The sequence below is a fragment of the Brachyhypopomus gauderio genome, chromosome 6, assembly GCF_052324685.1.
Source record: "Brachyhypopomus gauderio isolate BG-103 chromosome 6, BGAUD_0.2, whole genome shotgun sequence".
NCBI classification, from domain to species: domain Eukaryota; kingdom Metazoa; phylum Chordata; class Actinopteri; order Gymnotiformes; family Hypopomidae; genus Brachyhypopomus; species Brachyhypopomus gauderio.
In genome coordinates, this window is record NC_135216.1 from 21,739,508 (window position 1) to 22,008,553 (window position 269,046).

The 269,046-nt window shown below is 40.6% G+C and overlaps 8 protein-coding genes and 3 long non-coding RNA genes across 24 annotated transcripts; 6 read left to right on the forward strand and 5 right to left on the reverse strand.

The window, feature by feature from the left end:
• Positions 1–11,556: 11,556 nt before the first annotated feature.
• LOC143516356 (E3 SUMO-protein ligase ZBED1-like) lies at positions 11,557–13,149 on the reverse strand. Its single transcript, XM_077007907.1, has 2 exons — positions 12,380–13,149; positions 11,557–12,208 (listed from the first exon to the last, which is right to left on the reverse strand). The coding sequence occupies exons 1-2, from the start codon at positions 13,147–13,149 to the stop codon at positions 11,557–11,559; spliced, it is 1,422 nt and encodes a 473-aa protein (XP_076864022.1).
• Positions 13,150–16,082: 2,933 nt separating this feature from the next.
• Positions 16,083–26,359, forward strand: kcng2 (potassium voltage-gated channel, subfamily G, member 2). Its single transcript, XM_077009663.1, has 3 exons — positions 16,083–16,563; positions 21,451–22,359; positions 24,498–26,359. The coding sequence occupies exons 2-3, from the start codon at positions 21,559–21,561 to the stop codon at positions 25,305–25,307; spliced, it is 1,611 nt and encodes a 536-aa protein (XP_076865778.1). The 5' UTR covers positions 16,083–16,563; positions 21,451–21,558; the 3' UTR covers positions 25,308–26,359.
• Positions 26,360–27,043: 684 nt separating this feature from the next.
• Positions 27,044–52,098, reverse strand: slc66a2 (solute carrier family 66 member 2). 2 transcript variants are annotated; one of them, XM_077009664.1, is made up of 5 exons: positions 51,377–52,098; positions 51,008–51,141; positions 48,455–48,505; positions 37,756–37,972; positions 27,044–29,755 (listed from the first exon to the last, which is right to left on the reverse strand). In XM_077009664.1, the coding sequence occupies exons 1-5, from the start codon at positions 51,577–51,579 to the stop codon at positions 29,548–29,550; spliced, it is 813 nt and encodes a 270-aa protein (XP_076865779.1). In that variant the 5' UTR covers positions 51,580–52,098; the 3' UTR covers positions 27,044–29,547. The 2 variants fall into 2 exon arrangements, with proteins under 2 accessions (XP_076865779.1, XP_076865780.1); XM_077009665.1 differs by lacking the exon at positions 48,455–48,505.
• Positions 52,099–52,116: 18 nt separating this feature from the next.
• On the forward strand, positions 52,117–54,712 carry LOC143517299 (heat shock factor-binding protein 1-like). Of its 4 annotated transcripts, XM_077009669.1 has the most exons (6): positions 52,135–52,220; positions 52,527–52,598; positions 52,724–52,774; positions 52,864–52,930; positions 53,648–53,738; positions 53,827–54,707. In XM_077009669.1, exons 3-6 carry the CDS (start codon positions 52,730–52,732, stop codon positions 53,888–53,890), a joined length of 267 nt encoding a protein of 88 aa, XP_076865784.1. In that variant the 5' UTR covers positions 52,135–52,220; positions 52,527–52,598; positions 52,724–52,729; the 3' UTR covers positions 53,891–54,707. The 4 variants fall into 4 exon arrangements, with proteins under 4 accessions (XP_076865781.1, XP_076865782.1, XP_076865784.1 ...); XM_077009666.1 differs by lacking the exon at positions 52,527–52,598 and having other exon boundaries at positions 52,117–52,220; positions 53,827–54,712; XM_077009667.1 differs by lacking the exon at positions 52,527–52,598 and having other exon boundaries at positions 52,133–52,220; positions 53,836–54,655.
• Positions 54,713–71,483: 16,771 nt separating this feature from the next.
• On the forward strand, positions 71,484–77,522 carry LOC143517300 (uncharacterized). Of its 2 annotated transcripts, XR_013131917.1 has the most exons (5): positions 71,484–74,642; positions 74,752–74,830; positions 75,519–75,656; positions 76,191–76,297; positions 76,370–77,522. It is a non-coding gene; the product is annotated as an uncharacterized LOC143517300 (long non-coding RNA). The 2 variants fall into 2 exon arrangements; XR_013131916.1 differs by having other exon boundaries at positions 71,484–74,830.
• A 4,903-nt stretch (positions 77,523–82,425) lies between these two features.
• LOC143517302 (uncharacterized) lies at positions 82,426–116,705 on the forward strand. The gene is made up of 5 exons (XM_077009672.1): positions 82,426–82,560; positions 94,466–94,624; positions 97,483–97,539; positions 103,349–103,469; positions 116,313–116,705. Exons 2-5 carry the CDS (start codon positions 94,479–94,481, stop codon positions 116,385–116,387), a joined length of 399 nt encoding a protein of 132 aa, XP_076865787.1. The 5' UTR covers positions 82,426–82,560; positions 94,466–94,478; the 3' UTR covers positions 116,388–116,705.
• tmem200b (transmembrane protein 200B) lies at positions 82,455–84,304 on the forward strand. Its single transcript, XM_077009671.1, has one exon. The coding sequence runs from the start codon at positions 82,455–82,457 to the stop codon at positions 83,646–83,648; it is 1,194 nt and encodes a 397-aa protein (XP_076865786.1). The 3' UTR covers positions 83,649–84,304.
• A 412-nt stretch (positions 116,706–117,117) lies between the features above and the next one.
• Positions 117,118–120,661, forward strand: LOC143516268 (uncharacterized). The gene is made up of 5 exons (XR_013131632.1): positions 117,118–117,278; positions 117,797–117,915; positions 118,318–118,490; positions 119,861–120,316; positions 120,444–120,661. It is a non-coding gene; the product is annotated as an uncharacterized LOC143516268 (long non-coding RNA).
• On the reverse strand, positions 117,480–120,661 carry LOC143516269 (uncharacterized). The gene is made up of 3 exons (XR_013131633.1): positions 120,409–120,661; positions 119,743–120,254; positions 117,480–117,972 (listed from the first exon to the last, which is right to left on the reverse strand). It is a non-coding gene; the product is annotated as an uncharacterized LOC143516269 (long non-coding RNA).
• A 10,892-nt stretch (positions 120,662–131,553) lies between these two features.
• Positions 131,554–215,097, reverse strand: epb41a (erythrocyte membrane protein band 4.1a). Of its 9 annotated transcripts, none has more exons than XM_077009674.1 (21): positions 214,948–215,097; positions 199,982–200,367; positions 196,559–197,029; positions 196,018–196,122; positions 195,615–195,657; positions 194,852–194,927; positions 194,206–194,424; positions 193,917–194,004; positions 192,342–192,494; positions 191,494–191,591; positions 190,265–190,440; positions 183,705–183,955; positions 183,341–183,415; positions 183,081–183,119; positions 182,119–182,181; positions 179,516–179,689; positions 174,157–174,285; positions 136,588–136,683; positions 135,346–135,426; positions 134,887–135,008; positions 131,554–133,316 (listed from the first exon to the last, which is right to left on the reverse strand). In XM_077009674.1, exons 1-20 carry the CDS (start codon positions 214,958–214,960, stop codon positions 134,910–134,912), a joined length of 2,835 nt encoding a protein of 944 aa, XP_076865789.1. In that variant the 5' UTR covers positions 214,961–215,097; the 3' UTR covers positions 131,554–133,316; positions 134,887–134,909. The 9 variants fall into 9 exon arrangements, with proteins under 9 accessions (XP_076865789.1, XP_076865788.1, XP_076865791.1 ...); XM_077009673.1 differs by having other exon boundaries at positions 183,341–183,418; XM_077009676.1 differs by lacking the exon at positions 182,119–182,181.
• A 16,913-nt stretch (positions 215,098–232,010) lies between these two features.
• ccn2b (cellular communication network factor 2b) lies at positions 232,011–235,951 on the reverse strand. Its single transcript, XM_077009683.1, has 5 exons — positions 235,750–235,951; positions 234,572–234,788; positions 233,963–234,214; positions 233,459–233,664; positions 232,011–233,236 (listed from the first exon to the last, which is right to left on the reverse strand). Exons 1-5 carry the CDS (start codon positions 235,801–235,803, stop codon positions 232,931–232,933), a joined length of 1,035 nt encoding a protein of 344 aa, XP_076865798.1. The 5' UTR covers positions 235,804–235,951; the 3' UTR covers positions 232,011–232,930.
• Positions 235,952–269,046: the final 33,095 nt, after the last annotated feature.

A 269,046-nucleotide genomic window follows, 5' to 3' on the forward strand; every position in this document is an offset into this window, starting at 1 on the left:
AAAAACACTTCAAAATTCAGGATATTATGGCCTTGTTTTCATTGTAGCTTCCCAGAGATTGATGCTATAGCATTAAAATAGGTACCAAATGATGTGGTCAGTGATACAAGTGAACAGGATGAACCAACAGAGAAGAGAAGACAGGTGGAGAAAACCCCTGCCACAAGGTGGTCCAGTGATGTGTATCTCATTGGACAGCCCAGCGCCAGCATCAGTGGCTGTCAACTTTCTACTAATTGCCAGGTGTTCCAGTATTTCCTGCATTTGAGAAAGAAGAATCCCAATAGTGACAATAGGTCTCTAGCCCATGATACAGTGGATGTTGTTTTGCCATTCTGGAGTATGGCAAGTATTAAAACACTAGACAAAATGCAGTCAATCACTTCATGATCCTCCATGAAAAGTACAGGAAAATTGTCAAAAACAAGGGAAGAGACAAAGCAGAGGAAGAGAAATGTATGAACTGATGTTTTGATGGACTTATACAAGTTTTTTGATATTGGATCAAAAGATGCTGTGGAGGAGATAAGAACCAACAGGCTGCTCTCAATTGTATATACGTCTTAATTTATTCTAAAACTAAATATATATTTAATGTTATACTTTTAAGACAACCTCACAAATTACATGACTACAACCAAAATAAACAAAACAAATGCAGTGAACAAAACATTGAGATGATTATTACATTTATCACAAGTAAATTCACTAAATGTTTAGGAATTTGACCACCAGAGGGCATTTTCAGCAACAATGATTTAACAGTTGTGTATTGAGGTGTCTCTTATTAGATATTTAGTCTTAAAACAAAATGTAGACATTTGATATATATTTAAGAAATAATTATTAATTCTCTTTATTGATGTATTAATTATTAGTCATTAAGTGATGACATTCTTTTATAGTGCATTTCTGTGATATAATGATGTAAACATTTTCTGAAATGCCTAATGGAAGAGAACATTTTCATATTATATTTTCAAAAAGCATACACAAATTCATATTTTTTCCTTCAAATTCATTTGCATTTGTGAGGTTTTGTGCTACAAGCTCTCATACATTTTCACATGAGAATTTCCCAACCATTCTTTATTCTTTAGAATTAAATGACAGATAAGATGCTGGTTCACACACAAATAGACTTCTTGGTCTCAATAGGTAAAAAGAGGCCCAAAGGGTCCTTTAGACCTACAAATGAAAAAGCTACTTCAGCAAAAAAAATGGTTGGATAAATAAATGAATGAAAAAAATTCAATTGAGGCACTAAAGACCCAAAACATTAAAAATGGTATTGGCAAAATGATTCAGATCATAGAAATAAATCACATGCTAGGATTAGCTTTGCGTGTATGTGTGTTTTTGTGGAGTTTCATGAAAGTAATACTTTTCAGACAGTTCCAGTTTTTAGCCCCAATACAACCATATTGATATTACAGCGATGAAGCAAGACATTTTAGGGAATTAATAGGTTAATTTCTGTTTGGGCAGTGTACTTTTTGTTATGAGATGTTAGGGCTGGACAATAACTCAATATCAATATATATCACAATAGACAACATTTCAATAATGGTGATATGATTTGTAAACACATTTTCAATATTTTCATAAACACTATTTACAACATTACAATGTCTGTAACGGCACTGCCGTTAGTTCACTGCATTCGGTGATTAATGACATACACCATGTGCATGCGGCTTGTGCTCAGCAACAGCAGGCTATGCTAGTTTTGGTTTGGCTTCAACGTCACACATACTAGCTGCAAAATGAGTACTACTTCAGTTTTGATTGTGGGGATGTACAGTTTGTAAATGTACATTGGTTATGTAAAACACTTTCTATTATATCATCTGATTCAATAGGGTCTTGTCTGACAAAATAAAAAATATTGAGCACATACATGGAAGTATTGAAGAGTTACACAATACTACACATTAGATGTCCTAAGGAATGTCCATAGTGCCACGCCCTTATCAAAATGCCCCACACCCTGATCCAAGACATTGGCCCCTACATTCAACATTTTTTTTTTTTTTTGCTAAAACACCAATGTTTTTTTTGCTAAAAACACCAGAAAATTCCAAAGAAAGTTATAACATAAAAGTTACTAATAGACCAAGAGATGTCCAAGAGTCCAAGAGGCTAGCTAAGCTAACCATGCTAGCTAAGAACCTAAATGAGGAGGTACTACAGTACTTAAACGCTCTAATACTGTTTATAATCTAATATTTAGCTATAAATATATTTGGTTAGAACAGCTATCAATCACTTCGAAGGCGTCAGCTTGTCACTTTTGCAGTTACATGATTGGCCCACTACTCCTTCCCCATTCACACCTTGCTAGTCATTCAATCCCAGCAAACAGTGGATGTTCTTATTTGAGATTTGTTATAACGTTCGCAATAGGACGTTCCTAGGCCATAATGGACGTTCCCAGCAGGTCCCCTCGAAGTCCTGGCGGAACATTCCCAAAGATATATTCACAGGACGTTCGGTGATGTCCCCGTATAGTCGTTGAATTAATGTTATTTTTGTTACCTTTAGAGAATGTTTGAGAACGTCCAGACATGGTCCCACGATGGTTGTCATGGTGCGTTTGAAAGGCAGTCAGCTGAATTCAATTTTTACGTCACTAGAGGAATAAGGGATTTAGCAAGCGGGAATATAAACGCACAAGCCTTCTCGCGATTTAGGAACTAGCTAACATGAATATTCTGACAGAAGCCATTATTATAAATTCAAGGTGAGTCACCTACATTTGATTAAAATATGGTTAGCTAGTAAATACATTATCTTAGTAAATTTATCTTCTGAGTTGCAGCTAATGTTTAAATTAAATAAAATAATCAACATGAAGAGGGCAGCAATATTAAGCTAAGGCTAGGACTTCTAAACATTAGATCGCTTGCATCAAAAGCTGTGATAGTAAACAAAATAATCTCAGATAACAGACTAAATGCACTCTGTTTAACAGAGACATGGGCTAGAGTAAACGAATATGTAAGTTTTAATGAAGCAGCTCCTCCTGGATACAGTTATGTTCATCAGCCCCGTATCACAGGGCGTGGAGGTGGAGTAGCCACAATATATGACACAGATATAGGTTTTACTGTAAAACCAACCACCTGTATTAACTCATTTGAAGCTTTGATAGGTGAAATAGGCAATAATCTCATAGGCAATAAAACAAAGCTTAAACTAGTGACCATCTATCGACCACCGGGTCCTTACTCAGAATTTCTTAAGGAATTTGCTGAGTTTCTTTCGGAATTAGTCCTAACAATTGAAAGATTTGTAATTGTGGGTGATTTCAACATTCATTATGAAAATAAATCAGACCCACTGAAAACCGCGTTCGATTCCATCCTAGACTCAGTAGGTATAGCTCAAAATGTGACAGGACCTACTCACCGCTGTAAACACACCTTAGACTTAATACTTACTTACGGGTTAAACATAGAACATTTGGCAATTATCCCCCAAAATGACGCCATTTCAGATCATTCCCTACTATATGAAATAGCTTTATACGATTTACATCAGATGCGCCATATAAAAACCACATGCACCATCACATCCGACACCACAGCAACATTTATAAACATACTACCAGAGCTACCGAGCACTATGCCACTGCAACCCAATGAATTAGAACAGGCAACACAACAGTTTTATTCCACACTCAGCAATACCTTAGACAGTGTAGCTCCAGTTAAAACTAAATTAATTAGGGAGAAAAAGCTTGCACCATGGTATGATGACCACACTCGTCTTCTAAAACAGGCAGCTCGAGCAGCGGAGCACAAATGGAGATTCATCTCACTAGAAGTGTTTAGAATCGCATGGAAAGACGCCGTAGTCAAATATAAACATGCCCTAATAAAAGCTAGAGCCTCATATTATTACGTTCACAGGATGCAGGGTTATTAACTGTTCCTAGGATCAAAAAGATCACAGCAGGTGGAAGAGCCTTTTCTTTTAAAGCTCCAAAACTGTGGAATAATCTTCCTGCCTTTATTCGGGACTCAGACACAGTCTCAATGTTTAAAACTCGACTAAAGACTTATCTGTTTAGTTTGGCCTTTGAATAATCTGTTACATATTTACCACATCACATATCTTTCTTCTCCGAGGTTTCCCTGGGGAGTAACACTGCAGTTGGAACCTACAATACCAGTGTCATCGCTCCGACACGGAATGAAAACCTGGCATTCATCACAAGACATTTACATTGACAATATCAACACCCAGAATTTTCATTCTAGTTACCTTATACTTAGTCTGATTGTGTGATTTGTTTGTAACCTGTGCATTCGTCTGTATAATTTGTTTTTGTGTAATTTGTGTGTTAATGGGCTGCCCAATGGAGGATGGGTTCTCTTTTGAGTCTTGGTCCTCCCAAGGTTTCTTCCTATTCCCCACCATCTAGGGAGTTTTTCCTTGCCACTGTTGCCTTTGGCTTGCTCATTAAGGATTTGGACCCATAGTATTGTTAACCTTGTAAATCCTGTAAAGTGCTTTGTGACAACATGTGTTGTGAAAAGTGCTATACAAATATATTTGAATTAATTTTTAATAAACCCTCAGCTAACCCCTCTGGATAATCATAAAACCCGATCAGCATCTGTGATCTAGCTAACTAGCTGGCTAACGGTTAGCAAAATCAAACAGGTGGGCCAAAAATGGATGCCCATCTGTGGCTGGACATCAATTCTATGGTCATGGCTAGAGCTAAATTATCACCACGCTACGCTACCTAATGATAAAGTTATATGAATGTCCTGTGAATGTGTCTTTGGGAACGTTCCACCAGGACTTCAAGGGGACCTGCTGGGAACGTCTATCATGGCCTAGGAACGTCCTATCGCAAACATAAAAAACCTCAAATAAGAATGTTCACGAATGTCCCTGGAACGTTCGCTGTTTGCTGGGATCAAACACAATGCAAGGTTTTTGAGGAAGTTCAGGAAAGTTTGAGAGGAAAGTGGTTGGCTAAAAAGAATTGGGATTTTCAGCGAGATGAAGAAAGTAGACAGGTGCAAGGAGATGTGTCGTAAGGCAAAGAGCAGTGGCAGAAGCAAAAGAGAAGGCATATATATATATATATATATATATATATATATATATTAGTGGTGGGACTTTAACGCGTTAATTTCGATTAATTAATTACAGGAAAATTAACGCACTAAAAAAATTAACGCATTTAACGGACGAGACACTTTTGCACCGTGGAATGTTTCTCAGTGCGCGAGTTCCGGGCATACAGATTATGGACACACAATAAGATGATCATGATGGAGATGACTGAAGAGGCTATGCTGGTGGATGGGAAATTTAAATATAAGAAACTTTCAGATGGAAGTACAAACAAAAATAGTGTTATTTACACTTTATGTAGGAAGGAGTTCGCTTATCACAGAAGCACGTCCACCCTTCGTTACCACCTCAACGCAAAACATGTTGCGGCTAAAGCTGGGCGTACACTGTGCGATATTTTAAATCGTGTACTCAGCTCCAGCTCAAACTGTACGACTAAATCGCAGGGAGAGTCGGCTCGTGGAGCTGCTTCAACAGTGCGATACTCTCACGAGGAGCGATTTGAATTTCAAACATGTTTGATGTTCTTGCGACGCTGCGATTTCTGATCGGGAGTTGGTCGTGAGGTGTGAATCGTTCCTCGTTTACCTGTGTAAACTATACGATGCACGACACGCGATTGAGTGAAAATCGGCTGAAAATGGGCCAAAAATCGCACAGTGTACGCCCAGCTTAACGCGCAGGGGTGGGTTTCCCGAAACGTTCGTAACGCTAAGTACTTCTTAACCTCGTACGTTTCATACGAGGTTACGAAGTACTTGGCGCTACGAACGTTTCGGGAAATCCACCCCAGGTCAGTAATGATAACTTAGCTGCTAAATGTATGACCAAACGTCCGTAATTCACATCCTGTGAGGAAACGTCCTGGTTTTTAAATGACCTTCATTGGACCATTAAGACTGGATTAAACTTTCGCGAATGGCCGTAGCGCGCGACTCCGCACGCGTTTATACATGATGCGTCACATTATTTGTGTTGTCCGCTCTCTGTGGTCGAAGATAAATGCTTACAAGAAGCGCTGCGAATTGCGTCAACTGATGCAAGTTACGAACTACCGTCCAGGGGTGAGTTTCCCAAAACGTTCTTAGCGCCAAGTACTTCTTAACCTCGTACGTAAGAACGAGGTGACGAAGTACTTGGCACTAAGAACGTTTTGGGAAACTCACCCCAGAAAGACAATGTCGAAGAAAGTCCAGCAGCTGTATGATGAGGAAAGAATTAAAACAGGTTATTGTGAAGAGTGCCACAAATGTGGCTATGACTGGGGATCACTGGACCTCTGTTAGCAACAAGAATGATCTTGGTGTGACAGCTCATATTATAGATGATGAATCTATAGATGATGAAGATCCAGTCATTTGCTTTGAGCATGCAGAAGACCACTTCTAGGCACTATGAAGATGCCTATGGCAGAGGCCTGGGAAATTAAAGAAAGTCTACCATCTAAAATGGTATTAAAAAACATCTTCTGGTTTACTTCAATTCTTCCAATATCCTGAGCAAAACTCCCTAAATTAAACAACATTTTTGGTCAGAATTTCCAATGTTCTGAACTGTTTTCTGCACACTACACATATATTGGTCTTCGTAGTACACTGGTGGAAAAATAAACAAGATGTTGAAGTTTATGATTATGTTCATTGATTCATTCATTATTCAAACTTAAATTAATATTTCTTATGTTAAATACTGAAATGCGATTAAAATGCGATTAATTTCGATTAATTAATTACAAAGCTTCCGATTAATTCGATTAATTTTTTTTATCGCGTCCCACCCCTAATATATATATAGCAAGCTGTATGAGAAGTTGGACACTAAGGAAGGGGAAAAGGATCTGTACAGATTGGCCAGACAGAGAAACTGTTATGGGCAGGATGTGCAGCAGGTTAGGATGATAAAGGATAAAGGTGGAAATGTGTTGTCTGGTGAGGAGAGTGTCTTGGGAAGGTGGAAGGAGTATTTTGAGGAACTGATGAATCAAGAGAATGAAAGGGAAAGAAGGTTAGAAGAGGTAGAGGTTGTGAATCAGGAAGTGCCTCAGGTGAGCAAGGAGGAAGTAAGGGCTGCAATTCGGAGAATGAAGTGTGGTAAGGCAGTTGGACCGGATGATATTCCAGTGGAGGCATGGGCATGTTTGGGAGAGACAGCAGTGGAGTTTTTGACTGGGTTAATTAACAAAATCTTGGAAGGTCAGAAGATGCCTGAGGAGTGGAGACGAAGCATAATGGTGCCGATTTTCAAGAATAAGGGTGACATTCAGAGCTGTAGTAATTACAGGGGAATAAAGTTGATCAGTCACAGCCTGAAAATCTGGGAAAGAGTAGTGGAAGCTAGGCTTAGAGGAGAGGTAGATATCTGTGAGCAGCAGTATGGTTTCATGCCAGCTAAGTGCACCCCAGATGCTATGTTTGCTTTGAGAGTGTTAATGAAGAAGTATAGGCAAGGACAGAAGAAGTTACATTGTGTGTTTGTTGACTTAGAAAAAGCTTATGATAGAGTACCGAGACAGGAGCTGTGGTATTGTATGAGGAAGTCAGGAGTAGCAGAAAAGTATGAGAGGGTGGTGCAGGATATGTATGAGAACAGTGTGACAGCAGTGAGATGTGCGGTAGGAATGACAGATGGGTTTAAAGTGGGGGTAGGACTACATCAGGGATCCCTTCCCTGATCCCCCTTCCCTGATGAGTCCCTTCCTGTTCGCAATTGTCATAGACAGACTGACGGATGAGGTTAGGCAGGAGTCCCCTTGGACTATGATGTTTGCTGTTGACATTGTGATATGTAGTGAGAGTAGGGAGCAGGTGGAGGTGAGCTTGGAAAGATGGAGATATGCTTTGGTGAGCAGGGGAATGAAAGTGAGCAGGAGTAAAACAGAGTACATGTGTGTGAATGAGAGGGCAGACGGTGGACAGGTCCAGTTACAAGAAGTTGATTTGGTGAAGGTTGACGAGTTTACCTACTTAGGGTCGAGGGTACAGAGTAATGGAGGAAGTGAATGAGAGGTAAAGAAGAGAGTGCAGGCAGGGTGGTGTGGATGGCACAAAGTGTCTGGGGTGATTTGTAATAGAAGGGTGTCAGCTAGAATTAAAGGAAAGGTCTATAGGACAGTAGTGAGACCTGCTATGTTGTATGGACTGGAGACAGTGGGACTGACAAAGAGACAGGTGAGGGAGATGGAGGTGTCTGAGATGAAGATGTTGAGATTCTCATTTGGAGTGATGCGGAAGGATAGGATCAGAAATGAGTTTATTAGAGGAACAGCATATGTAGCATGTTTTGGAGATAAAGTTAGATAAGCGAGATTGAGATGGTTTGGACATGTACAGAGGAGAGAGGAGAGGTATATTGGTAGGAGGGTCTTGAGGATGGAACTTCCAGGCAAGAAGAGGATAGGTAAACCTAAGAGGAGGTTTATGGATGCAGTGGTAGAGGATATGAGAGTGGCTGGTGTGCCAGTGGAAGACACTCAGGACAGGGCCAAATGGAGGAGTTTGATCCGCTGTGGCAACCCCTAAATGGGAATTGCTGAAAGAAGAAGAAGATACAATACCACGATTTACTAAATCAATAAAATCTAAGTTGTTTTAGAAGTAACATAAGAAGTAGACCTAAACAGTTTAACACATAAGAGACATTTAAAGGACGTTCCGCTCATTGTCCTCTGGATGTTTCCAGGGCGTCCTACAAAGGTCTTATAAAAACGTCCCCTGTAACATTTTGGCAACCCTACAAAAAAAACGAGTGTTGGTTTGCGGGACGTCCTCGGGACAATTTTTTGTTTGCTGGGATAGAAACAGATGTAGTTTTGCACAACCCATATGGGCCCTATAAAGATTTGCGCATGGGACCCATATGGGCCCCTAATGGGGCTGAAGCAGGTGTCTGCAGTTAACCATAAGGGCCCTAATTGATGCCCACCTTGGCCCCATCATTATCCCACACAAACAAGGGGCCCATGTAGGGCCAGTGGATCATTGCTCATACAGGGCCCACCTGAAGCCCACATTGACCCCAGTATTGGCCCACATGGGCTAACCCACATGGGGCCCATGTGGAGATGATAGACAAATCTTTATAGGGCCCATATTGGTTGTGCAAAGGGGGCCCAAATATCAGCCCATCACTACCATGGGGCTCACAAATATTTCAGCTCGCATTGATCTGCTTCCGGGATCTAGCCCCCCTAGGGGTCGTCTCTTTTCTTCGGGTGTTTCAGAACACAGGGTCATGAAGGAGTATATACAAAAGGCTCTGGCAACAGGTTTTATTCGACCTTCCACCTTCCCTGCCGGAGCCGGGTTCTTTTTTGTAGGAAAGAAAGACGGGGGGTTACGGCCGTGTATTGACTATCGGAGGCTCAATAAAGTGATGGTAAAAGACCGCCATCACTTGCCCCTCATGGCCACTGCGTTTGAGGCACTCCAACAAGCAACAATCTTTACCAAACTTGATCTCTGGAGTGCCTACAATTTGGTCAGGGTCCGAGAGGGTGATGAGTGGAAGACCGCCTTTATCACCCCTTCTGGGCATTATGAGTATTTGGTCATGCCATTTAGTCTTATGAATGCCCCAGCGGTCTTCCAAAGTTTTATTAACGAAGTGCTAAGAGAAGCTCTCGACAGGTACGCATTCATATATCTGGACAAATAGTCATTAATTTACAGTGATTTTATAGTCTTTCAAAGTCTGAGCATGTTAAACACATAAGGCTTTTACAGGATTTTACAGATTTTACAGCTTCTTTTAGAAACCACCTTTACATAAAGCTTGAGAAGTCTCTCTACCACGTCCGTGAGGTAGGCTTCCTAGGGTACCACATAGCCCAGAGCACCCTGGCTATGGACCCATCTAAGATCTGGGCTGTTGCTCAGTGGCCAACACCCACCTCAGTCCGTTTGGCTCAGCGTTTCTTGGGTTTCAACAATTTTTTGCATCGTTTTATTAAGGGTTTCATCACTCTGGCAGCCCCTCTCATCGCTCTCACTAAAAGGACTCCCGGTCCCTTTGTCTGGTCTCCTGAGGCACAGCATTCATTCGACAGCCTAAAGAAACAGATCACCTCGGAACCTGTGTTATGTATCCCTGACCCTGAACTCCTGTTCATTATCGAGGTGGACGCTTCTGATTATGGGGTGGGTGCTGTTCTCTCCCAGAGAACTGGGACCCCTCAGAAATTCCATCCATGCGCGTATTTTTCTCACCATATGACGCCCGCCGAACGAAATTACGACATGGGTGACAAAGAGCTGCTGGCGGTTAAACTCGCCTTAGAAGAGTGGAGGCACTGGCTGGATGGGGCCAAGCACCCGTTCTTGGTGTGGACCGATCACAAGAAGATGGCCTACCTCCAGCAAGCTAAGCGCCTGAACTCTAGACAGGCCAGATGGTCCTTGTTTTTCGGGCGGTTCGATTTTACTCTCTCTTATCGGCCCAGTGCTAAGAATGTTAAGCCGGATGCTCTGTCCCGTCAGTGGGAGTCACCACCTGACATATCTGAGCCCTGTACTGTCTTGCTGGTCTCCAAAATTGTGGCACCCATACAATGGGAGGTGGAGAAAGAGGTCAAGCGGTTGCTCTCCAGTGATCCTGTTCCTGGTGGTGCTCCTCCCACTCGTCTGTATGTCCATCTGAACCTGCGAAAGAAAGTCATGGGTTGGGGGCATGACTGACCGTTTGCTGCTCATCCTGGTGCACATCGCACTCTTAAGCTCCTGCAGGGAAGGTTTTGGTGGCCTGGGTTGGACCAGAAGGTGGGGCATTACGTTTTGGCCTGTGAAACCTGTTCTAGGAATAAGGTTTCTCATTCCAAACATGCCAGATTATAGCGTCCTCTCCCAATCCCATCCAGACCATGGACTCACATGGTGTGGGACTTCGTAACGGGGTTACCTGCCTCTTGAGGTAACACCACTATTTTGGTTATAATTAGTGCTGTCAGGCGATTAAAAAAATTAATCTAATTAATTACACACTTTGTGATTAATTAATCTAAATTAATCGCATTCATCACTTCTTGCTATGAAAGTATTGTATTTAAAAATTTACATGTCAAATGAATTCTGCAGATGAGTAAATCAATTAATGAATTACTGGTATAGACATAGAAGTTTCACATCTCTTTATTTCAGATGCATAACATACCAGCCATCTTTAGGCCACAATTATAACCTGAACAGAATAATATATCAACACCTCCTTCAACTTTGAAACTACTTCTTAAGCACCGTCTGTGCCAAAAAAAATCACTTAACATACTGTATTTAGCAAATACACTATGTTGCCTAATTTTGTTCAATTTCCAAGGTATAACAATTTTATTCTTTTGATCATGGACTATCAGAAAAACATCACACTTTTTTTTTAACTTATTTCTGGAACATATTGAATGATGAAATAAAGTCAACCAAGTAACAAGTTTGTGTTATTTAACACAACTGGACCCATGTGCCTCACTTCTTACACCTCTCTCAACCAGTTACTGAGACACACTAGCTTGTCTACATTCTCAGAAGCCAATGCTGCCCTCCTTTTTTGGACTAAGTTGCCTGCAAGGGAGAAAAGTCTCTCACAGGGGACAGAAGTAGCAGGAGAGGCCGGATATTTGCAAGCCAGGACGGACAACTCTTGATGGGCCCCAGCATGAGTTGACCACCACTGCAATGGGCAAGCTTCCATGCAGATGCTGGGCTCTGCTTTGTAGCGGTTCAGAGCTCTGCTCAGTCCTATCACATCATCATCAGAGTCTGTGTCTGAAGTAAGGACCAAGAGGCTCCTTTTCTTTGCTGGCTCTTCTAAGGGCTTTGAGGTAGTTCTGCTGGGCTCATTTTGCAGCAGTAGCTCAAGGCTGGTCCACACCTCTTCTCTTTCTCCTTTGGGTAGGTGTTTTAAGTCCTTGAAGCGTGGGTCTAGTGCTGAAGCAATTTTGAGCCATCTGTGGTTGAGGGTTTTTTGCCGTTCTAACAGGTCTTTCTTAAAGGCAGTCTTGAACCTTTCTATATAGGCTGGATCCTCCTCTGAGACTTCCATAGTACGGTGTAGGTGGCAAAAAGCAGGCAACACCACAGAGCATGAGACATAAGTCTCACCTCCAAGAAGCTCAGTCACATATCTGCATAATGAATGAAAAGGGAAGTGTATTATATCAGAGTCAGTATGTGTATTATATCAGTCTGATTTACTTTTAAGAAACACTTTCCAAATTAGACTATGACAGGTAATTCTCAATATAACAAACAACTATTCCCTATGCGTGCGTGTGTGTGTGGGGGTTGGGGGTTACCTGCATGGTTCAAGGAGGGTCTCTAGCTTCTTCAGTTTGTCCCACTCAGATGCAGTCAACATGACTAGCTTGTGCTTCTGATGGCTCAGAGTAGCCTTGATAGCCTCCTGATTCTTCAGCAGACGAGAAATCATAGCAAGCGTCGAGTTCCACCTTGTAGAAACGTCCTGAATCAGATGCTCTGTCTGCTGCCCAGCTAGTTTTTGCTGCTGGTGGAGCTCCTCTGTGTTCGCAGGGCTGTGTTTAAAATGCCCCACTATTTTACGACACTTTGCCAATGCATCACAGAATCCCTTGTCAGCAAGACAAACAGTGATGCTTCTCTGTAACATGTGAGCAATACAAGGCATATGCTCATATGGAAGTCTTTTTGCAGCAGCAACCATGTATCGAGCGCCGTCTGTGCTGACAGTTGTGATCTTCTGTTGAACTTGCCATGCCTCCGCCACAGACAAAAACTGATCTGCACAGGCATCTGCAGAGTGTCTGGTGTCCGTTTTTCGCATGCTCAATGCAAATGACGTTAGTTTCCACTCACTGTCAATATAATGTGCGGTCACACCGAGGTAATTGTGATTGCTGATCGACGTCCAGTGATCTCCAGTCAGCGCAATATACTGGGCTCCCGCAACTACGTCTAATTTTGATTTCTTTTCTGTGTCGTAAAGTTGATGAATTTTAGACATAATTGTGCTCCTCGACGGCGGCTTATAAGCTGCGTCAGAAGATGCTGTTTGTAAAACCTCGACTAACCCTCGGTCCTCTACCATCGAAACTGGTCTACAGTCCATAGCAATCCATTTTGCAATAGAGTTTGTAAGTCGCTCACTGGTAGACTTACTTAGTCTGCGCGAAAATGCCTGATCCAATGTGGCTTGACAAGGTTGGCTGCTAGCTCTAGCAGCATGCGCTGTGTGCTGGCTTGTATGACCGGTTTCACGGATATGCTTTGCGTTGAGGTGATATTTCAGACTTGAAGCACTCCGGTGGTAGGAAAATTCCTTGTTACAGAACCGGCAGAGCACTGTGCTTCTATTCAAAGTTCCGTCTGGATATTTTTTTAAAGTAAATGCGCCATTAAGAGGGCCAAGTAGTGCGGTTTCGTTTGCCTCCATCATGTTGTAGTGACCGGAAAAGCTAAAGATGCACCGGGTCAAAGGTCACCAAGGACAGCGATTAATCAGCATGAATTTTTTTAACGCGTTATTTTTTCTTTAATTAATTAATCGAAATTAACGCGTTAATTTGACAGCCCTAGTTATAATGAATCGTTTCTCTAAACCGGCCAGATTCCTGGCCATACCTAAGCTCTGCTCTGCTTGTGAGACTGCCTCCCTGTTCTTACACAACATCGTCCGGTACCACGGGTTCCCCTCCGACGTGGTGTCTGACAGGAGCCCAGTTCACCAGTCACTTTTGGGGGGCCTTCCTGGGACTCTTGGGCACCAAGGCCAGAAATTCTTCAGGGTTTCACCCCAGACCAATGGCCAGGCTGAGTGAACTAACCTGGAACTAAGACCTGGAGCAAACACTCAAGTGTTTGGCCTCCGCTAGTCCCTCCTCCTGGTCTGACCAGCTTCTCTGGGCTGAGTATGCCCATAACACCATGTGGCACTCAGCCCTCAGGATGTCTCCCTTCGAGTGTCTATACGGTTATGCTCCTCCTATGTTCACTGACCAGGAGAAGGAGGTGGCCGTCCCAGGGGCTCGTGCTTTGGTCCGACAGTGTCGGTTGACCTGGCAAAAAGCCTGCAAGGCCCTACTATTGGCGTACACCAGCTATTGCCGTAATGCCGACAAGCACTGTCTGCTGGCCCCTTCATTTCACCCTGGGCAGCGTGTTTGGCTCTCCGCTAAGGACCTGCTGGTCCGAGGCAGTATTAGGAAGCTGGCTCCCTGGTATTTAGGTCCATTTAAGGTGGACAGGCGGATTAATCCGGTCACTTACCGGCTCTTGCTCCCGCCTTCTATGCGAGTCCACCCGGTTTTCCATGTTTCTTGTCTTCGCCCGGTCTGTGTAGTATACCCCGTGCTCTGACCCCACCGGCCCCCCACATGATTGATGGGGCCCTGACTTACACGGTGAATCGCTTACTGGATCACTGCCGTGTTAGGGGCCCGGACCAGTACCTGGTGGATTGGAAAGGTTATGGCCCAGAGGAGCGCTCCTGGGTACCTGCTTCACGTATCCTCAACCGTACCCTTATCTGTGACTTGTGCTGCATCGGGGCCATCGCTCTGGACCCGCGAGGTCTCGGGCCTGGGGGTGGGGTGGGCTCTGTCAGGGCTGACTCGGATGCTGCTCCTCCAACCACCACCAGAGGCACCTGAGTCAGTCCTAGACTTAAGATCAAGTTGTCATGGTCCACCGTCACTGGACAGTAGACGACATAATAAAGGCGGCAGAGAGCCTGGACAAACCAACAGATATGGGAGGACGACGCTTCGGAGAAGAACTCACGGCCTTCGCTTAGTCCTGCAGACCAACCCAATCTGAACTGAGCTGGTGGTCAAGGCCCCCAGTTCACCAAGATAGACCGAGGCTGGACACCAAGAGACATTCGGCTCTACCGACCTGAGTGAGAAGCTCCAGCAGCCGGACAGGAAGACCCAAACGGGCCCTACAAAGAGATGATAAGGGGCCTGGTCACAAGACTGGAAGTTGCATACCCAGCCACTATCAACACAGCCAAGATAGCTGCCTGTAAACAAGAAGATGGAGAATCCGTCAGCTACTTCCTAGTGAGACTGACCAGAGTCACGCTGACCACTATGGAATTGAGGCCCGTGGGAAGCACACCTGAGAAACAGCTTCCCGATGAGCATGAGAAAAGACATCAGCAACATCATCAGAGCCCAGTGCATCGGGTACAACAGCGCCACCCTGCAAATCATAGAGGGTCACGCCAAGCACCATGAAGAACTACTTGCAAAGAAAGAGAAGAATTAAGTTCAGAAGCAGAATGATATTCAACAAGAGGCTATGCTGACAATGGTGCAAACCACCCAACATGTGCTCACTAGCAGAGAACGGCGGAGGGGCAGAGGAAGAGGAAGAAGAAGGGGTGACGGCAATGGTTACAAATGCGGAAAACCAGGACACTTAGCAAGAGACTGTCTTGAAAATGAAGAATTCACTGAACAGGAGAATGAAAGCTCCGGAGATTGACGGGCAGCGGAGAGGCGGGACAGCACAGGACCACGAGGAGAATACAACAAAAGGAAAGTAACTTGTTTAAATGATGAATGTTTACAGAAAATAAGTGAAGGGCTTCAAGGCTTGCTAAAAATAACATTAACAGTAAACTGCACCAAAGTGAAGTTTTTAGTTGATAGCGATGCCACCCATGCCAGTACCTCATTAAAGTAAAATGGATTCGCTAATCCAGGATGTAGACTAAAGCACATGTGCCTAATAATGCATTTCGTCACCATGACAAGAATGTGTGACAAAAATGTGCTGTGTTAATATGACAAAAACATGCTGTGGTCTCAAGACAGCAGTAGGCCTACAGAATTTGAGTATTCGAACTGGGAGTAGGCTAAATACGTTTAATTAACTTTTAAAAATAAGCATATCTTCAAAATACGCATTCAATCATTTTTTTTCATAAATTATCTGAAATTGCGTCGACAATTCCGAAATGTGCCACTAGAGAGTACTCGTAAGGAGGATTGAAGTGTGGGTCTAAAGTTGCGGCGCTGCGGCTCTACAATTGAGTACTACTGGCAGATGTGGGGTCTTGCGCGTCTTTGCGCGTTAGCAGTTCAAACTCTGGCAGTGCTATGCTGTGTGTTAGGCGATGCAAACCAGGGCAACTTCTATATTAGGTCTGCCTCCGATATACTGCTTCAGAAAATAACTTTAAAATATGGGGAATTGAAATGCCTGTAAGCATATCTGTTGACAAAATTCGCTGTCTTTAAATTCAGCGAAGTGTGCTTCAGGTAATCGCGAGTCGTATACCTGTTTCCTTGGTGCTGCATGCTGAAGAACTTTAGGGCGCGGTAGAACTTGTTTTTAACATATGGGTCAGTTCAATAGGGTGAAACCTGGGATAAACCAGAACTGCGATCGATAAATATTGACAGTGCAGGATGCTTAAATGTTTTTATTACGTTTTTACTTACACATCGAAAATGGAAGAGCAGACTACGTGACTGGATTTATATGAAGCAAAAGGGTAAGTCTGTTGTATAACCATGCTTATTTCCACCTTGTAGTTATATCGGTAGCTTTGATTTCATTGTGCATAAAGAAACATTTGAACTTAACACATAACCATAACACATTTGCAGATGTTCTTAAAGATCTTTCGAACGTCACGGTTAATCAAAGGGTTTGAAAATAAGTGATTATAGTGAAATTGCGGAGGCGTTTGAACTGTTAGACGTATGGTTCTGAAACCATGTTTCTGGTTTGAAATGTACACTGCTTATCCTTGTAACATTTATTGTAAAATAGCGTTACGCCATTGCGTAGATCAGAATATTTGAGGAAAGTTCGTAAGACCGTTAATTATAAGCAATAACGTTGATTTAGCCTACCTCTTTAGTGGGGTGTGTTGGAGATTTGTAGTTCATTAGCTGTGCATGGCAGCTACCTTTCACCTTAAAGTACCTATGATTTGTGCCTTTTCAACTGCAAAAAATCGTATACAGTGCATGTGTGCAAGTGAGACTGCATAGCTTTGGAAAAAAGGATGACAAATACAGCAAATCACTGCACTGCAGAACACTGAAGTTTACAAAACCTAAACCATACTTTACTGGTTACACCATGCTACCACCATTATTAATGAACTGTTCTTGTTCTGTACAGAAATTATGAGAACACATCCAAGGAAATGTTATTAGAGTAAAAAGTTTATATGCATAATAATTTAAACAAGGCAAAAATTGACAACTACACCTCTTCAGTTTATTGTGTAAAGCTTAATGCTTTATGTATGCTTCACTTTAACTTATACAGCACAACTGAATAAGCAATAATGACTATGGCAATAATGACCATCTTAAAACTGAAAAAGCAGAGTTGTCATTATTTTAAAGACTGAACATCCACATTGTGAAAACCACATCAATCACCATGACAACATTATCAGTCAATGCAGAAGACATGTTTTCCTGGGGTCAAGATGTCTATTCCTGATTCCCCCATCTTTATATATCCATGGAAGAGGTGTAAAGACCTTTCCTTAACAGCATGTTTTGTGTAATACATAGGTTAACAATAGGTCGCATGAACATTAACCAATATACCAATTATGTAACATGACTAACCAGTGAAATTAAACATTGTAAATGTGGAGTTAGAATTTTCAAAACTGGGCTCTCTTAAATTTGTTACATCATACTGTTATCACTGAATCATACGAGTCCTTTGCTAATTATGCCAGATAAATATTACCATGGGTAAGTAAGGTAGCTGAGAATTCCTACATGTAGAAAACTACATTATGTGCTCAGGCAACTTCAGAAAACACATACAACTTCATTAATACTGCAAATCCAGTCACAGCAGAGTGGAAGTGTTGTTTTCAGTAGACAGATTGGGATGGACTCCTGAGACCCACAGTACCCGTGCAGCTAGTGAAAAGTAATTCATATTTGCAATTATCACATTTTGTCATTGATTTCTACAGCAGAATGAACAACCGACACATTCATGCATCACATTCTTGAATTTTTAATTACTGCTATGTTGTGAAGAGCTCAACATTGAAGAGTGCAGATAAAAAAACAGAAATATAAATCCAACCCTGCCAGTTGATAACTAGCTACATGCAGAGTTTGTTACTATTTTACAATCCTATACAACTTAACGTGAAACTATATAATACAACTCTTTCACAATACATACACGTTGAGTGTTATTTCCGGTAATATTTTGCATGCCTGTTAAAACATCACAGTTCATATGAGATAGGAAAAAGTAAAAATAATATCAACATGACCAACTTCATCAAACTGGTGCAGACTAGCTAAACCATCAAACATGAACCAAAATGTAGCCTATACTATAAATTAGTAACGCACTCTGAATGTAGCTGGCTAGATATTTAGACAGAAACTTAGTTGTGTTAAATTGGATTGGCAGTATTTTATTTTGCAGCTCAGTGGCTCTTCAGGGCAATTTTAAAGCTTCTACGCAGTTGTCTCTAATAATAAATGGCACTAAAGAGAGTGATTGTAGTGAATTGTGATCCATCTCAATTGTCTAAGTCATTGGATGCCCCTTCTCAAGCTACATAAGTTGCTGGTGTATTACGCATTACAAGCAGGGGTATCACAGTGGATATGGTGAAATTAGACTATGAGAAAGGAGGATAATGGAGAATGGCTATAATAATGGAGATACATATTGCTTATCTCGCAATGATATTGCAATAAAATTTTATTATATATAGTTTTTTTGTCTTTTATGAAACCTTCAAGCTGTACTATTTAATATTTGTTTACTAAAATTGAAGTCATATTACTGAGTTAAAAGGAAAAAAAAAATCTGCTAAAATATATTGACCTTCTGCTGTTGTGAGTCACCATCAACATCTTGTAATTTTCGCTCAAAAGTCACCTATTGGATTGGATTTGGCAGGAGCTTTTTGAAATGTCAGATGTCTTTATATATTAACACCACATGCACAGGCTCAAAAAGAAGGTCTGGCTCAATGTTACATGATCAACAGTTATACTCTCTAGGAACAGATCGTAAGTCAGCAAGCAAGTGCAGGAAATATTTTAATAAACACAAAATGTAAAACTACAGAAACAAGGAAAACACAGATAATACACACGAAACAGTAAACACCATGAACAAGACAAAAAACTCCTTAAATATCCAGCCACGAACTAGATTAAACATAGGGTATAAATACATAGGAGATAACAAGGAAGTTTAACCAAACACATGTGATAACAATAGTAAGGGGTGTGGTGACAAATAGAGAGGAGGGGCTTATCAAAAGGACAACAAAGGCATGTGGAGGGAGAAAACAATGACATAACAGACAGGCAGGGGCAGAGTCATGTTTGACAAACAGGAGATTTAATATTTTAAATTGTATTGCTAACATTGGGTGGACAGTTAATTGGCTGGACTAATATTAGCCAAACATGAAGATTGGGTTGTAGGCTATCAAATTATACTACTACCCTCGGCTAATAAACTGTAGTTTAGTCAAAGGCAGCTTATTGTTATTCCTTATCACAACAGTTGTGTTGAGTAAGGAATGGAAGAGACCTTTTATTAATTTTTATTGGTATTTGTAAGAGATGTTCAGCAGTCACTGGGACTGGGTCTGCTCTACATATACTGTATAACTATTAAAATGGCCTTCTATTAGCTGGGCCACCCAATGGAGAATGAGTTTTTTGAGTCCCAAGGTTTTCTCCAAATCCCTAATGAAAAGTACAATTACACAAGACTGAACAAGTATGGCTTGTTTGGAAGGAGTACCTGGAGAAAGCCTTTTCCTTCTAAAAAGTACATGGTAGCATTGCTTAGGTTTGCCAAGTTGCATCTGAACAAACCACAGGAACAATGTCTTTGGTACAGATGAGAACAAAGTGAAAATGTGTCAGTATTTAATTACAAGCTAATTCTATCATTTTATCCTCAATATTGACTAATTCAATAATTATTCCTGTATTTGATGTAAAAAAATATTTCAGTGGTTGCCAACCTAGTCAGTTTCTTATGGACGTTCTACACGAAAAAAACATGGGTTAAAACAACCTGTTCAGGTTTGGCTCCCTTATACACATCACTAAGGGGAGTCATTAAAATTATACTGCACCCCAACATAATATTTTCACCCTTAGCTTGAAAGCTACTTTTGTGAACGAAGCAAAATGGATGCCATTGTGCCAACAAGTCTTTAAACAACATATTTTTTAACATATATTTTAAGTCTGAATATGATATTTATGTTTGTGTTGTATGTGACATATCAATACAAGGAAAACTACTGGTTGTCACGGTACAGCTGCTGACTCCTTATCATTGTCATTAGTTATCAGTTGTTCGTTTGATTTGACTTCTGTTTTTTGTGTGAGAACATCCCATATACATTTTTAAATGAACTTTTTGTAAGGAATTTAACAACTTCCAGCCAATAGCAATCACATCAGATATAAAGTGTTGTGATATGATTTTAATCCAGCATATTATTAGCAAGAAAACGTAACAAATACCAGTCTGCATATAAGCCTACTGCCATGGTGTGCTACCCAGACCACACACCTCACAACTCTAATCACCTGTGCACCTAATCACCACCCCCTGTGCACCTAATCACCATCATCTGTGCACCTAATCACCATCTCCTGTACCTTGTTCTGTTCTCCCCTATATCCAGCCCACAGGTGCCTGTCTCAAATGCTGGACATTGGTCTTTTAATGCCAATCGTCAATTTGCCTATGCTGCTAAGTCTGTGTTTCGAGCCATTATAGCCACTTCACTGCCTTTTTGACTGCCAAGTTTCTTTTGCCAGCTTAACACCATGCTTTTTTTGTTTGAAGTTTTTGAATAGTAAAGAAACTCCTCAACTGTAGTCGTGTCTCACTCCCTACATCCTGCTTTCACGTCCTGGTTAAAACAGGACGTCACAACATAAGCAAAATAAGCCCAAATGAGACCAAAGACCCCACACACACATGCTAGAGTACACTTTTTCATCTGCAATGCCATTCAGGCCAACATTTTACTGTCAATAACACAGATGAATCCCCATTTTATTCTGTGCTAGTGTTTTTCTTACTAATATAATGCAGGAGGTAAAAGGAATCAATTCATTTTCTTCATCATTACAAATGTTGAAGCTCTACAAAGCTACAAGATTGGAAGGGCTAGCAAGGAATATTCTATTTGACACACAATGTTCTTCCTTCAAATAGATGACTAAGAGTGCCTAGGATAAAACTAAGATAGATTTAAGACCACTTTTATACTTCAGTCACATCTATTATTATCATATAGTTTGGCTACCATTGATGGACTCAGATATTGTAAATGGGGCCACAGGTTTAACATGAAATCTTAATTTTAATCTTCTTTCTATTCCCTTAGGGATCAGTACAGAGTGTGGAGGGGCCAGTACAACCTGGTGAATTCTGTCCTCTGATACAGTGAAGTGTGTGTGTGTGTGTGTGTGGCCAAACTGGCACAGGAACAGAGATGTATCAGGAAGTGGCCTTCCTTGCAGGCAACACTGAACATCAGTTTACCACCTTTAACTTCAACCCTTTAGAAAACCCTTTGGAAGTTAGCTCCAAGAAGGGCATCTTTTACAAACGTGCCCAACATCTCCTAAGGACTTCATGTCAAGATGAAGAAATCCAGTGTCAAACAACATTTACAGATGGAAGTCTCTCAACTGACAATGCCGCCATTATTAACGTTGGTGGCAATCGTTACCGTATCCCATGGTCAACACTCGAAGAGTTCCCACTGACACGTCTGGGGAAACTCCACAACTGCAGCAGTGCAGAGGAAATCCTAGATTTGTGTGATGACTATGATGCAAGATGTAATGAGTTCTTTTTTGACCGCAGCCCAAATGCCTTTCGTTCCATTGTGACGTTCATGGCTGCTGGGAAGCTACGACTTCTGCGGGAGATGTGTGCTTTGTCATTCCAGGAAGAGCTGCTGTACTGGGGTGTGGAGGAGGCCAGCTTGGAGTGGTGCTGCCTGAGGAAGCTGCGGTACAGACAGGAGGAGCAACGCGAGCGCTTTTTCCAGGAGGAGGAAGACACTGAGCTGGTGTCTCCACAGGCCTTTGATGAAGCACAAGGATCCAGGGCCCAGAAAGAGGGCCTTCTAGCTGCAGGCATGCGGCAGCTGAGGGACATGGTAGAGAACCCACACTCAGGCCTGCCAGGGAAGATCTTTGCCTTCTTGTCAGTGGCGTTTGTAGTCATCACTGCAGTTACTTTGTGTATTAGTACCATGCCAGACCTACGAGAAGAGGAAGAGAGGGTAAGTGTATGCTTACCCACTTTGCACCATGTTTCATTATTTCAGACACAAGTTAGGATATGGGGAATCATTACTGAGACAGGTGCATGTATACTATACTAACTTTAAAATAATTGTGTAATTCAAACCTGTATTGGCATTCACAGTATTCAGAACACAAATATTTGTTGTGAGGCAATCATAATTATATCTTTGTTGTCTTAGTATCTTTTTTTCATATTTTCTCTCACCACTGTGAAAGGTTAAACAGCTCTAAGATGATGCAAATAAAGGCTGATTGAGAAGAAATACTATAGGTCCCCAAGCAAAGTGTCAGATACATTAAGGGGTCTGATCAAAGAATCACTCTGGAAATTCAGTTTCTGTTAGACACATTGTAGAGACCAGTTTTTAAAACACTGAAGACTAATCCTACTAACCATTCAGAGAAGTAGTAACAAAAAGTGGATGGAAAAAATAGTACAAACATATTTAGTCTTTACTAAGTGATATGAAAATCAATCTACATATTCTTATTTACTGTAGGAGTGTAATCAAAACTGCTCACTAGTATCTGCAGGGACCCACTCGTGAATGTTCCCCTTCTGGTGACATTCTGAAGAGTTCTGTAGTGGAAATCTGACTTATGATTTTTACTATTGAACTGGCCTGTCCCTTGTCAGCAAGAGAAGAAGGAGGTGCTACAGCATTAACAGTAAAACATCAACTTCGAATGGTGACTACAATGGAATCAGACATCATGACATAACATAATTGAAAAGCCTTTTTTAAGTCTGTCCTTCTGTGCAAAGTTCGATAATTCAGTGAGGTTGGCCTCATATAGCCAGAAAAGAAAAAAAGTACAGATATTGACAACTGTCATATACCATCTGATTTTTATACAAGGTAGTGCAAAAAGAGTCTCACTGTTATCTGAAAGAATACAAAGAAGAACAAAAGAATGATATTATTTAGCACTGGTTAGCGTTGCAGATTTGAATATAATTAGCTAGGCATAGCATTAGCAGTCTACCACTTAATTTCTGAGATCACGTCATTGGCTTATATCAATGCCAGATAAATCACCATCAGAGGCTAATAGCAGTACCACATCACAGGTAAAAACTCTAGTAACATCTAATAACAACCAGTATTAAATATATATATATATATATATATATATATATATATATATATATATATATATATATATAATATTAAAATGTCTTCAAAAAAGCACCCGAATTCATTCTAATGCTGCCGTTCTAAGGGGAGTCTTTTTTTGTTTCATGGCAATAATTAAAACAATTTGGGGGCAGTGCATTCAAATCACCATGCAATCATCAGAGCTGTCCCTGTCAAAAAAGTTATATTTTTTCTTTTCACACACTGAACCTTACTGCTAAATTGTGTATCTAATCTCCTGAAGATCATGCATATTAATGGATATGTTCTTTCTCATGATTTTGCTTTTCATATGAAATTGATCAGCTGTAGAATAGCTACAGTATAGTAACTAAAGTAAAAGACATGCTTTTGCCATATTTTTGTGTTAAGCAGGTATGTGATCTGACATGGGGTCAGTGAGTTTGTGCTCAAGTGGGTAATTGTCTACCTTCAATGTGATCCAGTGTAAAAGCACTGTCGTTGACATAGTGGAAAGAAATGCACTTACAATAGCTGAAAAAGCTTTGAAAAAGCTTTCAATTGAAAGGCAGCAGTAAAGCCAGACCATGAGCTCATCTGCAGAGCTAAATGACAATTTCAGCAAAAGTGGAAATATATTTTCCCATTTCTTCACACATGTAGATTTGGATGACCAAACATGCAAGTACTTTACACCAGACACTGGTTTACAAGTACATGCATTTTACAGCGGCAAATAGACATCACTCTTTGTACTGGGTCTGCATTCAGTCCTTAAAATATCATCCTGAGGAAGTTTTTTTTATCCTTTCAGTACATTTATGCTTTACTGAGACTGAATGAACCATAAACAACAGACTGCGTATTTAGTTATGACCAACTTTTGTGTACAGTCAGCTAACTTGAGAGCAAAGAAAAGTTATAAAGTGGAGGAGAAAGCAATCACAATGCAGTAAGCTATGGTTGCATCCAAACAGCAATGACTTACTACTCTTCGCTTCTGTTCCCTCCAGGGTGAGTGCTCCCAGAGATGCTACAATATCTTTGTCCTGGAGACAGTGTGTGTCGGATGGTTTTCATTTGAATTCCTGCTACGCTTCATCCAAACACAGACCAAATGCATATTCCTTCGCACACCACTCAACATCATTGACATAGTGGCCATCTTACCCTATTATATCACTCTGATTGTGGATTCTGTGTCTGTGAGCAACCGGCCTACTGCATCAGGGAACAACTATTTGGAAAAGGTGGGCCTGGCACTGCGGGTCCTGCGTGCTCTGCGGATTTTCTATGTGATGCGGTTAGCACGCCATTCTCTAGGTCTGCAGACACTGGGGCTCACTGTACACCGCTGCATACGCGAGTTCGGACTGGTCCTGCTCTTTCTGTGTGTTGCCATGGCACTGTTCTCTCCTCTAGTCTTCCTGGCTGAGAGCGAGATGGGTGCCAAGCAGGAGTTTACCAGCATCCCTGGCAGCTACTGGTGGGCGGTCATCTCCATGACGACAGTTGGATATGGTGACATGGTGCCTCGAAGTATTCCAGGACAGGTGGTGGCACTGAGTGGCATCTTGAGTGGGATTCTGCTCATGGCCTTTCCAGTCACATCCATATTCCACACGTTCTCCCGCTCCTATCTGGAGCTGAAGGAGGAGCAAAGTCGTGCCAAGTCCCAGAACAGCGAGGACTCGCAGGACACAGACAGCTCTCTCCAGGAAATCACAGAACACACTATGGTTACCAGTGCACTCCATCGCAGATCTGTACTCACTACAACTCCAATGGCTCCAGAGGTTAGGCAATCGCTTAAGAACCACTAGGAATAAGAAGTTATTTGACAACAGAAAATAAAGGAAATTGAGAAATGATTCCACCTTACAGTGTCTACCAAAGGTACAGGGGCAGAAGAGCCAAAGATATGATTATAAATAAGAGCAAATACGAGGCAAAAGAATGTCACCTCCTTTGTGTGCATATAGATTTCATTGCATTGAAATGTCAAAAATTATATTCTATCTTCCATTAGGATGCCAGTATTCTTATTATTGTTTGTATTGAACATTTCTGTATTTTCTCACGAACAGCAACTGGAAAAATATGTATGCACATAGGCCCCAACAAGAAATTTTCTGTACTTTATTTGTTGTTTAAAATTATATTAGCAGCAATTTTATTGCAAAAAAGTGACTTCAGTGGAGTAAAACCATCAGGGTATACTATTGTGGAACTGTATTAAAACTGCCAAGTGCAGTGACCAGATGTGTTCTGGACAGAGCAGAATTAAGTCTGTTGGAGTGTCTGTTTACACATCCACCACACACCTTTAACTAAATATTAGGGGCAGACCAACTACTGATACTCAAACCTTTGTTCTGTGTATATGATGTTGCTGTTGAATGACATTAAACATGCTACTGCACAGATCATTTTCAATAAGAAACTAATTGTATTGTTAGATGCAATAGACTCAGGATCCTTTTAAACACTCTGGAGTAACACAACTGTACAAAAGGCCATATTGTTCATATATCAGTACAATAAGTATTTCCAAATGGCCAGTTTCAAAAGGTCAGCTGTGTTGCCATTTTCACTGCTGTTCAACATTCAGTTCATAATTCCAACTACACTGAGTATTGTTATAAAGCTAAAGAATTCAATATAATACAGCACTGAAAATGAAAAATAATATTAAGTACATTTAGATATCATTAACCACAAATTATAGGTAGCATTATGTGTGTGCCTGGTCAAATATAAAGTATTTGTAATTGAAGTATGTTAGAAATATTTTGTCTTGGGTTCCCTTGTTATAATTATGTTCATGAAAACTGCTGACCTTTAATGAAATAAAATGCAACTACAATAAATTCCTCTCTGCTAACTTCCTGCACATATATTTATACACATACACAGCATCTTCCAGAGGTGGACATTCCAGGTTTAGAAAGTAAAACTCCTTCCCAGGATTTTACTCAAGCTTGCTGGGTTTTTAAGTAGTGCAAGCCAGGTAAAATTGGTGTAATCAACACAATCCAAGAAGCCTGAGTAAAATCCTGGGAAGGAGTTTTACTTTCGAACCTGGAATGTTCACCTCTGGCATCTTCAAACAAGGAGATTAACTGAACCTTAATTTTATATTTATTTATGCATAAATATTATGACTTGTATAATTCATTTTACCATTGGTTTTACTGCATTGGTAACTTCCGTTGACCTGGATTTTAATAAATGGTTTTATATGAACAAATTAACTGAATAAATAGAATAGCATTTGGTAGCATGGACTTCCAATATAAGGCCAATGTATGGATCTTTGACATGTTCTGCCTTGATCACAAAGAGCTAGCTTTCCGAAACTCAGAACTGAATCATAACCTCAAAACTAAAGGAAAAAGGCATGGAATGTACTGAGCTTAGACACATTTTCACAATTATTACTGATGCCCTATTGCAGAAATCTAGATCCAAACATCCTCTGTGAGCAGTGTTCACAAAGTTCAAAACATGAGTTCTGCCAATACAAACACTGGAACAATTTGAACAGATACAAAGAAAATGAATTTGCATTCCATTTTAATGAGAACTATTAGTCTTTTAGTCACATACCATCGTTTCAGTGTGATAAAAGATGTATATCTTGCCATGCAGTAACCCAATTCATAATGAGATCAAAGCTATAGTGAAACAAAACCATAAAAACCAAAAATTTTTTTTACATTCTAGCCAAACAGAAATACAATGTATATGTAATGAAACACATGTTCAAAAATCTTTTGAAGAAGACTGACAGACTGTTAATGAATCATAAAGACTCATTCATGTTGTACTATAAAGTGCTGATTATTTTGCAGTAAATATGTTAAAAGGCCACCTGTTAAGCTACTGGTCATTTTAAAGCATGTAAACTGTTGCTCTCCGATTACAAATGCAATAAAGTAAATTATGTTAAATGAAGTACACTTAAAGCCAGACAAGAAAAGAGTTCCATATCATGATGGAATTGGCTAAAATAATTGTATTTTTGAAAAATGTGATACAGAATGTTTTCTATAGTGATAAATGTTTGGTAAAGCTAAAACAATGCTGAATACAAATAAAAATACTGCCCCATAAAACATCCATGCCATTCAACATAATTGTAAAAATACGTAAAACACAATTCTGATATGATTTATATAAAAAAAAAATTAAGAAGTTACTGTAATTAAGAAAAAATATTACTTGGATCAGCATTTTGTTGTAGATACAAACAAGCAAGCAGTTAAACAAACATTAAACAAGAACAATGACCACACAACAAACTGGTCCTATGCCTTCACAGAAAGCCACAGTTGATAATATAAAGTCATATTTTCATATGTAAGAATGATCATTCTTTGGTGGACCAGGAGTGTGCAGTCACTTTATGGCAGTATGATTATGATGGAATTCTTGTCCATCATTTTTGTCCATTATGTCAAAAATCTCAAAACACTACTTAAATGTACCTTTAAATGCTACAACACATTTACCTAATTGAGTGGTATTGACACAAAAAGTATTTTAATGATTCCTAGTGCACAACAAAACTGTGTTTTGGCACTAGCAAACTAACATCAAGAATTACAAGAATTGGATGATGCAGATGTTTTAAAATATCAGCAATCAGAAGAGTTACTGAAAGACATTGTGTTTAACATCTTCCTGAAAAATACAATGAAATTACAGAACAAACCGAAAAGTGTAGATAACGATGTGCCTCATCACATTGTGTTTACGTTTCAGTTCTGAACTGCTAAGTTCTTGAGACACCCACCCTTTCATGTAAGAACACTGCTTTGAAATGCCCTGTATAACAACAGAAAAGGCATTGTCTTCTGTGCAAATGAATCTCAAAAGGGAATATATTGCTATTCCACACCAATCAAAAGCACTTATACTGACATGTCACTTACCACTGATGGACCATTTTAAAATCGACTCAAAATAATCTGACATAGAAGATAGAACAAAAATATTACAATTAAGGAAAATATTACATAAAATTCATATGCATTGGAAATGATAATTTTTTTCAACATATCAACATATACATCACAGAAAGTGATTCAAAAATATCTACCTTAAGTGTTCTCCACTAAATACCCCTTTTTCTTAATCAACATTCACTGCATGTTCAATAATTCAAGCGATTGCATAAAAATGTGACTCACCATGAATGCTCCTTACTACAATACTACAAATAGCACCTTCATTTAGGATTCAAAGTACAATATATTTGAACCTTTGGATTAAAACTCAAATAATCATCAGCAATATTTTCCAGAAACTGTCCATAAAACATGATGTCTACAGTCTCTCAGATGGTCATGAAATTGAAATGACTCTAACACAACATGACTAACTCACATAAGAGGATGCAAAGGGATAATGCATTCCTGATATTCTGAAAGAATGCTGGATATTTTTTCTTTTGGAGTGTTGGTTGTAAAAGAATATTCCATCTCAGCAAAAGCATTATAAAGGGAGTTTTTTTTTTAAACACAGCATAAAATGGAACTTAACACATTCATAGCAAACAGTAGAAATACCAGCAAGACACAAACTCATTTGGTTTCTAAGCACTAAATGGCAAATCATAATCATACAATATAACAGGTATACATTAATTGTTTGTCAGTCCTGTGGAAAAAACTGATTTAAAAATACATTACTATTCTGTGAAAGTAAACCAGCCCTTTTATGTATCTAAGGCAAACATTTTTATTCTCAGTAATCATTGTCCTGTACTCACAGTCACAAAAAGTACAGCTTCTGACTGTATACAGCAGCTGAGCAGTGAGGTCTACATCATGTGTGTGTAGCATACATGCATGTACACAGCCTGTATGCATGCAGGCGTTCACACATGAACATGTATTCTTCCGTTATATATGAGATTACAATAAATAAGGATTCATCAGTTCAACTGTAAAAGGTGAAAAGTGACAAATGTCCCGGTCATTGTTAGGCAACAGTCCATTTCCAAATTAGGAGTTTGCATGCCGGTGCCTGCTGGGTATGTCTTGTCTGTTCAGCGTCTTACAGTGCTTTAGTGCTGGCGGTGTGGGTAGTATGTGAAGCAGGTTTCTGTGGAAATCGGCTGTAGTAGTACACCTGGGAGAGGATGGCGATGTCCACACACACCTGCAACAAGCCACAGATCCAGAACTGCATAGGAGCCTGAGTAACCAGGAAGTAACCAGTTTTAAAGGTGTCTCCACTTGTCCACATCAACACCATTTTGATGCTAGAAACAGAAAGAAAAAGAAACATTATAGCACATTTTACTTTTCAGTTAAATTGTGATTCCTATTTCTAACACACACAAAATGTTTTAAGATGAGGAAATTATTTGTTCTTCACAGAACCAGAAACGAAGAACAAACTCCTATTATGGTTGAAGTACATATCGAATAATGGCATTTGATGCAGTTACTCAGCTATATCCTTGGCTAGCCTTAGACTGAGCTGTGTCTGTAAACCATGACGTATAGCTAACAGCTTTAAATGGCTGCTAACCTATAATCAACTTTTGTGCAACAATTTCAGGTGATGAGATCAAAGTGTTTAAGTGCTTTATCTGCTGCATTATCTTGGAAAAATGTCTGCGGTCTTTGGGAGCTAAAACATTTGGATCCAACCTATTTGGATAGGTAGGGCAACATGTTTTCAGAACATTGAAACTGACAAACATTTTTGGCATAGTCAAATTCTAATAAAACCTCTGGAAAGGCTAAACCGTCTAGCAGGAATTTATAATCATGGCTTGTGTTTGCAGAAAGTGAAGATAAGTGGAGCCACAGGACAGTGTTGTTATGGCAACCTAATGGAGTTTGAACAGGTGCATTTCTTCTTGTAGACTGCTTCTCTAAATCGATCATCTCAAAGGAAGAAATAAACCATAAGACTAATGGAGGAAAAGCAAACCAATCCCAAAATGTCCCAAACTATAGCATACAAATTGAAAACAAAAAGATTCTTATCTAAAACAGAGGATTAAGATGCTTGCTTTCATTTACCTTTTCCCTGTCAACTGAGAATCCAATGTTTGTCTATGCTTTGAAGACGAGGAAATTGAGGATTTGAGAAAAGCCCTGTTTACTAGTATAGCACCTACTCGTTCAAACTCCTTAGGGAGTTTTTCCTTGCCACTGTCACCCTTGGCTTGCTCACTGGGGGCTTGGACTCAGACACTTGTAAAGCTGCTTTGTGACAACAACTGTTGTAAAAAGCGCTATATAAATAAATTTGATTTGATTTGATTCAGATAGAAGACTGGGATCTCTGACCCAAGATACTTTAAGATTCTTTAAATACAATTGCAGAAAACAAATGGAGAATCAACACAAAACCCAACATCCAATCAAGATGTACTAGAACTACCAAACCATTCAACAATACAAAAACACTCATCATCATTAGGTGATGTACAATCTTGCTGTTGCATAGTCCAGTAGTAACATTTTAGCCAGCAAATCACTGATATGCAAATCACAGTAATGGTTAGTTTAATTTACCTAAGCCTAATTTACTATACCATATAATACATATTTCTTCTTCACATTGATTATCCAGTAAATGTACAATTTCTTGATTGAATCCATCAACAGCCTATGTCTTTTCTAATGAAAAATATGCATTTTAGCATTTGCAAAAATCTAAGCAAAATCTACATACACATAAACAAGTCTTTGGAATCCTATTATTGTTGCTAAATATTCACATCAAAAAAATCTAGCCACCTGGCTGTAGGCGTCCTGGCAGCCTCCTGGTGTTCTTATCAATTTTAGAAGGATATCCTGTTCTTTGTGATGTCATTGTGGTGCCACATTTTCTCCACTTGTTGATTATAGTCTTTACAATGTTCTATGGTATATACAATACCTTGGAATTTGTGTGTAATCCTCCTGATTGATATTCTCCCCCAATGACGTACTGTAAGCTGCTTTTTAAGGTCTTTGCGGCCCATGGCTTCTCCAGTTAGATGTGACCAAAATCAGCTGAATTTTGCAAACTCTGGTACAAACCAGAGTAATCAGGCATCCAATTAAAACCATCTTGCATTAAACACCACTACACAGCATAGGAGCATTATATGAAAGGATATTACATCATTTGCACTGCAACCAATCAGATGGATTAGCAATAAACCAGCAGAGCATAGTGCTCAAGAATGGTCTATAGATCAGCAAGATGTTGAAGTAAGGTCAATAATGGCTTGAAACGTCATAAATACGAATTGGTGGACAACATGGAATTAAAAAATGAGCCAGCGTAAAATAAATAGCCTAATACTCCAGTAGTATGCTATGACTTTTTTGCTGTCAAGTATATGGCTTGTTGCACTCTTAGCTGAAGTTAGCCTACTTACTTGGCCACCAAAGCATGCACTTTCTAATCATTATTATTTTGGATACGAGTCTTAAATTATATACTGTGTAATTTTATGTCAGGTTTTAATTAAAATGTCTGTCTACTGTAGAATGTACTTAAAAACACTTCAACGATGGCTGTCAAACAGTAAAAAGTGATACATGCTGAGAAGGAACAAGCTGGCATCCAAGGAGAACAGCGTTATGCAACAGAGTCTGTGCTGCCGTACCATGTTAACTGCCACTACAAACCACCAATGGCTGCTTTTGTTCCCAAGCCAAATCTGGAGCTCTTTCTAGTGTGGAAGGCACAAACACCCACACAGCAAAGCAGAGCTGCTACAGGATACAAAGGGACAGCATGTGTAGTTCAACTAAAAGCCTTTTAGTTGATCCATTTAGTTGAACTCCACATCATGCTCAAGTAAAATAATCTTTTATAATGTCTTAAAAGTCCCTTTATGAAAAAACAAACAACAATTAGTTTTACTGTGTACAGCATTTATATTTAAATGCGATGAGAGCATGTGAAATACCAAGATAAGTTTAGTTGTCCTCATTATTCCGGTCATGCCGCACTTAACCCCCACCAAAAAAAAAATAATAATAATAGTTAAAAAAGAAATAAATAATGATAATAAATTAAAAATTCTAAATGTGGCTTTTAATAAACTGTTATGAATGAACAACCATGTCATGATGAACAGTGTGTTTTGTGTATGCACCAGTAGTTGAGGACAGGAGCTAAGTGGACATCATTTCATAATCTGTAGGAACATTCAGATTTAATGTATATGTGAAGGACTTTCACAATGTATATTGTCACAAAGCAGTTTTTCATAGATCTGGGTCTGAACCCATAATAAAAAAGTTAATGCAGACACAAGCCAGAGAAAAACTCCCCAAGAAGCCTGTAAAATTCAAAGCTCCTTTACCTCTGCCCTTTCAGTTCAGCAACATTTTTCAGAAATCCTTTTGATGTGCTGCCTAATTAAGGTCTGTCCTTTTCTGTTGCTTCCTTTCTTTCTATCCTACTCTTTGATCTGGCAGGTTTCTCTCTCTCATTGAATTTGCCTTCCTCTCCCTTTCATTCTTCCCTCCAGTCTGAAACGGAGTATTTCTGGATTTTCTATGATGCAGGCAGGGGATAATGGCTAAAGTGAAGAAAAGGCAATTTTCACTGTAGGCGTTTATTTCAGTTGCAGAGCAGGGGTTATGGTAAGGGTGAGCTCAAGCCTCTGAAGTTACACATTTGGTCTCACTCAGGCTAGCTAAGGTGTTAATGGACTTGGCTGTCTGGTGCAGGCAGGCATCAAAGAATCAACACTCCACAGACTATTGCAACATGGTGATGTGTGTCTATGTATTTGATTCTTCAAGAATATTTAATGCTAAATACTCAGCACCATCTTTTATGGTGCACTAATCCATGGGTACGCAAATCCTTAATGAATGGTTTGTTTGCATTCTTTAGGTACATACCTTCTTGCAAATATTGCACTGCTTGGTAAACACATAAAATAAACTGACATAGTTGTTTGGAGGTTGGGTGAGGACCAAATAAGCCACTTGAAAGGTCTCCATCTCCTCCTAACCCCTTCTGAACCATACATGGTGAACATTAATACATTAATACTGGAGACTATACTGCAGAATATTCAAGGCCAGCAATTCCAGCTTGCAATTCCGCCTAGTTGATATTCAGGTAGTTGCAGTTGCAGATAAGCACCTTGAAATTCCGATTTACATTTTAAGTACAGCATGTGTTTGTACATTCTTGAAGTACAAAAGTAAACATAGAAAAAACAAAAGTGGTCCTACCATATGCCAGATGAACACTTTATCCAAAGACCACTGATAAAACTAGAAATGTTACTAGAAACCATTTCACCAAAAAACACACAAGACATACATACATACATACAAGTCCACATACTAATCTCAAGCAACAAAGGATTTATGCACATCATGTGCAGCTGTACCATACATTCAGAGGAAGACGGTAACTGCCCTTATCAGCAAGCACAAGCACACAGACATCTACAATTGGCTAGTGTCACTGAGGGAGTGACGACCAGAGAAGAGGCCATTTTTGCTCTTTAGCTCGTTTGTCTCCAACCAGTGAGCCCATGATTATGGAGCAAATGCTTTGCTGTTGTGCCACTTTAGAGACATTTTTCTTTATTTTAAGAGGTACTATTTTGCAAACCTGTGGTGTAGAACCTGATGAATTAAGTCAATCACTGGTTTGAAGAAACATTTTAAATGTTTCAACGCAAAGTGATTTGAGTATAAATATCCTAAACTGATCATGCACCGCAATACACAATACTTATTGTTGTGCAAACTTAAGTAGATTGTACTAGATTAATTTATTGTTCTGAACTTAAAATTGAGTCTTACCTGTAGTAACTCATCAAGAAAAATTATCAAAAATGGCAGTTAATTTCTTAGATATTGTCTTTTCACAATCTGTTGCACAAACTTGCACTAATGCTACTCTTATGTCCTGTGCTTTTTTAACATTATCTTATTTATTCAGTTAATGTACTGCATATGAAGGTGTAGAGATATGGATGTTTAATTTGATGTTTACATATTTAACCTGCATTTTGTATCCTGGTTACATGTTTCTACAAAGATAATTCCATAAATGAAAAAAAAAATGCTCAGGTTTGCCAGTGGACATGCTGATGCCACTAGTGGACTCCTACCCAAGGCCAAACAACCACATTGGAAGGACTTCTCGGCCTAGATACAGAGCTATAAAAATGGACCGCTACTAGCAGGGCCACCTAATGGAGGATGGGTTCCTTTTGCTTCATGGTACCATAATGCTTCAACAGTCTGAGAAGAGTTAGCCTAACATTAATCTCAGTTAACACAACCCCTCAATCATTATACACAAGCCATCATTTAATTTAATGAAGTTTTCCATTTACAAGCACAATGAGGTCTCACTTTAATTCTGTTAAAAGCAAACCTCACTCTACCAACCAGACACTACAACAAGGTGATGGGTAGGGCCAGTGAAGCCAGTGATTGGCTAATATTCAGGAAGGTTTTAAATTTGTTAATGAAACAACTAATCTCTGTTAGTGTAAATAAGTTTTATATTTATAGTTAGATTTTTGTGTTCCTGCAGTATATTTCATGGATATGACAAATGTACTGACTACTTATGAAAAATGATGCAATTCCAACAGAAAAAAAACATCATACGATCGTATGATCATAACACTATCAGAATGATTATTATAGCTTTCTAAGCGTGGCTTATAAAGGAGCTGTTCTTTTATCTCTTCAGACTGGAAAGATGCCAATGACACCTCTCTGCATGCCCCCCCACGACACACAAAAACATACACGCGCACACACACACACACACACACACACACACACACACACACACACACACACACACACACACACACACACACACACATAATCAGGAACAGAGAGCAGAGTGTCTCTTCACACTAAGCAACACCCCTAAACACATTAATTCACTCTGACAGTGTGTCTCACTAAACCACACAGCGCTTTAACCGATACTCTCACATAATAGGAACTGCATACCACTCTCTGTCAATCAAGACACAGAGAAACACAAAAAAATTTAATTGTTCCAAGTAGGCCAGCATCAAAGTAAAAAGAAAGAGATAAAGAGGGATATAAAAACCATTCTGTCATTTTGATTTGCAGCAACTAGATTTTTTTTTTGTTCTGCTCCAAGACAGAAGATTCTACTGCATTTTTACAAATGATTACACAACACAGCAGTACAGTAGGACCACACGAACAGCACATCAAAAACTGACAAAGCAGACATCTTACAGGGAAGTAATTTGCTCTGAGCATTGGGATCCTTTAAGATCATTCTGTGCATAGACATAACAAACGCAGCAGGCAGACAGACACACACGGACAGGGAAAGCTTAGATATGCATGTCATCTCAAAACAAGGGAACATATATGGACTGTGAAAGAAATAAGATCATTTTACAAGATCACCCTATTCTGCAAACAGTATTCCCTTATGATCTCAAAACAACAATGAATACAAATGCAAATTCAAGATTCATCTAAAGAATAAAAAGATTAGGGTAAATGCCCCTATTAAGTTCACCCAAATCTAAAATTTGTCATATTCAAATTTCAAAAATGTTTAGCAGGAGATGTTAAGTTAAAATGAAATATTAATCTCTCATGTAACAACAATGTTAATTTTTATGTTAGTAGTTTTAGTAATTTATAATAAAGTTATTAAAGTTTAAAAGTCAAATGTCTGAGGTATGTTTAATGAGTACAGCTCACAAGAATATTTTACATTTAAAATGATAATGTAAAAAAAAAAGTATTTATTTTTATTTAAATTATTATTTAAAATTGAGACGTGGAAAGTACAGGTATGTAAAAAAAAAAGATATTGCCAATTATTGTACCTTAATTTACACAGAAAACTGACAATGATTAGTTCATTAATGATCTAAAAACATTCACATAGGCAGTCTATGTAAGTGAGCTTAAAGGGAGCACCCTGAGCTTAATAGGGACAGCAATACTGTTGCATTTAAAATATAATGAACTTTATTTTAACATCAGTATTTCTTCACAAAAATGTTCTTTACCATGTACTATATAATCGTATACTGTTTGTAGTGAAGCTAGAAATACTGATTTGTTTATACTTGAGCATTTCTCTAATGTGCTCACACTGATGCACTCCAGTTTTTATGCTGCTGTAACCTTTATGCTCATGTTAAAATGATACACAATCTTTTAAAATCCTGCAATCTACAAATATTATTTCTCATCCATTTGGAAATAAAGGATGTGCTAAATAGTAAAACACAAGAAATTATCATGTGTGATTTAATATATTGGTATCTTCAGCAATCTCATATGACTTGCATGCTTACTACAAATTGTGGTATTGGCTAAAACGCTGTCTTTTGAATTAACTGTAACTTTCTCTTGCATCCAAGTTCCAACTTGTGCTAGGTTGTGTTAAAATTATTAATCTCTTAAATTTGTAAAAAATGGTGAGACTTACCCAAATTAAAAGTTGCTATATATTTCAATTGTCTTAATCTGAGGGGTCTCTCCAGATCAAGGTTTTCATGTGGCTTTCAAAATGGCCACAGGGAAGAGGGAACATTGACAGGATGTTTTCAGAATATGGAGCAGTATGATTGACTTTAAAATGCATGGAATATTTAAAACTACATGTATTGATTTACTTATCAAGCAGGTTAATAACTTGTTTCTTCTGTATTAGCATAATTTGTGTTCAAAGTTGCAAGTGTGCTTAATGGGTAAGTGAGCTAAATAGGGGCGTTTAAGTCAAATTCCTTTTAAGGCTTCCACTTAGTCAATTTAAATATCTCATGGTTATTTACATCATGCTATGTAGGTTATGTAGGCCTACTCTACTTCAACATTTACAGATGTTACAGCTTTTTACCGAGGTATGGAACACACACGCAACATCCCAGCATGGTATGAAGTGGCTTTGAAGGAAAGAATTGGCTCTTGAAAAGTACTCAATATATTCCATTAGTCAATGCTAATATTTTCTGGCTCGTTTGTCCACTTCTCTGTGTGACAGAGATTTATAGATTCTAGTTAATGAGTGGTCTGAGAGAATGATGGGAGACCATGTAAGTGAATGTTTTTTGAGTTTTATTTTAAGAAACAGCATCACTGCAGTGGCTCTCAGATGTTAGTCATCATGGGAGGAACACACATGTAATTAATGACAGACTACATAAGCACAGCAGAGCAGGTTAAACCATAACTAAATGGACATAACTGGATGTATAGAGAAATAGAGGGAAAAAATGGAATGAAGAGGAATATATGGGATGCTTACCTCATGCCTTCAGTAGATTTGTTCTGGTAGTTGCAGTAGAGTTGTGGAGAGCCCAGCATGGCCTCTGTGAACACAGCCAAGAAGCCCAGCATCTCCACAAACACTGCAGAGTCCAGCAGCAGGTACGTCACATACGCTGCCACCAGTGTGAACACAAACACACACTGCAGGTAGTCCACAAAACGACTCCAAAGCCAGAAATAGTTCCAATCAAAATCTGTGATCCAAAAACAGACAGAAATACAATCAGACATCTAGTACATGGTAGAGAAATGTCATTTATAGTACTGTTACAGTAGTTCTACTGTACATCAATATGACATGATACAGATGACATTTTGGTTCATTGTGGAGCAGAATGCAAGAACAAAACTAACTGCAAAAGCTCAGGGACCAATCTCTGCAGACAAAGCACAGAAAAAAAGAAAAACAATGGAAATTAAATAAATGTGAAATAAATGCATTAATATCATGAGTCTTTATATGTCCTTTCCCATAAACAATAGGCCTAACTGTCTTGGAGTTATGCATTTCTAACAGAAGACAGAAATCTGTCTACTAACATAGTTCACTTTCAGGAAGCTCAAGCTTCTTTGGACAAAGGCTTGGCACACCTCCATTCATAAACCAGTCACTGTTTACTACCACCATTCCCCCCCAAAAATCCTGATTTAGAGATGGGTAGAGAGAATTGATCATAGATCAATGTTTTAGTACATATTGGTCTCACTAAAATTATGCCAATTAAACTCACATTGATGGTGTGCATAGAATAAGACAGACTACACTTAGTGTAAACGTACACACACACACACACACACACACACACGACCTTCATGACCCAAGTCCATTTGGTAGCTACAGTTTAACATTTGAACCGGTCTTGTGTCATGATTTATACCTTCTAGTGTGTCTCCCATGATGCTCTCTGTCAGTTTTCTGAGGCATTCAAGCACACCAGGAAAAGCCTAAGTAGAACACACTAACAAAAATCAGCGGAAAGCTGCTGGAGCCTTTAAAGCAAATCACTATTATGCCAACAAACCTGCTCTATTCTATTCTAATATTGCTACTTTTCAACACATTAGAAAACACTGTTAAAAATATATTACGGTATTACATGTGGCAATGTGGTCGCATTAGCCTATTCAAAAATTATATTACTGGGAAATGATTCCTGGACAATTCCAGGAAAGAAAATAAATATTTAAAATTTGATTTTTAATTGATTAAATATTAACATTTGCAGAAATTATAGCAAGTTTAAAATATTCCAAAAACAGATTTACTGAAATATTGATAATTCAGAGCACTAGCACTTTAGATCATCAATCTAAGAGCCTCTGTCCTCAAAGCTACACTGAACCTTAAAGGCATATGTGAGGGCCAGGGCAAGATAGAATAAGAAAAAAATAATACAGGCTTCTGATCAAATGATCACACACAGGACTTTCAGTATGTGAAGTTGTGTAGAGTGTAGTAGTTCGCCAAGAGTCTGCGATCAGCAGAGGCATACCACGAAAACATTGAAGCAGCAAGCTTTCTTGAAAAAGGCATCTTTAAAATCAGCCTGTAAATACTGTCAACATAAATTAGTTGTGTTCGTCCCATGGACTGGGTCCTTCACACAGAGACACATCCATTATCAATAACACATGCAGACACATCAATAAACAGAACAAGCAATCTAGCACCCCCTTTCAAAACAAGTGCATCACCTTTTATATTGCAGTCTCCACTCTCTCCCAACTGCGATCATACCAATATTCCATGCAGGTAAGTTCAAAGTAACTATAGCCTTTCCTTTCAAGGTGCCATGGGTATACAGATTTTAATTATGTGTGATCAAGGTAAGTCTTACACATATGTACGTTCTACAAAGTCATTTTCAATTTACTTAGATGATTCAAGTCCATACTCTTACCCGGATAACCTTCAGAATCTTCCCATAGTTGTGGGGTAATACAGTCCTGTTAATGCCATCACAATTCATTTATAAACGCTTTCTGACATGTTCTTTCTGACTAGGGAATACTGGGTACACCCCTGTTGTGTTATTGAGTATATTCTGTGTGGCAGTGACATGTCAGGTCAGCTGACATCACAGAGTGGCAGGTTATCTTACTGAAAGCTTATAGAGGACCTGATACGACGCAAAAACAACCACAGCTTGGAGAATGAATGTTTATGCCACTGTCCCACTGATTACAGCCACAGCTGCACCGTCACGATGCAGGAGGGCCCAGACACCAGCACAGTGACCAGATCAGGGGAAGGATCCACGCAAGTGCACTCAACAGTTTAAAATTCTGAACACTGCGAAATAGAAGAAAGTTGCGGAGGTGTGCAAAGAGCTGAACACAAAAACTTATGCATTTCCTGTGTCAGCCGCCTGAAAAAAAAACACAGCTCTGTGTGAATGTTTTAGAACAAAACGCCCAACTCAGCATGCCACAGAGGCTGAATCAGTGTATTACATAAATCGTCCAGTCAGTACAGCATGGTTTCCCTCACCCTCAGAGCTTCAAAGATGGCTACAGCTCATAGTACCTCAACTTTTCAGAGTTGTGACTACAGATTCAGTTTGTAGTGTTGGTTCAGATTTGCTGTGAATAGCAAATCTTTCAATTATACACACACACACACACACACACATAGATACACAGGGGTTGGACAATGAAACAAACACCTGTCATTTTAGTGTGGGAGGTTTCATGGCTAAATTGGACCAGCCTGGTGGCCAATCTTCATTAATTGCACACTGCACCAGTAAGAGCAGAGTGTGATGGTTTAATTAGCAGGGTAAGAGCACAGGTTTGCTCAAAATATTGCAATGCACACAACATTATGGGTGACATACCAGAGTTCAAAGAGGACAAATTGTTGGTGCACGTCTTGCTGGCGCATCTGTGACCAAGATAGCAAGTATTTGTGATGTATCAAGAACCACGGTATCCAGGGTAAAGTCAGCATAAAGTCAGTTGAAAGTTTTAAAAAAGGACTTAAAACGTTCCTTTTTTGTAGATTTTATCATTCTTAAGAAACTGCTGGTTTTTATGTATTGCTATTTTGGTGATTTTAATCTGTAGCACTTTGAGATTTGCTTCAAATGTAAAGTGCGTTACAAATAAAATGTATTATTATTATTATTATTAGCATACCACCAAGAAGGACAAACCACATCCAACAGGATTAACTGTGGACAAAAAGGAAGCTGTCTGAAAGGGATGTTCGGGTGCCAACCCGGATTGTATCCAAAAAACACAAAACCACGGCTGCCCAAATCATGGCAGAATTAAATGTGCACCTCAACTCTTCTGTTTCCACCAAAACTGTCCATCGGGAGCTCCACAGGGTCAATATACACGGCAGGGCTGCTATAGCCAAACTTTTGGTAATTCGTGCCAATGCCAAACGTCGGTTTCAATGGTGCAAGGAGTGCAAATCTTGGGCTGTGGACAATGTGAAACATGTATTGTTCTCTGATGAGTCCACCTTTACTGTTTTCCTCACATCCGGGAGAGTTATGGTGTGGAGAAGCCCCAAAGAAGCGTACCACCCAGACTGTTGCATGACCAGAGTGAAGCATGGGGTGGATCAGCGATGGTTTGGGCTGCCATATCATGGCATTCCTTTGGCCCAATACTTGTGCTAGATGGGCACGTCACTGCCAAGGACTACCGAACCATTCTGGAGGGCCATGTCCATCCAATGGTTCAAACATTGTATCCTGAAGGTGGTGCCGTGTATCAGGATGACAATGTAAATGTGCCATATTTTGTCAATTGTGATTTTTTTGTTCACCGCAATCAAAATTTGCCCTCCACTTTTAACCCATCTGTGCAGTTAGAACACACACACACACACACACACACACACACACACTAGTGATTACTAGGGGGCTGTGGATCACACGTGCCCAGAGCGGTGGGCAGCCCTAGCCCGGCGCCAGGGGATCAGTTGGGGTTAGGTGCACCCTAAGGGCACCCGAGTCATGGCCTCAGGTCTGGGAATCGAACCCATGACCCTCCGGTCACAAGACCAGTTCCCTACCACCAGGCCATGACTACCCCGATGCACTAATACACACAGCAAGATTGGTGAAAAATAGTTTGATGAACATGAAAGTGAAGTGGCCTGCACAGTCACCAGATTTAAATATTATTGAGCCACTTTGGGGCATTTTGGAGGAGCGAGTAAGGAAATGTTTTCCTCCTCCAGCATCACATAGTGACCTGGCCACTATCCTGCAAGAGGAATGGCTTAAAATCCCCCTGACCACTGTGCAGGACTTGCATATGTCATTGATGCTGTATTGGCCGCAAAAGGAGGCTCTATACCATGCTAATAAATAATTGTAGTCTAAAACCAGGTGTTTCAGTTTCATTGTCCAACCCCTGTATATACACACATACTCACACACAAATGGTTTTGACACCATTTGCGCCCACATAACGTTCACCAATTCTGATGCTCGGTTTAAACTGCAGCAGATTGTCTTGGCCATGTCTACATGCTTCATGCCATGTGATTGGCTGATTCGACACTTGCGTTAATGAGCAGTTGGACAGGTGTACCTAATAAAGTGGCCGGTGAGTGTATATAAACATTATTAGCTCATCTTCCTTGACTCACATATGAGCTTAAGTGACATCCCATTCCTAATCAATAGGATTCAATATGACGTTGGTCCACCCTTTGCAGCTAGAACAGCTTCAACTTTTCTGGGAAGGCTGACCACAAAATTTAGGGATGTGTTTATGGGGATTTTTGACCATTCTTTCATAAGTGAGGTCACATACAGATGTTGGACAAGAAGGCCTGGCTCTCAGTCCATCAGATTGCCAGATAAAGAAGCGCGATTCATCACTTCAGAGAATGCGCCTCCACTGCTCTAGAGTCCAGTGGTGGAGTGCTTTACACCACTGCATCTGACGCTTTGCATTGCACTTGATGTATGGCTTGGATGCAACTGCTTGACCATGGAAACCTATTCCATGAAGCTCTCTGCACATTGTTCTTGAGCTAATCTGAAGGCCACATGAAGTTTGGATGTCTGTAGTCATTGACTCTGCAGAAAGTTTGCGACCTCTTCGCACTATGTGCTTCAGCATCCGCTGACCCCGCTCCATCAGGTTACGTGTCTTTCCTGAGTTGCTGTCATTCCCAAACACTTTCATTTTTCCAATACAGCTGACAGTTGACTGTGAAATATTTAGGAGCGAGGAAATTTCACGACTGGAGTTGTTACACAGATGGCATCCTATCACAGGCCCACGCTGGAATTCACTGAGCTTCTGAGAGCAACCCATTCTTCCACAAATGTTTGTAAAAACAGTCTACATGCCTAGGTGCTTAATTTTATACACCTGTGGCCATGACAGTGATTGTAACACCTGATTCCGATCATTTGGATGGGTGAGCGAATACCTTTGGCAATATAGTGTATATATGTATGCAGGTCAGCACTATTGTGGTTACAATTTGTGAGAGGCTAATTACTCAGCAACACTATTTGGGGTATTCGTTGGAACATTGTACCTTACACTACCTTTTCACATCCAGTTAAAAAAAGCATTAATAACCAGATGAATCAAAATGTTAAATTTTTCTTTTGTTTTTGAAGATTTAGTCAACAACTAAATCTACAACACTTGAGAGCTTGAAGCAGTGTGTGTGGGTTTGCACAGGGAGCTGGATCAAAGTGGCAGTTGCGTGTGCCACATCCCACTGTGCCCCAGAGCCACTTTGCCACTCTTTTCCCCTGCAGTGCTCTGGTTTTACATGCATCCTTCCATCCATCACTCTCAGTGGGGCAGTGAAGGGAAAGGCTTAGCTTTTAAACGCATTTCTGGTTTTGATTAATATTAGTATTTTAGCCGACATTAGCATGTTCTAGAAAGTTAAAATGTTACAAATTTTAAACTGACAATGACCACATTATCAACAGATTATGAATAAACACGAATAAAAGTACTAACAAGATGTGAGAATATGGGTCATAAATAGTAATAATAGCAGTAATCAAACTCAATATGACTGACACGGCAGTGAACAGCTCAAGTTATTTATGCAATTTGATTTCGAGGTTGACTCGGTAGACTGTGAATTAATGTGAAAAATCCGCGTGATTGGTCAGCATACCTTTATAGCACAGCAAAAATTTCTGCTTACTTCAGATTTCATATATACAAAACCATTCCCTTTTATGTATAGCATTTAGCATGGCTTTTGTCATTATAGTATAGTTATCATGGAATGACCAAGGTCTGTCTTCTGCACTGTCCATACATTACAGTATATAGTGTTTATCCTCTAGGGTCACTGTAGTGTATAATGTTTATTTTACTTTGCACATTATACTGTATTGCAAATATTTATTTGTATATTATTACTTGCTGTTCAATGCAGTATCACAATGTGCAGTAATTTATAGTCATGTGATGGTATATTCTTATTATAATAATAACAACCAGGAAAGATGTGCTTGTACTCAGCTTTTTGACTGTATGTCTGGTTGCTGTGTGGCACTTACACACTACTGGTCTTCAATCACTTTGGACTCCATGGAAACCACTTAGCCAATTAGGAAGAAAACAGCAACCACTTGTGGTACCATAGCAACTACCTAACAAGATTGTAACACCTGGAATGCCATTGTAGCCATTTAGCAATTGCAAAGCAGTAACCTGGCAACCACCTTCCAAGCAACCAGTAAGTAACACCATCTTTCTAGAAACCTGTCTTATACAAAAAGTGTGTGCTTGGGTTTTGAAAAGATACTGCTCCCATTTTGTCAAACTCTTCTACCTTTCAGACCTCTATCACTCTTTCATCCCTTCTTTTTCATCTATTACAACCAAAGGTGTCAAAAGTATTCACATTCATTATTTAGGTAGATGTATAGGTACTGGGGTTAATGTAAAAGTATGATGAAGTATGTTGAAGTATCAATCTTTTTACTCAAGTAAAATACTGATTTCAAAACTACTTAAAGTATAAAAGTACAATGTAAGGGGGGGGGGGTGCCATTAAGGACAAAAGCATAGGCCGCTTAACAGGGCCTATAGGGCACTACCCCACCTCCCCCCAAAAACATTTTTCTACAAGCCTATAATGCTATAATGTTATTTAGAAATGTTCATGTTATAAAATAGGGATGCACTAGGCTAACTGTTTCAGCCGCATATATGCCTATTAAAACAAATGCAAAGTAAAATGCTAATTTATTAGAACCATATTGTCATGGTAGCGAGGGAGGGGCAGTGAGGGAGTACTACACCACACAAAACATTTACTACCATGACAACAAATACACAGATGACAAGACAATTCAAAAACCTACAACGGAGCACTTTTGATATACAGCTGGTTAGCTAGTCTTCCTGGATATCTGCCTCCTCACTGGTGCATAGTTGGGACATTTCTCTCAAGTTTCTGCCATGAACATCGTCATACTAAGCTACTCTAAGTTACTCATACAATCTCATTGCTGGAGGGTGACTTGACATGTGCGATGGATCGCGCACAAAGCAATAGGGTGTAGGAATGGTATATGCTTATACTTCTGAGCCCACCACAATCAAATCCACTCTATGTGGATGTCGTGATTTATCGGGATAGTTTTTTTTTTTAAACGATGACAAGCCAGACTGAGAACAAACCAAAATTAAATAGGAGTAATGAGGCAATTTCTAAAATGTAAGGAGTAGAAAGTACAGATAATTGTGCGAAAACACAAGGAATAGAAGTAAAAGGTTGGATGTAAAATAATTACTTCAGAAAAGTAAGTACTTAAGTAAGGTAACAAAGTATTTGTACTTCGTTACTTGACACCTTTGATTACAACACAGAGAAATGGTACTGCCATATCTGAACACTGCACCACACAAAGTCCTGTTAACCTTGGCCAAGCACCACGTACAGTCAGTAGACACATGGAACAAAGAGGCCTTCAGCGAAGGTTCACTCAGCACCAAAACTACACTCCCCAAGCTCACTCATCGCTTCTTCAAATCATGATTCACTGCCTTCTAGCTGCTGTTTTATATGGTTTAACCACCAAAATTACCATATATACCAAGTCTGCTCTGATATCATTAAACATCCATTTATTGTCCTCCACTCATTCTTTATTCATTCCCCCCCCCCCCTCCAGCCTCCCATATGATTACATTGATTTTACAATTTCTGCTGGTGAGACAAAAACTAAATCTGCTGTACTGACTGGACTGTAGTGATATTAGAGCAGTCTTTATATATATATATATATATATACACACACACACACACACACACACACACACACACACACACACACACACACACACACACACAACCTCACAACCTCTTCTATTTACCTCTGCTCATTCTTTTTCCATCCCTCTATCCCCATATCACTCCATTGTAATCTACTTCTTCAGCTGTAAAGATAAAACTAAATATGCTGTAGTGATTGAACTACCAGAACCAGTCACCAAACTATAGGTCTCATCTGTCCATCCCTGCTATTCTTTCATGCACCCCTCCACCCTCCCATAAGAATCCAATGATTTTACAACTACCTTAATATAAGTATAGCCATTAAACTTGAAAGCTGACCACAAGCACCAAACCGCATTTCATACTGACTGCACTCATCTATCGCTCCTATCCTTTCATTCATCATTCGATCTTTTGATTGAAATCCATTGATTTTATAACTACTCCAGCTGTGAATAGAACAACTAAATGTGCTATACTGACTGAACTACTGGGTTCCACTTGTGAACTGCTGTACTGAATTTCAGTCAACATGGCCATAGTTTTCATGCCATTACAGCAGGCATTCTCAACCTCAATTCAAAGTTTGTTCACAAACTTTTATCTATCTAGTTTCTAGTACATTTTATTCTGTGTGCTAACTACACAAGTACATCTTGTAGTCACGACACTAAAAGCCCACAATGTCCTCAATTTGATTTGAAAGTGATTTGATTAGAGAAAATTATTGCTTTATTCTTACTAACTAAAAATAGACAGACTATCACAGTAGTCCTGTAAATGGGGATTTGGAATACACATTTCTATATTCTTATCTTCAACGTCCTTGCCAAAAGGTCAGCAGTTATTTGGGCATCATAATACAGCAGATTAAAATGCCATCAATGCTTTGTGAAAGACAAAATGCACAGCATCTGACAAAAATGACTGTAATCTGATTTCAATCACAGCAGAAAAACATTATTTTTTCTCTATAATTTTCCTCTCACATCACATCATAGCCCACACTAATGAGGTACATTTTGCCATGGCTCATAGTGAAATGCAAGCCCACTGACTTAAAATAAACTGTTATTTCATGTACAGCATGCAGATATAATACAGCAATGCCTATGAGCACTGAGAGAAAACACAGTCCTTTATGTCCAATACTGAATATCACAGACAATGTTTTAAAAGCACCCACCATTCTGACCAGCAACTGCCCTAGCCTGGCTGGAGATAGGTTAATAAACGTCTGTGAAGACCACCACCACTTCTGGGCATAATAATGGGAAAGGATATAACAAATCTAAATTATAAAAATGATGCAAAACAAAACCATGTACTGGATATGGGGGATCATTTTGACTCCCAGTACCTCCTTCCTCAGCCAAGTCAAATGATGTCTGGGCCTAACAACCTAAGCTAACCGGACCAGTGGTGGGTTTCCCGAAAGGTTCTTAGTGCTAAGTACTTCTTAACCTCGTACGTTTCATACGAGGTTACGAAGTACTTAGCACTACGAACGTTTCGGGAAACCCACCCCAGAAAGAGAGAAAAATGTATAATCAAAATCAAATAGCAACGCCCAAGAATGCAGTAAGGCCAGGATGGCAAAATAATGCCATAGTGCCATCTGCTGCTCTTTCACAGAGCACACATTCAAGATAAAGTTCAAACATTTACCTAACATTTATCTAAAGATAATATGAATTATAGGCACTTAGACAGCTATTTAGCTGATGTACTAAAACTAAGCTCACACTATTTGGGAATATTAAACATTCCATGGATTTATAAAAAATGTAAGTTTCACTGTGTAATGCATATATGAGCATCATTAGTTCCAGGCACTTATGAAGTAAAGATTCTTTTTGCAAGCATTTTTTTTGTTTCTTTTTGCAAGCATGCCATGAAAAAGCTGGTCCAATAGATTCAAAAGCATATTAGGTTCAAGAGTGAATGTTTGTTTCTGCTGTGCAAGGTTGTGCATGGACATGCCAGTGTCAAATATAGGTCTTGAAAGGTCAACAGATTACACAAAAACAATGAGAGCTAGGTTGAAAGCATGCCAAACGAAAGGTGGAACTACAAGAGCAGGTCACAACAACGAATGTAAAATATTTACCTGAACATCTAGATGTTACTCAAAAACAAAACAAACAAAAGCTGATATGTTAGCAGGCATTTCTGAAAGCAAGAAAATGATCAAATGCAAACCACTATTAAATAAAAGGAAAAATAATCAGAATATGGACAAACCACCTATGGGAATATTAATTTCCAGAACATGCAAGTCAGTGGATGGTAAGTCAATATTAGCATGAATGGAAAAACTAGAATCTAAAAATTCACATAGGACCACTTTAGTCCTATCATGTTAGATATCTTAAAGAAAATGGAGGTGGGTAATGACAGATGACTACCATTTCATGCCAAACTGAGCAGTACATACCCAGAAAGAGCTTCTTAGGAACTTTGATTTCCTCGTCCTTACTGTCTGTTGCTTCATATACAAATGTTTGAAAAAAGAAGTAAAATTAAAGGAGAAGAAGAGAGCAAGGAAAAAGTTGTTTCCCTTTTTGTACCGTGGTATAAACAAAACAGCAATACTAACAAACTGGCAAACAGTTATATGAAGTCCACTGAAATCTCATTATTTTTCTTACTTGCACTCCTTTACATTCTACATAGTTGCATGTTCATTTACATTTTCAGCATCTGGCAGAATCAAACCCATGATTTTGGTGTTGCTAATACCTATGTGTATTTTATATTAGGTTTGATTCACATGTTTCACCAGTTCAGTAATGCTTTGCAACACAATATGTAATTAGAGGCACCAAAAAATAAGAGTGAGAATAATCTTTGGATTCAAAAGCGGTATAATAAATGAATAGTGAGAATATTCCTTGGATTCTAGAGTGGCATGGTAAATGCACCACTTATCAGGCTTTGATATGAATGAGCCACATATGTCAAAGACCATGTCTCCAGTGGGCACAGACATATGAAAACAGCAGTGCTAAGGGGAAAAATGTTTCCTGGGCAGACGAATCCAGGCTCCTTTGGCATCACGATGGAAGTATCAGAATTTGGCACAAGTAACATCAATTGATCTCACCATCATGTTTAGATTCAACAGTACACTTCAATTGTGGCCACCTGACAGTGTGAGAAATCCTCTCGTGGCATGCATTAGGGATGCTGATATTAAATGACAAACCAAGAATGCCTAAGTAGCATAGCATATCTGAATTCCACCAAATTCTTATCGACAGATCACCCACTCTTGAAAGGACACTTCAGTTCTTCAGTGAACACTTTTAGTGCCAAGTGGAAAAGGCCCTTCACAGTAAGACTGAGTAGCTGTCAAATCTGCAGCAAATGCTCAATACAAATCATGGTATGCCTGGTATGCTCCTGTCCAATGTATCCAGCATTTTGTAGAATCTATGCCAAAATGTACTTATGCTATTCTGGAGGCCTATACTAGCATGGCACGCTACAACATGAGTGAATTAAAAATGATACACACATCTCTCTCAACCTTTTAAAAGGTCCACAGATCGCATTCTTTGCCCCACCTAAGAAAATGCTAGAAACATGAGAAATGATCATGCATGATACCTAGTGGATGTCATGAATACAGTGTTATGGTATATGTATTGTATATAGTAAATATTTTTTATTGTTAATGTTGTCTGTGTTCTGAGCATACACTCATTTTAGATATCAGCATAATTACTACTCTAGCAGTTGACAGAGGTTGCAGCAGCTGTTCACTAAACATTTAAATTGCCAGAGTTTATGCCAGAGGCGTCCATATGGACACAGGCAGCCAAAACCTCCGATTTACTCATGACACACTGTGACACATTCAACTCAGTGGCCACTTCCATCTGAGAACATTCTGTTTGTAGTCTCACAATGGTGAGGCACTGTTGATTCATTCTTAGGTGTTGTCTTGGTCTCATGATGTCAAAACGTAAAAACAACATGATGAGGACTGTTTAAATACCAATTCTAATTGAACCAGGAAATGTATTGGTCGATTCATGGAGCAAACACCTGTTGTGAATTTCGCCATTAAGCTCCTTGTTGGAGAACAGTACTGAAACATTGAACAGTTGGACATGTGTTTAAAGAAGGACACATCATGTTCACCTGTAAAGGTCTGAATGCATTTCAGGTTCATCCTGAAATTTCCCCCAAGAATCAAATATCCATAATTTTTTAGTAGTGCACATGCGAATTTGTTAGTATGTGTGTCTGCTTGTGCCCATTTATCTTTCCTGAAACATTAGAGGTTGTTTGTAATCAATGGAATACAACTAATAAAATATAATTCTTTCCTAATTTTAAACATGTGGGGAAACAGCAATTAGTTGCCTACTATGCATGTTTGAAACATGTAATTAAAGTAGGATTCAATTTAGAATATTGGTTATCACAGGCATTTATACATTATCTGAGCAGGTGCATTTAAATTTAAACCTCAAAACCAGGTGAGACTAAAAATAATGTGACTGTGAAAACAATGAAAACCAATAATTAGCAGATAACTTACAGATAATTAACAGCAATTCCTTCATTATACCTTTTTGTTGTTTAATGTGGTATAACAGGTTCAATATTGGTAACCAAAAATATAGTCTAAAATTTCTGTTTAATACTTACATAGAACTCAAATAGTTTGAACTGCAATAATAAATTGAATCAGGAGTTGGGTTGGAAGGGCACTATAGTGTCGAAGCTCATAATGTGCTAAACTCAAATAGCAATTAATAACAAGACTCCACATCCATCAAGTTTCTCTGTTTCACAGAACAAGGGCACAGTGTAACTGATGTGAATCACCAAAGCTATTTTAGTACCAACACCACCTTGTGGAGACTTTTATTTTTACTCTAACTGTGAGTGAGTGAATGAGTTGTCAGCCCCTGCCCAGTTAAGTTGTAAGATAATGAGCCCATTAACAGCCATCAATAAGACTGTGTATATTCACCTGTGAATGAGCGACGCTTGGTGCTGAGTTCAGCAGCAACTCGGACACTGGTGCACAAGTTAAGCATGATTAGCATGGTTGCAATCATTACGATGCTCTGCCACAGCAATGCAGTCTCAAAGAAACGTCCAATCCTGTAAAATGTTACAGAACAAGGCATATAAATTAGTAAAGAGGCCCTCCTACCATCTGCTAGACTTTGTTTAAACACCAAACATACTTTCTAAACAGGATTAAGTTAGTAATTAGATGTAAACCAAGTTTGTACAATATAGAATAATGTATCATTGCATGCAAAAGTACAATGACTTGCAAAACTTTCACACTGGTTGTGGCCTCAGTAAACGGATATATAACATGATAACTTACCTGAAAAGTATTCTTAAAATGTTTGCAACAAGCAGTACAAGGCAAACATAAGTGGAGAACCCCTCAGCATTCTGTGTCCGTCGTATGTCTCTATACTGGGGGATGTATGGAACCACACCACCAAATATAATAGCAAGAGCAGCAATCCACGAGACCAGATGATTGAAAACATATACAACCTGATCAAAGACCTCATCTTCCATCTTTGAATGGTAACACTGGACTTAATAGATTTGATTAATGGACTGAAATAGCAAAGCCAGATCTGTTGCATTCATAGGTGAACTGAATAATTATAATAATAAAATAAAGGCGTAATTGCCTAATTACGCCAACTGTTTGAACGCAACAGAAGGTGTAACAACAGATGCTAGACTGCGGAGGAAACGTTATTACACTGCGACTTAAGGTCACTGTAAAACCATTATCTTATAACGAGGCAATACGGTTATATTACACTAATATGTAAAATATAATGTTGCCAGCGATAAAGCTAGTTGTCCCTCTTGATTGTCAGAAAAAAAGCAACAGTAAAGCTATTGTTTAGCGATGTCCAATTTACTAGCTACATAAATAATTATCATCTACATTGATAATTCCTCTTCTTTGATCAGTGAAAGAGTGCGTTCAAATGTTCTACACTCGCTAATGTGAGTTTTACAGATAAACCCCATAAAACCTGCCAGGACTTTATACAACAGCCAACTTCCTCCTTCCATTTGTAGAGGACTTCCGTATTACGACAATAAACGTCATTCGTTTAGTACCTAAGAATGGGTCCTAAAGGGACCCGCGTTGTCTCCGTTAGTAAACCCAGCATATGCACGATAGACATATTTGGCAGGTGAGATTTTGAATAGATCTCCATAATGATTCGTTTATTAGGATGTTTCAAAATTGGTTTTCGAAATGCTACATCAAAAAATAGCTTAGTCTACAAACTGTGATCATGCAATTTTGACGACTTGTATGCTTCCACGTCAGATTTTTCAAACTACAATTTACATAATTTATGTTAAACTACTAGCCATGGGCATGCGTAGATCACGTGTGTAAGGTGTAGATAAAGAAGCAATATATAGGACACTTCAGATCTGCCAGTTACTGTTCATAAAACAAAACCAAATATACAGAACGGTGTGTTCTAAAGGGTTAACGAGGAAATGGCAATCAACACAGTATCACTGAAGTTAACTTCGTTTCTTTCTTGTATGCCACGGTGGTAAGTAAACAGTGACCCACACATGACACTGCTTCCATGAGGGCTTGCGCGTTTAAGAAGACTGACAAAGTTGTTAGGACCAAGCAAGAAACGGTTAATTATCCAGTACGTTACTTTGTAAATAGGCCGTGATGTCAGAACCCGACTCAAAAGTAGCTAAAGATTTGACCATGGTGGTAAGTAAATGATATTGAATATACAGTTTTTTGTTTAAGTTGAAGAAGACCTGATCTAATTTTAACATAAAATTGGGCTCTCTTCACAGATGGAGACAACCATGAAGAATCTCCAAAGTCAGTTTCAGACATTATCTGGCCAGCTTGTCTCTAGAAATATCCGTCCAATCACCCATTACGGCATTAGCTAACTATATACATTAACACATTAAGAGGAAAAACACCCTTCGTTGGGGAAAACTTTTGAAATTTAAAAGGGGGGCTTTAGCATAAAATATCAGCAGTAGTTTATTTTAATACTTTTTCGACTGAGAAAAAGGACATACTATGTATAGATAAAAACAAATCTGTACTTTCTCAAAAGTGCCCCATCCGTCATTACTTTTGACTTGTGACATTGCACAGCATTGCGATCAAAGACGTTGGTAGCTAACTAACTAGCTGTCTATGTAGGTAGTTGTGTAACAGGGCAACTGTATATACCCGTGGTCATGGAAGTGATTGAAACAGCTGAATCCATTTTATTTGGATGGGTGAGCGAATACTTTTGGCAATATAATAGGTTCAGAGAATCAACAGAAGATTTTGAAAACATGTTATCACAACCATGCAAGCCTTAAATTACTTGATAAATATTTTTTTCATTGTTTAATAGGTAAGCATTTTCCTCTTATTAAAGTCAGCCAATTAACAAGCAACAACTCTTAATGGCAATTACATTTTACTTGTGATTATTATAATAGTGGTTATTTTTATGAGAATGATTATTTATTTGTAATAATTATGCAGCTAACACCAAACACATTTTTAAGAATTGCTTTTCCTAAATAATGGCGAATAAGCACCGCTAAAGGTTGGCCTTAACTTTCAAACTGGATGAGATGGGAACACGTATAGAAAACCTGGAAAAGAACGTTTCTGACCTCATGACACAGGCAGGATTGGAAGGACATCAAACAACCAAGTAAGCCATAGGGGTGGGATATATAAAGTACATATTTTAACTGCTTTTGATGTTTAAATAATGTCAGATTTTGATTTTCCAATCACTGACATTTAAGGTACTTGGCTGAAGAAGACAGGACACATTCCAGCGCAAGCCGGTCAAAGCATTGAATATGCACACCCTAAGAGCTTTCAGATATTGGAAACAGCCTTATCTATACATAAGTGCTTCTGCATCCTTATTGAAAATGGATAATATAGAAACAAACTTTATATATTTTTTCTAAATGAATGTGTATTACATATTTTAAACAGATTTTTCTCTGCTGGTCTGTTTCCGCTGTACAATGTGTCAAGTACATGAATCCAAAGAGAATTTTTACAAAGCTATATATTCACTGTAGTGCTTTCCTTTTTACTGAACATGCATTTATAAATATTTTACAATAATAAAAAGTGATAAATTATAACTGATAAAAAAACTGATAAAATTATAATAACTGGTCTTACTATTTATTATGTTTGACATCTGATTCAATAGAAGCATCTAGATACACAGAGGAGTAAAAGCCAGGGGTGACAGTGCATGGAAAATCTAGGCGGGATTAGGAAGACACCTTGGGAGGACTCAAAAGGGAACCCATCCTCCACTGGGTAGCCCAGCTAGGAACATATTTATAGACTGAGCAGTACCTCCAGTGTATATGTGGGGCCTCAGGTAGGTGGCAGCATCATTGGAGAATTCAGGAGGGAAAACATCAGTGAGCATTCTACACTGATACATGTGGCAAGGAGTCAAATTCTACACTGTGCCATTACAGCTCTGAACAAGGGCTATTTTGATTGGCACAAATATCCACAGATTGAATTTGTGGGTGAGATGGCTAATGATTATGGCAGGCCTACAAGAGAATTCTTCAGGTTTGAGTTACATTGTCTGTTGATAATGACATTTATACAATTTAATTAGGGTTCACATACAGTGTGGGAACCTTATTGTAATTGTTAGGATTTTTCCCTTTTCCCATTAAAAAAAAATAAAACATCATGCAGCCTACACTGTAATGCCTAGAAACACCAAACTTGGCAAAAACGTGCGGTGTGCTTCATATGGTGTGATTTTTGTTTCAATAGTTCCACAAAAGCAAAAGTAAATCCAAGAGCAGAAAGTATATGTTATGAATGCAAAACAGAAAAATATATATCAAAAGTATATATTTTTTATATAATTGGTTATTTGAAACTTATTTTCGTTTGCATTTTGACAAGTTTTTGGTTCCATTGTTTTTGTTTTTTTTTGGATTTTCCCAGTAAGGTCTTTTGCTTCTGGAATCTCTCTTTGCTTCTGGTTCGTTTTTTGCTTCTGACTTTTGGAACACATTTCACGTGTGGGAGGGTCTTAGATGAAGGCGTTCCTCTGCAATCTCCATTGGTCACTGATTCCGGACTGACACAGAGCTCTGAGACCGCCTCTGGGACCAAGCCACGCCCACCCCACCAGCCTCCCAGCGTTTTCAAACATGGCGGAACGCGGTGGTTCTGTTTCACAGTAGCATGTAAACTAAGTTTTACCATAAAAGTTTATACAAAGGTTATAATTAATTGGTAAATGGTCTGTAGATATTGCAAATGTCGCACTGAAAAATATTGACCTGTCTTGTCAATATATGGAGCCAGATCCGTAAACGCGAGCCGCTTTCGCCATTCCAGATGGCTCAGTCAAAACCATTATATCTTAATGAACCAATAAATAACATCAGCGGCAAAAATGAGTGTAAAAAATACCAGGGTTCATCATTTAGAACTACAAAAAAATCTTGTTTCTTATTTTACTATCTACCTATTTTTCATAAGAGTTTGTTTTACCACAAAATATGAAAACTTCAAAACGGCGAATTTCGCCGCAAGGTGACAGATTTTCATGCCTGCATCCAGTTCACTAAAATTTTAAAAAGCTCGCGCTGGTGAAGTGTGCTAAATATTAACTGCCATGCTTAATGTAGTTATTATACAGTGTACATTTGCAATATCTACAGACCATTTACCAATTAATTATAACCTTTGTATAAACTTTTATGGTAAAACTTAGTTTACATGCTACTGTGAAACAGAACCACCGCGTTCCGCCATGTTTGAAAACGCTGGGAGGCTGGTGGGGTGGGCGTGGCTTGGTCCCAGAGGCGGTCTCAGAGCTCTGTGTCAGTCCGGAATCAGTGACCAATGGAGATTGCAGAGGAACGCCTTCATCTAAGACCCTCCCACACGTGAAATGTGTTCCAAAAGTCAGAAGCAAAAAACGAACCAGAAGCAAAGAGAGATTCCAGAAGCAAAAGACCTTACTGGGAAAATCCAAAAAAACAAAAACAATGGAACCAAAAACTTGTCAAAATGCAAACGAAAATAAGTTTCAAATAACCAATTATATAAAAAATATATACTTTTGATATATATTTTTCTGTTTTGCATTCATAACATATACTTTCTGCTCTTGGATTTACTTTTGCTTTTGTGGAACTATTGAAACAAAAATCACACCATAGCTTCAAGGACCAGACTCAAGTACATGGACCCACATTGGCCTTTGGATGGTGCTATAGGACACCATTTTACCTTTTGGCTGTACAGAATCGGATTCCAGGCCATAACCCTTCACGCTCTCTAGCCCCCTCTAATGGCCTAAGACAGGGGTTCTTAACTGGTCTCAGCCACATTTTCTCATTGTCATTAAGTCGCGACCCAGTATAATACAATACAAATGCTATAACAAAAGGGTAAACAATTGGTAGTTACCATGGCAACAAGATTGGTTTCCATGCTGGTCTCCAATTCAATAGTTTTTAAACGATCATTCATAAGATAAAAACAAGTTGTATACATGTTAAGTGCACATTTTGTCAAATATTTCAATAGCTTTTAAAATGTCCATCACAAGAGCATAAAACAAGTTATAGTACATTAATTGCATCCTAATCAACAACCTTGTTTTGTGGACTTAAAAGCTATTGAAATATTTGACCACCACAAATTGGTGCAAGGTATAAATGCCCATCTTTTAGCTGTAGGTTGTTATTTAGGATGCACTTATTGTAATACAGTTTCTTTGGTAGTCTTAGATGGACCGTTTCAAAGCTATTGAAATTATTGCAAAAAACAGAGTGCACAGTGATCTGGGGCATTTACGACCACCACTTGTGTCCGTGTTAAGGTTATTTGTAGACATTGCCTTAGATGTTGCAGTGGTGACAGGGGTATATTTAAAATAACATGTTTTTAAAATACATCTATTCCTGACGTAAACAAAGTTGTAGATGTTTATCTTGGTTGCCAGAAATAAGAATTTGCATTTTTCAGCACTTAACTTAAAGGTATTGAAAAAAAAATTCTGAATATGCGAACATGAAACGAACTTTACCAAGTTTCCTAGTATGCATATGAGTGACTTGATTCCATTAAAATTAACTTAAAACTATGTACAGTTATAAAAGAGTGTGTCCTCTTATGGTCCGATAGAGATGTAACTGTGAAAAAATCCAATATTTATATATACAGTGGGGAAAATAAGTATTTAGTCAGTCACCAATTGTGCAAGTTCTCCCACTTAAAAAGATGAGAGGCCGGTAATTGACATCATAGGTAGACCTCAACTATGAGAGACAAAATGTGAAAAAAAAATTGAGAAAATCATTTTGTCTGACTTTAAGAATTTATTTGCAATTAATGGCGGAAAATAAGTATTTGGTCAATAAAAGTTCATCTCAATACTTTGTTATATATCCTCTGTTGGCAATGACAGAGGTCAAACGTTTTCTGTAAGTCTTCACAAGGTTGGCACACACTGTTGCTGGTATGTTGGCCCATTCCTCCATGCAGATCTCCTCTAGAGCAGTGATGTTTTGGGGCTGTCGGCAGGCAACACGGACTTTTAACTCCCTCCAAAGGTTTTCGATGGGGTTGAGATCAGAAGACTGGCTAGGCCACTCCAGGACTTTGAAATGTTTCTTACGAAGCCACTCCTTTGTTGCCCTGGCAGTGTGCTTGGGATCATTGTCATGCTGAAAGACCCAGCCACGTTTCATCTTCATTGCCCTTGCTGATGGAAGGAGGTTTGCACCCAAAATCTCACAATACATGGCCCCATTCATTCTTTCATGTACACGGACCAGTCGTCCTGGTTCCTTTGCAGAGAAACAGCCCCAAAGCATGATGTTGCCACCCCCATGCTTTACAGTTGGTATGGTGTTCTTTGGTATTCACTGTCCTCCAAACACAACAAGTTGTGTTTTTACCAAATAGTTCTACTTTGGTTTCATCTGACCATATGACATTCTCCCAATACTCTTCTGGAACATCCAAATGCTCTCTAGCAAATTCAGAGAGAGCAGTTGAACAGTTCAGACGTGCCTGGATATGGACTGGCTTAAGCAGGGGGACACGTCTGGCACTGCAAGATCTGAGTCCCTGGCGTCGTAGTGTGTTGCTGATGGTGGCCTTTGTAACGTTGGTCCCAGTTTTCTGCAGGTCGTTCACTAGATCCCCCCTTGTGGTTCTGGGATTTTTCTTCACCGTTCTTGTGATCATTTTGACCCCACGGGCTGAGATGTTGCATGGAGCCCCAGATCGAGGGAGATTAGTAGTGGTCTTGTAGGTCTTCCATTTTCTGATTATTGCTCCCACAGTAGATTTCTTCACACCAAGCTGCTTGCCTATTGCAGACTCAGTCTTCCCAGCCTGGTGCAGGTCTACAATTCGGTTTCTGGTGTCCTCCGACAGCTCTTTCGTCTTCACCATAGTGGAGTTTGGAGTGTGACTGTTTGAGGTTGTGGGCTGGTGTCTTTTATACTGTTAACGACTTCAAACAGGTGCCATTAATACAGGTAATGAGTGGGGGAAAGAGGAGCCTCTTAAAAAAGAAGTTACAGGTCTGTGACAGCCAGAAATCTTGCTTGTTTGTAGGTGACCAAATACTTATTTTCCACCATTATTTGCAAATAAATTCTTTAAAAGTCAGACAAAATTATTTTCTAAATTTTTTTTCACATTTTGTCTCTCATAGTCAATTACATGCCTCTCTCATCTTTTTAAGTGGGAGAACTTGCACGATTGATGACTGACTAAATATTATTTTCCCCACTGTATTAGGGGTGGGACGCGATTAAAAAAATTAATTGAATTAATCAGAAGCTTTGTAATTAATGAATCGAAATTAATCGCATTTTAATCGCATTTCAGTATTTAACATGAGAAATATTAATTTAAGTTTGAATGATGAATGAATCAATGAACATAATCATAAACTTCAACATCTTGAACATTCAACATTCAGTCTACTACACAGACCAATAGATGAGTGCAGAAAACAGTTCAGAACACTGGAAATTCTGACCAAAAATAATGTTTAATTTTGGGAGTTTTGCTCAGGATATTGGAAGAATTGAAGTAAATCAGAAGATGTTTTTTAATACCATTTTAGATGGTATATATTTTTTTAATTTCCCAGGTCTCTGCCACAGACATCTCCATAGTGCCTAGAAGTGGTCTTCTGCATGCTCAAAGCAAATGACTGGATTTTCATCATCTATAGCAGGTATCACCAAATGGCGGACCGCGGTCCGGATCCGGACCCGAACGCCGTCCTGTCCGGACCCAATCACATTCCTGATTAACTGGATACGGACCCAAATGCCAAAAAAAATTTAACGGGAGACTATACTTTAAACCGGAGAATTTATTCCCCATCCCCCCCCCCCCCCCCCCCCCCCCCCCCCCGCTCAACAACTTTCGTAGTGGACCGCGGAAAGATTTAATTGATTACCCCTGATCTATAGATTCATCATCTATAATATGAGCTGTCACACCAAGATAATTCTTGTTGCTAACAGAGGTCCAGTGATCCCCAGTCAGAGCCACATTTGTGGCGCTCTTCACAATAACCTGTTTTACTTCCCTTTCCTCATCATACAGCTGCTGGATTTTCTTTGACATTGTCTTTTTGGACGGTAGTTCATAACTTGCATCGGTTGATGCAAAGTGCAGCGTTTCTTGTAAGCCTTTATCTTCGACCACAGAGAGTGAACAACACAAATAATGTGACGCGTCATGTATAAACACGTGCGGAGTCGCGCGCCACTTGCGAAAGTTTAATCCAGTCTTAATGGTCCAATGAAGGTAATTTAAAAACCAGGACATTTCCTCACTTAAAAAAAAACCCAGGACGCCCGGACAGGATGTTTGGTCACCCTACCGTACTAGAAATACATTTAGCAGCTAAGTTATCATTCCTGACCTGCACGTTAGCCCCAACATGTTTTGCGTTGAGGTGGCAACAAAAGGTGGAAGTGCTCCAGTGATAAGCGAACTCCTTCCTACGTAAAGTCCAAATAACACTATTTGTGTTTGTACTTCCATCAGGAAGTTTCTTATATTTAAATTTCCCATCCACCAGCATAGCCTCTTCAGTCATCTCCATCATGCTCATCTTATTGTGCGTCCATATAATCTGTATGTCTGGAACTTGTGCACTGAGAATCATTCCACGGTGCAAAAGTGTCTCATGCGTTAAATGCGTAAATTTTTTTAGTGCGTTAATTTTCCTGTAATTAATTAATCGAAATTAATGCGTTAATGACCCACCACTAAAATATATATATAAACGCTTAGTGCTAAAGCTCGGCTCCACTGTTTTGCGAGTCACACTGGTGATTGGATTCCCACATTTGTTGATGGGCAGAGACGTCTATGTGAGTGGGAGCTACAGCCTATTGTTTAACTTTTAAAATACAAACTCAAAAGCAAATAGTGGATTTTTTTTATGACAAAAAATTCTCACCCATAAAAAATAATGCTGTTGTATCATCTGTCGCCAATGGTAAGTGAAATAAATATATTACTCGCAAATTAATAGGGTACTCTTAACCATTAATGCTGTAATTCTTTTCGTAATCAATGCAGTTAACACATCATGCATGGGGGGAAAAAACCGTCAAATACCGTGAAACCGATATAATTTCAAAAAATACCGTGATATAGAATTTTGGTCATACCGCCCAGCACTAACCTGAAGAATTTGAATTGAAATGTTAAATCTGAGAAATTCAGAAAATACATATTAGAGATGATTTCAATAAAATCATAAAAGTGATTGTGATATAATAATGCTAAGATTGAATCCAATTACTTTAATCAGTAATTTTTTTTCTACGTCGTACCCCACATACATTAATTACAAGTCGGTTGTGCTCCACTAATTATGAGGGGCCGGTCTATACCAAAATTGCCAGGGCAGATTTTTTGTCCCAGTTCAGCCCTGTCCCAGAGACAGGGCGACCCTCCTAAGTTATTTCCCTGCGCATATTATTTGAAAAAACTGCTAGGCTTAACATCTAGGCTTAACTCTTTTAGATCACTTGCCCGATTAGATGGTGGAAAAGCTTCCATAACGGTGCAGCATTATCTATTACCAGATACACTGATTCTTGGGTGTTAAATGTTTTTCATAAAATGTAATGTACCAAAGTTTCTTTGTTACCATAGCACTCTTGGGGATCAACTGCCCTTCATGCTTAGAATTACGAGAACACTTTACATATATTTTCATTCTCGGGCCTGGAGCAGGAACATTGCTATACTGAAGTTCACCTCTGACCAAGGGACTTTGCAGTATTACTTTGTTCCTCGCTATTACTGACAACCTTACATTTTTTACATTTTATCTTACCTACAACCTGACTTATTTCCTTTTAATACGATTTTGCCAAATATTTCCTAATTATGTCTAATTATCTAGACTAGAGCGCTCAATGAACCAAGTTAAAATTACATCTTTTTAAATTTATTATTTTGGTGACATCTGGATGTGTAGGCTATTCCATATAAAGCACGTCTCTATGTTCAACAAGGGATTATTTTAATACGGGGTGTGACGCTCGTAGGAAGGAGGCACGACGAGCGTCGCAAGGTGCAACACAAAACGTTTTAATCACACACACTTCACACAACACGGTTAAGCTCGGTGCGGAGCGCGGAACTTTAGACAAAGACGAGCACAAGACACTGCGAGAACGCACATTAAATAGGTGATTAACTCATACCTTTGTGATCTCGAGACAAGGCACAGGTGAGACTACGAACACGCTCACGGACAACCCACACCCACGGAAGTACATACATGGACATAACAACATGCAGACAACGTAGCGGCACGCCCACAGGGAACGGTCTGGAGCTGACACCGTAACACGGGGAGTATAATTTTAGTGATGCCACCACCATACTCCTGAATATTCAGGGAAATTATACTCCTGAATATCATCCTTAGGGTCTTTATTTGTGTGCACACGAGGGGAGTCGGAATTTGGCACAACTGAATTAGTAAAGCTCTTTAAATGTTGCTAGATAGTTATCTAGCTGTTCAGATGAAAACTGAGACATAAAAATGTTTACAGGCTTAATTACCTACCTAGCTACATTTAAAAAGCTTTACTAATTCAATCCCGTTCGACGTAATGAGGTACTGTCTAACAACTCTTGTTTCTAGTTCAAAAACTACAGTGTTATTACCTTTGTCTCTTACCAGGTTATGTTTAGTCTATTTTGATTAATCTTTTTGAGACATACTGCATCATTTAGCTCACTCGTAATAAAATTGCTTACTTATCACCAGTGTTGGGAACGTTACTTTAAAAATGTAATTAGTTATAGTTACTCACTACTTGTTCAAAAAGTAACTGAGTTAGTAACTGGAATTACTCTATAATAAAAGTACCTTGTTACTAGGAAAAGTAACTATTTGCATTACAGTTTAAAAAATTATATGTCAAAGAATAAGGATTGTTTTGAAAAAGCAGTTTTCAGTCAACTGAAATGAGTAGATCAGAAAGGTGTTTGTACATAACTTATTTATTTATGATATTTATGGCACATCAACAGACCAGTGCAGGATAAAATCCTTTAAAATCCCAAATATTTGTAAAAAATCTAATTAAATTAAATTCTCTCAACATGAGACAACTGGTTTGTTTACAACAGAAGTAAACTTAACAACAAAACCTCTATTCTTAATTAAATATATCAAATACCCTGTCTGGTAGACATTCAGGAACTTCAAGCATTTTCTTAAAACTGTTAAATAATACATACAATAATAAAAATAGTATGTTTACAGTAACTGTAGACAATTTAACAAAATGTAGCAGTTTTACAAAATGGACGTTTTTACATGATGGACATCAGCTCCTAGATATTCCCCTATCCTTCAAACCATTTATTATATCTAAGAAGCAGCAGCATTTAAAATCTCGTCAACCTGTTTCTCTTTGGGGTGAAGACGAGCTTCCCCAGGCTAAATAGTCTTTCTACTGGGGCACTGGATGGAGTGGCTGCATGGTATTTCAGTGAAACTTTCTTTACTAGAGGGAATCCGATAAGCATGTCCCTCCATTGTGCTCCTGATTATAGTCACCAATTTTCCAGAGAAGCAGAGTTGTCCTCCTCCTCTGTGGCTGAGTTGGTGCTAGGGTTGCCACCTGTCCCGGTTTTCCTGGGACTGTCCTTCTTTTTAATATTTGGGGGGAAAAAAATTGTCCCGGCTTTCACTAGGCTAGTTCAACTGACTATTTAGACTGTTTCTGCACACTTTAAATCTGTCTTTTTCTCTCGCTGTGTCCATTTTACACCCCCCCCTTCAACAACTTACGTTCGCCACCCCCCCCCCCCCCCCAACAATTTACGTTCGCCACCCCCCCCCCCCCCTAGGTTCAAATCTCACTCCGAGTGATCTTGAAAAGTTGGCAACCCTGTGTGTCAGTATGACAGTGTCCTTGTTTTTTGTCAGACATAGGTGGCAACCCTAGTTGGTGCTGAGGTAGTGTGTTGGTGCATTGGTACCTGTTGGTTGGTCTTTATCTTTGGTACATCTTCTGCACTCTGTCAGCAGACTTGCCTATGCATTGTCCTTCCTTTTCTGTGTCCACAGCCAGCATAGCTTAAATCTTGGTAGTGTCACCACAGCCAAGACAACAGTCTCACTTTGCAGCACCTCTGCAAATCTGGCTTTGCTTGCCTGAAATCAAACACACAGCAACACATTCAATGTATCTGAACAAACACTAGTTCTTACCTTGACCACAGCCTCTGAAAGGTCACCAAAGATTTGGAGGCCAGTCTTCAAGTCCAGGGTCTTCATGATCAATGTCTCCAGTGTGAGGAGTAGGGTGCCATAGAAACAGTTGTCTTCGCCCTGAAGAATGTTAAGGGCTACAGTTAGTGGCTTCATCACCGTGCAATATTCTCGGAGCAACAGGTACTCCCGATCTGTGATGGCCTTCGACCCAAAATTGTATGAAATGGAGTTCAGCTCGGTGGTTGGGAGTTCACAAACACGAGCAATGGCATCATAATACGAGTTCCATCTGGTTGTACATGGGACAAGGAGCTTCCTCTCAAGGTCTTCATCCACAATCTCTGCACCCATTGTGGAATGGTTGGCCTTGTTCCACAAAGCTGTGCACTTTGAGATGGAACTTCTGTACACAACGTTTATGCTCGGCATTGAAAGTAGGCACTTCTCCACATGAGAGCATGAAATAAGGTTTGCTGTGTGTGATAGACATCTATGGTGTGGTGGCAAAGTCAAAACATCCGCCTCCACACCCTCTTCCAAATTCATGTCTTGCTAGACGTCATCAAGGTCGACAAAAGTCACTTCATCGTTATCCTCCTCCTACCCAGAGTCATCATCCTTAATGGGCTGGTAAACTTTAAAGGCTTTCACAAAATTTGAACCATTTTCTGTGACAATAGCAGTGATTTTGTGAGAAATACTGAAGGATGAGTGGATATTGTCCACTCAGTAGCAATGCTGTCATATATATGACAGCCCTTAACCCATCTGTGCAGTTAACACACACACAATAGTGATTACTAGGGGGCTGTGATGCATACATGCTCAGAGCGGTGGGCAGCCCTAGCCCGGCGCCCGGGGAGCAGTTGGGGTTAGGTGCCTTGCTCAAGGGCACCTCAGTCATGGCCTCAGGTCTGGGAATCGAACCCATGACCCTCCGGTTAGAAGACCAGTTCCCTAACCACAGGACCATGACTGCATGAGCAATAAATCAAAACACCACTGCTTTTGTGACTGAGTAGAATGCCCAAAGGAAAAAGTATTGAACTCATCAAGAAACGGAGAATGGAAAATAAGAAACCAGATAAAATATGTTAATTCAAATGAATTTGAATCATCATAATTGATGGCCTATGAAAAGGTTTCTACTAATTACTAATGTGTCAAACTGCTGCTCCTTTTGGGCACCCCTAATTTAAAAACCTTTTTTGTCAAACAGTTAAAACTAAATGATCTTAAACTGCAGTTTTTACATATATATTTTTTTAGATTATTAACATGGACACACACAATCTATGTCACTGATCCATCAGAAAAAAGAAGGATTTTGCAAAACTGGTAATATAGAACAAACACAATTCATCCACCTCTGTGAAGCGGACACCTCATGTAGTCACAAAGGGGGTAAATAAAATTATTTTGCTTCCATTCAATGAGTGCATAAACAGATTGGATTTGTTACATACTGACCTGTGATCATTTTAATTATAAACTAGAAGTTGGACCATGTTGTATAAGCTATGCACTTATTGTTCTCTTATCCTTAAGTGTGTCACACAAGGTCTGCAACTACAATGGCAGAAGCTGCAGAAGTGAATGAGATTTTTGGTGCAATTTTGCATCTGATGTGGGCTCAGTGATAAACTACATTTTACACATTTTTATTTCACCAAGTGCTAGTGCGAAAAAAAACGATTCCAGTGGTACAAAAACACAATTGCAGCACAAAATGAATCTTAGTATGTTTTTTTATTACATTTCTAAAAACATGGGGGTCTAGCTTCACATGTGATGTGTCCTTGTTACAAATAAATCTACACTGCCAAATTGTAAACCTTATAAATGGCTTGGTAAAACAGGAATTGTTTTGAAGATGGTGGCTAACAAAGGCCATAGTTTCAAGTGGCAAATAAAAATAATGCAGCACAGCCCTGGTTCTGGACTGCTTTGCTTGGGGGGGGGGTGGGGGGGTCAGTAAAACCTAATGAGGGGGCATGTTGATAGTCATGTTTTTGAAGCCAGAAATATATTCAAAGCTTGATTTGTGCATGAATGATGACAGCCAAGCAATTGCTACTGGCTTAAAGTGATTTATGAGGTAAAGAAATAAAAATACATGTTTTCGAACTTAAACTTAAAACCCAATGATTAAAAAATACATGTTGATTATGTAAATGGAGAAAAAAGATTATATAATTGTATTTCATTTTAATATGCCCCCTTAATTAAATTGCCATTACTAATAGAACAACTCTATGTTGTTCTATTATGTTGTCTCAATTTATGTCAAAGTTGACAAATGTACCTACACACAGACTGAGAATATTCAAACAAGGAAATATGAATGGGTGAGAATATTTATATTATTGGGAAATTAAAATATAAAGAAAACAAAAGAATACAAATTCTGGAAACAAAAAGGGGGGAGTGGTATTCGTCACATTTCTATGTTGAAAAAGAAAAAATATGAAAGTACAAAAAAATAAGGAAAATGTTCCTATCTACTGCACTTTAATGGTAAAAAATCTGGTAAAGTATTGAAGTTTTTATTGACGTTATGAAACGTACTGGTATTTATGCACAGTATAACAAATTATGTAAAGACTATAAGTGCAAATGAACAACAGTAATCATATTTTAATTAAACAAAACTATACGCCTATATAATGTGGCAGTAACATTCCTGCCTTGCAACGAGAAGGTGATGTAAAATTAATGCCAGGCTTTGCTAGCGTGTCAATGACCTCATTTTCCTATATCTTTCGATGTATATTTTGCATTCTGAGGAATATGTTTTGCTATATCTGCCAATTTAGGGTCTTTGGTTAAAGTATATTCAAAAAGCTTGATGAAAAGGCCAGCTGATATGTCGTCATTTTGACTCGACTCCTGAGGTGACTCCTGGGTACCATGAAAAGGCAATTCATTTACAGCCAAAAACCAAACCACAAAAACCAAACTATGCTTCGACCATATGCTTTCTCTGTCTGGGTTGGACCCAATAGACCAGTGATAGTGTCACCACTTGACTCTCTCCGTTTCCTTTTCTGCCCACAAAGCCATAGCTTGTACATGACTCTGACTGGATGCATGCTTCTGAAAGCCTTTATCATTGTCAAGTGCCGCTTTCCAGTTTGTATAACCATGCTTTGTGAATGCTAAATCTCTATAATTTTTACTCTCAAATATACAACACGGAAAGCAATACTGGCTGTGATGGTGAGGAATCATTTAAACCATGAGCCGCGACAGCTTGCACGGGGGAAAGAGCACTGTCAGCTAATGCTGGTAGTGTTTGACATGGTGTGGAGGAGCCCTCGGGAGTGACAATCACATGTTCAGTTGATTTTTTGGAGATCAAAACACGATGCATTATAAGTGTTTCTACAATGTATATTTATTAAATGAAAGATGCACACAGAAAGACATCAATAAACTTAAGCCTATGTTAGGAGAACCAAGTTAGCCTAACCGCTAACGGCTAATAAAATAATTTAAGCAACACCTATGTAAGAGGTAAGTAACATTAAAGCAACGAAAAACCACAGTTAAGCAAATATTACCATGTGGAAGTCAGTTTAAACTCAGAAGAGTGTTTACCAGTGTCCCTGCCTCTCGCTCACACTAACAGAACATATACTGCCGAACTGAACTGTTTGGGGAAGTCTGCCAAGTTTTATATGACTCCAAGAGCCAATCAGGAATAAGCAAGGAAATATCTTCGCACTGTAAAGCAAAATGCATTTTTGTGATTGGTTCAGAGATAATTTTAAAAATAGCCGTTGCTTGCATCGTGCTTGGGGGGGGTAAAGATACAATTTGGGGGGTCAATGCCCCCCTCAGCCCCCCCTAGTGCCGGCCCTAATGCAGCACAACCCACAACAAGATTCTCCCCACTTTGGACATTTGGTAATGAAGGTAATTCTTATTCACAAATATCTTCATGCCAGTGAAATTACAATTTAAATGGTTTGTTAATACACTTTATTGTAATTTGTGGAACATTTACTTTTGATGGGAGAGACTGGCCATATGATGACGACGACGATGACTCAAGCTGTATCTTGTATATCCTGTTACTTGTAAACTAACTTAGCATCCCACCTTGTTTTGGAAATTAGTTTGAATATAAGCTACTAATGGATATTAATTAATTTTTTTGGGCAATGCAGAGGACTATTGCATAGTTTGCAGTATGTTAGTAGTGGATGCTGATAAGAGCAATGATTGAAATTTTAAATATGTTAGTCAAGGTGATATTTCATATTTCAAGGATTAAAATAAAAATAACATTTGAAATTTTATTTAAAATGAATGTGTTGAATAAATTATATGTTCAATCATAATCATCCTACCTAGATTATCATCACTGGAAGCACGTTCTGATAAGGTTGTACAGCTGTCAGGACTGATTCCAGTGCAGTTCCTCCGGCCACCACTAGGAGCCCACGGGTTGGTTCCAGGCGGAGTCCTAGCAATCAGCAGTGATCTGCTACAGCTGTTTTTCTCCCTACTTTAGGGAGAGAGTTGTAGCAGGTCACTGCTGAATTGTTTGGTTTCCATGCCGTACATTCTCAGCCTTTTCTCTTGTGTTTTTGATGTTATGTTGCTTTTGAGTGTATCGCCACCATTATTCCTTCTCTCTTTGTTTCTTTTTTATTCGAGTACTTACCTCCTGCGCCGCTTTCTGGCCTCCCTCAAGTTTTCCTCCCACTGTTATTTTCCTATCCGTTTCTGGTTTTGTTTGGGAAGGGTTTTCTGTTTGCCTGCCAGCCAGCATCTTCCCCTGGTATCCTTTGTTGGTTTGTTGGCATTTAGTTTAGTTTTCCCTTTTTTCTTACGTGTTGAGTATTTTGTGTATTTTACCCTGTTTTTTGTTTCTTTTGTCACCCTTGGTGTTTCACTAGGGGTCTCGCTTTTCAGCGGGTGTCTTTCTGTTTGATTGCTGTGTCGCACTAGGGTTCACTCTCTGTCTGTTTTACTGCGGTGGATTCCGCCATCAGATCCTGCCTTGTCACAACAGCATGTATAATTGCAGGATTTTGAAAGTTTAAAAACAGTTGTGCTTGGGCATATTGACATGGTAGCACAAACTGACAGATATATCTGTGAAGTCATGCTACCTGCAAAAATGGCCAAATAAACACACACAGAACGTTTTTCTATAATGCCTGTGGCGACAGTGGCAAGGAAAAACTCCCTATGATGGTGGAGATTAGGAAGAAACCTTGGGAGGAGCAAGAATCAAAGGGGAACCCATTCTCTATTGGGTGGCCCGTTAACACAAGTCACAATGTGACTCTCGTGACAGAGAAGCGTGCCGCATAGAGACACAATGTGCAGTTTACACTGTTCCGCAGACATTTAACATCCGGGGCTTATGCAAAACAAACAGGCATTAAAATGACCGGCTTAAAAAGGTTCATTTCTTCCAATTGCTTGCACCCGACCTGCAATACCCATGCACCCCACTCTTTGAGAAACGCCGATTTAAACGTACATAGCTCATGTGCCAGTGATTAGCATGTGGCTCTGGCAGGCTAATCTATAGCAGTATAACTAAAGGGAGGGGTTCAGAGGTGACCACATGCATGAGGGCTCACTGAGACGATGCTTTCCAGTCAAGTCATTGTCACAACCAGAGGTGGAAAGAGTACTGAAAATTTGTAATTGAGTAAAAGTATATTTACTTTGCCTAAATACTACTCAGAGTAAAAGTAAAATTACCCATATCAAAATTTTCTCAAGTAAAAGAAAATTACTTCATTTAAAATGTAATTTGAGTAAAAGTTACTTAGTTACTTTCAGTTATTTTATGCAAAAAAGGCCGAGTCAAATTCAGCACAAGTTGTTTTAATCGATTTCAAAGCGTATTTAAGTGCACATCCACACTCTAAAAAATATCAGCTGGGCTCAGAAACATACTTGCTCACAGCACAAGGACAATCACAACCTGGGGTGCGTTTCCCAAAACGTTCGTAACTCTAAGTACTTCGTAACCTCTTACTTACAAATATCTGGACCCATTCATAACTCACTAAGTACTTCTTAACTTGAAGCTCACATGCAGTTCTACCTCAAAAAGGATAGAGCTAATTTCACTCTAATTTCACTCGCTCTGGTTTTAAGCACAGCATTACGTTTGCGTTTATGTGCATTAGTATTTTCTTTTGAAGTAATTTCATTGCATATACAGATGTCAACAAAAATCACATGTACTACTTTGAATTATTTAGCATTAGCTGATATGTTCCTGATATGTTCCATCATCGTGTAGTTAATCAGACTTTCCCAATTTAATATAGGCTATGCTTTGCAAATAAATGGCTACAAGTTGGCCTATTAAGCTTGTTTTAATGTAACTAATCAAATTGGCTGATTAAAGCAGTAGAACATATAAGTAACCTGGAATAAGGCTAGCGATTGTGCTTGTGTGTTGAACATGGCGGCACTTCAAAGATTTGAATAGAACACATTTAAGAAGACGACATAATCCACAAAGCTATGCAGTTCGCCTGAATGCTGCACAGCATTTGATGCCCACAGACTAAGCAACGCTGCAGTATCTAAATGTGTGTATGCATTTACCAAAGCATTGCTTCGCCATGCAGCAACATACATTAAATTTCCAAGAACTAGGGATGCATTACAGAAGCTAAAATTGGTTTTTATGCAATAGCAAACATTCCTGGAGTTGCTGGTGCAGTGGACGGCACTCTGAACCCCATACACACTCCCAGCCTCTTGAGCCCATTCTACACCTGCCGTAAGGGCTTCTCTGCTTTGAAAATCCAAGTAATATGTAACCACCAAGGCCTCTTTATGGACATTGTGGCCAAGTGGCCTGGGAGTACTCATGACTCCTTCATCTGGACCAATTCTCGAGTGTGTCAGATGGCTAGGGATGGTGTATTTGATGGTGGACATTTACTAGCTGACAGTAGGTATCCTCTCCGAAGCTACATACTCACTCCTGTATCAAATCCCCGGACTGAGGAGAGATACAACATGGCACACAGCAGAACACAATGTGTGATCAAGAGAGCTTTGAGCATGTGGAAAATGTGTTTTCAGTGCCTCCACATGTTATCAGGTGGGCTTCAGTTTTCTCCAGAACGCAGCTGTGCTGTAATTGTTGTATGTGCTATGTTGCACAACATTGCAGTGCAAGCTGGCATACATGTTCAAGAAGGGGAAGATGAGGAGGATGAGACAGAGGAAAGAAATATTCTGGTAGAGTTAACAGGAGAAAGGAGAGAAGGACTTTACGAGACTGGTCTGGAAAACTGAAGGCAAATTATAAGGAATGTTTTGCCTAGATACACTAAAAAATAAGATACTTTGGATAAGTGATCTGTGTATGATTTTTGTTATAAACATACACTCTGAGGCATTTGTTGTAGTACAAGTTTTATTTTCAATAAACATTACGTGCAAAATTAAAAAATCATTAAACAAAGGGGCAGTCATGGCCTGGTGGTTAGGGAACTGGTCTTGTGACTGGAGGGTTGTGGGTTCAATCCTTAGACCTGAGGCCATGACTGAGGTGCCCCTGAGCAAGGCCCTTAACCCTCAATTGCTCACTTGTATAAAAAATGATAAAAATGTAAGTCGCTCTGGATAAGGGTGTGTGTAAATAATGCCCATGTAAATAATATTTCTGGGACAGTCTTCCTCCACCTTAGTAACATTGGAAAGATTAAGGCTAGATTATACTTTCGCGAGTGACCATAGCGCGCGACTCCGCACACCTCGCACGAACGGTGGAAGCATTTATACTTGGTGCATCACATTCTTTGCAGTGTTGTCCAAAACGATGTGGTAGTATAAACACTGAAATTGTAAATGTATTTCGATTCACAACAAATAGCTATCTGACTGAACAGTTCTCTTATATTACGTTAATAAACACAAGTCCTTGTGGCGTCACAAAGAAAGCCTTCAGGTAATTGGCTGCCCGTGATGCTCTTACAGAGCTCAGGCGTCCTGGATCTAGGGTATTGCTATCCCCTGTTACCCGACTTCGCCATTGACCGAGCACCACCTCCCCTGTCACTGTTGTCCCATCAGCAAAAGTTGGTGGTATATGTTTGGATGCAGGAGAGGCTGCCGCATCAGTATGGGCCAACATGTTGTGAAGGGCCACACATGCCTTTACCATATGCACTGCCTTTTCAGGATGACATTCAATGGGCCATATCAGAATTCTCCAACGTGCTGCCATGATGCCAAAGGAGTTTTCAATTACTCTTCTAGTCCTTGAGTGTTTGTAGTTGTACACTTTCTGCCCACTGTCAAAGTTTGCATTTGCAAAAGAAAAGCATATTCAATTGTGATATATTCAACCGTACAACATAATTCATAAGATTCCAAGAAAATCAACACATTACCTGGATATGGGCAGATCAAGTTGGCATGAAGTGGAAATGCTGCATCTCCCAGGAACATGTGAGGTAATCTTGTAGTTGTGCCAGGCAGATGTTCAGGCTGTGGAAGTTCAAGGGTCCCGCGCAGAAGTCTTGAACCAAATTCACTGGTCTGGAAAATTACCCCGTCACTCTCATGGCCAATGTATGAGCCAGTGTCCACCATGGTGAAGCGATACTTTGCATCACAGACAGCCATAAGGACAATGGAATGAGATCCTTTTGTAATTATAATAGTCACTCCCTGCATTTGACGGAGCTTTAATCTGCACGTTTGCCATCGATTCAGCCTGAGCAGTTTGGAAAATTCCAAACCCTCCAAGTATTCCCAAGCAATCTAAGTCCACTCACTGCCTTTGGGTACAGAGACAAAGTCCTTTCTTAGTGGCTTCCAGATTGCCTGGCATACCTCAGGATCCACAACGGTGTCCCTGGTTGTGACTAATTCATAGCTTGCTGCTACAATTTTCTGGCTACTGCCAGATGCTAGGATCCTTAGTTCCAGCCAATCATTCAGCTAAACAAATTGGGCTGATGTGGGTCCTTTCATAGTGCATGTACGGCGTGATGCGATGCAAAAGGTCATCAAACCAGCATGGAGACATACAGAAATAGGCAACGTGCATTTCTTCGTCCAAAGCACAAATCGGCTTTACAAGAATGCTGAACTCACCGTCTTTGCATCTCTCCGTATGTAAGGGACTAACATGAACGAGACACAGCTGGAGAACACTGAGAGCAGGGGCGTGACAGACGGAGGGAACTATGGAGACGGGGAAACAAGTCGGGACAAGGGAGGAGGGCAGGGCTTGGCGTGACATAAGATCACAGGGTGCTAGCCTCTTATTAGTTCCAACAATTAATAAGGTAACAGCAGGGGGAAGAGCCTTTTCTTATAAGGCCCCCAAACTATGGTATAACCTTCCATAATGTGTCTGGAACTCTGACAGTCTCAATCTTTAAGTTTATGTTGAAAACTTAATTATTTAGTTTAGCGTTTGGTGGTAATTACCTTAGATCAGCGTTTCTCAAAGTGTGGGGCACAAGCAATTGGAAGAAATGAACCTTTTTAAGCCTGTCAACCCGGTCAACAAATTACGTTCGCCACCCCCCATCAACAAATCACGATCGCCACACCCCCATTTGTATTTTATTAGTTTGGGTAATATGGGACAGGTGTGGCATGGAATTCATTCTTATTATATGTATATATATATATATATATATATATGTGTGCATATATAGATACAGGACTTTTACTTTCTGAACCTGGAATTGACACCTCTGTTAGGTGTACATAAAACATTAAAAAACTCCAATATAGGAGCCGTCAGGGTTTTGGAAAGTAAAAATGCCAATGATTATCACATGCCTTCATAGTCACATTATCACAAATGTGTAGCTCACTATTGATTACTTACATCGGTTATCCATTCCTTTTTTGAAAGTCTCTCTGCGCTCTCAATGCACAGTTCCCATCATGGTCATAAGCATTGGTAAACCACTTTGAGACAGCTCTCTCAACATCTTTTTTAGTTAGATTCTGAAGAAAAGCATTTTGCTTTAGGCCACCTACAAAACAAAATAAAAAATTCAGCTAGAATAAACTGAGGCAAAAACAACCACCACATGTTACTTTCCAGATCAAAGAGCATCAAAACGAGAAAACAGCTATCTAACTTGTACCCATTACAAGAATGATTAGTAGCTATTTATCCATAAGACAATACTCTTTTCTGCTATACACAAGATTTTCTATGGTAGGTTAGGACTACGATCATTTATTTTTTTCCCCCTCATACTGGGATTAATACTACACAGCTCTACTTTAGAAATGCAGTCATTTGTATTTTTAGTATATTTAAAGCCTGTTCTGTTCAGGACACAACTTACTATTAACTGTAAAGATTATCACTTAATTAATAACTAACGGTACAATTATCTTTTCTACCAAAACAAACATTCTCTAAACCTAACTAGCTAGTTAGCTAACCAAGGTGACCACTTAGTTCTAGTGTTTGCTAAGATAGGTTAACTCACTATCGGGGCAGTCATGGCCTGGTGGTAGGGAACTGGTCTTGTCAGGGTCGTGGGTTCGATTCCCAGACCTGAGGCCATGACTGAGGTGCCCATCTTAGGTTAGCTAGCCTAGCAACATTGAAAATTTATTAACTTAATCTAGGTGGGTTATGTAGAAAATGTAAACATAGTGTTTAAAATGTGTATTTTTCCCACAGATTATTCTTTTTAGCCATAACAAATGAACGGCTTGTTCTACCTTTCAACACTAACGGCTAACGGTTAATCTAGCTAGTATCAAGCTAGCTAGCTAACTTGGCTAGGTTTGAATTAAAGATAACGTCAGGCAATATATCGTCAGGTAATTTTCTTTCTTTGTATATTTGTTCTTTTACACATTGATAAAATTCAAGAAACCAGATAAAAAGTAAATGAATGATGTCAATGAATGTGAATGATGTCTCCAACAGATTAAAAAATTTGCTTTCAGTCAGGCCAGGCAGGAGAACGTTCTAGACTTTCGTTGGGGGCTGGGGCGCACGAGAGGAGGTGAGGCAATGGTTTATTCCATAAATCTGAAGCAGGTACATTAACTTTGTTTTAAATTTGTTAACATTTTGAATGAATTTAGTTATTGTAACTACTTCACAAGTTCACAACTATATCAGCATGCAATTTATTTGTTGTGCCAGAGAAATATCCAGTTCTACCATAAAAGGTATAAAATTGTGTACTATGTAAAAATGTCTGGTTTGTAAATGGTATTTAAAAGTCTGCTTTTAAAATATTAGGCTGTTTTAAAAAACAGGCCCATGTGGGTCCCAACTATAACCCAACTGGGGCCGGAATTTATAACCCCAATGGGACCTACAAATTTAACTCACCTGGGGCCCGAATAGATCCCTTCAAAAAGCCCACGCCCAGATAAAACCCATACTGCTCAGTTAAATCACATGTGGGGCCCATGTGGACATGTTGGCTGGGTAGCGACATAGCTAGTTACTCAAATTCGGTCTCATTTTGAATTGGTTTCAAGGTGAGTTGAAACTTGAAATAGTTGAGCATTTCTCTGAGGTAACGTTAAGTCTAATTTGCTAGGAACATCGCAGACTATTCTATTGCTAATGATTAATAGTCACATTAAATGATGTACAAATAATGTGCTTGACAGTTCAGCTTTCTCCATATGCCACTGATGTTGCATTTTGTAGTTGACGTCATTTAACTACATTTTTAGCACAGAACAGAGCAGGAGCAGAACAGAGCAGGAGCAGCACAGAACAGAGCAGGAGCAGCACAGAACAGAGCAGGAGCAGCACAGAACAGAACAGGAGCACTAGCTCACAGTACAGATCAATCTGGCCATTATTTTGAGGTGAGTGACTCCCCCTGCTGCACCACTACACTGGATCTTGGGGATCTCCCACCTCCTGAATCTCTCTTCACTGTTTGTGTGTTTTCCAAGATTAAGTGCTAATTCACAGATTGTCATGATTCAACATAACAGAAGTCTGATCCCTTCTTGAAATTGCTTTGCAGTTTTCATTCTTGGATGAACACTGATGTACAGATGTATAAGTTTAACAAAGCTCTGTAGGTTTTCAAAGGGACTCAGATAAGGTGAACGTATCACATCTTTGTCTCTTTGAAAGAGTTTTGTTAACCTGCACACTTGTGCCCCTAGACATCAATTGTTTTCCAAGGATGAACTTTGAGTAGTAATTTCAATATCAAAAAATTTTCTACCTGCAAAGATTCAGAATCTAACCAAGTAAATGATGATTAAAATAATTATCATTTATACCAAATCATGGTAAATATTTCAGCTCATAAGAACTATAATATTTGTAATGTTATTGGCACAAAATTAACAGCAGCTAACTGGATTTTGACTGCAACTTTTTAACAGGCAGACTTCTGCTTTTCACTTCTGAGAGGCCAATCACCAGATCCTGCAGATTTCTTCTCTGCAACATACGGAGAATACAACCCTTTCTTTCACAGGAAGTTACCCAGGTGCTTGTACAGTCTCTCATCATCTCAAAGCTGGACTATTGCAACTGCTTACTTACGGATCTTTCTCTATAGGTCATCAGACCTCTACAAACTGATCCAGAATGCAGCAGCACGACTGGTCTTCAATCTCCCCAAGTTCACATGTCACTCCAGTGCTGCATTCTGTTTACTGCCTTCCAGTAGCTGCATACATCAGATCTAAAACCTCGATGCTTGCCTGCAAAGCCAAAAATGGACCAACCCCTCCCTACATGATGGCCATAGTCAAAGCCCCATCCAAACCTCGAGTACTTTGAACCTCAAGTACGGCTTGGCTTAAAACGCCATGCTTAAAGTATCACGGAAAACAAACTTAAAGACCCGTCCTGGCTCCGAGATAGTGGAATGAGCTTCCATTGGCTGTCCAGACTGTAGAGTTCCTAGCAGTCTTCAAATGTAGACTGAAGACTATAGAACAGACTAAAACTCTAGAACTTGTCATAGTACTTTCCGTTGTATGATATAGTACCTATGTGAATTTGCATTTCTTGTAGGTATCCATTTTAATTCCTGTAGTTCTGCAATATTCGGCCTATGTTTTTGTGTACTTCTAGGTATTTTCATTGATTTCTGTAGTTTAGTAGTATCTTGAATTCTGACCTATGATCTATGTACTATTTAGAATGAATTCTGTGAACAGATGGCAAAGCACTTCGTAAGGCGCTCTGGATAAGAGTGTCTGCTAAATGCCCTACATATAAATGATAATGAGTGTATCTTTCATTTCACATCAGTGTTATGTGTTTGTAGTTGTGTTCAGGCTACTGATATTGGTGATAGAGAAAGACTTTGAGTACAGTCCTGGGGATTTAAATGATTAAAAGTGATGATGGAGGACATTGAGGTGCTCAACATTGGTATAATATACTTTTTACATTTGTATAAAATAACTTTGCAATTTGCATTGCACATTTGAATTTGTCCTGGAAGTCATGATGAATATGGACAGGAAAAATCTGTAAAATTACGGTATTTCTCTGCAGAATTTTTTGTGCTGTCACTTTATTGAAAGTGCTTAATTGTAATGATTCAGGGAAAAGTTGTAAAATAACGATATTTCTCTGCAAAAATATCTGTCTCACCTGAGGGTTGTTTGTTTGCCTTTATATGTCTTGTCTTTGTACCAGTTGACCGCTGGTCATTATATCCTTAATTTGGATCGATTGCACGGGTTTTGGTTTGCACACTTTCTATTAAACCATCCTTTTTCCCTGAGACTTGGCGTGATCTCTTCCTTTTTAGTTCGCACACCCTGCCCGTCACAATAACGGTATTTCTCTACAGTATGTTTAATGACTTTTTCTGTAAATTTATAGTTTTTCCACCTAATTTATATCAGGGTTTTTTACTTTAAAATTAAAGTTTTTGTTTGGCAGCTGCTGCTGCCAGTCATTGACCGTTTTTTTTTTTTAGGATTGTTTATTTACTGTGTGGATTAATCTCACTGAAATCTTGAAATTAATCTAGATAAATCTAGATTAAAATGGCTTATTCAGAATATGCGTGCTACCCAAGTAATAACTAAGTCCGTCTTTGAGATAGGGTTTCTTAATACAGAGGGTGCATTAGACCAGGGGCTCATCTCATGTTTTCAATATGCATGACTGCTTGAGAAAGCTGCTCTACTTTGATACTTGAAGAAAGAAAACATGCTCAATAAAATGTAGGCTACACATGTTAAACGGTTTATTTAGTTAAACATGAAAATAGTACTGTACGCCTACATACTTAAGAGGGCATATTCAGTCAAACCTGAATTTGTAAGCCTACATACTGTACATTAAAAGAGGTTGATAACATGTTTTTTCAGCTAAACATGAGATTTGTCCCCCCCACTTTTTCAAAAGTCCCCTCCAGTTTTTACGGTTAAAACCAAATATTTATATAGCGACGAATCCATGTCCCCCCCACTTTTGAAATCAAAATTACGTCCATGCTATGAACTAATAAGCTATAGTTGCATGCTGAAATTTATACAAATGGATACAGTTAATTTTACATTAAGAATAATAAAACATGTTATTTAACTAAGAATCTTAAGACTTAACACAAATATGTGAATTCAATGGATGTAACATTTTTAGATGTTTCTTTATATTTACTGTAATTATACTGTATACACATGTTAGTCACTCAATCCATTATTCTGTTATTTGAATGCAATAATAAGCAATTGTATTTTATAATTAGTCATTTCTTTCACAGCATCCAGCCAACATGTTTTATTTATGTTTTTTTTTATTTGAAAAGTGGGAGGTAGGGGTGGAGGAGAAGGGTATTGTCCCTCTATTTGCAGTATAAACAATGTCTGTGTTAAGAAGTATAACGAAACCTTCATAAATTAATGGAACAAGAGTAGGAACTAATACAATTTAACCTGAACCTAACTGAACTACTGCTACTTAGAACTACAAAAGATATACACACAATCAGATAGACTTGCTTCTTGTTTCCTGCCACTATGATACCAGCAAGTGCCGATTCCATTACAGACTATTAGCATTGCAGCAAATCAGAGGGCTTTAGCATGGTGAGAAGTGGAGCCTAGCTGAAGTTCATGCAAATGAATGTGTCAAATGCATTGCAATTATTCTATCAAAAAAATAAACAACGTTTGTATTAATCGGATTCCTATGAATGCATTAGTTCTGCTTAGCAAAAGTGTGTGAATATGCGAGGAAATATAAGCAGTGCTTAATTTACTCCAGTTTTTCAATTCCTGTTTACACTGTATAGATAGTAAACAAAAAAATTTGCTGTCTGTCATGAGGACAGCTAGAAACACACACACACGTACACACACACACACAGACAGCAGAATAGTGCCAGAAAAGCAAACTGATGACTGTGGCAGGCCATTGGACATAATGTGATGATGACAAAGGCTGGATTAAAATATGAAGAAGGTACTTTGAGAAACTGGAGGGTACTGAGGGTAAGATATTTTCCAGTTTTGGTATAAAAAATAATTCTAAAATTATATTTAGGAGAAAATCTTTGAATCTACAGTCCAACAAAAGAAAGACAATCTTTGAGGATGCTTCAAGATAGGCAAAGATTAAAGTTTTAGCTTAAGAGTGGTTTTACAAAGCTTGATGTACAATTTTTTTTTTTTATTTTAAAAAAGGATTAAATTATATGTAGGCTATGTCATAAAAATAGAGTAGGTTTTGTACTGTCAGCTTGGGGTATTTGCTGTTCTGCAAATCTTTCCTTTAGGGGGCAGTCATTGCACAGGCCATATTGGGCCATGAGGATATTTGACGAACTTGAGGATATTATGCAATAATGTGCATAGTATCCTTGTTTCACCTCATGACCATTTAATGTTTTCGCTGATGTCTTGACTCCCGTTGTCGGGCCTGCAACCACTGAGTCACAGACATCAGTTGAAACAAATTTTTGAAGTGTAAGTGATCACTTTTAAGCAAAGGTAAATCAGGCAACTTAACAATGTTGTCAAAGACATGCTAATATAAGCGGTTTTGCCCCTTCGCATGTAATTATCTATCTAAACATCACCGTTGCTGTAGGCGGCATTTTTCTGTTTTTGGTTTACTGACAAAATAGTGCTCCCGGCCTGGGTACATATCAAATCTTACATTTCTCATGTGGAGCAAATACCTCTATAGGCTTTATGCTTACTAAAACACAACTAGGGACTACTCCTGCGCGACCTGAATTCATTTTAAGAAAAGCGAGTTAACTGATATACCAGTCAACGATGCATCCAATTCATTCGCTAGTGCTATGTAATCTGCAATGCATTTCATGGAATTACAACGTTGCCTGTATTTACATAGTCCGAGAGTGAGAAAGATGTGGAAAGCGAAGGAGGCGCTATTCTCTGATGATCGGAAGAGACCAAAGGGAGACTTGCTCGACTACGACTACGGGCTTTATACATGGACTTCTGTCATTCTTGGTGGACATTTAATTGGTTTAATTACCTATATTAAGTTTTATTGTCTATGTTTCTTTTCTGGCTAAACGGATGCCATTCAGCATGCGAAGCGCGACACTCGGACATCAATGCACACACACTTCTCGTATATTTCTGGATGTATTGCCATCTGCTCAACTTCTAAATGCTTACTGGGGTAAGAGAGGTTCGTCTGGCCGTCTCAAGAGTGAGTGAGATACAAGTAAACGTATCTGTAGATAATGAACGCAGACGTTTTACAGCGTAACTAAGGCAAGTAACTTTGCTCACTTAAACAAAAATCGTTTAATAGTGTATTGATATTGTCCTGTATGTACAATTAATACATCTAGAGTACCATTACAATGATTATCTCGGGATACTTAATCGAGATTTGACCTTATATAAGGTCAATAGCATCATTATCACTGAATAGCATAACACAAATTTCAAGTTTATTCTCATCGGCTAACATTTAGCCTTTATAATAAGTTTCCTTTTCTATAAATAAGTGAAAATCGCTTTAAAATGTCACCGTGGACGAATGATAAATATATGAGAGCCATCGACCAAATTAAGTTTCTTTTGCTTAAATAAATAACCCAATCTAATGATCAATTTTCACATTAGGATATTTTTAATATCACATGTGGTAGTTAACCAACAGTCGATATTTGATTCAGAGTGTGAGCCAACCTTCACATTGCGAAGGTATAAGGGAACGGATAACCTAATCGTGCAAAACAATCAAAACTGAATATATCTGACCGCACTTTAATAATTGGCAATGTATTTGGGGGAAATACCATAGCGAGCTTATAGCTGCAGTTGAAATGATTTCGTTGTTTTTCGATCGTACTGTCAAACCGCTGTGGGACAGCAACAGCAAAATTACCAAGTGTATAGTATAATCCCACTACATAACAGAGAAGGAGAAACATGACCCACGTGACTCCAGTAAAAATGTAAGGGTCTGCTTTGTCGAACATGGCAGTGATTATGCAGGATTACTTTCCATCTGTCAGTGATTGGAAGCTGTATTTAGAATATCAAATATGATTTAAATGCCGTAATGGATCTATCCCAGTGACTTGGAAATTAGGTATCTTCAGTGAACGATCTGTCACTGTATAACCATCGTTTTGTCTGTGTTTACTTCTGGATCCTATAGTCAAACGTATTAAAGCAATGTTTGTCTCCGTGTGGTGATTTTGGAATGCAGATTTTGGAAGGGTATAAGCGTCCCGTACTTGTTATGTTTACCGTAACAAGTAGTAAACAAGGGGACACTAAATATGCGTAATTAACTTCATGTTGGCTATGGGGAAACTAAATGTAATTATTTAAGTAAAAGGACCTGGTTCAATCAATACTTTTACCACTGTATGAAAATAGGTCATTTAAAATGCATTTTTTTCCCAAAACAATCATGTACCCATCTGCCTCTTTATTTTGAAGAGGGATTTGAGCCAAGAACTAGAATGTAAACTTAATATTTTAAAATTTGCTATATACTTGTACACTTGAGCTACATACATATAAGATGTTTACATCTACATCAGCAGAATGCAAATATGTAAAACAAGATACCTAAAATATTTACTTGGGGTTTAAACCAGCCTAACTCATTTGCATGAACTTTTGTTTTCTCGGACTTGTTACTTTAGATTATTTCTGATCTTGATTGTTATGGCTCTGGCCAAATTCACCTTGTTGCTAAAAAAGTAATAACAATTCAGGTGTTTTGACCAGGTCTGCAATTCCATGGGTTATGTGAAAGCCAGACTGGTTTTGAAACCATTTCCTAGCAGTAAATTTCAATGCTAATCTCTACCATGACCCCAACAGGTACATTTCAGAATGGAATGCCTGTTCCAAAACAGATGTATTGGAAACATGTCAAAGCAGTTCTAAATAATTTCAACTGCAGACTTTTAATATTTAAAAAAAATCATAAGAAAATGATTTACTCAGCTAAGAAAATGTTAATTTTCAAGATAATTGAACTTCCAACTATGATCTCTTTCAATTAATTTTACACACCTAGTAGCATTAGCAACTGTTTTGAACAAATCAGCATGTAATACAAAGCAATTTTATAAAACTTTTATAGATTATAGTGACCATGCATAATATGTTTCTTTCTCCCATTCAGACTCCCATTAGGCTGTGGCCTTAAAAGGGAGAGTTGGAAGTATGGGAACCCAGAAGTCCCAAGCGCAGGCTGTAGCAACACCTTCCCGCCAGCGCTTGCCACGCTTTGGACTACGCTCCCGAAGGAAGAAGGAGGGCGTGATCCAGGGTAAGCTGCGCATCCGCTCCATACCGGGGGCATTCCTGGTGCTGGGCATGGTAGTAGTGATTGTTGGTACTGCGCTGGCAGTGGCAGGCTACTGGCCGTACCGGGTTCAGCGTTCAGCAGTGAGTGATGGCTTCTCAGCCCCCTCTCAGGCGTCTGGATGGGGTCTAGGAGCCAAAGGACTACTTTCCACAGCCAATCTGATCCACAGTGAGAGGATGAAACTCTTGGGCCCTGTTATAATGGGAGTGGGACTCTTCATACTCATTTGTGCTAATACAGTATTATACGAGAACCGGGACAGGGAGACTCAGATGCTTCTGGCTCAGATGCGAAGTGTGATTTGTTCCGTGTCAACTGCTGTGCCCTCAGCTGACCTTACACAGCTAAACTCACTAGCCAGGCACTACCAGTGGGTTCGCAGCCTGCCTGCAGCCCACCTGAATATCCTGTGTCTTCAAGAACTAGCTTCATCTGAGCCATTATTACAAGTCAAGACCACAGAGGAAGAGGGGAGTTTGCAGGAGACAGCAGTGTTGCAGACTGAAGTCCTTCATCATCAAGAGTCCTCTGTCTATTCTTCCAACTCCTGCAACTCCAGCAAAGTAGACTTCAACTCTGTTCACAGTGCAGAACATAGAACCAGCTGTGGCCTAGAGCCTCAATCAGAGTACCACTGTAAACTCAGCAACTGCCTGACTGCATCCTCTATGTCCACCCTGGAAGGGGAGGACTTGGATTTAACCATGGTTCCTCCTAGGCGTTCCCACAGTATGACCTATAGGACTAACCCAAACACATTGCCCAAGGTTCACTTGGAGAAAAGGCCTGTAAATTCTACAGGTCACCCCAGACATTTTCCTCGACAATCCAGTTCTGAAGTTTGTGTGAATATGCCAAGGGTGACCACAGTGACTCTTGACCTTGGACCTGTGGAAGAGCACAGACACCGTAGTTGGCCTTGGCTTGACCTTGGATATTCCAGGAGGTATCTCAAACTAGAAAACAAAGAGGACTCTGTAGACAAGTTACTGGATCGGCTTGAACAGCAGTGCTCACAGTTGGAGTTTGGTTCAGGACCTTTCCAATGAACACAGGTCTAACAGAATACACAAACCCAATTGCTTTGGTAAATTCCACAGTCAAGAGCTTCTTGGAAGTCAATATATTGAAGGGGAGTGAGTAATCTAATGTGAAAATCGTCTGGATCATTAGCCATTTCTGAAGTTTCTGTCTGACCAGAAAAATTGCTAGTTTCTTTGTCATAGCTTGATATGTGGCTTGATTCTTTTGATTGTTCTGAAATGCTAGGCAAACATTGGAGATGTTAGTCTAAAAGGTATTAACATTTTCAGCAGTTTCTATTGCTGGGTATATACATGGGTATATAAATACACAACAAATTAATAAATCACCAGTTGATTCTGTTTGATTAACATGATTTTAAAACTGAAAACATGATGCATAATATAAACATAGATGATTGGATGAATTTAATTATTTGTGGATAAGTAGTCAGTTTAGTTTGCAGTAATAAAGGAATACATTTGCTATTTGTTATATGTCAAAGCTTGTTTTTGGGACCTTATAACAGCATTTTGGAAAAGGGAAAGCAGCATGAAAGATTATTTATATTGCATTAATCTTAAGATTCCAGTGTTGGAACAAGGATTTGACCTCAATTTGTGATGAAACATTTATCTCATGAATATCCTTAACATTGATTATTAAACAGATACAGGAAAACTGTAAATTTCGCATGTGTTTTGGTTTCATTATAAAACTTAGAAGTCACTTTTCTAAATTGCATTACAATACGTTTCTCCTTATCCAATGATTTTTATTTAGTTATGGTTCAATGGAGCGTTCTCCTCAGAGTTACTCCTCTTCTCACTCCACCCACAATTGGTAGAAGACCATCAAAAACAAACTACCCACCTACACTAATAAAGGCGATCAGTGTTGTTGCATGGTGCAGTGCTAGAACATGATTACATTTCCCTTTAAAAAGCAGAAATGAATTAAACTCTCCTATAAGCAGAAGGCCTGCCAGGTTTACAACAACATGGTCTCTCCGTCTCTATTTTGTTTCCTGTTTTGTATGCTGTGTGTAACAGTTTGTGTTCTAAATGTACACTGAGCAATATCTTCATTCTGTTGGATGAATTCCATACACGTCACAATAAAATGCAAAGCAAAAATATTTAAATAGTAAAAATGTGTCCAAAATGTGTGACCTTATTACACTTATGTAACCATAAAATGTTGTTTTATATATGTATATATCAAATATGAGTATGAAATATGAAAAAACAATAATGCCACACACCCTTCCCTAGGAAGTTTTCCTTCAAGCTCAGGTCTGGGAGCTTGAGGGTGCTGTATGGTATATTAGCTGTTCCCTGGACTGCACTGTTCTTTTGAATGTTGTTCTTGGGATCTGCAAGTGCTCTGATTACTACTGGAATCACTGTTGCCTTCACCTTCCACAGCTTTTCTAGATCATCCTTTAGCCATTCGTATTTCTCAAGTTTTCCTTGTACTGTGCAAAAGAATTAGGTAGATGTGAAGAAAAGTGCAAATGCTTTCAAAAATAGAAGTTAATAGTTTATTTAGTCAGTTAATGTCTAAGAAATAGCCATTTAGGAGCTGCAGAGCAGCAAGACATGAGGTAGTTATTCAGCATCACTAAGGTCTCACCAAGGAAAAGATTTCAGGAACTGGGGTGAAGAAAAATGGCTGCAGGTGCTCTGGAGTGATGAATCAAAACGAAATATTTGGCTGTAACAGAAGGGGGTTTGGGTTTGAGAGTGGTGCAATAATATTATAGAAATAATAAGAATATGATAATAATAACTGTCTGCAGGCAAAGGTGAAGCACTGTGGAAGTTCCTTGCAAGTTTGTATCTGCATTTCATCAAATGGAGTTGTTGATTTGTCAGGATTGATGGTGTCCTGCAGTACCATCAGTGAGGTGCTTACTGCCACCAAATGTATTCTGCAGCAGGACAATGACCACAAAAGTACAGCCGATGCCATTAACAACAATCTTCAGCATAAAGAAGAACAAGAAATCCTGGAAGTAATGTTATGGCCCCCACAGAGCTGTAATCTCAACAACATTGAGTCTGTGTGGGTTTAAATGAAAGGACAGACTGATTTTTGCAATCCTATATTTCTATTTTGTTCAATCACCTTGAATTTTGATAATTGATAAATATAATGCTTAACATTTTTATTTTTAATCCAATTTTATTGTGCAGCATTTTTTTCACAACTCACTAAAGACTTTGCTTAATATATGTATAAATGTTATATATGACCTGATATATATGACCTACTGTTATTGCTATGACTTACTGTTATTTTCAAAGCAGCACATTAACTGAAAAAATCCAGAATATGTTTGGTTTGCTCTTTCGTTGCATTCCATACCACAGCAGAGTCTGACTCCACTATGAGATGAGAGTTGTGGGTACGTTTTTGAGATAGTATCCCAAACCCAGTATCCACAAACGTGCTTTCAGAGTAAATTCAGATTTTCTTATTCTGCTAAATTTAGTTGTATAGAAAGTAATACTGATATATTATGTTATGCTGAGAAATATGGTTAGACATAACATTAATAACCAAGAAAAAGATGGATTCAACCTTTTTGAATTGAAGCTTTCATTTCAAGCAAATAGAAGCAGACAAAACAGAGGGAAAGGAACAGAGAAACTCCCGTGTTGTAATGATCCTCAGCAGTGATCCTCTTTGAGGCCAATTTTTCCCCCTTATTAGACGTTATGGTTCCCTCTGGGCAGGTATGCAGTCTCTCGTGATCTCTTTTCATTTAATTGGTCGTTTACAAGATGGCTTCTGCAATTCTAACAGCTTGTAAACCTAGCAGGCAAGATGTGGATGTTGCCAGTTCTCATTGTGGTGGAGGATTATGTATGCAGGGAAGTGGTAAAAAATTCAATGAAGACCCCAACAAGTTTTGTGTTTGTTTGGTCCTCATTATTTATTTCAGTCATCAAACACACCATCATAATGTTGGAGGGGTTTTCTGGAAAATCACGAAAGCATTGAGAATGGTGCTGAACTAGGTTTTTTGGATAGAAGTGAATCAAGTACATTATCATCTGGTGCACAGAATGTTCAGCTATAGTACAGTAAACGATGTTAAACATCATCTCCGCTAATTCATTTGGACTAAAAATTTTTTGAAGAGAAACTTTATAAGTACGTCTAGGGGGAAAAATCAAAATAATTAAAGCTATTTCTGAACATGAATATCACAGTTGTATAGGCAGAGAAATGGATGAAAGTTTGGAACAGTATGTTATTTAATGCTTTGGGTGTGAGGATGTTGGTCTCATGTTTTTTCAGTGTGTGTACACGTGTGAGTTAGCAGGGAAGTATAAACGACCTAAAGCTGGTTGTAATTGTTTGGTACTGCAGCTGGTCCCAGAGGCACAGTCTCATTGGCCGGCATGCAGGAGTCAATGAGATCCAGGTGTAGGCATAAGACATAGCATGCCACAGAGCCGGGGTTTACATTTCAAAGGAGCTCTCAGAGCACAACCTTCTTAACCCTGCAACACTATTGCGCATGTGCCTGTCACAGGAGAACACAGGTGAGAGAGCAAAAGAGAAAGAGAGCAACAGTAATGGATTTGATTTTCAAGACAATAAACAGGGCTTTAGTTTTTAAGTTAGTTCTAGCTTGAAATTAACTTGATAGATCTAGAACTCAATGGGTTTTGTAATGGCTAAAAGATTGTCTTGTTTTTTGTTATAAAAAATACACTGTGAGTCATTGGGTGTATGATGGCTACAATTTTAAAATATTTAAATCAGTACTTTTTATACTGTGTTGAGGGATGAAACATCAAAGATGAAGAATGAAAATTAAGAAATACAACTGGGCTTTTACTTAGGTTAATGCAGCTGTACTCCATATATATCATTTGTGGTTCTTTTTCAGGGAATTGAAGACATTTTACTATGAATTATTATCTATGGGATGAAAATTGTGAAACAGAAGTAGAAAATTTTGTTACAATACCCAGACTTCTCACAGCACCTTTGGCAGTCATGACCTCAAAATGTGAGGCTGTGTGAAAAAAATGTCCCACATATGTCTGGAGCAAACATGGACAAATGTGTCATGTCTGGCTCCGCCCACCTCTATTAGCTGTCATACTCTGTCATCATGTTCCGTGTGTGTTTTCCCTGCCTCTTTGTCCCACCTTCATTTGTAACCCTGCCCCTTGTTTGTTCCCACCTGTCTTGTTTTTAGTTCTGGTTGTACAGTCCTCGTGGTGTCTTCAGTGTCTATCATTGTGCAAAGTTGAGTTATGGTACATGTTTCATTTTCCTGATTTCCTAGCTCATGTTTGCGTTCGGTTCATTCCTAGTTTTCCCTGTTATCCTTGTGTCCTCGTCGCTTGTTTTGCCTCTCGTCCTCATTTGTTCATCACTTGTTATTAAGATTTACAGTAGCAGTGTTTGTCCGTTGTCTTTAGTTAACATTCTCTGTTTCCCCATCAAGTTTTCACCATGTCCACATTGTTAGCTCTATCATCACGTGTTTCCCCGTGCCGCATTATTTTCCCCTGTTCAGTTGGTTTAGTTTCTCAAAATAAACCTTGTTCTCCTGCACTTGTCTCACCTGCCTAGTCAAACGTGACAGAATGACCAACCATAACAAGACGCAGAAAGTTGATCCGGGTAGCTACTTGCTACCTGAAGTTGCCTGATCACAGAATTGCAGAAAAGCAGCATAAACATTTAGCAGCACACAGAGTAGCTGACTCTATGGACTGCCTGTGTGAAAGAGGCACTACCACTGTAGATCTGTAGAACCACCCTGCGCACCACAGACTTGTGCTAATGGGCCGCCCAATTGAGGATGGGTTCCCTTTTGAGTCTTGGTCCTCCCGAGGTTTCTTCCAAATCCCCACCATCATAGGGAGTTTTTCCTTGCCACTGTCACCTTTGGCTTACTCATTAGAGATCTGGACACATACAATTGCAAAGCTGCTTTGTGACGTGTTGTGAAAAGCGCTATATAAATAAAATTGACTTTGACTACCAGCCTAGGAGAGGTTAGAATCAGCTGACACAGCGGCCTTAATAAGCATGTCAGGTACGGGCTCGCAATGGACTTTCTTTGGTTCACCCTCCTCCCAGCCCAAAATCCTGGCCTCAGAAGGGGAGGCTTCCAAGGAATTTTTTTGGGGGGTGGGGGTTTATAGGCACGAGCACCGGGCCCTCAAGGCTGACCCCAACCGCCATGTGGGAAGGATTAGGGGCCTGAGGGCTAATTCCAAGACTGCAGCGCTCCCTCCTCGGCTCCCCAGCACCTCCTTGGCTGCGGTGTCTCCCGACTTCTCCACGGCTGAAACAGCTTCAACGCCTCCAGCGCCAGCCGGCACCTCCTCGTATCCTACAACTCCCGCTCCCCCCGATGATGCCGTCTCCTCGGCAGCAGTGCCCCCCCCAAACGACACTGTCTCTGGGCCAGTTCGAGTGCCGAGGACCCAGGAGAGGCCTACACCCGTTCCTGTCCTTGCGACCTCGAAGATATCACCTGCTGTCCCTGTTCTTGCAACCTAGAAGGTGTCATCTGCCATTCCTGTTCCCACAACCCGGAAGGGGTCACCTGCTGCTCCTGTTCCAGACTTTTCCTGTCCCCATGGCCCGCCTGCAGCCTGGCTGCATCCATAAAGCCCACCTGGGACATGTTCCTGCACCACATGCCCTTCAGGGACCCACAGAGACTGCGCTGGTCACCAATGGGCCTAATACTGACAATGTTGCTGTTCCCCTAATGGTGTTGCTTCGTCTGCCTGTGTTCCCTTTTTTACCTTGTCCCATTCTAGGTTTTCTGTTGTTCCCGATCCCTGTTCATGAAACCGTCCTTGTCCATGTACCCATTTCTGGGTCTGGTGTGGTGTTCTGTGTTCCTGTCCCCATGTCTGTCCCCAAAGTCGTGACCGATTTTGTTCCTGTTCATTGTTAGAGGGGGAGTTCTGTTACATCTGGCTCCGCCCACCTCTACTAGCTGTCATTCTCTGTCATCCTGTTACGTATGTCAGTGTTTTCCATGCCTCTTTGTCCTGCCTTCATTTGTAACCCTGCCCCTTTTTGTTCCCACCTGTGTCTTGTTTAGTTCAGGTTGTTTCAGTGTATTTAATTCCCATGGTGTCTAGTCTCCAGTGTCAGTCATTGTGAGATGTCAAGTTATGGCACATGTTTCATTTTCCTGATTTCTTAGCTCATGTTTGAATTCTGTCCATTCCTAGTCTTCCCCGTTATCCTTGTGTCTTTGTCGATGGTTTTTGTCTCTCGTCCTCAGTGTATCACTTGTTATTAAGATTTACACTAGCCGGGTGTGTCCATTGTCTGTAGTTAACATTTCTGTTTCCTCGTCGAGATTTGCCTGTTCACCATGTCCACTTTGTTAGCTCTGTCGACGCGTGTTTCCCCGTGCCAGGTTATCTTCCTCTGTTGCTTCCTTCCAGCTGGTTGTTTAGGTTCTCAAAATAAACCTTGTTCTCCTGCACTTGCGTCTCGCCTGCCTAGTCAAACGTGACAAAATGGAATGAATAAAAATATAGATTCAACTGATATAGGTTTCTGAAAACCAAAAGCAACTTGAGTGAGTGTAGAATGAAATTAGATAGTTTGATAGTTCCAACTTAAAAACTGTAGGAGGTTAGATATACTATAAGAAATAATAATGATAATAACAGGAAGTGAAAATGAAGAATTAAAAGGATGTTAACAATAAAGTGTTATTCATAAAGTGGTGATAATCAGACAGTACCTTCAAAGTTCAAAAATGGAATTTGTATAAATGTCATTGTCTCAGAATGGCCACTATCTTTGATACTTTAAATTTACCTTACAATGTTTAATTTACTTTTAATGGTTATATAATTTACTCCAAAAAGGCAACTGAGCTGAACCACCGTGAACTCATTTTAAATACCATGCACTTTCTGCTTGGATCCTGAGTGTTCGAGTCTCTTCCAAAGAAGACTGCCCCAGGACTTGGAAATGTACAGTGAATAATGGATAGTGTGCATCAGTACGCATGTGGCTTTTGGGTTGAGAGAGCTTTTTAATTAAGACTATTATGCCCTTTAACTGACCTTTTACCACCTCTTACTTCAGGCTACAACAGCACGTTCCTCATATAAGATGCAGTACTTACATTAATGTAATATTTTCTGAAATATATCAAATAGCAATGCTTTAGATAATAGTTTACAATCCAAAACTCTAAATACCATTATTATAGTACTGTTGCTTTCTATGACATTATTGGCAGTTTATTTAATGTTCTCATTTGAGCTACAAATGGTTGTAGGCAGATGAACAGGTCATGGGAAATGAGGCTAGGAGCAGAGCCCAGAAGAAATGGGAGGTACAGTAGCTCTTTGATAATTTGATGCTGTAAAATACATGAAATATGGCTTAACCCTGAAATGACATTACAAAATGTTAATCTTAATTCATATCTTCTACTACTAACTAAACAACTAAATCAACCATCCCCTAGTAATCTGTTTGGCACACAGGCGAAGATTTAGATCTGGTTTTCCATTTGGTTTTCTTGCTGTTGGGTCTTCCATTTCCTTCCTTTCTCCCATCTCCACTTTGTAACCACTTTTTCACTCAACCACCATTAACAAACACACAATTGCACTTGGATGATAACCAAATAATGACCCACAACAACAATTCAAACCCATTCAACAAAACATCAATGAAGAAATTGATTTAAAAGGTTTTATGTTTAGACAGAGATCAGATCATACATCACTCTATGGGCTTTCAGCTTTGAAATACTGATCTCCCGGTTAGTTGCTTAGTTCTGCATCTGATTGCATATCTGTTTGTATTATTTATATTCTGAATCTTTTTATGATTATGCTGAACTGCTTGGCACTCCTATTTTTCTGTATCACTTTCTTTTCCTCCCATTTTACTTCTGTTCTACCTACATGAACATTTTCCTGAGTATTTCTTGACACAACACTGCAGCGAGCGTGGATGTGCCTTGAGATGGTCATTGTACATGTGGGTGTGTGAGAGAGTGAGCAGACATGTGGGTGTGTGAGAGAGTGAACAGACATGTGGGTGTGTAATAGTGGGTGGACGAGTATGGAAAGAGAGGTCAGATTTGAATGATTCTCCACTGTTATCAATATCTAATAAAGACAATTTAGATTCAAAGTTCTGGAAGTGGAGCATTAGGGGCTTTGATCACTGAACTGGAAGAATATGGCTACAGTAGATCACAGGATCAACATCCGAGATCTCCATTCAGCAGAAAACTACACAATATGATCAGATATGCATATTTTTAATTGTACACTACCAGTCAAAGGTTTGGACACAAGTATTTTTTACACACACACACACACACACACACACACATATATATATGTAAACATTACATCACTGTCCACCCCTTCTGATTTCATTCCTCTCTTTATTTCTATTTGTCTTTCAGCCTAAGTGATTCTTCTCATTCCCATGTGTTCTATCTGTTGTGCTTTGCCATGTAGGAGGTTAGAATACATTACAACACTGCTTAGCCCCGTGTAGCTTTCCCTCAGCATGACCGCATAGCTGCATTACAGCATCCCTGGGGAGTGAACAAGACTCCCATTAAACAACTATTACACAACTTTCAAGGGGCCAAGTCAACCCGTGACATTGCTTCACAGCCAATCTAAACAAGGGCGAAGGGATGTTAAATTATCACATTACTGTTAAAGAATAAGAAGTAAATAAGGACTAAAACTGTCATGTTTTCCTAGTAATAAATCCAAAGGTACATAGTAAATACAGGAATAATGAATAAATTTATTTGTTTCGGTTTTATTATTTTGAACAGCAGAATTTCACATGAGCCCTGGCTGCTTCTCTTTAGTTGAACAATTTTAGGTCACTGTACAGTACATATGAGAAAGGAAACAGAACAACTGGGCGTGTGTAACGGGGTGTCATGGAGCGATGAGGCTGACGCAAATGCTGAGAAGAACGAAGTTTATTAAGAACAAATCCAAAATCAGTTGGGGTGGCCGTCCAGGGTCGTAAAGCTAGCATGGATATTCATAGTAAAACAAACAAAAAGCAAAAACCAGGCAGACTGAAGTTGAAACAAACTCTGAGAATAAGTAAGACTGTCACGGTAGGCTGGACCCAGGGCACAGGGGACACACCCACTTTCACACACCACTTCATGCACACTCCCCCACTCCCAATCACCTGTTTATTGACACGCCCTCGGATGATTGTTCTCACATGTTTTCAGTTTACCTGCTATCCTTAAATATGCACACCTGCGTATTCCTTGCACCTGTCAGGAGTGAACCAGTGTCTCGTTATCCACGACTGCTTTGAACTGATCCTGCGTATATTGCAAAGTGTGAATATTACGCTTTCACCTATTGCAACGCCTAACCTTTCCTTTGGTAGCGAGTATTGCGTGTTTATTTTTTTTTTATTGTGATGGACATTTCAGACCACACAGCCCCTATTGCGCCTCCTGCTGCTTTTGTCACGTCACTAAGACGAGAAATAAACTTACAACAACAGGTAGGAATAGCAAGGATTCAAATACAATCAATTCTATAACCAGACGGATACAAAATGAAATTCTCAAAGATTCCATACAATAACCAGCACTGAGCGAGACAAAGGACAGGGTTTAAATACACAAACTAACTTGGGAAATACACTAGGAATGGGTGGAACAGGTGATAAGAAGGTGGAGTAACAAATGGGAAGCAGGGACAAACAGGCATGGAAGAACACTAGTACATGGGAGAACAAACAAGGAAGTGCTAGAGGAAAGGCTTGGCGGAGCTTGGAGGGACCAGAAAACCAAATAGACAGGAGGTAGACAGGAGGTAGACAGGAGGAGGTGGATCTGGGCCTGACGGCATAACTCGGTATACATTGAGCTTTCAAGGGGTGGGAAGAAGAAAACATGGGGCCGTTTTGAAGACCTCTACAAGTAAAGAAATAAATATTTCACCTTGTCATAATAATTAGGTGTTAGATTTTGGTATTTTTCTTCTCATTCTTATCATGTTTTAATACCATATTTAGTTATAAAGACATTTGTGTTATGTTTTCTCATCTTAAGGAAAACCCTCCACTGTATTTTTATGCACTTTCCCACAGTTCAGGTGCCAGTTTGATAAATGAGCAGTTTGTTCTCACTGAACTGGTCAAAGTGATCATCTTACCCTTCAAAAAGCACTAGGAAAGGTTTAGTGATGTACCTCAACTTTGCATAGCAATGGAGAGGAATGCATTTTCTGTCTTCATGGAGTTCACCAAAGCAAAGAGAGAATACAAGCATCTCATGCTGTCAGACACAGTGGTCTAAGTGAACAGAATTAACGAAGAAAATCTAACTTAAATCCAGAAATTGCATGTTCACTTCACCAGCCATTGGACTATTGGACAGTGTGGAGTTCTCATTTACAATTGTCAATTTACATACCTGTATTTGTAATGATTTAGCAACATTTTAGCAGAATAAAAGAAGAAATTACACTGGTGTCCCCAGCAACTGGCCTCCAATTCCAGGCATTACATAGTTGTAATATTAATGTAATGTTACTGTAATGATTCCAGGGTCAGGTAAGACTCAGAGACGAGAGTGAGTTTAATTCCCTGACAGTACTCCAGTGGGGCACTTTCCCCCAGGGCGTCCAGCACCCTAGACCTGCAACAAAGGACGAGACTAGGGCACAGAGCTGAAGCAGCCTCTCCTGGGATGACTTGATCAACAGCATAAAGGGCATACAGGGACACAAAAGGTTTAGCAAACATATGGGAACAGGTATGCACACGGGTATAAACAACGGCTTCCATGATTGCACCCCAGTGCCCAGTGGCGGATGAAGGACGGCAGCAGGCTGAGGTTGCTGGTGAGCCGAGGCAGGCCCCCCTGGGACGTACGCCGACCTCCAGGACCAGGGAAAGATGTTTACCAGCCTCTTTCAGACTCAGGCACAGCTTTATTTTCATTCAGACCACGGACATGGTAAGAATGAAACACAGTTACTGGAGTTTGGTGTGTTTATTGGCAGGGGGAGGTGCACCAGCTGCCGGCTGCTTTGCGCTTGCAGGTTCCTCCTACGACGCCGAGCCCTCTTCTACATTGGAGTCATCCGATGCCTCGTCTGACTCGGAGGGGGATGCCCGGACTCTGGAGTGGTCATTGCGCCCACTTCTGGAGGAGCACTGACTGGGGAGGGGCCAACTGGTCTTCCACCTCGTCAATAAAGAGGGACTATAGACAATAATGAGCAACACACATGACACAGACAGACAATTAAATACACACACGTTAACAAGACGCAAGTGCAACACAACGTTAACAAGACAAGACTTGAAATGCAGCATATTTACCAATAATATAATATTCTGTTATGTTACACTCACCTGCCAATGTGGCAGTGACACTTTCGTTTTGATTTCTTTTTTTATTATTATTCTTTTCTTTTGTATGTTATTACATCAGGTAAAGTGTTGAAATGAACTCCCCAAAGCTCCCCAAAGTCACAACTAAAAATGTGCTGATTGTGGGAGAAAGGGCTTATCCAAAAATATATATATCTATATATATATATTCTCTCTCTTCAGAATTGTTTCTTTGAGGATTTTGGTATTAATACCACAGTAAAACCTTCATTGCCAAAACATTAATGAACCACTGTATACATTTTATATATATATATAATGACTTTGACTTTATGGATGTATAATCCTCTACTACATTTGGCATCAGAAACATCCTTTTTCACCGTTCATCAGTAGTCTGCCAACATAGAAGGGCTCCATTTTCCTTGGCACTGCTTTTCCTTACTATACATGATGATTCAAAGTGAAATGGCTTAAGTAGCATACACAAATGCAGTGACATTTTATTAACTATAGTCACTTCTTTAGAATGCTGAGAAGGGCCAGGCTGCTACAGGACAGCCACAGCAGTGAAAATCATAAATGTAACCCCATAAATTGGGTTTGCCCATACATTTTATAAATAGATCAGGATTGGTGCAACTGTTCTTATGCTTGCACGCAACTCCCTGTCCACCCATTCGCATTTAACCATCGTTGAAGTATTCTACATGGATTTGGGTTAATGTATTTTTCATAAATAATTCAACATTTTATTATGATACTATTTAATTGTAAACAAGGTGTTAATAAAGGTAAATGGCAGTAACGCCCGTGGGATCTGTGAACAATGAGGTGTGTGGATGTGCTAAGCAGAGCGAGGTGGTGTGAAGGGCAATCCAAAATCAGGGTCATATAAACAGGCAAGGGTCAAATCCATGAGCAAGTTATTCATATTTAATAAAACTATACAAAGGACTAAATCAATAGAAGCAGACTTACATGACCCTCAGGGCTGTTACACAAACAATGACCAGCCCAGACTACACAGAAACCAGGGTTTAAATACAGGACAAACCAAGGAAACCTAAGTACAAACACCTGGGATTACTACTGAGAGGCGGGGTTACAAACAAGAAGGCGGGAACCAAAAACACTGAAACCAGATGCAATGATGAATTTCAAAATAAGAGTACACATAGGGGAAACCAGGAAATAAAACAAACCAAAACAAGTGGGGTTGTAGAGGGAACCGTAACAATGGGAATCATTTTGATAAATTGATACATAGCCTACAAAGCTCGCCATCTAAGGACCAAAGACTAATCACAGTTTAGTTTACATAATTGTTGATTAGAATTTATGTTTGTTGAATTTAGGTAAGTTTGGTATATTTTGTATATTATGAGTAATGATGCTATACTAAGCTAATCATGTAGGTGCTGTTACGTCTGGTTCTGCCTCCTTCTGTCAATCATTACTTTGTTTCATTCTCCATGTGTTCTCATGTCACGCCATGTCATTTGTAACTCCACTCCCTTGTCAGTGTTTCCAGCTGTGTCTTGTTAAATTCTTGGTTTTGTTTGTGTGTTTAAGTACTGTGTTTGGTCCTGTGCATTATCGGTCATGTTCTTAGTAAGTGTGTTTGAAAGTACCATGTCTGATATGCATAACTTGTTCATGTCTTGTTTCCCTTTTGATCCCTTGTTTCCCAGGTTTTGTGTATTAGTATCTTTGGTCTGTGATATTTGGTTTTTAGGGTGTTAAGAAAACCCTTGAATATCCGCACCTGCATACAGCCTCCAACAACCAATGTTACAGGTGCTAAGTGGTGTAACATTTTAACAACTGTTTTGTTCTATCCATTTCAGGCCACAAATTACACTACATTGTAAGGAAATCATGGTGTTTCCAGTATGTATCATTAACATAGTATCCATATTGCATTTAAAAAATATTTGCAGTACCTGCTTCTTCACTATTCATTATGTTGGTGTAATTCATGTTGTCCATTTGGCTAACTTACTAATGTCAATGTGCTAATGTTACCTTGCTCAGATACTAAGACTACAAGTTAGCATTGGTCACTCTCAATTCTACTGACTGCAGCTTCAAATAAATAGAATGAAGTAAATGTAGTCTATTACTACTTACCTCTGTTAAAAGCCTTTGTGATAAGAACCATCTGAAATTACTCATGGATAGTGGCATACTGCACTATGAAATGAGTGCAAGGATTACTAAATAGCCTACTGTAAAGCTTAATAAATCGTATTCATAGGCAGTATTTTTTTTCTTTAAAATACATATAGCTGATTCAATTTTTTAGATGGGTGAAGTTTTTTTCCTGTTTGAATGCATTTGGATCAGCTTAACAGCCATTTTTTTGGGCTCAATATATGAACAACATTTTACTTTTATAAGCAACTTTACATATTTATTTATTTATTCAAGCCACTTGCATTTTCATCCTCTTTTTTTTTCTATTTTCTGTATTAGCACTGCACACTGGCACTCTGCAACAAAACACATTCAGCACCACCAGCCACCCATGAGGTGAGATCCAGTGCTCATACAGATGTCCTCTGAGCTATTAATAATACATGTATGACTCCAGCAGCAGTGAATTGCAGTCAGCATGCACCAAATTTGCAAGTGTTAAACTAAAACAGTTGGAGTTTAAATATGTATATATTTATTTATGTAACCCTGATGGTGGCAATTTAATAATAAAATGAGTGGAAATAAAACAACTGACTATGTACCAAGTAAACCAAGAAGTAGCAACTAAATGTTTCTTTCCAAAAGTTGGATTAGAGAGGAAACAAACTGGAAGATACTTTTTTTCATGCTTGAGGTGAGACAAAGGCAATTTTAAGTTCATTCATTCATAATGTTCCATTGTTTTGGGTCTGCAACACATCAAGCCCTGTCACATATGGTGTGAAAGCTTAATCAGCTTTCTGTGTTCAGTGCCTGAGAATGTCTCGCCCTAAAATGGTAATTATATAAGTTAGGTGAAGCTGACTTTACAGAATGTTTATCCATGATTAATACAGTCCTTTACATCATACAAAGGCAGATAGTTAAAGTTCTGATATGGCTTCCAATACTCAAAGCTATCTTGAAGTCTGGCTCTACACAGGCCTGCAATGTCTTTTACACTCTCCTGCTAAAGCACAAGAGGCACTAAAAATACTCACAGACAAAATGCTGAATAGGACAGAAGATATCTGGAAAATAACAACCGTTTCTGTGAGGTAGTGAGACAGCAATATGAAACTTATTCTGAGATATATACTGTAATATTACCGCTGAGTTTTCTCCTCACTGTGATATCATTTTAATTTAAATTACTGTGCTGTGACAGATAACTTTGTCTTCATTAGCTCTTCAACGGGAGATGATGTGAACATTATGAACTTGAATCCACCTTATGTTAGATTCGAATTGGAGTCCCTAAGGTATGGTGGTGAATACACATAGCTTTAATCTCTAAATATTTAAAGTGCAGCCACATTCTTTAGAATTCACAAAACTGGTGGTCATAATTTTCTGAAAAACAGTGTATTTTAAAAGTTAGGCTAAGAAGTAGATTTGAGATCATCCTGTAGTCAGACTAGTTGCCTGTGATTCATTTCATGTACAATTTCAAAGGCATAAACAGAAGACATGTCTGATAGACTGGGCCATCAGATGATAGTAAGAATGAACAGGGCTGAGGGAGCCAAGTTTGGTAAATATTTTTACCTTGGTACTGGATGAGATTACCAGTCTGTAGCAAAAAAAGAGACCCAGGCTCCTCCTATACATACTGCTATCATGTCAAGTATAATCTCCTCTGGCCTCCTCAGTCCCTCTTTTGTGAGGCTCTTTTGCTGTGAGGATGCCTGTATAAAGGATTCAGCCTCCTACACCTAAGAGAAGAGGACAAATGAGCACCATATTCCTCCTTTTGGTGCTGTGCTTTCTTCAGCTCCTCCTTTAATCTCCCCAGAAAAGTCCTGTAAAGTCATGTATTTAACATAGTAGTTAAATCCAACAAACTGTGGAAGGTTTACATGTTTCACAATGATGGATAAGGCAATTTGTTGGTCTATTATATAAGTGACAAGTGAAAATGTTGGACAGAAATAGCTTTAATGACAAGAAAGGAAAGCTCATAACCACCAAGACGATTAGTTGACTCACCACATCTACATAATGTTTAAAAAAATCATGCAGGGAATGCAAGCAGGTCTCCATGTTATGTTAAATTTATGTTTTAATAAATTGTTCATTCTCTATCTCACAGACATCTAGGAACATCTGAGTATTGTGTTAAATATTACCCAGTCAAACCTCTGGAGTAGTGGCTTGCTGCTATTCAACGTCCAGCAAGAAAAGATGGATAGTGTGGCACCTGTGGTATTTTAAACTCCCCTGACCTCTGTCCCCATTCACCAAACACCTCCGCCCAACAGTGAACATAGAAACATCTCAACCAACAACATAACAAGCCACAAAGGAGTTCACAACATAAATAAAGTGTATGTCCATAGCAATTAAAGCTTACAGTTTTGATATAGAGGCCGGAACAAGGATATATCAACTAAATACCTAACTGACAGGGCTGAAGGTTGCTAAGGGTTATTGCAGATCTGTGTCCAGGACTGTACAGGAATGTTATCTTTATACCAGCCTGAATATCAGACTCTTTGCCTGTGACTATGCATGCGCGTGTGTGTGTGTGTGTGTGTGTGTGTGGGTGAGAGAGAGAGAGAGAGAGGAAGAAAGAAAGAATGTGTGTATTTGACTTTAGGAGTATATGGAGTAAGGGCCTTATGGGACACATCAGAAACAATGAACTCTTGTTCTGAAACAGCACATAGTCAGTCAGTCCATTCAGAGCCAACCCACCCAGAATGCATTAGGTAATACTATTAACCTCATCTCACCTCAAGGGCTAACAGGCCTGTGTGAAAGGAACACCCCTGACTTTTCAGATAGTCCAGCTTTAACAGCTGCATCTAATGCTCTTGCTTTTGCATGTATCATGTATAAATCATTTGGGACAGCAGATGCTTGATTTCTGATGTTGGTGGATGTAAGAGCCTCCAATGACTCATACACAGCAGGTACATTAGTTGATGATGGATCCCAGGGTATGGTGGTCTTAGTAACCCAGCATACAATAGAAAGGGGTGATACCAGCAGAAGAGGGAAGAATATTCTGAGTTCTGAGCTCTCTTCGCCCATGGTAGAAAAATCAACTATAGACTTTTGTAGTCTGGCCATTAGACTGGGGATGGAATCCAGTAGTCAAGCTTCACCCTTAATTTCTCAGTGAAAGGGTGAACTGGGGACTTCCTGGGTTTGGCCAACAGATGAAGAAGCAGTGGTAATGGAAGCAGTGGTACAAACTGAAGAAACCTGGAGAATATATTAACTATGAGTAATATGGAATACCCATAAGAAGGAGGTAGGTATGTGACAAACTCTACAGCAGTATGTGACCATGGGTGTTAATGCATCTGTAAGGGCATCAGATTCTGGCAGGTAGGGTCTTGGCATCTTGAACCATGTGCAGATTGAACGGAAAGCAATAAAATTAACTGGGACATTCTCTCCCACTAATGCCTATGAGCTATTCATTGGAGTATATTAGCTTGCCCTGGATGACCTGAGGTGTGGAAAAAGTGATAAAGGCCCAAGGGATAAGTCTATCCCAGAATACTATCCCTAACCTATCCCCCAGGCTCTGTGAGTAGCAGTGGGAGTGGTTAAGGACTAATCAAAAACTAATCTAATCTAATCTAATGTCCTCTTCTAGTTCCCACTAAGTAGAATCAGTTCTGTAATTAGTGTTGGGAGATAGGGGTTAACTAGATAAGGTTAACTAAGTCTTTATGTAATCATTAATGTCTTGGGTATGTAAGGGACACCTTAACATGTCAATAATTGTTTGGCCATGGCAAGTTTAATTAATGACTGCTGGGAACAGGTCAGTTGACAACAAGAGAAGATCTTGTGACAGCCTGAAACCTGAGAATAGGAAATAGACCCTGCTGCGGCTGCCCTGGGCTGGTAACCCATGGCAGGAGTGTTCATAGGTATTTCAATTAAGCCACAATGAGACATAATGCTCTTAGTATGGAGACAAACATGGATGCAGTTAGTATAGAAGGAGAGAGCAAAAAACTGCATGTATGCCTATGGGATTGGAGAATTATGGGATTAATGGGAGTATATGGGATTAATATCAATTAAACGGCTCAGGATCCACAAACAAAGAAAGGTGTTTGGATAATCTGTTAAGGAGTGGTTCAAATCAGTCACCTGATGTTCAACTGGTACAGTACAGAATGTGTAATAATAATAATATCACCTCTTGATAGAGGTGGTTATCAGTATCTGTGCTTAATAACTACATTATTCGATTAGATTAATAACTACATTAACCATACTAGCCTTTAATTAAATTATTTATTTTAATTGAATCATTTAATTATGTACAGTAGGGATAATAATATGTCCACCAGCTTCTGGTCATGAAGTTCAGATGTGAGCCAAAATTGATCAGGGCTACAACAACATGATGGTTGAAAGTCTTTTCGGTACCATACTCACTGTATTAGCACATGGGGGTCTCTCCATGTTTTTCAAAACTGTGAATAGTACAGGTGGTAGTGTGAATAGGGCATTGCCTCAGGAAATGACCCAACTGATGACAGTACAGGCAGAAAGCCTTTTATTGGTTGGTATTTTTCCTTGTCCAAGGAGTTGGGTTCTCCTTGGGCTAGAAACATTACTTGCATCTTCCAATGTGCACTTTATAGTCATTTATTCTGTTGCAAAACCCTATATTATACAACACTCAATTGTTCTTCAATCATATCTTTTGTAGAAAAAAGAAAGCATATATTTTACAAATACCCATACTTCTACTAAATTCTTTAAATGATAATATATAAATGTATCCTGAAAAACCTGCATAAGAGAAGGAATTTATTTCTGCCTCTCAGTTTTTGGTTGTTGTTTATTCGGCTACTTTTTATATGGCTCTAGGTTAAGATAACACATGACTATGAGAACATGTAAGGTCTAAAGAAAAGGGAGGAAGCAACCACCCAACTACAACTGAACCACTCTTCACTCCCCCAAAACAGAGAAATATAGAAGGTACCACCCTAGGAGGCAACAAACAAAGACACCATCACAAATGTGTCACCTTTCCCCCTACTGTTGTCACAAAATGCTCCTCCCAGCTACACATATGTGTATCTATCACTGTCAAATATGAGGATGGTGTTGTTGCAATGTGAGAGCAACACAGTAATAGTTTGTATATGAAGCTATAAGTGGTGCTGCTCTTTCGAAGCAGTGAGAGACCATTCTGCCTTAAGACACTCAGGGTGTCTTTGTGTTGGAGCGGTTATCTCAAAAAACCACATTCAGCTCATAAAAAGCCTGCAGGATGTGTGTAAAAGAGAGAAAGAGAGAGAGAGAGAGAGAGAGAGAATGTTAGAATAGTAATTTCTGGTTAAGGACATGCTGTGATATAATTTTTCAAAATATCAACAACAGTGTTCCTAAACAAAAGAACATAAAACACACAAAATACATAATGATACATAATATAATGTGATTGTCTGGCAAAAGCATAACTATCGTGAAGGATAAATTAAAATAAACACATCAAAGCTGATCACAAATATCACACATTTCAACATGCCTTGAATTCAGTGAATAAAGACATCCATAGCCTCTCAGTGAGGTACAATGTATGCAGATGTTTTAGAGAGTCCAAGATCATAATTACCTTTAATGGGAACACAGGAATTATCTCAAAAACAGTTAAGATGGTCTTGGGTGTCTGTGTCTAGGGTGCTGATAAGCCTCTACATCCTTCATGAACCTTGACTTGATAAACAGCCCAAGGCAGAGCAGACGAGTTGCATGCTCAACTAGTACTGTCTGGATTATTTAAAATACACTTCATTCACTTCATTTACTCACTCAAGGGACATGCTCTTCCTTTGGGATCTTCACTGCATAACATCAATCTACAGTTGGTGCTTTCCCCTCCAGGGGATTAGCACAGCACATTCACACTACAATATAAGAGAGTTTTATATCGTACCCCCTGCTACAGTCAATTGCCAGCATTTGCACACAAATCTTCACCAAATACACAACAACACACCATAAACCTGTAAGTTCACAAAATCAGGTTGCAGATAGCTGTCAAATCCAATATGGGCAGCTTGAAAGAATGTTCAGGACTTAATACACAGAGCACCCAGTTGCACCCCTCCCCCCCTTATCTCTCTCACTCTGTTCTTCTCTCACTCTATCTCTCCCCTCCTCTCATGCTCATCTGCAGTTGCATCACGTTGAGGTTCCTGGCTGACTGTCCACTGGATGCCAGAGGCAGGGCTCTCAGAAAGCTGCCTCCACCTGACTGGAGAACTCCTCCTGTAGCAGACTGCTGTATGCCCCCTTGGGTTCGATTCCCTCTGCGCATACTGACAGCCTGTATAAACACCAGGGAGAGGGCCCATCGTAATGCAGGAGGGGACTGATTACACAGATGAACAGTATGCTTATGCTTACTGTTATGCTATGTATGACAATTTGGAAATTTACAAATAGAAGTTTAATTACAAACAAAAGGATTGAGCTGGAAGTGCTTGAGCTGTCAAGCTAAAAGCTTGTGATGTGAGCTTGTCATAACAAGACAAGCCGCTATCGCAAGATGGAAATATTGTAATTAAACTTGGCTTAAACTTGGAATAAGCTTTGCTCTTTTGCATGGCTGGCACATTCTGGCACATAGCTGGCTCCACTACATTTATTGATATTTAATATCAGTGTACAGTGATGACAGTAAAAGTGTCATTACAAAAGGAATAGAACTCAGAGACAGACTAGAACACATGCAGCACAGATGGATGCTGATCCACCGCGGGCGAAAAGCCCACAGCTGGCTGTCATGCACTCACTCAGTCCTGCGGCTGTCCGCTCTGGAGCCCTGCACGACCTGCACCGTGGGCTGTGCTGAGGGGTGGTGCGTTTCTGTTCAGCGTGCCAGAGCTGGCTATGTTACTGTGGATGGTGTGTGTGTGTGTGAGGAGTGGGCTGGTCTGAAGGGGAAAGTGGGGTGTGTGTGACTGTGTGTGTGTGTGTGTGTGACTGTGTGTGTGTGTGTGTGTGTGTGTGTGTGTGTGTGAGGAGTGGGCTGGTCTGAAGGGGGAAGTGGGGTGTGTGTGACTGTGTGTGTGTGTGTGTGTGACTGTGTGTGTGTGTGTGTGTGTGTGTGTGTGTGTGTGTGTGTGTGTGTGTGTGTGTGTGTGACTGTGTGTGTGTGTGTGTGTGTGTGTGTGTGTGTGTGTGTGTGAGGAGTGGGCTGGTCTGAAGGGGGAAGTGGGGTGTGTGTGTGTGTGTGTGTGTGTGTGTGTGTGTGTGTGTGAGGAGTGGGCTGGTCTGAAGGGGGAGGTGGGACATGAAAGCTGCAGAGCTGCTGTGCTGACGACACTCACTCAGCTTTTGTACTGTCCCAGGAAACATGAATGTGTATCCGCTCTTTCTGTTTAGTACAGGCATACTCTATAAACACTGTGAGTGTGGGTGTGTGGTGTGTGTGTGTGGGGGGGTATGCTTGTGTAAACATGCAAAAGACACTCACTGGTATCATGTCAAGTTAATTCATCACATGCATAATTTAAAAAGATCCATTCACTCAGGGAGCCATTCTGCCCCTCTTTCATGTGTGCGCGTGTTTGGCTGCATGGTGTGTATTCTGTGCTGCAGCCTCTCTGTGCCTCTGTCTTTCTCACCCTCAGCCTGAGTTTGTTGCCCACTGTGCTCTGCCTCTGAGCTCTGCTTTTCGTTGAGCTGTCTCTCCTGCCTCCCTTTCTCAGCTTTCCTAAACACACAGACTAGCTCCCTCTTATGTCTTCTATTCGTGTTGCGATCTATCTGCTGTAGCACCAACAACTCATACATTGCAAAGGGAATGAAGAAGGTCTTGCAGTTTTGTTAGCACTGAGCCAAGATGGTGGCAGGCTCGCTTCCTTCTCCTTCTTGCATTCCCACACCACGATCTGTGATGACACAGCCAGAATGGAGGCTGCAGAGAACAGCGTATCGCCATGATAATGAAGTCTATGACACAGTGACAGGGAGGTGTGTGACTGTGTTCCTTTCCTATACAGTTATCTGGCATCCTGATACATACAATCCAAAACACAATCCTTTCTGTTGGTTCATCACATTCTCCTTTGCTCTTTCCTTTGCCACTCACCTTCTAGTGGAGAATATGGTCCGTCACCCTCTTGAGTACCAGATGCACTGCCATGAGAAGAACCTTACACAGGCTGATTTCACTGAGCAAAGACCCTCACTGACACTACAAGCCACTCCCTGGATACAGTTCTAAAAAAAAAAAGCACTCCATGGGGCATTTTGTCCTTGCCCACACCCACATAGCCAGCGCAGTTCACTGGTGCAGAAGGCAGGTGGAGATGCAACCTCAGGAGAAGCTAGGGGCCTGACTCTTGCAAGGTGTCCAAACAAAAGGAGACTGTGCTGACAGTCTTTCTTGCTCTGTGATTGCTATTCTGTAGGACAGATGGATGTCATCGTTCACTGAGGCATACCTCCTGACATTTGAATGAGTCACTGCAGAAGAAGTGGGAAGGCCAGGAACAGCTTCTTCAGCATAAACTGACACTGAGACGCCTTTTATTTCTCACTGGAATAGCATTCAAATGGAAGATATCTCTGGAGTGATCTATAATTAATATTTTTCACTGGGACCTTTTTATTTTAAGACACTAAAGGCATTCTATTCTCTAGATTTTATATCTGTCCTTGTGGCTATCACTAAAATAGATGTTCTGAGAAAGAAAAATGTCCTTTGAAACTGTTCTAGGCTCTGTAATCAGCAAATAAAATTTGAACGTAGTCCAGCTGAACTAACCAACTTTTCAACAAAGAGGTGATCATCCCAGGCTGTCGTGTATTTTGTGTGTGCACAGCACTTAACAGTGCAGAAATTCCAAAACAATTTCATTAGTTTAAGTTACAAGCTCCAGATATGTTAAACAGTTCATATGTATGCTAGCATTATACACTCAAATAAACGTTTTACATATGTACAAATATTCTTTTAACTCATGGATCACTCGTGGAAAGCGTGTTTGGTGTTCATATTATTACCTTCATTTGAGAGCCGGATGTATGTGAGTACAGTGGTGGTTTCTGAGGCCACAGTCAGGAAAGCGAGTGAAGGTATAACGAGTAGGACAGGAGAGACTTTAACATGAAGATAAAGTTGATGGAAATGAAGAAAAGGAACAATGAAGGCACAAAGGCTGGAGAGCACTGAGCAGAGTAGTGAGAGGGGTTTCAATCAGGCTCGAGAGGAACCGTAGAGAAAAGAAACAGGAGCTTTATGCCACCGTGGGCTGAGAAAGAAACAGAATTCTATTCAAACACGGTGGCTGTTGCCTGGCAAGGAGTGTGTCTCCAGATAAAACCCTCTCACCCACCCATGCAAACTTGGAGCCCATGCACAAATCACAGAACACTGTTCATAGGTTAAAAAAAAGACCTAATTCAACTGGAAAACTGATTCTTTGTACATGATTTTCAGTCCAGTCAGAGGAAAGATACTTAGTTTGTTCTGTACACATAATCATGATGGTGAAACATGAGTGAATCACAATCTCCCACAGCAGCTCTGCTGATTCAGACTTTGTTAATAAGTCCTAAGAAGAACCTTCCAAACAGTCAGTTTGCTTGGCTGCAGTGCTATTTCCTGGCCATTTGTCAAGCCATAAGAGTTTAGACTAACCATACCAAACAGAAAAGAACTGCATTGCTTAAGGCTAGATTAACCTCACTGAATTGCACTGGTGTGTGTGGTCCTGTGGAATTCATCTGATTCAGAGCTCTGTAGGCTGATACTGCACCATGAACATGATGTAAGCTGAGTTGCCAAACAGATCCAAAGGACCAGTGGAATCATTTAGAAGGTTCAAATAACCCAGATTGGTTATCTCCAAGTCCTGTAAACCGATTTTGTTGAGGGGAAATTATATATGCCTTAACAATGATGGCAAGTTGAATTCACCCTGATTGTGTTAATGCAAAGCAGTGTTAATGAAGGTTGGTTCGTTATGTTGGACTACTCCAGCCAGAGGTTATTAGAATGCATCCAGCCTGCTGAGTGTTCTGTGGCCTTCTCACTGCAAAGCTCATCCACCAGCAGCAGCTTGGCACCGTACCCTGCTGAAATCCACATTTCTGCCTCTTTACTGCTGGTCTCCCTGTCACTCCTTCTTCCAGTCTTTACTGCTCCTCTCCCTCTCAGCAGGGCCTGCCTGACACGCATGTGGAATGAGCCTGCTAAGAGATTCAGTGCCCTAAACCTGCACAGCAGTCAGACGGAAGGAGCGGGAAAAGGAAGTGAGGTATGGGTATAGCAGAAGAAGGGAAGAGAGGAGTAGATGAGAGGAGAGCAAAGGAAAGCAGAGGAGAGGCAGGAGACCTTTTTAAAAACTTTTAATGACCCACTCTATGGTATCTGCCAGTGTGTCACTGATTTTTTATGCAGGAAGACTCCAACCCAGGAACATTTCAGCAGATATTAATTCATACCCAACATGTTGGCCAGTACAGATGAAGACAACATGCAAGAATCTGCATTTTTTTAATTTGGTGATTTTGTGATCACATCCAATAATTAATGATTGAATTATCTTAATAATAATTTAATCCAGTCTAATTGACACCAAAACACAATGCATTCTCTGCCAAGTCCAACTGCAGATGGGCATGTATGTTGTTTATCACTGGGTCGATCTGTGCTGAATTAGAGATGTTTCCATGCTTCCAGCTTCCACCCTTACAGTATTCTACAGTGTGACTGGTGAATCCCACATTATTCCACAATATTGACTCCATATGCTGCATAGGTGCAATTTTCCAAACATGGCATTAGCTTCAATTGCTCTGCTGATTAAACATAAATGTATGCACAACATAAGCATAAGTATCCAAAAGACACAAACTTAAAGGCATATTTTCTAATATTCCAATTTGAAAACTGCATAGAATGCCCAAGAGTCTCTGTTGTGGTACAGGGACTTTTGCTCCACTGTGAAGACTAAACTAAGTTGTTTTGTAGTTGGCTCAATTACCTGACCACTTCTGGTTTGTCTGTGCTCTGATGGACCTCCAGACACAGAAAGAAATGTCTTCTGAGGTTATCTAATGGGATTTTTACTATGTAAAATATTTTAGACACTGTCCTGCCTAAAGAGCTAGTTTGCCCTGAGCTGTGTGCTGTTAATCTACTCAGCCTGCTTTGCTTTCAGCCTTTGCTTTGCCTTTCCTCTTAAAAACAATGAGGCCATGCAAAGCAGATGTGAGGGTGACTGGGATAATAGGAGTCTAATTTGCTGGAGATTCCTCCTGAGCCAACAGTGGCTCCGTGTGCCATCAGGGGCTTGTGAGGATTTTCATTTGGTTTTTTTGCGTTCACTGTCCTTACAGCCCACTCTGATCTCCTATTATTTGAATGATAACAGGGTTTCAAATGCAAAAAACTACAGATCTTAGCAACGTCCCCAGACACAGTTATGGAAAATTGTTGAGTCAGTTTAGCAATGAAAATTTCCCAACATAGATGATTGTACAAATACATCGCTTGACATCTGTAAACTCTTTCAGTACTGGCATTTCTGCGATTCCTTTTATCTTTTCAGATCAGGCTGTAAGTCAGCAGCACTGATTATATGGCTGTATGTATGGGCATTTGTATGGAAGATGACATAACCCACTATAAACTGACATTCGAGTATCAGACCTTGCTTCTGTAACATTTTGGGAAATCGGGCATTGTGTTCTATGTGTGTAGCCACATATACCAGGATATTGTCAGTATGACAAACAGTTACTTCCAGGCCTTCCAACATCTGTGTTAGGTGCTTCTGGAAAATTTCATGAGCTGATGAAATCCCAAAGGGAACATGCTGAAAACAATACCTTCCAAAAAGGATGATGGAAGTTTTGAGTGGAGCTGAGTCTTTTTGCAGAGGAATCTGCCAGAATCCACCACTAGCATCCAATTTGAAGAAATCTATTGATCCTGTCAGCTTTGTGAGTGTCTCATCCTCTGCTGTCTCTCCCTGCACATATTCTCATTTAACAGGTTAAGACAACACAAGTGCTTTATCATTTGTCCTAGTCTTACAACCATCTGGGTGCAATCATTCCTAAGTCTTCCATTCTTTTCAACTTATCCACAAAAGGAGCAGCTGATAAATGTAAATTTGTATTCTCTCTTTGGCATACAATTCTATGAAATGTGGGTTTGGTGTAGTTATAGTGCGCACTAGGCTGAGCAGGCCTAGATTGCTTGATCAACCCAGATTTTTTGTGGTTCAGTAAAGAGGTCAATGCCATCTCTCCAAGTACAGGTATCCAAGATTGGTTGCTACTGCAGCTCCAGCATCTAGTATAAACAAGATCTTTCCTATTAATATTCATTCTCATGTACTGGGTAAGCATGAAATGACTTTGCATGTGACTTCCCACATCATCCACATCTTTTATTTAATCCATCCTATGCAGCTCTCATATGAGTTTAAACCTAAATGTTAGTGTTTGCTTATTTTACATCTATGATGTTCTGTCATATGACCATACATAGGCCTATACAGTATGATGTTCAGTTGTTTAACTTCACATTGTCTTTTGCAGCCATTGTTTAGATCCATGCTCCCAGTGAGCAAGCCAAAGATGACAATGGCAAGGAAAAATTCCAAAAGAGCCTGAAGAAGAAACATTGAGAGGAACCAAGACAAAATAAGGAACAAAAAAGGAAAGAAACAAGCAACAATGCTGGGAAGAGGAGACACTCGGCAGTCAGAGAGGACAGATTAAGCTTGCTCAAATACTAAAGCATGTAAGATAGGGCTATATAATTAGAATTGTGATAAACTAAACTTTCCAGTTGCTGGTCACTTCAGCTTCACACATATGTGGAAAGTACAGTCCATTTAACATATGTGGGATTTATTTGCTGTGTGTCTGATTATTATAAATGATTTCTGTGCTCGAGTTCTTGTGGTAGGATTTAATTGAATATATACACACAATATAACATAACAGAAGCATAATGTTATTATTAGCTATTAATTGTAAGTGCTTGCAGCAAACATGTGGCATTCTGAGATATTCATTCTCCTGCAGAAAAATGCTCTAGATGATAATTGATTATCTAATACACTTAAATGACCAGTGAAAGAGACTCTCAATTGACAAATATAAGGAACACTTCAATAAAAAACAGGACAAGCCTGGGACGTTGAGAAAGGTTTTTTCAACTATATGAAATCAAAAGGAAAATAATTTTAAAAATAATTGATAAACATCACTCATTTCAAAGCTCAGATTATACCTATAGACCTACCTGGGTTGAGTTCATATGTGATACCTATAGACTTACTGGGGTTGAGTTCATATGTGATGCCTATATCTGAGGTTTACTTCATAAATCAAAAAGAAAGACTGGACTTGGATTTTCCATTCAACCTATTTCCACCAAAGATATCTCTATGTGGCTTAATGTAGGATCAAAGCAGCATGTCCCATAACAAGCTACAGGACATTTTTAAAGTAACGATGAAGAGATCTGCTGTGAACTGGTGTAGCACCAGATGATTGGTGATACATTGTAGCCTAAAGCTGGTTTTCTCTGGCCATGCGGAAACGGTCCTGGTATGTGGAATTCTCCAGGTGACCATTCTCCTCCCTTAGCCGATCACTGAGAATGAGTCATCTAAGCAAAACAGTAAAACTCATTATTTTCAGTCTGAAGAGGTTAAAGGAGTTATACACAAAAAGATAATAATGACAGAGCAGTGACAGAGTAATACAACAACATCTCACAACTCTTATCTCATTGTCTCTGCATTGTATACTCAGAGAGGGACCACAAAGCCTCTCTTTTCTATGTATGGGGAGATTTAGTGTTAAAGTCTGAATCCCCATGACATTCCAAAACTGACATATTTGCTTTCCCATTTATGCAGTTCTCAGTTTGCATTGGTTCCCAATTTAAAATAATATATGTTGATGTGCATACATTTTGGATTTATTTTATTTTGAACCGGGTTGTTTGAACCAGGCTGTTTCTTATATAAACAAAGGGAAATTTATAAATGTGATTTATATTTATTACATAAGCTTAATTAGTTCTGAGTGGGACATGGCTTCTAGTTTCATTGCTCTTATTTTTTTCTTGCTTGGTTCACATCCAAATATATCAGCAAATAAATTAGCTTTAAAAAAAACCATGATAATTAATGATGATGACTGACTGGTAATAAACACATCAGAGAAACAAATATGTAATGTGTGGTTGTGGTGTGGTTAAGCAAACTGTTCTTCTCAAGTGTGTGATTTTAAAGCACCTACATCATATTAACATACATTTTAAAAAAATCTTAGAAACAGCATGATATGTGTTATTAACTAGAGGGCTTGATAAAGAACTTTACAGAGCTAATTAAGTTTTGATTCAAAGAATGGGAATTATTTGACTCAGCAAAGAGCCAGGAATGTGTATCTCATCCTGATGAGGCGGGAGACATAAATGATTGTAACCAGCAAGATGAAGCTATCCAAAGATCTTGTCCAGATCTGCGCACATAAACAAAGGACTATAGAGAAACGTATTATAATAGACTCAGTTGATTTAAAAACGGATAAAAAAAAATTATATTGCTTTTCCTCCAGAAGCTCAGATTATGGTTAATTATGAGTCAAAATCTGCAGCTCCAGCATCAGTTTTATGTCAAAACAGCTTAGAAACTGACTCCTCCAACTTTCCTAGGATATGTTAATTAACTCCTCTGTTAATTCATTAGCTTATGCTTTGTCAAGGTTTCAGTTAATCTACCCATAACACTAACTGAGTCTCTAACTGAAGAGTTTAATAAAGTAAATGAAGCCAATGTCACGATATGGGAGCCCCCTACTGGCTGCCTCCGTCCGCAGTGGCAGTATTTCATGTTGTCCTGTTGTTGTTGCGTTGTGTTTGTCCCTCAGGTGGGCGTGGCCCATTAGGTTTCCTGACACCTGAGGGTCATTTGTCAGTCTATATATGTCTTGTCTTTGTACCAGTTGACTGCTGGTTATTGTATCCTTCATTTGGATTGTGTCACGGGTTTTCAGTTGGTGCATGTTATCCATTAAATTCTCCTTTTTCCCTGAGATTGGCACAATCACTTCCTTTTTATTTTACACTCCTCGTCACAGCCAAACATAAAAGTGTACTAACAACAACAAATGAAATCAATGCAACATTCACAATGACTGATAAAGTGTTTATGAAGAACATAAGATAAAGACATGACTCTCAGATGCTAAAAAAACATATAGCATCTGGCTGTAAATCTCCAGAGACATCAGCTGAGGTATCTCACAAGAGGTAGATTTTAGCTAATACATATTTGTATGTGGAATACTATACTTACTGTGACCTTTTAGTGATTATGAGCTTGATTGACTTACTGAAAGTAAGCAACGGTAATAGTAAAAAAAAAAAAGTTAACTTACAGATTAAAGTAGGTAATGCAGTTTGCTAAAAGATTATTCTCTTTTCACAGAATGGAAAATGTATAGTAAATGTCTCCCATGCACACCCACTTTGAGCAGGACTAACCCTGACTAATCCATAGAATAAATCACAACACATTTATCATCTATTTTATTTTAGTAATCTATAAACAACCTCAATAAACATTCCTAAACATTAGAATGTGGGATTTCACAAAACAGATAACTTATAGCTGTCATGGTACGGCGGGCCCCCTACTGGTCGCCCCTGTCCACAGTGGCAGTTGTCTTGTTGTTGCGTTGTGTTCGTCGCTCAGGTGGACGGGTCATATGATCCGCCTCACCTGATGGTCGTTTGTTTGTCTGTATGTCTTGTCTTTGTACCAGTTGACTGCTGGTCATTATATCCTTAATTTGGATCGTGTCATGGGTTTTTGGTTTGCGCAATTTCTTCATTAAAACTTCCTGATGAAACACCTGCAAAAGCACATACTTTACTCAAATTATTTGTTTTTGCCTCAAAAGCAAATATTTAGGTCAATCAATTTGTCAGTGCCATCAGAATATCTAGTCTGTTTGCCATTGCCTATGAACAAGGCAGTCAAAATACTTAGCCATGTTGTCTATGCAACTATAAGTCACAGTCAGTGCAGACTGTAAGTATATTTTGATGGAAACTAGCTAAGCTTTTGATTTCAAGAACGCTGCACATTCTGTGGTATATTACACAAAAATACAAACTTACATGTTACACACAAAATACAAACTTACACTGAACACAAAGTTACACATGACTATGTTGGAGACTGATAGCATCACATTTGTACAGCAATATTGTTTGACTGTATTGTTTGCACTGCAATTTGTTGACAAAAACAAGTCTGACTGAAATTCAGAAAAGACAACACAATTGTTTGACTGGCAAAACTGCAACGCTTACTGTACTATACACATTCATAACAACCTGAGCACATACAGCCTCCTCTTGTTGAGGTGTGAAAACCTCTACCGCCCCTATGAGCTAGAGGTATTTGAATGCAAAAATGCAAAATATAAAATTTAATAACATTTTAGAATTTATGTCAATGTGCAGCATTACAGCCGAGAACACATTTCTGAATTTACATACATGTTTTCTCTATGAAATGTTTGAATGATTGAAGACACAGTTGTTCTTCCAATATTGCATCCAACTACCAGCTTCAGGCATTGTAAGACCTTGACTTAGATGTAAAACATGGTCCACAATTATTGCCCTTATTTCACCTGGGACAAACCTCTTCCTCTGTTGTCCCCTCCGCCTTCCACCACACAGTCTTATCCCTCTTCTTGGTTGTTCACCCTGTACATGGCCTTGTCTTTCCATTATGAGATTTTGTGATACTGCAGTGTTTAGCGTCTATAAACATTTGCCAATTACAATAAAGGTTCATGAGACACACCTATGGTTGAAACCATTGGTTGATCTAAACCTTCACAAATTCTCTTCATTACTGTAACTGAATGCCAAGATTCAACTGCGAACAATTTAATCAAATTAGGATAAATGACCAAAATGTAACAAAAAAGAAGTATAAAATGATGCCTGAGAGATAATGACATGTTCAGCACTTTTGCATGTAATGACCTAGGCAATGACCTAAAGCCTAAATGTTTTGGAGGGTAAGACAATTCAACAGTAGAACACAGTAGAACACATTTTGATAAACATGACATAAGCAACTGATAATGTAAAAAACAAAAGCATTCACTAAATGTGAAACACATTGATAAATGCAATTATGATGTGCACAAGTGACAAGTAGATATAGAGACTGAATGAACTTTTTGAGAATTTCAATTCTGATGTGAGAAATTAACCAAATCCACTGAGAAAAACTGTAATAAAAAGCTAAAATCAATGCTCACAAGTAAACATATATATATGAATGCCAAACATGTTATTGTACTGTATATCAACAAATAGCTAGTGTAACCAAGTATGCAGTGTGTTCAAATAAAGACTCGACTACTGTTAAGGAGTATTCAGGTTCTGGTAGCTGTGTACTACAGTAAGAGAAACGACTAGATTGAAGCGTTCTTAAGGATTTTCATTGAGGATATAATTCTCTCCCTCTTCTTAATGTCCTTCAAAGAGCAATAAAGGTAAACTACATGGTATTAAATGAACCCTTCAGTTTATGGTCCAGGTAATGAAATAACATATATTCAATAACAACAACAACAACAAAAACTGTCCTCCAGTATATCCATATACTTTAATCACTCAATTTGAACACAATCCAAAATCTAAGAAATCTAATGTTTCCCAAATATTATAAATGTAACTTAGAAAATATGAATAAATAAAAATTGAGTAGCCCATATAGAAAAATCTCCCAAGACTGGGTGATAGTATCTTCCACAACAATCATCCATATAGTGGGAAAGTATGTACATTCAATTATGGATTGTAAAGAGGCTCTGAAGTTGACTGCAGTGTCCTTCAGACGTCTCCTCTACACATAACTCATCTCAACCTACATTTTCTCTTACATAGAGCTCAGTATGGGAGCTATGTACTCTCAGTAGAAATCAGTCAATCTGCTAGCATACTTCACAAAAGTGAAAAATAATCACTGCCAAAGATGAAAGCCTATAGTTACTAAACTGCTTAAATTGTTGCTGGATTACATCCATCACCAGCCACTGTCTGCATTAATGCTGCAATCTACTGATGCAAGGTGATTAAAACACCATAAAGCACTGAAAATGTCTTAGAATGCAGCTGCAACACACTAGTATAACCATTATCCCACTAGCAATACTAAATTAATATGATATGATAACAGTTGCAATATATTGACTAAAATGACAAATTGCTAATATTGCTAGTTTTATCAAAGGCAAATTTCACCATATTGCCAAGCTATGTTCCAACTATTAGCTGGGATTATCATAACTTCTATTGACTAGCCTAATAACATAGCTAACCAATTGGCTATCTAGCTAATAAAAGAATTTTCCTCAGCCAAGCTAGCTCAACAAGGTAAATTAAGGATTAACAAATTAAAAATTGAAAATAAAACATGCTTGTCTTAGTTGGAAGTGTTTGTTTCTCTTCAAACAACACTTTTATACTGCTGAAAGACATTACCTTTTTTATACTTGCCTCAAATTTCCAAACTAAAGATATTTTTTTAAGCTGGCTCCTCTGTGACTTATTTTGTTATCTCTGTGAACCAATTTTTTTCTGCCCACAGAACACTTTTATGTAAGTAAAACACCTGCTAGAAGAACACAAGAAATGAGAGTATTTTCATCTCTCTATAGCCATTAGTTAATAAGCTTGTTTACAATGCCTGCCACATATGTGCATTCTTTGAAATTTCTCTGTCAGTGTGCACAGCATAGTTACAACCTCTTTATTTGCAATAATGAGTTTCACTTCATTCTAGAAGCAGCCTGGCATTTTTAGGCTAGCCACTATGGTGTCAAAATGTTCATTTTTGATGTAGACACTGACATGAAGTGAAAAGGTAACCATTTTGACAGACTTAAGACCAGTTGAAAGCTAAGACCCATACAGCTGAAACTATCAGCCAAATAAGAATTATCAAGCCATTATTTTCAATTATATCAGGTAACACACTCTCTTCTTTCCTCTGGTACCCAGCGAACACAATAGCCAAACGTGCATTTTCACACACCTGAATGCATTTTGGCATTTCCCGCAGGCTCTGAAGCACATAGCTGTGAGCAGCGAAAAGGAAACAGGTTGGTTCTCCTCCAGGACACTGCTGAGAAACTGACTCATCCTCGTTTCTTTCTGCTCAAGGTGAAAACCCACTCACACCAAACACACAAAGCCACCTGCACCTGAGCTCCACAGCATACTAAGTGGGTGCAATTGAGTTTCCTCTGGTCAGCCCTGGCAGGCATAAAAGAATTATACAAACCAGTGTGGCGTCAATCAGTGGGAGGTATAGCTTTAAAAGCCGTAGCATCCTTTCAAGGATAAATGACAATGCTAGCAGATCTGTGTTCCATTTAAAACTAGAAATGCCTCATTTACAAGTACAGTTACATTCACTGTGCAGGATGCAGTCAGATCCCTCTGTTCCAAACACATATAAATAATAAATAGTAATGTCACTGCTGGGAGTCCCACACAGTATCAAGAACCCACACCAGACTTATTGTATGTATTGAGTACAGATGTATTGAGTATATGTAAAGCACTTTGTGGCCTTTGTCTGTGAAAAGTGCTATATAAATAAATGTTACTTACTTACTTTTTTTTACTTACATCTTTTTTCAAGGCCAAATTGCTTTTTCAAGAACTCCTTGCCGACATCTGGACATTTAATTAATAGCTAATGACAATCATTATAGGTGAATACATTATCAAAAAGTCAGTCAGGCACTAGAATGCCTAGAGGATGGTATACAACCGTGGAATGTGGAAGATATATGCATGCTGTGTCATGACAGATTTACTAACTTAGACATGTGTTGTTTGGTACATTTGCCTAGGGAAGAGGGGACATGCTCCCTCCGTGTAGTGTGAAGGCAGTGGGTGAAAAATCTCTTGGCTCCAAGAGGACACTCACAAGGCAACACACATTCAGAGAGATGCCTGCTGACTCGTATATTTTGGGATGGAAGCCCAGTATGCTGATTTAAGACGCCACCTACATGAGGTATCAGTCCATGTTCTGGTCTAAAATGATGACAAATGGGGGGTGACTAGTCTTTGAACACACCGGATATGCAGATGGAGAGACAAACACAGACCAAGCATTGAGTATTGATGCATGGTAATATGGAGTTGCCATTTTACAACACACAACCAATGAATGAGAATGCATCAACTTGAAAATAAAGATTGGGTCTGTATTTAACTTTATGCATATTTTCATACATTTCACATTTGGTACAGATGTGTACAAATGCAGTACATATGTGGTACATCTCAACAAAACAGTAGTATGGCACTTTCCAGCACAGAATCACACACAGAATCATTTAAATAAATTCATTTAAAACAATTTCCTCTAGGCAGTTCATCTGAGTTATTAAATGAGATGAGAATGTGCTTACTGAATTAATGGCTTCAATCTATATATGTAACTTGCATCTAATAACAGTCTTCGAGGGATTCACAGGACAAAACTTCAAGATGATATTGTTTTGAGTTTTTATTTTTTTGGTATGACAGTCTGGTGAGGTAATGATGTGTGGAGAAGCCTTTTCATCTGGGCCAATCTAACTTGGAGCAACAGCAGCTGTGATTTTCAATCCACTTCCTGGAGATCTCCAGCACATCAGAGAACAGAAGTAATGCTGTTTAGTACCAGAGGACACTCCACTATTGTGTCTGAGCACCAGGAAGACCTGTATGAATTACATGTATGAAATCAGTAGATGTACTTGTATACAAATCAGTAGATTAGATTACTGACGATTACTGAATGCCAAAATTACTACGGCAAGCTTTTAATTACAAGATTATAAATATGAAAAGAATTTTACAATTTCTGAACCATGTATTGTAACAACAGTGTTAACAGTATTGAGAATAAATGCATGTATGCACACAGAAATCCTAAGAACAGATAAAAAGACACACTCTGGCACATTTGTAATCCTCTGTGGACTTTATGCACGCTTGCAACCTTTTACGAAGCTCTGAATCAAATCATTTCACAATCTACATTTGTTTTACTCAAATGTCACCAGGGAGTGGAGAGCAGTTTCCACTGCCAAAAGCCAGAATGGATTGAGCTAGAGGTGGGAATGGAATGATGCTAGAGCCAGAATGGATGAAACTAGAGTTGGGTTTGCAAGAAAGAAGCACAGCAGAGAGAACAAAAATGAGGAAGCGGAAGGAATGAGACAGTTCAAGCATCAAGGTGTGTATGCAACTGCTTTGGTATGTTAAAGATTTTTATAGATGTCAGATGATTGCCTAGATGAAGGTCGATTTGTAAAGTACAGAGAGACAGACAAAAATGCCCTGATCTGTCTGTAACAAACATGCACAGCACTACTGTTAGCTAGAAGTGGAATGGGTAACAATACTAACAATAAGCACTGGATGGATTGGCACCAGGATAGTTGTAACATGCACACAGAGAGAGAGAGAGAGAGAGAGAGAGAGAGAGAGAGAGAGAGAGAGAGAGAGATGATTAATCAAATAAATATATTTTTTAAACAAAGATATAGTCACGCCTTCATTTAGAAAGTGCATTGATAATATGCCCAAATGAGGAAAAAATGAATAAGTCTAAGCTCTCCAAATTGCATGAGCACTTTTAAAAGTCTTCATGAGAGAGCTTCAGGCTCATCTGCTGGTGCCCATTCCCGGTGCGTGCAGCAGTGACCACATATCCGGATGCCTTTAGGGCCATGGGAAAGAGTAACTACGCATGCGGATCCCACACTCACTCTCCATCCCCAGCACACACCAGTAACCATTCCAGCTACTCCTAATCACTGTGATTCCCAAATTCCCCATTTAGTTCTCTGTGCTTTACTCCAGCCTTTCAAGAGGAGAGCAACAGTGAGCAGCTGCAGACTAATTCAACATGCTGGGCAATGTAGCATCAATTCTTACATTTGTTTGATTTCCGATAATCTTGGTCAGGAATGCAGTCACTAGGGCTATCCACCTGTGCTACATGGGTTATCAGTTAAGTTGGAAAATGGATCGGTCTGTGACCTACCTGAATTTATCCAAAGGCAATACAAGAAATATTGAAAGCTATAAAACTAGCAGTGGCCAACAAACACAATGACCCTTATGCTGTACACAGCAACACAGCCTTTCACACCACTCTAATCAACAATTTGACGTGTTGCTCAGTGTCTGCAAAATCACTGTGTTGCTGAACAATACACAACATATTTTGAGAAATAGAGCTAATGAGAAATTACAACCTAGCAGGAATCATGTGAGCGCAGTGTGCTGTGTTTAACTGAGACGTGGCTGGTTGGAATGTAAAAAGGAACAACAAAGGCGATTGTGAACTCCTTCAATAGATAATTAGGACATTGGCTAACTGCTAACAATGCAGCATTTGAGCGTCAGTGGTGTTCCTTCACAGTAATATGTCTGATATAACCTGTGGTTCTGAGTGGTGAGGAGAATAAGGAGGAGGTCACCTGAGGCGGAGGAGGCTCCGCAGGTCCGTTATGAAACAACAGACATAGTTGTTATGCAAATCAGCTGGTGAGGACGTAACCAAAACGACTACATCACTGACTGGACTTTTTTTTTCAGTCAGGAAGGTGTGTTTTCCTCGCAACAAACCATGGATCACCAACGACCTGTAGGAACTATTAAATAAGAAGAAACAGGCTTTCAGAATGAAGGATAGAGATAAACTGAGGAGTTGCCAGAAGAAGCTGAAGATGAGACTGAGGGCGAATGCAAAAGAGGTGTGGGTTGGCATTAAGCACATCACTGGCTTCAAGGTGAAACAGCACTCTGTGAAGGGCAGTTTGCACAGCCAAAAAGCTGAATATATTCTTTCACAGATTCAGCATGACATCCTCCCCCCAACCAACATAGGCATCTCCCCTGCTTTTTCACCACCTCCATCCAAATCCACTGAGGTCTGAAGGTTTGTGCCAACCAGCTGTGTGGGATTCATCAGGTCTTCCTCAAGCTGGGCCTAAACCGGAGAGGATTCCAGTGTTCATTTGTGTTCCAATGAGCATGCCGGCATTGTGTCAGGTGTGCTTTTCCCTGTGTTGTTTTTATTATTGCACATTGAATCTTTTGTTATGACTGACCCCAAGTTTAACTTGGGAGCAGAGTTTACTCACATACGTTGCCCCTTGGGCTTCTGGCAAACTTTCAGTTTTCTCATGATGAGAGGATTGCAAGATGCCGACATCAGCATAGAAGGAAGCATGGCAGGAGAGCTGGTGTTCTCATGCAACTGAAGAGGCTGATGGGTAATCCGATGACTCAGGCCGGAGTGTGTATCTCGGCTGAGGCAGAGGTCTTTACCTGTATTTAAATTCTCAGAAAACCTGTGGTCGGGTGGTGGTGTCGCTGCAGTATATAGGAACAGTATAAAATGTTCTCAGATTAGCTTTGGACAATTTTCGAGTTTTTAAATTTTATCATTTAAAATTATGTATGCAGACCCAGTATTGTGTATTTTTTGCTGACAGTCGTGGGTGGTTATAAATTTGTTTGGTTGAATGCATATACATGCAGACAATGATGCAAATGTTTCTCAAATTTTAAGCATAACATAATAATTTTATTTCTTTCAACAGGTTGGCCCTACCCATGTCAAAGGTCATACGTTAGATTTTTACTTGGTTTGGTTTGTCTGTCTGACAAATGGGGTCCCTTTCACTAGTCCATCTTCTAACATTGATTGTGGAAAGTTTCTACATTTCTTTACAAAAAAGATTAATGATTTAAGAGCTAGTATTGTTCTGCCACTCAGTAGTTCAATGGTTTCCCTTCCCCCTTGTGATATGGTTCTTTTTAATCATTGCACAAGGGGCATTGTGCAATGCTTGTGTCTTCCCTCTTCCCCTTTTAATGTTACCCAATGTACATTAAAAACTATCTTGATTATTAGAACAATCTCAGCCCTTGTTCTAATGATGTTTCATTGGACCTAGAGTACTGCATAAATATGGTCCTAAAGCTGAAAATATGAGGTAAGATGATGAAAAGACTGATGTTCTAATTGTGGGCTCTGAGGAAATGTACAAAAAGGTGCAGTCAGCTTTAGATTGTTGCTTTAAATTATTATATGTTGGTTTAAAGGCAAAGCCATTTGTGAGAAATCTTGGTGATTCCTTTGATTCCCTACACATCAAGAGGCTTCTTCAAACCAGCTTTTTCAGCTCAGAAATATTAGTAAAGTTAGAAATTTCCTACCCTTTTCTAACATTTAAAAAATTATTCATGCTTTTGCCTCCACCTGTTTGGATTACTGTGCTTTATTTACTTGTCTGAATCAGCGAGTGATGACTCGTCTACAGCTTGTTCAAAACGCAGCTGCCCATCTTCTCACTAGGACAAAGCGTAGGGAACATTTTACACCAGTACTGGCTTCTCTACTCTGGTTAATAAGTTGTATAAATAATATAATTTTTTTAAATTATTAATTAATCAGGCTCCAGCATACATTACTCAGCTTGTATGTCCTTTTCATAGTATGAGCACTATAAGGTCTTCAAAGCTGGGGTTATTATTTCCCCTCCATACTAAAAAAGGAATCAAAGGGGGGCTTTTGCAGTTTATGCCTCAAAATTGTGAAATAATCTTCCTACTGACATCAGACTTTCTGATTCAATTAATATTTTAAATAAATGTTTAAAGACATATTTTTATTATCTTGCCTTTAAACAGTTTTTGATCAATGGGCTTTAAAATCCATTGTGTATTTTGAATATTTATTTATATCACTTATTTGAGTTTAGGATTAGAATGTATTTAAATGGTCCTATATTGCATTTTATTTTGTACATATTTATAAAGCACTTTGTGAGTCACTCTAGAAAAGCGTTATATAAATAAAGTTTTACTTACTAGAAGTCAACTATGTATCCTTGAATGACTTTAGACCAGAGATCCTAGAAAGTCCTCAGACCCAAGATTAACCTCTTCCTCGATTATTTGCATTTCAATTATCAGCTGCAGATTCTGCAGACTTTGAGTTGGTGGTTGAAAAGAACTCTTAATAAACTCACCGCTATTCTGAATAACACCTTACACCCCCTCCATGATCTTCTGGTCAGACAGCAGAGTACCTTCAGCAACAAATGTATTCAACTCCACTGCATCAAGGAACAGTACAGGAGATTGTTTCTTTCAATGTACAGTTCATCTCCACTATGCAGGGGCTTCGTCATTGTATGCTGAACCACTTTTCAGTTTGTCATTCTAATTAACACTATGCATTGCCACCACATCTATTAGATTAATATATCTATATGATACTGTTTTCAATGCACAGCCAATTTAGCTACAAGTTCATCTATTCTCACTGACTAGCTTACAAATACTGAGTACTTATTCTCAGGGAACACTGTCAATGATTATTCAGTATTACTCAGACCCCCATACAGCTATGTTAATCTTACACAGGCACCTGCATAATATCTATGTTCTGATTTTTCCTTATTTTCCCACTCTTGATTCCTATCTAGATTTTAGGTTTTTGAAGTCAACAGGTGTGAATCAGTGTTACTCCAGCTCTGCAATAATACTGATTTTATATGATTAAAGCAATATGGTCTGTCTGAGCATGTATAATAGGAGCAAGGGTAAAAATTCAGCAACAATCTTAACATAACTGTGACGGGGTGACAGAAGCAGCAGACACGGTATACGGTGTCGTGGTTTCTTTAATATCCTTAGCACAGCACAATACAACAAGTAAGAAAGCAAAGGAACGCAACACGCAAACGGCGTGAAGTAGCAAACAAGCACAGAAAGTGTAGAGTCACTAACTTGGCTCTAGGGAAGAATTGCATTGGTAGACGTCATGAGCAGCCTCACTCCTGTAGGCTCACTCCGGTAAATGCAAAGTAATGCACAGCACAGACCTGCGGGACCTTTGGGCTTAAATCAGGGTATGAGGGACAGGTGCAAGCGGTTATTGAATAAGCAGGTGAACTGAACTGTGGGAGTGAACGGGAGGTGGAGTGAAGTGGAGTTGGCGGCTCCCCTGTGGGGCTGGCCTGGCATACGGTGACAATAACATGACATCATTGTATCATGCTTAAACAAGTTACTGTTGCCAATGAGGGGTCACCTTAGTGACATAGCAGAGAGTGAACTGTTGCAGAGACTGGGAGTGCAATCAATCAGAGTGAAATGGAAAATAAGACTGTTGAAACAAAGCTGTAAATCTCTAACTATAACTGTAGCTGGAATACAACAGCACACAGGAGCTCAACACACTGGAATATAAATGACTCATATTTTTTATTAACTATAAATTGCACCAGTGCAGCATTATAACATTGAAGACATGCCATCAGTAAATTAAAACAGACAAACAAAATTCAGACATGAGCTTACATTTATGATGGAAGATCGTAACTTAAACTGAGGCATCATTCTTCTTGTAGAAAACATCTAATGTTGCTGCCTTACTCTAAGATATGCTACTACTGCCACTATACTGCTTGCATACACTATGCATATACAGTAAGCCAAATATTAATCACTTAAACAATTAATATTAGAGCTTACTTACAAATCCAGCTGTAGTGATTCCTTATATTTAACCAATATATGTTATAATCATGAAAATGTGTCATAAATATTGAGGCAGGATTCAGAGACGAGTTTGCATAAACACGTAGACATTATATAGGTAAACGAGACCCAAGTGCTGACAAGACTAGCCGGGTTAACACACACACACAGAACCACACCCAAGGAAATACACATATGTACATTTAACATAGACTACACCTACACACACTCAAAGGAAGGGGCCAGGGGCTGTATCGTGACAATAGCCTTTAATTATGCTATCCTGCTATTTGAAAATGAACAAAAACAATGGATAATAATAATACCAACAATAATAATGAATAATAATTTTGTTTAAATAATAATACACTTAAAATAATACATAAAGCAAACTTTCACGCACACCATGCACCCAAAGTCAAAGTCATGTGACGCGGGAGGCGGCAGACGGATGAGACACAGAAACCCTCGGGTTTGCTCACGGTCACTTTTATTTTAGTGCACACGGATTGCGCAATAGCGTACGAGTAACATAAAGTACACACACAACGTGCAGACCATAGACAACGACGAGCACAGGACACTGCGCGAGCGCACATTAAATAGACAAACCACATTAGCCCCACGTGATTACGAGACGAGTCACAGGTGAGACAGATTATCACACGACATAACCATAACCACGGAGATCCACAGACGCAGACGATGCACGTGGACTATGTAAACACACGCCCAAAAGGGAGGGGCCGGGGTCCTCAACGTGACAGTAAAATATATTGATATAGTGGTTTTTACAACACATGATGTCACAAAGCAGCTTTACAAGTGCATGGGTCCAGATCCCTAATGAGCAAGTCAGGGGTGACAGTGGCAAGGAAAAACTCCCTAGGCAGGGATTAGGAATAAACCTTGGGAGTACCAAGGTTATATATATATATATATATATATATATATATATATATATATATATATATATATATATATATATATATATATGGTGGTGTTCCACAAGGATCTGTATTGGGCCCCATATTGTATATTATATTATATATTATTGTATATGCTACCACTGGGCACAATCATTTATAGACATGGTATTAGCTTCCATTGCTACGCAGATGATACAGATGATAGTTGTATATATCTAATATGGATGATATCAATACTACTCCCAGAATTGAGAACTGCGTCCAGGACATAAAAAAAACTTGATGTCTAATTTTCTTCTTCTAAATTCAGATAAAACTGAGGTCTTGCTTCTTGGACCCAAAGCTGCTAGAAGCAATTGGTCTGATATTCCTCTTACCCAAGATGGCTTTTCAGTAACAACTAAATCTATCACAAAAAGCTTAGGTGTCACTATTGATTCAGATCTTTCTTTTGACACACATATATGCAATGTCACTAAGGCTGCCTTTTTCCATTCACATAATATCGCCAAGCTGAGACATTTATTTTCGTTAGTGATGCAGAGAAGCTGGTCCATGCTTTTGTCTCATCAAGATTGGGCTACTGTACTGGTCTTCTAATTGGATGCTCTAAACAGTCCCTAAAGAGACTCCAACTTGTACAGGATGCTGCAGCTAGAGGTCTAACTAGGGCTAGAAAATTCAATTATCATAGTCCTGCGCTCTCTGCACTATACTAGCTGCTGCTCAAATATCAAATTGATTTTAAAACTTCTTCTGCCCTATAAGGCGTTAAATGGTCTTGCTCCACAATATCTGAGTGAACTCATTACAAACTATAACCCATCTGGCCTTCTGCGCTCCCAAAATGCAGGATTTCTCTTAGTTCCAAAAAATAGCAAGACTGAGTATCATCTACATAGCAATAGAAGCTAATACCACGCCTACAAATGATTGTGCCCAGCGGTAACATATACAGGTATAATGCAAACATGGTGTCAACTTTAACTGCTATGCAGATGATACCCCGCCTTTACATATGAACCAAACCTGATGATAAATCCAGATTAAGGAAAATTGAGGCCTGTGTAAGAGATGTTAAATGCTGGATGTCACAAAACTTCCTCCACTTTAATGGTGACAAAACAGAGGTTCTCCATCTGGGCCCAAAGGCCGCAAGACAGAAAATACAAGATCTAATGCTAAATCTTGAAGACTACCCCATTACACCTGGCTCAGTAGCCAAAAATCTCGACTTCTGATTACCTCCAAGAACTTATTTCCTATTTTGAACCCCCGCATCTACTAACATCACAGGATGCTGGCTTCTTATTAGGTTAAGTCTAGGTTGAGAACGTACTTACTTAGTTTAGCATTTGGTAATTAATATGCCTCCTTAGATAAAGGTACAGATCCACGGGATTATGGGCAAAGGGTTTTATGGTAAACTGGGGCACTGGTGCTGTTATCCTGTCACTGCACGTAATCACTCAAGGTTGTTCACAGTGTAGTGGATGGATGCCAATGTCTCAGGGTGCTTCCAAGTCTGTGTTGCCTTCTGGTTCTGCCATTTTAGCTAGGCTATAATAATTTGATGCCGGAGTTGCTGCCACACTCCAGAATTGTTTAAATTTCCTCTGTCCCACATATAGTCCCATACAGAGCTATTTGTCCCTCTTTCTTTTCCAAATGGCTGCCCTCCTACCCGAGAAAAATACTGAGACGAGGAGAGACAAGCCTTTCTTGCTATCCACCCTGAGCCAGTCACGTCCTGCCTAATCAGTTATGTATCAACCCACTGCCATGGCTCCTCTCACCACCCCAATTTCCCACCTGCTACATCTGCTATATAGCTGTGTGGTATCTCCATGGCCCTGTACTACTATAACTGACCATCAAGAAGTCTAAGACTCTTAAGAATAAGAATTACATAAAGAACGCATGTATATGAATAAACACAAAGATTAGAATTATTTATCATTCCTGTCACTTTTTTGTTTATGTATCTTTCTAATCTAACAGTATAAGAAAAGAAACGTGTCCTTTATCAGAGGATATTAAGAGATAATTTACTACTTTAGTCAGCGCTGTGGTGGGGTCTAAATCTAGACTGAAAAAAAAGAAGAGAGTTGCAAAGAAACTACTTTCTCTAGGACTTAATAGCGAGTAGAGATTGGCCAGGTTTTTTAAGTAGTGGATTAATGGCTGCAAGTCTGCAGGATGTGGGGATGTAGCCTAGGCTCAGAAAAGACTTAATTATAGTGAGCAATGGTTCTATATGTGACAACGTGTTGTAAAAAGTGCTATATAAATAAATTTGACTTTGACTTCTATATGACTATGCAGTAGTTCTTTGAGTAGACAAGTTGGTACGGCATCCAGTATACATGTGGAGGATTTGGAAGAATTTACCATCACTCTTTAAAGTTTGTCCAATATCAATCAAGCATGCCATCATGGAGAATTTCCTCAGAGAATGAGAGGTTTTTCACTACAAGCCATCGAGATCTTTGGTCTTTATGTGCAAAGATAAGCAGCTGAGCTTCCAGGGGCGATACACCTGCATTCTGTCTTCTGAGGCCTGGCAGGGGAACAGGAGAGAGGGAGGGAGAAGAAGACAAGGAGAAACAGAGGAGGAGAGGACAGCAGCATACTGATTGAGGAGGGAAAGAAAAATGAGAATAAACATCAGTGTTTGACGTGTAGTGCGGGCGAGTGTTTAAATATGCAGACAAATGTTTCAAGGGCTATGACATCAAGGAAAGGAACAAAACGAGACAGAGAGGGAGAGACAGAGAGAGAGAGAGAATGAGACAGGCATAGAGAGAGAGAGAGAGAGAGAGAGAGAGAGAGAGAGAGAGAGAGAGAGAGAGAGAGAGAGAGAGAAAATGAGACAGAGATAGAGAAAGAGAGAAGCAGATAGTGAAAGAACTTTGCTTCTCTCTAAGCCATTTATATTAAACAAATTCCTGTGTGGGAGAAAGACCTTGAGTTTAGTACATGAAAAGTACTAAACACATATAAGCTTATCTTCCAGGCTTCTCAAAGCAGCATACACACCATGTAGTATGTTTGAATGAAATCTATGCAAGACAGAGAAATCTATTCAATCTACACCAAATCTGTTCAAGCATATGGCTCTGATTATATATAATAATGAGGAGGGCTCAGTACTTAGGTCCTGTTCACACTGCTGACCTTATCTTAAAACAGTACAAACTACTTTTCTGACTCTGTAGACTGGCATGACATCAGGCATATAAGCATATGTATATCAGCCATATACATCAGCCATGATTCCTTCACTGACTTCCTATATTTGCATAAACAGGTCAAACCCTGCAGTTAACGGATTTGTGCTTCAAAAGAACAAAGTAATTGAACTCAAAAATTAAATTCATTTTATTATTTATTGAACAGCACTTCAACAAATAAAAAAGAAATACATTTTAGTGTAAGTATAAGATTATATTTGCCTACTTCTTTACTTACACACATTACCAGGCCTACAGTGTTTGTACATAAAGCAACAAGTACAATCACCAAAGCTAAACATGGCTGTTCTGATTCTGAAAAGCGAGAGTCACAGTGTTTACATTTCAATGGTTTTAGCCTGCCAGTTGGCTGTACTCTGGTTCCACTGGTTTGAAACCCTTAGTAATACACTGTCCGTACAGGCAATCTTCTGATTCAGGACAAGCACAAATCTTTACTGCTACAGCTACATGATTTGACAAAAGCAATCAATATTTCAAATTGCTGTCTTTTCTGGTTTTATGATATCGAGAGAAGTACATGAACTTATACTAGTTGGGCAGCACAATGGAGGACGGGTTCCCTTTTGAGTCTTGGTCCTCCCAAGGTTTTTTCCTAATCCCTGCCTAGGGAGTTTTTCCTTGCCACTGTTGGCCTAGGCTTGATCATTATGGATCTGGACCCATGCACTTGTAAAGATGCTTTGTGATATGTGTTGTAAAAAGCACTATATAAATAAAATTGCCTTGACTTGACATGACATATACAGGAGTACATAAGGAGCATAACAAAGAGGTTTAAAAAATACTGCAGTCAAAGACGGTCACCACTGGACTAGACCTGCTTATTGGTGTCAAAGATAATGTCAAAAAATGTTCAAGTGTGTCCAATAGATGAACTATTGCTGCCATATCCATCCACCTACTCAATCTACTCCAATGGATGCAGACACAGCTCGACCACCCTAGACCCACTGGAGAATCTGAGACTTCTACACCTATACTGAAATGGCTACATGGACAATACAGTCCTACAGCGTGGACTGTAGTAGCTGGGCTGCCCAGGGAGTGGAGGTTCTCTTGGTTCTCCAAAGGTTTCCTCTTCCACCCAGGGAGTTTTTGCTTGCCACTGTTCCCACTGGCTTGCTTGTCATGACATTGCTTATTATTATCTGTACCAGTACAAGCGTGACATTGTTTTGTGATATTTGTTATGCAGCATGTGCTGTATAAAATATTTGACCTGACAATTCCTTAAAAAGAAAAAAAAAAAAGACACAAACCATGTGATCCAGTAAAACAGATGAGACTGAAACAAAGGGAAGGTCATTAACAGCAGTAGGAGACGGATAAAGGGTTAAAAAGGAAAGAAAGATTCAGTTAGCAAGTCTTAACAAATGGGAAGTATCTGATCAGGCATAATGAGCATCGCAGAGCCACAGGGTGGGGATGATGATCAGTGAGGGGTTCTGGCACAGAGCTGAGGAACAGCAGGAAAGTTAGAATGATGAAACCTGGTGAAGAGCTTCCCACACCAGAGGCTGTCTAACACTGTGGGGGTGTCTGCATCAGAAATGTAACGTTTGGAGAGGATTTCCATTTTGTATTTTGCTCCTGACATATTTGCATTCCACAAATTTCAGTCAAAAGATATTTGAATTTAAGTCAAAAGATAATTTTAAAAGATAAAAGATTTTATGAGGCAAATACTTCATGTTAAGATTCACAGTTAATTGTTAGTATTTTTTACACTGGGCAATATATCAGCCAGTCTCCTTAATGTTTCTGAGAATCCAAAGAATTTTTGGAAGTAAAACATTGCTTTGAATTGCAACAAAAATCAAATGTCACAAAAATAATTTACAAAAGACCAAGATGAAATGACAGAAAGATTTAGTTCTGTTTAACATAAGTGTTTTTTAGGTCCAGGTCAAGCTTTAAAAGATTAATCTCCACAAAATTACACCTTTACCATAACACAGAAAACATATGGTTTCCATGTGTAAAAGTAAACAGTTAAGTGAAGTTAATTGCTTAAACGTCATCAAACCCGGCACGGGAAAGAATCCCAGGACATGTTCACAAGATCGCTAAACAAGTGAAAAATACACTGGAATTTCCCATAGACACTTGCAAATATCCAGTGTCCCTGGGCTTGGATTTCATGCTTGGTGAGGTCCACATATGGTGGACCAGCTGCTAGTAATAAATAATAATGATTTTGTTCAGTGTATTATTGAATGTGAATCCAAGGCTATTTGTTGGCCTGTCAACCCAGGCTGTTCCTTACGTAAGACTTAAGTATTCATCATCCTTGTGGACTTTAGTCCTGAGGAATTCTTGCTTACATTGTTCGTTTTTTGACCCAAGAACGCCTATTCTATTTCTACACCTTTGTAAAATGAGCCTGACACAATTCAGCCTTGGTTGAAGAAAGGTGTATTTTCATAGCAAGTGTACTCATTAGCTGTGAAGGCATCTGCACGCTTAGCAAATTAGTGCAGCTTCAGTTTGGTTGGATTCCATTTTGCTTGTTTCTCTGGATGTACGATTAAGCTGGTGTTTAGCCCAGTGAGATACTGCCTGCCACTGACCATTGACAGACTTTATTTACTGCAGGTGCCATAGTTAAGCATTTAATCAATTCCATCTTGCTAGCTGACATTCATGTGTGTGACTGCCACTGATATTATTGACTGCAAGTACAAATAATGCTACACTGGCCACACTGCAGCCTCAGAGATGACCTTTCGATAACAAGAGAGACTCTATGAAGAAAAATTAATTACCCAATAATAATAATTCTATCATGCTCTTCCCAGTCGTTGGTCAGGAGCACCTCTGAGTGACAGCACATTTCTAAAGGGCTTAGAGTTCTCACTCATGTGTACTTGCTGTCAAGCCAATAACAACTACCAACAGAACATCTATGGTCTTACACCATCTATCTGAAAACATGGCATCTATAATACTTATACAATACAGGCTGGCCTAATCAGTTTCATTTACAGTTTCATTTACAGAAATGAAAAACAACTGTAGCCTTACATGCTTCCTCCCAGACAGCCTCTTCCAACCAAACATCCTCAGATGTTTAGAGAAGCATATCTCTAGGTCAGCCTTGGGCTGAGATATAATCCCTGCCATTTCCTTTCTCACACTTCACCTATGCTATGCTACCTCATGCTGCTACTAAGTCACTTATAAAGACTGAGTAATTATTTCTCAGTGTTATGGCAGACATTAAAGTACAGCATATATACATACATACATACATACATACATACATACATACATACATACATACATACATACATATATATATATATATATATATATATATATATATATATATATATATATATATATATATATATATATATCTGAACGTCCTGTCAAGGAGACGAAGCTCAACCTGTGAGGCCTGTGACGCCTACACTTTCATCTGCTGTCCATGCGTTGATCACTCTGTGATGTAGCTCTGTAATAAAAAACAAACAAAGGGAACAAGAGAGACAGATGGGGAGAGGAACCCATTGCTGTTCACATGAAACTGTGTAGAAGGAAACAGTTGGACTAAGTTTGAGTTTATTGAGTGCATGGTGTATTTTACAATTGCTATTCTTTCTCAGTGATCGCAAGGAGAGATGAGCTAAACAACAAGAAACTCATATTCAAAAAGTAGGACCCGCCTCTCTCTTTCCACTCTAGTTGAGGGACGAGAGCACACAACAGGAACACACTGAAAGAGGTTCAGCATTTTGACCTCTTTACAGAGTACTATTTACTATTATAAAAGGATAAGGTTTTTAAAATAGACATTTTAAAACTGTATGTGCTGGGTTCATTAAGTTGATAAGGAGCAGTAGGCCATGTCACAGGAACAGATGCATTTGCACAAATTCATATTTATAACATCTGCATATTTGTCAAAGCATGTTCAAGTTTTATGGACCAAGAGTTATTAGAGGTCAATATAAATTAATGTATTTTGTCACAAAATAGAAATCCTGAAGACAATAAGAAACCTTTTACAAGAAAGCAATTCTGAGCACCTTTCAGTTACTTTATGCATCTGTTTACTCTGTGTAATATATTCTAAATTCTGTTATCCTAGTTTAGCTGAAGTGCGACTGGTTATTTATGCTTTGAGGCGTTTTGTCCATCTGTGCCATCTGCGCATGAGGACCTACTGCCCCCTCTGGTAGAAAAGTAGAAATATGCTGAAAATGGAAGTGAGACAAAAAGCTGTCTCTGCAACTCCCAGTAAAAAAAGAATCAACTGTAGCTGGTGGCTGGAATGCTTTTTTACACCTAATACAAAAACATCAGACTACATTTAACCTGCTTGTAAAAGAGCAGGCCATCTACAATGCTGGAATTCACACACAATATAAAATGGCTGAAAATAAATAAAAAATAAGATAGAATGTAGTTATCACTACAGTTTGCTCCCTCTCCATCACAGCCCCCTTTCACTTTGACAAAAAAAAATCTATAATGCGAACAACTAAAGAGACAACAAAGAAACAACAAGAAACCATAATGAAGACATTCACAAAATAATCAGATCTTTAAAAGCTGAGAAAATTTGTATTAGCTCCCTGTTTTTACTAAAATAAACTTTTTTTTACACAATACAAGGCTACATTAATGACATTTTCCACAACAGAAACATAATACATGTAGAATATTTGCATTTGGAAACCAATAATTGTATAATAAGAGCTGTTTCCTTGCCCCACGTAATGAACCCCACATCTATATTACATTATACATTTGTCCAGTTTACCACCACCACCCCCCCCCCCCCCCAAAAAAAAAAACAAAAAACAAACAAAAAAATCCTTATTTTCTCACAAATTTAATGTGACTGTATGATCAAACCCACTGAGAGATTTCATACAAATGTATGTTTTAGGAAACATTTGGATATGAATCAGTCTAGAGAGACATCAGGGAATGACTGGGTGCCATGCAGATGTGGGCACTAAGTTTAGTCCACGGGAGCTGCTTTGAGATGGTATGTGGACGGCCTCCTCCTGGACACAATGCTGAGAGTCTACAGAGTCTGAGGATCTTGGGGCACAGAAATGCTTTATGTTTGCTTGACTTCCAGGCTCTGGGATCGTAGGAAGGCAGTAAGGAGCAGTGGGTTGCTTGAGAAACAAAATGTGTGCGGATTAGTAAGGGCCTCGTACAGAAAAGATGCGTGTCTCTGAGGTAAGTAGGTCTGTATGGTGGTCAGCACTCTGAGAAAGAGGATCCGGAGAAGCAGGGCCCGTGGTCATTTTCACATCCACGCTCCCAAGTGGTCCCAGGTTTACTTTGCCCCTGCGTATGCACAGCCAGTTCAAAGTGGTCAGATGTAAATCACATTAAGTGAAAGCAAAACAACTCAACTGCACTTTCAGACAAAGCAGAAAGAAACGGACCAAAAACAGTTCACAGATGTGATGTCTGAGGATGGGGGTAAAGAACCATGAGTGCCACACCTGCTGTGAGGCTAGGGCAACGACACGGGCCTCACTGGGACAACAGGACAAGCTGGAGAGTAGTGAATAATAAAATCCCCAGCACATCCTGAGACTAAAGCGTTACAGTAAACTGCAGGTTTGATGGAAATGGGAAGTCACCCACCGCCATGTCCCAGCATGAAGAACAAGACTAACCGTTCCCATCAGTGTATACATACCACCCGGTCAGGGCACTAAACAGCACCAGACAAACACGGACCCTCACACAAACAGCTCCACAATTACACCCACATGGGTCCACTACCACCAAATCCTCTCTTTGTGGAACATGCTGCATTACCATGTACCAGAGTTCTGAGGACGTGAGGAGGGGCAGTGAAAGAACAGCAGGACTGTGGCACAGTGCCTGGACCTTAGGACCCAGGGGAGTTTAAAGAGGTGCTCTCACATTTCTCCACTCCTAATCAGAATTTACAAGCACTGGGTTACATGGCTTTGTGTGGGTCTTGGAAAACTTAGAAGTGCTTTTTCTTCAGTTTCCACGGTTGTTATTTGCTCCTCAAATGAACATGGCTCATTTTGAGCAGATTGAGTATTCTAATCTAGCAAGACATACCAGTATTAGCCTCTCATTCTATCCTACCCTATTTCTCAGGAGGGATTAGACAGAGATACATACCACACACTTCACACTTCAGAGAGCCTGAAGGGGTTACGACTGCTTCAGATTTAAAGCACTAAAGTTAATCTATGCAACGCAGTCACTGTTCACCATGTCTTTACGAAAAAGGGAAGAGAGAGAGAGAGAGAGAGAGAGAGAGAGAGAGAGAGAAAGAGAGAGAGAGCAAGGATGGGCACTTTAATCCACACATAAGAAGCTTCCAAACACTGAAAACGGAGATGACCCAGTGCTTCGTCCAAAAGAGCTTTTGTAGTTACTACAGTATATGAGAGGACACATTAGTATGAGAGGACACATTAGTATGAGAGGACACATTAATATCTTTGGAAAGAACCAAGCTGCCCATATCTACTACTGCACATGTGCTACCCATTCTAAATGAACACTGCACTGCTGCTCTGTAGAGGGAAAATATCATTTAATATGATGCAAAGATGGATTTTAAAAAGTGGGGATGAAAAAGAAAATGCATAATAAGTATAAAATGAATAAAAGAAATGATAGTGGTGATGTGTTTATTTAAATACAAATTAATTTTAATTATATGTAATTATATTTATGACTTGGCATAATGCCAAGGCTGCAGTGAAGTAGTCAGCAGCACTGCTACAAACCCACTTCTGTTGCATGAAAGTTGCATCATGCAGTTACAACAGACACTCTCACCAACTTACACACACACACGTGCATACACACACGTGCATACACACATGTGCATACACACCCATCTCTATCTGATTCTCACCTGCACATGTTTTGAAGGGTAGATTATTCTGGGGTGATCTCGGTTTCCTGATGCACCACTACTTTAGTGACGGACATGTCTGGGTGCTGCTCCTTGGCCTCCTTTATGGCTTGAGCCAGAGCCTGATGAAGAGACATGGGAGAAATCCAAGCCAACCGCACAGAAAGAACGTGTAATATCTATAGAATAATACATACTAATTGGCCATTAGACAAGCTAATGGCCGTTTCTCTCAGGGCTACACAGCTCGTCCTGCAGTGATTATTACAATGGGAGACTGCTCATTTCTCATGGTGCAGTGAGACCATCAGCAATAATTGAGAACATTTGTCACTTTGAGTGAGACGGGTGCTAAGCAAATTGCTACTGTACATGTACCATACTGTATGCAGAAAATAAATGTATATATATTGAAATATACCAGTACTAAACAATGTAGAGGAGAATGAAGATCAGTACCTTATCATGGTCAATCTCAGTGTCCCCTGTAATCACGATCCTTTTCTCAATTCGGGTCTCGGAGATTCCTCCTTTCACCGTCTGAGAAAGTAGAGGAGGTGGGATGAGAGTAACAGACAGTATAGAGGCTAGGATACTCGCTCACAAGGATACTTGAGCTCACTCGATCAAATCAGCTTAATAAGCTTATATTACCGCAATTCTATATTAGTGACACTGGCTACCTGTCGCACTTCGCATTCAGTTCAAAATCCTCCTGTTAATATTCAGATCTCTACAAGAGGTAGATGCAGCCTGTGCAGCTCCAGTGGCCCTGTGGCCCCCCATGATCACCTAGCTCCTCCCACACAGGTGTTTTGTCCATTCCTAAATTCCTATTGGTCAACACAGGGGACAGACCTTCTAGTGGCATAACCGCCATACTAAGGAACACATTGTAGTCTGTAACTTTTCTCCTTCAAAACTCAACCCCCTCTGCCCGAGCACTTTCATTCTCCTACTTACTGAGGGTTATTTAATGCTTCTGTAAAGGGACTTTGGATATGAGAAAGATGCTGTAGAAACTGAACTCATTATTATTATAGAGGAGTTAATGCATTCTCTTTATTAAAACTGTAGCCAGGTTCGTCTTTCGGTGTACCTAGGGCAGTGGACCATTTAAAGGGCACTGTTAAAAGTCCCACGAGAATGCCCACACCTTCAGGCCACACAAATCATTCGCTGCCTTAACAAAATATGAGGCCATTCTGGCTAGGCACCAAGACTTAAGAGTAAGACAGGTCTTATGTCAGCAAATTCCTGAGTGAAACTCAAATATTTGTTTACACCCTGGAAAAGACAGAATAAAAGTCATCTGTGTAATCTGTATTTCCAAAGCTACAGTTTTTTTGACATCTAGAGCAACTGTTTAGAATACCAAACCACTCGTTTTGTCAGTTCACATGCTATTGGGGGGGGATTAGTGTGTGCCAAAAAAAAGTGTACCACATTTAAATTCTTAAGACAGACAGCTGTAACTGAAATTACTAATTTACAAAAAGAAAGTAATAAACTTTGCTCATACTATAAATATTCATAAACAATAAATGAAAAAGAGAGTAAGCTCCCATGAATCCTCTTCAAGCCTAAATAACAGCATAAAATGAGGTGAATTTCCATATAAATCTGGAATGACAGGGCTTTACAGCCGGAGATGATACTGTGGCATTTGCTGAGTCTGCTCTGAGAGATGGAGGCTCTCACCTTAGTGATCTGTGTGGTGGTGGTGGTGCTCACAGTCTCAGATGTGATGGTCTGTGCACTGAGCAGCAACCCTTCCTTCTCTACCACGGCATCAGGCTAACAGAAACACACAGATACTCCAGCTCAGGACCAATAAATAAACATCTTCAGCTAATAAAACTACCAACTTTTAAAACTCAAATTTATTTTCTTTTTCCACCCTTGGGTCTCCTGTGGTGCATGATAGCTCTCAACCAGGGAGAAGAACTGAGCTAACATATGCTTCCTCACATGAAGCAATCGCAAGACGTAGAATGACTACATCTTGCTCTAACTCCTGAAAGTGCGAAACATGGCCGGTTCTGAGCATTGGACTTGTGTTGCACTAATTAACAGGGAGACGGGAAACTAGGTCATCATTCCCACCCAGAGAATTGTGCCAGTTATGCCCTTTTGGACTGGTGTCATCAGCATGTGAACTAAAGGTTCCTGTAAACTTTTCAAAAGTTTCACAATTTTCTACACATCTTCCATTTTTTATGAATTTATCATTCCAAAATGTAATCACTTAAGACATAATTAGATTACTGCCTTTAACACTAGAAGTGCTATGCCTCATTAAATGCATTTACATGTTGATGTAAATATGTTAAAGATGCTGGATTTGTTGCACCATGAACATTTTCTGTTTTTTTTATTTTAAATTAAAATCCCAATGTTACAATATGATTTTTATTACACGTCTAGTGCTAAATTTGACTTCTTAAAATTTTCATTTTTATGCACAATGAATGGGAAATGGTTGCTTACAAATCTCAAAAACACCAGGTTGCCAATGCTGCCTCAAGGGAATACTGATTTTACCCTGGAATGTACAATAAAAGTGATGCCTCACCCATATGTACCTGTTTAAACCTTCCTTTTGAGCTGACAACAGATGTGGGATATGGCTATTCCTGATAGCCTACCTAAGAAAACACTGGTCACTCTTGGTCTTTTACTCAGTTCAGACTGAACCTGCTCACTTTTGAGTGAACATATCAACTGGCTGCTATTAACAAAACCCAGAGTAACGTGTGTCATCACGCTGATGTAATAATAAATTCAATTGCACAAATTCTGACAATTGAAAGCACCAATAGTTTCCCATAATTATTGACACCTAGAAATGATCCAAAGCAGATTCCATGCTTGTCCAGTGGTGGTTCCAACACAGGCACCAATGGGCAGGGTGTCTACCAACACCAGTACAGAGCATGTTCTGAAGTCACGTGTTCTGAAGTCACGTGTTCTGAAGTCAACACAAACCAAGAAAAAAAATGCTGCTCACCTGACACATTTTCTAAGAGTGTAAGAATAACTCAACATAAAAGTCAAAGAAAACAATATCAAAGAAACACCACACTTATGTGAAACCAACCTGTTCAATTGGGAAGCAACACTGATTGTGAATCAATTTCACCTGCTGTTGTGCAAATGGAACAGACAACAGGTAGAAACGACAATTAGCAAAACACCCCCTGTAAAGGAGTGGTTCTGCAGGTGGTGACCACAGACCTTTTCTCTGTGATGTTTTGGTTACTTTTGCATTTTGTCAGTTCTCTCACCATAGAGGTTGCATGATGCGGTGTCTACAACCCACAGAAGTTGCTCAGTGCAGCTCATCCACGATGGCACATCAATGCGAGCTGTGGTAAGAAGGTTTGCTCTGTCTGTCAGCACAGTGTCCAAAGCATGTAGCAGATACCAGGAGACAGGCCAGTACACAAGGAGACATGGAGGGGGCCGTAGGAGGGCAACAACCCAGCAGCTGGACCACTAATTCCTCCTTTGTGCAAGGAGAAACAGGCGGAGCAGTGCCAGAGTCCTGCAAAATGACCTCCAGCAGGCCACTAATATCCATGTTTCTACTCAAACTGTCAGCCCAGCACCATGCAGGGTGATTGGCATTTGCCAGAGAACACCAAGATTGGCAGATTCGCCATTGGCGCCCTGTGCTCTTCACGGATACGAGCAGGTTCACACTGAGCACATGTCACAGACGTGACTGGAGGTTTGGCAGTGGGTTAGTAATGGTGTGGGGAGGCATTTCTTTTGAGGGCTGCAAAGACCTCAATGTGCTAGCTAGAGGTACCCTGACTGCCATTGGGTACCTGGATGAGATCCTCAGATCATACAGGCACGTAAAGGCCACACACACTACTGAGCACCATTTTAAATTGTCTTGAGGAGTTTCCACTGAAGTTTAATCAGCCTATCGTGTGTGTGTGTGTGTGTGTGTGTTAAGAAAAATAGTGCTAATCAGTGCTACCCTACTTCTTTTTGGACAAAACAGCTTAACAACTTTCAAGCTACTTTATTTTAAAAGTAGCAAAGCTTGTATCTCAGAAAAATGCAACATCACCTCCAACACCATCAATTATGTGTATGAATGTAAAAAAATAAAGCCAAATTTGCTTAAAAGAAATGGAATTGCTAAATGGAAAAATGTAGCTGCAAGATTTAACAACATTAAGAAAGAATATAGCCGCAAGCGGCGATTGGCGGGTTCACACACCAATAGGCATTTTGGCCTCAATAGGCAAAAGGAAGCCCAAAAGGTCCTTTAGACCTAAAAGTGAAAAGAAGCTGTTTGGGTTTGGCCAGTGTGTGCTCTACAGATAGAGTGTGATGACATCTGCGTGTGTCAGAAAGGGAGACACAAAAATAGCACATCTGGCTAGGGCTGCATCTATGTGAACAGCATAGGAAGGCCTGCACTTGTCTATACATGATTGGGCCTCTATATTACTGACAGAGAGAGATTGAGGACCCCAGAGACTATGCTTTGTTATTTCACTCCTTGTACACCTAGCACGCCTAACATGACTGCCCGTGTATTCAAAGTATGAATGTAGTCTGCAAAGCCTGGCATTACATGACTGGCATGACTGACATAACTGATATGACTGGCATGACTGAAATGACATCACTGGCATGATGAACAAAAGTAACATGACTGATATGACTGACATGACTTATGTCTGACATGACTGGACTGACATGACTGATATGACTGGACTGAAATGACTGACATGACTAGACTGACATGACTGTTATGACTGGACAGATATGCATACAAACTATACATACATTTAGGTAGAAGTGTGTGTGTGTGTGTGTGTGTGTGTGTGTGTGTGTGTGTGTGTGGTAGTGTATGTACTCAAACTATGACAACATATACTAATACATACATACATAAGTATACATAGAAACTATACATACATATAGGTATAAAGGTGTGTGTGTCTGTGTGTTTGTGTGAGAGAGAGACAAAAAGAAGCCAAATATCAGTTTGTATAAGCATGTGTTAGTCACTGAGATATGGGTGGGTATGGCTAGGGAAGTGTCATTGTGAATGCTATAGGAAGGCCTGCTTGCGCCTGTATGTGTGTGTGCCTGGTTAATAGACACAGAGAGATCTAGGTAGCCAGAGCAATGTTTACTTAGGGCACAGAGATGGGAGGGGGAATGTGGGTGAGAGTGTGAGAGAGACTGAGAGTGTGAGTTTCAGCTTGCGTGCGTGTGAGAAGGAGAAGGTGACAGAGGGACTTTACATGCATTCTTATGCATTGTATATAATACTGCACTGTAGAGCCATACGATAACCGATTTAGATGAAACTTGACAAATTTGTTCAGGATGGGATTCTGAATGGGCTTGTGCATTTTGGTCAGAATTGGGTAAAATATGAAAGAGCTTTAAGAATATGAATATTATATGTATCGATGCTGTCCATTAAAAAAATATTTAGCAGGTATAAGTGTCCTCAAATCCAAAATCTTTGGATTGTTTTTTGATTTCACACTCTGTAGAGTATTATAAGACTTTGCTTGACATGATAGTATGAAAATCCTAGGAGGAGTATGAAAAGTGATGATTTCAAACTATTATTACCTGTAAATAAACTGTGCATTTTTTAATAGGACATGTAATGGGAAAGTTGTTCGCACTACTGCAAGGAATCAAAAGAGTCCAATTGCATGTTCCCAAGTGGAATTATGTAGGGGATACACTTGCTTTTTTTGCAATAGCGCCCCCCAGTGGCCAATCGACACCCGGCTGGATTATGTCATAGGGGGCGTGCACTTGTCCACACCCAAGAGGTTTCGTGCAGATCGACCAATGGTAAGCCTGTCAAACGCGTGCCGATCACTGATTGGCCGATTACGTCAGCCATTTTGGAAGTATGGCATGTCTGCTTTAGGACCTGGTTTCCAGAGGCCCATAGATGATGTCTGTCAAGTTTCATGTGGATCGGCCAATCTGAGTGCATGGGGCAAATTTTTGCATGTTATAGCGCCCCCTAGCAGGTGAGGTATGGCAACCTCTGCGAGCTGCCCCAGACCCTCACAGGGAAGCTGTCTGTGAAGTGCCATCTCATTACATGCAAGTTTTCTTAAGTTAGAGCTCCATATGCGCAAAATTTACTATTGAATTTACGCCCCCTCATTTGATTGGCTTATACTGACTAGGTAGTGAAGAAATTAGCATTTTTGTTGGATACGTTTTAAAGTTCAGACTCTTCTGAACGTTTTGATACCACATATGTGCATGTATGTGAAAAATCCAGGGACTAGTTCGCGCTCAAAGATGTGTGTGATTTTGCACATTATGCAAATTAACTCGAAATCTAAGTGGGCGGAGCTTAATGGTTGTATATTAATTGTCCTATTGAATTTAGTCAAGGAATGTATAGGAACTGGAATTTTGGTTCTAGGACCTACGGTGTAGGAGATATGGACAAAAAGTCAATATGGTCTGCTATAGCGCCACCATCAGGCCAATTTGGGTCCCTGTATGGGAATCTGGTCCTTGGAGGTAACTGAACCTTTTTGCCAAGTTTGGGGTTTCTAGGCATTACGGTCTAGGCTGCACAATACGTTTTAGGTCAAAAAATGGGACAAAGAATAATAATAAGAAAGAATATAGCCGCAAGCGGCGATTGGCGGGTTCACACACCAATAGGCATTTTGGCCTCAATAGGCAAAAGGAAGCCCAAAAGGTCCTTTAGACCTAAAAGTGAAAAAAAGCTGTTTGGGTTTGGCCAGTGTGTGCTCTACAGATGTAGAGTGTGATGACATCAGCGTGTGTCAGAAAGGGAGACACAAAAATAGCACATCTGGCTAGAGCTGCATCTATGTGAACAGTATAGGAAGGCCTGCACTTGTCTATACATGATTGGGCCTCTATATTACTGACAGAGAGAGATTGAGGGAGCCAGAGACTATGCTTTGTTATTTCACTCCTTGTACACGTAGCACGCCTAACATGACTGCCTGTGTATTCAAAGTATGAATGTAGTCTGCAAAGCCTGGCATGACTGACATGACTGGCATTACTGACATAACTGATATGACTGGCATGACTGGAATGACATCACTGGCATGACGAACAAAATTAACATGACTGATATGACTGACATAACTGGCATGACTGTAATGATTTGAAGATTTGACTGACAGGACTGATATGACTGGACTGAAATGATTGGCATGACATGACTTACATGACTGGCAGAACATGACTGGCATGACTGGCATGACTGACATGACTGATATAACTGACATGACTGGACTGGCATGTCTGATATGACTGACATCACTGGTATGACTGACATATACTATACATATACTATAGATATGCATACAAACTATACATACATTTAGGTAGAAGTGTGTGTGTGTGTGTGTGGTAGTGTATGTACTCAAACTATGACAACATATACTAATACATACATACATAAGTATACATAGAAACTATACATACATATAGGTATAAAGGTGTGTGTGTCTGTGTGTTTGTGTAAGAGAGAGACAAAAAAGAAGCCAAATATCAGTTTGTATGAGCATGTGTTAGTCACTGAGATATGGGTGGGTATGGCTAGGGAAGTGTCATTGTGAATGCTATAGGAAGGCCTGCTTGCGCCTGTATGTGTGTGTGCCTGGTTAATAGACACAGAGAGATCTAGGTAGCCAGAGCAATGTTTACTTAGGGCACAGAGATGGGAGGGGGAATGTGGGTGAGAGTGTGAGAGAGACTGAGAGTGTGAGTTTCAGCTTGCGTGCGTGTGAGAAGGAGAAGGTGACAGAGGGACTTTACATGCATTTTTATGCATTGTATATAATACTGCACTGTAGAGCCATACGATAACCGATTTAGATGAAACTTGACAAATTTGTTCAGGATGGGATTCTGAATGGGCTTGTGCATTTTGGTCAGAATTGGATAAAATATGAAAGAGCTTTAAGAATATGAATATTATATGTATTGATGCTGTCCATTAAAAAAATATTTAGCAGGTATAAGTGTCCTCAAATCCAAAATCTTTGGATTGTTTTTTGATTTCACACTCTGTAGAGTATTATAAGACTTTGCTTGACATGATAGTATGAAAATCCTAGGAGCAGTATGAAAAGTGATGATTTCAAACTATTATTAACTGTAAATAAACTGTGCATTTTTTAATAGGACATGTAATGGGAAAGTTGTTCGCACTACTGCAAGGAATCAAAAGAGTCCAATTGCATGTTCCCAAGTGGAATTATGTAGGGGATACACTTGCTTTTTTTGCAATAGCGCCCCCCAGTGGCCAATCGACACCCGGCTGGATTATGTCATAGGGGGCGTGCACTTGTCCACACCCAAGAGGTTTTGTGCAGATCGACCAATGGTAAGCCTGTCAAACGCGTGCCGATCACTGATTGGCCGATTACGTCAGCCATTTTGGAAGTATGGCATGTCTGCTTTAGGACCTGGTTCCCAGAGGCCCATAGATGATGTCTGCCAAGTTTCATGTGGATCGGCCAATCTGAGTGCATGGGGCAAATTTTTGCATGTTATAGCGCCCCCTAGCAGGTGAGGTATGGCAACCTCTGCGAGCTGCCCCAGACCCTCACAGGGAAGCTGTCTGTGAAGTGCCATCTCATTACATGCAAGTTTTCTTAAGTTAGAGCTCCATATGTGCAAAATTTACTATTGAATTTACGCCCCCTCATTTGATTGGCTTATACTGACTAGGTAGTGAAGAAATTAGCATTTTTGTTGGATACATTTTAAAGTTCAGACTCTTCTGAACGTTTTGATACCACATATGTGCATGTATGTGAAAAATCCAGGGACTAGTTCGCGCTCAAAAATGTGTGTGATTTTGCACATTATGCAAATTAACTCGAAATCTAAGTGGGCGGAGCTTAATGGTTGTATATTAATTGTCCTATTGAATTTAGTCAAGGAATGTATAGGAACTGGAATTTTGGTTCTAGGACCTACGGTGTAGGAGATATGGACAAAAAGTCAATGTGGTCTGGTATAGCGCCACCATCAGGCCAATTTGGGTCCCTGTATGGGAATCTGGTCCTTGGAGTTAACTGAACCTTTTTGCCAAGTTTGGGGTTTCTAGGCATTACGGTCTAGGCTGCACAATGCGTTTTAGGTCAAAAAATGGGACAAAGAATAAGAAAAATAAGAAAAATACCAGCAATTACAATAGGGTTCCCACACTGTGTGTGTGAACCCTAAATATAGCCGCAAGCGGCAATTGGCGGGTTCACACACGAATAGGCCACTTGGCTTCAATAGGCAATAGACCCAATACGTCCTTTAGACCCAAAAGAAGCTGTTTGAGTGGAAAAAATGCACAAATAAATCAATGTGCAAAAAAATGTTCAATTGGGGCACTAAAGGCCCAAAAGGATCAAAATAATGTGTATTGGCAAAATGATTCAAATCACAGAAATAATCACATGCTGAGATCAGCTTTGTGTGTGTGTTTGTGTGGTATTTCATGTGAGAAATAGTTTTCAGTCCGTTCCGATGTTTGGCCACTAGATGGAGCCCAAGTACTACCATACTGATATCTCATTAATCTCAGTAATGCAATATGACATTTTGGTGAATTAAAAGGTTCATTTCTGGTCAGGCAGTGCACTTTTTGTTATAAGATGCAATTGCAATGTTATAGAAGTAATTGATCTGGATCATACAAGACCAATTACTTGTCTGTATTCTGCATAACAAGATTGCAGCATGAGTTTTTATGTTTTCTTAGGTTTTTGGGTACTGTAGCGCCCCCGACAGGCCAATTTGAACCAAACTTGGCGTACCTCACAAGGACTTCAGGATATAAAAGCCTTTCAAATTGGGAATTGATTGCATACATGGTTTATGAGTTATAGCAATATAGGTCATATATGGCATGGCCACAATGATATAATGGGAAAATGGACCAATCAGAAAAATAAAAATCCAACATTTTTTTACTCAGTTTTTACCTACAGAGTCTACTGATTATGCTCATAGCAATTTTTCCATAATTGGATCAAATTCCTATGGCTAGTTTATAAATAGCTATTTTCAAACAATTGATGAATGTGACAAAAGTATGCATTTTTTAATAGGACTTGTAATTGCAAAGTTGTCAGGTCTACTGCAAGGAATAAAATGAAACAAGCTGCATGTTCCTAAGTGAAAATTTGGAGGAGTTATGCATGATTTTCACAAATAGCGCCACCTAGTGGCCATATGTTTTAAAACTGCACAGCATGACACATAGTCCTGAGATATGCACAGTGGTGAGGTTTCATGTTGTTTGGCCAATGGTAAGTCTGTCAAATGGCCAATTATTTCAAATAAAAATTAATTGGCTCATGGCGGCCATGTTTTTTGAGTGATGATGTCATCATTGTGTGTCTTGATATCACTTGGGCCCCTGATGATGCCTGTAAAGTTTTGGCTTGATGTGACTTATGGTTTCTGAGATACAGTTTTTCCCATGTTATAGCGCCCCCTATTGGACAATCGAGGCCAGCTTTGACCTATGACCTCGGAGTCATGTGCCCTAACAACTGTTAAAATTTTATGAAGATCCGTCAAAGCATTGCTGAGATATGGCTGTTTAAGTAAATTTGGCCACGCCTTGGATCTATTGATTGACATGTGACAACCAGACTGTATGCAAATCTCAAAATGTTTTTAAGCAACATTGATAATGAGATTCTCCTGAATATTTTGACACCAAGGTTGTGGTGATCCGATGAAAAACCAAGGAGTAGTAGGAAAAAGTAGGTTTTGCATATTATGCAAATTAGCAAAAAATCTAAGTAGGCGGAGCTTAATGGTTCTTGAGGCTTTTTTGTTTGTCTGGAGCCAAGGAATGCACCTGAAGTGGAATTTTGTTTCTAGGACCTACGGGGTGGGAGATATGAACCCAAACGCAAAATGCTGCGCTATAGCGCCACCATCAGGCCAATTTGGGTGTCTGTACTTAAGCACGGTCCCGCAAACAGACTACACCAGTCTGCCAAGTTTGGTCTCCCTGGGCCTTACGGTCTAGGCTGCAGTATGCGTTTTATGCGGAGAAAAATAATAATAAATATAGCCGCAAGCGGCAATTGGCGGGTTCACACACGAATAGGCCACTTGGCTTCAATAGGCAATAGACCCAATAGGTCCTTTAGACCCAAAAGAAGCTGTTTGAGTGGAAAAATGCACAAATAAATCAATGTGCAAAAAAATGTTCAATTGGGGCACTAAAGGCCCAAAAGGATCAAAATAATGTGTATTGGCAAAATGATTCAAATCACAGAACTAAATCACATGCTGAGATCAGCTTTGTGTGTGTGTTTGTGTGGTATTTCATGTGAGAAATAGTTTTCAGTCCGTTCCAATGTTTGGCCACTAGATGGAACCCAAGTACTACCATACTGATATCTCATTAATCTCAGTAATGCAATATGACATTTTGGTGAATTTAAAGGTTCATTTCTGGTCAGGCAGTGCACTTTTTGTTATAAGATGCAATTGCAATGTTATAGAACTTATTGATCTGGATCATACAAGACCAATTACTTGTCTGTATTCTGCAAAACAAGATTGCAGCATGAGTTTTTATGTTTTCTTAGGTTTTTGGGTACTGTAGCGCCCCCGACAGGCCAATTTGAACCAAACTTGGCAGACCTCACAAGGACTTCAGGATATAAAAGCCTTTCAAATTGGGAATTGATTGCATACATGGTTTATGAGTTATAGCAATATAGGTCATATATGGCATGGCCACAATGATATAATGGGAAAATGGACCAATCAGATAAATAAAAATCCAACATTTTTTTAATCAGTTTTTACCTACAGAGTCTACTGATTATGCTCATAGCAATTTTTCCATAATTGGATCAAATTCCTATGACTAGTTTGTAAATAGCTATTTTCAAACAATAGATGAATGTGACAAAAGTATGCATTTTTTAATAGGACTTGTAATTGCAAAGTTGTCAGGTCTACTGCAAGGAATAAAAAGAAACAAGTTGCATGTTCCTAAGTGAAAATTTGGAGGAGTTATGCATGATTTTCACAAATAGCGCCACCTAGTGGCCAAATGTTTTAAAACTGCACAGCATGACACATAGTCCTGGGATATGCACAGTGGTGAGGTTTCATGTTGTTTGGCCAATGGTAAGTCTGTCAAATGGCCAATTAATTCAAATAAAAATTAATTGGCTCATGGCGGCCATGTTTTTTGAGTGATGATGTCATCATTGTGTGTCTTGATATCACTTGGGCCCCTGATGATGCCTGTAAAGTTTTGGCTTGATGTGACTTATGGTTTCTGAGATACAGTTTTTCCCATGTTATAGCGCCCCCTATTGGACAATCGTGGCCAGCTTTGACGTATGACCTCGTAGTCATGTGCCCTAACAACGGTTAAAATTTTATGAAGATCGGTCAAAGCGTTGCTGAGATATGGCTGTTTAAGTAAATTTGGCCACGCCTTGGAGCTATTGATTGACATGTGACAACCAAACTGTATGCAAATCTCAAAATGTTTTTAAGCAACTTTGATAATGAGACTCTCCTGAATATTTTGACACCAAGCTTGTGGTGATCCGATGAAAAACCAGGGACTAGTACAAAAAAGTAGGTTTTGCATATTATGCAAATTAGCAAAAAATCTAAGTAGGCGGAGCTTAATGGTTCTTGAGGCTTTTTTGTTTGGCTTGAGCCAAGGAATCCATCAGAAGTGGAATTTTGTTTCTAGGCCCTACGGTTTGAGAGATATGGACCAAAACGCAAAATGGTGCGCTATAGCGCCACCATCAGGCCAATGTGGGTCCCTGTCTCTATTTCTCTCATTGCACACCTGCTGCACCTTGCTGGCAAGTTTGGTCTTTCTGGGCCTTACGGTCTAGGCTGCAGTATGCGTTTTACAGGGGGAAAAATAATAATAAATATAGCCGCAAGCGGCAATTGGCGGGTTCACACACGAATAGGCCACTTGGCTTCAATAGGCAATAGACCCAATAGGTCCTTTAGACCCAAAAGAAGCTGTTTGAGTGGAAAAAATGCACAAATAAATCAATGTGCAAAAAAATGTTCAATTGGGGCACTAAAGGCCCAAAAGGATCAAAATAATGTGTATTGGCAAAATGATTCAAATCACAGAACTAAATCACATGCTGAGATCAGCTTTGTGTGTGTTTTTGTGTGGTGTTTCATGTGAGCAATAGTTTTCAGTTCGTTTCAATGTATGGCCACTAGATGGAGCCCAAGTACTACCATACTGATATCTCATTAATCTCAGTAATGCAATATGACATTTTGGTGAATTAAAAGGTTCATTTCTGGTCAGGCAGTGCACTTTTTGTTATAAGATGCAATTGCAATGTTATAGAACTTATTGATCTGGATCATACAAGACCAATTACTTGTCTGTATTCTGCATAACAAGATTGCAGCATGAGTTTTTATGTTTTCTTAGGTTTTTGGGTACTGTAGCGCCCCCGACAGGCCAATTTGAACCAAACTTGGCATGCCTCACAAGGACTTCAGGATATAAAAGCCTTTTAAATTGGGAGTTGATTGCATACATGGTTTATGAGTTATAGCAATATAGGTCATATATGGCATGGCCACAATGATATAATGTGAAAATGGACCAATCAGAAAAATAAAAATCCAACATTTTTTTAATCACTTTTTACCTACAGAGTCTACTGATTATGCTCATAGCAATTTTGCCATAATTGGATCAAATTCCTATGACTAGTTCTTAAAGAGCTATTTTCAAACAATTGATGAATGTGACAAAAGTATGCATTTTTTAATAGGACTTGTAATTGCAAAGTTGTCAGGTCTACTGCAAGGAATAAAAAGAAACAAGTTGCATGTTCCTAAGTGAAAATTTGGAGGAGTTATGCATGATTTTCACAAATAGCGCCACCTAGTGGCCAAATGTTTCAAAACTGCACAGCATGACACATAGTCCTGAGATATGCACAGTGTTGAGGTTTCATGTTGTTTGGCCAATGGTAAGTCTGTCAAATGGCCAATTAATTCAAATAAAAATTAATTGGCTCATGGCGGCCATGTTTTTTGAGTGATGATGTCATCATTGTGTGTCTTGATATCACTTGGGCCCCTGATGATGCCTGTAAAGTTTTGGCTTGATGTGACTAATGGTTTCTGAGATACAGTTTTTCCCATGTTATAGCGCCCCCTATTGGACAATCGTGGCCAGCTTTGACCTATGACCTCGGAGTCATGTGCCCTAACAACTGTTAAAATTTTATGAAGATCGGTCAAAGCGTTGCTGAGATATGGCTGTTTAAGTAAATTTGGCCACGCCTTGGAGCTATTGATTGACATGTGACAACCAGACTGTATGCAAATCTCAAAATGTTTTTAAGCAACTTTGATAAGGAGATTCTTCTGAATCTTTTGACACCAAGGTTGTGGTGATCGGATGAAAAACCAGGGACTAGTACAAAAAAGTAGGTTTTGCATATTATGCAAATTAGCAAAAAATCTAAGTAGGCGGAGCTTAATGGTTCTTGAGGCTTTTTTGTTTGGCTTGAGCCAAGGAATCCATCAGAAGTGGAATTTTGTTTCTAGGCCCTACGGTTTGGGAGATATGGACCAAAACGCAAAATGGTGCGCTATAGCGCCACCATCAGGCCAATGTGGGTCCCTGTCTCTATTTCTCTCATTGCACACCTGCTGCACCTTGCTGGCAAGTTTGGTCTTTCTGGGCCTTACGGTCTAGGCTGCAGTATGCGTTTTACAGGGGGAAAAATAATAATAAATATAGCCGCAAGCGGCAATTGGCGGGTTCACACACGAATAGGCTTCTTGGCCTCAATAGGCAGAGGCCCAAAAGGTCCTTTAGACCCTAAATGTGAAAAAAAGCTGTTTGAGTGGAAAAAATGCACAAATAAATCAATGTGCAAATAAAGGTTCAATTGGGGCACTAAAGGGCCAAAAGGATCAAAATAATGTGTATTGGCAAAATAATTCAGATCACAGAACTAAATCACATGCTGAGATCAGCTTTGTGTGTGTTTGTGTGGTATTTCATGTGAGCAATAGTTTTCAGTCAGAATATGGCCACTAGATGGAGGCCAAGTACTACCATACTGATATCTCATTAATCTCAGTAATGAAATAGGACATTTTGGTGACTTAAAGGTTAATTTCTGGTCAGGCAGTGTACTTTATTTAAAAAAAAGAGATTCAGTTGAGGCAGTAAAGACACAAAAGGTTCAAAATAAATTGTATTGGCAAAATGATTTAGATCACAGAACTAAATCACATGCTGAGATCAGCTTTGTGTGTGTGTTTGTGTGGTATTTCATGTGAGAAATAGTTTTCAGTCCGTTTCGATGTTTGGCCACTAGATGGAGCCCAAGTACTACCATACTGATATCTCATTAATCTCAGTAATGCAATATGACATTTTGGTGAATTAAAAGGTTCATTTCTGGTCAGGCAGTGCACTTTTTGTTATAAGATGCAATTGCAATGTTATAGAACTTATTGATCTGGATCATACAAGACCAATTACTTGTCTGTATTCTGCATAACAAGATTGCAGCATGAGTTTTTATGTTTTCTTAGGTTTTTGGGTACTGTAGCGCCCCCGACAGGCCAATTTGAACCAAACTTGGCATACCTCACAAGGACTTCAGGATATAAAAGCCTTTCAAATTGGGAGTTGATTGCCTACATGGTTTATGAGTTATAGCAATATAGGTCATATATGGCATGGCCACAATGATATAATGGGAAAATGGACCAATCAGATAAATAAAAATCCAACATTTTTTTAATCAGTTTTTACCTACAGAGTCTACTGATTATGCTCATAGCAATTTTTCCATAATTGGATCAAATTCCTATGACTAGTTTGTAAATAGCTATTTTCAAACAATAGATGAATGTGACAAAAGTATGCATTTTTTAATAGGACTTGTAATTGCAAAGTTGTCAGGTCTACTGCAAGGAATAAAAAGAAACAAGTTGCATGTTCCTAAGTGAACATTTGGAGGAGTTATGCATGATTTTCACAAATAGCGCCACCTAGTGGCCAAATGTTTTAAAACTGCACAGCATGACACATAGTCCTGGGATATGCACAGTGGTGAGGTTTCATGTTGTTTGGCCAATGGTAAGTCTGTCAAATGGCCAATTAATTCAAATAAAAATTAATTGGCTCATGGCGGCCATGTTTTTTGAGTGATGATGTCATCATTGTGTGTCTTGATATCACTTGGGCCCCTGATGATGCCTGTAAAGTTTTGGCTTGATGTGACTTATGGTTTCTGAGATACAGTTTTTCCCATGTTATAGCGCCCCCTATTGGACAATCGTGGCCAGCTTTGACGTATGACCTCGTAGTCATGTGCCCTAACAACGGTTAAAATTTTATGAAGATCGGTCAAAGCGTTGCTGAGATATGGCTGTTTAAGTAAATTTGGCCACGCCTTGGAGCTATTGATTGACATGTGACAACCAAACTGTATGCAAATCTCAAAATGTTTTTAAGCAACTTTGATAATGAGACTCTCCTGAATATTTTGACACCAAGCTTGTGGTGATCCGATGAAAAACCAGGGACTAGTACAAAAAAGTAGGTTTTGCATATTATGCAAATTAGCAAAAAATCTAAGTAGGCGGAGCTTAATGGTTCTTGAGGCTTTTTTGTTTGGCTTGAGCCAAGGAATCCATCAGAAGTGGAATTTTGTTTCTAGGCCCTACGGTTTGGGAGATATGGACCAAAACGCAAAATGGTGCGCTATAGCGCCACCATCAGGCCAATGTGGGTCCCTGTCTCTATTTCTCTCATTGCACACCTGCTGCACCTTGCTGGCAAGTTTGGTCTTTCTGGGCCTTACGGTCTAGGCTGCAGTATGCGTTTTACAGGGGGAAAAATAATAATAAATATAGCCGCAAGCGGCAATTGGCGGGTTCACACACGAATAGGCTTCTTGGCCTCAATAGGCAGAGGCCCAAAAGGTCCTTTAGACCCCAAAATGTGAAAAGAAGCTGTTTGACTGGAAAAAATGCACAAATAAATCAATGTGCAAAAAAAGGTTCAATTGGGGCACTAAAGGCCCAAAAGGATCAAAATAATATGTATTGGCAAAATTATTCAGATCACAGAACTAAATCACATGCTGAGATCAGCTTTGTGTGTGTTTGTGTGGTGTTTCATGTGAGAAATAGTTTTCAATCAGTTCCGGTGTTTGGCCACTAGATGGAGCCCAAGTACTATCATACTGATATCTCATTAATCTCAGTAATGCAATGACATTTTGGTGAATTAAAAGGTTCATTTCTGGTCAGGCAGTGCACTTTTTGTTATGAGATGTAATTGCAATGTTATAGACCTCATTGATCTGAATCATACAAGCCCCATTACTTGTCTGTATTCTGCATAACAAGATTGCTGCGTGAGTTTTTATGATTTCTCAGGTTTTTGGGTACTGTAGCGCCTCCGACAGGCCAATTTGAACCAAACTTGGCATACCTCACAGGGACCTCAGTGTATAAAAGCCTTTCAAATTGGGAGTTGATCACTTACATGGTTTATGAGTTATAGCAATAAAGGTCATTTATGGCATGGCCAGAAGGATATAATGGAAAAATTGACCAATCAGACAAATAAAAATGCAACATTTTTTCCATATGTAGTTAACTACAGTGTCTACAGATTATGCCTATGCCATTTTTGCCATCATTGGATCAAATTCCTAGGACTAGTTCTTAAAGAGCTATTTTCAAACAATTGATGAATGTGACAAAAGTATGCATTTTTTAATAGGACTTGTAATTGCAAAGTTGTCAGGTCTACTGCAAGGAATAAAAAGAAACAAGTTGCATGTTCCTAAGTGAAAATTTGGAGGAGTTATGCATGATTTTCACAAATAGCGCCACCTAGTGTCCAAATGTTTTAAAACTGCACAGCATGACACATAGTCCTGAGATATGCACAGTGGTGAGGTTTCATGTTGATTGGCCAATGGTAAGTCTGTCAAATGGCCAATTAATTCAAATAAAAATTAATTGGCTCATGGCGGCCATGTTTTTTGAGTGATGATGTCATCATTGTGTGTCTTGATATCACTTGGGCCCCTGATGATGTCTGTAAAGTTTTGGCTTGATGTGACTAATGGTTTCTGAGAAACAGTTTTTCCCATGTTATAGCGCCCCCTATTGGACAATCGTGGCCAGCTTTGACCTATGACCTCGGAGTCTTGTGCCCTAACAACTTTTAAAATTTTATGAAGATCCGTCAAAGCGTTGCTGAGATATAGCTGTTTAAGTAAATTTGGCCACACCCCAGAGCTATTGATTGACATGTCACAACGACACTGTATGCAAATGTCACAATTTTTTCCAGGAATATTGATAATGAGATTCTTCTGAACATTTTGATACCAAGCTTGTGGTGATCGGATGAAAAACCAGGGACTAGTATAAAAAAGTAGGTTTTGCATATTATGCAAATTAGCTAAAAATCTAAGTAGGCGGAGCTTAATGGTTCTTGAGGCTTTTTTGTTTGGCTTGAACCAAGGAATCCATCAGAAGTGGAATTTTGTTTCTAGGCCCTACGGTTTGGGAGATATGGACCAAAACGCAAAATGGTGCGCTATAGCGCCACCATCAGGCCAATGTGGGTCTCTGTACTTTAGCACGGTCTCGCAAAGAGACTACACCATTCTGCCAAGTTTGGTGTCTCTGGGCCTTACGGTCTAGGCTGCAGTATGCGTTTTATGCGGAGAAAAATAATAATAATAAGAAGAAAAAAGAAAAATTCGAGCAATTACAATAGGTTTCCCACACTACGTGTGTGAACCCTAATAATAATAAGAAAAATCTCAGCAATTACAATAGGTTTCCCACACTACGTGTGTGAACCCTAATAATAATAAGAAAAATCTCAGCAATTACAATAGGTTTCCCACACTACGTGTGTGAACCCTAATAATAATAAGAAAAATCTCAGCAATTACAATAGGTTTCCCACACTACGTGTGTGAACCCTAAATATAGCCGCAAGCGGCAATTGGCGGGTTCACACACGAATAGGCCACTTGGCTTCAATAGGCAATAGACCCAATAGGTCCTTTAGACCCAAAAGAAGCTGTTTGAGTGGAAAAAATGCACAAATAAATCAATGTGCAAAAAAATGTTCAATTGGGGCACTAAAGGCCCAAAAGGATCAAAATAATGTGTATTGGCAAAATGATTCAAATCACAGAACTAAATCACATGCTGAGATCAGCTTTGTGTGTGTTTTTGTGTGGTGTTTCATGTGAGCAATAGTTTTCAGTTCGTTTCAATGTATGGCCACTAGATGGAGCCCAAGTACTACCATACTGATATCTCATTAATCTCAGTAATGCAATATGACATTTTGGTGAATTAAAAGGTTCATTTCTGGTCAGGCAGTGCACTTTTTGTTATAAGATGCAATTGCAATGTTATAGAACTTATTGATCTGGATCATACAAGACCAATTACTTGTCTGTATTCTGCATAACAAGATTGCAGCATAAGTTTTTATGTTTTCTTAGGTTTTTGGGTACTGTAGCGCCCCCGACAGGCCAATTTGAACCAAACTTGGCATGCCTCACAAGGACTTCAGGATATAAAAGCCTTTCAAATTGGGAGTTGATTGCATACATGGTTTATGAGTTATAGCAATATAGGTCATATATGGCATGGCCACAATGATATAATGGGAAAATGGACCAATCAGAAAAATAAAAATCCAAAATTTTTTTAATCACTTTTTACCTACAGAGTCTACTGATTATGCTCATAGCAATTTTGCCATAATTGGATCAAATTCCTATGACTAGTTCTTAAAGAGCTATTTTCAAACAATTGATGAATGTGACAAAAGTATGCATTTTTTAATAGGACTTGTAATTGCAAAGTTGTCAGGTCTACTGCAAGGAATAAAAAGAAACAAGTTGCATGTTCCTAAGTGAAAATTTGGAGGAGTTATGCATGATTTTCACAAATAGCGCCAACTAGTGGCCAAATGTTTCAAAACTGCACAGCATGACACATAGTCCTGAGATATGCACAGTGGTGAGGTTTGATGTTGTTTGGCCAATGGTAAGTTTGTCAAATGGCCAATTAATTCAAATAAAAATTAATTGGCTCATGGCGGCCATGTTTTTTGAGTGATGATGTCATCATTGTGTGTCTTGATATCACTTGGGGCCCTGATGATGCCTGTAAAGTTTTGGCTTGATGTGACTAATGGTTTCTGAGAAACAGTTTTTCCCATGTTATAGCGCCCCCTATTGGACAATCGTGGCCAGCTTTGACCTGTGACCTCGGAGTCATGTGCCCTAACAACTGTTAAAATTTTATGAAGATCGGTCAAAGCGTTCCTGAGATATGGCTGTTTAAGTAAATTTGGCCACGCCTCGGAGCTATTGATTGACATGTGACAGCCAGACTATATGCAAATCTCAAAATGTTTTTAAGCAACTTTGATAATGAGATTCTCCTGAATATTTTGACACCAAGGATGTGGTGATCCGATAAAAAACCAGGGACTAGTATAAAAAAGTAGGTTTTGCATATTATGCAAATTAGCAAAAAATCTAAGTAGGCGGAGCTTAATGGTTCTTGAGGCTTTTTTGTTTGGCTTGAGCCAAGGAATCCATCAGAAGTGGAATTTTGTTTCTAGGCCCTACGGTTTGGGAGATATGGACCAAAACGCAAAATGGTGCGCTATAGCGCCACCATCAGGCCAATGTGGGTCCCTGTCTCTATTTCTCTCATTGCACACCTGCTGCACCTTGGTGCCAAGTTTGGTCTTTCTGGGCCTTACGGTTTAGGCTGCAGTATGCGTTTTACAGGGGGAAAAATAATAATAATAAGAAAAATCTCAGCAATTACAATAGGTTTCCCACACTACGTGTGTGAACCCTAATAATAAGAAAGAAAGAAAGAAGAAAAATCCTAACAATAACAATAGGTTTCCCACACTACGTGTGTGAACCCTAATAATAATCGGAACAATTACAATAGGGTTCCAGCACCGCTGGTGCTTGGACCCCTAAATATTCAACTGGGGCAATAAAGGCCCAAAAGATCAAAACAAAATGTCATGGCAAAATGATTCAGATCATAGAAGTTAATCAAATGCTGTGATTAGCTTTGTATGTGTGTGTTTGTGTGTTTTTTCATGTATGCAGTAAGGGCTTCTTGAGGCTTTTTTGGTTGGCTTGAGCAAAGGAATACAGCTGAAGTAGAATTTTGTTTCTAGGCCATACAGTGTGGAAGATATTAAACAAAATGATTCAGACCATACAACTAAATCAAATGCTGAGATTAGGTTAAAAGCACTGACACACTGACCCAGGGGCCTAGTCAAATAAATATACCTTTGGCTGAATTTGTCAGAAGTTGTGAACATAGCAGCAGGAGAGCTCTTGTTAATGCCCCACATGTAAACCCCACTCTTTAACCCTTTTCATTTAGCTGACAAAATCTGTCACATGTGAATCTCAAACAAACCAAAGAGTAATGGCTTACTATACAATAAAAGAACACAAATATTCTTATCTTTGCCTGTTCATGATGTTCTCATCCCTACTCTGACATGTTCTCACTGTTGTGCCCATAGTAGGGAGGCCACTAGGAATGTGTATCTAACAAGACTTTGATGATAAGTAAAGCATGCAGTTATTTAGAGGTTGTGTGTGAAATGTGAATTACATGTGTCTGTCCTCTCTTATGTCATTTCAGGATGTATAGAGGGCATGTGTTGAGAGTGTGGATGGAAAAATGAAGCTAAATATCAGTTAGTGTGTTGGAAATGGCTAGAGAAATGTATATATGAAGCATATAGGAAGTCCTATGTGAGGGTGTGTGGAAAAAAGAGGCTAAATATCTGTATATTAGTCACTGGGTAATTGGTAGTAATGGCTAGAATTAGTGTGTATGTGAAACCTATAGGCCAGAGAGGCCTTTGTTTTTGTGAGTGCATGTGAAGGAGAGAGAGGGGGAGGGAGAGCCCAAGGGTTGTAAAGTGTTAGAAGCATGGGGGAGTGGAGGAGGGGGGCAGCGTGTGTGAGAACGTGCGTGTCTTAGCAGCTGTCTATGCCTCCCTGCACTGGTCAGTATGGAAAATGAAAATATTCACTGTAGAGCTTTTTGTGGACGGATTTAGCTCAAACTTGGCACACAGCACCACAATGGCCTTGTGAATGTGGATGTCAATTTTCATAACAATCAGACATACTATGGCATAGTTATTGAACTGTGAATTTGATGTGTTACGATGGTAACATTGTGATGCATATGAAAAATATTAATTTGTGAAAACCTTAGGATTTTCTTGCTAATCTTAGCATTTCAGAGTCTGCTGAGTATTACAAGGTGTGATTTAAAGGTAATGGAGTTAAAATGCTAGGACTAGTATGAAAATGACAAGTTATATATATTTGATAATAGTGAAAAAGTGGTACATTTTTGCAAAACACATGTAATTAGAAAGTTGCTAGGAATTCTGCATACAATCATATGAGTGCAAGCATTTCTTGATAAGTGAAAATATGTAGGAGAAATTCTGGATTTTCTAGTATAGCGCCACCTAGTGGTGCAATTCCCTTCTAACATGAGTATGTCTTAGAGGGTGTGTACATGAACATACCATGTCAGTTTCATGTGTATGAACCTATGGTAAGTCTGTCAAATGGCCAATTAATTCAAATAAAAATTAATTAGCTCATGGTGGCCATGTTTTTTGAGTGATGATGTCATCCATGTGTGCCTTGATACCACTTGGGCCCCTGATGATGCGAGTAAAGTTTTGGCTTGATGTGACTAATGGTTTCTGAGATACAGTTTTTCCCATGTTATAGCGCCCCCTATTGGACAATCATGGCCAGCTTTGACCTGTGACCTTTGAATCATGTGCTCTAACAACTGATAAATTTCCATGAAGACTGGTCAAAGCATTGCTGAGATATAGCTGCTGAAGTCAATTTGGCCACGCCTCAGAGCTATTGATTGACATGTGACAACCAGACTGTATACCCATGTCACAGTTTTGTTGATATTCCTTGATAATGAGATTCTTGTGAATATTTTGACACCAAGATTGTGGTGATCAGATGAAAAACCAGGGACTAGTATAAAAAAGTAGGTTTTGCATATTATGCAAATTAGCAAAAAATCTAAGTAGGCGGAGCTTAATGGTTCTTGAGGCTTTTTTGTTTGTCTGGAGCCAAGGAATGCACCTGAAGTGGAATTTTGTTTCTAGGACCTTCGGGGTGGGAGATATGAACCCAAACGCAAAATGCTGCGCTATAGCGCCACCATCAGGCCAATTTGGGTGTCTGTACTTTAGCACGGTCCCGCAAACAGACTACACCAGTCTGCCAAGTTTGGTCTCCCTGGGCCTTACGGTCTAGGCTGCAGTATGCGTTTTATCCGGAGAAAAATAATAATAAGAAAAAGAAAAATCCTAACAATTACAATAGGGTTCCCACACTATGTGTGTGAACCCTAAATATAGCCGCAAGCGGCGATTGGCGGGTTCACACACCAATAGGCATTTTGGCCTCAATAGGCAAAAGGAAGCCCAAAAGGTCCTTTAGACCTAAAAGTGAAAAGAAGCTGTTTGGGTTTGGTCAGTGTGTGCTCTACAGATAGAGTGTGATGACATCTGCGTGTGTCAGAAAGGGAGACACAAAAATAGCACATCTGGCTAGGGCTGCATCTATGTGAACAGTAAAGGAAGGCCTGCACTTGTCTATACATGATTGGGCCTCTATATTACAGACAGAGAGAGATTGAGGGAGCCAGAGACTATGTTTTGTTATTTCACTCCTTGTACACCTAGCACGCCTAACATGACTGCCCGTGTATTCAAAGTATGAATGTAGTCTGCAAAGCCTGGCATTACATGACTGACATGACTGGCATGACTGACATAACTGGCATGACTGTAATGATTTGATGATTTGACTGACATGACTGATATGACTGGACTGAAATGACTGATATGACTGGACTGAAATGATTGGCATGACTGACATGACTGATGTAACTGACATGACTGGCATTTCTGATATGACTGACATCACTGGCATGACTGACATATACTATACATATACTATAGATATGCATACAAACTTTACATACATTTAGGTAGAAGTGTGTGTGTGTGTGTGTGTGTGTGTGTGTGTGTGTGTGGTAGTGTACTCAAACTATGACAATACATACATATAGGTATAAAGGTTTGTGTGAGAGAGAGACAAAAAAGAAGCCAAATATCAGTTTGTATGAGCATGTGTTAGTCACTGAGATATGGGTGGGTATGGCTAGGGAAGTGTCATTGTGAATGCTATAGGAAGGCCTGCTTGCGCCTGTATGTGTGTGTGCCTGGTTAATAGACACAGAGAGATCTAGGTAGCCAGAGCAATGTTTACTTAGGGCACAGAGATGGGAGGGGGAATGTGGGTGAGAGTGTGAGAGAGACTGAGTGTGTGTGTGAGTTTCAGCTTGCGTGCGTGTGAGAAGGAGAAGGTGACAGAGGGACTTTACATGCATTTTTATGCATTGTAAATAATACTGCACTGTAGAGCCATACGATAACCGATTTAGATGAAACTTGACAAATTTGTTCAGGATGGGATTCTGAATGGGCTTGTGCATTTTGGTCAGAATTGGATAAAATATGAAAGAGCTTTAAGAATATGAATATTATATGTATCGATGCTGTCCATTAAAAAAATATTTAGCAGGTATAAGTGTCCTCAAATCCAAAATCTTTGGATTGTTTTTTGATTTCACACTCTGTAGAGTATTATAACACTTTGTTTGACATGATAGTATGAAAATCCTAGGAGCAGTATGAAAAGTGATGATTTCAAACTATTATTAACTGTAAATAAACTGTGCATTTTTTAATAGGACATGTAATGGGAAAGTTGTTCGCACTACTGCAAGGAATCAAAAGAGTCCAATTGCATGTTCCCAAGTGGAATTATGTAGGGGATATACTTGCTTTTTTTGCAATAGCGCCCCCCAGTGGCCAATCGACACCCGGCTGGATTATGTCATGGGGGGCGTGCACTTGTCCACACCCAAGAGGTTTCGTGCAGATCGACCAATGGTAAGCCTGTCAAACGCGTGCCGATCACTGATTGGCCGATTACGTCAGCCATTTTGGAAGTATGGCATGTCTGCTTTAGGACCTGGTTTCCAGAGGCCCATAGATGATGTCTGTCAAGTTTCATGTGGATCGGCCAATCTGAGTGCATGGGGCAAATTTTTGCATGTTATAGCGCCCCCTAGCAGGTGAGGTATGGCAACCTCTGCGAGCTGCCCCAGACCCTCACAGGGAAGCTGTCTGTGAAGTGCCATCTCATTACATGCAAGTTTTCTTAAGTTAGAGCTCCATATGCGCAAAATTTACTATTGAATTTACGCCCCCTCATTTGATTGGCTTATACTGACTAGGTAGTGAAGAAATTAGCATTTTTGCTGGATAGATTTTAAAGTTCAGACTCTTCTGAACGTTTTGATACCACATATGTGCATGTATGTGAAAAATCCAGGGACAAGTTTGGGCCCAAAGATGTGTGCGATTTTGCACATTATGCAAATTAACTCGAAATCTAAGTGGGCGGAGCTAAAGGGTCCTTGAGGCTTTTTTGTTTGGTTTTAGCCAAGGAATCCATCAGAAGTGGAATTTCGTTTCTATGACCTACGGTGTAGGAGATATGGACCAAAACACAAAATGCTGCGCTATAGCGCCACCATCAGGCCAATGTGGGTCATTGTCTGGGTTTCCCTCATTGCACCTCTGGTGCACCTGTCTGCCAAGTTTGGTGTTTCTGGGCCTTACGGTCTAGGCTGCAGTATGCGTTTTACAGCCTGAAAAATAATAATAATAAGAAATATAGCCGCAAGCGGCGATTGGCGGGTTCACACACCAATAGGCATTTTGGCCTCAGTAGGCAAAAGGAAGCCCAAAAGGTCCTTTAGACCTAAAAGTGAAAAAAAGCTGTTTGGGTTTGGCCAGTGTGTGCTCTACAGATGTAGAGTGTGATGACATCTGCGTGTGTCAGAAAGGGAGACACAAAAATAGCACATCTGGCTAGAGCTGCATCTATGTGAACAGTATAGGAAGGCCTGCACTTGTCTATACATGATTGGGCCTCTATATTACTGACAGAGAGAGATTGAGGGAGCCAGAGACTATGCTTTGTTATTTCACTCCTTGTACACGTAGCACGCCTAACATGACTGCCTGTGTATTCAAAGTATGAATGTAGTCTGCAAAGCCTGACATGACTGGCATTACTGACATAACTGATATGACTGGCATGACTGGAATGACATCACTGGCATGACGAACAAAATTAACATGACTGATATGACTGACATAACTGGCATGACTGTAATGATTTGAAGATTTGACTGACATGACTGGACTGACATGACTGATAGGACTGATATGACTGGACTGAAATGATTGGCATGACATGACTTACATGACTGGCAGAACATGACTGGCATGACTGGCATCACTGACATGACTGATATAACTGACATGACTGGACTGGCATGTCTGATATGACTGACATCACTGGTATGACTGACATATACTATACATATACTATAGATATGCATACAAACTATACATACATTTAGGTAGAAGTGTGTGTGTGTGTGTGTGTGGTAGTATATGTATTCAAACTATGACAACATATACTAATACATACATACATAAGTATACATAGAAACTATACATACATATAGGTATAAAGGTGTGTGTGTCTGTGTGTTTGTGTGAGAGACAAAAAGAAGCCAAATATCAGTTTGTATAAGCATGTGTTAGTCACTGAGATATGGGTGGGTATGGCTAGGGAAGTGTCATTGTGAATGCTATAGGAAGGCCTGCTTGCGCCTGTATGTGTGTGTGCCTGGTTAATAGACACAGAGAGATCTAGGTAGCCAGAGCAATGTTTACTTAGGGCACAGAGATGGGAGGGGGAATGTGGGTGAGAGTGTGAGAGAGACTGAGAGTGTGAGTTTCAGCTTGCGTGCGTGTGAGAAGGAGAAGGTGACAGAGGGACTTTACATGCATTCTTATGCATTGTATATAATACTGCACTGTAGAGCCATACGATAACCGATTTAGATGAAACTTGACAAATTTGTTCAGGATGGGATTCTGAATGGGCTTGTGCATTTTGGTCAGAATTGGGTAAAATATGAAAGAGCTTTAAGAATATGAATATTATATGTATCGATGCTGTCCATTAAAAAAATATTTAGCAGGTATAAGTGTCCTCAAATCCAAAATCTTTGGATTGTTTTTTGATTTCACACTCTGTAGAGTATTATAAGACTTTGCTTGACATGATAGTATGAAAATCCTAGGAGGAGTATGAAAAGTGATGATTTCAAACTATTATTAACTGTAAATAAACTGTGCATTTTTTAATAGGACATGTAATGGGAAAGTTGTTCGCACTACTGCAAGGAATCAAAAGAGTCCAATTGCATGTTCCCAAGTGGAATTATGTAGGGGATACACTTGCTTTTTTTGCAATAGCGCCCCCCAGTGGCCAATCGACACCCGGCTGGATTATGTCATAGGGGGCGTGCACTTGTCCACACCCAAGAGGTTTCGTGCAGATCGACCAATTGTAAGCCTGTCAAACGCGTGCCGATCACTGATTGGCCGATTACGTCAGCCATTTTGGAAGTATGGCATGTCTGCTTTAGGACCTGGTTTCCAGAGGCCCATAGATGATGTCTGTCAAGTTTCATGTGGATCGGCCAATCTGAGTGCATGGGGCAAATTTTTGCATGTTATAGCGCCCCCTAGCAGGTGAGGTATGGCAACCTCTGCGAGCTGCCCCAGACCCTCACAGGGAAGCTGTCTGTGAAGTGCCATCTCATTACATGCAAGTTTTCTTAAGTTAGAGCTCCATATGCGCAAAATTTACTATTGAATTTACGCCCCCTCATTTGATTGGCTTATACTGACTAGGTAGTGAAGAAATTAGCATTTTTGTTGGATACATTTTAAAGTTCAGACTCTTCTGAACGTTTTGATACCACATATGTGCATGTATGTGAAAAATCCAGGGACTAGTTCGCGCTCAAAGATGTGTGTGATTTTGCACATTATGCAAATTAACTCGAAATCTAAGTGGGCGGAGCTTAATGGTTGTATATTAATTGTCCTATTGAATTTAGTCAAGGAATGTATAGGAACTGGAATTTTGGTTCTAGGACCTACGGTGTAGAAGATATGGACAAAAAGTCAATATGGTCCGCTATAGCGCCACCATCAGGCCAATTTGGGTCCCTGTATGGGAATCTGGTCCTTGGAGGTAACTGAACCTTTTTGCCAAGTTTGGGGTTTCTAGGCATTACGGTCTAGGCTGCACAATACGTTTTAGGTCAAAAAATGGGACAAAGAATAATAAGAAAGAAAAATTCTAACAATTACAATAGGGTTCCCACACTATGTGTGTGTGAACCCTAAAAACTCGAGCAATTACAATAGGGTTCCCACACTATGTGTGTGAACCCTAAATATAGCCGCAAGCGGCAATTGCGGGTTCACACACGAAAAAGGCAAAAAAGCCCAAAAAATTGGCAAAATGATTCAGATCAGAAGTAAATCACATGCTGTGAGTAGCTTTGTGTGTATGTGTGTTTGTGTGTTTTTTGATTTAAGCAGTACATCTTGGCTTGAGCCAAGGAATACAATAGAAGTAGTATTTTGTTTCTAGGCCCTACAGTGTGAAAGATATTGGAAAATAAAAGTGAAAAGAAGCTGTTTGGGTTTGGCCAGTGTGTACTCTACAGATAGTTTGTGATGACATCTGCGTGTGTCAGAAAGGGAGACACAGAAATAGCACATCTGGCTAGGGCTGCATTTATGTGAACAATATAGGAAGGCCTGCATGTGTCTATACATGATTGGGCCTGTATATTACCGACAGAGAGAGATTCAGGGAGCCAGAGACGATGCTTTGTTAATTCACTCCTTGCACACCTTGCACGCCTAACATGACTGTCCGTGTATTCAAAGTATGAACGTAGTCTGCAAAGCCTGCCATAACATGACTGACATGACTGGCATGACTGACATAACTGATATGACTGGAATGACTTCACTGGCATGATGAACAAAAATAACATGACTGATATGACTGACAACTGGCATGACTGGAATGAGTGACATGACTAGCATGACTGTAATGACATGACTGATATGAGTGACATGACTGGCATGACATGACTGATATGACTGACACGACTTATGTCTGACATGTCTGACACATCTGCTTGTGTCAGAAAAGGAGACACAGAAATAGCACATCTGGCTAGGGCTGCATCTATGTGAACAATATAGGAAGGCCTGCATGTGTCTATACATGATTGGGCCTGTATATTACCGACAGAGAGAGATTGAGGGAGCCAGAGACTATGCTTTGTTAATTCACTCCTTGCACACCTTGCATGCCTAACATGACTGTCCGTGTATTCAAAGTATGAATGTGGACTAACATGACTGATATGACTGACATAACTGGCATGACTGTAATGATTTGATTATTTGACTTATATGACTGACATGACTGATATGACTGATATGACTAGACTGAAATGACTGGCATGGCATGCCTGATATGACTGATACGACTGACATTGCTGGCATGACTGACATATACTATACATATACTATAAATATGCATACAAACTATACATACATTTAGGTAGAAGTGTGTGTGTGTGTGTGTGTGTGTGTGTTTTAGTCAAAGAGTAATGGGTATACATGGCTAGGGCAGTGTGTATGTTAAACCTATAAGTAGGTGTGTGTGTGTGTGTGTGTGTGTGTGTGTGTGTGTGAGAGAGAGAGAGTGTGTTTTCAAAAACAGAAGCTAAACGTCAGTTTGTGTGTTTGTATCTGGGTTACTCATAGCGAAATGGGTAGGTATGGCAAGGGCAGTGTGAAAGCTACAGAGGCCTGTGTTTTTGTAAGTGCATGTGAAAGAGAGGGGGGGAGGTAGAGCCCATGGGTTGTAAAGTGTTGGAAGCAAGGGGGAGTGTGAGGGGAGTGGAGGAGGGGGGGGGCAGAGTGTGTGAGAAAGGCACGTGCGTGTGTGGCTTAGCAGCTGTGTATGCCTCCCTCCACTGCTTTGTATGGAAAATGAAAATATTCACTGTAGAGCTGTTTGTGGACGGATTTGGCTCAAAATTGGCACATCGCACCACAATGGTCATGTGAATGTGGATTTCAATTTCCATAACAATCAGACATACTATGGCGTAGTTATTGAACTGGGAATTTGATGTGTTATGATGGTAGCATTGTGATGCATATGAAAAATATTAATTTGTCAAAAACTTAGGATTTTTTCGCTAATCTTAGCATTTCAGAGTCTGCTGAGTATTACAAGGTGTGATTTAAGGTGATGGAGTTAAAATGCTAGGACTAGTATGAAAATGGCAAGTTATATATATTTGATAATAGTGAAAAAGTGGTACATTTTTGCAAAGCACATGTAATTACAAATTTGCTAGGAATTCTGCATACAATCATATGAGTGCAAGCATTACTTGATAAGTGAAAATATGTAGGAGAAATTCTGGATTTTCTAGTATAGCGCCACCTAGTGGTGCAATTCCCTTCTAACATGAGTATGTCTTAGAGGGTGTGTACATGAACATACCATGTCAGTTTCATGTGTATATACCTATGGTAAGTCTGTCAAATGGCCAATTAATTAAAATTAAAATTAATTGGCTTATGGCGGCCATGTTTTTTGAGTGATGAGGTCATCATTGTGTGTCTTGATACCACTTGACCTAATGATGATGCCTGTAAAGTTTTGGCTTGATGTGACTAATCGTTTCTGAGAAACAGTTTTTCCCATGTTATAGCGCCCCCTATTGGACAATCGTGGCCAGCTTTGACCTGTGACCTCTGTGTCATGTGTCCTAACAACTGATAAATTTTCATGAAGATTGGTCAAAGCATTGTTGAGATATAGCTGCTGAAGTAAATTTGGCCACGCCTCAGAGCTATTGATTGACATGTGACAGCCAGGCTGTATGGCAATGTCACAATGTTGGCGATGGGTTTTGATAATGAGATTCTTCTGAGTAGTTTGATACCAAGACTGTGGTGATCAGACGAAAAACCAAGGAGTAGTAGGCAAAAGTAGGTTTTGCATATTATGCAAATTAGCAAAAAATCTAAGTAGGCGGAGCTTCATAGTTGTATATGAAATGTCCTATTGAATTGAGCCAAGGAATGCATAGGAAGTGGAATTTTGCTTCTATGACTTATGGTATGGGAGATATGGGCCAAAAAGTCACATAGTGTGCTATAGCGCCACCATCAGGCCGATGTGGGTCCCTATAAGTGAGTGTGGTCCTTTTGACCTAGAGAACAAGTTTGGCAAGTTTGGTGTGTCTAGGCCTTACGGTTTAGGCTGCAGAATGATTTATAGACAGCAAAATGGGAAAAAGAATAATAATAATAATAAATATAGCCGCAAGCGGCAATTGGCGGGTTCACACACGAATAGGCCTCTTGGCCTCAATAGGCAGAGGCCCAAAAGGTCCTTTAGACCCCAAAATGTGAAAAGAAGCTGTTTGAGTGGAAAAAATGCACAAATAAATCAATGTGCAAAAAAAGGTTCAATTGGGGCACTAAAGGCCCAAAAGGATCAAAATAATATGTATTGGCAAAATTATTCAGATCACAGAACTAAATCACATGCTGAGATCAGCTTTGTGTGTGTTTGTGTGGTGTTTCATGTGAGAAATAGTTTTCAGTCAGTTCCGGTGTTTGGCCACTAGATGGAGCCCAAGTACTATCATACTGATATCTCATTAATCTCAGTAATGCAATGACATTTTGGTGAATTAAAAGGTTCATTTCTGGTCAGGCAGTGCACTTTTTGTTATGAGATGTAATTGCAATGTTATAGACCTCATTGATCTGAATCATACAAGCCCCATTACTTGTCTGTATTCTGCATAACAAGATTGCTGCGTGAGTTTTTATGATTTCTCAGGTTTTTGGGTACTGTAGCGCCTCCGACAGGCCAATTTGAACCAAACTTGGCATACCTCACAGGGACCTCAGTGTATAAAAGCCTTTCAAATTGGGAGTTGATCACTTACATGGTTTATGAGTTATAGCAATAAAGGTCATTTATGGCATGGCCAGAAGGATATAATGGAAAAATTGACCAATCAGACAAATAAAAATGCAACATTTTTTCCATATGTAGTTAACTACAGTGTCTACAGATTATGCCTATGCCATTTTTGCCATCATTGGATCAAATTCCTAGGACTAGTTCTTAAAGAGCTATTTTCAAACAATTGATGAATGTGACAAAAGTATGCATTTTTTAATAGGACTTGTAATTGCAAAGTTGTCAGGTCTACTGCAAGGAATAAAAAGAAACAAGTTGCATGTTCCTAAGTGAAAATTTGGAGGAGTTATGCATGATTTTCACAAATAGCGCCACCTAGTGGCCAAATGTTTTAAAACTGCACAGCATGACACATAGTCCTGAGATATGCACAGTGGTGAGGTTTCATGTTGATTGGCCAATGGTAAGTCTGTCAAATGGCCAATTAATTAAAAAAAAATTAATTGGCTCATGGCGGCCATGTTTTTTGAGTGATGATGTCATCATTGTGTGTCTTGATATCACTTGGGCCCCTGATGATGCCTGTAAAGTTTTGGCTTGATGTGATTAATGGTTTCTGAGAAACAGTTTTTCCCATGTTATAGCGCCCCCTATTGGACAATCGTGGCCAGCTTTGACCTATGACCTTGGAGTCATGTGCCCTAACAACTGTTAAAATTTTATGAAGATCCGTCAAAGCGTTGCTGAGATATAGCTGTTTAAGTAAATTTGGCCACGCCCCAGAGCTATTGATTGACATGTCACAACGACACTGTATGCAAATGTCACAATTTTTTCCAGGAATATTGATAATGAGATTCTTCTGAACATTTTGATACCAAGCTTGTGGTGATCGGATGAAAAACCAGGGACTAGTATAAAAAAGTAGGTTTTGCATATTATGCAAATTAGCAAAAAATCTAAGTAGGCGGAGCTTAATGGTTCTTGAGGCTTTTTTGTTTGGCTTGAACCAAGGAATCCATCAGAAGTGGAATTTTGTTTCTAGGCCCTACGGTTTGGGAGATATGGACCAAAACGCAAAATGGTGCGCTATAGCGCCACCATCAGGCCAATGTGGGTCTCTGTACTTTAGCACGGTCTCGCAAAGAGACTACACCATTCTGCCAAGTTTGGTGTCTCTGGGCCTTACGGTCTAGGCTGCAGTATGCGTTTTATGCGGAGAAAAATAATAATAATAAATATAGCCGCAAGCGGCAATTGGCGGGTTCACACACGAATAGGCCACTTGGGTTCAATAGGCAATAGACCCAATAGGTCCTTTAGACCCAAAAGAAGCTGTTTGAGTGGAAAAAATGCACAAATAAATCAATGTGCAAAAAAATGTTCAATTGGGGCACTAAAGGCCCAAAGGATCAAAATAATGTGTATTGGCAAAATGATTCAGATCACAGAACGAAATCACATGCTGAGATCAGCTTTGTGTGTGTTTGTGTGGTGTTTCATGTGAGCAATAGTTTTCAGTCAGTTTCGGTGTTTGGCCACTAGATGGAGCCCAAGTACCATCATACTGATATCTCATTAATATCAGTAATGCAATGACATTTTGGTGAATTAAAAGGTTCATTTCTGGTCAGGCAGTGCACTTTTTGTTATAAGATGCAATTGCAATGTTATAGAACTTATTGATCTGGATCATACAAGACCAATTACTTGTCTGTATTCTGCATAACAAGATTGCAGCATGAGTTTTTATGTTTTCTTAGGTTTTTGGGTACTGTAGCGCCCCCGACAGGCCAATTTGAACCAAACTTGGCATACCTCACAAGGACTTCAGGATATAAAAGCCTTTCAAATTGGGAGTTGATTGCATACATGGTTTATGAGTTATAGCAATATAGGTCATATATGGCATGGCCACAATGATATAATGGGAAAATGGACCAATCAGATAAATAAAAATCCAACATTTTTTTAATCAGTTTTTACCTACAGAGTCTACTGATTATGCTCATAGCAATTTTTCCATAATTGGATCAAATTCCTATGACTAGTTTGTAAATAGCTATTTTCAAACAATAGATGAATGTGACAAAAGTATGCATTTTTTAATAGGACTTGTAATTGCAAAGTTGTCAGGTCTACTGCAAGGAATAAAAAGAAACAAGTTGCATGTTCCTAAGTGAAAATTTGGAGGAGTTATGCATGATTTTCACAAATAGCGCCACCTAGTGGCCAAATGTTTTAAAACTGCACAGCATGACACATAGTCCTGGGATATGCACAGTGGTGAGGTTTCATGTTGTTTGGCCAATGGTAAGTCTGTCAAATGGCCAATTAATTCAAATAAAAATTAATTGGCTCATGGCGGCCATGTTTTTTGAGTGATGATGTCATCATTGCGTGTCTTGATATCACTTGGGCCCCTGATGATGCCTGTAAAGTTTTGGCTTGATGTGACTAATGGTTTCTGAGATACAGTTTTTCCCATGTTATAGCGCCCCCTATTGGACAATCGTGGCCAGCTTTGACGTATGACCTCGTAGTCATGTGCCCTAACAACGGTTAAAATTTTATGAAGATCGGTCAAAGCGTTGCTGAGATATGGCTGTTTAAGTAAATTTGGCCACGCCTCGGAGCTATTGATTGACATGTGACAGCCAGACTATATGCAAATCTCAAAATGTTTTTAAGCAACTTTGATAATGAGATTCTCCTGAATATTTTGACACCAAGGTTGTGGTGATCCGATAAAAAACCAGGGACTAGTATAAAAAAGTAGGTTTTGCATATTATGCAAATTAGCAAAAAATCTAAGTAGGCGGAGCTTAATGGTTCTTGAGGCTTTTTTGTTTGGCTTGAGCCAAGGAATCCATCAGAAGTGGAATTTTGTTTCTAGGCCCTACGGTTTGGGAGATATGGACCAAAACGCAAAATGGTGCGCTATAGCGCCACCATCAGGCCAATGTGGGTCTCTGTGCTTTAGCACGGTCTCGCAAAGAGACTACACCATTCTGCCAAGTTTGGTGTCTCTGGGCCTTACGGTCTAGGCTGCAGTATGCGTTTTATGCGGAGAAAAATAATAATAATAATAATAATAAGAAAGAAAAAACCCGACAATTACAATAGGTTTCCCACACTACGTGTGTGAACCCTAATAAGAAGAAAAAAGAAAAATTCGAGCAATTACAATAGGTTTCCCACACTACGTGTGTGAACCCTAAATAGCCGCAAGCGGCAATTGCGGGTTCACACACGAAAAAGGCAAAAAAGCCCAAAAAATTGGCAAAATGATTCAGATCAGAAGTAAATCACATGCTGTGATTAGCTTTGTGTGTATGTGTGTTTGTGTTTTTTTATTTAAGCAGTACATCTTGGCTTGATCCAAGGAATGCAACAGAAGTAGAATTTTGTTTCTAGGCCCTACAGTGTGAAAGATATTGGAAAATAAAAGTGAAAAGAAGCTGTTTGGGTTTGGCCAGTGTGTGCTCTACAGATAGTGTGTGATGACATCTGCGTGTGTCAGAAAGGGAGACACAGAAACAGCACATCTGGCTAGGGCTGCATCTATGTGAACAATATAGGAAGGCCTGCCTGTGTCTATACATGATTGGGCCTGTATATTACCGACAGAGAGAGATTGAGGGAGCCAGAGACTATGCTTTGTTAATTCACTCCTTGCACACCTAGCACGCATAACATGACTACCCATGTATTCAAAGTATGAATGTAGTCTGCAAAGCCTGCCATAACATGACTGACATGACTGGCATGATTGACATAACTGATATGACTGGCATGACTGGAATGACTTCACGGGCATGATGAACAAAAATAACATGACTGATATGACTGACAACTGGCATGACTGGAATGAGTGACATGACTAGCATGACAATAATGACATGACTGATATGAGTGACATGACTGGCATGACATGACTGACATCTGCGTGTGTCAGAAAAGGAGACACAGAAATAGCACATCTGGCTAGGGTTGCATCTATGTGAACAATATAGGAAGGCCTGCCTGTGTCTATACATGATTGGGCCTGTATATTACCGACAGAGAGAGATTGAGGGAGCCAGAGACTATGCTTTGTTAATTCACTCCTTGCACACCTTGCACGCCTAACATGACTGTCCGTGTATTCAAAGTATGAATGTGGACTGACATGACTGATATGACTGGACTGAAATGATTGGCATGACACGACTTACATGACTGGCAGAACACGACTGACATGACTGGCTGGCATGACTGACATGACTGATATAACTGACATGACTGGACTGACATGACTGGCATGGCATGCCTGATATGACTGATACGACTGACATTGCTGGCACGACTGACATATACTATACATATACTATAAATATGCATACAAACTATACATACATTTAGGTAGAAGTGTGTGTGTGTGTGTGTGTTTGTGTGTGTGTTTGTGGTAGTGTATGTTCTGACATTAATCAGATTAAGCAAATAAAGTCACCCAATGTCAATTGTCTTGAATCTCAAGAAGATATGCAGGGGCCCATGGGCCATATAGGATTGTTTAGAGTAAATAATTAACCTTGGATTTGAATACATGTAGCGTGCTCTGAAGTATCAGTGTCCATTTAACTGGCATATGAGTCACCAAGGCCCAAAAGGTCACAAAACATTGTAATGGCAAAACAATTCAGATAATAGATCTAAATCACTTGCTGAGATTATCTTAGTGTGTCTTTGGATGACAAAAATAAGCTAAACATCAGTTAGTGTGTTGGAAATGGCTAGAGAACTGTGTATATGAAGCATAATTGTCTGTATGGAGAAAAAAGTTAAATGTGTGTGTGTGTGTGTGTGTGTGTGTGTGTGTGTGTGTGTGTGTGTGTGTGTGTGTGTGTGTGTGTGTGTGTGTTTTAGTCAAAGAGTAATGGGTATACATGGCTAGGGCAGTGTGTATGTTAAACCTATAAGTAGGTGTGTGTGTGTGTGTGTGTGAGAGAGAGAGAGAGAGAGAGAGAGAGAGAGTGTGTTTTCAAAAACAGAAGCTAAACGTCAGTTTGTGTGTTTGTATCTGGGTTACTCATAGAGAAATGGGTAGGTATGGCAAGGGCAGTGTGAAAGCTACAGAGGCCTGTGTTTTTGTAAGTGCATGTGAAAGAGAGGGGGGGAGGTAGAGCCCATGGGTTGTAAAGTGTTAGAAGCAAGGGGGAGTGTGAGGGGAGTGGAGGAGGGGGGGGCAGTGTCTGCGAGAATGGCACGTGCGTGTGTCTCTACTTCTCCCTGCACGGCTGAGTATGGAAAATGAAAATATTCACTGTAGAGCTGTTTGTGGACGGATTTGGCTCAAAATTGGCACATAGGACCACACTGGTCATGTGAATGTGGATGTCAATTTTCATAACAATCAGACATACTATGGCGTAGTTATTGAACTGTGAATTTGATGTGTTATGATGGTAGCATTGTGATGCATATGAAAAATATTAATTTGTCAAAACCTTAGGATTTTTTCGCTAATCTTAGCATTTCAGAGTCTGCTGAGTATTACAAGGTGTGATTTAAGGTGATGGAGTTAAAATGCTAGGACTAGTATGAAAATGACAAGTTATATATATTTGATAATAGTGAAAAAGTGGTACATTTTTGCAAAGCACATGTAATTAGAAAGTTGCTAGGAATTCTGCATACAATCATATGAGTGCAAGCATTTCTTGATAAGTGAAAATATGTAGGAGAAATTCAGGATTTTCTAGAATAGCGCCACCTAGTGGTGCAATTCCCTTTCAACATGAGTATGTCTTAGAGGGTGTGTACATGAACATACCATGTCAGTTTCATGTGTATGTACCTATGGTAAGTCTGTCAAATGGCCAATTAATTCAAATTAAAATTAATTGGCTTATGGCGGCCATGTTTTTTGAGTGATGAGGTCATCATTGTGTGTCTTGATACCACTTGACCCCATGATGATGCCTGTAAAGTTTTGGCTTGATGTGACTAATAGTTTCTGAGAAACAGTTTTTCCCAAGTTATAGCGCCCCCTATTGGACAATCGTGGCCAGCTTTGACCTGTGACCTCTGAGTCATGTGTCCTAACAACTGATAAGTTTTCATGAAGATTGGTCAAAGCATTGCTGAGATATAGCTGCTGAAGTAAATTTGGCCACGCCTCAGAGCTATTGATTGACATGTGACAACCAGGCTGTATGGAAATGTCACAATGTTGTCGATAGGTTTTGATAATGAGATTCTTCTGAGTAGTTTGATACCAAGATTGTGGTGATCAGATGAAAAACCAAGGAGTAGTAGGCAAAAGTAGGTTTTGCATATTATGCAAATTAGCAAAAAATCTAAGTAGGCGGAGCTTCATAGTTGTATATGAAATGTCCTATTGAATTGAGCCAAGGAATGCATAGGAAGTGGAATTTTGTTTCTATGACTTATGGTATGGGAGATATGGGCCAAAAAGTCACATAGTGTGCTATAGCGCCACCATCAGGCCGATGTGGGTCCCTATAAGTGTGTGTGGTCCTTTTGACCTAGAGACCAAGTTTGGCAAGTTTGGTGTGTCTAGGCCTTACGGTTTAGGCTGCAGTATCATTTTTAGACAGCAAAATGGGCAAAAGAATAATAATAAGAAGAAGAAGAAAGAAAAATACCAGCAATTACAATAGGGTTCCCACACTATGTGTGTGAACCCTAATAATAAGAAAAACGCTAACAATTACAATAGGGTTCCCACACTATGTGTGTGTGAACCCTAAAAATCCTAACAATTACAATAGGGTTCCCACACTATGTGTGTGTGAACCCTAAATAATCCTTATGTTAGTGCACTGGGTGTTTGACCCATTATGATATGGAAGCCAACAAATGCACAATGCAACTGTATGACATAGCAAGCAGTTTGGTCATGGGGGTGGAGGAGGGTTACCAAACAGGTCAGTGCTGTCACTGACGGGACACCAGTGAAGTCTGTGGTAGAGCCAAACTATATAATGGTGCCTATCGGCGCACAAATTATAACCTTCAACGCACGACACCAGGGCTCCTACCGTAGCTATGGAAACCACTATCAGCCTGCCACCAACGCACTATCCCTCACCTGGGCAGATTCATAGGTAATGGTCTTGGTCTCAGTGTGCACTACCGGAACCTCCTTGGTGACGATTTCACCGCGCAGGGAGTTGGTAACATCGGAAATGGTGATTGTATGCTTCTTCACCACAGGGGACTGTGAGGGAAGTCAACACAGAAACAGTGAGAGGAGAGTTGTCATTCTGTTGTAACTGACTTTACTTAGACACTGTGAATTCACCTGTAACAGCTGTAAGTTCACTCAAGGGCAGTCTTTAATACCAAAGTATTCCCAGCTATCCAATTTAAAGTATGTAATGAGCTTCTGTCAATTCCTTAAATGCATCATTGGGTGTCTAAATCTAAAACTAATTATCATTCTTCCAGTCTACACCATCAAGATCAGTCTTTCCATCTTTCAACATAAACCTATGGGAATCTAATTAAGTAAGAAAAATGAAGCCCAGAACCATGGGGCCAATGCAATCATCCTTTCTCTGATCTTTTAAATTCATGAAGAAATGCAAACATATTACATTCCATGCAGCTATCTCTGACCCCCACGTAGCACACTCTGTCTTCACTCTGTCTTCACTCTGTCTTCTTAATGTCAGAATGTGGATGCAAATGTGATATTTTCTTTTTCTGCTGGCTAAATAATCAACAAGAAAATCCAATTGCCTGTAGACTGTAATTACAGAGTGTGAAACCAACATCCCACAGGAGCAGACGCATCATGACATGATCATCGCAGAGGCGCACACACACACTCACACACACCCACATGTGTCCTAGGATGAGGACCAGATCTTATACAACACAGTCCTTCTGTATACACAGTGGGCCTAAGAGGAGCCTCATGTACCCTCATTACCCCAGTCCTCAGGTCAGATATGCAGATTATATGCAAACCAAAGTTTTCAAGTATTGCTTTAATTTTACTTTAAAGTATTTTATTGTCAGACTCAATGTCACTTTTTGCTGGGGTGGGTATGATTTTTGCTGAAGTGGATGTAAACGCAGGGAAACGGGTTGGGTGTCAGTGCCAAACCCTCAACGCAGCATGTGGCGTTTTCAAAAGCACTGCTCACCACTACAGCTCTTGTAATTAGAGGCTTGCAAGTGTTTCATCTCAGAGTTATGAGCTAAATTAAAAAGGGGGTAGGAAACTCTCTCAATCAAGAGGAAAAGAAGAAATGGATGGAATAGTCTCGGAAGGAAGCACTAATGTTTCTTCATTACACCCATTAGTATCATTGCAAACACATTTAAGAGAGGGAAATGCTCATAATTAGCAAACCCCCAAACCTGAAATTTATATTTACATTTATTATTCCAGGAATTCTGCTCTAAAGTTTCACCACCTTGTGTGACTCAGGGGGTAACAAAACAACACAGGTTAAACCAGGAAAGCCAGAAGTTGTTTACACAGTGAATACCCTACATTGCATCTTCACAACCGAGCCTACACATCTAAAAATAACAACCTATAAATTCCAGAAATGTAGATGTAGATATTCTTCAAAGTAAAATGCATTCCATTTTATGGTCAGTGCAATCTAAATGTAAAACAAAATATGCTATGGATGAACTAATGGACGTCCACAATGAGCTCTCAATGTGCAATAAATAAGTATTTAAAACACATTTTCAAATACAATCTTCAATCATCACAAATTATGGAAAAAAGTATGAATGACTGCAATAACAATATTTCAAACTGTATAGCATAAACACAATGGGAAATGTGGTATTTCTGGGCATATAGACATTCATACCTTCAAAGAGGATTTCAAAATGCAACAGAATTGATAATGAGTATCTTTCACAGAACAGATTTCAGTGATGGTCCAATTCAAGCTTAACGCGCACCTCAGTAAAGGCCACTAACGTATCTATGATGAACCACAGATCGTCATTTCATTTCATTTCCCTGCTCCTCGTCCCAGGAGGTCTACTGCTGATTGTTACCACACGCAAATGGAATTTAAACCACGCAGAGGGAGCTGAATTCCACCAATGGCAGTCGAGCACTTAGCAAGGTAATTTAGTTTTTGGTATGCAACAATTTCTTAAAATTACACCATGCCCTACCGAAGCACTGCAGATTAAGGCCGGAAGACTCCTGTGGAGGAGGAATGTGGATGGCATGAATCACACAGGGTGTGAGTGTCGTGTTTTAAACATCACCTGATAGGTTGTCCTACTCAGGCCACACAGAACATAAACATCTAGCTGTCTGATCTGTTAGACAGATGTTCTTTGCTTCACTCACATGCTGGCAATAGACTAATGATTAACGCAGGAGCTGTGCAAAAGTGCCGGGGTTCCTACGGGACTGTCCTGGTGTCCAGGAACAAACACACAAATACAACATGGTGGGTGGAAAACTATTCTATGAACTCCACTGCTGCCACCGCTTACTTGACAGATTGCCAAATGCAAACTTAATAGAAACAAGAGAACAGTGTAGAATATAATTGGTGCTAAAATTGAAACTTTGAGTAGAGGATACAGAGCTCAGTTGGAAAAATGCTTTGTGAAAGGATTTTTTGACAGTCAACAAAAATTGTTTCCTGGAAATTAGTAGTCTCCTTGGCAAATGGTCTGTCTTTTGTCACAAATAATTTGCACAAACTGCTGAGCAATAGAGCTCAGTGAATAACCCCAGAAATTAAGGAACAATTGTGACTATAATAGTCACATTAAAAAACTACGTGAGTCAAGGTACAATGGGTTTAGATCCAAGCGAATCCAGACAGTCACAGTGGTAAACAGGACAGACTGTTGGCGCTGCTCCCCCCTCCCCCACTCAGGTCTTCACTCCTGCGCTTGCTGGCAGACTCGGTGTTCGCCCTCCTCCTCTTCTGATTTTAAGTGCTTAGAGGAAGACGAGCCACCACAGAGTGAGGAGCGTCAGCAGAAGGCTGCTCAGGAAGAAGGGAAGACGCAAGCGGCGTAGGGCCCCGGGCAACAGCCGGCAGGCCCGGACTCCCTCCCTCTCCTCCTCCGCTAGCACAGCTATGGACACATGCAGTGTGCGTCTCTGAGCCTCGTCCTCTTCGACGCCCTCAACACCGCCTCCATCGTCCGCATCGTAGTCTTCCTCCTCCTCCGTCCCGTGCTGCAGGAGGTACGGGGATCCAAGTGCGGGAGCCCACCTGACCCTTACCTGGTCTCGGGCGCACCTGGCCTTAGCGCGTCTCCATCGCTGCACCAGACAACAGGAGACCAAGAGAGACACAGAACAATGAACAGACATGAGGAAGGGGTGGTGGGTTGGGTGACACAGGGGGATGGAGGACAGGAAACATGGAAGGATTCTGATTGGGAATCATGTATTTGGTGGTAGTTTTGAGGAATGTACAGAATGAGATGGTGGCAGTGAGTAGACAAGAAAGGACTGAACCCTTACAGCAATGGTGGCACACAGCTGGAGGGGCTTCATGGAATTTGGCTCTATGGCTAAAACATAATAAGGATCTGTATTTGGCAGATACAGTAAAACACCAGTGCAAACCCAACTTGGCAGTGCAACATTCATCACTGAGGGAGAGAAATGCCATAAAAGAAACTTGCAGGGCTTGGCTCAACCACATCACTGGTGCAGTGTCCTCACTATCCATCCAGGAGGCATGGCTGGATCCTGTTGACAGCCAGACATGGGAGCCACCACACTTTAAAACAGCTTGAAATAGCTTATAATGATGATGGCACTCACTCAAGCCCAACAGGTATGCTGCTTGAGTTGCAATAAGAGTTGTGTGCTTTTGAAGGAGTTGTGAGAACGGAACTGGAACCATGGATCCAGTGGTGTGCGATGTGGAAGGTAAGTGCATGGGTGTGTGTGTGTGTGTGTGTGTGTGTGTGTGTGTGTGTGTGCAGACGTATGCAGTGCCTCAGGTCTGAGACTGGTACATAGTGTAGTAGGCCTGTGCGGAGGAGGGTCGTGAAGCAGGAAGCCGAGCCCCTCTCCCGGGGTCTCCACGCCGCCCTGCCCTTGGGGATGGGGAGGATGGTGAGCAGGGGTGAGGAGGTTCTGTCTGGGACCCAGGACAGGACTTTGAGGGGAGAGCGGCAGAACAGGACAAAAAGAAGGACAATATGAAGAATGACAGGACGGGGGGGGGGGGGGGGGTGAGAGAACACGAGACAACCATTGAGGGGGTGGAGGGTGGACAGGAAGATGACAGTGAGAGGACAATGACATGGAAAGGAGGACGAGTCAGTTTGTCGTCTTCGGCTGAGACTTTGTCTTTTTTTTGTACTTCTTCAATCAGTCCTTTTCTTTGATTCTCATGTACAATTAACAACACATGGTCATGCAGCTTCAGTATGCAGAGTGAACTCAGCCATGCGATTGGCAGATCAAGCACAGAGACTTAAGCTGGCAGCAGCCATACAGAGAGCAGAGGCAGCAGTAGAGGGGCGGGCTTTGCACAAAGGGGGCAGGATCAGCAGCACTGTGTGTTGAGGACAGCTGCTGCTCTAACTCCGCCATGGCCATAGCATCTAGCGGTCAGATGTGTTATTGTTTTGCTCCGTTCTTTATTATCATAAAGAAACGCCAGTCCATTCTGATTGGTTGCCACAGCCCGGCCAGTAAAGCCCAAATAAGAGTACCTTTACCTCTGAGACCCCACCCACCACTCTGGGCACAGGTGGAAGTGTGGGCACCTTCTGCACCTGTATGCATTAATACACACATATACACTCATTCTTCAAAGCGTAATCACACAGCCAGATACATTTGTTAAATATGTCCATATTTTGAGGGAATTTCCACAGCAGGTCATTCAAATTAAACTCCCTCACACTATGTTGGACAGGTAGAACCATAATATCACAAACGTATTTCAAACTTTGACTGTAATGGAAAACTGGATGTTTGTCATTTCAAAGAAAAAAAAAAACAGCAGATTTTTTATCCCCAAAGAAATCTCACTGACACTTCATCTAAAAAAAAAATCTTAGGAAACGTCTTTGTAAATAAAAAACAAAACATCTGTAAATGGTTAATGTCTAACAGCCCTACTCAGAAAGCTCCAGAATGTAGATGTACAACACTGTCCTTTCTGTGATCAAACTGATGAACTTATAATAATGAGGGCGCCACCAAGTGGATTAAAGCATTCAAAACAATTCAGATTTCTGATGTTGATTCTAAATTTCTAATACACAGGTACCTTTATAAAAAAGGCTCTAAATACTGTTAGTTATTTAATTTCTTCTTATTTAGTTTCTTTAGCTCCTTGAGTCCACATATAGAAACTATACAATAATACATAAAAGAGGATAGCTCAGTTCAGGGTGACCTTTTTCATCTTCATGCATTAGCGTATTAAGAGTTTATATAACGGTGTTTTTACGTACGGCCGGGCACTCACCGCATCAGGCTGCAGCTGCCCGTTGATACTGGACGTGCGGAAGGGCGAATGCGTGGACAGGCGCTTGTCCCACTCACTGGGCCGTGGTGCAGGCACAGACTCCATGAAGCTACGCTTCAGTTCACTGATACTGCTGTGGTGACGCATGATCTCTGACTGAGTCTTATCCAAGTCCTGAGAGAGAGAGAGAGAGAGAGAGAGAGAGAGAGAGAGAGAGAGAGAGAGAGAGAGAGAGAGTGAGAGAGGGAGGACAAGGTGGCAGAGGTGGGAAAGGGGTCAGGAGGGGGAAAGATACAAAGAGAAAGGACAGAGAGAAATGAAGAGCAGGACAAGGTAATGAATGGGCAAGAAGATTTTGAGACAAAGACAAAAAGAGTGAGAAAGAGAAACAACACAAAGAAATGGATAGAGGACCAAGATTGGAAGGAATCAGAGAGGAGAGATTTCATTATTTCAGTGCTGCGACACGGGATGTCTAGTGAGAGACTGAGCAGAACCTGTCCTGAAGGGCCAGCAGCACCACGCAGGACTGTCCTGCTCCAACAACCTATGGTTCTGCAGGACTGCCCTGCTCCGACAAACATTCAGCTAATCATTTAACTCTTTTGTGCTATGGTTCTCCAGGACAGGAGCTGCTCATCACTGAACAAATAATTCACAGTTTACGCGCAACAAGACGTAAGCGCATAGCCACATCACCCATGCACCATCAAGGCATCACTCTCTCCATCTCCATCTCTCATTTCAACCCTAAACCCCTCGTCTCTCCCCTGTGCTGAATGCAGCAGCTCCGTCAGTGAAGAGTGGAGTAAGTACAGAGAGTGCCCGCACATGCCCCAGTGGTACACAGAATGACTGCGAGTTGCTGAAGGACAGTGAAACACTCAAACAAGATCCCAGTGCTACACTGCTGCCAGTCACATGTCATCAGATCTTAAATATCCCCTCTAGGCCCACACAGGGCCTTATTTTTATTTTTTTATTTATTTTGCTTTCTAGTGTAATTATTGCTAGAATTTACTGTGCCATTGCTGAGACATTTGTTACGGCTCTGGCATTAATTATTGACATATTGGCAATTTCACAAACAAAGGTTCTCCATTTACGGTAACCTACAATGTGGCTACAGGAACAGATTAGTTCTCAACAACTACTTCTGTGAATCCAGAAAGTTCTCCGTGAACTGACTGACATGTGGAGACAGCAGCAGGTCTGAATGGGAATGTTTCAGTAACTGTGAGTGCAGGTTTGCAGAGATGGCGTTAAAGTCCTGATGCACACAAAGCCTGGGAGATCCAGCATGCCTGTGAGGGACAACACTTCTGTATTTATATTACATTTTTGTATTTATGCACTAAACAAAGTGTTAAAAATACCTCATTAGATACATCAAAACTACATTAGTCTCTAGATATATTAACAGAAAATTTTGACTTTGTCTGGATGTTCTAAAAAAAAAAAAACAAAGAAATCATTTAAGCCACAAAGGTCTCACCAAGCAGTGTGCTAGAGGATATTAGGTTTGATCACATTCAGATTTAATTACAGCACTACAATAACAGCCATGATGGGTGATGAATGAATACCGTTGGAAGGCTCATGTTTAATCACAGGCAGAGACAACAGCAAAGGAGTGACACAGGTCAGACATGTGATTAAGATGAAGTTAATGTTGCCCAATCTTTAGTTCAAAGGTCTTCACGAAGGCATAACACTGATCACAATTCACAGTGAAAACAGCAACAGCTTTGAGTAGGTCTTTCAGTCACTTATTAACTATGATTGGGAAGGATGTCCATACGGTATGCATCTATAATATTTCATGTCAAATAAAATAAGCCAAACAAATGTGCACATTTTCCTACTCTCATGGAAATAGAATATTTACAAAGTCATCTGTCTAAGCAGCCCAGTGGGTTTGGAGAAACGGTAATGATCTTCAGGTACACTGAGCGAAAAAAATACTTTTACAGGCATAGGAGAATATGTGCTTGGAAATCTGGAGAATGTGTGTTCTGGACAATCTGTTCTGGAGAATGTGCTGTTGAAAATGTGCTCTGGAAAATGTGTTCAGAAACCTAAACATCCCCAGACTGGAGAACATGTTTGGAAATCAGTACACCTCACAACAAAATGCTTTTAAGAAGTTCTTAAAAGAAAGCAACATGCATTAACATCCAGCTACCAGCTTGATTCAGCACTAGAAATCAAAACATAAAACTAATGGTATTACCTGATTGAGGACATATAATATATACACACATATATATATAAATAAATATATATACTGTATAATATATAATAAGACAGACAACATTCCCAATCATGTAGTTAACCAAACTTTTCAAGATCAAAATGCTAAATCTAAATAAAAAAGAAGCCAATACTTGCATTAGGATCTCTGAAGTAAATAGTGCATGCAAAGTGTTTAGTGTTAAACTACAAAAGAAAGAAGAAAGAAAGAAGCAAAGAATGTGTTGCAACAAAGAACTGAAAAGAGAACAGTTAATTCAAGAGAGAAATGAGACAGACCAGATAAATGCACCAAGACATGCAGCAGCAAACAGCCACAGAAGGATGATCCCCAGATGCCTCATACAAACCTCCAACATTAAATTGCTATGCCTGATATAAATAGTTTCACCCTCAAGTTTCTTAGCTCTTTTCTGTGAGGAACAAAAAAGAAGAGGAAGAGTTGGTGGTATCTGAGTGCAGAGAAAAAGTGAATAAATAAACAGAAATCACAGTCTTAAACCAGGTAACTTTTACTGTTGGACCTGTAGCAGCATTCAGTGTGCAGAGAAGATGGGAGATGTAGTTATGGTGCCAAATGAAATACAAGAGGTGCAGTAAAGCGGAACGGTGTGATCGATGGGTCTGGGTGACCTAAAGATTGGTTTGAGCATGTAGTGTGTATTAAACAAGTCTTGACTAAACATTTTTCTGTTTTGAATAAAGGTATGCTTTGAAATTGAAATGCCTTGAAATTCCAGTAAGAAAGTAGAAGTGAAATGTTTTCACTGACTACATGCTATCTATTCTTGCTCATACACAGTTAATGAATGCCTTATTATTTAGCAATACAATAGAGGGTTTTTGTAATGTGTGTTTTATCTGCAAAACAGCAGTATCAGAAGGACACAACAGTGCTGCAAATTCATATGAAAATCCACCTTAAAAAGGCCAGTAAAATGAACCCTATGGCTAATGTCTATTTTTAAACAGCAGCAGTGAAGGATTTGACTTTGTTAAACATCTTAACCAGGAACAGACACAATAGCTGAGGTAGCATGTGCTCTAAACCACAATGAGCACATGCAGAGACTGTAGCAACACCTTTGACCACAGTGGTTCATCATCACAACCTAAACACCATCTCGTATCGCTGCTCTCACACAAGCACGGACAGAGCCAGACACAGCCAGAGAGGACGACGAAATGAAAGAATAGAATGGCATGTTGCCTTTTTTTTTATTTAAACAGTGAAAGATGAGAAGTGAGGGTGAAGATGAGGAGCCTGGCATCTTCCTCATGCTGGAACACCCAAGTAGGAATGAGTTCTAACCTTCCGCATTCGCACCATGTCTGCGTCCGCTTTAGGGGACTGTCCACCATCCCGGGGAGGAGAACAAAGAGTCAAATTAGAGACCCTCACATATTAACCTTATATGCTCAGATCAGGGGATGAGTCAAGGTTAATGTAGCCCAGTCTAAAGGCCTGTCGCGTTAAATTACCACATCAACATTTTGCGTTAAGTGAACATCTTAACTGAAACCTTCATGCGTGCGCTTCATGCAGGCGGCTGAAACCCGGCGCACACACACCTGGCTTTTTCTCTCCCCGTTGGTGGCGGTCTCGGCCGCACTGCTGCGGTGGCGCCTCTCACGCCGGGCAACCGTCTGCTGCAGCAAACAGTAACACACCCTGGGGTTTCACGCTCACACCCACGGTCACAGTGAACTGAGCAGGGCAGAGATTGGCCCTTTCACTAACAGCGCGATGCGCTCTGATTGTTGTGTGGCCGAAGGAGTTTTCTCACAGCCCTTCGTCAATGACCGCTCGAGAAATTCAAAAATCACATCGCGCACACAATTTCAAAAAAGTGATGAGATATAGTGTTATCTCCATATGTATTGGGGTGCTCTGAAATGGAGCATCTCGTGAATATGTTCTGTATGTGTGTGGTACCTTGATTTCAGGTATGCCCTCAACTTTGGTGCCCCGCGTTTTGGGGGCATCCGTCACACAGCGCTCTGTTTTTGCCTCGCCCTTCCTGTCGGCCAATCGGGAGGGGCGACTGGTGGGTGTGGCTGCGTCCTTGTGCTCCAGCCGTGCCACTGATGTCACCACGGGGGAAGGAGCCACATCGCCAGGGGAGATAGGGGACATGACAGGAGCGCTGACAGGACGTGCCGTCTTATCTGGGGTCGACATCATTGCTGAAGATAGAAAACGAGGCAGTGGGAGGGAAGAGAGAGAAAGGAGGGAAACAAAATGTGTGGTTATCATCCAGCACACTGTCATTTTAAGCCCTTGGAATAACCCTGCTTGGGTAGGCCTACTCATTTCAACAGTGATTTTCTTTGGCCTTTCAGAGCTCTGACTGGGTCCTTCAGTTATCAAAAGTGATCAAATCAAATATTTAAATGGTGTTTTAAATTTTCAATTGCTATGTTTAGATTATTCGTGAATCAATTTGGATTCAGGGTACAACATTATAATTGTCAACCTCATCACAACACTTTGTTTTTGTTTAGTTCTGATCACTTTCTGTACAGAACTGCTTAAGAAACTGCTTCCACCAGTTTTCACAAACCAGGCGGGTTTTTGTCGATATGGGTCAGAGGCTCAGCAGCTCTCTATATTAAGTGAAGGTCACATCGACAGGAGAAGCGCACCAGCGAGGCGACGTCTGTGGGGATTTCAAACGGGGCTGCCACGGATCCCCCTGGAGAATCTCCACTCCTCACACCAACAAAATGGATGAGCTGCTTCTCCCCAAAGGGGCTAACAAGGTCTTTTCAAATTCAGCTGCCCGGATGCTCCGCCTGTCTGCCAGGCTTCTGCCTAAGTGGATTGGATAAGAGAGCTATTGGGGAAAATGACTCGTGGAATTGCTTTTATATCAATGAAGGTTGGCGCACAGATCTCACAGTACTATGTAAATACTGCAGCTCAAACTTGGGAGTCGTTGTGCATGAACTCTACGCCTTTTTTTCCATTCACAGTGGTAGTTTTCCTTTTTCATTCCTTGCAGTGTTTACATACATACCGCTCCCTTGCCAACATGAACAACACACTGCAAACTCTGGTCAACAAAATAACTGTTCTGTAACAAAAACACATGGACTCAATTTCCATAATCCTTGGGGACAGAGCAAAATGAAACCACAAGCTGCCAAAATACAGACAGCCCATTAACTGTCCCACCAGATAAAGTAATACACTGGACCACTACTACACATTTTTATAAAACACACTTTGCTGTGTGCGGTGTGTGTGCCAACAAAACCTTTCGCTCATGCAACAATAACAAGCCATGGTTCACAACCACACTGGTCAGACCAAGGAGGAAGCCTACAGGTGTGGAGATAGAGCCTGTACAAGCAGGTCAGGATCTCACTGACAAAGGAGATCACAAAGTACAGAAAACCTGGGACATGGCACTACATCCCGTAACCTCACCATCACCCTGGACATATGCAAGGGTCCTGTTTGTTGACTTCTGCTCAGTGTTCAACACCATCATTCCATGCTCTCCTACAAACCCTCTGCTCACCGTATCCCAACTGTCAGTGGATCATGAGCTTCCTAATAGGCAGGACACAGCAGGTGAGACTGGGGTAAGTCACCTCCAGTGTACAGACAGTCCTCTGCCCACTACTGTTCTCTGTGTACACAAATAACTGCAACTCCAAGGAACCGGCTCTTAAACTCCTGCAGCTTTGCAGACACTACGCTCATCCAGGATGGTGATGAGTCTGCATACCAACAGGAAGTTGAATGGCTGGTGCTGTTGGTGCAGTAAGAACAACTCAGATGTGAACACACTGAAGACTGCTGAGATGACTGTAGACACCCTTCAGCACTGCTTCCCCTCACAACATCCTGCACCTCTGTGACAACCAGTCCTTCAAGTTTCTGGGAACTACCATTTCCCAAAATGTTAAGAGAGCAACATCAAATACATCTTCGAAAAGGTCAAATAATGGTCAATAAACCTTCCTAAATCCTGGTCCTTACTAAGATTAAACCATCATTAATTTCAAAAAGCTACCACCGTTTTAAAAGCTAGAAAAGCAGACGTGGGACTGAAATGTTGGCAGCTTGATCCCCTGAACCAGAAATAAGCACCGCTGAAGTGCTCTAGAGCAAGGCACATAATCCCCACCTAACCTAACCCACCTGCCCTGGGCACTGAAGTAGGTGGGTTAGGGTAGGTGGGGGTCATGTGCCTGACTCTAGGCTGCCCCTAGTGTGTGCTGTGGTCACTGTCGCTGTGCTAACTGGTGTGTGTGTTCCTCTGTAGTGAATGGGAGAACACTGAGGAATTTCCCTAAGGGGATTAATAAATCCCAAAGTGGTTAGTACCACGCACCGTTTTAAAACTAAAGACAAGCAGCGTGAGCGATATGAAGTGCCTCTCTCACACAGCACCCATGTTGCACTCTTCATTACACTACAGCCTGCAGAACTGAACATACAGCTTGAGTAAGTTATACAACAGGTCCATGAGGTATTCCAATATAAAATAAATATATTCATGAGCCCATACAAAAGTATGATTATGGGGGATTTGTGTGTCAATGCAGAATTGCATTTCTCAAGAATGTTTCTCCTGTTTGCTTTAAAAAATGATTTGTATGTAAACTAAGAGTACAATTGTAGTCTATTCATGGAACTGTGGTTTTGTCGTGAACAGAACACCGTGGTGCCTTATTCAGCATTTTAGTGCCTGCAGATTTGACACTCTCTGATATGACTGCAAAAGCAGTCCTGTTTTTATAGCATGTTAGCCTTGCAAGCAATTCCATATGCAAGATAAGCTTTACTTGAGAGTGTTTTATAGTACTGGCCAAAACAAAGCATGGTATGGTATTTCAATATATGGCCTTTAGATAGTCTACTCTAGAAAATGACCTGCTTCTTCCAGTTCTGTGGTGTGTGGATGAAAAATGGAATGACACAGCAGACACTGTGTGATACGTGGTCTTCCAGGAAAAGACCTCAATAAGGTGAAATGCAGTGGATCCTTGGGCCTTCTGTATGAAGCAGGTTTGATGTTTTGGAGGTGCATAAGGAGAAGCCAGCAGACATGTTTACTCGGGGGATTAGCTTAAATAAGTAGACATGTATATAGTTACTCTATACCTGCTGATTAGCATAAACCAGGAGAGATGTGAATGGTTCCTCTACACCAACTGATTATCATAAACCAGGAGAGATGTGTATGGTTACTTTACACCGGCTGATTAGCATAAACAAGGAGAGATATGGTTATTCTACACCAGCTGATAAAGCATAAAACACCTACTTTTAGCAATTCAGTAAATATGTTAGAAGGTTAGTTCCGAATGTAATGACGCTTGTTTGCCTATGCACATGACAAACTCTTAGCGTCTTAACAAAGTGTTTTCATGGCTAAACTCATGTGCCATAGCTCCAACATATGACTGGGTGGGAGGACTGATATTCTGAGTTGAGATTAAAAGAAGCAAAAAAAGGCTAAATGAGAGAAGAAAGCATCTGAGGGCAACTCTGCTGACAACACTGATAGAATATTATTGTTAACATATTAGACCTCAGCCTTTATTTTATATTTACTGCTTAAATATCAAAGAAGAGAAAAAGTATTCAGTTTGGTGAGATAAACCCGCACAGCACTCTTCCTTTCACAGACGGCTTCCTCTTCCCTGTATCCTGCTCTGCGCCCTCCTCCCTGGAGTGAGTGCCCACCTGCACCCTTCACTCTGAATACAACAACGTTGCCTGAGTGCTTCCACGCAAAAAGAGGGACCTCCCGTCCACTTGAGCGCAGAGTGGATCAGCGCACGCACTTGCACCATGGCCCCACTCAATGAACCCTGAAAGGGTGATTATGCATGAAGAGATATGAGACTCAAGAAGAGGCTGGCAGGAAGTAAAGTTAAGGATCTGAGCGCAAACAACGTGCTCTGTGTTTTAAATGGTGAAAGTAGCTGTGATAAGACAAACAACTGTTTTTGTGTCTCAATGAACATTTATTTACACTAATAAAGCATTTTGTGATTATCGAGCGCAATGCAGATTATCTGAAGATTTTGCCTGCCGACCTCTATCTTCTTTAAATGATATATTAGTAGTATATCCTGGGGCCAATAAACATTAAGGCCCTAATTACACATACTAAAGGGCCTTAAAAGAGAATGAGACATATACAGTTCACGTGGTTGTGAGTGTGTCACCAGTTATTGCTGACTTTATGAGTATTCACTAAAGGGACAAAGACAATTAGTCCACCAGCTGCCACAAAACCTGTGCTAAACTATTAATGTACCATACATTCTCACATATGCTATGTCTCTCTAGCTCACTTTGTCTGTTTCCTATATCTGCTTCTACGAAGAGCATGACATATTACATTAAGCCACTGGAACAATTAATCTTAGAGGTGTCATGAAAGATACAGACTGCAGAGAGGCAGGAGTTGGGGGTGGTGGTAGAGAGAGACAGGAGTTGGGGGAGGTAGTAGAGAGAGACAGGAGTTGGGGGTTGTGGTAAAGAGAGACAGGAGCTGGGGTGGTGGTAGAGAGAGACAGGAGTTGGGGGTGGTGGTAGAGAGAGACAGGAGCTGGGGGTGGTGGTAGAGAGAGACAGGAGTTGGGGGTGGTGGTAGAGAGAGACAGGAGTTGGGGGTGGTGGTAGAGAGAGACAGGAGCTGGGGGTGGTGGTAGAGAGAGACAGGAGTTGGGGGAGGTGGTAGAGAGAGACAGGAGTTGGGGGTGGTGGTAGAGAGAGACAGGAGTTGGGGGTGGTGGTAGAGAGAGACAGGAGTTGGGGGTGGTGGTAGAGAGAGGCAGCAGTTGGGGGTGGTGGTAGAGAGAGGCAGGAGCTGGGGGAGGTGGTAGAGAGAGACAGGAGTTGGAGGAGGTGGTAGAGAGAGACAGGAGTTGGGGGTGGTGGTAGAGAGAGACAGGAGTTGGGGGTGGTGGTAGAGAGAGACAGGAGTTGGGGGTGGTGGTAGAGAGAGACAGGAGCTGGGGGTGGTGGTAGAGAGAGACAGGAGTTGGGGGTGGTGGTAGAGAGAGGCAGGAGTTGGGGGTGGTGGTAGAGAGAGACAGGAGTTGGGGGTGGTGGTAAAGAGACACATGAGCTGGGGGTGGTGGTAAAGAGACACATGAGCTGGGGGTGGTGGTAGAGAGAGACAGGAGTTGGGGGTTGTGGTAAAGAGACACAGGAGCTGGGGGTGGTGGTAGAGAAAGACAGGAGCTGGGGTGGTGGTAGAGAAAGACAGGAGCTGGGGGAGGTGGTGGAGGGAGACAGGAGCTGGGGTGGTGGTAGAGAGAGACAGGAGCTGGGGTGGTGGTAGAGAGAGACAGGAGCTGGGGGAGGTGGTAGAGAGAGACAGGAGCTGGGGGAGGTGGTAGAGAGAGACAGGAGCTGGGGGAGGTGGTAGAGAGAGACAGGAGTTGGGGGTGGTGGTAGAGAGAGACAGGAGTTGGGGGTGGTGGTAGAGAGAGACAGGAGTTGGGGGAGGTGATGGAGGGAGACAGGAGTTGGGGGAGGTGGTAGAGAGAGACAGGAGATGGGGTGGTGGTAGAGAGAGACCGGAGTTGGGGGAGGTAGTAGAGAGAGACAGGAGTTGGGGGTGGTGGTAGAGAGAGACAGGAGTTGGGGGTGGTGGTAGAGAGAGACAGGAGTTGGGGGTGGTGGTAGAGAGAGACAGGAGTTGGGGGTGGTGGTAGAGAGAGACAGGAGTTGGGGGTGGTGGTAGAGAGAGACAGGAGTTGGGGGAGGTGATGGAGGGAGACAGGAGTTGGGGGAGGTGGTGGAGGGAGACAGGAGCTGGGGGTGGTGGTAGAGAGAGACAGGAGTTGGGGGTGATGGTAGAGAGAGACAGGAGTTGGGGGAGGTGATAGAGAGAGACAGGAACTGGGGTGGTGGTAGAGAGAGACAGGAACTGGGGGAGGTGGTGGAGGGAGAAAGGAGTTGAGGGAGGTGATAGAGAGAGACAGGAGTTGGGGGAGGTGGTGGAGGGAGACAGGAGTTGGGGGAGGTGGTGGAGGGAGACAGGAGTTGGGGGAGGTGATAGAGAGAGACAGGAACTGGGGGAGGTTGTGGAGGGAGACAGGAGTTGGGGGAGGTGGTAGAGAGAGACAGGAGTTGGGGGTGGTGGTAGAGAGAGACAGGAGTTGGGGGTGATGGTAGAGAGAGACAGGAGTTGGGGGAGGTGATAGAGAGAGACAGGAACTGGGGGAGGTGGTGGAGGGAGACAGGAACTGGGGTGGTGGTAGAGAGAGACAGGAGTTGGGGGAGGTAGTAGAGAGAGACAGAGGGGCTAACAGAAGAAATGGCAGTGGTCACATTCAGTGACATGGACAGAATTCAACTGGCCAGAATTCAATTGAAGTGAACCAATTATCTGCCTCCTCTGCTATGACAGGCTGAATCTTAGAGTGTTCAGACTTACTTCCATCTGAAATGAAACAAGGAAGAAAGAAAAACTATTAAGTACACACATACTTAAGAGTGTAACGCAGAAAACAAACCTCCATCTAAACTGCGAGAAGCCCTCTTACTGGCGGAGCGCTGGAAGTGGGGGGCGGGGCGGTCAATCATGGAGCTGGCCTGGCGCGTTTGGGCCTGAGTGCGTCCACTGTAACGGAACTTGGAGCCCAAAGCCAAGAACTTTCTGGGTGTGGTGGCAGCTTCAGTAGACGTCAGTCTGAAAAGAACCGTGGACCATAATGAAAGTGGAACACTAGAGAGGGGTCACTCACATTCATTTATAGGAGAGGTGCTCAGGCGTGGCCTTGTCTCTCAGTCCTGTCCATCAATGGTTTGCTCATCTGATTGGCCACTGATTTTGAAGTTCTTTTATAACATTGTATTTATATAGCATTTTTTTTATATTTTGATCCAACAGAACTGGGGATTATACAGAACCTACTTAGCGGAGTTAAAGGGTCAGCAGGTCAGGAAGATATCCCTATGACCACTGGAGTTTAACAGCAAGCCAGTGTACATAAAAATACAGAAGAAATCTGCTCTTTGATCTTTGGTAAGGATGTGGGCTACCACATTCTGCACTAGCAGTATTTATATACTACATCAGAAACAACAGTGTATGTACTAATGTCTCGGTGTGATGAACATTATGGACAGTAGAGACGGTAAGGACATTAGGGATGGTATGGATATTAGAGACGGGATGGGACTCAAATAGTCACACAGGTCTTGAAGTGTAGCTTTTGGTTGCACAGAAAAACCAATGATGTCTAGGATAAAATGATCAAGGTGTATGACAAAATCAACAACCGTATGTGTAGCCAGATAGGACTCTCCATTATTATTTCTGTTTACGCAGAATTTATAGGAAGAAGGAAGCTTTTCCAGACTTCTTATAGAATACAAAATGATGTGTAAGATTCCAGGTGAGTATATCTCTTACTACAGCACACTGGTTAGAGAAATTCCAAATTATGTACACAAGCACATTTCGGACAGACGTTTCAGATCAACTGTGCAAGCAAAGTTCTTCTGAATTTGTATAAGGAAGCAGTTTATATATAAGAAAGTAGACATTACGATTTAATCATTCACTCCATGCGGTCTAAAGAACATAACTATTTTGCTACATTTCTCCAAACTGGGAAAATTATTTTTGTTCCATCATTATAAATATTAGGGCCAACAGAGCAAGACATGCTCGTCCACCAAAAACGATGCATGCTAAAAATGTAAGACCAGTTCTATCAACCATTATCACATTTCTCACCTGAAAAACGTGTGGTGTTCTACACACACTTTCCAGAGCTTCTTAGAAGCTTTATAATTGGGCAGCTTGAACCCAATGGCACTCTCGTAATGTTCCATCTGTGACACACATCATTTGGAGCAGAAATAAATCAGAAGAACACACTACAACCAGATGTCAGTGACACTATAGCTTAAATATAGCATGATGCATGCATCAAAAGCAATACAAAAAATCAAAAATCAATCATGCATGTGTAATCTGCTGCTATGCTTTGTGTGTAAGCTTATTTGCAGTGTGTAAGCTGTGTGCTGTGTTCATGTGTACTCTGTGTGCTAGCGTGTGGTGTGTAGGCTGTGTGCTGTATGCAAGCTGTGTTCAGTGTGTAAGCTGTGTGCTATGTGCATATGTACTCTGTGTGTGCTAGTGTGTAGGCTGTAAGCTGTGTGCTGTGTACTTGTGTGTCGTGTGTGCTAGTGCACAGTGTGTAGGCTGTGTACTGTGTGTAAGCTGTGTGATGTGTGCGTGCATGTCTGCTGTATGCTTGTCTGATGTATGTGCTTGTGTGCCATGTGTAAATTGAGTGCTTTGTGCTTTGTGTAAGCTTGTGTGGTGTTTGTGAGTTGTGTGGTGGGTGTGTGTGCTGTTTGTGAGTTGTGTGGTGGGTGTGTGTGTGGTGTTTGTGAGTTGTGTGGTGGGTGTACGTGTGTGTGGTGTTTGTGAGTTGTGTGGTGGGTGTAAGTGTGTGTGGTGTATGTGGTGGATGTTGTGTGTGTGGTGGGTGTAAGTGTGTGTGGTGTGTGTAAGTGTGTGTGGTGTGTGTAGGTGTGTGTGGTGGATGTTGTGTGGGTGTAAGTGTGTGCCAGTACCTCAGAGGGCCGTATCTTGATGAAGAAGCTGCTACGTTTGTAGGACACTTTGAGCACTTTTGGCCATGGAAAGCGATTAATCCTTAACTTGTCTTTATAAACCATGAGACCACTGGAGCAAACGCCCAACATGATATCCACCCCGTCCAGGTCCTGACATACATAACAGAGGAAGAGACCATCATCAGTCACCCACTATCAGATTTGCCTGGCTGCTATTGACACTGTTGGTTTCTCATATAATAACGTATAATATCAGTAATCATAGCTGCACAATGTGTTACTAACCTCCTGCTAACAAAGCACAATATATTTTTGTGTGTGCTATGAACATTGGGTTTATTTGTGTTTTAAGAAGCCTGACTCCATGTCCTAACTAAAAAACACATTATGTGAATTCAGATGTGGCCACAACCTTCTGTCCGTCTGCAACACTGAACTGGAACACTCCAGTTGTGTAGAGTGTGTACAGGTTTGATTCTGTAGAATCTCACAGCTGGCTACAGGCATGGACTTGATGGATCACAGCAGCACCGGTATGGCTTTAGTGACTGGCTAGGTCATAATTACATCGTTGCTTAACTGTGAGGAACTGGTGACACTGAGCATGCGTTAATGGTGCCAGTGGGGTTTTATACGGCCCTAGACACCAGAGAGGCCATTACAGTATCTTATATATTATAAGCTTATGACAAAGTGGGTTTAGAAGGGGAATGTGTCCAAGGTGGTTTAGACATTGTTAAGACACGTTCGGTTAATGCTAGGGTGAAGGTTAGCTAGGCCTCTCTGTAATGCCTAATGTGTTGGCACATGTGAGGAACAGCTTAATATGTGTATAATTGTATCGACAGGCCAGTTGTTTGCCATGTTAATTTATTTTTTTTATTGCAAGGCATATTACAATCATAATATATAGCATAATATCTATTATTTTATCCAAATTTTTCAGCCATAGTCTTTCACAGTAACTATGAAAATGACACCCAGAACAGATAACAGCTGATGACCGCTGGAGAACTTTACTATTGAAGAACTATTAATGGGCAAACTGTACAGTGTTAATTATTTTGTGCAACATGCATCACCTCCCCTGGACATTGCAGTAACAACTATTTACCACAAGGGGGCAACCACTACTTGTTTTGAGGATACGGTCTATATTTTAAGCCATGGCTTGATGCAAACAGATTGACCTGGTTTCCTCTATTAAATCTGACAAACAAAGCAGGGGTATGTGTGCTGATGTTTCAGTAGCACAACTAAAATATGATGTACACAGAGGTTCGTATTACAAAATGATGCCTTTTCTGTGATTAAACAACTCTTATTTCCAGATAAAGATGAATTCTCTGCTACTGTCATGTGATCCTGAGTCCAACGTGCCATATATGTGGGTGTCTGACACTATCTAACAGATTTTCTAAGCGTACATTCTAGTTACTATTAATGCTGCTCATATTATGATTAATATTCATCACACATGCAACAGCCTGCCAGAGCTATCAAAGTCTCTAAAATTAGAGCCGGAAGCCTGAGACAGCCAAAATCTGGAGGTGCTTATCATCTGTACTACACCTTAGCCTGGTGCAGATCCACTCCATACATAGAAAGCTTCTTGGCATTCTCCAGAAACATCATGTCTGCTTGAGCAGGACTCATGGATCTGGGAATGCACAAAGGGTAACATAACTGCACAAAACTCATACAAAAACAGCTTCAAACCATTTTTTTTTTAGTAAATTTTAGAAAACACTGTAATGCAACCATCTTTTAGCTCCACGAGTTCCTCATTTGCATACATATGATGATTTCTAGAGATGGAACTACATCTCTGTATTCTACACACTGTAGCATGCTCGGTCACCTGTATGTGCGATGGAGCTCCATGACTTTGTCCTCCAGCTCTTTGGTCTGGTTCGGGATGAGTCGGAGCTCCTTGGCGTAGTCCGGCCCGTGCACGTCAGGGTCGTACTCACCCAGGTCCGACTGCAGCGCGTAGGAGCCCAGCAGCGCCAGTGTGACGAAGGAACAGGGCAGCCGGCTGTTCATGATGTCCTTGCGTAGCTGCAGACACAGGTAGTACCTGCGGAGCAAGTTCACACGTGTAACAGTGGGGGGGGGGGGGGGCAACGACAGGAGAGAGGCCCAGACGGCCAGAGCTGTAAGGTTACAGTAGTTTAGATACAATCAGCAATGTGGTAAGAGGCATATTTCCAAAAATAGCTTTGAGTGCATTGTTGTCGAAACCCAATATGACCCTAACCCTTATTCTCTACATGTCCTGATCTACAGGATATGAAAATGACAAAAATTGAGGCGTGTAACTGAGGTTCTTCATTACATTAATGAATATACCTCACACCCACAGATTAGAGAGAGGGAGAGCGAGAGAGTGAGAGGCAAATGGAGTACTAACTGCACTGATGGATAGATGGAATGATGGATAGAGAAAAAGCAGTAAAGTGCTTCAGTTGCAGAGATGAAAGAGACGAAGAGAAGGAGAGCTTCACCTGGTGATGTCCTCTGACAGTTGGGCTGGATCAGGTGGATAAAACTTCACACTGAATGTGAAATCATAGTTGGTTCCTAAATAACATAAATAATACAGAAAATAAAGTCATGAAATTCTATTTAGAATGCCCATATAAGCAGTATGTATTATGTATTAGTATAGTGTATCTGGCAGTAGTATCAGTGCTCTTAAGCAGTATGTATTATGTATTAGTATAGTGTATCTGGCAGTAGTATCAGTGCTCTTAAGCAGTATGTATTATGTATTAGTATAGTGTATCTGGCAGTAGTATCAGTGCTCTTAAGCAGTATGTATGATGTATTAGTATAGTGTATCTGGCAGTAGTATCAGTGTTCTTTAGCAGTATGTATTATGTATTAGTATAGTGTATCTGGCAGTAGTATCAGTGCTCTTAAGCAGTATGTATTATGTATTAGTATAGTGTATCTGGCAGTAGTATCAGTGCTCTTAAGAAGTATGTATTATGTATTAGTATAGTGTATCTGGCAGTAGTATCAGTGCTCTTAAGGCGTATGTATTATGTATTAGTATAGTGTATCTGGCAGTAGTATCAGTGCTCTTAAGCAGTATGTATTATGTATTAGTATAGTGTATCTGGCAGTAGTATCAGTGCTCTTAAGAAGTATGTATTATGTATTAGTATAGTGTATCTGGCAGTAGTATCAGTGCTCTTAAGGCGTATGTATTATGTATTAGTATAGTGTATCTGGCAGTAGTATCAATGCTCTTAATGCGTTCACCTTGCACTTGACGTCTGATCTCCTTTGTGAAGTCGAGCCATGTCTAAAAGTGAAGGGAGGGATTAATAACTCAGACACACAATAAGATATAGAAACCGTTACATCTGCACTCGGGAGTGCAGGGCCACCAAAAACCGGAGAAATATGTAATTGCTGAGGTACCACTACTGAAGTCATACTCAGTACAACTCATCCTGGATTTTGTAATCACTGGTCAGATCCTTTAACCCATTGAGCATTTCATCATCACACCATACCACTACGCAATGAGAGGGTGCATATCCATAGTATCCCGAGCACTGCAAATCAAATATCTCTGTACAAAAGGAGCTACACTGAGCGCCTGATGTGAACTGACCTTGCTCAGTATGAATGAATATTCTGAAATGCAAGACCAAGGTACCTTAATGGTTGGTGTCTCCCATATGGCAAGACCGTAGTAATCCTTCTCCAGCAGGTTCAGGTGGTCACACACTTTTGCAAACAGCTCCTGGCCTTTGGCATGTTTCTGAATACAAACGCATCAAAATGCTTTCAATTCATGTTTCATTTTCATAATGGGGTATACCTTCACTGTATCTTTCATAATGGTGTTTACATTCACTGTATCTTTCTTAATGGTGTTTACCTTCACTGTACATTTCATAATGGTGTATACCTTCTCTGTATCTTTACAGTATGTCATACAGGTGTTTTATGTCTCTGCAGACATGGTGTGATTCTGAACATAAATGGTCAAACCTCAGCGGAGCAAAATCCACACATTGTAGCAAGATTGACATCAAGATTGTATAAACTAGAAGACCTGCATGGGTATCAATGTAACTCTCTTGGATGCTGGTGTTGCTAAATTATGTCAGAAAGGCACCAAAATTAATGAGCCATCAATGTTATTCTAAAGAACAGCCAGAGCCCCGATATCTGAGTGTGTAAGATCCCCTTACCTCCAGCTCACACTCAAACAGAGTGTCATCCAGCAAGGTGACTCTGCAGTGCATGACCCTGGGGTGGCGGGGGGTTCTGGGGCCTTTTGCGTCTTCCTCGGCTACCTTCACCTCCTCTTCGTCGCCTCCTCCCTCCCCGTCTCCCTCCTTCTCTCCAGCGTCTGCTGCGGCTGCCTCTTCCTCAGGCTTGGGCTCCTCCTCCTCCTTCTCCTCCTCCTTCTCACGCTCCTTCTCTTTCTCCCCTTCCTCCTTTTTGGCCTTCGTTTTGTTTTTCTTCTCTTTCTTGTCCTTTTTTTCCGTTTTCTCCTTCTCTGCTTTTTCTTTTTTCTCTGGTTTTTCCTTCTTTTCTGTCTTCTGTTTCTTTTCTAGTTTTTCCTTCTTCTCCTTTTTCTCCTTCTTCACCCCTTTCTCCAGCCCTTTCTCCCCCCTCCCTCCCCCCCCCTCTGCTTTGGCGTTCTGGTCCACTATGACCTGCACAACAGGGAGATGAAGTGCCTGTTACATATTTCACATTCACTAGATTGTAAAACATTTACGATGTGAGTACCTGCAAAAATCCCCAAACGTCAATATCCACCGTCATATTTTCCACAGAAATTACACAGACTTTCCAAACAGACATTAAACAACTTAAGTACTGGGGAACAAATGATGTGCATGTGGACGACACCCTAAACGTATCCAAACTGTCAAGCTGCCGTGACCAATTACAGTCAATCCTCTGCAGGTGCCGTCTCACCGAGTCTTTGCCACATTTGATCAAATCCAACAATCAACTTTAATTGGAAATAAAGGTGCTACTCAGATCAGCACCTCCTGGCCTCCACACTACATAAGAGCAGAATAAAGATTCAGTGAATGAATAATTAAATACCAGTGACAAGGAGAATCATTCTAAGCAAGTGGGCTGTGGTCTGCTGGGCCTGCGGTTCTTGATAGTCATTGTGAGGGGCTCAGCTGCTCTGGTTCAGCATAGCTTACCGAGAACCGCTCAGACGACCACAGACAACAGACGACTACAGAGCAGAGCAAAGCACACAAACTACATTATCTCACACAAATGACACCATGCCTTCAAAACTATCACGGTAACTGTTGTTTGTTTTTACTGCTTTATATATAACAATTTTCCTAAATATATTGGTTACGATTAACCATCCTTTCAATAATGCTGAGCCTCACCTAGTACAGTATAGTTAACTGTAAAGCAAACTGCTGACTCAGTATCACTACATGTGTGCTCTGAAACTGCACAAAAGCTGTAATATAAATAGCATCCAACTAAATTGGAAATATTCCAAACTGTGCGTGTGTCTAGTCTGTTATACGGCAGCTCTCGGCAAGACTCCACAGAGTAGTCCAAAACTCTAATGCCGCGCAATGTCAAACACTGAAAAATCACCAAGAATCAGGCAGCAGCTGAATTTCAAATTCTGTTGGTTTTTGTTGCATTAATGATCACGAAAAAATTCTGATGTAAAAGTATGTCTTCTAATTTAACTGATTTGCTGACCCAATTTAATATGGAGTATTGAGTGTGGTTGAGGACCAGGGAAATGAAGGAAATCATGGACGTTGAGCAGTGAAAATGTGTTGGGCAGTAAAAAGATGTTGAACAGTAAAAGGACGTTGAGCAGTAAAAGGACGTTGAGCAGTGAGAAGGTGTTGGGCAGTAAAAGAACGTTGAGCAGTGAGAAGGTGTTGGGCAGTAAAAGGGTGTTGGGTAGTAAAAGGGTGTTGAGCAGTAAAAGGGTGTTGAGCAGTAAAAGGGTGTTGAGCAGTAAAAGGACGTTGAGCAGTAAAAGGACGTTGAACAGTAAAAGGACGTTGGGCAGTAAAAGGACGTTGGGCAGTAAAAGGGTGTTGAGCAGTAAAAGGACGTTGGGCAGTAAAAGGGTGTTGAGCAGTAAATGGGTGTTGGGTAGTAAAAGGGTGTTGAGCAGTAAAAGGACGTTGGGCAGTAAAAGGACGTTGGGTAGTAAAAGGGTGTTGAGCAGTAAAAGGACGTTGAACAGTAAAAGGACGTTGAGCAGTAAAAGGACGTTGGGCAGTAAAAGGGTGTTGAGCAGTAAAAGGGTGTTGAGCAGTAAAAGGGTGTTGGGCAGTAAAAGGGTGTTGGGTAGTAAAAGGGTGTTGAGCAGTAAAAGGGTGTTGAGCAGTAAAAGGACGTTGAGCAGTAAAAGGACGTTGAGCAGTAAAAGGACGTTGAGCAGTAAAAGGGTGTTGAGCAGTAAAAGGGTGTTGGGTAGTAAAAGGACGTTGGGTAGTAAAAGGGCGTTGGGTAGTAAAAGGACGTTGGGTAGTAAAAGGGCGTTGGGTAGTAAAAGGGTGTTGGGTAGTAAAAGGGTGTTGGGTAGTAAAAGGGTGTTGAGCAGTAAAAGGACGTTGAACAGTAAAAGGACGTTGAGCAGTAAAAGGGTGTTGGGTAGTAAAAGGACGTTGAGCAGTAAAAGGGTGTTGGGTAGTAAAAGGGTGTTGAGCAGTAAAAGGACGTTAAGCAGTAAAAGGGTGTTGGGTAGTAAAAGGACGTTGAGCAGTAAAAGGGTGTTGGGTAGTAAAAGGGTGTTGGGTAGTAAAAGGGCGTTGGGTAGTAAAAGGGCGTTGGGTAGTAAAAGGGTGTTGGGTAGTAAAAGGGTGTTGGGTAGTAAAAGGACGTTGGGCAGTAAAAGGGTGTTGGGCAGTAAAAGGGTGTTGGGCTTGTTCCTCAGTGTCATGTAAATGATGACTGCTCATGTTCTGAAACACTGTTAAACAAGCAGCAGTTAGTCACCTCTGTCACCTCACTGACTGCTACACTACACTACGCCTGCTTGGCCAGCAAAGAGCAGCTCTTCATTAGCAATTACCTTTGGGAAAATTATAGCAGATGACAGCATTCCCCTTACACAACGAGACAGGGCTTCTCAGGCTGCTACGGCCATAAGCTGCTTTCTATTGTCATTGTCAGTGAAAAAACGTCACTCAGCTACACTGAGTCATGTCTATGCTAAGGACCCTGGCCAGGCCTCTGTGCTGTTTGCCTGTGCTGTTCACTCTCTTGATGTAGTGATTACCAGACTCCAGTTACTCCACCACTAATCCACCTAAACGCTCCACAGACCTCAATGTCACATTCTAAAATCATCTCACATAAAGATGACTAACGTCTTATGCACTCGTAATTCTAGTACACTGGCTTCACTGGATTCCTGTAAAACTGCTGGTCCAGAGTGTCGACATATAAAAACGCCACATAAAGAGCACATGTGAGATATCAGCCTCTTGTCCAGCCATAGGGCACTTAATAAAAAACATCAAAGGTCTTCATCCAGACCTGGTAACGTTTGCCTGTACACAGTCAGGAGAGACACATGGAACTGGGCGTCACCCAGACTAGTGCAGGTAGTTGAGTCTGTGTGGAAGTGTGCTTCCTCTCCCTCTCACCTGGTTCTCAGCGCTGCTGATGGAATGCAGGTCTAACGCCGTGTCTCCCTCGATGCGTAGCTCAGGTTCGGGGTCTGCAATGGGGGCTTTGGGGTCGTCTTGGCCCTCCTTCTCCTCCACCCTCTCTGGGTCGGCCCCGTCCTCCTCTGAGCACTGCGAGCGGCGTTTCAGGAAGGAGGAGAAGAGGCGGGAGAGGCCGCGGCCAGCGGAGGCGCGCTGCTGGCGCTGTCTGAGCTGCTGTTCCTCCTCCGAGCCACTGGGTGGCGAGCCAGAAAACCTGTCCTGACGGGTTTCGGAGGGTCCAGGCTCTTGAACTTCACTCTCCTCCTCCTGCTGCTCACGAACCTGCTGCACGCTCTCCGCCTCGTCTGTCGTCATGGTAGCCACTGTGGACACAGGAGGAGTATGGATTCATAAGGCCAGAACTGCAGAGCAACTCTTTGATAAACCCAGGTTTTGCTGTTTGCTATTATGGAGTCAAGCTGAAGATTTAATGGTGACCAAATTGATATGCGTGTGTGGGTGTGTGTGTATACACAGCTCGTGCCAACTGTCTAGTCATGACTTACCACACCTTCATGTTAAAAACAGGACACAATAAAAATGTAAATAAAAAAGGAAAACCAAAAAGAGGAAAAAAGTGAAATGCAAAGCAAAAGATGGAGAAAGAACCATAAAACAATAGTTCTGTTTTTTATTTCAGTTTTAGCCCCTGACTCCTCCCTCAGAGCGTGTCCGTATTTGTCTATCCTTATATTTCTCTGTGTGTCTCGCTGTGTGTGTCCGCGTCATTTGTGTTATTCATCGTACTGTCCCTTGTCTTGTAAACATCATGTGTAGCACTCGTGTCTTGTTTTAAGTTCATGTATTCAAGCGTGTGTTTGTCTGCGTGTTTGTCAGTTGATAGATTGAGACCCGCTGGATTTTTTTGTGTTTAAATTTTATACCGTAGCACCGTCAATAAAGAATGACCCTGCTTCCTCACACTCAGCATCCTGCTTCCTCACACTCGACATCCTGCTTCCTCACACTCAGCATCCTGCTTCCTCACTCAGCATCCTGCTTCCTCACACTCAGCATCCTGCTTCCTCACTCAGCATCCTGCTTCCTCACACTCGACATCCTGCTTCCTCACACTCAGCATCCTGCTTCCTCACACTCGACATCCTGCTTCCTCACACACGACATCCTGCTTCCTCACACACAACATCCTGCTTCCTCACACTCGACATCCTGCTTCCTCACACACGACATCCTGCTTCCTCACACTCGGCATCCTGCTTCCTCACACTCGACATCCTGCTTCCTCACACACGACATCCTGCTTCCTCACACTCGGCATCCTGCTTCCTCACACTCGGCATCCTGCTTCCTCACACACAACATCCTGCTTCCTCACACTCGACATCCTGCTTCCTCACACACGACATCCTGCTTCCTCACACTCGGCATCCTGCTTCCTCACACTCGGCATCCTGCTTCCTCACACACAACATCCTGCTTCCTCACACACAACATCCTGCTTCCTCACACTCGGCATCCTGCTTCCTCACACTCGGCATCCTGCTTCCTCACACACAACATCCTGCTTCCTCACACACAACATCCTGCTTCCTCACACTCGGCATCCTGCTTCCTAACACTCGACATCCTGCTTCCTCACACTCGACATCCTGCTTCCTCACACTCGGCATCCTGCTTCCTCACACACAACATCCTGCTTCCTCACACACAACATCCTGCTTCCTCACACACAACATCCTGCTTCCTCACACTCGGCATCCTGCTTCCTCACACTCGGCATCCTGCTTCCTCACACTCGGCATCCTGCTTCCTCACACTCGACATCCTGCTTCCTCACACTCACTTCATAACACTTCTAGCATTACATTATCCCACTGCCACTTTCAGTTTGTGATACTTTTTACGTTATTTTGTCACCACTGAAGCCCTCAGTTTTCCTCTGTGTGGACTATTTAATAATCACTGTGCTCGGACCTGAGTTGGGTTACAGGCCTTATCGTGGGCGTGGGGAAGGGCAAGAGAAGTGTCGTTTAAAAGCTGCTTTCTAGTGGCAAATTATGCACGAGGAGTTGGCCTGAAGGGACGTGGCAGCCACTTGATGAAAGTGTCCTATGCAGATACAGCCACAAGATGAAAGCAGGCAGAGTGCTTTTATCCAACACTGCTTTTTCATCTGGGATTAATAGGATGAACTACTCATACCAAATGTAACACGACAAAAACAGATTTTCATACGGCCATCGTAGTTTCTGTCTTCCTGTCAAAACCTCCCTGTCAGAAGTTTAATTAATTCACTGGTAATCACATTATTAAGATAAAGACAAACTAAAAATAGGTTCATACCATAATAAAGAAGTACAGGCCTGAAGCGTATACACACACACACACACACACACACACACACACACACACACACACACACACACACTCACACCCGTACATACACACGTGTTATACCAGAGGTGTTACATCAGCCTCTTGGGCTTGGCTGGTGTGTGTAGTGAGCACTTGATCTCATTGCAGTTTGCACACTTACACAGTATTGCGTTATCAGTGTGTATCCTAAAGGAAGCCAATGCTGCTGCTGACCAGGACTGTCCAGGATTGCTGGGGCCACCGTGAACTGATTAAAGAGGCCTGTGTCAGCACACGCTCTTAATGAAGTGGGTCAGGGCAGCTCAATAAATAACAGGTTCATAGAAATGTATCCAGGCCATAAATGTATGGAATTAATACCCAATACAAATACCACATACATACAAAGTATACTACAAAATACATGGGAATGTGCATTTAGACAAACTGTCGCTTTTACTGAGTGGTACAACTAACCTGTCATTTAGGTTTAGGTTTATATGCTGGGGTATCTGGGCCAGCCACCTCTGTCTAACCAGCTGTGGATGAAGGATCAACCCACTGCCCTGGCCCCTCCCACTACCCCGAATTCTCCCCTGCTATGGCTGTATCTCCGCAGCCCCGGACTACTATTACCAACCATCAAGTCTAGGAATAAGAATAACAATTACATAGGGAACACATGTATATAAATACACACAAAGATGAGAATTACTCATCATTCCCGTCACTTCTTTGTTTATGTATCTCTCTTAATTATTGTTGTCATGGTGATCAGCGTTGGCCAGAAGAAGATGGGTTCCCCCCTGAGTCTTGGTTCCTCTCAAGGTTTCTTCTTCATGCTTTTAGGGAGTTTTTCCTTGTCACTGTCGCCCTTGGCTTGCTTACTGGGGGCTTGGACTCGGATACATGTAAAGCTGCTTTGTGACAACAACTGTTGTAAACAACTGTTGTAAATAGCACAATATAAAAAACATTTGATTGATTGATTAATTGATTATCTGTCTAGCAACCAAACTTTATATTTCAACTATCAATTACTAAACCTATGTGGGCAATAAACATCAGCTTACATTATTCTTTAATGAAAACCCTAATGCGATGACTACTATATCATTTTTTGCACTAAATGAAGTGGAAAATATTGAAATATTTCTCAGTAGTTTTCTAATATAGATAGATGCACACTGATCAGTAGAATAATTGTACATTATTTTATGATTAGTGATGTAACACCATCACTTCATGGTTCTTTTTACTACTCGATGTATTACTTTAGCTACACATAATATACTCCACATAGATCACTTGCTTTTGGAGCTCTGAAGTGTTTCGTGATATTTTGTGATATTAAGTTTTTGTCTTTAGATATATCTCCTTTCACCGTGTGGACTACATGAAAAATGAAAGCCACCCTACAAATATCTGTGAATTCAACTTCAACCTCACCCAGTCTTCTCCAACACACAGAGCAGGCAATGTCCTAGACCTGGTCTTCACTAGACCACCTGCAGTGATGGACATTGCAGTAACTCCTCTCCACTGTTCAGATCATCACCTTGTATCTTTCTCCTTATCTCTTCCTCCCCACCGTCACACCCTTACTGCTACAGGCACTACCACCATCCGTCATAACCTTCATTCCATCTCTCCATCAGTACTTGCCTCTACTATCACCACAGCCCTCCCGTCCCATGACTCTTTCTCTTGTCTCTCCACAGACACCGCCACTGACACTTTATTGTCCTCCCTCTCTTCATCTATTGACCTCTTATGTCCCCTCTCTTCCAAACCCACAAGATCCTCCCCACCTGCTCCTTGGCTCTCGGACACCCTACGTAACAACCGACGAGAACTGAGGATGGTTGAGAGGCGATGGAGGAAATCGAAGCTTACTGCTGATCTTCGCTTGTATCAGTCTCTCCTGTCCCTATTCTCCATGGAACTAACTGCTGCCAAGACATCATTCTACAGAGAGAAGCTGGAGGCATCTACATCAGATCCACGCAAGATGTTCAAAATCTTCTCTTCTCTCCTCAAACCCTCCCCCCCTCCAACTCCCACTTCTCTTACTGCAGATGATTTTGTCACCTTCTTTGAAGAGAAGGTCAATACGATTCGCAGCACCTTTTCCCTAGTCCCTGTTCCCACTGTGTCCCCTCCTACTCCTCCCTTTTCTCTAACCTCCTTCTCTCCTCTCTCAGCTGAGACGGTGCTTCAGCTGCTGACATCCAGCAGTCCCACCACATGCCCTCTGGACCCCATCCCATCCACACTCCTCCAGACAATCTCCCACGAACTCCTCCCTTTCATCTCGACCATCATCAACAACTCCTTATCTTCAGGAATTGTGCCATCATCATTCAAGGCGGCTAGGGTGGTGCCAATCCTAAAGAAACCCAACCTTGATGCCACCAACATCAGCAACTACAGACCGGTATCTCTCCTCTCATTCCTTTCTAAGATCCTTGAACGGGCTGTACACAACCAGCTATCCTCTTTTCTCTCACAGAACCAGCTTCAGGACCCCAACCAATCTGGCTTCAAGCCGGCACATTCTACGGAAACTGCACTCATTGCAGTAACTGAGAAACTCCATGCGGCTAGAGCAAATGGACTATCATCAGTTCTGATTCTGCTTGACCTTTCGGCTGCCTTTGACACAGTCAATCATGAGATCCTTCTGTCCATCCTCTCAGGCCTTGGTATCACTGGCAATGCATGGACATGGTTTGCATCCTACCTGGAGGGTCGTTCCTACCAAGTAACATTGGGAGGATCAACATCCACGCCATGCAAACTCTCCACCGGTGTTCCACAAGGCTCAGTACTGGGTCCACTTCTTTTTTCCCTTTATACCCGCTCTCTGGGTGAGTCAATATCTGCACATGGCTTCTCTTATCACTGTTATGCGGATGACACCCAGCTCTTCTTTTCCTTCCCACCCTCTGACACACAGGTTTCAGCTCGAATCTCTGCATGTCTGAAAGACATTGCCTCTTGGATGGCAGCTCACCACCTAAAGCTTAACCCAAGCAAGACGGAGATGCTGTACATCCCTGCAAGAGCCAGTCCTCATCGTGATCTTTCTATCTCATTCGAGAACACCGTGATCACTCCATCCATGGAAGCGCGTAGCCTTGGTGTAGTTGTCGACAATCAGCTCTCCTTCACGGCCCACGTTGCTAACACAACACGATCATGCAGATTCGCCCTTCACAACATTCGGAGGATTCGGCCATTTCTCTCTAGGGAGGCCACTCAGGTCCTTGTCCAGTCCCTTGTTATCTCAAGACTGGACTACTGCAACTCCCTACTGGCTGGTCTTCCTATGCATGCCATCAAACCCCTGCAACTGATCCAGAACGCTGCAGCTCGGTTGGTCTTCAACCTTCCCAAGTTCAGCCATGTCACTCCCTTGCTGTCCTCCCTCCACTGGCTTCCGGTAGCTGCCCGCATCAAATATAAAACCCTGGTGCTGGCCTACAAAGCAAAGAATGGTCCAGCTCCTCCTTACTTGATGGCCATGGTAAAACCCAGATGCATACCTAGAGCCCTCCGCGCCTCAAGTATGTCTCGTCTTGACCCTCCATCATCCAGGACACATGGGAGACAAGCATCCAGACTTTTCTCTGTCCTGGCTCCAAGGTGGTGGAATGAACTTCCCTTGTGTGTCCGAACATCGGAGTCACTTGCTGTCTTCAGACGCCGACTGAAGACCCACCTCTTTCAAGTGCACTTTGCATAATTATGCTTTGTCTATTGTACTTTATCGTCTCTTTCCTCAGGTATTGTGCATAATTGGGTTATAGGAATTGTTTACTGTCTTTTTCCTCAGGGGATGTGTATATTCAGGTATAATTGTTAGGTATCATTTGACTTTCGTCTAGTGGTTTTTCCAGCTTAGAGTACCTTGTGTTCAGGACTATCTATTCTACCTTGGAGATTCCAAGCAACTACATAGCACTTTTGTAAGTCGCTCTGGATAAGAGCGTCTGCTAAATGCCATAAATGTAAATGTAAATGTAAATAGTGTTTGTATGTATTCACACTTGAACACATACACAACCATGCACACAAGGGCCTGATTTGAAGCAGCATTTTGCTGAATTGCTCCAGTGCAAAAAGCAGTACTTTGAGATTTCAAGACCAACAACTCCAAGACTTCATAAGCCTTTATGGCTTCATAGTCCAAATTAAAGACACATCTTCACACACAAGCTCTCTCTCCTGCACACACACAGCTCCCTCACCTACTCTCACGGTGTATCATGTCAATTCTGTTAGTGTTCAAGTTTTCCTGCTTCCTGGTTGATGCTGATACATGTAGATATGCTTATTATGGCAATCCATTAAAGGAACTTATCTTCTACTGCAAGACAGAAAATAAATTACATTCATCATCTTCAACATAATTTTATGTGTTGGTAAAGATGATTATCACCCTAATCATCTTTATCAACACATAAAATACAAACAAGCATCCAAATTATTTCAGCTGAGCACTCATTCACAAACACATGGCTGGGCTCATAGATACATAAGCTCCCTCCTCACCCCACACCTCATTAGCATAATAATGGTAAGGGTCACTAATTACTACGTTCATTATGTGGGTCTCTGTGTTAGAGCAGTTTGTTCTAGGCTGAAGCACAGAGCCCTGAATAGAGCCGTTTCAGGGAGACCCGTTTTAACCTCAGAGAGGCTGCGCGCACACACACACACACACACACACACACACACACACACACACACACACACAGATAACAAGAACACCTCAGACAGGGTTTGAGAACTTTCGGAGACAGCAGCTTTAGCTGTGTGTTTGGCAACACACCCAAAGTGTGCTGACCTTCTGTCGCTCAACATAAAGGAAGAGAAGGATTCAGCCTCCTGTTTCCTCATGTTGGCACGGTTCACACAACAGCATTGAGGGGACAAAACCAGCCCCAAATCACTCTGTCCCTCCATCACCATTAATAGTACTATGTACGTATTATAGCCCATCAATGGGTCAATTAACACATATGTAGACCAATCACCTTTAAGCTAGGGGAGCCACAAAAGTGAAACTCTTTCCTTTGGTCAATGACCAGGGCCGCAGAGAAGCTGTAACCACAGGCTGCTAATCTACTGCTGGCCGGTCAGGATACAAAGAGGAGTTTACGGCTCTGTCAGGACACTAATGTCCTGTACAAAGGCAATATGAAAGCTGGTTAAATGTATGTCTCTCCTCACATCTGCGTGGCCTCCATTAATTACACGAGCTCAGAAGGGCACGGCGGGTGGTGGTTATGTGCAATGGCACCAGGTCCGAAGTTCTACTGAATCAGGAGCAGCGTGCCGTTCTTTCTACTAACGGGGGGGTAATTAATGACCAAAGAAGTCACAATTTTAAACACTTCCTGTGTGATATCTCTCATCTCTCATGAAAACAAAATAGCATAATAAGAGAGTGAGACTTCACTGAGCCAGCATGGGGCTTGAGGATGTGAAGGGACAGGCAGAGAGAAGTCAAGTCCTTATTCCCCCCTTCCCTCTCCTTCGCATTAGGTTATGAAAGCAATAGAACTCTGTACTAACATAAATCTGCTGCTCTCTCTCTCTCTCTCTCTCTCACACACACACACACACACACACTTCAGTGAAACTCGCTGACACAGAACATACACTGATGCTAATACATCAATCAGTATTTTGCCCCGTGCCAGCTGTGTTTTAGAACAATTGTCCAATGTTGATTCTGAAAAAGCCAGAGTTGTATAATCCAGGTTCAGAAAGTAAAAGTCCTCACCAGGATTTTGTTCAAGCTTGCTAGGTTTCTAATTAGTGCAATCCAGGTAAAATGAGTGGAATCAACACAATCCAGGAAGCCTAAGCAAAATCTTGGTGAGGACTTTTACTTTCTGAACCTGGATTATACACCTCTGGAAAAAGCAATGAGAGAATAGGAGGAGGGGGAGCAGTGGTGGGTGTGGAGGTGGAGGCAGGGGTTGGGGTGGACATGGGATTGGAGTGGACATGTGAGTGGGGTGGACATGGTGCAGCTTGCCACGGTCAATTCTCCAAACATGGTTCAATCATGAACCCGGTGCAGTCTCAGCGGGAACTATTACATTTTATTTTCAGACAAAAACAGCAGCATCAACATCTGCACTTATGTAACATCTTACAGCATCACATTGTACAAGCTGATATTTGAGAACTGTGGACTACTCCAGAACCAGAACCAGGCTTTATTAAATGTACTAATTTTCACCATAGTCATTTCCTCTGATCTCTAAATATACAATAGGCTACAGTGGAATCTGCACAGTAATTCCTCCCCAGATTCTACCCGACCAGAAATGTGAATCGGTGGCTTATGACCAGAAGTACAGGGTGTTCATAAGATATTGTGAAGTAAAATTAACTAAAATGTCATGTAAAATGATTCATTCAAAGCATAAAAAGCATGCACAGACACACACACACACACACACACACACGTATATAGAACATGGAAGAAAGCCATGTGCTCAATGAGTGCTCTACTATTTTTGACAAATAACAGAACTACAACTCAACCATGCACACCCAAAACATCCCCACCTTGGCTGATAATGATATAAGGGAAAGTACACTAAAGGAGAAGTAAAAGTATACAGTAATGCATGATATATTATCCAAAGACTTGCCAAATATTCTTATAAAACATCTGCACAACTCATCTGCATGATTTTTGAGTTCAAGGCTTTATCTGCTGCCATAAACTTTGGAGGAATTCCAATAATCTTTCAGTTCACCACAGTCATGTCAAGTTCCACATCTGGCTTCATTGTTATCAAATCAAATCAAATAAAATCAAATATATTTGTATAGCACTTTTCACAACACATGTTGTCACAAAGCAGCTTTACAGGATTTACAAGGTTAACAATACTATGGGTCCAAATCCCTAATGAGCAAGCCAGAGGCGACAGTGGCAAGGAAAAACTCCCTAGATGGTGGGGAATAGGAAGAAACCTTGGGAGGACCAAGACTCAAAAGGGAACCCATCCTCCATTGGGCGGCCCGTTAACACACAAATTACACAAAAACAAATTATACAGACTAATACACAAGTCACAAAAAAATCACACAATCAGGCGAAGTATAAGGTAACTAGAATGAAAGTTCTGGGTGTTGATATTGTCAATGTAAATGTCTTGTGATGAACGCCAGGTTATGGGGCCATATAGTTATCTCAGCCACACACTGACGTACAATGAGAACAAGAATGGGTTCCCTCCAAGATGTAGCAGACATTTAAATTAAATACAAAATTAAAAACAATATTATAAAAAACTGGTCAAAATCTATTGTCCTTGAAATCCTTATAAATAATCCCTAACAAACCAGTGTCTAGAAAATGGCATTATTAAATTAACAATCAATTAAAAACAAAAATCATAAAATGAGCAGCAGATTTATGTGGGGTTGTTCAGCAACCTGATAAGTTCAGAAAGATACATATAGCTATAAAAATCACTTCATTTCAAACTAGTGAGAGTCACACACATGAAAAGTAATGTTCATGAACAATAAGATCTATGAACAATAAGGTTCTCATACTACAGTGTAGCAGACATCCTTCCCTATGGCTGGCTGCTTCTATACAACAGCATTAAAATACTGACCAGCAAATATTTGATATAGTGTAATGAATGAAAAATGAAAACATGGAAGATGTAACATACAGCTGTAACTTTGCAATAATGGTGAAAAACAACCTGCCCAGCTATCTCTAAAACGGCATTGGAAGCAAAAATACAGCAAAAATAAATGACAGCAATAAATGACATAAATGCAAACTAGCCACTCATACTAAGTATCAAAAAGAACTGGCAGTGGAAGTATTTGTAGATATTTGTTTTCCTTTTTATCACACAAACATACATAAACTTTTCATTCTCCATTAACAGACAGAAGCTATAGCTGGTAAATAAAATAGTTACAATCTTGTCTCTTTTTATTGCATAAAATATTTTGTGATATAGCTCCACTTAGAAATCACAGTTGAGCTTAAAGGTTCTCTGTCATGAAAAACAGAATTTCCCTCACTATTGAAATAGTCATATGCAAATACAGTTAGTATCAAAACAAGAGCTCATTTATCTTATACCTGGCTTAAAGCCACATATTTAAATCTAAGGGATAAAGAGAGGACCAAAATTAGAAAATGGCCATGTAAAAATCAATGTTTATAAAAAGAACTGTTTTGGATAGAAAATATAAAATAATAATAATGAAAAATGCCTTTTTATTATGTCACGATATTCTGTACAGTCAAAAAGATAAAGATTCTTTGTTTGGCCTTTCATACAACAGTGCCCAGGAAATGCTAGTCATCTTACTCTGCCTCCAGAATGAGGCTGGACCCACTTACCACCAGTAATACACTCCAGTGACCAATCGTACACACCACACCAACAAACCAGACACACCACACCAACAAACCAGACACAACACACAAACAAACCAGACACAACACACCAACAAACCAGACACACCACAACAACAAACCAGACACAACACATCAACAAACCAGACACAACACATCAACAAACCAGACACACCACAACAACAAACCAGACACACCACACCAACAAACCAGACACAACACATCAACAAACCAGACACACCACACCAACAAACCAGACACACCACACCAACAAACCAGACACACCACATCACCAAACCAGACACACCACACCAAAAAAAACCAGACACAACACATCAACAAACCAGACACAACACACCAACAAACCAGACACACCACACCAACAAACCAGACACACCACACCAACAAACCAGACACACCACAACAACAAACCAGACACACCACAACAACAAACCAGACACACCACACCAACAAACCAGACACACCACACCAACAAACCAGACACAACACATCAACAAACCAGACACACCACACCAACAAACCAGACACAACACATCAACAAACCAGACACACCACACCAACAAACCAGACACACCACACCAACAAACCAGACACAACACACCAACAAACCAGACACAACACATCACCAAACCAAACACACCACACCAACAAACCAGACACACCACACCAACAAACCAGACACAACAGCAAATGTAAGGCTACAAACAGTGCAAGCACATTTTAAGTCTTCTGCCTTCAAATCAAGTTCAAGCCTTTTATATACACTACATAGCAGAGAATAGATAGGCTGGAGAACTCTGTCTTGTGTGTGGAGTTGCAGTATACGCTAAACTTACCATACTGCAAAGTGGCATAGCTTTTGCTGTTTTGTTGGATAAAAAAAAACTGATCTTGCTGAGTCAGCTGTCTCTTCCGCTCTTTTTCAAGGGTTAACAGTAAGTTATCAACTTTTTTGCTAAATGTGATGTTTTATTTCTGTACACCACTGTAATGTCTGTACACCATATTTCAAATTTAGTGTTGCAAACCTTGTGACTATGAGATCTAAGAAGCAGGTGCTCCAACAAATGGCCAATGTTTTTGTGGCTGTGTGCGTATCCGTGTATGCCCTAGTGAACACTTGTTTTCAGAGTGTGCTAATGTACCTTCTCCTTAATGTTAACTTTAGGTTAACGTTAACTTTAGTGTCATCTGTACATTGTTGATTTGCCTTATGTTGACAACTCTCTTTCAATGTGTGCTGAGCATTGTTATAAAACTATGAAGCTACTTCCACCCTGCTCCATACTTAAAGCAATAGCTGGACCTTTACATTTGGCACAGACGCTGTGAAAATGTATAAATATATGTTACAAAATGCTGCTGTCAAGGCCATTTTGGGGACATTTTTGTAAATGTATGGCCTTGTTTGCTGAAATGTTTTGGACATTTGTGTAAGTATATGTGTATGTTGTCTAAAAATATCTTCCATCCAAATGTGGTTGCTGTTTGATATTTGCGCTGTTTAGTCAGAGTGAGTCATAAAGCTGCATGTGTACTGCATGTGTCAGTAGTATACATAAACGCACTGATATACTATAGACAGTTATATAGGCTATAATATAGACTAAATAAATATAATTACAAGAAAGTAAAAAAGGAGAGTGCGTGTGTTGGTGGGAAGAGAGAGAAAGAAAAAGAGGGAAGAGCTTGAAATCTGATTGGATGACCCTGGAACAAAGACAGGCCTACCCCCTGCCACCCTTTACACAAACACACACACAGCACTGGGCAAGACATCAATAATATTCTATAAACACATACACTCTCATTCACTAAATATTAGTTTAGATGTGAACTCTCTCCCTGATGTACTGTATCACTGGCATTTAACCACCTCACCCAACACCTAATACACACAACACCCTGCCACAACTACACACTTTACGACTACAATGTCATGAAGAAACAAAGTGAGGCGTGAACCAGAGGAAGAGGAAACTAAGTCAGTGAGTGTGCGAGGCAGTGTGGGGAGCTACTGGGTGTAGAAAGCGAGCTTAAGGCTGGAAAGCAGCTTTGAAATTAATTGGCGCTGTGTGGGATTAAAGAGGAGCTGTGTCTGCCTCTCCCACTCTGTGTGGGGATGTGCTGAACCACAGACAGGCCAGGCAGCTGACTATGTCCATTAGCCACACCTTGTCGTTCCCTCTCTGTCTGGCCCTTTATTTCCCTCCCTTTCTCACATATTCTCTCTCTCTCTTGCTTACCATCCTCTTCTCCCTCCCTTCCTTCTTTGATCCTTTGCATGGTGGGCGATGGGGCAGGGACAAGGGGAATATGCCCCAGAAAAATCAAGCCTGACCTAAATGTGACAGGAACAAGGAAAGCTCTGTAGCAAACAGATGTGTTGGAAAATACCAAAATACCAGGGAACAGGCAAACTACTGCTGATGGATGATTTTTTTTAATGATAAACGACGGTGGGTGATTATTAAACAATAACAAGGTATATAAACACTATAAAGTCAACTAAAATAACAAAAAAACTAAAGAGAACCCCTCAAAAATTAGGTTAAGGCTGATGTGATAACTTGGCAGTTAGCATGTAAACAACAAACCATCTAAGGTAGGCCTACCTCCTGATATAAGATACACATGTACAAGACACTGACTGAAACTAACATTTTGACTAACAAAGAAGCTCTCCTACTGATGGAGCAATGTTAGTGTCCCACGGGACCCACAGGATCTGGTGCATGCACATACATGCAAACACACTCTGGGGCTCAGGAGGCTGAAGAGAGGGAAATCAAACCAATCAATGAGCACATCCACTAAATACCTAATAACCATGGAAATAACATAGAGAAGAGAAATATGCCAGCCATTTGGGTATTTTGGTTGTGCTAAAAACCTGAAAAACTTTGAAATAAATGGAAAAAAGAGCAATGTAATCTTTCAGGAGAGTAAGTTTGGTTTAGCAGTGGTCTCCACACACACACACGGGCAGATTTAGGCTATGGGTTTAAAATGAATTTTTTTTTTAATTAATTTTTTATGAATAAAAGTGTATTTTATAAAGATGTAAGCCAACTGTGAGTGGGTATACTAGACAAGAGGTGTCTGTAAGACTGGTCATCCTAACATTTCACTACAACGGACTATCTGATGAGATCACTCCCTCACAAATATTACTCACTTTTTATCTCTCTTCATGAAAAACATGACAAAAGTTCTGAGTTAATCAACGTGAGAGATAATTTTTTAACACAACTCTAAGTACTGGCTTTCCAAAAAGCCTCTATTGCACATACAAAAGTGCACAGTCCTGTAAACATTAACATCAACTGCACTGTGATCAAGCAGAGACCTCACATCAACCAGTCACACAGCAGAGCACAAAAGGATTTTTTTTTTTCAGATAGGTCAGGATCAGGAGACATATCCCACCACATGACAAGGGTATTAACATTTCATGGAACTTGAATAAATAAAAATAATATAAAATACAAAAAGCAAATCAGTCAAAAAAATTTACCGATAAAAAAAAAAACATTAAATAATAATAACTAGATGAAGTGGTCCACAAACTATTAAGAACAAATCTAGTGAACTTGTAACATGTTATGGCTGTTATAGAGTTGAAGGAAACATATCACAGTAACAGTGAGCAGGCGAGTGTTTGACAGCGTGCAACCTTTCATAACATATTCCAGTTTTGATATTATACCTACATCCAAAATATTTGTTCTTGCTTCTGCATACAAATGCATTCAACGTTAGAAATAAAAATACTACCACATATACTATCAAATGTATTTATTGACGTCAAATCAATGAATTAATTCTAGCTATATCTAGAATATATTGTCAACTCCGAGTAGCTTACTAAGCAACCTGAATGCACATTTTGTTCTAAAAAAAACAGTGAACAACCATCCAAACCTCAATCGAACAACCATAACTTTAAAATGTATTGTCTTCTACGTTATATTTCACAAAGATTTGAGAATTTCATTTATTCCCCACACAGTGCACAAGCAGGTGCGTGAACGCTATGTCTGAAAATGGCGCCTAATGTGAAAAAAATGTCAACAGATTTCCTTCCTCGCATCACACAATACACAAACCAGCACGGAGGTGTAGTGTTTGTGGGGGGACTTACCTTTCCCTTTCATTCATCAATAAGGGAGAAACGATTCAGAGGGAAAAAATGTTTTTAAAATTGCTTTTCCGTTCTTAAAGATTCAGAGTAGAAAGCCCATGTGTAAAATTCCTATTTTAATGGTGTTTAGGTTCTAGTAAAAAAGGGGGAGCTACGTATGCAATGAGGTAAATGTATTCATGTGATCGACCAATGGGAGACGCGCAGACGCAGACATGATCCAATCGCAGCTCGGGACTCGCTGCCTGGCGCTAGACTGCAGCAGCATCGTAACCAAGGATACACAAACGTGTTTAACTGGATACGTTTTGTAACCCGGGTATTTTACATCATTTATTTCTTTACATTGTAGCAGCGAACGGACATGCATGCGTTGCAAAACGGGATAGTCACGTAATTGAAGTAACACGATAATAAACATACACCTAGATAAAGAAGTTTTACTTAAAATTATTTGGCCACTAATCTTTTTACATAGCCATTGCATGATGAAAAAAATGCAATTTCATCTGAATTTAAACATAAAAATCTTAGTCAGTGATTTTGTTTTACGTTATAAGATATCACGTATTGTTAAACGTATTTATCTTAAACCTATAGGCCTATGTTTTTGTGGTGTACACAATGATTAGGTTATGAGCGGTTCCAGAAGATTGGGTGGGTTCGTTCGGCCCCTCCCTACGCCAACATCCATCAAAACTATTAAATAATGGATGGGGCTTTAAAGAGGCAAAGTGTAAATCAGTTCTCACGGTTGCAGCAAGGAAATTGGCAGGCGAGTTATTTTATTTATTTATTTGGTAGCCTACTCCAATTTCCATTCCTTAAAACAAAACTTAGAAACTTGATGTTACATTGCAATTATAAAACGTGTCTATATGCTATTAAATTTATTATTTCGGTCCCCAAATGTACCCTCCCTTGAGGCTCTAACCCCAGAGTCCCTCCCTTCCGCTAATGTAAGGAGCAGGTGCTTCGTCAGACCGTCTGGTGATACGAAATGACAAGATCAACCAGACGCGCGCGGTCCCAGGAGAACAGAGGAGAAACAATCGCACCCTTCACCCCCTCCTCATCTATTTCCTTCAACAGAGCACATCCAGAACCTTCTGTTCCCCAACCCCCCTCCCCTCCCCCCTCCTCCCGTCTCCACTGACATCTGTGGTCTTGGGCACCAGCTGGGCACGAGGCCGCTAATTACCGCTTTCTCCATCGCCACTCTATTACTGCACCGCGCACACTGGTCAGTAATGTAACTGACGTTTAGAGAGCTTAACAATGAAACGTTATTGATGCAGGCCTATTTACGGATAGCATCTGACTAAATCAAAATGTCTGATTGGAAACGACAGAGCCAAACGAAGCAAAAACACCAACATAATAATTGATTCTTGATTGCTCTTTTAAAGGCCTACATACCTCATTGAATGGGCAATTTTGAGATGAAATATTATCTTTGATACACTGTGGAGTTCAATAAATATGTTAATAAATAAATACGACCACTGTCATAAACTGCATATGCAATCTTGTCTATGTCTCTTATCTACATCTTTAAAATATCAAGTTGGAATTGTTACAAAAGTTCATCTCACTTTTCAAATGTGTATATCACCATTTGTACATTTATTAAAGTCGAATACACAATTAGTGGTCACTGTTTTATGTAAGAATATACTTCATAAAGTAAGATACAATGTACAATGAGAAAATATCTATTTTACACTCAATATAATGCATAGAGATGGAGAATAACATTTTAGAATAACTAACAAAGTGATTTGCAGCAAGACTGGAATTTTTTTCAGTTTTTGCAAAATCTGTTTAGCTATATGATGAAGAACTGTGAAAACTTGATCAAGTTGACACTAGAATTGCAGTAGGCTACCACTAACATTTATAAGTGGATAAATATTAAAATATATGGGGAAAAGGCGCAATTTCATTAAGAACTAAATAACATCCGAAAGCTTGGATTATATGAGATTTGCAGAGGCACTCTCCACAGAATTGCAAAAATAGCAAAACAACACATTTCTAAATGCAATGAACAAACTGTCTCTGTTATATCAGTTTTAATCAACTAATCCATGTTGCCTTCGAAAAGCTATCAATGTCAGACCTGTCAAAATATGATCTAATGGTTTACGTTTGTATCAAAGTTGCAAGTAGCAAAGCCATAAAGCATCATTTCTTTAAAGATCAAAACATTTGCTTTACATCGTAATTACTACTAATGTCCTACTTTGATGGGAATGTGTTAAATATAGAAAATTGTAATCTGGATTTTTCTGCCTTGCTTTTGCGTGGTTTTGAGTGTTGCTGATAGAACGGTCACTTTTATCTGCGTGTTTTCGTGTCAGCATATCATGTTGTTAATCCTGTTCTCAAACCAGCGACCACCTGTTCCACAATTTTGCTTGATTTAATCGCGGCCACCACCTAGTGGTTGAAAATAAAGCTGCATACTGGAAATAGAGTAAAGAAATATAAATGTCTGCTTGTAATGATGGAATCTACATATAAACATCTGTTACTAGGTGAAATTTTTACGTTTTATAATTTAACGTATTATAATTATTACTTATTTTACATCTGTACACATAAATGATTATACAAACTATAAAATAACAATTGTGATAAAATACCATTTTTTTTTTAATCCAGGCACATGGTTTCTGCATAAACAATGCTTTATATACCAAGCATTTCCTCAAGTGCAATTTTATCCAGATCTTATCATTGCTAGATCACTCCAAGGAATGTACAACTGTAGCAACACAACTGTAAAATCACTGTAAAAAAAGAGGCAGGGACTGGATTTTTGTTAAATCTTTTCTTTTAAAGAAGATTTTTGCAGCATAAATATTCAAAGGTCAGAGCTCAGCTTTGATGACCCAGATCAAACGTTATTGTGATTGTATTGTGTATGTTGCTAAGTTGGGACTTTAATTTGATATCATTTTAGTTCTGAGTTGTTGTGTGTTATAAACTGTGAGTCATCTTGTTTTAAAGTAAAATATTAAATAATTTGGCCACTTTGTTCTGATATCTTCTTTGAATAATGGACTGTGCTTACAGGCACTCGGCAGGGCACCGTTGACTTCAGCTGCAAATATAGATTTTTCAGGAAGGCCATGCAGCTTCTCCAGTCTGTCTGTTCACTGCCAGTTTCTACGTACGCTGACCCCCTCTTCCAATTTGCTGATTTTGCCATGTGCAATGCCAGTACCATAATTTGGAGAGAATGTTATTTCTTTAAGCACCCAAATGAATTGCTGTTCTGTCACAAAATCTGATTGATTGGTTTTTTGTTTCTTTTTGGGCAATGTTCTCAAACTCTGATCATTCATTCATGGCAAAATACAGCAGAAGCTATAGACAAGGCTAAAAATATCAACAACATACATTCATAGCTCTATTAGATTAGTTAGTGTAACAGTAAATATTCATTTAAAACCAAAGTTCAGACAACTTTCACAATTTTTATACTCACCTGAAATGTGGGCATAGACACAAAAGTAGCTATAATTCATGTTTATATTTTATGCTGTCTTTGGAGCTCATGCTTTTTTCAGCTCAGTGTCTCAAGAACATCAAAATCTCTGCACCATGTACTTCAAAAGTTCTTTGTGTCCTTTAAAACTAGATTTGCTGACATGGCTCATACACTTAGAGGACAGCAGAGGACAAAAATCAACACCAGTGTTTCTGAACCACTTTTAAATGCTGTCCGGCTTAGCAAATATTATCCCCAGCAACACTAGAGATAATCACTGGTCAAAGCACATATTAGATATGTGCCTAGTGAACACATACTGTATCAGATCAGCAGGGGCAGTGACTGGGAAATAGGACAAATGTATTCTGAGCGTTCACTGCATTGAACCAGTGACAGTAACATACTCACCACAAAATGAAGCACGTTTCCATAGTCACCAACAGATGACCCAAGCCAGGAAAGGGTTGAGTTTGAGACCAAGGTCAAGACGGACATAGGGACAGAGAACACAAATGTTCAATAAATTACACTCATATTTCACCTATCTAGTGTTTAATGTTTCAGTTAAAGTACATTTATCCATCTGTTAGAAACATGTGAAGCTAGAATTTACATTTATTCCTATGGTTTATGCTGAAGATATTTCTTCCGAGAGCTATGGATGCCTAATTAAAGGTATATAAAATGCTTTTGATCAGCGCTAAAACTGAATATTTAATCTAAATGCCTTAGTGGTACCCCTGCCAACCAAAATTTACAGACAAAGATTTAGATGCCAGAACAAACAAACCTCAAGAAATGCGCTTGATGCAAGAAATGCGCTTAAAAATATCTCTCAGACAGAGGGAGATAACTGAGGCAGCCTAATTTAAGAACAGACCCTTTATAAATACTTTCTCGAAGAGCACAAGCAGTGTTCAATATTTAATATTCTCCCAAATGAAACCTAAAGCGCACTAAGCTACAGGCAAGTGTATCATGTTTTATTTCAACAAATAGTCTTCATCATGCTACAATTCTTTTATCTGTTCTTCTTTCCTCCTTTGAAATGAAGATTGGCTGAAGGATGTAGGGGACATGAAAATGGGGACATGAAATAGCGCTGAAAGTCCCTGGTGCTATAGCAGAAGATTTGATACACTCTCACTTCAGTTGGATCAGTTCACTAGATAAGAGAACCTCATCACACAAACCAATGTGTCCATTAGTAGGACATTTGCCAGCTAAACAGGATGTACTTTTGTCTTGCAAGAATTCTGTATTTGTAAGGATGAAATCCAAAATGAACCATTAGCTCGTTTTGTAAATGTTAAACTAAAGTGTCGATTATTGTCCTTCAACCTTATCTGTTCGTCGACAAAATGTGTTCTAAACCATTAAACCAACATTTTAAAATAGCTCTCTTGAAGTATATGTAATTTGCTTACTTTTAAATCAATGTTCTTAAGGCATGCAACTTCATCCCCTCTGAAGCCATGTTTGCAAAGTACAGCCAATGAATACAATATGGGGTTCTGTTTTTTACAGCTGTCACCAGTTTAATCTAACGTTTACTACTATTTGGATAGAAACAAATATACATTATATTTAGACACGTTACTGGTAAAATAAGTATTTTCCCAAGAAACGTTGCTACTCGACATGCATATTTGGATAAAATGCAAATTTTGAAATATTTTACGGGAATGAATTTCATGTTTAATGATTTTTAAAAATCGGGATATCTTTGTTCTTTTGTCGTTTGTCTAGGATGTATATTACACATTATAAATAAGGGGGCATGAAAATGTAATGGTAATTAAAATACGTTATGCTGCATCCTGCTCTGTTAAAGGATCCATTCATGAATTACAGATATCGTAAAAGCTGACTGAAGGGGCACTGCGATTGCGCTCCGTACCCCGGACCCAATGCAATTCACCCCCTCACCCTCCTGCTAGTTACGCCACTAGCATTTAAAGCAAAGACAGTAACTACAACATGTCAAGTTGATGACGCTTCATCTCTTCATCGTTTTTTTCGAGAGAGCAAATACCACTGTCACCCACGTCAACACAGCAAAACAGATGTAGGAGCTAATTCAGCAGATGTATAGCTCGACGGGATTATGAAAATGTACCTCAATATAGTTTCGTTTGTCTTTCAGCAAGCTATTAGATGTTTTACCCTCGAAAACAGTAAACGCCAGTGCTGTATTCACGGTGTGCTGTCCACTGACCACTGAGTGAAAAGGTTTCATGAGCCTTCGAAAACCTCAGAGAAATTTGTGGAGCTTCCCCATTTATGCGCAGTAGGCCGTTTAGGACTAACATCAGAATCCATGTCGTTATTTTGCAGCTGCATTTACGCCTTACAAATCCAGGAAAAAATAGACCGTCGACCCAGCTATTTAACAGGACACAACGCACAGTTTGGGTTACACTGCACTGATGACAGGCTAATGAAAATGCTACTTATATACTATATATTGTAGCCTATATTCAATATTACAAAACTGTGTTTGAGAAGACAGTAGACTACAATGACAAACCAGTAACTGAACATGACAGTTGTCATTACCAATAAGATAGGAGGCGTGCTGCCATCGCTGAAGTCTCTCTGCACATCATGACCGCAATTGATCCACATGCAGGTTTCTTTGATGTTTTATGTAACTCATTCTGATAATAATACGTCTTCCTGACACACACAATAGCTGTCATAGGGTAAAAGACGCATGGGACTTGCTATGTTAATACAACAACGTAACTAGGTAATATAACATACAGGAAGAATAAAAACTGCTAGTGGATTACGGGGGGTTTACATAAGGTGATTCTACCGTACCGGTTCTGAGTGCCGAGTTCTGAAACTACATTGTTAACCCCTACGGCATGAAACCAACGAATAAGCTTAACCAAGTTTTCAGTACCTGAGGGGATGATAACGCGGCGTCTTCTGCCCCTGTAAGCGTCTATTTGTGGAGTTACAGTACATGTAGTGGGGGTGTACTGTAATTTTGCGGTTTTCTGTCCTCCTTACAAAAACGTCATAGGAGGGAGGGGGGCACAGTGGTAAAACTATAATGACTCGCAGGGCTGGTCGAATGTGACTGGAGAAGGGAGCGTTATTGGGTGCGTGAATGATCAGACGAAGTATCCTAATTGCTCTTTAGGTATCTCAGCAGTAGCCTACCGTCAAACACATGGAGTTCATTTACCAGTAAATATATCAACACCACAAAATACCACGAATAAGACATATACACAATTCATGTAGCATACCTATGATTAATCTTTCAATAAACAACGGCAAATCTTAACTTAATTGTTAAAAAGTAACATCTGTCTTCCTCCATATTGTGAACGTCTGTGCTTTTCTACGATACATATTATGCAAACTGAATTATTGGCCAGCAGGTGGTGCTACAGCTTTAAGTGAAATATTGTGTATATTTAAAAGCAGACGTTCAAAATTAGTGGAACGCATATATTTTGGGAACGCATATATTTTGTAATGTAAATATCAAAATGACTTCGTCTGACGTTTTTCAATCAACTCAATTACCATATTTACATACAGGCTCACAAACTGTAAATAATCGGGCCCAAAGACCAATTTGGAGATGACGTCACGGTGACGACACAATCGTACGACGGTGGTATAAAAACAGCCGAAACAAATGAAGCGAAACGGGCAACATACGGAGAATGACACCAACGGCTTTTGAAATGTGGGATGCCAAAAATGCTAATGGAAAAACTATGACCTTCATTTTTAAATATCATCATCGGAGACGCCCTTTGAGGCAATGAAACAAAAAAAGTACTAACTCATCCATAGAGTTGAAGTTTGCCGTCAGTATTTGGTACTATCCATAGCAAACTATGCATTTATATCTCAGATTGCGTGAGTAAACTAATTGCATTTTATTTTGTCATGGGGGATTAATACTCTACTAATATTTTCAGCAGCACACCATTCATCAACTGTTCAGCCTTGATGTGCACACAGTGCTTTGCACATCTGTACCTATTGTTGCAATTTCATCCTGCAATTCTTGGAAAAAATCAATACCAAATCAATATGAAAAATTAAAATAATAATATACTCTATCCTGACAACTTGACCACGACTACATATTAAAATACAAAAGTAATAAAACTATTTTAAAAATATCAAAAATATTGATTGTTATGGTTATGATTGTGACATGGTCATGACACTCATGCTCCTGGAGAACATGATTTGCTGCCCCATTAGGTGAAGGTCACCAACACTGGAAGTCTGATCAGGTGTTCAAGGCTATTCCTAACACCATCTGTAGTGCCAAAGAGCATCCAACCATCCGGATTAGGCAGTGGCATTTGTCAGAGCTGAGGAAAGCCTTCTGCAGAAGGCAGCAGTGGTAGAACAGCACATTACAAGAGGATGAGAACGAGCCTGAGAAAGGCTCTCAGATTCCCAGACCCTACCCAGAGACCAGACACTGTGGTGGTCACGCTGGGGCTCACTGTAGGATAAGAGAGGCCAATGCATGGGTCTATGGGAAATGATCACTTTCAACTGGGTCACCAGAGGTGTGTGATGTTCCAAAGATCCAAAACACCCAGTTACACCAGGTAACACCACTGATCATCTGTCCAAATGCAACAGTAGATGTATTTTTCACCACTCACTCTGTGATTTTTCCCCTTTTGGATTGGGTGTGTTCTGTCCATGTGCCTTGCATGTGTTACTGTATATGATCCTCGCCATTTGGATGTGTCTGTCTGTGTATGCATCTTGCATTCTGTACCAAGGCGCTGGTATTGTCTCAGGGGCTCCTTTGCACAGGCTGCATTTTGGTTTATGTCTGGTGTGACACACCTCTTCTTTGACTGATCTAGTGTATAGTACGTGATCATGTGCCGCCATGTGTCTCTGTGTTGTCCTTCATTCCTGCCTGTTCCAGCCTTTTTTAGGATTGTCTTATGTAGGTCTCATGTCAGCTACTTCTGCTATCTGGTTAGAGGAACGGCCATGGTGTAAATGTCTATGATTCCCTCTCATCATCTTGAGGGCCTTTGCATGGATGTATTCATGGATGTTTTCAGTTCCACTCTCCCCTCTTTCATGCTGGTGTGCAGCCACCTCATGTTTGATCTTTGATGTAGTGCCCCAAGCATTGTGAGGAGTTTTCTGGACTGACAGTGCCATCTTGCAGCTCTTCTTTGAGCCAACTTATTTGTGCCTGCTGGGTATGCGATGACTGACGAGACATACATTGTTATGGCTTTGTGTCTTATTAGCCCCATTCAACTGGTGAACCCAGATGAATATGGAGAGCCCCTGCTGACCAGTTGTTCACCTGTTTCAGAAGACTTGGAGCATCTGACAAGTGGTCTGTATGCTGGAATTAGCATAACAGAGATGTGGTCTGGAGGTCCATGGGGGGTGGTGGGGTGGTTTCTCGACTCTTTCCAAGTTGGGGATATTTGTCTAAACAAGAATCAATGTTGGCACCTCTTTTTACATACATGCTGATGGAATTTAGTGAGCATAGACTTGAGACTTGCATGATTTAAATTTCTAGAAACAATAAATAAATCTTTTTATAAATATTCAGCTGTTCACTAACTCCGTATAAAGTTCATAGAGCGCTTCTTTCACGTTGTTGTTGGAGTGGATGTACACCGCAACTATGAGCACAGCAGTGAATTCCCACGGTAGATACAACGGTCTGCATTTAACAGTCACAAGCTCCACAAGTGGTGAGCAGTGCTTGGAGCCGAGCCCAGAATTCTTCCTCCTCAAGTTTTAGCGGACATAGCTGTATTTCTGTCAGCACAAAACGAAGCAAGCCCATCCAGCTGGATGGTGTCAGGAACTCTGTCATTGAGCCATTTTTCTGTGAAAACAAAGTACAGCAGTCTCTAAACCCTCGTTGAGTGGTGCACTGGAGTCAGATGAAGTCTAGCTTGTTGTCCAGGGAGCAGACATTGGAGAGAAGGAATGATGGTAGAGCCGGTCAGCTAGGGATGGCTTTTGTCCTAACATGGACCCCTGCCCTCTTACCACGCTTCTTCTGTGTGAAAACAAATCAGCATGCAATTTTCAAATAATGAGCAAATGGCAAAAACAGTACTCATCAAGACACAAAAAGAAAGTGATTGGATGTTGAATATCAGACATTCTCAGTGCGTTCATTGCTGTAAATGCTATAGCTTGCACAGTGAGGCCAATGGTTTTGCAAGACAGCCTGGACAGTGACAGGGAGCCATAGTTTCTTGATCATGTAGACGACGCTCATTCAGACACCGTCAAAGCAAACATGGCGTTTCACAATTAAGTCTCTCAGCATATATTTAGATCTTCCCACAGCACCCAAAACCACCGCACAACCACTACACTGCACCACCTTCCCTTTTTTTGAGAAAAGACTGCTGACTATGCTGATTGTCCCCCAGTAGGAAGATATGACTACATGTTACTCTCATAGGAGACACTCTGTGCATCTCCTACGACCTACAATCTGCTGACAGGGTCTGTCTCAAGTTGGATAGGGAGAAGAGCTGGCATTCTTCTTCCATAGGGTTGACTCCTACAAAACAATCACGGTCATACCTGGGGTTCCAACCATGGCTATCACCTATCTGTACCTTCAACAGAATAGGATCAGGGTAAGACTGAGACCTCATACTACACAACAAATCATACCTGAAAATCCTCCACCTGCTGTTGGGGTGGATACCACGCATGCCCCCTTCACAGTTCAGAAGCTTCTCTAGGGGTATAGTGATAAAACTCAATATTGATGAATAATATGAATAGTTTTAAACTATACCAGCCTCAATGGATGTCAGGCACTGTACTTTCTTATTTCAGACACACCTTGAGGGGTTGGTGGGTCCTCAAGGACATTTTTGGTTTCATTTAAAGGAAAACAGAATTCTGGTGAATCATGATTGCATACTCATGTTAAGAGTATGTTGATCATAATCCTGAAGAAAATGCTTTTTGTAAGATATATAAATGGTCCCGAAGATGTTTTTTTGTAAGATGATATACAGTAGATGTCTGCATTTACAGACAACATTTTGAATGCACATGAAACACAAAACATGTGGTGATTTGTGCCATCTGTAAATGTGTATCTATTACCCATAAAACTTTTCAGCCTACAGAAAGAAATTGGGTATTGAGTGACAGGGCAATGTATTTTTGCTGTAAGGTATAGGTGATTATATAGGTTACAGAATGAATAAATGGAGAATATCCCCCAAATCCTAGCAGTATTGAGTTTCAAAACGTGAAAAGGGAAGTGAAATTAGAAGTCAAAGCAGTCGTGTTATAAAACGTGGCGCTGTGCGTAGACAGTGTCCACATATGCTGGCCAGGCGAAAGCTACAGCAGAGCATCGTCTTGAGGTGAGGACCATGCTCCGGTCACCAGAAATGTGATGAGCCAGTGAGCTCAGCCCAGCAGGCCCCAGAGAGGCTGTGTCCCTGTCTCATCCTTCCAGTTGGTGGTCATGTCATTTTTGGTTCATTTTCAGGCTTCTACTAGAGGCCTGGGAAGGTGTGTGCAGCCACACTGGTCCAATAAACTACAGGCACGAGTCATACAGATAACAATAAAGATTTGTTTGCCCTCACTCTCTTCAACAAAAGCTGTGAAAACTGTGAACATATGGACATGAAAGTATATGAAGATATATCTCTCACAAGCTACAATCTCTTCTGTTGCCAATGGGCTGTCTCATTGGGGATCTGGACCCAAACATTGTAGCCCTGCTTTGTGGCAATGCTGTTGTAAAAAGTGCTATATAAAAAAATTTGACTTTGAATTATTTACCTGCTATGGGGAACTCTACAGCCATTGTGGACTAGGCTCCATATACTCCTTATACTTAGCTTTTATATGTATTTGCATAATTTCCTTGCGATTCATCTTTTCAATCTTTTGGATAAAAAATTTAAAGCAGATAAAAATCAGGGCCACTCAGGAAGCATCAGGTATTTGCTATCCCACCACAGCAGGGCCCAGTGTTCTCGCTCAAATGGCAGGGACTCATTGGTGTCATGGGAGAGGGTGTAGAGCAGGAGTGGCCAACCTGCGGCTCGCGAGCCGCATGGGGCTCTTTGCCTGGTTTCATGCGGCTCCCCAGCTGGCCGACACTCTCACCTGCACTAACGGTCTGTGCCGTGGCCCGGTTACCTTATCAGCTCTGAGGGCGACACACTGATACATCTTCGTGGTGCACGGTTTGATTACAAGCCTAGCGAGCCGCTAATACTTTTAAAACCGGCGTAGTGGAAAACATGCATTTTATTGTCTTCACACACTCACACGAGTTACTATAATTCGCCAACTACTGGCGATCGATCGATCGATCGATCGATCGTGATATAATACTTATTTTTTGTCCATTACACCCCCCCCCCCCCCCGTTAACTATTTACATGCCCATGTATAATGTGGCTCTTTGCCGTAGAGGGTGTACTGTAGAGGATGTAGATGGTAGAGGTTGAGCGGGGTGAGAGGCGAGGGAACGTTCAGAGAATGTATATTCTACATAAAGCTCAACTCACGCTAAGTCAAAAATAAAAGCTGGCAGGTACCTGTGGACTTAAATAACAGAGAAGAATAAAAGGGCAAAGCAAAGAGCAAGTGTGTGCAATGAATGAATAAATGGGAGATTGGGAGTGGGACAGGTTCACAGTCATAACATGGAGGTATGTGAAGGGTTATGAAGTTATGTGAAGTGATATGGAGTCATGGTAAATGTCAAAGTCAAATTCTTTATATAGCACTTTTTACAACACATATTGTCACAAAGCAGCATTACAACCGTATGGGTCCAGATCCCTAATGAGCAAATCAGTGGAGACAGTGGCAAGAAAAAACTCCTTAAGATGGCAGGGATTAGGAAGCAACCTCGTGAGGACTGAGACTCAAAAGGGAACCCATCCTCCATTGGGCGGCCCGCTAGCAGAAGTCCGTAGTTCTATAGTTATAGTTCTAATTCCAGGCAGAGTAGTCACAGTCCCTTCAATGCACATGGTGAGCCTCTGGTAGGAGTTGGCATCAGCGCGTCCTCTCTCATCCACTCCAACATTGGCACATCCACTGGCAAGCCAGACCGAGATGGAGTTGTCTTTGGTAGAAGCATGCAACCAAGATATAAAATACAGGTTGAGTATGTGAACATCAATTTAGACAAGCATTGATTTAAATAGACATACATACAGGGCTCTCAAGTTTTGGATTCATGCCAGAGTGTGAGAGTTGTTGACGGGGGGGGGGGGGTGGCGAACGTCAGTTGTTGAGCGGGGGGGGTTGTATACGTTGTATATCGCGATCGATCGCCAGTGGAGGGCGACATAGATATGGATCGGAGGTAAATAAACTAGATTTTTTTTCTCGCCGTGTGAAATCGGAGGTGTGGCGTGTGAGCGTGTGAAGACGGTCAAATGCGTGTCACACGCTCAATGTGTGAGACTTGAGAGCCCTGCATACATAGCTCACGTGCCAGTATTTAGCATGTGGCTAGTGATTAGCATGTGGCATTTGGAACTGTGTCAGAATCTCGGATTGGACCTGGATGGTTATTCCATAACTGAGGGGCTTTAAAGGAGAAAGCTCTGCCTCCGGTTGTAGTTTTACAAATTTTTGGAACTAAGAGAAATCCTCACTTTTGGGAGCGCAGAAGGCAAGATGGGTTAAAGTATGCAGTGAGTTCACTCAGATATTGTGGAGCAAGACCATTTAACACCTTATAGGGCAGGAGTGGCCAACCCACGGCTCGCGAGCCGCATGTGGCTCTTTGCCTGGTTTCATGCGTCTCCCCAGCCGGTCCGCGGGCTCACCTGCACAAACGGGGCGACACACTGCCACAACCGGCGTAGTGGAAAACACACATTTGACTGTCTTCACAGCTAATAATTTACACTCGCCAACCCCCCCCCCCCCCCCCAACAAATTATACTCGCCACCACACCCCCCCCGCTCAACAATCTACACTCGCACATGTATTGTATGATGATGTGGCTCTTTGCCGTAACACGGTAAGAAAAGTGGCTCTTGGTCTATGACGGGTTGGCCACCCCTGTTATAGGTCAACAGAAGATTTTTTTAATCAATTCAATATTTAACCTGAAGCCAAGTAGTGCCGAGAGAGCAGGACTAATATGATTGAATTTTTTGGCCCTAGTCATGACTCTAGCTGCAGCATTCTGTACAAGTTGGAGTTTCTTTAGGGACTGTTTGAAACATCCAATTAGAAGACCAGTACAGTAGTCCAATCTTGACAAGACAAAAGCATGGACCAGCTTCTCTGCATCAGCTAATGAAAGTAAATGTCTCAGCTTGGCGATATTATGTAAATGGGAAAAGGCAGCCTTAGTGCCATTGCACAGTGGCGCAAAAAGGTGGTATGCAGCGTATGCGACGCATAAAGGCGCTGCACTAGAGGGGGCGCCAAATCGATGCCAGAAAATTATTTGCCAAGTTGGTGGGGGTGGGGGGTGGAGTGCGGGGGGCGCCGATAGTATGTTTGCATACACCTCAGAAAGTATGTAGTTGCAACCCTGACATTGCATATATGTGTGTCAAATGAAAGATCCAAATCAATAGTGACACCTAAGCTTGTTGCGGTAGATGTATGTGTTACTGAAAAGCCAGCTAGGATAAGAGGAATATCAGACCAATTGCTTCTAGCAACTTTTGGTCCAACACGTCAGTCTTATCGGAATTTAGAAGAAGAAAATTTGACGCCATCCAATTTTTTATGTCCTGGACGCAGTTCTCAATTTTAGGAATAGTATTGACATCATCCGAATTAGAAGATATACAACTGAGTATCATCTGTGTAGCAATGGAAGCTAATACCATGCCTACGAATGATTGTGCCCAGCGGTAGCATGTACAATGAGAATAATATGGGACCCAATACAGATCCTTGAGGGACACCACATTTTACCTTTGTACATTCTGAACATTTGTTATTTACAAGTACAAATTAGTATCAACCTGTCAGGTAGGATTTGAACCAGGAGAGTGCTTGACCTCTTATGCTGATGAGTGTCTCCAGCCTATTTAGTAGAATTTTGTGATCAATGGTGTCAAAAGCAGCACTAAGGTCTAACAGTATAAGAAAAGAAATGTGTCCTCTTTATCAGAGGATATTAAGAGATTTTTTACTACTTTAGTCAGTGCAGATTCAATGCTGTGATGGGGTTGAAATCCAGACTGAAATAACTCTAGGACATGTTCTTTCTGTAAGAAAGAAGAGAGTTGTGAAGAAACTACTTTCTCTAGAATTTTGGAAATGACAACCAAAAGATTAAAGTTTGGCCTATAGTTGGACCGTTCCTGGTGATTAAGACCAGGTTTTTAAATTAGTGGCTTGATGACTGCAAGTGTAAGATTTTACCAAATTAAGCTCCTCACAAAAAATTGGGGAAAAGAACACCAAAAGATGATCAGGGCTGACCAAACAGCTGTCAGAGTGCATTTGCAGGTTAACAGGGTCTGAGATAGCATGACTAATATTTCCCCTAATTTTAACAATCTTGGCATTAAAGAACTTCATAAAAATGTGAAGGGATTTAGAGTCATGTGAAGTGATGGAGAGTCATTTGAAGTGATGGGCAGTCATGTGAAATGATGGAGTCATGTGAAGTGATATGGAGTCATGTGAAGTGATGGGCAGTCATGTGAAGTGATGGGGAGCAGTGACACAAAAAGGGGGTATGCAGCGTATGCGACGCATAGGGGCGCTGCACTAGAGGGGGCGCCAAATCGATGAGATATAATACTGAATTATTTGTGTCCATCTTACGTTCGCCCCTCCCCGTTCAACAACTTTCGTTCGGGGGGCACCGATAGTATGTTTGCATACACCTCAGAAAGTAAGTAATTGCAACCCTAATGGGGAGTCATGTGAAGGGATATAGAGTCATGTGAAATGATGGAGAGTCATGTGAAGGGATAGGGTTTTTTTTTTTTTTTTTTTTTTTTTATTAAATGGCCCACCTCCACCCCCCCGTCTTTGGAGGACAACTTTGTTTTTATGTACAGTTCAAATGACAATTATAATATGCAAAGTAATTGTAACGTATAGAACACGCTGAGAGGGATCCTGATGCGGAATAACACGATCTTTATTTTGACAACTCTGTACAGCGTGCCACACGATAAGCACAGTGATGTATGGCAGGTGCAGAGCAGTAGCGTGGGAGCGGTGGTCAGTACGGTCCAGGGTCGAGAGGCGAGGGCAGAGTCCGGGAGGTATCCAGGGGTCAGACAGGAGACGTGGTCTAAGGGACAAGCAGAGTTCGGCACACAGAGAGACAATCAGGAACAACGGCTTGGTATGCAACGACATGAGGCAATACTTCGCAACCAGGAAGTGAAGTCCTGGTGCTTAAGTACGCCCGGAATGTGGGCGTGGTGGTGCGACAGGTGAACATAATTATGTTATCGGCTATTCCTGACAGTAATAATTATTGGGGTTAGGTGGACCAAGAAAATAGGGGGAGAGAAAGAATAAAAAGGGAAAAGACAGAAGGGCAGGGGGAAAATATATATATATATATATATATATATATATATATATATATATATATATAATAAAGCAGAAAGTGTACCCAAGACATATAGCACAAATGACTGTGATGTATGTGTATGTGTGAGTGTGTGTTTATGTGTAACCTAGTAGTGCAACATAGGATAAATGTATGGAATGTACTTACCAGCAAGGGTAGAAAGTTGCGACAACATTCCCCCAGAGGCCAGAGGTAGGCAGAGAAAGACCCGGCAATCCCACCCACCCACGGCCCCTCCAGGAGCAGTGGAGTCCCAGGGCCACACTTCCCAGTGACCCCCGCATGCCCACCCCCGCAGGTGGGAGAGGAAGACCTTGGACAGCGCTCCCACAGCCCCAGGCTGGACCAGCAAGGATCGGTAGTAGTTCCAGGACGCCACCAGCCCAGCCCCGCGCTTGCGACCCACCCCCGCCCCGGCAGGGAGCAGGAAACAGGTGAAGGAAGGCCTTCCCACCCCTCCACCCCCAGTGCTGTGTTGTGTGTAGGTGTTGGTGTATATGCATGTGTGGTAGTGTGTGATACTATGGTGCAGTTCAAATTGAGGAGACAGGTGCTAGGACAGACGTGGGCAAAGCCCCGGGCCACTGGTCAGTGTTTGTCCACACCGTCCCCTCAAAGGGAGGGGCTGGGAGTGGTCAACCTGGGGAGGAAGGGATAGGGAGTTACATGAAGGGATATGGAGTCCACTGACAGTGTCTGTGAGTGTGAAGGCAGCAGACCTACTGTTTCACAATCACTGCAACAGTGACTCCTACCCCTGGGCCAGTTCTTTAGGAACAGTATAAAATTGGAAATGACTAATTTTATGGGAAAAATACCCCCCCGAATTCACATAGAAAAGGAAAAATGAAAATCAGAATGGTTTTAATATGTACACAGTGATATTTTAGTCCAAGTAGTTATTTTATCTTGTGTAATTCGTTGGCAAAAAAAGAAAGAACCACAACTTAAGAGCAAATGTAGCACACAGATACATATATATATATAAAAATATATTTTCTTTATTGGAAAACAAAAGTGCATCAGGAATAAACTCACTTGTATCTTTGCCTGGTGGTTACAGTGAAAACAGAATAATACAGTACAACTACATTTTTAAAGTTAAAGTTTAAACGCTTAAATTAGTACAAAACTGTACAGAGTCTTCTTACAGTATTTACACAATGTGTATTCGTCAGTATTTTGAATATTTCAATTCATCTTCTTTAAATAAAACAATAAACAATATCATGAATTATATCTAATTTAACCAAGTTTGTAACATATTATTCCATCACCAAGAACTCTTGGGAGTCAATGTAAATTGCTAACTATTGCAGTTAGGTTCAATTATGTATGTTTGTGGTAAGGCCTCTTAAATGAGAGGGAGTTGTCAATAGTCAACCATGAATTCTCAATTCATGAGAAAACTGATTATAAATAATACAGAACATTATGAAGTGATAATTGAGGGAGGGCAACATTTAAGCATATAGCTAAACAATGTTCAATGTCAAATTATAAAATTGTTGTCATTTCATTCACTCAGCATTCCAGGGTACAAACTGTATAGTTTCAAACTAAATGAAAGCTATATTTCCAAAATGCTTTAAAACATATAGTCCTCAGTGCTTCAGGTCCACTCTTGCCTATGCATGCATGAACAGGGAAAAAACAGTCAAAGAGCCAGATGACTTCAGAGCTGCAGAAAAATGCTACAAAAAACAAAACATGGCAAAAGAAAAGCTACAGAGCCACGTGAGACTCCTCTTGAAATCAGACGTTCCTTTGTCATGCTTCAAAAAGCAAATATAAAATCTGGGGTGGGGGAGGGGGATACAGGAAGCTGCCTTGTATATGCATATGCTAGACCATCAGGAAATGGGTGGGAGCGTGTGCTACTGAAAGTGTGCAGGCAACTTCTGCCATTGTCTCACATGTCATTATCGTAGTCTCCCATCATTCTCCGCGAGTTTGATGCAAGGAAGATGTCGTTCTCACGTGGACAGTCATAGTGGCAGGAGCATGTCTTAATGAACATCACCTTCCGCCTGAAGGAGTCTCCCTCGGGACAGCGGAACTCCACTTCGGCGGTGACGGTGGTGTGTGGTGTGCAGCAGCGGCCGTCCGTGCACACGCCGCAGAACCTGGGCCTGTATGTGCGTGTGCTCCGGCAGCCGGACAGCTCGAACCGCATGCCCCGTTGGCTCTTCGGAGTCCGCACGCACTTCTTGCCCCTCTGGAAAGAGAAAGTGGGTGAATATTGCAAAACGCAAGTTGGGTTTGGGTTTGGTTTTGGGTTTCATCATTCTACTTCAAGTTCTGGACATCTGAGCTCCAGAGTCTTTGCTGTTGTAACAAATGGTTCTCTTTGTATATGTTCTTTTTCCATTAAAGTGAGAGGATTAGCTACATATATTAACATCTTTGCATTTTTCGTAATTTAACTGTGCCTGCTCACCTTGATGTCACTCTCTTGCTGGCCGAGACATGGGCGGATCATGCAGAGGCGAGTTTGCCGTTCCAGCTGGCATTGCTCGTTGTCGTTGGTGACGCGTGAGGACACGCCCAGGCCACAGGTGATTGAACACTCGCTCCACTCTGTGGTCTGCACGATGCAGTTGGCGCGTGCACTTTCAGCCTCTGGGCTCTGCAGTTTTCTATACACTGAGTGATGATAAAGGAGTTTGTGACCGTCAGAAATTTGCATTGTTGGACTTTATAAAGTTCAAGTGTGTAAAACCTTAGAAATGTTGCTATATTACATAGCTAATGGGACTAATCGATGTGGAATTAATCGGTTTACACTCTGAAAGACTATTATGAACAATGTTGATGTGACCACCATATGCAACTATATCTAGATCTGCTTTCACCTATAACATAGCTTTTAGAATATAGCAACATACAGTATGTCTGTTAAAACAAAAGTGGACAATTAAAGATGACTTGCTGAGGAACCTACCAGCCATGGCTGACTGATATGAGTCCTCTTGGGGGATCTGGTCACACACCCACTCCTCACAGCACTTTCCGGGGATCTGAATACGTCGTGGGTAAGGGCAGTCCGGAGATGGCAGGCGAATGGCGCTGGCACAGGTTGGCACACAGCCAATCTCTCCGTTCATGCATACACACTGGTGCTTACAGTTGGGCTGAAACGTCTCACCACTGCGGTAGATCACACCACCCAGGTCACATGTCTGACCTTCTTGGGCTGTTACAGAAGAATGATGAGAAACCACTGTCATCGAGCCTTGTTGTTTTTTTTTAGGTAAGAAGTGACATATTGTTGGTGGAGCATAGCAAGTGCGAAAGTCAAAATGTAATGTTCATTGGCTAATTGAAAGCACCCCTCACCCCTTATGCAACTTATGTTTCACCTTCACAAATCTCAGAATGTATGACCATTAGGCCATGAAATAGCACCCCATTGTGGACAAAAAAAATATATAGATTTCCATTCCCATCATTTCTATATGTACACAATACTGAGCTCTTGTACAAATGAGGCAAAAAAGTTGTGTGTTAGTCATGCTCTATAAAGTGTACCGAGCCACAACAACCAACTCACCCATGCATATGCCAGTTTCGGTGTCACTCAGCAAGGCATAATCACAGTAAAGGTCCTTATGGTGGTCACATGGCTCCAGGAGAGAGCAGGGCTCCCCTGCCTGCCTGGCACACACTTTACAACAACCACAGCCATCCAGCACCAAGCTGGTCCCCAGCAGACAGAGTGGCGTCTCAGCAGGGCAGTCACAGGCCTGGGAACAGTCCTCACTCACCACCTGTATGAGAGATTTATTAGGGATTGGGGTTGCCAATGAGGATTTTATGCCCAGTGAAAGTTGAAATATTGGCTCATATTGAAAGTGAACTGACAATCTATCACAAAGTCACAATTTAAACACAATTTAAACTCAGAAATAATTTTATAAAATCTGACTTTAATCATATGGCCAACCAGAACAACAATCACCCTTGCCCATTCCTGAAGGGGGGCTGTATGGGTAGGGAGTGGATCAGTTACTATAGATAACTGCAGCAGTGTGAAAAAAAAGACTGGTTGCCGGGAGAAAAGTCTTACCTAAACAGTTACATTTGCTCATCAACAGTAACACTGTACTAAATCCAGGCATAGCTACAGAACGCATTACAGCCAGAATCAAGACTGATCTTAGATCAGATCAGACTATGTAATACTCATTATAGCCACATGGTGGAGAAACTCGAGCAAACTGAACAACAATATGGTAAGTAAACCACAACTAAACTCGTGTTCCTCACTTTGACACAATGTTGCACTTCCCAATTCAAACAGACCTGATTCATATCATGAAAAGCAAGTTAGTTATTTGACTCGATTTCGCTCAAATTTCTAGGATTTGAAATGACAAATGTCCTACAGAGAAGTGTAAACAATGATTACAGTATAAGACAAAGTATTTCTGGTCATAAGATAAATATTTTTTTCTTTTTCTTTTATTTTATTCTAAAAATCAAAAATCCACGTAATCTATAACGCCATTCAATTATTCTTACGCTTATTCCGTTCTAGAGAATTGTATTACAAGTCATTAAGACTAATTGGATCAATTACCTAGCATTGCTACACAATGTCCCCTTCCTCTAATTAAAAAAGACAACAAAAGAAGTTAAAAGTTATGTAGGCTATACCAGGTTTCACCAGAGCAAATACATTTGGACATGTGCACAAATGTGATGAATAAATAACATTCAATTGCTTACCATTTGAACAAGGAGCAGTAATAAGCATGATTTGGTGAACGTTTTCCCAGACATCTTTAGAGTTCTGTAAACCGCGTGCGCTGCCAGAGGAGGTTTGTTTTCCTTCTCAGTCCGACTCAACTCGAATTACGTTTCACCCGTCTGTACTCGCTGCAGTGCTCGAGGGCTGTACTGGAACACGAATAGGAGAACCCCTGTTTAAATAGAAGTAGAACAGGGTGTAGCCCAGGGAAGCGAATTTATGCCACGCGACCCAGAGGGGTGAAAATATTTGAATTCCAGATGGCTTTCCCTAATGTTCGGAATACTGACCCTGTCCACTAGCCTCTCAATCAACCATGTCTCGAATTCCAACAAGTTGCCAGAGTAAAATACCTCTGGCCTTCCTCTGGTTTTCTCATTGAGAAGATGTGCAACCATCAAGACCATATCTCTCTCTCTCTCTCTCTCTCTCTCTCTCTCTCTCTCTCTCTCTCTCTCTCTCTATATATATATATATATATATATATATATATATATATATATATAGAGAGAGAGAGAGAGAGAGAGATAGGTTGAAGTCTTCTTCTTTACTTTACTATTATTTTACAGTTATAATAAATAACTAAAATAATAAGTAAAGTAAATGTTATATATACATATAAACTGTTCCCACTAAGAGACTAAAGAAGACTTCAGCCTAAGACCCATCATGTCTGAAATGTGTGACAGAGAGTCATCAGACTGACAGGTTGTCACACCGCCATAGTCCCCAACTGCTGTAGCTTTAATTGATCTCCAAAAACAAGATCATTAAATGTCAAGCCTTCTTTTTATCCTGGGTCTCTCTCTCTTTTTCTCTTTATCTCTGTCCCTCTCTCAATCCCTCTTTCTCTCCCTCTCTTTCTCTCTTTCCCCTCTCTCTGTCAGGTGCAGAGCAGAAACATGCACAGGGAAGCTAAAAATCCAGTGTTGTTTTTTCTGCACTTCTCTCCCTGCAGCTGTTTCCTGTAGCATGCCAATCTCTTGAAGTTTGTTTGAGTAGGTCACCTACAGAAGAGAGTGCTCCGCCACCTCACAGAACAAAAACACCTGCATGCAGTCTTCATGAAAACATCTCCTTCACAACAACCACACTTGTTATGTGTTTATCAAAATCTTTTTCCGTCCATGTAAATTTTTGCAGTGTTTGTGCCTCAGCACACCAAGGCTCAGGTTCAACTGTTATTCCTTTAACCACTGCAGATCCTTAGATAAACATTGTAATCAGCAGATCCTCAGATAAATCTGTTGTCTGTCATGCAATGGATCTTTATGAGTCTTCCCATCTACTTAATAAAAGGAAATATGTCTTTGTGTTTGAGGGCGTGTAGTAGAATGCAAGACCAGGCACTGTGCCTCTTTTTCTCTGTCGCTTCCAGAGTAAGTGGATGGGAATTGAGCTTTGGCAAGTGAGACACTCCCACCCACCCTGAAACATGCACATAAGTTCAAAACAGACCCGTAACTAAGGAGTGCCGTAAATATTCCTCAGACTGTGAGGCTGCAGAGTTGATGTGATCGTGTTGCCACGGGAGACCCTCTCGGTTCCATTTTACTTGCTTCCTCTCTCTTTGTCTCCCTCTCTGTCCCTCTGTCTCTTTGTTAGTTTTAAACGTCCAACAGGTCTAGCGCCGCAGAGCTGACAGGACACCTTGTTAAGTGTGGCCCAGATACTGGATGAGGAACATACACTGTAGACCAGTGCATCATGATTGCCCTTCAAGGGCAGAGGGGAAACGTGAGCCTGATGTTTGTCATGACCTTCTACATGATTGAGCACAGACTGCTAAGTGCACAAGTGCATTAGATAAAGTGAAACCCCCATTCCCCCCCCCCACACACACATATATATATATATATATATATATAGTGCATTTATTTACAACATCTGTTATTGTGTTGCAACTAGCCTGTGCATTGCAGCAGTCATTGACTTGGACTTATAGATAATGAGGTATTTTATTTCACATTATTTGACTGAGTTGCAGGGGAATTGAGTAAATAATAGCGGTCTGAAGACATCTCTTTTGACCTAAGCTGAAATGTAAGTCTTATCAGGTCAGTATCTTATCTTGAGTTACTTATCTTATCAGTAACTCAAATTCAGTCACTCATTCTCTCCCTCATGCTCACTGTGAATGAGAAGACGGTTGACATGTCTTGATGACATATTATATGTTCACTAAAAGAAATGTAATGCTTTCACCTTCTGACACTGGGCACAAAAAGTATCTCTGAATGTCTCCTCTTGTGTGGCATTGAGTGGTGAGTTTTACTACCATGGTTTGTAAACAGTGTCCCACATTTATGGTCCATTTTCATTGGGACATAAAATGACTACTGGTTTACTGCACCGCATGTGACCCAAGGGGCAAGAATTATATGTTGTTGCACTGCAATGTGTAGCCACTGGGTGGCTGCTGCCAAACCACTACAGCTCAGTATTTGTGTCAAATCTTTGTTGACAGTCTGAGACCAGTTCTGCTGCCTTTCTTTCACTGACAAAGGAAATAATTTAAGTAAGGGAAATTCTTATATAAGACAAGAGCAAAATACACTGAGGTACCATTATCTCTGAGGCCAGTTTTTTGGGTGAAATATTTGTTACATCTTTAAGAATGAACTAGCATGGCAGATCAGAATGAAAATGCATTCCCAGGGTTCCAAACTTCCACAGTCAGAATTTGAGCCTTTCTTACTTGCACACCGGCATACCGGGGAACCATCAATTAGAGTATTTGGATGAGGAATGAGTGTGGCTCTAACTTCATTGGCTCCAACCTTAGTGATTCAGCTGTGCTGGAGACCAAGGACTGAGCTGGAAACCCTTCACACTCCATACAAACACATTACAGCCATTTGGTATAACAGTGAGGAGGACATTTCAGTAAGCCTTCAGATCTTTGTCATGCTGTAAATCTTAAAGAACCACATCTTTACTAATTACACTGAACCTCAGAAAGCTCTCTTCTCACCACTCATATCTTACATCATCTGAATTCATGTGAAGGCCAAAGTGTTTTCTTGAAATGTCTTGTGGTAAAGAATATGTAAGAAAGACAGAGAGAAAGAAGAGAGAAAAAGAAGAAAGGAAGAGAAGAAAAAGAGAAGTAAAAGAGATCTCAGCCCTACTCAGTCTGGCCACTACATTTGGCATGGTCTGATTCCTATATCCTCCCAGTGACTTCACCTAGAAGGGAGCTCACTTGTGCTATTAATACAGGATTAAGCAGCATGGAGGCGCTCCATGTCTGATTGTGTGACAGCATAGACTGACGCTCATGCTCAAGATCTATCTTAGCCTTTCACAGAGACTATGAAACATATTACATTGTAAGCAACGTATAGGAGCAGTCTGCATTGCTGTACTTTACAAGTATTTTAAGACAAATTATGGCAGTGTGAGGGCTGTTTCATGCTCATTAGTTAATTTGATATACATCTTTTCCTAGACTGCGCCATTCTCCGGAACAGAGGTATGAGATCTCATGAGGTTTGATATCTAGAATACTTGCATAATAGTCAAGGACATTAGAGGTTTCTCATAATGAAGTTCTTAAGGGCTTTTACAGTAGCCGCAGTAGCAGTGTCCTGCTTTGATCTTTGCAGTAAGAAACATCTCATTCTGAAGGGATCGGTCGATATTTTTCCAATTTACCCCAAATTGTCTCTTTGACACTGCAAGTGAATTGTCTCAACAGTCATAATGAAAATAATCCATCTTCTAGCACGAAAATTCATTCCTAGCATGAAATATTCTTGCATGCGGGAAAGGCCAAAGCTAGGATTAGCTATAATTGACCTAATAAAACACCCCTCCCACTATCACAAAAATAGACATTCTTTTTCAGATTTTCCAGGCAGTATCAGAGACATGAAGCTTTATTTCTTGTCTGTTCTGTGCTGTTTGTGTAAACCTAGTGCTCATAATGGCCTCTGACACAGAATCAGCACACACCACTTTACACTTGTCCTTACACTTCACAGACGTTCAGGAAATACTGAGCTTTTAATACGGTGTGGTGCTTAATGGAAAAAATGGCCCTTTGTTGACTTCTTCCTGCTCATATTTAATTCTCTTTAAAGACATTTGTTTGCAAGCATCTGTGTCTGTCACACCGAACATTTGTTCAAGTGTGCACTAGACAGACTGAAGAGAGCATTTGAGATTAAGTTCGACCTTTACTTCGATAATGTGATGTGTATGGTACAAAAAAATGCAGGTTAAAGGAACATTTGAATAAAAACATACATGTATGTCAAACAACTGTTTGATGCTGGTCTGAATAAAAACAGTGTTCAAATGCAAGGGGGAATCACTTAAAGCAAGTCACCCCTTGCATAAGTATAAAAATAGTCAGTCCTTTTTAAAGCTTCAAAGACGACTTGGTGTACTTACTAAACATGAAGAACACTTTGTGAACTTGGTGAACCTGAATAACACTTTGTTCACATACTTTATCAGTTTTAATACATGGAAAAATGAAAATCATAAAATATCATTATTGAGATTTAGTTACCTTTGGAATAGGTCTCATACCAGCTTAAATTTAGATTCTTTATGACCTCAGATTTGGGTCCCCAACCAAATATGCTTTTAAGTAAGAAGGGAAATGAGAGCCTAGCATAAATTAAGCATTGATCCTACTGATATTGGTTTTCAAATCTCTATAATATTTAACTTGCAAAGACATTTGTCTGAAATAAGATGAATTTTTGTTCAAGTTGATAAGTAATCCAATGTATGTTAAATATTACAAATAAAATCCTTCCTCAATCTAGAAATATAAAAAGGCAATTGAATTGGTGCTACAGCAAGAGTGGGAGAATGCTGAAAACTGCAGTAAAATTCCTCCTCTTAAAAAAGACAAGAACCCATCCTTCAATGCCCAAGACAGGGGGAAAAATGTACTCACTTCATACCTTGGGCCTCAATAGTAGATTAACTTGCCCAAAAGACAATGAATCACAATGAGTATGGAAGAAGAAATACTACTGTGCACCCACCTGTGTTTTTAGCCTATGGATCTGGCAATATGTGCTGATGAGCCCCGGTGGGAGTCCCAGGGCCTGACTGGAGTTACAAAAGTACCTTGTCTGCAGTGAGTCTGACTGAGCTAAAAATAGCTGCTGGTCTTGGACAGTACTGCCGTACACCGTCTCTTTTCCCTCAGGATGCTGTTGAAGCCTCCGGTACATTCCTCACACACTTGGCTGGTTTGCATCGTATCTTTTTCCCCCTCTTTTTCCTCTCTTCCCTCTCCCTTTCCCTTCTCCCATCTCGGTGTGAATGGTTCAGCTGAGACACTCTAGGTTCCATAGTTGTGGTTTAGTGGTGCTCTGGTGAATTGTCCGGAATCAATGCAGTATAGTTTAAACAGCAGATTCTTCACCACACTCAATAGGTTGCTATTTTATCTACCCTCTCAATATAATATCTGCCCCGCAGCTGGCACAGATATAGAATTCAGCAGCTTTATTCAAATACGAAGAATTAGAAGACAATCTGTTAAAAACATAAAATTTCATGAATGCCTTTTGAAACTCACAAAGACAGGCATTATGTTTAGAAATGGTTTATTGTCAGGTTATATAACGACACTCAAGAGTATCACAATGCTTTGCGAGAAGAAAATATAGGGCACTTACTGGATTCCAACACTTCAAAGGCAGACTGAGTGCTGGAATGCCTAAACAATGCGTACCTGTTCTTCCGTCCTTTCCATCATGAGATGCAGTGCCAACAGACAAGACCTGGGGTCTGCATGCCAGATTCTACTCCAAAAGGCATCACATTTTCTGGAAGTCGGGGAACCTCTTAAAGAAATAAGTGCATGCACATTCTTTGAAAGACTCCACAAGCATATACACAATCACACACACCACACCTGTATCCCATCCTTCCCAGCAGGTGGTCTGGAAAACCCTACAAGTCCTAAGAGGAATGGGCAATATCCTGCCTGACTGCTTATTTCACAGTCTCTGATCCCAAAACATGACCTGTGCTCCATAAATAGGTGCTGGTTTTACCCAGAGCAGTGACCCAAACACAGGAATGAGTAGATATGCAAATAACTGTCAATCTGTTTGCCAACTGCCTTTCGCTTGATTTTAGATAGCCTTTCCACATGCTGACCTTCCAGCAAACATACATTTCATCACATGTGAAGACATGTGTGAAAATAACGTCAGCAGGCCATCTGAGCAGTTGGAACATGCAACTCTTTGTTCTACATGAGATACCCAAAGGGAAGCTCTCTCTCTCTCTCTCTCTCTCTCTCTCTCTCTCTCTCTCTCTCTCTCTCTCTCTCTCTCTCTCTCTATCACTCTCTCTCTCTCTCTCTCTCTCTCTCTCTCTCTCTCTCTTTCACACACACACACACACACACACACACAGGAATTCATCTCTAGAGCGGTTTCTTTTGACCATGGGAATTAAAGTGTATGATATATAATTTTAAAGGAAATTCTATTTTTTAATGGTATAACTTATTGTTCTGTATATTTCACACTATAAGTCTATATTTATCACAGCAGACACTCATACACTCATACTGTAGGCACATCCATGCAACTTCCCTTATAGAGACTGCATTGAACTACAGTTTACATTTTCAGCATTTAGCTGACACTTTTCAAAGCAACTTACAACTGTGACTGCATACAACCACAGGAGACTGGAGCTAACAACCTTCTGGTTAGTGGATCAGACTGTAAACTACTGAGATACCAGTACCTGCCAAATTTTTATTTGTTGGCCACAACTATGTGCATATGAATAGGGTTCAAATAGTAGGACTGCAGGAGGAATCTCAATCAGTCTCAGATGTGGTTTCGTGGTCACCTGGTAGAAAAGGTAATGCATAGTGTTGGTAACCACAAAGGTTTGATTCCCAGAGGGCACCTGGATTGTCATTATGACAAATATATATGTTTTCCAGTGTTGGCCAAATGCCATAAAATAATAAATTGTTCTTAGATGAGGTAACAAAAGGACAGTAGAAATGAGCAGCCACTTCTGATCCACACAACATCTGTGTGGCTGCTATACGTGACATCTTGTCATGCCATTGGTATTTTCCTTGGGGGGATTTGTAACACATGCACGCGCATCACCCAGACAGACTCTACTTCCTCTTATGCCATATGACACTGAGGAATGTGTCTTCAGAGGTGTACTCATAGGTGTTGGGTTTTTAAAGGTCATCTATCAGCCAGGCCACCCAAATTTCCCAGCCTGCTTTAACACCAGCCCCTAAGTAGGCTGGAGACTCAATTCAGTGTGTATAATGGGGGAAAATGGATTCCTGAATCCACAGGATTTGCTTAGAGACATTTAAAGTGTGTGATATGCTGTTTGGAAGGAAATTATATTTCTCAATTTTATCAAATTTTTCTTAGATCTGTACACTTAACACTATATGTTTCTATAGTCTTTATTTTATGCATTGCCTTAAAATCATGTCTTTCTTACATTCTTATGGTCTTATCCACACACACACACACACACACACACACACACACACACAGATGGAAAACCATGTCTGCTGTAGTGCTTTGCATTCCTGTGGTTTGACTGGCTCTTCCTGCCGTGAGCGGGAGAAGTGCTTGTATTGAGGAACATTCCTCGGGCCTTGTACTCTTTTTGTTTTATCTCTTTTATTACATCGGTTTGCGCGACGCTCCTATGTGTCCAGGGGCCTTCGTATGTATCCATGTACGATAGCTTTGCGTCCCATCATAGCGGGACTACTACCTGTTTTCTGTTTTCACACCTAACATTTGCTGGTAATCTCAAACATGTTGCAAGTTGCATGGTGAATTACATATTACATATTTGATTTTCCACATATTCTGCTTCTATACAGTCCATACTCCAGAATTCAAGATAGCATATAATATATATAGAATATATGTAGAAGAAACAGGAAATGGAGGATTCAGTTAAAGGTTTTGTGTTGGACATATGGGAGAGTTAATACATAGTTCTTATGTTGCTGCTTTTGCGTCCCACCCTAAAACTGTTCTGATGTGCCAGAAAACTATAACACAGAGGACATAAGCTAAGCTGGGTGTGGCCATATTTTACAAGCACTGGGAACAGTCCAACATACATTTGTGAAGTGCCGGATTCATAGCTGGGGTCTTCTAAATCAAAATCTAGTCACCACATGTACAGCCCAGTGGTTGCATTTTGACCATAAACAACTTTCACAGGCTCTGATAACTCTGTGTGCTCAGACAGTTTCTGGTGATTCTGGTGATACAGATTTGACAAAGAAGAATCCATCACTGTTCATCGTCAAATAAAGAACAGTTCTTTTATAGAAAGAAAGCTGTATTCTAATAGGTATGAGGCCTACTACTCAGATCTGACACTTCTGGCACTCTGAGGCATTATTTGATGATAATTAGTCATCCAATGTCAACTTTGTTATTAATCACTTTTAAAGAGAGGCTTATTGAAATGCTTGTGGTCACTTCTGCAGGTGCGTTGCGTTGCGTTTGCTGGAAGTGTGGTTTGAAGCTGGTTAGCTGGCACCAACTACACTGCATGTCGGCTGTGCACCTGCGTCATTTATGCATGGTACGAGCCAGTAAATCCTGTTTTCCTCCACTGGCCTGGTCAGGATTTTCCAGTGCAAACATACTTAGTCTCTGTAATCCACTCATCCATCTGTGTGTGTGTGTGTGTGTGCGTGTGCGTGTGCGTGTACGTGCGTGCGTGTGTGTGTGTGTAGCAGCTATGTCTTTCTTTGGATTTCTACTCAGTCTACACTTCTGGCATTTTAGCTACTAAATATAGAAGCTTTATCATTTCTGTAATTTAGAATTAACCACAATCAGCAACTTTGAATACAGGGATACATATTTAAGGTAGATGATATGACATCTAACTGTTTTACTGTTTAGATTGAGTTTACTTTTTTACTTTACATTCATACACTCAATTATACACTCAATCCGAAAGGAATATTGCAGCTCCTTCAGTGATGATACACATGTACTATATATGTTTGCTATGACATAAACTATCAGAACTTCTTAGCCACAACCCCATTGCACAAATACACTGACACACATATAGTTAAATTATAATGCATCGCGTCCATCATACACGTCTTCTGAATATTATTGTTAGACTGAGTTAGCTCCAAGTCCCTAGATGATTGTGACACCATACTAACTGAGACCATCCGCTTTCTCATTCACCTGACCATTAGACACACAGAAAATCAGACTCCATCTGGTGTTGCACTTTTAGTGACAACAATCAGTGACAACGGATTGTAACAATACGCAATATGTAATATGAAAAAGGCAATGAAAATGCACCATCTAAACTCTAGTTAATGAATCAGTCTAGTTTTATGATTGGGTCATTTCAACAAGCAGAGGATCAGTCAGCAACAGCAGAGGATCAGTCAAAGAGGTGTATAATCCAGGTTCAGAAAGTAAAAGTCCTCACCAGGATTTTGCTCAGGCTTCCTGGATTGTGTTGATTCCACTAATTTTACCTGGATTGCACTAATTAGAAAATCTAGCGAGCAAAATCCTGTTGAGGACTTTTACTTTCTGAAACTGGATTGTAGACCTCTGATTCAGTCAACCACAACAGAGGATCAGTCAGCAACAGCAGAGGATCAGTCAGCAACAGCAGAGGATCAGTCAGCAACAACAGAGGATCAGTCAGCAACAACAGAGGATCAGTCAGCCACAACAGAGGATCAGTCAGCAACAACAGAGGATCAGTCAGCCACAACAGAGGATCAGTCAGTCACAACAGAGGATCAGTCAGCAACAACAGAGGATCAGTCAGCCACAACAGAGGATCAGTCAGCAACAACAGAGGATCAGTCAGCAACAACAGAGGATCAGTCAGCCACAACAGAGGATCAGTCAACCACAACAGAGGATCAGTCAGCCACAACAGAGGATCAGTCAGTCACAACAGAGGATCAGTCAGCAACAACAGAGGATCAGTCAGCAACAGCAGAGGATCAGTCAGCAACAACAGAGGATCAGTCAACCACAACAGAGGATCAGTCAGCAACAACAGAGGATCAGTCAACCACAACAGAGGATCAGTCAGCAACAACAGAGGATCAGTCAGCCACAACAGAGGATCAGTCAGCAACAACAGAGGATCAGTCAGCCACAACAGAGGATCAGTCAGCCACAACAGAGGATCAGTCAGCTACAACATAGGATCAGTCAGCCACAACAGAGGATCAGTCAGCCACAACAGAGGATCAGTCAGCCACAACAGAGGATCAGTCAGCCCAGAAGCAACAACAACATTGTGTTGCGTCCATTGATTTCATTTGGCTTCATATTCAGCTGTAGTAAACCTGGCAACATCTGGTCCATCTCCTGTCCAACAAATTTTGGGGTTGCATGTTTTGTTACAGACTTATCAGAGAACACATGCTGATTAGCCTTCCATATGCTAATCAATATGTGATTAATGTATATTGATGGAGGAGCTGATTTGCACTCTTGTAAGATGTTTAATACTTATCTACTTAACTACTAAAAGTAGTTTAATACTACTTAGATTTAAGTAGGAGAGTCTTCTTAAGTGGTCATGAATGTTATATTTCCATACACCATACATCCAACCTGAAAACATGAGGAGAAGGAAGGTATATTTAAAAATTGCATTTAATTTATTTTTCCTTCTTAAACATTCTTTTTCCATAATCATTTGTCAATTTATTTTGTCCTTTTTAAAACACTGCCTGGGACTATACCACCCACTGGTTTGCTTTATGGGTTCTGTTTATTGCTTAAGACTATGGCAAGAGACTTCATTTTTGGTCTCCAAGAAGATGTAAAAATAAATAACTAATTACACATCAACTGTGTGAGAGTGCAGCTGGCCCCCAGAGCTAGGGAGGTTTGAAGGGGGCATTCTGAGGTGCAGGATTAAGAGAACTCCACCCCTCTGAAAAATCGAACCTCTCCCTCTATCAGTCTGATGGGAATTAGTGTGGAGTCATCGTCATCTTGAGAGGCCGCTGAGTTATGTCTCCCAGGATTTCTGCAAAGCGAGCACACCCCCCCAGAAAATACACACTTATCCACTTCCATGACATCCAGGGTTCAAGCATAAATTAAAACCAAACCCAGGTGAAGAGTGTGTGCACACTTCAACAGATGCACTTGTTTAGGGTGAATTTTTCTCATTAGTGTGAGTTCCCTCTCTACACCCCCCACCCCCCACCCCCTGTCCACACCCCCCCCCCCCCCTTGCATGTATGTTTCTACACAACTTGCACATATAAAATAATCCAGTAACCTTTCGAGTGATGAAATGGATGAACATAATGCAATATAATATGTAATTAAACGCTTCAGCTCCACTACTAAACCAAACTGAACTGAATCAGGCAACTGTAATTCAGACTAATGCTTAACTCCTGTAAGATGGCACTGATACTAACATCACAGTTGCTGATCTCTGGGAATATGAATGCCTGGTGTTAGACCTCAGACCACCCTGGAGCTTTGGTGGAGTTACCTACTGGGAGAAGAGTATGGAGCTCAGATCCATAATTCACTGACTGTATCATTTGGAATGACAGTGTTACAGGCCTTTTGCCTGCACCTCCCACACAGACTAAAGCCTACAAACTACAGGAGAGCTGAAAACTGACCCAAGACAAAAGTAGCTTTGGAATGTCTAATTATGGTTAAATATTCTTCACGGTTGCTCAAGAAATCAAATGACAATCATTGTTTTTTAAAAACTGTCATCCAATCACACCTGTGAATCAATGGAAATAAATGGGGTTGCACACACTGGCATATTTTGCGTTGTATGAAAAATAAATTGTACCTCTGGGCTGCTCAAACTGACATGCAGATTGTGGTGAGCTACTGATCTGTTCTTCTAATGTAAAATAAACTAGTTGGAGTTCAAAATTCACTTAAAGTCAGAACTTGCTTGCTACTCAAAAAGTTTTTAAACACATTTATGCCACAGCGCCACCAATCTGCGCTTGATATAGTTTAATTAAAGTAACACAAAAGCCTTATCTAGTCCATATTAAATTTAGAGATCTTTAAAGTGTAGCAGAAAAGAATCAGACGGGATCAACTGGATCCTGACTCCAGCTATCATTCTTAGATCATGTTACATCGGTCATGTAGGTATCTCCACCCGCATTCATTCAGAGAATTCACCCTTTTATCTCGAGGGAGGCCACCCAAGTGCTAGTTCAGTTTCCAGACACGACTACTGCAACTTACTCCTGGTGTTTCTTTTAATCCATTCCATCGTGCCCTTGCAAGTGACCCAGTTCACTGCAGCACAACAGGTGTTCAACACTCCTAAATTTTCCCATGTCACTCTGCTTCTCCATTACCTTCACTGACTTCCTGTAACTGCTTGTATCAGATTTAAAACTCTGACCTGCTCCCTCCTACTTGATAGCAATTGTCAAAACCTGATCTGTACCTCACGCACTTTGAGTTCTAAGTACAGTTTGGGTTTCAACTATTACTTTATCCACCATCCATCAAGATTCATGGAAGACAAGTATCAAGATTCCTCTCTGTCCTAGCACCCAGTTGATGGTATGAACTTCTACTAGCTGTATGAATGGTGGTCTCACTCATCATCTTCTAATGCCAGCTGAAGACATATTCCTTTGAAAAGCACTTCAATTAAACCTAATCGGGCACTTCTAAATGATTAAAAATTTGACTTGTCTTGTTTCCTGATTACTTTGGAATTGTGTTGTATTCTAAAGCATCATATTGTATCTCTCGTTCTAGGGTCCAGCACTTACCTGAAGCATCTTCATTAAGGGTATTGTTTTTATTTGAGGAATTTGTGTCAGCTAAGGATACTTTGAATAAACAATTAAGTAGGTCTGGATAAAAATGTCTGCTCAACACCATAAATGTTAATCATCTACACTCTTCTTGCAAGAGAAAAACACATCATAAGATAATTAATAGAGCCTTGGTAAAGTAAATACTGAAAGGAACAGTATTAGATTGAAAGAAGTATAATATTACAATGTACTGTTATAATTTGATTTCAGCAGCAATTCAGACCAGTTATTATGAACAAGAGTGATATAATATGACTCCATATGAATAAAATTGTCAGGGAAGGCATGAACACAAAATCTGATACTAGCCCTAACATTAACCATTTGAGCGTTTCATACAAATTGTTACTATGAGATTACAGCGGCACTTTGTCAAAAAATATTACATAGTGCTGTATAATGCATTTCCTTGCAAAATAGTAAAATTTTATCTGCATATAACTATCAAAGAAATTTAGTTTTTTTTGCTTTAACTGTATGCTTTATAGTACAATATGAAATGTACAATGTTTACTATTTTTGTACCTCTCATAGAGAGAGGAAGATGAAACACTGCACATTTTATTCAGTAAGGCAGGTTTCAGTTCATTCAACAGTAGAAGAGGAAGATGAACCTTTGTAGGTCACTGTGCCAGGCGTAAAGAAAATGTATGTGATTTATCTCAGTACTGAGTCATCACAACATCTACGTGTTTTTGCACATACATTTCTGGTTGGTTCTGGTTATAACTTGCCAAATTATGCACTACTTATGTCATAAAATCTAATTAGATCCCATGCAAATATGTATTTCACACTTGTGGTTTCTGGAGTACCACCAACCCTTCTCAGTCTAACTGAGGAATGACTTTCAGTATAGACGTGGAGGAGGTATGAGCTTTGCTTTCAAAACCACATCGTTGCTGGATTCAGTAAATGCTGCTTTGGAAGACAATACAGCAGATATGTAAAACATATCAATGCAGCAGATATGTAAAACGTACTCATCTCTTGACGTGGAAGCCAGGGTACAATTAGGCTGGACATTGCAGTGGTGGAGAGAGAAGCAAATATTTCTACATCAGCTCTCGCTTTACTCCATTTTGTTGTATTAACGTGTTTGTTTACTGTTATTATCAATACTTAAGAACATGTGCTTAAGAAACTTCAAGGAAGAAAGGAAAAACAGAGAGAGATTGTCTGTGTGTGTGTGTGTGTGTGTGTGTGTGTGTGTGTGTGTGTGTGTGTGTGTGTGTGTGCGTGCGTGCACCAAAGGAATCCTTGCAGTCCTAACAGTAGATTGCATATAGATCAGTGCATCCTCTCTCTGAACAGGTAAACACAAACAAAGGTAAAGCACGTTATTGAAAAGGACCTTTGTCCATCACCTGTTCAAGCAAAGTGCTTCTGAAATAGTAGTGGGAGGAACCAGTTTCTATATGAAAAAATGGATGTGTAAATCATAACATTCATTTTATGAAGTTCTTAGTTGCAGATTAGTTCTTTTTTTGTTTTCTAGATTTCATTATTGCTATAGCAACAACTGGCAATACAAACAGATATCTTATTAATCCATTAACGCAATGTCAATTATTATTAAACTGCTTTGCCACTGGACAGTTACAGGACTCTCCCTAAGTCACTGTGATCAATGTCATTCTCAGTGGTTCCCAGTCTTGGGTTTCCATTGCCCTGTCCTTGCCCTCACCTAATAACATCCATCAGCTATTGCACAGAAGGTTAATGAATCAGTTGTGCAGAAAGAAATGCATGGGAGGAAAACCCTATAAAGGATGATGTGTTCCTGGGTCTAGGAGTTTGAAGACTTGTAGCAGACAGAAGACTGAGAGAGCCAATGGCCATGGTTGTTTACTAAGGTGAAAAGCAGCCATAGACAAGCAATGCAGCTACGCTACAGAACAACCAAGAGCAGAGACCTTTAATTCCAGATGCAACTTGGCATGGCATGATTTGGTCAGGTGCTGGTAGCCAGGGGCCACATGGTTTGGGGTTAAAACAGAGGCTTGTTTTGACTGCTTCATTCTGGCTGGGACTATTTGGTCCCCACAGGTTTAGGCTGGAGCCGCTCTTTGCGGAAATAGCTCTGGCACAAGAAGGGCAGTCTCTTGGGTGGGTCCCCGCTGAGTTGGCTGAGGAATGGAGGGATGGAGGAAGGAGCCCGGAGTGGAGAGGGAGATGTATTTGCATGATGGGGTGAAAGGGGAGGAGCCTTGGTGGGGATGGAAAGGCAACAGCATTGGCAAGGGGAGAGGTGGAGAAGGGGGGGAGCATTTACAAGGGTAAATAAGTTATAGGTAATGTCCAGCATCTCTGGTGAACTTACAGTTCTAATAGATGAATGAGTGGGGATTTTTCCTCCAAACAAAATGCCACAGGTGGAGGTGGCAGATTCTGTTACCCTGCGTCTCTCCAGCACCAGTAAGCCATCTCACTGTTTCCCCCAAACCGCGTTCACACATCCCAGACAGGAGAGGCCCTTGAAGGCCTTCCAGCTTCAACATTCTGCCTGTCTGGAAGGAATTAAAAGGGGATGGGAGGGGGGTGAAGGTGGATGAAGTGGTCGGACCAATTTTCCCAGCGTCAGGGAGACACACCCAAACAGTGAATGTGCCACTACCAAGCGTTCTCTTTACTTCAGACTGCACAGACTGTTCATCTTTCTCAAGATTGTTCTCAAGCCATCAAGATATTGCAACACTTTACTGACACACCTCTCCTAACCATAGGAAATATTGGAGCCTTAATACTTTGCATTCATTTTAATCTTTTCATGAAGTTGCCCCTGTCCCACTCCTCAAATCTTTAGTCACTCCATTTATTTCCTTAAACATAGACGTTCCTTAAAATTGTATTATAAAAATTTCTGTGTAGCCATTCTGCAGTAAGAGGCCAATTTCCTTTACCACAGCATCAATCAGGCCTGATGCTGTCACTCATGACAGTTCCATTACATGCATTTCTGCTGACTGCACTGTATTTGTGCTATTTTACAGTAACACAATACATAGGACCAGATATGCTACAGAGAGCATGGAAAAGGTGCAGAACTGTTAAACAGCGGTCATATAGTGCTGTTCAAAGACCAAAAACTGCCAGAAACAGCCGCCGGCATTCCTGATCCGTGCTTTAAACCTTTATTTCAAGTCTGCTCATATGCATTAGGGAAGTGGTTAGTGAGTGATTTTTGATTTTACTTAAATGAGGGAATTCTCTACCCTCCCTCCATTACGGGAAGTGTCTCTCAGGACGTTTCCAGCAGCAGCCAGGAGCCGGATTTCACATACTCAGGCCAGCTGGCCCATGATCAATCACTCTGCCTGCCAGATAAGATCAAGAACATTTTATGCATTTCAGGAACATTCCCCCTAACCCCAGTCTTTCTCCCTGCCCGTGCTTCTCCTTGTGTGAGATTAATGGACTCGTTGTGTTTTGTTAGTGGTCCAGCTCTTTCCAGCAGAACTGTGGTCATTTCTGGAAGTGGCCAACAGAAGAGTTGACACAACCATCAAGAGGCCACAACAGTTCACTTGTACCACAACCAGAAATCTGTACCACAACCAGAGGTGGCAATTCCAGGTTCAGAAAGTAAAAGTCCTCACCAGGATTTTGCTCAAGCTTGCTAGATTTTCTAATTAGTGCAATCCAGGTAAAATTAGTGGAATCTACACAATCCAGGAAGCCTGAGCAAAATCCTGGTGAACACTTTTACTTTCTGAACCTGGAATTGACACCTCTAACCACAACCCACCAAACCAAAAGAAATTGCTAGTTCTGACCCCTCAATGCAGTGACTTTTGAAAAAAACATCTAATATACATTTTTTAGGACAATTAGCACTGAGGATCACAATGAGGATGATGATATACTCATTTTATATGACATGAATTCTGTGTTCAACATTGCAAATGGATTAGATTCAACAGTCTCAGTGAGACTACAGTTACGGTAATGTTGCATTCATAGCAATTGTCTGACTGAGACTACTGTTACAGTACTGTTACAGTCATAGTAACTGTCTGACTGGGACTACTGTTATGGTACTGTTACAGTCATAGTAACTGTCTGACTGAGACTACTGTTACAGTACTGTTACAGTCAGAGGCTGTGTTCGAAATAGTCTACTACATACTACTGGCATACTGATCGAGCCCCAAATCAGTATGCCGTATGCAGTATGTGACCAAAATGAAAATTTCCAGTACGCGAAACATACCCGGATGACCTACTACTTCCGCAAAATATTCCAGTACGCGAACAGAGCTATCTTCGTGGTGTACTGCATCCCATCATGCAACGCTACGTTCACGTGACCCCGTAGTGTGCTTTGCATTTGTCGCATACTGGAAACTGTACTGCATACTACTACGAGGACCAGTATGCAGTATCCAGTATATACTGAGTCCAGTATGCAGTATCCAGTATGTAGTAGTCTATTTCGAACACAGCCATAGTAACTGTCTGACTGGGACTACTGTTACGGTACTGTTACAGTTATAGTAACTGTCTGACTGAGACTACTGTTACAGTACTGTTACAGTCATAGTAACTGTCTGACTGGGGCTGTGTTCGAAATAGTCTACTACATACTACTGGCATACTGATCGAGCCCCAAATCAGTATGCCGTATGCAGTATGTGACCAAAATGAAAATTTCCAGTACGCGAAACATACCCGGATGACCTACTACTTCCGCAAAATATTCCAGTACGCGAACAGAGCTATCTTCGTGGTGTACTGCATCCCATCATGCAACGCTACGTTCACGTGACCCCGTAGTGTGCTTTGCTTTTGTCGCATACTGGAAACTGTACTGCATACTACTACGAGGACCAGTATGCAGTAGGGGTGACCTGCAATAGTCGCTGATTCGACTATAGTCGACTATGAACGTCATAGTCGAATGTACCATTCTAACTGCGTGGAGGTGCCCAAGGATGCAGCTAAGCATTAGTTGTTACATGAAATGTCTTTGTTTTCGTTATATATAGCCTTTTGTCAAATAAAATCATCCTAATTTCTGTTAATAAATATTTTAAAATGGTGTTTGCGCATTAACAATAGGCATCTTCCTTACTACACACTAATAAATCACACCCTGCAGTTGCACAATCCAACCGAGCGGAGCTGAACACGCAGAATACGCAGCATCTACCGAGATTATAATGGCTACTAAAAAATTTCAAAAGTATTTTGAAGAAGATAAAGATGAGTAAAGTGCAGGTTATGTCATCAACGTCTTTCATTTCGCACGACAACAACCAACATGGCATACCATTTAAAACGCGTAAGGCGAAAAAAAACCAGTTCAGCCGTTTGTCGTTTCGGTCGTGTCATCTCGTCGCTGTGCGTCTCGGCAAGTAAGCCTATAAACATTTTTTGTTGTTTGCTTTTAAACCCCGTTACTTGAACCTTTCCTTATATTTTTATGCTGTTGTGTGTCAATGTTTTTATATTTTCAGGCAGGCATATTTTATTTAAAATATTTTTGACATTTTGCAGTGCCTGTCTGATAGTTCGATATGCGCAATGCGCACTGACGGTTAATGTTCTATAACGTTTCATTAAAAATAAGTAAGTAAATAAATAAAAGCTGAATAAAGCCAACCTACCGTATTTATTCATTTATCTGAGTGTTTTAGGTTTTTACTTTGAAGAGGAAAAAAGTCCTGAATGAGAACGGGATCCCGTTTAAGATGCTCTAAATAAAAAATAAATAAACCCGATTCGACTATTAGTCGACTAAAGGGAAAAGCTGACGAATCAGATTCGACTATGAAAACCCTTAGTTGAATACAGCCCTAGTATGCAGTATCCAGTATATACTGAGTCCAGTATGCAGTATCCAGTATGTAGTAGTCTATTTCGAACACAGCCTGGGACTACTGTTACGGTACTGTTACAGTCATAGTAACTGTCTGACTGAGACTACTGTTATGGGACAGTTGCAGTCGTAGCAACTGTCTATAACAGGCCTGCATTTCCCTACCACAGTCACTTTAGATTTCTTTATTCATGTCACCAAACCAGACTGCATGTAGAACTGCCATCCTGATCATAGGTACTCTTATGAACATTTTGATTAATGTCACCTTATTGACATCTTTTCTCAGCATAGTCCATATCTGCCCAAAAAATCAATATTATATTTAGGTTTGAATCAAATACTTTCCAAGAAAATATAAATAAATCGCAGAAGAAATGGCATGAGGACATTTGTGTACAGTTGAGTAGGGCTGTGCATATAAAAAAAAACGATTCTATTAGATGATGCTGAATGTGTTAAATAGATGTTTTAATGTTAAATGTTTTAAACAGATGTTTTAAATTCCCAGTACATGGTAGGAAGATCAATGTGGGTTTATATTTTAAAGAGGTCTTGTAAGTCAGCCTGAAATGCCATGTCTGACTTTCATGTCAGAGCTTTCTGGAGGTGCTGTGAGCTTAATTCAGTGAAACACCTATTTGCCTATCTGTTGCTGTCTGTGAAGAGCTTGCATGGTAATGGACACAGTCTCCTGTTTCAGCACATCCCATAGGTGCTCTATTGGATTGAGATCTGGTGACTATGAAGGAAATTCATTGGCATGTTCAAGAAACCAGTTTGATGTGATTTTAACAAGGCACATTATGCTGTTGGAAGCAGCTATAAGACGTGTACACTGATGGGTTCACTATGGGCATAAAGGGATGCATATGGTCAGCAACAATACTCAGGCAGACTATGGCATTTAAATAATACTCAGTTGGCATTAAGGGACCAAAAGAGTGCCAAGAAAATTTCCCCACACCATTACACCACCACTACCAGCCTGAACTGTTCATACATGGCAGGATAGAGCCACGACTTCATGTGGTCTAAACCAAATTCTGATCCAACCATGCAAATGTCACAGCAGAAATCAACATAATCAGACCAGGCAATATTTTTCCCATGAATTCTGGTGAGCACATGCAAATTGTAGCCTCAGTTATGTGATCTGAGCTGTGTGGTCCTCTTGCTGCTGTATCCCATCCGCTTCAAGGTTCAACATGTTCTGTGTTTACAGATGCTCTTCCAGACCTCGGTTGTAATGAGTGGTTATTTGAGTTACTGTTGCCTTTCAGCTCAAACAGCTTGAACAAGTCTGGCCATCCTACTCTGACCTCTGGCATCAACAGGTGTGCAGTAAAGTGGCTGGTGAGTGTATATAATGCATGTGAGATCAATGTCTGAACACAAATAAAGCCTAAATACAAAGTAATCTATGATACAGTTCCAACTTCCTATTTTAATTTCTGACTTTTTCTAGGCCCAAGATATTATCTTCCTGTACTTAGCCAGTGTTTAACCAAGTAAATTGTGCATGCAAACTTGGAAGCATATCTCAAAAGTCTCTTATTAGGCTATTATGAGCCATTTTGCAACATCTGTAGTGATCAAAGAATGATGTTGGTAAATGCACCCATGACGAGTTTGTAATTTTCAAAATGTTTACTGATTGGATTGAGACTGAGTCAGTGGGCTTTGTGCCTACATGGAGTTGTCTACAACCACATACTAAATACTAAATTCAACTAAATTACAGGCTGCAGGGAGGCAGATGTCATCATGGGTGCTCTTGCCATACTGAAGTTAATTCAAGACTGAGTGGTGTAACAGGGAGTGAGTATGGCAGAACACATATATGCATATGAGTGATGTTCATGTGGGGCAAATACAAAATAATTAACATGGGGACAAGAACAACAAGACCAACAAGACAATACAGAAGAATATGTGAGTATAAATACACAGTCAAATTGGGGGAAACAAGACCCAAAGGTGCAAACAATGAAGAGTAAGGAGAAAAGCAGTCAAGACCGTGTTTGTTGTCTGATTTAAATCACATTAAACATGAATTGAAACCATACAATCGTTTTTATTCCACAGTTTATTTATCTATATTTGGTGAATAATGTGGGCATCACATCCATTTTATACATACACGTCCTCCCTCACCTCCAGGAGACCACAAATAACTTCACAAATGAACATTTTCATATGAGCATTTTTGTTGTTTAGAACTTTTTCTGGAAATACTTTGTAGTCAGTGACTGTCAGAAATCTGTGAGTGACACTTATTTGGTTTTCATGTTATTAGAGAACTAGTTCAACTCTTGATGTAAATGCCATATTTAGACATCTGAACCCTCTGTTAGCTCTCCCGCACATGAACCAGTGATGCAACAGCACAACAGCTGTCCAAGAAACAAATGAACAGTTAACTGCTTTTGGTTCACCAAAAAGAGGGGATTATCTTTCAAAAGGGTCTTTGTTTGTGGACATACATCCACACAGATTAAATCTGACAGGCTGCACTAGAATTTCCTACAGAGCAAACACAACAAAGACATTTGCCACTGTCCAATTGTGTACTGCACTTTATGCACTCATATATAACTTTATATTCACGTATAAGATTGTACTGTTCATGGCTCTATGAATGTACTGACTAGGAAATACTATATAAACATCATATCTTACAATTTTGTACTGCCTTGCCGTTCATTTATTATGGAAGAAGTAGCCAATAAGATATACAAGCACAAGCTTAGTGATTACTAGAAGACTGTATTTCCAGAGACACATGTAAATACAGTAGGTTAGGGATCTGCTTTGTAAACACAGTAGGTTAGGGATCTCCTGTGTAAACACAGCAGGTTAGGGATCTGCTTTGTAAACACAGTAGGTTAGGGATCTGCTTTGTAAACACAGTAGGTTAGGGATCTGTGTAAATACAGTAGGTTAATGACCTGCTATGTAAATATAGTAAATTCGTGATCTGCTATGTAAATATAGGTTTGTGATCTGATGTTGCTGAGCTTTGGGGTAATTACTTGTTGTTGTTGTTTGCATTTGATAAAGATTTGTTTTGATTTAAGAATAGGAATATTTGATTTAAGAATAAAATAATGGGTTTCAAGAAAATAGAGATAGCTAGCAACTGACAAAAATAAGAGGCAGTTAGACAGCAGGATGTCATGTACTTCCTCGAGGATGACCTTGTGCATACTTAACGTTATATACATAAATATTAATCTCAATGATCGCTTTGAATAATTAAAATTGTAATCTAATATGTATATCAACAAAAGTTATTAAAATGTATATTTGCAAATGTTAGTGTGACAGAATGAGGAACAGTACACACTGTATGAAACAGGACTGTCTGATACAGGACTGTCTGATACAGGACTGTCTGATACAGGACTGATATGGACTCCCGTAGTTCTCCAGAGGACATTTAGTTTTGCAGCTCCAGATGGATTCATGCAAGGTGATGCATTCCAAAAGGAGTGCTTGGAGCTGTGAGAGAACCTGGAAGCACAACATCAGCCTCAGATGTCTTCTCGTGCTCCGGGAGCCTGGACACCATCCTAATATTATCCTGCTGCTGTTCTTCAGGTTTGATGGGTAAAATGTACTGGCTCCAACAAATGTGTTATGTGCTATGCACAATGCCAATAATTAAAACGAATATTCATATGGTCACCAATTTGTGGTAATATTAATAATAATAATCATAATCACTACTAATTATCTGTTGAGACCCAATTAGTAACTTGACAGCTTCTCCCAGGTTCAGGTCTCCAGGAATTCCTGCTACTGAGGGCTGGGTAATATTCCATGGTGGGTCAATGATGAGTTTCCTCTTGGGGGAATCCTGGCATCTGGGTCATGTTATGTGGAATCTATGCTGATCTGACACAGAAGAGGAGGTGTAAAAAAAGGCCAGCTGACCCAAGCAAACAGATGGAGAAGGTGTGAGAGAAACAGAGAAACCAAGAAACAAACAGAAACAAACAGAGAGAGGCAGACAGACCGACACACAGGCACAGAGGCAGAAATAGAACAAAGATATGGGGTTAATCCTGCTATTCTCCCCCTGCCCGGTGTTAAAATTGTTGCACATTTTTTCCAAACTGTTGTGAGAAGACATGGGGGCAATGGGAGGAAAGAACAGTGTCCAGCCAGGTTTGTGTGGTAAGAGAGGGCCAAAACAACTGGGGCAGGGTTGCTCTAAGTTGGGTACAGCTGATCTGTCCTCTCACTTGACACTGGAAACAGTGACGAGCCCGGCTAACCTTATTGGCTTTCCCTACAGAGCAAGGAGGAGCCTGATAGGATCCCACTAGCAACACGCATGTCCACCCTCATTGTGTCTGCCATGATTTATTTTTAATCAGGGAGTTAAAGTAAATATGCTACAATAGCTATGGGGTGCTTTCCCACTTGTGGTTAAATTAGGTCACAATTGTTCCCTGGCTTGGAAAAAGACTTTAACAATATAATTTATTCACTTTTGCAGCATGTATCATTGAGACGTGCTTCCAGAGAGATACAGCATATCACTGAAGCATACAACGCTGGGTGACCCTTACATGTATGAGAAATGCACTAGACACTCACCAAAATGTGAAGACGTAATGTCCTTTTGGAGAGAGAATAAATGAATCGATTATTTTCCTCACATTTGTACCACCCAGTGATAAATCAGGCACGTCCCTAGCATGCATCTGAGGGAGCGAGGAAGAAGAAGAGGAAGCCCAGAGGAGCATCAGAGCAGGGAGCGGCTGCTATTTCTCCATCTTTTTCACAGAGGACAGAACTTGATATTCAGTCCTCCTTTGTTTTATCAGCCTAGGATCATTGAACAGTGGAGGATAGACCAGAGACCAAATCAAATACTGAAGCGTTAAAGGTCTACATATTAAGAGAGCTGGTGGTATGACATGAATTATATTAAGGTCTGCAATAAAACTCATACATAAAAATAAAATTACATATATGTATCCTTAGAGGGATTTACACATTTTGCTTCACTCTGCGTTCTGTCAAGTATATTGGCAATCAGTTTTGCAAACATAAATTAAGCAAAGCCTTGTAGTAAATTTCACTGTCAGTGCAAATATCAAATGTCATTTTTAAGACTAGCGCTAGGCACTGGTAGGGTTCACAATTCAGGTCTGGTGTGATATTTTGCAGACCAGTGCACTTTTCAGAAACACTTTAAACAGAAGAAATGGTTTTGCTCTTTGATTTTGCAAAAAAGTCAGCAAGTGTTTTATGTAGCCCAAGTACCTAACATTCTCCACAGAGCAATCCAGGAGACCTGAATTGAAAAGGTTCAATGAGGTCCGAAATGTACTGTTCCTCTCTGCTTAAACACAGTTCATGGAGCTTTCCAAATCACCCCAAACCTTTAATCTCTTTAAAAGATATCTGCAAATGTCTTTGTGTAACATGTAATAAAGTTATAATTACACAAAATTCTCCTTTTAATTCAACCTTTATATGTGCTGGCCAGTTATCTTGGGAAGCCCCGCCCTTTCGCTCTGCCTTAAAGTCTCCTCCCCTCACTTTACCTCCTCCATTGTAATTCTGCATTGTATGAGGAGGTAGGTATTGTAAATTACTCCATATCATATCCATTATAATCCTTCAATTTAGTTAACACAGACACATCACTGGGCCCTTGAATAAATTATTGAATTCTTAATTAGCTGTTTTGTTACGTATTATTTTCTCATTGACTAATTTAAGTTTAGTTACAGTTCTATACAGATAGCTAACATTACACAGCGTGTCTGTCCGCTAAAGCAGCGGAGTGAGTTATTACTTTTATCCCTTTTTATATGAGGAGAGAGCAGAGAAGAGGCAGGAGCACCTATCCAGCATTAAAGGTTGGATTGTTCTTTTGCCAGGTATGCATGATTTGTATGTAGACATGTATAATTCTGTAATGTGTGGGCTATGCTAAGGTAGCAGAGTGTAGCGGTCATATTGCTGTTGTATGTGTCTGTACAGTTCGTAATGAAGAGTCAATGTTTTATTGTTATAGTTGCATGTAGTTTAGTCCTGTTTATCCCCTCTGTGGTGCATTGTAATTCTGCATTGTATGAGGAGGAGAGAGCAGAGAAGAGGCAGGAGCACCTATCCAGCATTAAAGAATTAAAGAATAACGAAACACAACGCAGACTGTTTGGTGATTGTGGTAGCACGACAGACATCCACCGGTTACATGTGGTGCCGTGACCGTCCTGGATTCATCAGATCATCGCTTGTTTGATCGCCGCGGGCTGCTGCTACCACTTGCTTCAAACCACTTGCTATATGCTAGGCTATTCCGTTAGCCTCGCGCTGATCTCGCGCTGACTGTTACCGCGACGAGTCCCCCTCCCCCTCGCGCACAGTGTGTGTGTATGCGCGCGGGCACGTGAGTCTATGCCTGACAGACATTCTCTACCATGTTCGTATATTAATTTAACGGCAGCGATTCCCGGAAATTTTGTACTTATATACGTAATGCTCTGATTCATGTTTATTCTATAACGGTTACAGTGTTTTCTTAAAGTGTTTATTGGTTATTCAATGAATATAGTAGAGTATATTATTGAGTATATTGAGGTGTATAGATTAACTGTCTAAGAAGGCTGCTGACAGTAATAGTCTTTTTATTATTATTATTATATATATATATATTTTTCTCCTCATTTTTTCCTATTTCTACTGCAAATTCATTGGGTGCGAGTTGAAAATGTCTGATTTTGATGGTGCTGACAATGATGTATTCACTCCTGTCTCGCGTAATGTAGGCGTAAACTTTGGGAGGGGTCAGCCTATTGTGGGATATGGGAGGGGCAGGGCAGTTTCATCTGTTTTCACAGTGAATCGTGATGATACAGTTAATCAATTCTCATTGGATGGTAATAGAGGCCCAACGGCCGTTTCCACCCCTATCCCCCATGAAGTTCCTCAAACCCCTTCTCAAGTAATAAGCACAGATGTCCTGTCTGGTGTCATGGCTGACCTAGCTAAACAGATTTGTGAGAGCATTACTACCAGTATCCACACCATACACCAACAAAACAGTTCTCAAGCCCAGTGTCACAGCCAGCAGTCACAGTCAGCCATTGATGCTTCAAAACTGAATATAACTGTCCAGTCGGACATTAAACCTCCGCCCTTTTTTCGAGGTGATGGTACAGACACTATTACAGTCCATGAATGGGAAGACACAATGACGGACTACCTTGAACGTGTAAACCATGCGGAGGAAGAGAAGGGTAAATTCATTATCAGCAGACTAACAGGCAAAGCGAGAGATATGGTGAAAGTTTCTCTACGCAGTAACTCACAGTTAAGTTCTAGCACCCCCGTCGCTATATTTGATATCTTGAAGAGGCATTTCAGTGAACTGACATATTCCAATATGCCAATGAGAGATTTCTATAACACTATTCCTATGGCTGGTGAGGGCGTCATGGAATATTGGGTTCGTCTCAATAAAGCCATCGATGTAGCGGATGAGTGTTTGAGGAGACGAGGTAAAAACGTGGAAGACCCGAGTGCTGAAGCTGTTGTGATGTTTGTCTCTCACTGCCCAGATCCTAGTCTCGCTCTGTCTTTTTCTTTCAAGTCGGCTGACAAGTGGACTGCAGCTGAGGTCCAAGAGAAACTGGATGCCCACCAGAGAGATATGAAAAGAAGAGCAGTGCATGTTTCTACACGAAGAACGGGCTTTGCAGAAATCGCTCAGACAGTTATTAAACAAGATTGTCCTCAACAACCTGTGCAGACCCGTGGACATTTCCAACCCAGCAACACTCTGCCGATGCAGTTAAACCCACCCTCTAGCCCCACAGCACCTGAGCCCAGCTTGAAAGAGGTGGTCAGTATGCTTGACAAAGTTCTTTCACTGTGCAGTACTTCTCTCCCCCCACGTCAAGACCATCACAAGCAACCCAGCAATCCTCAAGGACTAGCCCGCCAGCCCTGCAGAGTATGTGGGGGTTGTGATCACTCTTCATATGATCACTGTAAACTTCATCGACTGTGTCGTAGCTGCCTGAAACCTGGCCATTTCAAGAAAGATTGTCCTGACACAGCTAAGCCAGAGGTGGGCATGGCACAGTTGCCTGGAAGTCCTTTAAACTAGCTAGCCCATGTAGTGAGAGGGGAAACGTGGGCGGTGTTGCTGATACCCTCACTGGTTCAGACTATGAAAAAATATATGTTAATAGCTGTGCACTGTTACCTGCAGAGAAGAGAGTGATCTTTCTAGGCTCACAGAAGGTTGAAGGAGCCAATGAGCTGTTTTATACCCCAGTAGTAGTTAATGACCAAGTTACATTGAAAGGATTATTGGACTCGGGTTCTATGTCATGCACACTTAGTGAAGAGGGTGAACTGAAGATGAAAGATGCTGGAGTTCTGTCCTGCCCACAACCGGCACCCAGTAACATTGTGCTCATTGGCTGTGGTGGGTTGACTACTCATCCTAAGTGCATACATGAACTAACTATTGAAGTATGTCAGTCCAGGTTCACTGTTCCAGTTCTTGTTGTTCCTGGCCAGCGTGATGAGTTCATCATCGGCACTAATGTAATCAAACCCATTTTACAAATGATGAAAACAGATGAGAAGTACTGGAAACTCGTCTCGTCCAGAACCAATGATCCTGAATGTGAGCAGCTGCTCGAGCTACTGAGTTGTGTCTCAAAAGGAGCAGGCTTGGAGATGGCCAGTAAAGTCGGCACAGTGAAGCTGCAACATGCAGTTACCCTTCTCCCTCAGAAGGAATATCTGATCTGGGGGAAACTTCCAAATGATGCCACTATTTCACCTGGAGCCACTGTCATAGTTGAACCTACTTCTTCTAGGGCAGGCCCTAGGAACATTTTAGTGGGTAGGGTCATAACTCCGATGTGGGGAGATCGCTGGGTCCCACTGAGAGTTATGAATGCCTCCCTGTGCCCTGTCACACTGCGACGCAACACCAAGCTAGCCGATGTGTCTCACTGTCTTGCTGTTGAAGATCTACCAATCACACAAGGTCTGTCTCGAAGTTGTTCTGACTCCCCAGACGTATCCACAAAAGTACTGTCATCATTTGATGCCAAGCAGCTGCTTAAGGCCTGTGGGTTGGGAGATATAGATATAGATGCATGTGAGGTTTCGGAAGAGTGGAAGGCTAGGTTGGCTGAATTGCTTGTGAGATTCCAGGATATCTTCTCTAAAAGCAAATTGGACTGTGGGGAGGCAAAGGATTTTGTGCATCGGATTCACTTGACGGATGATCGCCCTTTCAGGCTCCCATACCGAAGGGTTCCACCTGCTCACTATCACAAGTTGAGGGAGGTATTGAGTGAGATGGAGGAGAAAGACATCATTAGCAAGTCTGTGAGTGAATATGCTTCTCCTCTCGTCATGGTCTGGAAAAAGACTGGGGACCTGAGAATCTGTACAGATTTCCGTTGGCTCAACGCCAAAACCATTAAGGATGCTCACCCCTTGCCACATCAGGGAGACTGTCTCGCTGCGTTGGGAGGAAACGCTTATTTCAGCACCATGGACTTAACATCTGGATTTTATAACATCCCCCTTCATGAGGCTGATAGGAAATACACTGCGTTTACCACACCCTTAGGCTTGTACGAGTACAACCGGCTACCGCAAGGACTCTCCAACAGTCCGGGTTCCTTCATGAGGATGATGCTATCCATATTTGGAGACCTGAATTTTTCTACTCTGTTGTGCTACTTGGATGACTTGCTTTTGATGGCACCATCAGAGGAGGAGGCCCTGAAACGTCTTGAAGTAGTCTTCAGTCGTCTTAGAGCAAACAATCTGAAGCTTTCCCAGAAAAAGTGCTATTTTCTACACCAGTCTGTGCGATTCCTTGGCCATGTCATTGACAGACAAGGGGTATCTGTTGACCCTGAGAAAGTGAGTGTCATCACTGATTTCACAGTTAAAAGCCTCATGATGGACGATGGCTGTACCCCATCCCAGAAACGAATCAGATCTTTTTTGGGAATGGTACTGTATTATCAGAATTTCATTCCTGGCTGTTCTTCGATAGCAAAGCCCTTGTTTGCCCTGACGGCCGGTCAGAAGCGCAAGGGTGTAGGTCACAGGGGAAGTAAGAGGTTGGGCACCTTCCGGGAGCTCAGTCCTGACGACTGGACACCGAACTGTGTCGCTGCATTTGAGACTCTTAAGAGGATGCTCATAGACAGCGTAACACTGGCCCACCCCAATTTTGAAAAGCCTTTTATCCTTTCCACAGATGCATCTCTTGATGGCCTTGGCGCTGTTCTGTCGCAAGTCCCAGATGGAGAAGACAGGGCTAGACCTATAGCGTTTGCCAGCAAATCGCTGAGTCGGAGTCAAGCCAATTATCCAGCACACAGGCTTGAGTTCTTGGCACTTAAGTGGTCTGTGTGTGATAAGTTCAGCCACTGGCTCAAAGGTCACAAATTCACGGTTTGGACAGACAATAATCCCCTCACGTACATTATGACCAAGCCAAAACTAGACGCGTGTGAACAGCGTTGGATTTCGAAACTTGCCCCATACAATTTTGAAATAAGACATGTTCCCGGAACGCAAAACACAGTAGCAGATGCTCTGAGTCGAGACCCATTTGTTAAGCCAGTGAGTGAGCGTCTTTTGGCGGAACCTTACAATAGGCTAGTTGAACAGGCATGCGAGCTGGAGGGTGAATGTGTTCAGGATATCTTCCGTCTGTCGTGTCAGCCGCAACTAGTGGCCAATCTTCCTGCAGGCAATCCAGAGTCAGCATCCATGTCTGAGGACGAGGTCTCGTGCGTCCTCACAGCTCATGAGTCTTGGGATGCTGTGCCTAGCCAGAGGGCTGCTTCCACTGTGGACTACGTGGAGGGATTGATACCTGGTGGCCTGGACCCTTTTCCAGCCTGGTCTTTGGAAGAATTAAAGTCACATCAAAGGCAAGACACATCAATTGCTAGAGCGATGTTTTATGTTGAAAAGAAGCGTAGGCCGAACAGACGTGAACGCTTTGGAGAGCTTCCTGATGCATTGAGACTACTGAGACACTGGGACAAGCTGACATTGTTAAATGGTGTTCTGTACAGAGTTTCTAAGGATCACAGGACCAAACACAAGAGGTTTCAGTTTGTTTTGCCTGAGTCCTTAAAGAAATATGCCATGGAAGGTATCCATGATCTGGCGGGACATCAGGGTCAGCCGCGGACACTTTCCCTTGCCCGTCAGCGCTTTTTCTGGTGTAGCATGGAGAATGATGTGAGAAATTATGTCAAGACCTGTCAGAGATGTGTTGTCAGCAAGACTCCAGAGCCTGCAGCAAGAGCCCCATTGGAGAGCATTAAAACTACTGCCCCACTAGAACTTGTCTGCATAGATTTTTGGTCAGCTGAAGACAACAGTAACAAAACGGTTGATGTGTTGGTGCTTACGGACCACTTCACAAAGCTGGCGCACGCATTCCCCTGTCGAGACCAGAAAGCTAAGACTGTGGCGAAAAAGCTTTGGGACAACTTCTTTTGTATATATGGATTCCCAGTGCGCATCCATTCAGACCAGGGTGCAAATTTTGAAAGCGAACTGATCGCCGAGCTTCTCGAGTTGGCTGGTGTCGCGAAGTCCAGGACCTCACCATACCACCCGATGGGGAATGGAGGCACAGAGAGGTTCAATAGGACACTGGGCAACATGCTGAGATCCTTACCCCTGCAATCAAAGCAGAAGTGGCCACAGATTATTCAGACGCTGACTTTCGTGTACAATTGTACTGTACATGAGACCACAGGCTTTGCGCCTTTTTACCTAATGTTTGGCAGAGTGCCAAGACTCCCAGTTGACCTGATGTTTAAAAATGTGCTCCTGGATGAGAGGGTCTGTGACTACCATGCGTATGTTAAATCACTGGTGAGTGATCTTCAGTCAGCCATGCTGCTAGCACAGAGAAATTCAGTTGTGGAACAGACACATCAGGCTCAGCAATATAACAAGAAAGTGAAAGGTCTTTCTCTCTCAGTCGGTGATCAAGTTCTTGTGGCCAACAGAGGGTGCAAAGGGAAGCGCAAACTCGCTGACAAATGGGAGTCGCGTATCTACACCGTTGTGTCTTCTAAGCCATCACTTCATATCTACAAAGTTCAGGATAGAGACGGGAATGCACGGATGTTGCATAGGAATCTCCTCCTACCGGTCAACTTCCTACCCTTGGACAACCCGCAGTGTGGAGTATCCACTGTTGGTGATGGTGTGGACAGTCTATCCCTGAGTGAAGGTGATTCAGACCACGATTGTGATTCAGTTCTCCCCGTTACAACATCTTCAGTGGCCAGGGTCATGTCTACAGTTGACAGTGAAAATGACGACCGGACGTCTTCATGGGTTGGGGAGCATTTTACAGAGCCAGACAGAGCTGTTGACTTGCCTGGGGATGTGGCTGAACATCAGGACTTGGATGATTCAAGTACAGTCATTGATTCTGAGGAGCTCCCTCATGGCACTCCCCCTTTGTCCAGTCCAAGTTCTGGAAATTCCCACGTAATAGATTGTTCCAGGGGTAGTCAAATTCGTCTAACTTCTAGGGTTGGGAGAGTTTTGAAGCCAGTTCGTAGATTTATAGAATCGATGGTTCAGTTAGAATCTGTTCTTAAGGACGATACACCCGTGTCTGGTTCGTTCAGGTCTAGATTAACTAAGTGAGTGAATGTTTTCCATTTACAGTGTTTGTTTTTCATTCCGAGCCCTGTGTATAGTCATGTGTCATATGGGTGTGAGGTGATGAGCTGTTTTGATTTTGCCTCAGGTATAGTCAGATGTTGAACGGGTGTAAAAGGCACCTTGAATGTCTATGGGATGTTTGGAGACCTGATCACTCTCTGTATGTCCGTAACCTTTGATTAGGTAGCTACTAAGTTGACAAGCATACCAGTTGCCGTGGGTATGATGCTGGCTGGATTCTGTATTTTTATTTTGGGCACTTGACAAGCGGGCTCGTGTTGGGTTAGAATGTTTGTGTAATTCTTGGGGGGTGAATGTAACATGTAATAAAGTTATAATTACACAAAATTCTCCTTTTAATTCAACCTTTATATGTGCTGGCCAGTTATCTTGGGAAGCCCCGCCCTTTCGCTCTGCCTTAAAGTCTCCTCCCCTCACTTTACCTCCTCCATTGTAATTCTGCATTGTATGAGGAGGTAGGTATTGTAAATTACTCCATATCATATCCATTATAATCCTTCAATTTAGTTAACACAGACACATCACTGGGCCCTTGAATAAATTATTGAATTCTTAATTAGCTGTTTTGTTACGTATTATTTTCTCATTGACTAATTTAAGTTTAGTTACAGTTCTATACAGATAGCTAACATTACACAGCGTGTCTGTCCGCTAAAGCAGCGGAGTGAGTTATTACTTTTATCCCTTTTTATATGAGGAGAGAGCAGAGAAGAGGCAGGAGCACCTATCCAGCATTAAAGGTTGGATTGTTCTTTTGCCAGGTATGCATGATTTGTATGTAGACATGTATAATTCTGTAATGTGTGGGCTATGCTAAGGTAGCAGAGTGTAGCGGTCATATTGCTGTTGTATGTGTCTGTACAGTTCGTAATGAAGAGTCAATGTTTTATTGTTATAGTTGCATGTAGTTTAGTCCTGTTTATCCCCTCTGTGGTGCATTGTAATTCTGCATTGTATGAGGAGGAGAGAGCAGAGAAGAGGCAGGAGCACCTATCCAGCATTAAAGAATTAAAGAATAACGAAACACAACGCAGACTGTTTGGTGATTGTGGTAGCACGACAGACATCCACCGGTTACATTTGTTTGCAACCAATCACATGGACAGGACTCTGATAATCCCCCTGATATTTCCTTGCTACGAACCCAACGTGTCACATACCTAAAGTCTACCAGCAGGCCTAGTAGTTCATTTTCTAAAACAGCAAGTGGCAGAGCTTTCTGTGTCAGGTAGGTGCTAGCTCGCTAAATGCTACTTGCTTGATTCTGCTGTTGCTTGGCAGCAAAGCCTGAGATAGCAAAACAGAAACAAACAAAAAAGCAATTGTGTAAAATGCCCCTCCCCCACCAAAAGGCAGGTCAGTATGCTTGATGGGTTTTTTTCAGCTTCAAGTGTAATATGAGCACTCTCCACCCTACCCTCAATCTACATGTGAAAAACTGTGTCCTTTCTATTGCGTTATTGATGTACTGGCTATTGTTTTCTGTTGTAATTTACATGGCAGATGTGCATTTTCAGCCATCATCTTCCACTCTGCGACAAGATCAAGGACGTTGAATCGTTTGAAGTGGGGCTAGGGCCACTGTATCACAGAAGGTACCAAGGGCCCCACATCTATTAAGCTACTTCAGCAGTAAGAGTGATCGACATCTGCAAGTCATTGTGCCTCCAATTATCCTCGGTTGAACCTCGCGGAAAATACTAGACAAGCAATCAGAACGTAAACACTATTCAAAGAGAACTCCTTTTTATTTTTCGCTTAGTGTGAGCAGCGGATTTAGTCCTTCCACTTCCTCCATTTGGCAGGATGGTTTTTCAAACTGGACGAGAAAGGTGAAAGGTCACTTTGAGTTCTGCACGTATTTGCGTT

Excerpts from the sequence above, each read along its gene's own strand:
- epb41a (XM_077009673.1), bottom strand. Across the intron at positions 194,928-195,614 it reads GATCAGACGTCAAGTGCAAG|GAACCAACTATGATTTCACA; the intron begins GTGAACGCATTA and ends TATGTTATTTAG. Across the intron at positions 190,441-191,493 it reads GAACACCACACGTTTTTCAG|ACTGACGTCTACTGAAGCTG; the intron begins GTGAGAAATGTG and ends GGTTCTTTTCAG.
- LOC143517299 (XM_077009666.1), top strand. The coding sequence starts at position 52,197 with ATGCACGATAGACATATTTGGCAG. Across the intron at positions 52,221-52,723 it reads ACGATAGACATATTTGGCAG|GCCGTGATGTCAGAACCCGA; the intron begins GTGAGATTTTGA and ends CTTTGTAAATAG. Across the intron at positions 52,931-53,647 it reads TGGCCAGCTTGTCTCTAGAA|TGGATGAGATGGGAACACGT; the intron begins ATATCCGTCCAA and ends TAACTTTCAAAC.
- tmem200b (XM_077009671.1), top strand. The coding sequence starts at position 82,455 with ATGGGAACCCAGAAGTCCCAAGCGCAGGCTGTAGCAACACCTTCCCGC.
- ccn2b (XM_077009683.1), bottom strand. The coding sequence starts at position 235,803 with ATGTCTGGGAAAACGTTCACCAAATCATGCTTATTACTGCTCCTTGTT. Across the intron at positions 234,789-235,749 it reads TACTGCTCCTTGTTCAAATG|GTGGTGAGTGAGGACTGTTC; the intron begins GTAAGCAATTGA and ends TCTCTCATACAG. Across the intron at positions 233,665-233,962 it reads ATATCAGTCAGCCATGGCTG|TGTATAGAAAACTGCAGAGC; the intron begins GTAGGTTCCTCA and ends ATCATCACTCAG.
- kcng2 (XM_077009663.1), top strand. The coding sequence starts at position 21,559 with ATGTATCAGGAAGTGGCCTTCCTTGCAGGCAACACTGAACATCAGTTT. Across the intron at positions 22,360-24,497 it reads TACGAGAAGAGGAAGAGAGG|GGTGAGTGCTCCCAGAGATG; the intron begins GTAAGTGTATGC and ends TGTTCCCTCCAG.
- LOC143517302 (XM_077009672.1), top strand. The coding sequence starts at position 94,479 with ATGAAGGACGGCAGCAGGCTGAGGTTGCTGGTGAGCCGAGGCAGGCCC. Across the intron at positions 94,625-97,482 it reads TCATTCAGACCACGGACATG|CACTGCACACTGGCACTCTG; the intron begins GTAAGAATGAAA and ends TTTCTGTATTAG. Across the intron at positions 103,470-116,312 it reads ACTGCTGTATGCCCCCTTGG|GCTCTGAAGCACATAGCTGT; the intron begins GTTCGATTCCCT and ends CATTTCCCGCAG.
- LOC143516356 (XM_077007907.1), bottom strand. The coding sequence starts at position 13,149 with ATGGTAGAGGACCGAGGGTTAGTCGAGGTTTTACAAACAGCATCTTCT. Across the intron at positions 12,209-12,379 it reads ACCCTCCTTGAACCATGCAG|ATATGTGACTGAGCTTCTTG; the intron begins GTAACCCCCAAC and ends TTCATTATGCAG.
- slc66a2 (XM_077009664.1), bottom strand. The coding sequence starts at position 51,579 with ATGGAAGATGAGGTCTTTGATCAGGTTGTATATGTTTTCAATCATCTG. Across the intron at positions 48,506-51,007 it reads CAAGCGTCGCTCATTCACAG|CAACAGACAGTAAGGACGAG; the intron begins GTGAATATACAC and ends TTGTATATGAAG. Across the intron at positions 37,973-48,454 it reads TCCTAAGAAGCTCTTTCTGG|ATTTTGATTGGAACTATTTC; the intron begins GTATGTACTGCT and ends TTTGGATCACAG.